Here is a 288,358-nt window from a genome sequence, read left to right as displayed (position 1 = left end):
TGGACATGGTCCCTGTAACAGAGTGCTGAGGGCTAGCACTTGAGTCAGCACCCTGGTCACTGTTTGTACTAATTAGGTTCCCCTAGAAAAGGCCTAATTGGACAGAGGTGTACCTGATTACCAGGCCAGATTGGAGCTAGTGAATCAATGAGCCAATTAGGCATTAACAGGGAAAGCTGTACAAAAGGGCACAGGAAGGAGGGTTTGGGGGAGGAAGAGAAAATGGGAGAGAGAAACAAACCAACCAGAAAGCTACAAGAGCCCAACAAAGGAGGTCCTCGGAAGTAGAGTCACCTTAATTCCCCACCCTTTGGAGAAGGAGTTAGAAAGTTGAGATACAGCGTGTAAAGGTGTAGAGACTTGTTATGTATGGTGGAGGGATTAAAACACTGAAAATTAACTATACAGTGGCATTTACAAACAAGAAGGTCTCAGAGCAGTCTGTGGAAAAGACAGGGGTGTGGCACACTGCCCCGTCACAGCCCCTCCCCCCATGATTTTCATTGTTTATATTGTGGTAGTGCCCAATACATTCTCCATGCTGTACAGATGCAGAAGAAGACACAGTCCCTGCCCCAAAGAGCTTTCAGACCAGAAAGACCAAAAAGAAAAACTAGACCCAGGGTAGGGAAAAGAGATACCACATACAAACTGATCACAGTGATGACGAATACATGTCTTGACAGTTACATAGGGTCAGATCCTCAGCTAGTGTAAATCAGCATAGCTCCGTTGACTTTAAAGCATTAACTAAGGATCTGGCCAATATATTTTGTTTTGAGTTGGCAAGGGTGGGTGTGGGAGAAGTTTGTGAGTCAGATACAAAGGCAATGGCAAAACTCATATTGACTGGGATTGTGCGGAATGGTGGCCATGGTAAATAATGGTTTTAAGGGAGCACAGAAGTGTTGGCTTTCAGGAAGCAAAAGTGGAAAGTATATTTAAAAAGAAAACAAATCTTTCTTGCCCAGGACCACTAGATGTCAGTGTGTCCTAAGGAAAGAGAAGAAAGCCACCTCTGGATCCAAAGAGGCCCAGGAAAGCAATGCCTGCTCTGATTCCACATGCACTGGTCCCAGATGAAGAAGGTCCCATCACAAGGACATGTGAGCCTGTTAGAAGACGAATTCTGGGAAAGGAATTCCTCAAACACACTTCTTTAGGACTGGAGATGCGGATAAATGGGTTAGGGTGTAGAGAGAGCAGAGTAGAAAGACCACATGATCTGTAGAAAGCTGCGCTTGATGCTCCATAGGTTTGCACATGGTGTTTCCCACAGAATGAGGGTTATGCCTAGCTGGGTGAATAATGCAAAAAGATGGTTCCTACAAATATCCTTTCCACTCTTAATTTACATAATGTTGCATTGGCTGTGTCCATGGCTTTACTAGGGGCTTGGGGTTTACCTTTCTCAAATATCCAGCTGACTAAGTTCAACTGGCAAAACATATATGCTGAAAACAGATGTCACGGTCACAGGCATAAGGATTCATAGAAAATGAGTTTCAAATCCACACGCGTGTGTTTTCAGACCAGAAGTGCTTATACACTGCCTTGTTGCTGCCAGCCTGATGGTAGAGAATTGAGATAGGATCATGGGCCCACCTCTTCCTCATCCCTTGCCATACCCTATGTGGCACCGTTTCTCCCCAGGAGTGTTTCCAAGGGATCAGACCACATGCACCGCAGGCACGAATACTATAAGAATGGCAATTACTTCTATGGCCCTCAAGGGCACCTCACAACCTTTTAATTGATTTATCTTCACATCATCCCAAGAGCTATTGCTAGTGCTATTGCTCCCATTGTACAGACAGGGAACTGAGACTAAGAGAGATTAAGTGACTCACTCCAGGTTATACGGGAAGTCTGTGGCAGATCAGGGAATTTAACTTGGGTCTCACAGGTCACAGGATAGAACGTAACCACTGGACTATCATTCCTCTCTGCCTGACCCTACATCTTCATTTAGACTGGCCCCAGCCACAAGAGCAATTAGATTTCCTAGGAAGTTGGTAGCATGACATGAAAGGGACTGTATGACACACCTGATGCTGAGGGCCCTATTTATACAGTACCACTAAATGCTAGACTGCCTTGCTATGGAATGGCAACTTAATGGCCAAGATTTCAGGATTTCAAACAACGGCCAAGGTATGTAGTTTTGAGGAGACATGCATGTCTAATTTCTGCATGCAGTTATTGTAACTGCATGCTTAAATCAGGTACCTGTGTGTACAAACAGTAAACATGCTTAACTGGCAACTTACCCAGGTAATTACGCAATTTGCACATGCAGTTGCAGCATTTGCCTGTCTAATTAGTTTGAAAAACTGGCTGTATTCTAAAACTTCAGAGAGTCATGAACTGGTGATCACCAACATGCCCAGACTGGTAATGATCTAGAACAGGGATTGGCAACCTTTGGCCCGTGGCCCATCAGGGAAAGCACCTGGCAGGCCGGGCTGGTTTGTTTACCTGCAGTGTCTGCAGGTTCAGCCGATTGCGGCTCCCACTGGCTGCAGTTCACCGCTCCAGGCCAATGGGGGCTGCGGGAAGAGCAGCCAGCACATCCCTCGGCCCACACCGCTTCCCGCAGCCCCCATTGGCTGGGGACGGCGAACAGAGGCCAGTGGGAGCTGCAATTGGCTGAACCTGCAGACGCTGCAGGTAAACAAACCGGCCCAGCCCGCCAGCGGCTTTCCCTGACGGGTCACATGCCAAAGGTTACCGATCCCTGATCTAGAATGTCCAATCCACTGCGACCCCTTACTAGTATGAGGTAAAGCCTGGGGAGCATTCAAATGCTTGAAAATTTCAGCTCTTTCTCTAGAAATGATATGTGCCAAGTTTTATTGAACCATATGCCCTCACCCCCCGGATATAAAGGAAATCAGGTCACATTCACTTACTTATCATTGACAAATGCCCCATTCCTATGGATCTGGTTTTCCACTGTGAAGTTGAAGGTGAAGTGATCTATACGTTCCCGCTCGAAGATTTTCAGTCGGGATTCATACTCCTCATTCTGGAGATATCGGATCATGTCAGGGAACCAGACAGTAAGGCCATAGTAACTGCAGCAAGGAGAGGAAAGGGGCATGTTCAGGATAAAGTTTACACATATTTTGGACAATATCTGACTTGTAAGCAGCTCTAATTTTTGGTTCTCTGTCAATGCTTTTAGGTAAATTTAGTGCTTGGGGAAAGTGTCAGAGTGACAGACTGGAGAGCGAAGTCTTCCATTTATCCACACCACAGGAATGTCATGGGCAATGGCAAAACCTGCCTTGGAGTGACAAGCAGGTAGTTCAGTCTCTAGGGAATTCTCAGCCCTTGAATTATCAGTTGAGGTTCCCAATGGAGAAGGCACCATTGGTGCCAACAAGAGATGGGTAAATACAGTAAAAATATTCTATATATACTGAATTCCAATTTTGTTAACAAATTCACTTTTTCGTGTCTGTGGTTCTTTTGCGTTCACCTTCTGGAACAAGTGCAATCAAGTTGCATTAGGATGGCTCCTTGTGGAAAGCAAAGATTAACCACACATTCCCTAATTCTCCATAAAAGAGAATTGTAAATTCACTTCCCATGAGCATTAACACCAGAAACCCGACCATAAGTTACATTCAGCTGCACAAGGATCAGAAACTACACCATGTGCTGTATGTGACTAATCACAATTAAACAGCATAGTACATGCCACCGAGCTTAGGAAAATCATTTAACATTTTTTCTAATACTTTTGAATCATGGTTGTATTCAGGAAAGCCATGATCCATTCATAGATGTTCTATGAACAGAAAAGGACAAACCATTTTTTGTTATAAACTATTTGTTCATCTTTATCACCAGATCAGGGGGTGGTGTCCCCAGTGTGGACACTTATTTGTTCTTAAGTGGACTGAAATCCACCCTCTTAGTTGACACAGACCAATGAACAGCCAGCTGGCTGGTAAGAATTACTTTTCGACACTACTAATACAGACAGGATTCAGACAAGGGACCTAGAAGTGAAAGACTCCATATAAGACTACTGAGCCATGCAGTACCAACCTTTCCCCAAGGCCTGGTTTGTTCAAGGTATATTAAACTCTCTGTTATGGGCAGTTAGATCACTGAGTAAAACATAGATATTTAGTAGACCATGGCCTAGTTTTTCACGGGCTCTGTCTCTTTAAAATAGGATCAAGGGGGCAAAATTTGATTTTTGTAGCAATTTATTTATATGCACAGTTAATCCCACAAAAGCTGAGAGCACATTTCATAGTAGATGGACCCTGACTGCAACAACTAAGCCCTCAGACGGCTACTGTTTCTTGAGAAAGTTAGAGGAGTGACTTACCTAAAGGCCATTGAAAACCAAACCACAGCCAGAATCAGTGTATTCATCCTGTACTGGGCTGTCAAGCAATACAACAGGTTGTCCCAGACCTACAAATCCACGGGAAGGTTTCAGTCACAGAGAAATCCTAGCAGAGATCTTGAAAGATTCATTTCTGACCAGATCATGAATTTAATATTAACAGTGAAGAGAGCTCATTTGGGGAAGATGGATGATCTGCTTTGATCCAGTGTTTGTTCCAAACTGTGTTCACAGGGATAGATTCATGAGATACATATGAGGACCTGAAGGGACAATGTTCATGAAGCCTTGCTCCAGTATCCTTCAGTATAAGCATATCTGTAATGAGCTGGCTAATGTGTACATGTAACATTGCCTCCACTAAATGGATCTGGAGCTACTAAATTGTGTCTTATGGAACCTAGACTGCTAACAGCTAAGGGAGATTCTTCTTTACTTCACGTGGCAGGAGCTTGTGCTTCTGGAGCCTAAGAATCTAGGTTTAACCCCACAGCTGCTGTTAAATTCTGGGCAGTCGTGGTGGGCAGCAGAATGGCAGGTGTGAAATCCGCAGCTGGCCAAAATGTTTATATTATAATGCTGGAGACTCAGCCTTAGCAAGCAGCAACATTCAGCAGATAGAATTTTAATTCATTCACTGGGGATGGTATTCTCTGTTTGTGCAAATAGAAGGGAAATCAGATACTTGTATGCTCTGATCTGACCCATATTAGCTTAACTGATATGCTGTGTATGGCTAATCAGTTCAGGAACTCGTTGGTGGCTTGGGTTAAGAAGAGACAGGGTGAAGATCGGGGTTAGGGGAGTATAGCAAATGCTACCAGAGCCCAGGCCCATTTATCCTACACAGTAACCCGAGGGATGTTGTGAATATGAATCAGAATCTCAACACATTGAAAGCTCTTGTGGGATGGTCCTCATGCTCCATACCTGTTTGAACGTGGTCGTGAATCTGACCAACCAGCGCTGGTACCATGTCCCTGTTGAGCTCTGAATTTCAATAAACTCATCTATTTGCTTTGGAGTTTTGATGTGGGCGACCTGAAAAGCACAAACCAAAGTTTCAGCAATTGACCCTAGATGGATTCAACCATTTCTCTGTTTTCTGCACAATTCCTTCTCTGCCTCCTGCACAGCAATCTTCTCTGATGTTTGCCAAAGAATTTTCCCCTGCTATCTTTTCTTGATGTGTTGCCATTGGATACTGAGTTTTTCTCATGGGCTAAAAGTCTCTCTCTCTCTGTGACACATTTCAAATGTTTCACATCAACCTCAAATCTTCACTTATTAGATTGATAATAAAATGTAATTCTAACACCCAACACGTTAAGCTAACACACTTATGCTATGTAATCTTGATGTCTTTAAGAATCCGCCCGGTAATTAGAGCTGACAATTACTGCCAAAAAATTTCAGTGAATAGTTAATACAGTTTTAAAGAAACTTGCTTCAACTGCTTTCATGTTCTCTTTTCTCAAATGCAACTGGCGAAAGCATTCTCTAACAGCAAATTTTAAGTGCCAGTGGAAGAACATTTGTGGAAAGTCAATTCTGAGTGCATAAATGTGTATGTTTGCATCAGAAAATTCATCCAATCAGGGAATAGAAACATACCATATGACTAATTTGTCCAGTCAAAATAGCCTGAATTTTGAATATTGAATACTTGTAAGTAAGTGCTCGTGAATGGGTTATAACCTAGGAATCAGTAACAGAAAGTATTTGGTGAATAATTTTGAGTAAAGAACATATTCAAGAAAATCACAGTCTGTTCACATGCAGAAAAAGAGGTGAAATTCACTGAATAATTCATTCAGTATGAATGATTCACCCAACTCGATAAGATAGTGTCTATGTTCTCCTGACTGGAACTGTTTAAATGTCAGATCTGGGAATTGTCCCAGTAACAGCTGGTGCATGACTGACTGGCTCCTGCTGGCCAATTAGCAAAATACAACTTCACGTGGAAAGTACAAGGCAAGGAGAGCTCATTGTCTGTCTGTGCCAAGAGGTTTCAGTAAGTCTTGATTCAACAGCCAAACTCCAGATATGAAGTAAAATATTTCAGACCATTATGACACATAGCAAATAGGACATCGTTAGCTGGAATAATAAGTGTTCGTGAGTGCAGTATAGATTGACGGACTGAGTCCTAACAGGAGCAGATGCCTTTAGGATCATCAGATGCAGGAGCAAGGTACACGTGGATTTGACACAGGAGTGACAGACAAAACATGGTTTTAATCCAGGAGCAGCATTGGCTCAGAGGGCCCTAAATCCTCAAGGATGGTCAGTCTCACATTATAACATGAATGTGCCCGGTTTATCCTGGTGCAAGTTGGAGAGAAGCTGGTGTGGACTGAGGCTGCCACTGTATATTAAAGGTGAGAGGTGGGGACAGCTCCTTAATAAGGGGCATGCACAGAGGGGAGAGCATCTGAAACATGCAGTATCCAGTTGGCCACAGCTTATATATAGATCTGCAGCATAACTGATCTGACCATCCCAGTTTTACAGGAGCAGATAACTTTCTTTCTTTCTTTCTTTCTTTCTTATCTATCTCTTTTCACAGCAGTCAAATAGCTTGTGCCCTGGAAATAGCTCAGGCTCATTAAGCCCATTTTCTGACCCTGGAGTCTTAGCACACTTGGAGGTACAGTAAATTAATCTCTTGTATTATTGATGGGCTCATTCATTATGGATACTGTTCCTCCATAACTCCTCTTACCAGTTAATCAGGCTTTTTGCACCAAAAAGCTGAATTCTGCAGCCAAATTTTTCTTCCCTCCCTCCTTCCTTTAAGGGTATGTGCCTTCTCATACATAACAACCTAATTCAAGGAGCATTCCCTAGCTGGTGCACTCACTGTTTACAACGCACTCACTGTGATTAACAATTAACCCCACCACATGCCTTCTCTAAGCTCACTGAATTAGACTCTGCCCATTTAAAAAATTTTTCACCCTGAGCATTGGCCCAGTGAGTAGTAATCATTCACCTCCCTTTCCTTCAGAGAGATTAAAGGTTGGCTACCAGGCAGATGGGGTTCAGGAAGCTCATTAGGAGGTACATGGAGCTTAATCAGAGTTTGATTAGAAGCTGGAATGGAGAAAGGAGTCATCCGGATTTCCCACATGAGTAGTGTCCCTCTCGTTTACTTTGCTCCTAGAACAAAGCAATTAGCTGTCTGAGTATAACTGGAAAGCTGCTGGGCTATCCACTGTGCTTTATTCCCATGCATATACAACTCCCACCAACTTTCCTGGGATTGATCACCGCAAAACAAGGCTGGTGTATGACCTGAAATGTGCAGTCCTTATCTTCTCTCATTCTCCCTCCTGGCTGCTGGAGATCACATAGTGTGAGAGAAGCTGGAAACCACAGGGGGGAGAATAAGGCAGCTCTGAAGCCTACTAAAGCAGATTCCAAACCAACCCCTGGCCTATGAAGACTCCCACGTGCCAGTGACCCCTTTACCACAGTATAACGAACTGCTTTCCCGAAGGAAACCACACTCACCGTGAACACCCTCTCCGGCTCCCCCTTAGCCCGCATGTTGGTATCATGAACTTGCTTGAGAATCATCCAGGCTTCATCATGTTTACCTATCTGGAAACACCAAGGGAAGAACATCTCAAGTGAGCCATTAAATACTGTGGTCTACAGCCATGTGGTTTTAAAAATGACACAGGGAACCAGCTCTGGAGGCCCAGGTGTAACGGAGCCGTGCCGTGCCGTGTCATGTGTTGAGGGGGGAGAAGCAGAGGGCAGAAGGCTGAACCATCAAGGTTTATATTTGCTGACTGTGCAGTAGTTTTGTGGTAGAAGAAGGAAACCACTCTGTAATTATTATTTGGGAGGCAGGAGTTAGGCAAAGTGTTGCCTCCAGGCTAAGCAGAGGGTGTGTCAGGAGACATGGTTCTCTTCCCAGCTCTGCTAGTGACTTGCTGTATAACCTTGGGCAAGTCAATGTGCCTCAGTTGTTCCATCTATAAAATGGGAATAAATAATGCTTACCTACATCATGGTGGGGTCTGAGGTTTAATCCGTGTATGTCAGCTGTTTTGAGAGCCTCAGGTAAAAGGTGCTATGTACAATAAGTGCAAGGTGATAACAATAAATAATTATATGCTGTCCCTTCAGCTGTGTGAGTACTGCACTTCCCCTGCTGGGTCTGAGATCCAACCCACCATGTATTTTATCATGCTCCTGTTTCTTGCGCTTCACTCCTCTTCCTGCCCAGCTCTACTATTTACATTCCCAAAGCGTACGTGCTTGTGTTTTAATCAGGTACGCAAACCCTTTGATGGGTTTATGAATCCCAGGTGTCTGCATTTTGCTTGTTGTGCAATGCAGATGTCAACCTTAAAAGGTGATACGATGAAAGTATGTGATTAGCACCTTAATACAGAGAGTCTCTAAGTTTTAAATGAAACTGGGTGTGTGGCCAGGGGGCTGGGGAGAGGGCGGTGAAGAGACAGCCAGAAACACGTGAGGACCAGATCTCCTTTGTTAATTGATACTGGAGTACAGTTTTCAGATGAGTCATCTTACCTCTAGCAAAAAACGTGGACTTTCCGGCATGAATTTAAGCGCCACCAGTGAAGAGATACAGGGCAGAGCACAGACGATTACAAATACCCTCCAGCTGTGGAAGTGGTACTTGGTTCCCATGCTGAAACCCCAGCCTATGACCAACAAAAGCCAGAGTGAAAATTCTGTCCATCTAGTCAGATTTCTCTCTCAGATACCAACTGGACCCTATGGGCTCTGTGCAAGATGGTGATAGGCTGACAAAGTCCCATCTGATGAAAGATTTATTATGCCTGGTAATGAATTCCTTTGTGGACTCTGTCAGATAGTCAGATGGATAACACCCCATGGGTTTGTGCTCAGCACAGACAATGGAATCGGTTATTATTAAGTTCCTGCCTTTTTAAAATCTTCCTTTACCTTTAAGTTTAGAAATCAGGCTGGAAGTGAGCTTTGCAATAAAACTAAGGATACTGTGCATCCATGGAGCGAGAACCTAGCAAGAGTGACATGGGATCCACTGGTATATTTTATTACACTTCTGTGGCCTCCTTACCTAACATTACAGAGAATTTCTAATACGTAGCCCTTTTCTGATTTCCAGAGCACTTACGAGACAGCCTGACAACATATCTGTAAGGGAAGCATTAGCTCCCATTTTACAGAGGAAGCAGGGGCAGACAAGCAAAATGATTTTCCCCAAACATACAAAATCAGTGTCCGAGCTGGGGTTCAAATTCAGGAGATCCTTGCTTCCAGTGCTGCATTTAGGCCACGCCTCACTCTGGGCTCTCTCTCATGTTCTGCCCAGGCCACATAGTCAGCAAACAAGGGGCACGGGGGAGTCTGAAAGCAGCACAGACACTTTAAAACTAAAATGGCAGCTTGACCAAAGCAGGTTTTGGGGGGGTGTAATCAAACTTTAATCAAAGGCACACAGAAAACATCATGAACCAAAGTTCTTTCTTCCTCGGTTTGCCTTCCCACAGTCAGATCTCAGGGAGGATGTTTATTTCAAATGTTTCTTTATAATCTACTCTCTGACATAATATTGAAATAAACTCGTTACAGCTTTTGCAGCAATGATAACTGTATCAACCACAATGCTACACACGTTCAATTGAGTTCCAAAACAATATGGAACAAAGGGATACTGGAAAGAAAAAAAACACATACAGCACATGGCTCAGATGCTCCAACATGTGACATGGACAATGCTGACCAATCTGCAAAATTTAAATATTACCCTTTCAAGGCTTGGGTTTTAAAACCCTGTTTGCAAATAATGCATGTGCTTTAGCCTGACACCATTGCACTCTAGTTTACATGTCTGTTCCAACAGCCTGTTTCTGGCCAAAACGTGAAGTTTTCTAAATGCAGAGGGCAGTTTTAGCTTGTATGATGGGTGGGTGGGTGGGTGAGTGGGTGGGTAGATAGATAGATAGATAGATAGATAGATAGATAGATAGATAGATAGATAGATATAGATATTATAGTCCCTCTTCATGATCTTTTTGGACTGTCCTACTTTTCTCCATCAGGATTTTGCAAACAGCTGGCAATACTGAATACTAGGGGAATTAATCTTTCTCAATAGATACTGACAGTCTGATGTTTTCCTAGGTGATGCAAATGAATTACCAGGAAAACCATGTGACATGCAGGTTTTTGTTCTTCTTAGTGGTAATGTACATTTCAGAGTCCTTTCTCTCTACCATATTCAACACCATGGAAAAATCAGTGGAAATCAGATGTGATCCTAGCAAATATATGTTTTAGGGAGACATATTCACACACAAAAACTTGCCCCAAATACACTGATATCTGGCTAAGACATGGTGGGATGTGCTGACCGTGATAATGTGCTGCTTAGCCCCCCAACCCCGATATTAGTGTTCAGCAGAGTTACAATTTATTGATAATTGCTTAGCTCAGCTCTGCAGTCAACATGGACATGAGCCATGAAGTTACCTGAGTCAAACTATCCCCAAATTCAGGAATGTGTGGATTTGTGATGCTGGGTTTGACCATTCGTAGAGAGAGGCCAGCACTTATAATCTGCAGTACCAAAGGTGTGATGTATTAGAGGCTTTTATCATAAAGGAGCCATCACCCATCATCCTGCCTAAGTATCAATCATTCAATTAATTTCTCTCTATCATCGGTATGTATAGGGCCCCAATCACAATAGCATCTACAATGCTACAGCTAGACAATTCTTCCTGTACTGCTGGGGATGTCCTGACTTGCAGGATGAATTCCACTGATTATCTTTGAGTTCCTGTAAAAAGGCAGGTGGGATTTGAAAGTTCCAGGATGGCAGGGGTGAGTTTGGTTGCAGTTGGTACAAGCATGTCGGATTCTGGTTTTACACATCACAGAAGCTGCAGGGCTAACTTACAACATATCATGTTAAGAATCGATAGCCCACCCGAGATGGTGTGTGTGTTGTTTATGAGTGAGGGCTAGTTTATACGAACAGTTAGTGCGCAGCAAGCTGGGGTGTAATTTGACAACGTACTAGCCTGCCAACCACTAACTGGCCATGTGCATGCTGCGGCCACGCACTAAGCTTTCCATAGTGCACTTTAAGCTACTCCAATCTGAAACGGGAGTAGGTCGAAGTGCATGATGGAATTTTTAGTGCCCAGTCGCAGAGTCCACGCAGACAGTTAGTTTGCAGCAGGCTGGTGCACTGTAGATGTACACGCCAGCTCGCCACGCACTAACTGTATGTCCTTATACGTGTGTGCGCAGGGTGTTATCTGTAACCGAAAGCACAAAGCAGTTACCGTAGTGTGGAATGATGCTCCAAGCCATTGCAGAGGCATAAATGCCACCAATCATCCAGAACATGCAGAGCCAGCTCAGGTGTTCCCCCCTCTTCTCACGAGAAAGGAATTCAGAGAAATAAGCAAAGACGATGGGGAGGGATCCCCCAATGCTGAGGAGAGAAAACACCACATGGGAAGAATAAAGGACTTTGCCAAACAGGTGTCACCAGCACATCTGGAGCCTCATAGGTTTGGGTTCATTTATAGTAAAGGTCTCCAGAGTTACAGCCCCGCAGTGGGAGGGTAGCTTTTCTTTCAGGAACTCACTGGAATTCTCAGCGATTCTCACAGACTCTCTACTCAGGGAGTCATGAGAGAATAATATGAAGTTCCCCATACCAGGTTGTTCTTAAATGTGAAGGATGCACAGGAATCTTGTCACGAGCAGAAAGTTGATTTTACTTTCCCGTTTTAACAATGTGAATTAACCTGGCCTCGAGGGGACATGGATATGCTCAGCAGAGCATTTGTGATTTGGATGCTTGTGCCCTAGGAAACTGGAGAACTGCACAGGAGAGCACAAACTCATTTCACTGGGGCAGCAAACAGCCAGGCAATAACAGCCTTTGGTTGCTAGTGACTCCAGCCAAATTTGACGGAGTCCACACAAGGGAGGACCCATTCTGCAATTCCCCTTCCCCATCCCCTGCACCATCTGGTCAGAGTAGCTCAGCTGCCTCATGACTCAGAGATGAAAGGAGCCCCGGAGTGCTGGGATTGTACAAACTTTTGGAAATGTTTCTGAAGTTCTATAAAACATTTTGGAATTAGCAATTTTAAAATGGGCCAATGTTTTCAAATGATTTGGGGTTCCTCCATTTTGGGGTGTCCAAACAGAGACACCATAAACGGCCTGAGTTTCACAAATTCAGTGTTCAGTTCTTTTCGAAAATCAGTCCCCCTCAATGTGTCTCGAGCCAGGCATTGAAAATCTTGGCAATTTTTGAAAATCTTGGTCATGGGCCCAAATTCACATATCACATGCACCAGTGTAACCTTACTGACCTCAGTGGAGTCATCCCGGGCTTAATTAGCATAAGGGGGGAATGAAACCTGCAGTCTCTTGTCAAAGGTTTAATACAAGTTCTCTCTCCTGAACAAAAGCTTACGTTTTAAAAGGCAAAGTTCCAAATGACTATAAATGAGAGGGTATGGGTCCTCCCCTCTCTCCTTATTAATAACATGAACATTTATAAAGAGTGAGCTCTGGAATTCTGTCTTTGCCCAAAGTATCTTCCTGATGCTTTGTATAAGCCAGGCCATATCACTGTATCAGCAATCTGGGAGACTGTATGGCTTGGGAGAGCTACAGATCCTGTCACCTCTAAATCACCTATTCAAATTCAGAGCAGGTCAGTAGTGACTGAAAGTTGTTACCAACTTAATGTTGTTTCATGCCTATGAAATGGGTAGAGATCTCAGTACAGTCCTAGTAGACAAGCGTCTACATTGCAGTCGACATCAATCAGCACCCATGTTCACAGTTTCAGCAGCAAGATTGAGATTTCAGTGACTGAGTTCTCTTAGGTCAACTTTGAGGTGTCTTATCCTGAAGTGGTGAACAGATGCTTCCTTTTATGCACCTGTTTTCTGGCTAAGACCTCAGAATATCTGACTGTCAATTTTCCAAGCATTAAATTGTTTTGTTTAAGGGAAAACAAACTATATAATCTCCTTTGTCTAGTGTCTTCTCCCTGGCTGGCTCTAAATCCTTCCAGGGAGACATGAACATTTTATTTACAACACACGCATGCTGTGTAGAACCTCTCCAGTCAGTCCTTCCATTTCCTCAGCTGGCAATCCCAAATCATTGGGCAGTCTCGTCTAGCACAAAGGAAGGGTTCTCCTGTCTTAAACCTCAGCCTGGAGCTGGGAGACTAAAGAGAGTGTTACCCACCCGAAGCCGGAGATAAGGCGGCAGAAGAGGAAGAATCCATATCCCTGGACGAAGGAGGAGAGGAATGCAAAGGCAGCGTTGATTGCGAGTGATATGATGAGGCATTGCCTCCTTCCCAGTTTATCTGCCAGGCCACCCCAAATGACGGTTCCCACCATCATTCCCAGGTAGACTATGAGCCCTAGAGGAAAGAAAGACAGGGAGCTGAGTGACATTCTCTCCCATGTGCAGTACAGGGCAATTAGGTCAATATTTCACATATATCCAATGTTTGGAGCACTTCCTCACAAATCCCAACCAGCCACCAACCAAGGCCCTGTTAGCAAATATTGAAATACTTCACCAGCCTGAATGCCTGTCAGTGTCTGACACATTCACTTTCTACTTGACCGAAACAGCACCCTTTGCCAGAGACCTGTCAAGCCAAAGTTGCTTCACCAGTGCTAGTGATGGGCTCATACATCCTCATCTGAGCATCAGATTTCTGGGAGCTGTAAAGTCAATCAGCTTTCAGGTGGAGTATGCCCTCCGGTGACATCCAAAATGGTACCTCAGGCTCAGGCTACTTCAGAGGGAGTCAACTTATGTCGCTTTCCCAACCCTTGGACTTTCAAAGCCCCATGAGTCTGGAGGAACCTGCAGTCATATTTCTTTGGAAAGTTCCTGGCATATAGTGGGTGCTCTCAGGATACAAAATGTTCATTATGAAGAATAATATTTTACAAACAGGGTAGGCCCAGCTCTCAAACGTAAACCCCTCAGGCACCTGGCTGTTTATTATTTCCAGGATCCGCTCTCTAGGGAGTCCATGTGGCTGAGTGGTCTGAGCATGAGGCTAGAGGCCAGGAATGCTTGAATTCTACTCCTGCTTCTGCCACCAATTCATCATGTGCCCTTGAGTTTGTTGCTCCCAGCCTCAGCGTGTCCATCTGTACAACAGTGATAACGATGCCTGCCTCCCAGGGCTGTTATTAGGATTCAGTATATTATTATTTTTTCTCAGACCCTCCTCTGACTCAATTCAAGGTAACAACAAACACCCAATTCACTCAGCTTCCGGTGAGACCTCATTTCCGCCCCCCCAAAAAAGCCTCAGGAGCTGTCTCATTTGACCAGGCCCTCAGCCGTCTCTTCCCTAGCACGTCCCAGGCACATCAGCCAGAGCCAGGCATAAGCAGATTAGTTAGAAGGCACGTGTCCCTGCTGTGTGCCACTAACTGCTCAACGGGAGTCTGACATCTTATATCTACTAACCCCCCTCAGTGCAAGTGGTGCTGAGGGAGCACAGGCAGGGGTGCTGTGTGGCGGTTGATGATAACTCAGGCAACCGGGAGAGGGCAGAGGGAGAGCTAAAGGAATGGGAATTTTCTTTGCAGGTTACATATTTCATCCGAGTGCCCCTTTAAGTGTATCACCTCCTTTCCTCTCTGTATTTCATAGAGACATAGACTTCTGAGACTAGAAGGGACAATTAGATCATTCAGTCTCCAAACTGTTTATCTTCCTCTATTTAATTTTCTCCAAGGAGTGTGAGGCAGAAAACCCAGGGCCAAGTGAAGGGAGGTGAACTGACGCAACAGCCTCTCATCCTGCTGACAGATTGGTGATAGAAAACCCAACCAACCAACCAGGACTAAAATATCAGCCCCAAAACAGAGGATACTGATTGGACACTGTTAATAACTCAGAAAGCAATGAGCATCCTCAAATCCAGCAGGTATTCTTTTTGGTTGCCAGAGCACTCTACGCACCTCTGGTGTGCTTTGATCAGCCACTGCAGTAACAGTCCCACCTGTAAAGCTTGGAATGGCCCTGATTTTGCAGTTTGCAGTCTCTCTATCTATAACAATGTCCAGATTACATCAGCCAGTAACATTTTAAAACAGAAAAGGCAAACTAAGCTCACTTAATTGTGATGCAACACTACTATCACTAAGCAACTGGGGAAACAGCTAGAAGGAAACCCAGCCCAACCCATCTTGCACCAAGAGTGATGTGCAAACAGATTGGCACTGAGATGCTCATAAGATAAACATGTGGATGGTATCCCAGATGAAGCACCATGAGACAAGCCTCTTGATTCCCTGGGACCTCTGTAAGCTGGGACCCAAAGTCAGATGCCAAACTGGGCAAGGGGCAAGCACCCACAACTCCTGCTGGAGACAAAGAGATGAAGGTGCTCAGCACCTCCCAACAACCAGCCCGCTCCCATTTAGGTCTCTATATATGGTTCAGGGGGATGATACTGTGAGATTCTGTTATTCTGGGATGTGTTAGGAGTGGCATGTGTAAGACAGGAGGTAACTGTCCCATGCTACTTAGCACTGGTGGGGCACCAGCTGGAGTACTGTGCCTAATTTTGAGCACCACACTTTAAGAAGGATGTCAACAAATTGGAGAGAGTCCAGAGGAGAGCAACAAAAAATGAGAAGATGTTTGGGAAACATGTGCTATGTTAGTCTAGAGAAGAGAAGGCTGAGGGGAGACATAATAGTCTGCAAATGTATAAAAGGTTCTCATAAAGAGGACAATGATCGATTGCTCTCCGTGTCCACCGAGGGTAGGATTAGAAGCAATCAGCTTTGTTTGCAGCAAGGGAGATTTAGGTTGGCTATTTGGAAAAAGTTTGTAACTGGAAAGATAGCTAAGCACTGGAACAGGTTACTGAGGGAGGCTGTGGAATCTCCATCATTGGAGGTTTTTAAGAACAGGCTAGACAAACACCTATCAGGGATGGTCTCGATCTACCTAATTCTGCCTCAGCACAGGGGGCTGGACAGCATGACCTCTTGAGGTCCCTTCCAGCCCAGCATTTCTATGATTTACAGCCCTGTTTCTAGACCAAAGAGGTTCTGGTAAAAGTGTCCTTTCTTATGCCTAGCTAAAGAAAAATTCTGACCCTTTAGAGGTTCAGCCCTGTCCCTGAAGCAAAGCCTGTCTTCACTGACAGTTACCGGTGCGTCTCAGGAACTGTCCTATCATGTGTAAAACCTCCTGTCAAAAAAACTTGTCAGTGGGAGACCAGGGAACAATAATGAACATTCTTGCATAAATGACTTGACTTAAGCTGATGACTGCACTCACCGTTCAACCATTCGGCAGCGGATTGATGGAGGGGAGCATCTGGCACTGTCAACTCCGATATTCTTCTGGATTGTAAATTAGCCTGGTTTTTTGGGGCATATGTTAATCATATCTTGGGAAAGTACATACTACTAAAACCACTGCCGTCCCCTAACTAGAGCTGCGGGATTAACTCAAAGTGAATTATTTAGTTTTCTTTCTCTGTTCACAGACTTTCCAGGACCTAATCATAATTTCCTTTCATGTATTCATTGCATGGATTTGTTCAACATTTTTTTTTCCAATTATTCTTTTTCATTCTGTGGCTGGATCACAAACAGATCTCTGAGCACATTTGCTATTTGATATACAAAATTCCACCCAGGTTGATTGGTTAGACAAGTAATAGTTAACACATATTCTAACGGGACACTTCACTTTGACTGGTCCCTTAGAGTATGTACTAACTACTTATGCTAAACTATCTGTTGGACCTTGTATGTAGCTGTGACTTGTATGTAGTATCCTTCCCAGACCCGAAGCAAAGCTCTGTGTAGCTCGAAAGCGGGTCTCTCTCACCAACAGAAGTTGGTCCAATAAGAGATATTGATATGATCTCACCCATCTTGGCTACAGATATACAGACAGCATGGCAGCCAGAAAAAGTGCACGCACATGGCATGGGAACTCAGGGCCTCTCTCTCCACAAACACGGGCCTCTGCCACATTCACTAAAATTAGAGATTTGGAAGACACCGTAGCAATACATACAATACCCAAAATCATAATGAAGGCGAATCTCCAGGGGCTGCCCTATGGGTTAGGACTTTTACACTAGCCACTGGGAGACACTCTGATTCTACAAACTGGAGCAGCTCTGATTCCAGTTAGGAGAGGGAAGTGGCAACCCGTCCCAGGCAGGTTGGCTGGTGTGTCACAGTCACCTGTCCTGCTGATAAGCCCAGCCAACAGAATAAGGGATGTTCATGCAGCACCACTAAACCCACGTTCCTGCACCCAGATTAAAAATGAATGATCAGGCAGGGTTGATTGTCTTCGGCAGAGAAAATTCAGGTTGGCAGCTGTTCATCCAAAGCTTCTTAAAAACAACAAGAACAAGAATGAATCTGCTCAGGAGGTGGTTGCGGCATTCTAACCTCCAGGACTCTTTTCTTGTGGCCTGTGATCTATTATTATTATAACTGGATACCCCGACTAAGGGCATGGGAGCCAGGTGTCTGGCCCTGGGGGGTATTTGTTTTCCAGCAGTGGCCGCCCAGCTCAGAGTGAATGAGCAACTGTTCCAATACTCTGGATACTTTATGGAAGTTCCATTGGTTATAAAATGTCTGACTCAGCCATTTGGACTAAAGCAAATGCTGCTTCCTCGCTTTCTGCAAAGAAGAGACCTGGTGGACTTCAGGGCTTTGTTAAAGGAGTGATAATATTGAGGGAGATCCACGGTTCTGCAAAAGCATCAGGACTCTAGTATCTTGCCCCGATGCACTCATTTCCTTATTTTATTTAGCAAAGCGGCTTATCCTGTATTAGCCTGTGTGACGCAGAAGCAGATATTGCGGTGCTTTGTGCACCACAGCTGGTGACCACAGACACACTGCAGGTGCAAACTTGTCAGTCTGCAACAATGTCTGCATCTTGCGTGCGCTCTTTATTGGCATCCTTTGCTCCCCAAGGGCAGAACTGAGGCTCATCGCCCTAGTGCCTCAGGATGTCATCTAAGGGAGTAGAGAGGCTACTGTGCAGGCAAGGGAGGAGGAGACATGTAGTCAGGCCTCCTTGTGCCAAATCCTGGTTTTCCAAACTCCAGTGTACAGATGTCTATTTAGGCAACAGCAGTTGCTCCGACCCAGCTGAAGGTACTCAGCTCCAGGAAGGGGAGAAGGGCAGACATCTGTTCACATGTGTATCTTTGCTTGGTTTGGGGCTGAAGCAGGATTTGGCCAATAGTGTTATTTCTCATCAATGATGGGATTGGAATTGATTGCACTGCTGGTGTCAGGGAGACAGCTGATGCAGAGAGTGTAGTGCTCTGAGTTTAAAGTCACTGCATACTGGCAGCTTTATGGCTGTGGGGGTGTGTGTGTGAGTGTGTGTTAAAGGGGCAACAACTGCACAGGAAGAAGCAGTCCAAGAAAGAGCCTGGAGCTGCTATTGTAGATGAAGAACAGTTCAGATTGTGAGCTCAGGAACCCAAGCTAAAGGTGGGCCTCAAGATTATTTCTCTGTGATACAGCATTTGTTAAGATGAGTTCTATGTAAGATGCATTAAAGCTATTGATTAGTGTTGCGAAACATAACTCAGTGGAAATGGCTTCTATTTAGTTTCAGACATTTTTTTATTGAGTCTCATAAAGCAGTGGCAATGGGCAAGCCAGCCCCTAAAACCTTCAACCAACCAAGATCTGCAGCCATCACTTCAGTGGCTATCAGAGGCGAACCACTTCACTGGTTTCTGAGGTACTGGTGATCAGTTACAGGAGAACCCACTCCACAGCTGAAATGAAATCAAGGGAATGATTTATTATGATGGACAGTTGGGGGGTCCTTTTGTAAAGACTACACCTCCCAGCCAACAACATAAAACCTTCATTTGGGCAGCTGCACGAAAACACTCCACGGGTAAGTGCCAGAACAAGTAAAGGAAAGAAAATTTACAAACAGCAATTTTCCAGGATGGACATCCTACAACAATGAATGATATTCATCATTTACTATTCTTTTCCAAAATGTGCTCCATGTTTTTCTTCTGGGGGCGTTGTGCAGGAGGCCAGTTACAGAAAGGGTACATGATTTTGGATGAGGATATGGAAAGAAGATCACCTGTTTTGTAAAAGACACAAAACGGAAGGAAAAGCAAGTCAGGATCAGAGCAGACAGAATCGAAAGGAATCACAGCTACTTAGGTGACTGAGCAAATGAGGATCAGCTCAACAAAGGTACAGTCATTAATTAGTCTGTGCAGAGGAAACCAACCTGCAGAATAATAGCCTAGTGGGACTGTCATCCAGAGTACTGTGCACAAAAGGGATTTGGGGATTACTGATCATTGAAATCATGGACCCAGTGCATATACCACTGCAGCCAAAAAGGCAAATTAGATACTGATACAAGGGATATGAAAGAGGTAATATGGTTACTTTCTAAGACCATTGTGTGTTAAATCCCTTCTGGAATATTGTGAGCACGGTCCCGCAGCAGCAATTCTATTATCTCCAAAAGGAAACAAGCGTGATATTAGGTCTTGGAAATATAAATTATAAGCAGAACTGGACAAAATAGTTGGATCAGATTTTGAAACTAAGTTCCTCCTGCTGTGTTCTTCCTGCTTTTTGTCTTCATAGAATATTCTAGGGAACAAATTTACTGTCAGGAATGTCAAATGAAATAGCAAATGTTATGAAAATATTAAAGGATATTCGTTGGAAACAAATTTTGAATTTGGAAACATGAGAGTCCACACCAGAAACCTCATTCCAAAAGTTATGGTCATCCAGCCAGGGATAGAAGTATACTGTGTGACCTAAGAAAACTAACCAAAGAAGCACAGATGTTGGGTATTAAATGTAACAGCTGTCAAGCAATTTAGAGAACAATCATTATTTGCAGCCATTATTCTGTGACTAATATAAAATAATGAATACATGTGAGAAAAATGCAATCTGCTCAGAAAATATTTGTCAAAAGAAAAACGTGAAATTCAAAGAATAAACTCTTGGTTATGAATAATTCAAACAGCTGTAGCTATGCAGAAAATGTAAAGGCATTGGGCTTGTTCCCATTGAAAAAGAGGAAAACTTTGAGGTGCCATCATCAAAGTTTCCAAATTAAGAAATTATTTTGACCTCTGTTGAAATTCCGACATCTGTGTTATGCAGGAGTTCAGACTAGATGACCACAATGGTCCCTTCTGGCCTTAAACTCTATGAATCTATGAATAAGAAAGGCTGGATATAATACTATACTATGCTACATGCTTATTAATTTATTATTATTACTATTATTATATTATTTCAGCAAACTTGTTAGAGACAAACTGTCCTAGTTTCAGAAACCAAAAGACATAAGGTAAAATTTTCAAAATTGCCAAAGTGACTTAGGTTCATAAGTGCCAAAATCACTTTTGAAAATGGGACTTTAGCTTCTAAGTCTCGTTGAAAGTCAACGGGATGTAGGCTCTACACTCAATTAGGGGCTTTTGAAAATTTTACCTATGGTCCTAAGGACCTGGGAATAAATGGGAAACTCAGGAAGAATTGAGTAGATTTGGTCTTGCAGAAGATTGTGGGTGGGGGGTTGAAGGGAGCAGGGTACATTGAACATCTGGACGATGTGAATAAAATAGCCAAACAAAAGGCATGTATGTTGGTTCAGGTGGCCTTTTTGGTTCCTGATATTTCCTATGTGCTTTTGCTTGTGGGACAGTTGCTGCTTTATCTATAGATCTCATTGCCCTGGCAAATGGCAATCAAATGATACAGAAAGAAAATTCCCATTGGTTCATATAGCATTTGCTTTGTTGAATAAACAGAAGCGGAGATAGCTCACCTACCATTTAAAATGACTTACCCTACCAGTTAAAAAATAAGTCACCACACCTAAAATAATAACAGTGGGATTTTCCTATTCAAAGGGAGAGGGGGGAACATTATAAACTAGCTGTGAGTGATCTATGGCTGCTGGGAATTCTGAAGGAATTCTGCAAAGTCAAAGCAAAGGTGGATTTAGGAACCCACAGAATCTTCCAGCGTGGCATTGAAAATGCGCGCTGAATATTTCACCGGGTGCCACCAGCACAGAAAGTGAGTGGGTGTTTGCGCTCAGTGTCTTTCAAAGTACCCCCACGGGTCTTGTCCATCAATTTAAAATTCATAGCACCATCTGGTTCCCCCCCTTTCTCCCTCACACCTAGTCCCTCTGCTAAACTGAAGTCTTCAGCAGAGGAAGCCAAATTAATCCTTTGCCATTAACTGAAAAGCTGTTCGTTTTGGCTCACGTCAGATAAAATTACTGCTGCGTTTACAAATGAGGAGACAATCATCACACTGCACAAAGCTGCACCAAGCTCTACCTTCATGGCTAGATAGAGCACCAGAGGTGCAAATACTGCAAAGAAGATATTGGCCAACACTGGCTGGAATATTGGCTGTGTTTGTGCCTCTTTCGTGCCCGCTGATTCTAATGAACTTGCAGGCAAAAGTGTTGCAGAAAATCTTAAGAAAAATATTACAGAATATTCATGAGCAGCAGATTTGGGTCAAAATCATGAACAGCAGCACCAAAAAACTGATTCTAAGTGTCCAGCTACACAACAAGCTTAACCACAGCAGTACAGAGTTTTCTGGCTTGGTTAAGAGCATCTGTGATCTAACATGGTTGTTTTCAGCACTGTGAAATTTCAGATTTAAATCGCTGAAATCATGAAATTTACCATTTTTAAAATCCTATGACTGTGAAATTGGCCAAAACGGACTTCGAATTTGGTAGGGCCCCAGCCATCAGGGAGCCATTCCTGGGTTTACATATGTTTATCCAGAAAAAATGTAAGTGGTAAGAAGATACTGAAGTTTCTCGTGATGTTAATTAGGATTCATTGAAACAACAGGTAAATAATGACAGAGACAAAGCTGCTGGGCCAGTATGTGTTTCAAAGGGATAATAAACCCTGATAAGGCCAGTGTACTGTTACATAATCCATTTTAAACCAACTCACACAGCTAGGCTTGAATTCCTATCTACCTGCATTAACTACCAGCAGAATTTTTAAGTGTGGCTCCAACATTCTAAACAGGAGATTAGAGTAAAAATCCATAAGATAGTATTATATTTAAATTATTACTATGAAATTATTACAGGTTTCAGAGTAGCAGCCGTGTTAGTCTGTATTCGCAAAAAGAAAAGGAGTACTTGTGGCACCTTAGAGACTAACAAATTTATTTGAGCATAAGCTTTCATGAGCTACAGCTCACTTCATCGGATGCAATGAAGTGAGCTGTAGCTCACAAAAGCTTATGCTCAGATAAAGTTGTTAGTCTCTAAGGTGCCACAAGTACTCCTTTTCTTTTTATGAAATTATTATTAATTTGTAGAAAGAAAGGGCAGCTTTGTACCTAAAAGATCTGAAGTCTATTCTCAGCACTGATGTGGACTCTTTTGCAGCCTTGTACAAATCACTCAATTTCTCCTTGTCTCAGTTTCCTCTTCTGTAAAGTGATGGCAATCAGCCTACTTCACTGGGGATTTGCAAAGCTTAAACTATTTGAGCTCCTCATAGGAAAGGTGCTAACTATGGAAGTGAAAGATACTATTATGCATCTTTTATAGTATTTATACACTTACTGCCCTGTGTAAATAACTGATAATATTAACTCCCTGAGATGCTAGTAATAGCAATAATGAATGCACATTGTACCGCCAATCAATATGCATGCATTGAAGGTATAATCTGATTGATGGATATTCCTCCAGATGCCAGTATTCTCAAAATGAATAGAAACTTCTCAAGTAGGGTGACTTCTCAAGTCACTTCTCAAGTCACTCCTCAAGTAGGGTGACTTCTCAGGCAAGTGTGAAAAATCGGGACGGGGTGGAGGGTAATAGGCCCCTATATAAGAAAATGACTGTCCCTATAAAATAGGGACATCCAGTCACCCTATTCTCAAGTGAATAGAAACTTACTGACTCACCACAGAACTGTTTTCAGCCAGTCACAAGGCAGGAATTTTCTCGTCTGTTGCAGTGGATTTAATACATTTATTTATTTATGTATTTATTTATTATTATTATTATTTATTTTATTTATTACAGCATCAGACTCAGCTAAAGCAGAAATGTCTGATGAATAAGTGGAAATAACCTGGTGAGAAATTAGCAAACTTCTCAGCCCACAAAATTTTAAAAATAAGTGCCATCAGTATGCTAAAATATTCACTGCAGTAGGTGTAGGTTTTTAATTTCCCCAGCACTCATCTTTGAAATAACATTTCACATCAAGGGAAAACCCAAATACTTGTTCTTTACCATGAGGAATAACTGGGATTAAAACAGCTGTTAATTTGCATCTGAAGTAGAACTGTTTATTTTCAGCACAAAATTGAAATGTTTTATGAAAGTTCAGAGGTGTCACATGGATTTCTCACATTTCAAGAAACTCTATGGGCATTTGTTTGTTTGCAGTTTTTACTCAAGCTGACTATAATTTTGGTAAATTTTCCACTTTTTCTGATGGGAGAAATATGAAAAACACCAGGGGTGCTGGAACAATTTTTATAGTGCGGGTGCTGACAGTCATTGAACCAAACTGTAAACTCTGTATATAACGGAAACCACTTCAAGCCAGGGGGTGCAGCACCCCCAGCACCCCCAGGTCCAGCACCTATGCAAAACACTGGGATTTAACGGCAAAACATCCTTTCGGCAAAAGCCAAAGTTCACCAATTTGGCCTTTAGGCAGCACCACTTTTAGCTCTTGCAATTTGTCTTTCTTCTTTTCTTAAATAGTTTGATTATTTCTCCTATTAATTTTCCATTTGCCCACTCTCCTCCACCCATGACCAAGAGAACAAGAGTCACTTTCATATGTGCAAACATTAGCAGCTTCCTGGAAGCAACCTTAGCTCTGTCTGGAATGACCTGATCTTGTTTCCTTATCAAAAAATATGACAAGAACAGTCACCAAAGAATAAATATGAACCCTTGTGCTGATTCTATTGGTATGTAAAAAAGGTAAGGGATAGTAATTCATGCGTATATCATGACCCGGGGCCATGGTAATTTGAGTGAAAGCCATGCCCACTGTAATAAAACCTCTGCTCATTTCACACAGACACACTCTTGCAGATTATCATTGCACATTAGGCACAGATTGAGCCAAAAGAGCTCTTTGATTGCTACCATTATTCTGACAAGTCAGTCTTTAAGTATCATTGAACCCTGAGCGTTAACAAGACTAATTTGCCAGAGTACAACCCCTAGAACATCAAAGAATTGGAATACTCAGAAGGAAATGAGCATGTGTCAGAAGCTCTGGGCTTCCTGAATAGGTTTGACTTCTGTCTCCTTTTTTGAGTAGTTGGTGTGTGGCCAGCGAAGTTGAGCCAAGAAAGGTTCTGAGGAAGCTTATTTTTTTTGTATCCATCATTAGCACTTTTATAGTTCTCCTCTTCAGGTGCTAAGCTCCAGCCCTGCCTGCTCTAACATGCCATGCCCTCCTGGGTGCTCAGAAGAGGAGAAATCCTACACCAAGGGCATAGAACCCTCCTGAGCCAGAGGGTATTTGTGTCATTGAGTATTCATTATTCATACTCCTGCACATCTCTGCAGACTAAGTGTTTGCTAAGCCATTCTTAGCACAATCCCTTTTCATGTCGATTTATCTCAGAGCCCTAGAATCCAAGCCGACTCCCCCTACATGCATTAAGCCCGCTGCAGGAGGGAAACCACCGACAGTTGAGACTATATTAGCCAAACCTTTTTTATTTAAAAAAAATGTAGTGAATTTGAGAACCTCTTCCTATCCCACATCAACCAGTGGCAGTAGGGAAATATCCCATTGGTGTAGTCTACTTTCCTCTGCACCTCCCCTATCTGGCTCTTCAAAGTTCTGAATACAAGCTCCAGAATCTGACTCCCAAAACAACTAGGAAAGGGGTGTGGAAAAACTGCAAAACCAAGTTCTAAAAAGGCCCCTTTTAACCTTAAGGAGAACTCCCAATGAGAAGGAACTCGGAGGAAAATGCCATCCCCCTTCATTAAAAATTGCAGACAGATGAACCTGACCTGGTCTATAAGCTGTAATTGGATAAATATGCAAAAAGTTTGCTTGCTTACCCAAAGCTCCTCTGCACTCTGTGAACGTTGAGTAAGGTAAGTATTGGGTTGGGAAAAACGGAAGAACAAGCTTCCTCGTGAGACTTCTGGTACTCTCTACCTCTGGTTGGGCCAGAAACACTTCAAAGATATTTTGGAGGGGATATATCAGTCCTTCTGACTCTGGTGCATGTTAAACTGAGCTCCACCAAGATAGAAATTTCTAGGGTCAGATTTTTAAAAGATCTCAGCTCCAATCTAGACAACAAAATAAATGGCCAGTCTTTCAAAGGTTCTCACCACACAACATGCTGGAAATCTGGTCAGAAGCATCCCAATGGGAGCTGCTGAATCCTGATCTCCTTTGAAAATCTGACCCTGATCTCTTTTGACATTTTGGCCCTAGAAAATTGAAAAAGCTTTCAGAGGGTGGGGGGAGATTAACTAGTGAAATAAATAAATAAATGCCCAGCCCCCAAGTCCAGCTGATGCACAATTAGTGCAGGACTTGGGGGTTGGATAGGAGAGAGAAAAGTGGCTCTGAGCTAAGTTACACCAGCTAGAGAGGTCCTTATAAGGGCAGCTGTCTGTTCCCTTTGTACTGCTAAAGTGGCAAATGGGGGATGGATCTGGCTCAAGCTTTGAAGTTAATTTCAGTTGGGGTAAACTGGCTGGGATCACAGGCCAGGATATAAGCTACAAGCCTGGGAGATTTGTCCACCACCAGTATGGATGCACACACTACCCAACCATCCCAGTTCAGATACTCCAATGGTTGCTTCATTTCTCTTTTAAGCCTCCTTTATTATTGCCTGACTGGGTATCATTATCACACAAGCCTGGACTCCTAGGGGCCTGGGGAAGTCTATACCTTATTTGGGTTAAGGTTTTCAGGAAAAAATTATTTTATCCAAACTGTTCCACTCAACTTCAACCTCAGTTAAAATAAATAAACCTTTGTTTAATGCCTAAGGGGACAGGACAGGAGTGAAACCAATTGGTTGTTGTTACAGGCCGACTCTTTAATCTCGTGTGGGACATTAAATTCATTCCCCAGATTTAGGAGGAATCCTCCATAGGCTACTTTTGACCCGGTACACATTAGCAAACAGCTTCAGCTGAGAATGCGGTGTCCAAAGGGAAATGACTGCACAGCTACTCTGCTAATTTGGACTTTGGGCAAAGAGACATGGAGTCTGGGCAAAGAAAAGAACATTAGTGAGAAAGGCAGCATCAGGGGAGACAATGTGACAGCTTGCGAATTGATGTGGAAGCCTAAGTTCAGCAGCTGGGGAACACTGAGCCATGGGGGAAGGTACATGATAAGAAAATGAGACCTACACATGCACCAGGAATAGAACTGAGCTGCAGCCACCTCTGCCTCTGGGTGGAGAAAATGAAAAGCGAGTTGATGCATAAAGTTTCCTAGTTCTGTGAGAGTTAAACCAGATAGAGCTCTATCCTGTACTTCGTACGCAGATGAAATTCCCATTGATTTTGGTGGGCATTTTACCTGAGTAAGGAGTGCAGAACCCAGCCCTTATAGATCAGCATGTTGTTATTTCAGATAGGCCTCTCAGTCCACTCGCACCATACCAACCACAGAGGATGCAGAATCCTATCAGTCAAGGAGATTTCAATTCAAAGAGACACACAATACAATGCAGGTTCATACTGAGCCGACTGGACAAACGTTGGACTTACTTCCAAACCATGCAGTTTGAGGGTTGATTAATGTTGACTAGACTTCATGGGAAAAGGAGGTTTTCAGGAGAGATTTTAAAAAGGAGAATGTGATAGGGATGGAGTTGCAGGCATAAGGGGTAGCACAGAGGAAGGGATACCTGTGAAAACCTGAAGCTGTATCACCAGATGGAAAGGAAATGCACCAACTAGACGCTCCATTGTTCAATAGCACCGTGGTGACAGAGAGAGAGACACAGCTCAAAACTGTTACAAATGCCGCCAATTTATACTAATGCTGACTTCAGACTCCAGCTGGTAACTCTCTAAAGCTCATTGAGACTTTGCAGAATTTCTGCTATCATCACACTGGGAAAGTATTCGCAGTGGAGAGGAAAGAAAGATGCAAGGAATCAGAGACATTCAGTTGTGATTAGACTGTCCTTTAGGGTTTTTAAATGAAACTCTTTCTATTTCCCTACCCTAATCTAGCACTGGCCTCCTCGTTACCCTTTGGAACGCTTTGCCACTGTTAGTGTGAGAGACGTCTTCTCTGCAGACCTGCAATCTGAAGGAACCTTTCTGTGTCTCTCTGCACAGCTTCCTGCTAGCCTAGCTGCAGCTTCCTTTCTGATGCACCCCTCAGTCTCCTCAATCTTGGCCCAAAAGTTGAGCTGATCAGAAAATGGGGGAGAATTCTGCAGAAAAATCTGACTGTTCATCAAAAAACCTGAACCCGGACAACTGAAAAAATTCAGACTCACAAATAATAATCATTATTATGAATAAAAACAGCTGAAAGCTGCTAATGCCAAAACCCCAACACTCTTTTGGTTTGTGGTTTCCAGGTGCTCAAGGAAAGGAGACAATTCCACAAAAAATAACATTTAGTCAAAAACTGAATTTTCCAGCCAAAAAATGGTGCGGCAAGTCCCAGCCAAAAGTGCTCTTCTCTGCAGAGAAGCCCCGTGTCCCTTGTCTGCTTTCCTATGTCTCTTCTCATTCTCATCTATCCATTCCTCTTCAAGCCTGATCAGAAAGTTTCTCTTTCCCCCTCATTTATACACCACTCAGATAGCACAGTGAAGGGCATTAGATTAGATTTGATTAGATAGGAGACTCCCATACATAAACAAATATGTCTAAGGGAAGCTCATCCTCCTGGGGATGGAAATGAAGTGGGAGGGAGGCAGATACACAGAAACAATCCTCTGGGACATCGGTTCTGCTCACCCACTTAACACAGTTTAATATATAGGTGAACTGACTCACCTACATTAGGCTCCATGAGACCTGGATGACACTGTTTTGTGAGCTTCTCGTTAAAGTTGAGCTACTAAAAGGGTTGAAATCTGGTTCCCTGGGTGCTCGGATTGGGAATGTCTCCGTGCATGTTGGTCCTTTACATAAGCCTAATATTTTTGTACAAATAAACCTGCTCTCTGGAAACTGCAGACTAGGCTGCCTGGCAGGGGAGGGAATTCAAGTTCAGGTGCCCGGTTTATCCGGGGCTGTGAGTACAGGAGCTGTGAGCACATTCAGTGTCTGGGGATGGGCGTGATTCTGTTATGTTGCTCTTGAGCAGCCCTGCTCCCATCAGCAAATGGAAGGGCAGGGACAGGGTCTGGAATCACCTCCATCTAGCCATCCTCAGCCCCGTGAGAGTGAGTCAGGATGGGGAAAAGGGGGAGGGTCCTGAACGAACCTGCCCTATGGAATAAGCTATGCTTGGATCCATCCCGGCTGCATAAAGTCTGAAGGAAGGCTGTTCAGTGGCACTTACCTAGCATCCCTTTGTTTGAGCTGGACAAGCACATATCCTTCTCAGCACTGGGCAGAACAAAGCCAACCACAAACACCTCCACCCCATCTGCCATTAGTGCCAAGCCTAAAACAAAGAAGAGTGTCCACTGGAAGCGCCCGTGGCCACACTCCTCGATGATGTTCTCATACTGGTGGGCAAGCTGCTCCTCATCCTCCATCCGCTCGGCTATGAGTTCAGCCTTGTCTCTAAACTCATCGGCCATGGCAGGGGCTTTCTTCTTCTGTTTGCCCTTAATGTCATCTGGGTGAGGGATGCCCTGGTACTCTCCTTCATAGACCTCATCATCCTCATCATGGCCTTCCGTGGCATCGCTCTGGGCATCCTCTTCTTGGGTTGGCTCATTCCCATCATGATGATAGCCATCCGAAGGTGCATACCTTTCATAGTTGCCATCCTGATACCGGTAGTCATCTGACACCTGGTTCACCTCTCTAGCGATGTCCTTAGCCCCTTGATACAGACTTGCGTTGTTTCTATACCGATCATCCATTCTGAGCATATACTTCTACACACAGTATAGTGCGGTGTGTATAATCTCGAATATATACGCGTGTTTATTTATTTGTGCAATCTCTGCTACTAGCTACACAAACATAACTTCCCTCTGGTCTGGAATCTGATGCGCAGTGCACTGAGCTCACAAAGAGAATGACTGTAAACTTTCAGGGGAGAGTTTTTTACAGGGCTTTTGGTAACGTTTCAAGTTTGAGCTAGACTTTGTTGACTTGCTTCTTTCAGTAGGAAGGAAAGTGTAGTTGGGACTGTTGACTAGAGATATGTGAGGGATCAGCAACTTTGTACAACCAGGAGCTAGGAAGACTTGGTAGGTTGTTCTTTTTTCTGATCCATTGTGCTGATGAAGGCCATGACCTGAGAAAGAAAGAGAAACAGCGATGAGACAATATTGAATTGAGAGGAGAAAGGCAGTGAGTGAAATAGACAACATTCCTAACTCATTCTTTTCTATCTGAGGGTGCAAAAAGGAGATGGAACATTCAGAGACTGTTATTGGGAGGCATATAAAGGCTATCAAATGGGTTGGAGACCGTGATTACCCTACTGATATCCCAACTTGTGGCTGACACTGTCTTGAATCATAGTATGTCATTCCTAGAAAGCCACAGCACTGGTTTCCATAGAGGACATCATGGTGTTGAGTGGTGCTGATTGATCAGTTCCCTTGCCTTTAAGTCACTAGAGGACCCCAAGGAGATACTGCTGAATTGGAATTAATTTGCAAACTGGATACAATTAATTTAGGCTTGAATAGAGGGTGGGAGTGGATGGGTCATTACACAAAGTAAAACTATTTCCCCTGGTTTATTCCCCCACCCCACCCCCACTGTTCCTCAGACATTCTTGTCAACTGCTGGAAATGGCCCACCTTGATTATCACTACAAAAAGTCGTCATCCCGTCCCCTCCCGCTCTCCTGCTGGTAATAGCTCACCTTAAGTGATCACTCTCATTACAGTGTGTATGGTAACACCCATTGTTTCATGTTCTCTATGTATATAAATCTCCCCACTGTATTTTCCACTGAATGCATCCGATAAAGTGAGCTGTAGCTCATGAAAGCTTATGCTCAAATAAATTTGTTAGTCTCTAAGGTGCCACAAGTACTCCTTTTCTTTTTCAGAGGAATGTCTGTCTGCCAACTTGGAGCCCAGCCTTCATGATATTTAGGCACTCATCATCATCTTAATGAAAGAAAAAGGGAGCTTCACTTTTTCTTTTTAAGCCAGATAGCAGATGTCATTTTATTATATGGATTTTTTTTAAATGTATCCCCATCTGGACAAAAAGACCTGACAGATGCAGTGCATGCAGAGAGAAATTCTTCTCCCACCCACCCATGCCCCACTTATTCCATTTCGAGCAGCCACTGGAGGAGAAGTTTTCTCAGTCAGCAACAAATGAAGTTAATATGGAATCATGACCCTCTTTGGAGAAAATGGAGTGAAGCCAAATCTTTTAAAAACAACCTCAGATTTTGGACACCTGTAGTCAATTATTTTTCAAGTGGATTTCAGCCAGTTGGCTCTCTTGTGCCTTTTCCCATTCTTACAAAGAGCTGAAAACAAGGTTTTTGAAAGAAGGCGTCAGTTAGTAAATAAATATATAGTATAATCATGCTATAAGAGCTACTATAGGTCAGATGTGGTATAAGATTGGTTTTCATTTTAAGCTTTCAGGTACAAACCTAAATATATAAAATATAAACGAACCATCAACTGACGTATCTATATAATCTGTAACCTGTGAGCACTATTATTTTGTGTGTGTATATGTATATATACACTTATGCACACTTTGTATTTGTGTATGTGTGTATACACATGCACACACATACATTTGTATGGCATGCAAAGGTGATATTCAACATAACAATGCAAACTCTGCACTTCAGAATATTACTCTCATCATGTGGGCTCTGTGCAAATGCCATAAAGCTGAAATTACGTACACACAATTCTGATAGGAAATGCAGTAAAGCCAACATTGTCAAATGCTCTGAAGGGGCCACTCATGTCACTCTAGGAAAAGGCATTACGGTCAAAGTAGCGTCGAAAATATCATTTGGATTAAAACAGAGTCTGCATGTAGAGCAAGGTCTTTCTATACTACATTGAAAAGAGTTCCCTTGAGCACAAATGGGGATCCTCCAAGCAGTTCCATGTGTTTATGCAAAGCCCTGTGATTCCTGCTGTGTTATGTTTACACCCGAATCAGGAGTTTCATGCAGAGTAAAACAGCTTTTGCTCCTGTTGCTCTGGTGTCCTGTAACAGATCTGGTTTCTAGCTCATCTTGGGCGCCACTCTTCAAATCTGCTTATGGAGCCTACTAACTGTGGGAGGCACCAGCTTGCTGGTCACGCGCACACAATCGGAAAGAGACAGGTCCCAATATAGACAGTTACTACTGTTTCTACTGCCATATTTGTGGTATGCCAATCAAGATCTCCCTTCAAATCTACATTAACTTTGATCTATGATTTCCCTATAAGTGGCATCACTAGCCTTCCCAGCAGCAGGTAATAACCTCGTGGCATGGTAGGTGTGCCAATAAGGCCCCTGTAACTGAGTCTCCACCAGTGCACAGGTACGGTTATACCCACTGGTCCCTGCTGACACAAGAATCATCTCACTTCAGCCAGTCACTGATGAACAAGTGGTTTGACTCTTGTGTCTTGCAACAAACCAGCTGCTCTGTATTAAGTGCTGATAAAAGCTTGTCCCCATGCTTAGTGCTGGACAGTACGCCACGGTGGATCATCCAGCAGGGTTATACACTACTTGACCTTCTAGTTTGCAAGCATCCTTCCTTTCTAGAATTCAGTGCTGTTTAGGGGATTGCGCTAGCGTGGGGGTAGAAGGGAAGGAGGGAGGGATGGGGAGCTGCCTACCCCATCCACCCCAGGGGGAGGCAAAGAGCACAGAATGCTCCCTGCTAGTACCTTCAAGGGTGTACGCTGCTCCAAAGGGAGGAGGGAAGGAGGTGTGAGCATGGCCCTGCACACCTTCTTCACCAGCCATGCTGGGGATGAGCATGCTTCACTATCCTCCCTATGGCACAGTTCTTCTGGGAGCTACTTTAGCTGCAACCAGCTCTGTACTCCTCCCAGTCAGGCACAATCCAGCCATTTATAGGGGACACTCGCAGTGCAAGGAATATAGAAAATAAGAATCTTTTGAAATGAAAGAGGCCAGGATGCTGAGCTCGGTCTTTCTGCTCCTTCTAACCGTGTGCAGCCTGCAGCATGTGTTTCATTAAATGTATGGCATATACATAGGCCGCTTTCTCATTATGGGGAAGGTGCGGGGGTATCAGTGTCTCTCCGTGGGCACTGTCAGAGCCTCTATCTTTGCTTTAGCTCCCATGACATTTGTCGCTGCATTAAGCACATTTCCTTTCCTTTTGCTGAGTCACCCCATACATCTTCCATTAGGTTAAAAAGGCAGCCGGGGCATTTTCCAGGACCGTGAAAAACCAATCAATGAAAAAAAAAGCCAAAAAGAGCGGCAAGCCAATCAGGTCAGAAAGATCAAGCAACTCGAGAGCAGGCTGCAGTAAAGAGAAGTATTTGCATCCACTCTGGATGTGTTTATATGCAAAGAAGTTAATATACTGACAGCCCAGCGGAGGCATTTCACAGGCTTTACATCTCGAGTTTCATTGCTAAAGGGCTGCCAGTGTGGGTTAAAAAAAATCCCCAGACTCCTTTGGAGTCTTAAAAAACCATCTTGCTTATGAAATAACCTTTTCCATTACACAAAGGTTCACTCCAAGGGTGGATATTATTCTCTTTGAGGCAGTGAAAATTTAGCTCCACGGAGAATATTTTCTTCTAAAAAGAAGGGGGAAGGGTTTTTAAATGGGAACAATCTGTTCTGGTACAAAGAATCAGGAAGAACATTAGCCCCTGCTGTTGAATTGTTCAAGGGGCCTTTGTGGGAAGGTTATGTTTCAAAGTGACCTCAAGTCTCAGCCTGTCAAATCAAAGAAAGTGACCTGGGCAGTGTTTCAGTTGCCACTTTTCTTTTCTGAAAACAAGATGTTGCTTCCTGCTGATTGTTGTAAAGGCGAACTGTAAAGCTTTCTTTGTAAATGAAATTATAATAATTAATAATAATAATAATTAACGAACTTTTCAAGAGTCCAGATCAGCAACAGACTTTAAGATACCAAATCAGACACAAGCCCAAGATGCCTGAATACCATTAAAATTTATACCAAGACTTTAACATTACAAATAGATACATTTGACAACAAAAAAGCTGGAAATCATTTCCTCCTTTCCTAAGATGCCACAACATGAGCTGAGGATTCTGTGTGTCACCCAGAATCACAGGAGACAGGGGAGCACCCAGACCCTCACCCTGCCAGGTCAGGATTGTTCCCTACCGTATGGCACCCCTTACATCAAGGGCATTGTCAGGCATGCAGGAAATTAATGCCACTCTAGTGATATTATCAGCTGTTGAAGTGAGAACGTGAACCATATAATTCAGGTCTTGGCAGGTAAAAAGCTTTTCAGTTCATATTTATTCTGCAGAATGCAGGGCTGTCGGCTGTACAGAGCCCGATCTGGACGGCATGGGCAGTGGCACATGGGTCATTGTCTTACTCAACAGCTATACGGTAGCCCCTGCCTTTGCCTTCACTCCCCCAGATTGCAGCCACTCCCAGCACACACTCTCCTCTCATGGGGCATGGAGTAATGCAGCACACACCCTTCCGGAGCAGGGAACTTGTGCTCTTTCCCTGCAGCTTGCACACCCTCCTGGGAGCAGGGAAATCTCTCTCCCTGCAGCCTGCAGGTGGTCCTCTCTCTCCCACACTCTTGCTGTCTCTCTGACACTGCAGCCTCTGCTAACAACTTCACTCTGCTTTAATGTGTATCCAGACAGCAGCTGGCTGTATTCTCCCTTTGAACCTTCCTCTGTCACATGGTACTGGCCAGGCACTTTCATAACCAGTGACTGGTTTCCACGAATGTCAGGACAGAGAAGATACTGGGGCATCGTATATTTAATCTACTCCCAAATTGTCAGTGTGCATTGAGGACCCAATCCTACTCCTATTTACATCAGTAGCAAAATTCACCGCTGGGTTCAATGGGTGCTGGCTCTAGCCCCAGCTATTCTAAGCAGCTGCCTGTCAGGAGTCCTGTTAGCAGCTTCTTGTTTCACTCTGCCCCAGAGGAGATGTTGAGCCGTGAGACTGTTCCATGGGGGAAGGAGGAGTTGTCATTTCAGTGATTTATTGACTGCTCTCAGTTTAACCAGGGCAGCCCTTCAGTTATGCCACTGAGAGTCTTTCATGTCTCAGCAGAAACACATAATCCAAGCAAAGTTACAGGTAATCCTATCTTTTCCTTGGGATATGTCCACCAGTAACTTACCCTGCAATTTTCCAGTACTTACATGATACATGGATCTAGACTGTTCTCAGTGGTAGCAGATGACAGAACGAGGAGTAATGGTCTCAAGTTGCAGTGGGGGAGGTTTAGGTTGGATATTAGGAAAAACTTTTTCACTAGGAGGGTGGTGAAGCACTGGAATGGGTTACCTAGGGAGGTGGTGGAATCTCCTTCCTTAGAAGTTTTTAAGGTCAGGCTTGACAAAGCCCTGGCTGGGATGATTTAGTTGGGGATTGGTCCTGCTTTGAGCAGAGGGTTGGACTAGATGACCTCCTGAGGTCCCTTCCAACCCTGATATTCTATGATTCTATGATTCTATGATACTTACCCTGGAATTACCCTCTACCTCTGTACACTCTGTACTACTTACCTTTCGATTACCACTTGCTACTTGCTAACATATCTAGCCCTCTACCTTAAGTTTTTCCATAGTACTCATCACCCAAGTATCTAAGCAGTACTACAAGTTTAAATGCTGCTTACCCTACAATTACCCCTCTTAGCTTCCCCACTTACCATGCGATTTCTGAGACTCTCTGCACCACTTACCCTATTTTTACTCCCTCCTCTGCAGAGCATAATTTACTCTAGGCCTGAGTCTGCAACCCTTACTCAAGCTGAGGTGCATTTACTCACACAAGTAGTCCCATTTAGTAGTTGTATGACTCATTGGAAGGATTCCAGAATGGGATCTTCTATAGTTATTCCTTGTAACAGGACACTGGGGCCTTGAGGTGCATCCACGCATCCCAGTGTGTCTGTTAACGGCCTTGAGCCCTTTAAAACTGCCAGCTGTAGTCACAGGATACATGACTAGGTAGGTGCAAGCATGTGACTTACAGGAAACGAGAGAGAAGGGGTCCTGCGTTTCAGACAGGAACAGCAGAGAGGAGGGAGCCAGGGTTAGAGAAGTCCCAGCTCAGGGAGGAAGTGTCTCTCCATAGTAGCCAGGAAGGGTTGTGAAATGGGAAGGGTGTTCTCTCCCCTCCCAGCGGGCGGGAGCTGGGAAAGCCATAGGAGGCTGGGTGTTAGTAGCAGTATCTTGAGTTAATTTGCTCCTGTTTTGGAACCTGGGTTTTACAATAAATTGAGCCTTCGGGACCTCATACCTGGGATGTTATGCCAGCTGGGGAGGGACAATAGGTGCTGGAACTAGGGATGCGGGGGGTGCTGCAACATGCCCTGACTTGAAGTGGTTTCTATTATATCCAGGGTTTACAGTTTGGTTCAATGGTTCTCTGCACCCCCACTATAAAAATTGTTCCAGCCTCCCTGCTGGCTGGTGAATCTACATTCCAGCGTACACCCCTCTTCTACACACTACTTACCCTCTAAACATACTGCACAATAACCTTCGCTATGTATTCTATTCAGTATTTACACTCCAGTTACCTCCCCACCAAATACTAGGTACGATCCAGTTATCCTGACTCTACACAAAACGTATCCTTCATTAAGTCCCGCCTCTGCACGCTATAATTTACTCTGAAATGACCCCTCCTCTACATACTACTTACTCTGCACCACATTACTTCACATCCAGGAGCTACTTCGTCTGTGACCAAATGTTGCCTGTTTATCCTGTGAGCAAGGTACCTTCTAATTTGTACTCTGCAACTTAAAATGTTACCACAAGTTCTTATATATGTCACATTGATATAAGAGTAAATGGTAGTAGGACCTTTTCTGGGGATTGTCCTGTTTTCTCTAGCCTCTTATTCACCAAAGATCAGATGCTTCCCTCCACACTTCATCATGTAGCCATAGGTTAAAGGAATAAGGTAGGTCTTGGGGTAATCCCTCTTGGCAGATTGCCAGGGAAGAAAGATGCAGGAGAGTATGGCTGAGAATAGAATGGACAAGAAGAGACGAGAGATCTATATTTCCCTGTCCCGGGAGCACAGGAACTGAAAAGCGTGTGTGTGTGTGTGTGTACACTCTGGAGAGGGGGACAAGACCTGAAAGGAGAAATTCAGATCATTTCCCTTCCTTTCCCAGACAGGATGCAGGGAGGGAGATGCTAAGGGGCAGGTAGAAGGACTCAGAAATATTGTCATAGGATCTTTAGCGGCCAGCATAATCCCCAGAAGCAGATGGTAGCTCAGTTTAGCATTCTGCCTGAAGGACAGCTCCTTCAGCAAAGCAACCACCCCTTCCCCGCCCCCACCCCTGCTTTCTGCTGACAGCATTGGGAAGGAGCCCAAATCCTACAGCGGCCATAAGGACACTGCATTCGCAGAGCAGGTTGTTAAACAAGCCTGGGAGGAAATTCTTCTCCTTGACTAGGAGAAGGGGAGTTGTACAGTTATGTTTTTCTGATGTTCCAACCTGAATGTGAATATTAATGTGGACGCAATTAATGAATCCATTTATATTAACCCGGGACCAGATTCTGAGAAATCCTTAGCTCCCGCTTCTCCCATTGGACAATATCCTGGACTTTGGGGATACTAAATTTAGAGGAGTATTATTGTGGTGGTGGCAGGATACCTAAGTGAGACTGAGTGCTGTACGTCGACCTACGTGTGACAGGAAGAATGGTTCAGCAGTTGGTGGCATTAGCTTGAGGGCTGGGCAGACCAAGTTCAATTCTCTACTCTGGCACAAACGCCCTGTGTGATCTTGAGCAATTCACTTATACCCAGCTCCTCAAAGGCATTGAAATCAAGCAGCGTTAGGCTCCAAAATATCTTTGATATGGGGCTTAGTGTCCCTGTGCCTCAGCTCCCCATTTGTAAAATGGGGATATTAGTACTTTGCTACCTCACAGAGGTGTTGTGAGGAGAAATGCATTACGAAGCTTGTGAGCGTAGACCGTGAGTTATGTGGGCCCGTGGTGCCCGTGCTCCACCAATATTCAGGAACGTGGGCCCAGCTCCACAAATGTTTAGGGCTCTGCTGCCGGCCCGGCCCGGTGCCCGGGATGCCACTGCCGGCCTGGCATCCGGGGTCCTGGCTGCCGCCCAGGATTCCTTTGCCGGCCCCGCACCCGGGGTCCACTATCCCCTTACCCCCTATCTGGGTTCCCCCTCCCAGACACATGGCCCTGCTCCCATGTGGGGGGCGGGACTTGGACCTGTTCTGGGTACCACCAAAAATTATACAAACCTGGCATCTATGCTTGTGAGGTGCTCAAATGCCATGGTAACGGGGGCTGAGGGGACATAGACACTAAGTCCATAGATAGCAAGAGATAGTCCCTACCCAAAAGAGTTTACAGCCTAACCAGACAAGATAAACAACCAAGGGAAGAAAGGAAGCACTGTTGTCCTCATTTCACAGCAGGGGAGTAGGTTCCCAGAGAGATTAAACAATTTGCCCAGGGTCACACAGAAAATCTGTGCCAGAGCGGCAAACTGAAGCCAAACCTCCCAAGTCTCAATCCAACGACTTAACCACAAGACCACCCTTCCTCTCTCTTTGGAGGGACACACTCGGTAGACCCATTAAAATGTCAGCTCTCTCTGAAGTCATTTTCTCTGTAATATGTTGCACATGCAGCATGCGTGACAGTGTGGTAAAAAGGTTTAATTGGAACAACTTGCAGAACTGTCTTAGTCCATCCCTTGGGAGTAATACAGCCAGCCCAAGCCCATGATGGTAAAGTCTTCAGCCCCCATTCCACCATTCTCTCTTCCTCTCTCTTACGCTCACATACTTCTCGCCTCTGTTTCAGGGGTTCTCTTCCATATGCTGTATATAAAACTTCCAGCCCTCCCGGGGAGACCACAGCCCAGGCGTGGGTATCTGAAGCACGCTTTCCTCTTCTCTGTTTTCTCTCTACTGAATTTGATTACTTCATACGGATTTTTATTCACTGATGTAAAAACGTTTCTGCCCAAACCAGATTAATGACCTGCACCATCTTAATTTCAGGAGGGCCTTTGGGAAATGGCAAGGCTGGGGGGGGGGAAACACCTCTGCTGCATAATTCTCATGAGCTCCTTTGCCCTGGGAATAGGAAAGCCCAGCAGAATTAACGTATATTAGTTAATATTCTGAGTAATTATTTTTTTATCTCACTTGAAACCCAGTAATCTTCGGAGGACTTCCTTAATCCCTCAGGCCGTTTATTTGATTTTGCTGGAATAAAAAGAAACAGACTATTTACCTTCTTGTGTGCACTGTAATATTTTCTTTTCTGTACACTGAGGCCCTTGTTTGGTAAGTAGCCATGACTCTGCCCTTAGTTCCAGCCATGTAACCTCATTGACTGCAGGGTGTACAACTGGATTTAAGGACAGAATATGGTCCTGTATAAGGATTGAGTCTAAAGGGGGCTTTACTGAAGGGAGTAGGGTACAGAGGAGCCTTGTTTTTCTGGCCTTTAAGGAGATATGTGTAGCCTTTCTGCTTTTCTGTGTGGGAAATCTGAGGGTGACTTTTGAACAGGCAGGTTTGCTTTAAAACTAAGCCCTAGGATTTGTGCAAACACAGCACTTGGGGAAAAAAAACCTGGTGGTTTGTAGGAAAGGCTGGCTCTGTCTTTGGCAAAATAACCCCCACTTGGTCCTTTTATTCCCACCGCCATCAAAGCCCACCAAGCAGATTGACTCATCTTTCTGGCTAAAGATGGCCCATAACTGGAACCTAGACTCTAAACCCCTTCAAACGTGAGCATGTTTGGTAGAAAAGAAGTTGGATTCAAATCCTATTTTGGAACAATTTCTTGAAAGCACAGCCTAGGAGGTATCAGCACCACCAAATCTGAAGCTGATCTGGCCTCAAAACCCATGAATCTTCACCAAATCCTAACGCATATCCAGATACCAACATGGCTCCCTTATTCATTCCTTAGTACCAGCCATGGAAAGCTATGTGTATTTCCACTATTACCCATAGTGAATAAACATCAATCCCTGTGTCAGCAAAGAGGAGGGCATTGCTTAAGAGAAATATGTGACATATCCTCCCGTCCAGGGACTGCATCACCTCTGCAGTCCTCCTCACAGAATAGCACTCGCAATTATTATTTGACTAAACCCTGAGGACCTTACTCAATTAAACTCCCATTGCTCTCGGGGTAGGCTACCCCAAGAGCAATGGGAGTTTGATTGAGTAAGGTCCTCAGGGTTTAGTCAAATAATAATTGCGAGTGCTATTCTGTGAGCAGCAGTGTCCGCTGGCAATAGAAAAGTATTCTAGGAAAGCATAAGAAAAGTCAAAGGCCGTCCTACACTCTACAGATTTAGTTGCAAGTGAATGGACCCCCTCCCAATGGATAAATAAGACCACAACCTCTATGTAAATGAGGCCACGCCTTCTAATGCCCTGACCACCTTTTGAAGACCTGTACACAAAACTCAACAGCTGCAAAATCTGCCGCAGAGCTGAGCAATATCCAGGAGGAAAATTGTTCATCTCATTTGGGTAAAAGGATCTTAGGAGGAGAAAACCAAGGTGACCACTGAAAATTCACAGATGTTTTATGGCCTGTATTATGCAGGAGGTCAGACTATACAATCACAGTTGTCCCTTCTGGATTTACAATCTATGACTCTGTGAAAACACTGAAATCTTCATAGCTACATCAGCTATCATTATCTGTGGTCCCCTATCATGGATCTAGATCTCAATATTAGCTTGGATTATCTCCCCCTATAGTGTTGCTACACGATTGTTTAGCATTTAATGCAAGTTGAATAATAATCATATCATACAAGCCAAGGTATTTTATGCATCAATTTGCTTTGTTAGTCACCCATTGAATGTTCCCCGTAATCATCATGCATCAGGCTCCAGGTCAAACTCAGCTGGGTTTATCACAAAGCTGTACTATGGTGGGGGTGGGGGAGGGAGTTGATTGTTAATGAAATGACTTTTCTTCCTTGATTGGCTTCATAGAAGAAGTGTGATTCCTGGGGGGTTACAAATGAAGAGATGGTTGGTGCAGCAGGAGAGGACAGGATTCCAAGGCATATAGAGCAACATGGGGAAAGGATACAAAGTGAGCAGGGTAGCAAGATATAAGAGCAGAGATATAAGGGGGGATAAGTTTGTGTGGAGCCTTGAAGGTAAGAATAAGAAGAATGAATTTGATGCAGAAGGAAACCAGTGAAGAGGCTTTGAAGATGGAAGTGACGTGGTCCTGAGCAGTGAGCAAAGAAGAGGATTTTAGCAGTGGTAGTCTAGATAGATTGGAAGGGAATAGGATAGGAAGAGGAGAGATTAGGTGGGACATGATCAGGTCATGGACAAGGATTTCAGCCTTTTGGGCTGATGGCAAGGATGGATTCCTGGCCAAAATATAGAGGGAAAAGTGGAAAGATCTGGAGAAAGCCTGGATGTGATAACAGACGGGAAAGAGGAATTACTGATGGGAGGAGAGTGGAGGGAAAGGGAATTAGGAGACAAGGAAGGAGGATAGGGCTAAGGATACATCTCAAATAGTTAGAGGGCAAGAATCAGAGGCTGGGGTGAAGGAGGACAGGATGTTTGGTGTACGGAGGGAAGTCACTGGACATATAGGGAAGTGTAAAGGGGAAAATGAAAGCTCTTGGGAAATTATCGATACATAAACAGTGGAAAGAGCAATCCTTGTAGTTTAGCAATAACATGAGTTCTAAACTTCATATCTGAGTATTATATTCCCATCCCATCCTCATTAGAACTGAGCCCTTAATCCTCACTACATCTTCAAAATCATGCTCCTGCTTGTCTTTTGTAATTGTATTTCACCTCCAGAACGAGCTGGAATAATACCCATACCGAGGACACAGAAGATTTTACTAGAGAATATGTCAATGACAGATGTTCATAGAGAACTAGTGTGGGGGAAATCAGCTCATCTAAATCACTTAAAATATGAGGGGATTGTGCCTGGCTTTTTCTAAATAGATCCCTTCTCTTCTGTTGTGAGTTTGCAGCCATTCGTTCCATGTTTCATCCACACCATCATATGAACTGATCGCATGACACCAATGAAACAGAGCTCCTTGGGATTTTCTTATACGGTGACCTTGGGCCAGATTCTCAGATGGTGTAAATCAACATAGCTTTTTTGAAGACAATGGAGTCATGCTGATTTCAATCAGCTAAGGACCTGGCCCATGGTTTGGAAGCACTGGTGCTCCCTGATCAGGCATCATGACAGGAGTTTATAGTTAGATACAGACAGCTATTGCATAGCATATCATTTAAAAAGAGAATTCCCTTTGATTTCTCTTGACCCCTCTCAAACCCCACTAGGTCCAGAGGGGATTATGTGCTGCAGTTTCTTGCATTGGATCTAGCCAGAATGTAAGTCTAAAGGAAATCATGACCTTCTAGAGATGGGCCCACATCAAAATGCCAGGTCTGAACTCCCCCGAACTTTGCATCCAGATCAGAACTTCCTAAATTTGACTTCTTGAGCCCATCTTCTATCATCTTCCAGCTCCTCTTCCAGGAAATCTAGCTCAGGTACATGAGCTTTCTCAGCACAGTCCATGTAACTGTGTTTGATCTGTAGGAGGTGGGAAGCTACTTTGTCACCGATGAAAGGCATTTTTAAAAACCACAAAATAACCATGTTGTAATGGTCTGGCATTTATTTTGCATTGCATATGGCTTGATGTCATGTCACAACTTCATCACATATTCACACAATACAGATCTTGTCATACAAAGTCAAGATCTTTGGCCATGATTATTTTACTCATCCAGTGCTCATTTTTCCTGGCTTCAGGGAGGTAAAGGAGTGTTTCTCTCCAGTCTCTCCCAGACTCAGGGGAGGAATGCTGCCATCAGGTCATTCTCCCAACTCCACATGAAGCAATGAACAAACATGAAGCAAAGGCACCAACTCCATCCATCCATTAGCTCAATGTTCCCCAAGCCACCTCATCAAGCAGAGTTCTGCTCACCCGGCTTACAGTCATGACTAGTAATCATCGCATGCACAGATCCTTCAAAGGCCACATGCAGAAGTGCAAGCTTGGTATCACTGCAGTAAAACTGTACTTATTTACCATAATTGTAATCTAGTGGTTTGAAGCAACACATTATTCACCCACAAATCAGATACATACTTTTCTTGCAGCTGTCCCGAAGAATGTTACCAGCTGGGACCTATATTAAGAGTCTGCTTTTAGTTTTGTCATCATAAAATTACACCCACAGATAATTATGGCTATAATAATTGCGCCTAGGGCTTACACATTTACCGAATTTGTGGGCACAGTAAGACATGGTTTGCAGATACTTAGAAATGCTATACATTGTACCCACAATTAACAGCAGGGGCAATTATTTGCAGGAGCAAAACTGCAAAATAGGAGGCTAGATTAAAAAATCAAGGCCATAACATGCCCGTCTTTAATAGATTTCATATTTACAAGTAAGTTCTTTGAAAACTGGGCAAGGGAAGTATCTTTTGCTGTTGTTTAAATAAAAAACATAGCATTATATTAAAAATAATAAACATAAACCTGTTACCCAAGAGACGTTTTTGTATCAACTCTTTTGTTATTTGATGGACGCTGTAGTACAAGCCAGAAAAGACCCCACTGGAACTTATTAAGTAAGCTATCTGCAACACAGATTTTGTATTAGCAGCTGTGAGTCACAACTCACAAGAAAAGGACGACATTTGAAGGTCGTTGACTTCATATCCTCTAGTACCAAGGAATAGTTTTCAGCACCATAGGCCGAACCCAATGACTACTACCCTATGATATAGATAGGCCAGGTAGAGTAACTCTCCGCTGTCCAATTTAAGACTGAAGATTTGCTTTGAGACGCTGCTGTGTTTCTTATCACTACAGAATGGTGCTCGTTCAATCATTCCATACGTGTTACAGATTCGTGGGAGATCATTAGTGATGTATCCATGGCATATTGAGAAATGTAGGGAAACCAAGAGCTTGGGTAATTTAATGTACTATCAACATAATATTTATTATTTACAGAAAACATTTTAGTTCAAAATATATTGCTGCAGAATTTATTGCGCTTGGACTGTCATGTTGTTGGATAATAAGTATTTATTATTTGGTACATTTTTATACTTTTTCTTGTATGTGCCCATCCTCTGTTTAATGAAGCAATCTTGGAATTAATTCATTACAGTAATCTGGTGAGGATAATTCTATGAGGATAAATCCTGGGGCCTGAGGATAAGTAAGTTATCTTAAGAAAGGCTGACAAATTATGGGTCAAATCTCCAGCTGGTATAAATAGGGGTAACTCCATTGACTTCAATGGAACTATGCCAATTTATACCTGCTGAGGTTCTGGCCCTACTGATCTATTTTGCTGCCCTTAACTCATATTGCATTACTTAAACTTTGAGCTGGATTCTCAACCCTTCCCACGCCAAGCGCAGGTGCAAGGAATGGGTCGTGAAGGTTTCCCAGAGACACTTATGGTTCCAAGATCCACCACCACCCAGCCCTCATGTACATTAGAGCAGCTGGGGTCCCGCTGTAACTTACACCAATGGAGAAATGAAGTGGAAGATGTCTGCTCCTCCATACCAGCGCTTCAACCCCTCATCCCCAACCCCACACCCCCTGCTAGCTCTACCCCAGCTGAGAGTTTCTCTACTAGCCATTTCCACCCAGAATCACCACACTGAATCACCTGAGTGGCACAAAGACGATGGACAGAGTAGGCCACAGAATCCAGCCTCTTGTGTACTATGCATACTGTTGTAATCAAACTCTGCTTGATGCTTTGATGCATGGTCCCACTCAGAACCAAAACCTAGCAACATAGTTCCTTTAGGAGAAAAACATCCAAAAGACACAAAATGGACCAATACCATTTCTCCTTGAAGCCTGATATACCCTGCTGTGTAAACTGCATTCAAAAGAAAATTAAGAAATCAGGTATTTCATTTAATGTTATAGTTAATCTACTTGATGTCCTTCCATCCATGCAAGTACAGTACATCAGGAACCCAATAGCCTGGTGTGTTTTCTTTGCCTCCTACACCCACAGAGCACTGGGTAAGTTTTCTATTAAAACATGTGCCAGATCGATGACTAAAATGCCATCCACTGCATGTGACAGTGACTTTCCTAGTGAAGTAACTGCAGCCGAAGTTTAAGTTTTGCTTTTCCGTGTTTGTTTGAAAAAGGAAGACAGAAAGCTTCACGGATTGCTAAGGAGATATTATATTTTTAATCTGATATTCTAAGGGTCTGGATACTTTTAAAAGTCAAGCTGAAGATGGCATGTGCCCGTGATAAGCTGGTGCAGTGCTCATCAAATAGATTAAACAAATAACAATCATCAGTCTTATTTGAAGAATAAACAGCTTTTCTGAATGTAAGGACACAGAATAAGAGGGAGCGTGTTTGTGAGATAGAGCTAGGATAATACTGAACAATAGTAAAGGTAAGACAGAGGCTTAGAGCCGTGCAAAGCTATATAAGACTACACATTAGGATGCAGAAGAAAGGCCATAAAAGGTCAAGTTGAGAAGCTGAATATGTGCAGTGAATTGAAACAGATGGCATAAAAGGAGCTGATAAATCTGAGCAGAGGTACTTCAAGAACCAAAAGATCTCAGTGGAAAAGAAGGAGGTGAAATGGAAAAGAACAGAATTAGGGAGGACGGAGAGATAATCACAGCATGAGGCCTGGTGAGGCCTTCCAGTGTTTTTACGGGGTAAGAGAAGAGTAATTTATGCAGGGTCAACTTGGAAATAACCAGAATGTAATTGTCTGAACTGGTATTTGTCCAGGCCATTGAGAGTAACGCCTTTATCCTAAAAAAGTGCCATGGTGTCTTTAAATGTATCTTGGCCGCTTATCTGCCCCCCCCTTACCATCATATCTGAGCATCCTCACAACCCCACTGTGAGTTAGGGCAGTGCTATTACTCCCATTATACAGAGGGGCAACTGAGGCACGCAGAAACTAAGTGACTTACCTGAGGCCACTCAGGAGGTCTGTGGCAGAGCAGGACCTTGAGCCCATGTCTCCTAAGTCCTAGGCTAGCACCTTAACATCCTTCATCTCTTGAAGGGCAAGGAGTTAGGGCTGTTGTGGTTCTACAGCTCATAAAAAGACAGCATCTCTAGCAGAACAGTGCACCCAGCCAGTGGCATGCTGATGCACTGACTTAGCACAGATTCAGAATGAATCCTGCCACTCACTGGATCACCAGCCCCTCTTCTGGCCAGTCTCTGGGCATTCCTTGGAGGTTTCCTCTTGAGAAACTTAACCGAGCCCAACCCTCGTTGGCTCATGAGCTTTGACCTGTTTACCGCCTAGGGCGATATGACAGTGAGGTGACAGCCTTTGAAACAAACTGTCTGCAATTCAGCAAGTTCCACCCGGGTCAAACATTCCTTCTTAACAATGAACGGCTTCCCTTACTGGCAGATTTATTTCATCACCCTTTCAATCTGGGTTATTAAAATAATGAGTCATTTAATTAACAAATCCATTCAAACATGACAGTATTGAATAGATACATTCCAGTGACAGTCCACCATGGAGGTTCTTGCAACCCTTGGGTAGGCTTCCAAATTACCCTCTATCAGAAGGGACTTACATATGATCGGGTATCTTTATTAAATGCTTAATTAAAATACTTCCATTTATTCTGTCTCCTGCAGGTCAGATATCAGTGTTAGCCTTTGCCTTTCTTCACAGTGCACAGTTTCTCCTCCCCCATACACTGCCTGCTCTCCTTTCATGCCACACTTCTGAACTCCCTGTTCCTATCTTTCTCCCATCTTTATGCCTCCTGCTAGGTCAGCACTGATACCTGAAACTCCCTCCCAGTCCTTTTGTCCCTAGCGACCTCCATTGCTTTATTCAGAGCCCTCCCTCAAACACACTTCTTCCCCCAGGCCTTTCAGCAGTAACCCACCATGAATGGTGTGGAGGTGGTTGTGTATGGTGGGCAGCATTAAAGTCATCATTTGCCAAGAGTTACCATAGTGCGGTATCGGAGATATTTCCTTATACTTAAAATTGGGGGTCTCAGCTACTATATAGGATTGTTGTCACCTTTCCCTTTCCCCCTTCACCCACCCACACATAAGGGACACGACTTCCGCTGATAGACACTACTGAAGGGCAAAGATCTATGTGGTCATCCTGTGCTTCTTCAGAGGCCAGTGCAGGATTGTTCCCTCTCGTGCATTTTCTAGCATGTACTCCAATGAATTGCACAGGTCAGCTGTAAATGATTCCGTCACTGAGGGAAATTTCTAGAGGCTAAGCAATCTCACTGTTAGCAACTATTCCCTGCTATTGAGAACACACATTTCATAACCAAAAGTCATTTTTCAGGCATCGCTTTCAGGCATTGTCTCAGAAAAAGGCTGCCAATTTCAGTGACATGTATAGGCCAGCCAGCTGCCCCAAAATTCAAATTCACTCCAAGAAGTGCCCAGGCCCATAACAATCATAATCAACCTTATGTTTCTATGATGCTATCTCGCAGGATTCTTGTTTTAAGTTTCCCTTCAGTGCTGCTGTACAATAAAATCTCAGGAAGCAAAGTTATTGCAGTGCTAAGAATGAGATCAGATAAGAAGCTAGGTTCTAGACCTAAAATGTAATATCTTTCTTTTTGTATGTAACCCCACCCCACTGCAGCATTTCGATTGACTGCAGCTGCCTTGTGCCCATGTTAGCAATCAATGTCCATTATGCATCCTATCAATACAGACGTATAAACCTATGAAGTGGCAGATTTTAACAGGCATTCACTTGTAAGGCTCTCTCCAAGGTTACTTAGCAGGAAAAGTGCTGGACCGTGGCTTCCATTTCATCAGTATTCAGACCATGCTTTCTGTAAGGATGCTGCTGGGGGACAGTGTGCTGGCTGGTAAGACCTACACCCTGCAGCAGACATGGCCGCTAAGCAGAGTCCATTATCTGGTTGTCAGACTCACCATGTGCATCGGACACATCACTGCAGCGGGGTTCAAGTGTGGCCCTTTTGTTCCAAAAGAAACAAACCTACATGGTGAGTTTCCTTCTAACGGGACCTGTGGAAGCTGCTCTGGGAATTGCACCTTGCATAGTTCACATGCACAAGTCCTTAAAGGCCTGGCTGATGCAACCGCATTGTTGAAATTCACAAAGGTAGGATGTTTTTTCGCATGACTGGGTAGGCAAGTTAAAGGTGCTTCAGGGTACTGAACAAGCTCCAGCATTGACTTGGCAGATAACCCAATGCCTCACACAAGGCAACATTCCCTGGCTATTATTTTCACAATGATGTATTCTTTATAGTCACATTTTACATTCATACGTCAACTTTCAACTCAAAGGAGCCCACAGTGCTTTGCAAACTACACCTATACAGCGCCATGGAAATGCAGCCACTTCTGGGGTAGCTGGCTGGGCAGGTGGCACCCAGCACACTGCACAGCGATAGGAGGAGGTGACGGGACATGCCTACAGCATGTTTGACAAAGGCTCTTCAACAGCTTCGTGCATTCCCTCCCTGCTCCCATTGTGGCTCTCAGGGCAGCTGGCTATAAAAGCAGCTCATTTGGCTGGCATAGGCAGCATCCTGCCAGTCCAAATTCCTTCTCTCTGGTCCTGTGGCTCTCAGCTCGGACATCTTAACTCACCATCCCTTCCACCCTACAGCCTTCCTCCACAGCAGCATCTAGTCCGCTCTTGAATAGGCAATGTGCAAAGAGGGGAGGATGGCAGGAAAGGAGGGAAAGAAAGAGAGAAGGGAGCCTTGTAGGAAGAAGTTGGCCCAAAGCAACAGGGAACAAAGAACAAGAAAAAGCAAGCACGAAGTACCCCAGGGTAGGAAAGGGGTAGGACCACAACAAGAAGGGTGGAGAAAAGAGGAGAGAGAGTGGACACGGGGGGAAAAAAGAAAGGCAGCAGTTAGTGTGCAAGTGTAACACCGGCAGACCGCAGTCATCAGCGGGCAGGATCTAACCTGGGACCTCTGGAGCTTAGTGCACGAGCCTCTAGCGCAGGAGCTAAAAGCCAACTGGCTGTCAGCTAAGGCTGTAGAGCAGACTCATTAACTCTCTCTCTAAGTGGTCTCGGTGCCACTAGATGGGACAGAACCCCACCCCCAGGAGGTGTGTGGGTTACATACTTCCCCTAGCTGAGGAAGCACATCCTGAGCTTTAGAGACCTCCCAGTTGGAATCCCGGAAGAGCCCCCACTTGTAACGCCAATAGACCCCAGTCATCAGCAGGTGGGATCGAACCAGGGACCTCTGGAGCCTAGCGCATGAGCCTCTACCGCATGAGCTAAAAGCCAACTGGATGTTAGCTAAGGCTGTAGAGCAGACTCATTTTATCTCTCTCTTTAAGTGGTCTCGGTACCACTAGATGGGACAGAACCCCACCCTCAGAAGGTGTGGGTTACACAAGGACATTGTTTGTGGGGTAGGAAGTAAGCGGGGGGGGGGGGAGGATATGTCCAGCTGTCATCCATCCCAAGAGAGTCTCCAACAAGAAAGGTTTAGAACCACCAACCTGGTTGATATACTGACGGGGTTCATCTCCATTTAGCTCATGTGATCTGATGGGATCCCAGCATGAGGTGCTGTCTGCCATGCAATCCTCTCAGAAGTTTGAAAATAACATTGTCTTGAGCCATTAGAAGGGCAGAATAAATACTTAACAGACATTTTAAATGTCCAGTGAGAAGGCTATGCATTTGCCTCCCATACAATCTAGTGAATTCCTGCCTAGGTTGGACATTAAGATAAATGATGAAAAAGCTTCAGCTCTGGAAATGAATAGCTGCAATATATTCACCAGTCCATGCTACAAGGACTTGATGTGTCTGCAAAGGGAACATCCTCAGAATTCCCTACCAAGGCACGGGCAGATTTATTGATACTTTGCAACTGACCTGAAGCCATTATTTATTGCCTACCAAGGTGCTTGTCGGGAGGGGCCTCGTGTGGATAGACTTTATAGCTAAATTGCCATTGGTTTATTGTGTTCAGGGAGAGTTGCAGTCACATTATTTTTGCTTGTACTTTACTTGTGAATCTTCTGTTCAGTATAAGGAGGCTAACAACAGGGACAAATTACTGCGTGTGCAACCACTACTTAAGAGTCAGACAGGGTGCAGCCAGAGAGGAAGGACAAGTGGCAGTCTGGGAATATGGAGACCTAGCTTCAGTTCCTTCTTACGTCACAGACTGCCTGTTGGACCTGAGGCAAGTCACTTAGTCTTTCTGTGCCTCAGTTTCCCTTGTGTAAAATGGGGACAATAGCACTTCCCTACCTCCTAGGGGTGTTGTAATTAAACAGTATGAGGTGCTCATTTGGGGACCAGATAGATACTGTCAACAGCTGAAACATAAAAGCCTTAACAATCGATGGACAAGTTCAGAGATTCAGCTTTCAAGACTTTAGATGCTGCTCATCAGGACTACTGTGACCCTGAAATCACTCTTACAGGAGCAGAGTTTCTACAAGCCACTCAATAGCCCAGGGAGGTGGGCCCTCTAAAGGGAGAGAGGTCTCAGCCTCTCCTGTAGTACAGCCAACTCACTCCCCTGGTGGGGAAAATAAAGAATGTCATGTGAATCAATCAGGCTTTCAGGTTATATAAGGGAGAGGCTTGGGTAGTGAGATAGAGGCCTTCCGAGAGCAGGAAGGCTCCTGAGAAGACCTTGAGACACCAGTGGAGAAAAGACTCCCTCTAGATAGGACTGGGAGTGGCCTGCCAAAGCAGGGAAAGGCTCTAGGCAGGAGGGGCTGGGAGAGGCTTGAAAGACAATAGGTAGGAAGACTGGGGGGGCTTGATGAAAAGTGGGGAAGGAAGAATCTATGAACTTTGATTTGGACTTTAAGGACTTTATTTGGAATGATTTATGTTAATAAACCAGGGTATTATTGGCCCAGAGAAAAGCCTGGGTGGAATTTATTGAGGAGCCCTAAAGAGAAGGAAATTGAGGCCGGGATGCTGCAGGGCCCATGAATGGGCACTCTGGAGGCAGCGGCCCTGTTACCGTCAGAAATACCAAGAACGTTTGTCCTGAGATTCCAGCATTTCCTCTTCTCACCTCAGCTGTACCCACAGGATGGACACCAACAAAACCAAATACAAAAAGCAGCTAAATCCTGTCCAGCTCCCAGAAGGTTTGGTCTGAGTTGAGGTTTAGATGAAGGTCTGTTCTTATCTTACTTGAACTGGCTCATGTCTCCCTTGTCTGAACTTGGCGTGAACTTTGGAATTTTTGCTGGATGCTCACTGCTGCCTGTAGGGACTCACTCTGAGCACTTCACAGACCGCAACACTGCTACCTCAGGCTCTGGTCCTATCAGCTCTCTTCAGATACACAAAGCCAAGTTATGTTAGTACCTGTATGGGTGACCCCCAAGGGAACAGCAGGAAGAGGGGCTGTGGAATCAAAAGGTGGAGCTCTTCCCAAAGAATCATTATCAAGCCAACTTTCTGCACCATATTAGGGGGAGTTGTGTTGACAGTGGTGTTGTCTTTGCAATGAGAAGTAAAATAATATCTCCAGCAGTCACCAAAGATGCTGTGAATACTTTTTAAGGGCAAGGGCATTAGCCCCAAACTTCTGACCAAAATCTATTTCGGGGCTTTACATTCTGATCTTTAAATAGTCCCTGCTGTTTCAATTGAACACAGCATTCCGCTTCACTTCCTGTCCTAAACTGCTGTGTAGTCTTGCTGTGTGCTGGTAGGCTATCGCTGCTACTAAACTTCAGTGGTGAATGAAGTGATTTTGTTTTTAACAATTGTCTGATCAAATGCTTTCTAACATGCTGGGATAAAAGGTGTCCTATAAATGTAAAATGTAGTTAATATAATATTAAAATCTGAGAGTAAAAAAATGAAGATTTTTAAAATACTCAGCAAAAATATATGGCAGGGTCCCTTTCAGACCTGTCCAATTGCTTCATAATAATCTACCCTCAATGGAGGAATATTTTCACAGATCTGCACCCTCCTAAACACTTTGCAGATACTGATTGATAAATACTAAAATAAAGGCCAGACCCTGTCCCAATGGGAATTTGATCATTGACTTTGATGGAATCAGGATTTGGCTCAAAATGTTGGCAGTAAAATTAAAGTCCCTTGTCACTTCACACATCTGGGCAGAGTTCCCCTGGGTGGTGTCCAGGGGCTCCTTGGACTTCTTTGAGGAGTGGGTGCTGTCTGGGGTTCTTTGCTGAGCGTGCCCATCTGGATCCCTCATTTTGGCCTTAGCAACTTCACTCCCATCCCTGTTTTCTTATTTGTTGTCCCCCAAACTCAGTTATGACCTGGGCTCAGCAGTTCCTCCCCTCTGGTTGAGGGGCAGGCCTGGGCCCACCTGAGCCGTGCTAATACCTGCAATAGGTAAACTGAGGGGGTGGGAGAAACACCCCTAAACAATCTCCATGGGCTGGGAGAGTGGGCATGATGACCCTACAGTCCCAAGCGATTGACTTTGAAAAGGAACTGAGTGAGAGTTAGTAATAAACTAACCAGGTACAGTGTTCCGGGGCAGGAGACAGCCAGTCTATGGTAGATCTATCCATCTTCTACTGCCTCGGAACACTGTACCTAGTTAGTTTATAAACACACAGAAAAAAAGGATTTTCCCTCATCTGGGCCCAATCTTCTCCTGTCCTGCTCCATCCTGCAGTGGAGTCATAAGACCGAAATTCCTGTACAGGATAATGGTCTCACTAGAGATGGATGGAAGAGGGATAACGCCCTTACTGGGACCCAGAGAGCTGCAGACAGATGTAATCAGAGGGTCTGATCCTGCAAGGGGCCAAGCACCCTCGTCTCCCACATTGCCACTGGGTTGAAAGCAGCGAAGCAGCACCTGCTTAGCCCAGCTGGGTCCTTGGCTCCCTCCTTGTGCTGCAGCTGCCACTGTCACTTCAGAGCTTGCTGGTGCGTGACAAGCACAGGGCTCTTTAGGCCGAGGGCCCTTCGTGCCAGGCTGACGGCTCGCTTTGCTCACACGCAGGCAGCTGGGCTCCGATCTTAATTAGCCTGATTGAGAGAACCGCTCGGTGAAAGTGACTGCTGGGGAGGTAACTGGCAGCAGGCAACTCCCTCTCCCCGCACACTTCCTACAACTGAAGCGGGCGTCTCTCCTTCCTTTGCATTCTGGGCATCGTGGGCTTGCATTGGTTATTTGCACTCAGCCCCATTCAGACGACTGGATCCTCCCCCTACCCCCAGCGAGTTAATATTCTGCTTTAAAACAACCTGGCGATGCTCTCGAATCGAACCTCCCCTGGCTTCTCAAGGCCATTTTGGCTCTCTGTCGCTTTAGGGCTATCCTGGGCTGTAGGGGAGGTACCAACGTGCCCATTCCCTGTGCACGACTGAGGCAGGCAGGATGGGGCCTGAAGCAGGATCAGTAAGTACTCCTCCCTTTAGAAGGGTGCTTTGCGTGGCAAGCTGTTTAGGAAGGGGATCAGGCACCAGGCAGATACTCCCACTTGGGGTGCCTGGCTCCACAGGATGTGGTCTGCCTCCCAAGCACCTACACCTTGCTCCTGGAGGCCCCCGCTACAGGTATGCAAGGGGAAGGAAAAGCACAGGGTTCCCAGTGTCTCCCACCTTCCTCAGTGTACCCACATAAGAACAGGCAGAATCTGGCACTTGAGGATCGATCCTGCAGAAGCGAGTGCCTGCTGGGAGATGCTGATTGCTCCCAACTCCCACTGCTGGCATTCAGCACCTTGCAGCAGCTCTACCGTGAGCTTTGCCGGGGCCAGAGATCACGTGACCTTCCATTTTGTACAGCCCTAATCGTCATTGGTCACTCAGACCCTGAATTGATTCGCAACCTTTTGGCAGGAAAACAGTACATCTGCGTCTTTGCACCATGCCGAAAAATGTACGTGTCTGCAGATTGCGCCCAAGGCCAGGCAGCTGTAGTAGCAGAGTACCCAAGGACCCCGTAACAGGTGGTAGTGGAAGGCAAGTCAGAGCAAGAAATGCATGTCAGTGAAATGTCAGCAGCGTTCCCTTTGGCCCTGGCAGGATCGCTGTGTTCTAGCCGGCACTATGACATGAAACTTAACGGTCACGTCGAAAAAAAAATAGAAATGGGCTAGAGAAGATAAATCTGGCGCTCTTATTTACTGCCTCACAATACCAGGGGACAGTCAAGAATATTAAAAAGGCAGCAATTTCAAAACTGATACAAGGAGCTGCCTGTTTACACAATATAACTAACCTGTGGAACTCCTTGCCACCCGATATCATGGAGGCAGCGAGGATTCAAAATAGGGATTGGACATTTATACGGCTAATGGGAACTTCCACATTTACATTGAATGGGTCATTTATTTTTTTAGAAGGAAAATAGACCCTCATGATTCAATACATAAGCCAGCCACTAACCGACGGGGGTCAGGAAGAATCTTTCCTTTGGGGAAGGTTATTCCATAATTATCTGTGGTGGGGTTTCTTGCGTCTGCCTCTGAAGCAGCTGGCACTGGCCACTGTTGGAGACAGGATCCTGGACTACTCAGATCACTAGTCTGATTCTGTTTGGTAATCCCTGCTTGGCTGTGACAGGAAGGTTGGAGAGTAGCTTCAGAATGGCTGTCATGGGGTTTTCTAGCATGCCCTGTAACTGAGCTGAGGCTATTCAGGCAGAAAGGAGACCACAAGACAGCGATATCAGAATAAGAGGCATTTACTCCTGCAACAGAAGAGAAAAACACGACTTGTCGCATTCCCAATAGCTCTGAGATAAAATAAATACAGGACAGTGCTGGCAGGGTGAGAAAAGCAGCCAAGGGTGAGAACGCAGCCAAGCAGCAGAGTATGTTAATAAGTGACACAGATGTGACAAGGCAGGGGGATTCGCTGGAGAATTTCAGGGGGACAACGAATACGTCAAGCCAGACCACACACATAACATTTCAGAAGGAAGGATGGCATGCTATCACAGATAGCCAGCAGGGGATGATTTTCAGTAATCATTAGTCAAGGTGTAATGCAAGGAACTGGAGAATGGCTCTCAAGCTTGATAACAGGGATAGCTAATCTAGCTTTAATCTAATCCAGATCAATAGAGAGCAAAAGTCATTTCTCTGGGATGGCCGTTTGATGACCTATGTGAAATGAGCTGGTGAGTCTCACTCCAGTTCTGGAGGAGAAGCAGCCAGAAGTAATAAACCCCCTTGCCACAACTGGCAGTAACAGTTCCCTTTCAGCAGTCTTAGCACCATCCCTTCCTCCGCTGCCACAGGTCCTACAAGGCATGAGGGAGCACAGAGAAAGGCAGGATAGTTCAGTGCTTAAGGCATGAGGGTAGGACTTTGGAGACTTGGGTTCAACTCCCTGCATTGTTATAGACTTCCTGTGTGACATGGGGCAAGTCAGTTAGTCTCCCTGTGCCTTCTTTCCCCTCTCTACAATGGAGATAATGGTACTTCCCTACCTCATAGGGGTGTTCCAAGGGTAAATACATTAAAAGTTGTGAGGCTCTCAGATACTGCAGGGGGCCAGAGAAGCACCTAATATAGATAGGTAAGGGGCATCAGCAGAGCTGGCACTTGGAGGAAGCTGCCACCATCATTGCCCATGCTACACCATCATACTCCATGGCTGTAAATCTGGTGCTTTGCACCAGCACTAAATTCACTCTTGGGCCTGGCGGTAGGAGACATGGAGGTGGGGACCCGGGTAGTCACTATGGAATGCTCACAGTGTCTACCTTTCTTGTGCAGATGAGACCCACAGATGGATTTGCATTATGCTCAAATAGTTTGTGTCCTAAAGGCATTCTCATGGCAGTTGTGTTTTCTGCCCTTGCCAGCCCAACACTGAAAGAGGTCTAAGTACAGCCTGAATCTATTCAGACACAAGTGAATCTGCTGCTGGAAATGGAACAAGACACATTTGGTGGGTGGTTGTTTGCTTTTAAATAGGATCTTTAGAAGGACCTTTTATTTCCTAAGGGAAACAGTCAAGTTTTTCATTCCCTGCCTCCCCTGAAGAATTTAATGGGCAGATGAACTCTGGAGCATGGAAGCTTCCCATGACTAACAATGGAGTGTGCATGTTGCTTTATACCGCACAGTACCGGGATGTAGGGTGGGGAGGTGGACAGCTTTCTGAAGATAACTGCAGCCCTTACTGCTTAATGGTCTGCTTCATCTTCCAGTATCTACGGTTGTCTGTACACCCAGGTCTAACTCAGTTTGCGCTGGCACACCACTGCAGGATTTACTATACACACAGCAGTCTCACTAGCACCAGGCTGGATCTGAATCGGAGCCAGTCTGAAGGAGATGCGTTTGAGCTTGCCAGGCACTAACAGCCCAGCTTTGGCTCACTCAGGGTTGCCACCTTTCTTTCACACCCTGGTACTGTGATGTTGTGTCACCAGGCTGGACTCAGAGGAGAGGACTGGTTGTTTCCCGGTAGCTAGCTCTTTATTCCCCAGAGTGCCCCAGGCCAGGATGCTATGGGGCCGGCCACAGGCCATAGCAGATGCGCTTTGTCCCTCTTCAGATGCCCACCGAGATACCCTCAATTGCAATTCTTTCTGCAGACTCCAAAACACCCTCCCTCCCTGACCCTTACCCACTTGCCTCTTCATTACAGGAGGACACCCAGCTTCACTGACCAGCAACTCCAGTGCTGCTCCTAGAGCTTGGTGGTGAGGGTGTGGCAGGCTGGTGGCACTGGTTGTGGTGTCGAAGACTTTCAACTTTCTTTGAAGTGTCTAGAACTGGCCAGTGCTGGAGCCAGGATTCAGGACTAGATGGACCAATGGGGTGATCCATTATGGCCAATATTATGTTCTTGCAAACAATATTTAATGTGTTAAAATCTTCACAAGGAAAGACTGAGCAAGCAACACAAGAGAAAAGACAGAGAGGGAGAGAAAGCTTTGTCGTATTCCAGCAGAGGAAGTTAATAGTCACATTCCGTCTGAGACAGCACACTAGAGTTCAGACGAATCTGCGAAGCATTGTCTGTAACTGAGGGGCAGGTTCTGGGGATGCTGTGTACCAAGGAGCCAGCAGCTCTTTCTTAGCTAGGCAGGTAGGGTTACTCTACTAGAAAAAGCCAGCTCTATTCACAAGTCCAGCGAGCAATCTCAATGACGTCATGCTGCAGGGAACCCTGTACCACAGAGTGTTAGAACTGCAAAGCAAGGGAGGCAGAAGAATGTATATAAGGAAAGGTGGGGCCGACAGACTGTATTTAACAGAGACTTACCCCCCAACAAGAAAGGATCCTGAGAGAGGAGACAGAAAGACAGGAACCACAAATTCAGCCTTTGCAGTGTCTAGGAAATCATATTGTTGGATCAAGTTTTCTAGACTCTGGACCAAATTCTCCTCTCAGTTATGTTGGTGTTAACCTGGAGTAACTTCACTGGGCCATATTCAGACAGGTACAATTGCATCAGGTCTGAATTTGGCCCACTTGGGTTTGATAATCCTCTCACACGCACCACTTCTCACCAGGGCACCAGTTTCCCACGGATGACCCTGCCCTGACTTCAGCAGAGTTATTCCAGCCTGACATTATCTGCCTCTGGATTCTCAGCACTTCACAGCGATTTACACTGACGTTTAAGAGCAGAACCTGGACCCTCAGAGACAGACGCTTTCCTAGTCACAGCAAGGTCGGAGGGTAATTTCCAAAAGACGGGTGGAAGTTATTTTCTAGTGAAGGGCAGGTGTGGCACAGAAACATTTGATAGTGTCGCTGCTTAATGACCCAGGAAATGCCTGCAGCCAAACCACCGCGGGCTCTCAGGTCTCACAGGCTTTTCAATAGTTCAGCAGACCCCACCCAGAGAGACAAAGGCGAGTGAAACGTGGGCAGTCACAAGTCAGTCAGGTAATTCCCAGGGCTCAGGGATCCAGGGAATGGAACAGGTGAAGGGAGACAGTACATTGTAAGTGCACACTGGATGTGGTCTGGCCCGCCACCACTGAAGCAACTGATTGTTCACATGGGTGTATGAGAGTAGACAGAACTGGAATCTGGAGTATCCCTAACTTCCTAATGCAAATGACAAGGACACAAGGCCAATGGACACTGTAGTGAAAAACTGGGAACCTCAGCAATAGAGGCTGTGCAGCAAATTCTGGCTGCGTGGTAAGAGCCATCCTGTAGGCCTTTCTGAACAGCAGTCCTGTGGAGAGGCAGGGATTGAATTTCGTCATCCCTAGAAAAAGCCATTTTCTGTCAAAAAGAACAATTTTGATGGAAAATGCGTGACCCGCTCCAGCAGAAGAAGCGGGTTCAGGAAGAGACAGGGAGCTTCTCTTTTAATGAAATATGATTGCTTTGCATTTTGGTGTGGAGGGAGGAGAGCTATTTAGACCATGTCTACAGAGATGGAAGGGGTTTGCTGTAGGAACTCCACCACCCCAAGCATTGGTAGCTAGGTCTGCAGAAGCATTCTTCCATCGACCCAGCTGCATCTAAGCTGGGGGCTAGTCAGCAGAGCTACGGCTCTTGGGGGTTGGTAGCTACGTCAACCTACATTGTAAGTGTAGACCAGGCCTTAGTGTGCTCTAGGGGTCAGATCCTGAATTGGTGGTGTAGTTCCATTGAAATTGGTGTACCTACACCCATTTACACCAGCCGGGAATCCACCAAAGATGTGGGTGTGGGGGGCATCACAGGTAGGAATGAAGGCAAGAAATTCAAACGCCGGCTATCAGCAAAAACCTCTTTAGAGTGAGCTCTACTGAGCTGAAGAGCAGCATCCCATGGGAAATGACAGAAACCCCATCATTTGGCAGGTTTAAAATCAGACTGGACAAAATGCTATTCAATGTCCTATTGGGATAATCCTCGCACTGGCTAGACAGCTGGGCTAGGTGAGCTAATAATAGGCCTGTTACATATTTAACCTCTAGATGAATAAAAGATGGAAAAGACATTGAATAGCTGGATTTTTTATTTGCTATTCGGTGATGCAGAGCTGCTTTTAGTTTTCTGACTCTTCCTAATGACTGGTGGGTTGGCGAGCCAGCTTGTCACCCAGGCATGTCTGAATACAGACAGATTTTAAGAGACCAGTCCAGAGCCAAACAACATCCAGCCCTGAGCACTGGGGGCAAAATCCAATGCAAGAAGGGGAGAGATCCCCACAGATTTCACTTGTCCATGGATGTTCCTACAGAAATCTTAAGCCATCATTCCTCTTCCAGTTCAGAAGCCATTCAAAGACACTGCAGGCAGAGCATAGCTCAGCGAGCCCAGGGACTCATGAAATATAGATAGGGAGGAAGGCAGCCTCCCTAGCACTGGATAAATACAAGCACTATAATTGGCTCCATCTGCACTTCAAGCAAGAAATGTTTTGCATAAGGATGCAGGGCGGACTTGCCTCGATTCAGTGATTGCTCATTCTGTTAGCACCTCCACCCTGACAAATTTGCTTATTTAGCAGAGACCCATCAGCACAGCATGGGCCAGCTAAAATACCTGTCGGTGCAGTGCCTGGGCACCATCCAAATGTCTTCTTGACAATAGTTACCTGTCTCCTGTGCACTGGGCCAATGGTGCCATTCACAAGCAGTTCTGTTAAATTCCTGTCTGCCTTGCATTGTACCTGGGGGTAATAGTAATAATCACAGGTGATATAGCTTTGCACTTATATATCACTGTTCATCAAGGGATCTCAAAGCACTCTATAAAGGTGGGCACATTTTATTAGCCCCATTTTACAGGGGGAAACTGAGGCAGGCACAGATTGGTGGCATGTTTTGCTCAGGGTCACAGAGCAAGTCAGCGGGAAAGACAGGAAGAGACTGTTCCCTGTAAGCTGTGCGCTTGGGCGGCTGCCCAGGAGAGCTTCAAATGCCACCCTGCTGATTAGCAGAGCGCTCACAGCCCACAGCATGTGTTCAGGTGCCCCTCTCCCCACGTGGCTCCCTCCCAGCACCCTGCTGGCTGCGCAAAGAGGCCGGAGGGGAAGGTGCTGAGGTCAGGGTGTCCCCCCGCCCCTGTATCCCATCTCCACAGAGCAGTGCAGAGAAGACACAGCCTGACTCCAGACTCCCAGAGCTTCTGCGGTGACCAGTGAGTGGCTGAGTGCCTTTCTTAAAGAGACAGTGCACTGTTTCTGAGATTTCCCCAGCAGCCAGCTCACACACACACACTCTCTCTCTCTCTCTCTCTCACACACACACACACACACACACACTTTCTCTCTCCCGTCTCCCCCTGCCTATGTACCCTATCTCCACAGAGCATGGGAGGGGAGACAACAGGGCTCAGGAGAGCTTTCAGTGAGTGTCTTAAAGAGACAACGCAGGGCGTCTCTCAGAAATATCCCCAGCAGCCAGCATACACACAGAGTCTCTGTGTCACACACACTGTCACACGCGCACACACACACACTCCGTCTCTTTCACACTCACTTCCTAACACATACTTGTATTATTGTTGTTATCACTTCTTGGTACTTCCTGCAATGCACATATTCTCTGTAATTTTATTCTTTCAAAATGTGTTATTTTAGTGTTTTGACTGGTCTATGCATTTCATAATTTTTATTTTTCTTAAACTTACATTTAATTCTTTGAATAGTGAGTTCTAAAATGCCTCACTTTCCTGGTTGGAGTAATTATCCCTATGGTAACTTTTAAAAATATATATATATTGTCTAGGTTTTTTGTTTCTACTGGTGGCGCATATCCCCACATACCTCTGTGCACATAACAAAATTTATTCCACACATGGATGGAAAAAATTAGAGAAAACACATGACTCCCATTACCTAATGGCAGCATACAGGTAAGGATAGATGTTGTGAAATGTTAGTGGATCAGAAGTGAAATCACATTCAATTATGATGTTAGCATCTTAGAAGCTTGTTTGTCACAAGTCCCGCATTTTGCAGGACTGTCTCAAGTTTCACAGGTCAGTCCTGCAAGCTGGGCTTGTGGGATAGAGAAACTCCACAGATTACCTCTTCGGGCTGCTAGACAGCCTTGCACTGTGATATGACATCACAATATAAAGGTGCTGTGAGGGGGAGGAGTTTGTTCTGCAGGGCAAATCTGAGACATGGCAATGCTCTCGGTGCTGCAGGACCAGCCAGCCATTGCCCTCCCATATGCATTCATGGGACAGGACCAGGGCCAGTCAGGTGCTTGCATACCTGTTGATTAGAATGAAGCTCAACACCACATATCGCACAAGTCCATAAGGCCCCACTGGGGTCGCTTTCTTCTCTGTATATTTCATGCCCCTAGAGTGCAGAAAGGGTTAAATGTTGCATCCACCCTAGCCCCCTTTTCACCCCACCTTCTTTCCTTTAAACACTGGAGGACAGGTGACCCACTGAAAGAGCAACTGTGCTTAAATTGAATGCTGCAGCGATGTTTAATGCAGCAGATCAGCTGTTTGATGTACACTCCAAAGCCCAAAGCCAAATCACAGAGGGACAAATGCTGAGCGAGACTCTGAGCCCCCCAGGAATCACTGCTAGTACTCAGCCCCTCTTAGGAAGCTTACTGCATGCAGAAGAAACTCGGTCACTCTAATTATTAGAGCTGTTGCTTATTAATCTACCATGTGATCACCAGGCTGACCCAATGACATAATGGGGATCTAATCCACTCCACTCTTGACAGCTGGAAATATTGCTTCAAAAAATACCTGTGTCTCTCCCAAGCATGAGTTCTTAAGAAGGATGCAGGCAGCTAGGAGTGCTCAGAAGGGACGCTTATTTTAGGCCCTGCCTCATGCTATGGGGAAAAGCGTTCATTGCTCATTTGCCCTGAACAAATCTCACTGCTCGTGTGTGGAATTGGTTAATGCATGTGGAATCCCACCACAGAAGGCATTTTTAATTGGGTGACCTGGAGAGCTTCAGCCCTATTCCCACTTGTAATTTTTGTGAATGTCAGTGACTCAGGAGGGGAACCGCTTCCTTCAAAAAGTTTCTAATCCTGCAGACCTTTGAACAGATTATTTTTATTTTGGCTGGACAAGCCTCCACTTCAGACAGCAAAATCCTTGTTTTACACTTACTCATGCATTTTGAACGGGCGTGCAAACCTGGATGATGAGGGGTTAAATTTGTTCACAGTGTGGCATAGCAATTGTTAGGGGCCTGACCCAGAGCCCATAGCGGTCTGTGGGAAACTTGCATTGACTTTAACAGACTGTGGAACAGGCCCTAGGAAAGCAAAGGTATTGGATTCAGGTGTCTTCTCTCTCCAGCAGGGCTGAGTGAAATTCAAATGGAATTATCATCGTATCTATGAGCAAGAAGCAGCATTTTTGGAAGGGCCTTATAAAGAACAGATTCTTGCCATGCAATCTGGAGTGTTTTCCTCTAACCCTGTAGCAGGAAGGGAGCTGAGGAAGCTACTAAGCAGAAGTTCTCCACTGAAGCAGAGAGAGAGTGTGGCATTATCCTTAATGATATTCTTTTCCTTATTCTAATCATGTTCTTTGACTAATGTCAAAAGAAAGCAGCTCTTTCTGGGAGTCTCTACCACTGTCACTTGACCACAGGGGTAATACTATTGGATTTTTGTCAAGCAGTTGATGAAGTGTCTCGCCAAAGCTTACTCGGCTTCAGTAGAAACACTACGTTGTGACTGAAAACTGACAAAGAGGGTATAAACAAAGGGTAATGGCATAAAGCCGTGTTCTGACGGGGGTGAGCTGCCAACTGGGGTAACTCAGAGCCCACTGTTTGATCTCTTCTCATTTAACAGCTTTGCGAATTATCTGGAAGGAGGCAACACAGGACAATGATGAAATTCACAGATGGTATTAAATGGGGAGAAGTTGCACATGTTAGTAAGGACAAAGAAATAACACAAAGGGACCTAGCGAGATAAGGAAGCTGGGCAGAAAACTGTTGCATTAGGTTCACTTTTTCCCTGATTTGATCTTTGCTTTCAGAGTGACAATTGTAAATCTCTTGATATTGAACCATGTTGGCCTATCCACAGAAGTTGCCTGCTGCCTTTGGAGTCTGGCTCATTTTGTTCCTTATTTACTTTTCTTCACTTTTCTATCTTCTGCAAAACTGGTGATCTTGCTGTCAGCACCTGGGTCCAAATCATTTGCACTTTCTATAAGCCCCACCCCCAAGGAAAACATCTGGCTACCTGGAACATTTAGAAAATGAACAGTGAAACATGTATGAATCACATTATCATGGAGACATACCAGTGGCTTTACACTTAAAGCTTGCTAGAAGCAGTCTTTTGGCTGAATGGAAAGGAACGTGTGAAAAAACAAACTCAGCACTCTCTTGTGCTTGGTCTTCTGGAGTTATAGGACATGATGGAGACAGAGTGACCAGATCGGACAGGTTCACGAGACAGCAAACAGTGCCAGATGGACACAAAGCAAAGCTATGCAGGGAAACCCAGCGTTGTGAAAGTCATGCAGACCAGTAGAGAAAACCTTCCCAGTATTTCCTATTCAAATACCTCATGCTTGGACTGATCTATTAGCTGATTTTTGCTAATGAAATTCACCCACAACCTCTCTAGCTCTGGGCTGCATCTGTGGCCAAATTAGTAACACCTTTTTGCCAACATTCTAGATTCCACCACTAATTAACACAGCAACACAGGAGTTCATTACGGAAACTGCTCCTTTATCCCCTATAGGCCTTCTGGATAGAGGAGAGAAATCCTCCAGCTGGCACTTATAGGCTCTGCACTAGGCAATGTGATGTCAGGGGTGGGAAACTCCTCATTCTGTTCCAGTTCAAAGGTATCAAATGCATTTATTACTCCAATCTGAAAAGTCACCCTGCTGCCAATAAATGGCAGACTGAACTGTCATTCTCCTTCGTGCTTAGCACAAAGTCCCAGTTCTACACACACAGTCATGCTCTGACCTATCGCTTCAAAAGCTTCTCCTGCATTCACAGCACTGTAACCTTGTCAACCTGATAGCAATCCTCTGACAATGCATTCCCCCTTGTCCAACTACCTGCTTTGAAGCCAAGAATTAAATTAAACCACAGATATTATATATAGGGAGAGAGAGAGCAGGTCAGAACCACGGCCACATGCAGAGCTAAGTGTGAATTCATAAAAAAACAAGTGGCCACATATATTACAGACACTGTGGTACTTAAGGTCCTAGAACTCAGATCTCCACTATTTGCATTAAAGAACTCCTTTAAGTGGGGTCCTCTGTTGGAGGGAGACAGGCTCAGATGCACTAAGCCACTGCATTACGCACTCCTGGCCTGACTTCCATATGAGTGGAGCATCCAGTAGTTCCCACCAATTTCACAGTTTACTGCCTGGCGATCAGCACTTTGGAAAATCAGGCCACCCAGCTGTTAAGCTAGTTCCAAGTATGTGAGGTCCACAGGAGGTCTAGTCCCATGTTGTAACAAACTATGGCTATTCCCCTACAGGCACCACGCTTCACAGCAGAGATGGAACCTGGGAACTTCAGCACCCAAAGCATAAGACCTACTTGAGCTAAAAGGGGTTCCTTTTATCTGTAAGCAGCAGGCTTTTATAGTCTCTGGGTCCAGACACTAGAAAGAGATGTGATTGCACACGGTGTGTTCTATGAGCATCTACAAAGACTGGCAAGCACCTCCATTTATTGACTGTGACCAGCCCAACAGAAATCAGCCCTCTGACTCATCTGCCAAGGGCCATGCAACCAATGGCATCGTGGCCAGAATTTTCAGAAGGGCTCCGCAGAATCCATTATCAGAGCCGGTGAACATGCTGTATGCATGACGGGGATGAGCTCTTTTGAGAATCTGGGCATTAAGCACTTGAATTACTGGCTCTGAGCTCTTTCGAAAACCATAATCCACCCTGACACGGAGGGGATGGTGGGGCTTTGAATCTGATTGTGGGAGAGCCCTGGTGGAGTGAAGGTGAGGAGATAACACAAAGCCCAAATCCCTCGCCCAGGCCTTCACTGACTGCTGCACAATAGGCATTTGATCTGAACGCCTCTCTTTGCTCAGGCGGCAGCTGTGGGTTTTTCATGATCGGTGTGGTCAAATTAGAAAGTCGATAAACTGTGTTTCTTGTCAGACTCTGCTAATGTTCCTGGGCAGCCCTGCAAATAAAACTCATCCTGACCCCCATTAGCACTGAAATGACCTCTCAGGAGGCTTTCCTTTACCTCGGTTTCAGATATGGCTTAACGTTCTATCGCTGGTTTTATATTCTAAAACAATACACGTATGAAGCAAGCCAGGGAAATGATTGCTGCCCAGGCTAATTGTCCATTGTAAGAAATACATACACACTATCCCTTAAAGAATTTCTTCCTTCCAGAGGAACCAGTCTCCTAGCTCTATTCTTCTCTGTGATCTGTTGGCATCCAGTGGCTTTCCCTATATCCACTCAGGTTTGGATACACTAAATGAATTTTGGGTTATTGATCCAACCCCCAGACATTATTTGTGTTGTTCCCCTCTCTAGTGGTCAGGCTACCTTTCCATTCACTGGTGTTTGTTTGGTAACATCCAGTTGTTACCAGATGTTTGGATGCCAATCTATCCAGAGTAATTACAGAATACAGCAGCATTAAAATCAAGTGTGTAACTACTCCCTGGATAAACATGCACTGTTTATGCTACCAGGTGCGCACACTCACACCATACTCTTCCAGCTGCCCAGGAAAAGGAACCTTCTACCTTGAGGGTGCACCTGCGCACAGACAAAACACACTGTCTCTCAAATAGACAAACACGCTTGCATGCAAGCAATGCTCTCCTTTTGATTTTGGAGAAAGCTGATGCTCAAATAAATTTGTTAGTCTCTGAGGTGCCACAAGTACTCCTTTTGATTTGTGCTTGGAACTCATCTAGCTGTCACTTTTACATTGAATTATATTCAGAGGCAGTTTTCAACAGGCCCCCTCTGAACACCCTGCAGAGGATTTAGGCCCCCACTTTTGTCACTCGAACTACACAGGGAATTTTCCAAGCAAAACATGGGCCATGCTAGTGCTCTGAAAAAATATGCTATCTGTACTGGGTGCCCAAACTGACTGGCTGCTCCCCAGCTGAGCGGGGCCAGCTTTTGGGACCGCACTGCTATAGGACACTATGTTCCCTGGGCAATGATGTCCTTTTTGTTTCTAAAAGTCACGGCATCCCCCTATCCAGCGTGACACACATGACACTTCAGGAACCCTCCCATGGGTCAACCTATGGCAGAAAAGACTCAGAAAGAGATGGAGGGCAAAGGGAGAAATTGGTCACTAGCTTTTAAAAGTGCTATGGAAGCAGCTTTTCCTATTCTGTGTGAAAGTGGAATGGGAAGCAGAGAAGGGACAATTCTATACATCACGGGCAGCACATCAAAAGCGTGAGCTGGTGCAAATAGCTATTTGGGGCCCCATCTAGGGTTCCAAGTAGAAGCCGGACGCCCAAGGGGTTTTCAGCACTGGAGTTTGCTGCCCCAAGTTGTCTGAATGCTCAGTGTTTGCTGAGATTTTCCAGAGCAACCCGTGCAAACATGGTGAGTTCTCAGAAATGCTCATTAGGAGGATATTAGCCTACGTAAATTAGTACCTTGCATGCGGGCGCCCAGTGGTGAGCAGCATAAAAGCAGGGTGTTTTTCAGATCCCACAGGGTAATGGCCAACCCCAAAGGATCTGGGGTAGTGGGAGAGATGGCAAAAAAAGTGAGGGGATAAGAGGAAGTCTAGCTAACGAGACCCAGAAATGGGCACCACAGTTACAGAAATGACCTCTTGGGGGGTGAGCTGTTGGGCAAGTACTCCCAAAGCCTCACTTCAACACAGAGCAGGAATCAAGGGCTCAGGTTAAAAATTGGGCCAATACTTTGGTGGAGGGGCAGTGTCAAGGTATCAGTCATGAAATGACTCTTGGTATCTTGCCACCACAGCCAGGAACATCTTGGTGCCATGTGCAGCCATCATGTCCATAAAACAGGTATGTTTTCTATCTCCCGCGGCTGAACTGTGTCCCCCTAGTGCACTCAGAGGGAGAGTTGTGCCTTCTCTGATGCCCAGTACACATGGCAAAGGATTCCTGCCTCTCTCGTGATCCATAGGGCAGCTCCTGGGAAGCCCTGAGGATCATAGAGTTTAGGGGGTCCTCTAGGCACACACAGCTGTGTTGCTGATCATAGTAGCATTCGCACCCCATCCTTTGCGAAGTCACTGAGTGCCGTGGTGACCCTGGTGGGGACGGAGAAAGACCAGGGTTCATCTGGGTCAGCCTCTCTATTTCCCCCTGAAGCTCAACCCAGATGGTTTCAGGAACGCATTTTCCCCTCTCTATGTCCTGCACCTCAGTGAGGTCAAGGGAGGTTTTCTGACGCTCAGAGACTCTGTTAGGTGGTTAAGGGCTTTTCCTCCCCCAAGTCCCAGCCTACATTGCCTGCCACCTTCTTTCCTTGTGTTGACTGATGACGTACAGCCCCAGCCTGGTGCCATACTGCAGCCTTTCCATGGTGCTGTCCCTATGTTCCCAAGTGACCCTCTCCCCAAAACCCCAACAGGTGTGCCCCAGTCCTTGCCACCTCCGTCTCACCTCCTCTAGCCCCACCCTATTCCTGACTCTCCTCCTCTCCCATTCTAACCCGCTAAATCCACAGCAAATCCTCTCTCTCTCTCTCTGCCTCTGTCTCCATCCCTCACCCTGTGCCTCTCTCTTGGAGGTGTGTACCAGAGCTGTGTGGGTCAGGAAGGTGGTCCTTATTCTCTAGACACAAAGAGCAGATCAGCCAAGGAGGGGCTGCTGCTTGAACCTGAGCCTTCTGGCTTAGCCTTGGTCATGACTAACCTCTGGGCAGCTTTGAGTGCCACTGGGTCCCTCCGAAATACCGTTCGCACCCTCAGTCCACCCGTCAACACTCATCATCCCCCTCGGCCATCAGTCAGCTCAGGTGTGACCGAACAAAAATCTCCTGGGCACCCAAGTCCCAGGTGAGCCTTCACACGGGCACCCAAATGACTATTCGCACCTGCCCAAGTGGAAGCCGTACTGTAATATCAATCCAGAGAGAGGAGAGGCCCCGCTCTGCCAGGGCAGATTTGTCCTCAGACAGCCTCATTTTCATCTGGACTTGGGCTTCCGCACAAAAGCAACCAAAGCCTTTCAATATTTAATCAGCAGCACAGCCGTACACAGCGTGCACCAGCTGCCTGGTGCTGTGCAGGTGGGGGAGGAGAGACAGAGAGCGGCCCTTTCCTTATACCTCCCTAGTGAATCCTTTCCCTATACAACGAACACGCCTTTCATTTGCACACTCACCATGACAGAAAGCAGACTAGCGGCCTGTTTGCTGCCTCAGCCAGGCAGGTTTCAAACAGCATCTCTCTGAAGCAACCTCATTGCTGATTCCCGGACAGTTCCAGCTGCACAGCTGCCCTCAGGTGTGAATCTAACTTTCTGCCCTTCGGGCTGTACAAAGGCCCAGGGCTCGATCTCAAACCCTCCCCGAAACGCAAGGGACTGCCAGAGCTAAAAGCATGATCTGCTACAGCCTGAACTGAAGAGGCAGGAACTGTGGCTATAACAGACTCTGTGGAGTGTCGCAGAGGGGAACGCACCAGTGGGTTGTGCTCTCAGCCCTAGCCCTCCAGAGAAGTCTTGTTTTGCAATACAATAATATGTAAGATATCACTTAACACAGCTGCTTTAGCTAAAGTGCCCATAGGACCGGCTTTCAGTTGAGATGAAAAACCAAAGTCCTAATGACTTCTGGTTAGTAATGTTCCCCTGGCCTTTTCTGCAAGAACCCCAGTATCCTGGCCAAATTCCAGCCTGGGTCATTATATCCCACTTACCTACATTCCCTCTGCAGTTTTGACTGGCTGTGGGGGTCTCCTTCATTTCCTGCCTTAATCTCTTAGTGTGACTGTGTGCTGTGAAAACTGCTGCTGCCTTCCACACCAGAGACGTCTGCAGTTATAGCTGCATCTATAACACTTGGGATCCTTAGGGGAGAAAGGCTCCAGTTCCATGGGCTTATTAAATAACAAGTAATAATTGGTGCTAACTAAGAAACATTCTTACATGCAATTACAGGGCACCCAGATGGCACAGTGACGTACGGGCACATACTGATAATTCATAATAAATAATAAATGCAAGATCTCATTACTTGCATTAGAAACACTCTGTTTCAATTTGCCATTCTCATGCCTGGAGAAAGCAAAAGGCAACAACCCCTGCTCCGGAGTGAGATGTGACTTTGAAGTACCCTCCTTAGCCTCTCCGCTGTCATCAAAAGGACCAATGAGCACCAAGCGGGGAGGGTTCGGCAGGTAGACACCTGCCCCGTAGAAATAGACACCACACATATTTCACACAGTGTCCCCAAACAGCTTTCAGACAGCAATGCTGGGCTGAAGTCAGGTCAGTAACTCAGAGGCAAAGGGCCCCGCAACCCCCTTTGAGTCCCTGGAAACTTTGACTAATTGGCAGGTGCAATCTATATCAGGCAGAGAAGTCACTGGAATGCCTCAATCTGTGCCCGCGTATCAATAATTTAACATGCCATCGAAAAAGGATCTTAATTAAAAGAAGTCAGATTCCTGAGATGAACCAGCCCAATTAAAAATACGTGTAGAACTGTCGCTTTTGGGCGGCAAACGTACCTCGTTCTGGTACAGTTAGAGACAAATACTTCATCCGCAGCGAGGCCTGGTCTTCACCAGTGCCCATCTACGTTTCATCAGGAGGCGGCACGGGGCTAGATTTCCAAGTGCGCAGTGCCCACACATGATGTGCAGAGGTCTCCGGAAAATCTGTCCCCAGTTGTGAAAAAAATCTGAACTCCAAGTCCAAGGCACAAAGCAGACCTAAAGCCAGCTCACCTTCAATGCGGGCAGAGAGACTCCGCTACAATTAAAGGTGCATCACCCAGAGGACAGCCTCTCTTTTCAGTTACATTGCTACATACTTCACAGGCCAGACCCTGGTCTAAGTTACACTCGTGTACATCCAGAGGAACTCTGCTTACTGCTCTGGATTTACACTCAGGTGACTGCACTCAGAATCGATCTACCTGTCTGTCTACCTAGGCATTTAAATTGTGCTACCGTGCCCATCACCCTAGTAACTCAACAGCTACAGACAATGGTGCCCTAGAAAAAGAACACCGTTCCATTTTTAAAACCCATATTCCTTTGCAGGAATTCAGTCTGAATGCAGTACATTAAAGAACTCCTGAAAGATCCCAGGGCCACTGCCCAAATCCAGGACTGGCCTCCCTGTTCAGTGATTTTGTTAAGGTGCTGCTGGGGAGGGCAAGTGGGTGGAGGGTACACTGGGAGAGGTTACATGTGAGTTCAGGAGGCCAGAGGCTTGTAAGTCTTAATGAAAGCAGTGAAAACTAGGAAATCTGCCACAGTCTGACCACCTGTCAGAAAGGGCAGGAGAAATCTCCCTCATCTGAGGCATGCTGTCTCCAGTTAGATGCGTGGCGGGGTGTTTGCATGTGAGAGGGTAACAGAGAGCATGTGTGGCCGCGGGGCAGGAGGACAGGAAGGGTGATCCATCAGATCCCATTTGGCTATAAAAGCCCAAACCTCCAAGCAGGAACTATGTTCAGTTGTTCACTGAATCTGGCTGCAGCAGATGGGTGCTATTCCCACTGGCAGTAGGAATATACTGCCAAACAAAAACTACATACAGCCCACACAAAGAGTCAGAAAGAAAATCCATTGCCAAGGGGCTGGTTCCTGTGTCTGTTCCATACTTTCCTCATTCAACACGAGCTGAAGGGGTTTTGCTCCAACTCCCACATCTTGCAAAAAATCAAAGCTCACCTTCAGGCAGAGCCTGGGGCTGGAAAATGACATGTTGCCATGGAAATTATTTGGTGTCCTTAGCTATGGAGGGTTCTGCTAGGTCCAGCCACCCTTTCCACCTTTCCCCTAGCCCCATCTGCATTCCCGTTCCCAGGCGGGCCTTATGTTTCATTGGCTAAGGGTGGGTGAGGTGATGAGCAGCACTGGCTGGGTCTGCAGCGCAGCAGAAGCCAAAGTCTAAAATCTCCAGCACCCAGTCAAAAACCGATGAATTCCTCCTCCTTCCCAACCCACCTCTCACAAGAGCTACCGTGAGCCAGAACAGAACATCAGTCTTAGGAGCTGAACTGAATTATGGATTTGCAGTGTTGTTGTAGCCGTGTTGGTCCACACCTCCTACATTCATTTACTTTCCTATCTAAAATCTCTCCTGTAGTTTCAATTATATATAGCATTCTCTACTTCCCCTGCTAGGGCCTGCTAGAAGGTGTTGTGCTCGTGTTGCTGGCATTGAATGGCTGCTGTGTTCTACCCCTGTCTTTGAGTGGTGGCTGAATGATTTTGCAGCCAGAGAGAGGGAGAGAGCAGAGTGAGGCCCTGGCCAGGTAAAGGCTCTTTCGCATCCTTACAAACGAACTCTGCTCAGTGTCAGAGTTTGCAGTAACAGTATAACAGCTTGAGACCGAGCTTTTGCTTGACTCTTGAGCCCCCCTCGCTCCCCGCCCCAAATTGAGCCCAGAGTACGTGCCTCTTCCAGCAATTTTCAACAGGGAAAAGTCATCCTCAACAGCAAAAATCTCTTCATCACTTTCCCTGGGGAAGGCCAGGGCTGGTCCTAAAGGAAAATAGCCATCCAGGCAATTCACTGGCTGATATCGGAGATGGTAAAAGCCAGCCCAGGTTATGAAGCTACACATTTTGGATGGGCCTAGAATGCTTCCCCTCAAAAGAGGGGGTTTCCATATCTTCTCATTAAGCCTCAGTCCTATTCTTAGATGCACACCGTTGCTAGTTAAATCAGTCACAGCTGCACTTGCCCCTCTCCTGGCTGTTGGGCGGGCATGTCATCTTGCTCTCCCTCCTCACTTTATTTCCTCTCTACCCCACTCTGACTGCTGCTTCGCGCCTCATCTTTCTACCCAGAATACAGAGAAACGGTGTGCATGAAGGTGACCATAGAGGCAGCCAACTGTAACCTTCCCCCCCCACCCCAAAGGGGGGAAGAACTAAAAATGATCCTGTGCATCTCTGCATGCATGGTCTGTGCATAAAGAGTGAGCGGGTTTAAAAGGAGCCAGGGCACACAGAAGGGAATGGTTGGGGCATGGAGAATTCTGCTGCCGATGCAGCGTAAAGAGCATCACCCAATGAGACTTGAATTCCAGCAACGTCCCAGCAAAGGGGTAGAGGACACCTTTGCAGACCAGCAGCCGGCTCGACCTTTAATGAGGCAGCCACAAAAACATTAAAATACTTTTCACCTCTGCCACCCCAGTCCATACAAAAAACACCTGCTTTGCTTTTCTCCTGCAGAGATGAGACTAGCACGAGGATGCGTCAATGTACAGCTACAGGGAGCACATATCTGAATGCCACTTTTCACTGTGCTGCTAGTAACTTGGATTTATTAGTGGGTTTTGCAGTAAACACACTAAGCGCCTATGGTGTACGTACCTATGAAACCTCAACACCTTCATTTTCTGTGTATCATACCTTTAAACATCAAAGAATTCACTCTGTGTGCTGAGGCTTCAGCCATTTTGTTCCCCTAATTGCTGCAGCATGTTTCACAGGTGACAGGCACGTGCTGCTCTCTCATGGCGACTACGTTTGTTCTTTTTTGTACTCAATCCTCAATGGAAAAAGGGAAGTCAGTTTAAAGTGAGAGCAAATGGTTGCCCTTTGGGTATGGAAAAACACGGCAAGGCCAAATTCTGCTCTCGGTTGCACTGATTTCAGTGAGATTGAAAGGATACCTCATTGTTTCATTCTCATACTGTCTCCTTATTTCCTTGTACTACCTCCCCCCCCCGCCCCCCACAACCGTCTGCCTGTCCATATCCATCTGTTGTCTCGCCTTATATTTAGATTATAAGGTCTTTGGGATAGGGACTGTGATTTTGTTCTGTGCTTGTACAGTGCCTGGCACAATGGGGTCCTGGTCAAGGACTGGGCTCCTAGGTGCTACCATAATACAAATAAATAATAATAACAGCAATAATGTCAGTGAGAGTAGAATCAGACCTATCCGATACACAAAACAGCCTGGAGCCTGTATTCCCTAGGGAGGCAAAACTCACATTGAAGTCAACTCTAATGACTGCAGGATCAGACCCAGTGGGGGCTTTCTGGTACCTTGAGTTTAAAGGTGACTTTCATGCTAGGACAAGATTGAAAAAAAAGAAACATTTATACCAAAAAAAAACCAATGAGGGATTTTTCTGTGCCCAGCACTTCCTGATACGTCTGCTCTGGTGTATTTCTCTCCATCTCCCCCTTTTCACTAGTGGCTCTCCCCCTTTCAGCCCACCCCTCTCCATTTTATCCCATCCCCAAGTGAAGCTGCAGTCCCATCCCCGCAGCATTGCCCTCCACAGTCATACAACATGATAATAGAATCGTGACTTTGCTGGAGGAACAAACAGGCTGAGCAGATGGGCTGTGAGGGAAGAAGTCCTCGTTTAAAACACAAATAGCTTGTGATAATTTAGCAGATGTGGTTAAAAAAAAAAAGAGAGAGAGCGAGAGAGAGGAATGAGGTTATTGGATTTATATTTATGTTGAATAAATGTGGAAGTTTTCCCCACTGTAAAGATTTTTCTTTACAGTTTCTCAGTTACATCCTGTTGATGGGCTAAATATCCCATGGTATCAATGCACAGTACCACAGACCTCCACTGGAACTGCCATTTACTCTACTGTGTTCTTTGTTCAGGACACCTTGATCTCACAGGGAAGGTTCAAGACTCTGCCGTGAGAGTGGTAGTTTCTGAGTGCAATCGCTGATCATCATGGGTAGATATTTAAAAGGGGACAAATCCATCCATTTTATCCCATTTGGCTATATTAAAAGACCAACCTCCAAGCAGGAGTTCGGATTGGACATTCAAGCATCTGGAAGACATCAGGTTGTTCCCATCTGTATACAGGAATATGTTCCCCAAACATAATGTAATTGCCAGCAAGGAAATATCTTTGGGATGCTACAAATTACACACACACACACACACACACACACACCCTACCGTAGCATTTATTTGTCTGGCCCCCTGAAAAAGAGCAGACCTTGAAGAGTTAAAGACTCATTGTCAGGTAAAATTTGGCCCCAAAATTCCAGTTCTGAGCATGTATCGACCCTAACACAAAGAGGGATGTTTCCAGGATTTTTTTCACTTTGATTTTACAACTGCAAGATGTTTTTTTAAAAATAGAGTTAACCTTCCTGTGCAGCACCTGGAATCCCAGCAGCATTGCGGGATTGGAGAAACCTGTACGAGAAACTGACTAGGGGGGAAAAAAACAATTGAAATTGACCATTCTCTTTTCAAAGTTCAAGCAGAGAGAAATTTAATAAGTAAACAAACACCACACAATAGATAATTAAAAAATGAACTGGATGTATACATTCCTTCCGTTTTTATAATCTAACTAGGCACGGGAATTAATTGATAGAAATTTCTAATTTTTAACTCGACAGTGTCTTTCCAAAAAACACATAGCAATGAAAGATTTATGCTCCTTTAAAAACCAAGCCTTGTGGTTCCATTACAGGCAACAAGGGCTGTTCTCTCTGGGACATACACATGGCTCAAATCACTTAGAAACCTTGCTCTGCAGTCTTTCCGTTTGTTCAGTGGCATCATAGAGGAAATAGTCAAGGCCCACAAATACCTCAGTCTAGAGTTACTGTGCTATCCCCTCATTGTACAGCATCTGGATGGCAAGAGGCATGCAGACCCTTCCACTTTTAGTGCTTGTTCTTCAGCCGTTGTTCCAGTGCTATTTTATTGGCTTTGATACAAAGACTGTTACTTTGAAATATGTCTGAAGCAACCACCCAAGAGCTCAGCAAAAGTCAGCTGCCTGGCAGAGCTGGATCTTTAACTAAAAGTTTAATGTAACTGTGCTGGAAACCATAGGGAAGCTCCAAAGTTAGTACTTAAAACAGAGGCCCTCCTTAGTGCAAGTTTCACTGTATGTAGAAACAATCAAAAGAATGTCTGTGACAGAGGGAGGTGGTTTAATTTTTGTGAACAAACCAGTTTGGTTGTTTTCTCTAGGCAGATCTTTGTTAACCCTAATCTCAGAAACACAGAAGGAACCCATCTTGGAATCACCAACCGAATGCTTTTACAAGCCCCTCTCACAAAAGGGTCTCGGGAACTCCTGGACCAAGGCACCAGTTTTAGGAAGGGACCAGAAATGCTAAGAGGGTCAGTGCTTTCCATCTATTAGCAGAATCATTGAAGATGCATCATCATGCTTTTCATTTCCCTCCTATCACTAGAGGTATATTAGGGACAGACCTTTGCTGACCCAACACAGCCAGACTGCTATTAAGAAAAAAGAAAAGGAGGACTTGTGGCACCTTAGAGACTAACAAATTTATTTGAGCATAAGCTTTCATGAGCTACAGCTCACTGTTCCTCTTTAAGCAAATGAGGCCAAATTCACCGCGGAATAACTGCGCTGGTTTCACTGGAATCTGGCCCAGGCTGTCTATCAGCTCAAGAGCCCCGTAAATTAAACCAGTTCAATGCCTTCAAATTCAAAATAAGCAGATGTCTGGGACACAGAATATCTCACAGATCTGCTCATGGTTTTGACTAGACTCTCATTTTTGTCTGCAACTACCTCACTGCTTCTCTCTACATTTTAAAGGCATCCGATACTGGGGAGACCAGTTCCAGGGAATAATGCCGACTTTGCTTACCAGGAGAAAGTTTAGCACTCAGGAAAGCTGAAGGGCTTTATTTCTCAACGGAGGGACACATAATCATGAATGACTTTCCAAAGCCAGTGCTATGAAAGGCATCAAATAGAAACAGAAGCATTCCAGAAGCTACACCCACAGAACTGCATGACAGAGAGTGCCTTTTAGGTCTGGCTGTGGGATCTATCTAATAACCATACCTAATTGGAAAAGGCACATAGAAACACCCATAGAGGGAAAACATAACGTCAGCTACTGCCTTGTACCTGGCTAGGTACTTCAACTGCCTTCATCACTGTATGATCTGACTAGCTGGAAGCCATGCACTAGTGGTAAATAAATTGCTCTAATAAACATTTGCTCCTGGAAAGGCTTCTGTCTAAATTACATTGACTCTGCTATTTGTCCGTCTCTTTCACAACTTCCTCCCCTCTCTGCCGTTTATCTCTTTAAGCCTCGTCACTATCTGTAACCAAATGCCCAGAAAGGGGACCAAATGGAAAAGCATTTCTTACCAGAACTAGGAAATGTGTCATCCCAGAATCACCAGCCATTTGCCAATCATTTCCCCCACTGCTCTCACCTACAGCAGCCCCTGGAAGAGTTGCCTTTGCCACTAGGCTGTCACAAACTGGGGATTAGGAGTAAATGCTCTGCGAGCCAAGCCGATCATCCCACTGTAAACGGAACAGAGGCACCAGCAGTGCACGAGTCCATCAGCCACCACAAAAAACATACACGCCAGCAACAAAGCAGGTGGAGGATAGGGAGACTGCAGACAGAGTGGGAGAGCAGGTGGGGGAGGGAGCCAGGCAGCCGGAGATGCTGAAGTGACAGATGTGTTGACTTTAACTTAAACAGGAAATTGATCATGCTCAACACAGAGAGAAAAAGACAATAGCTGATATTAAAAGCAGTGGCTGTTTGCACTCAGTGGCCTTTTCTTCTCTCTGCTCCAGCGGGGCATTTTGGTTTAATTCTAGTTCTAGCACAAAAAAGCAATAACTGGCAGCACTGACTCTACCTGTCAGTCAAAGCAAAGCAAGTACTGATGTTGCCAGCCGGGTCTCAGAGGAGAGTTAAACAGGTATTACCCTTCCAACAGCTACTTACGGGGCCAATCATGGATTCCTTGTTCTAATCAAACTCCCACAGAAGTTATTTATATGACATCATCCAAATGACTTCAGTAAGAGTTGGACCAAAATACTGAGTGCCAGGATAGGGCACAAAATTTGGCTTAATTTTGGGAAGAGAAAATGTAATAGGACCAAAATGCCAGATTTAGGTTTCTGAGGAAGTACAACAAAGAGCTGAGAGTATGTTAAACACTATTTAAATGCATGAACAATGGTGTCCCTTGAGAGAATTCAGTTCCCCATGAAAAGATCAGCGTCATTCACCACAGTTTAACGCTGATGCAGCTGAAGCCCTCTCAGGCCCTGGGTTTCTAAGGATGGGCTTGTGGGATAGCAACTGCACCCACAGCCTGTCACTCCAGGATCCGACAAGAGTTCGCTTTTATTGTCATCAGAATTCACTCCTGGCTGAAACGACATAGTAGCAACGTCAGAGGCCAGCGGTGAAAGCGCAGAGAGAAACTAGGGGAACAAAAAATGTCTAGCCATTTCCGAGTGAAAGGAGAGGCAGAATAAATACATAAATAAAGGATAGTGGGGGAGGGGGTGTAAAATGAACCCTACACCTGGGGGGCAGAGGCAGAACCCCAGCTTACATAAATCCCAGGGGAACTAACAATAGCCTGGTTTCAGAGTAACAGCCGTGTTAGTCTGTATTCGCAAAAAGAAAAGGAGTACTAGCGACACCTTAGAGACTAACCAATTTATTTGAGCATAAGCTTTCGTGAGCTACAGCTCACTCTTCCAAAGAGTGGCCCTGTTGCCGCTTCAGAAAAGGATCTCCAGTTTCAAGTGAATGTAGTGATGGCAAAAGGAGCTGGCCTGATAGCCCTGGAGAACCGAGTCATGGATCCCTAGGACACCGACAAGACGTGCAATGGCAGCGCATCGATGCCTGTCACCCCACCAAAACTCTGACCCGGAGGGCCCACCCTTAGATGGGAGGGGAGTTTATTCTCTATGGCACATTCAGTCTTTGTAGTGAGAAAGTCAACAAGGGACCCTTTTTTTATGCTGACATTTGTTCACTAGGCACCAGACTGAGACCCACTGGCTCATTGCACAGGAACCCATCACACAACTTGTGGTGAGAAGGATTTTCTTTCCCTAATGCCACCCAGTCCTCCTGACACCACATCCCAGCCTTTCCAACCCCCATCTTTTCCCTGGCTGTGTCGCCTTCCTGCCCCCATGCTGCCAGACCCATCATTTAATATTGATAGTGATTCATTCCCACTCAAGACAGATGGGATGGACCTGCAGACCCAGGGCTTAGTTTCTATAGCCAGCCAAAGCGGGTCAGATGCTGGCAGAGCAAGGCAGGTCAGGAACAGCTTCCAGACGGAGAGCGATGCACCTGATAAGCAACCCAGGGAGCTTCCCTTCCCTGCATCAGAAGAAATGGCATGTGACAGGGAAGCAGGAATACTGTGCACTGGGAAAGGGTTGCTTTGTGCCTGTCATCCCTCCCTTTATCTGCTGCCGCACTCAGCTCCACGTTCTTTCTTAATGGTCACCCCTTGACGAACCATATGAAACTTTTTCACTAAGAGGGTGGTGAAACACTGGAATGCGTTACCTAGGGAGGTGGTAGAATCTCCTTCCTTAGAGGTTTTTAAGGTCAGGCTTGACAAAGCCCTGGCTGGGATGATTTAACTGGGAATTGGTCCTGCTTCGAGCAGGGGGTTGGACTAGATGACCTTCTGGGGTCCCTTCCAACCCTGATATTCTATGATTCTATGATTCATATAGCATCGCACGTCACTCCTGTGTCACTGCGCATCTGGGCCGTGAGCAAGCTCTTGGAGGGACGCACAAGCCTGCCAGCAGCAGCCTTCCCTCTGCCATCCTCCTCCCATCTGTTGCCCACTATGTGTTCATAAAGCCAGTCTATTCCACGGTGGCCTCCTGGTGCGGGGGAGGCCTGGTGAGGAGTTTAAAGCGGTCTAATCCCCAGGCTGGATAATTCACGGAAAGAGGATTACCTGCTCTGAACAGAGCCCTTGCCTAAATATAGACTGGCCCTTCCTTTTCATTTCATCTCATCTCGCACAGCGAGATTTCCCCCACTCCACTCCCCCAGCTAGTCCCAGAGGGCTGATTCTGTTCTCGCTTGCCCCAGAGTAAATCCGGAGAACCCCGTTGTAGTCAGGGCAGCCACACTGGAATAAAACCAGCGCCAGCGAGAGCAGAACCAGGTCCCTAGTCAGAATGTCAAAGCCAGCATGACAGATGCAGTGAAATCCCCAGATGCGCACATTCCTACTGAGAAAGCAACTGACTAAGCCATGTGGTGGTTGTTCGTTGGGGCCTGAGGGTGCGTACTTGGAGTCCATAGTTATGGTTTAGAAGATGAAAACTAACTCCTGGGGCACACTGGCTATGTGAAATTACAGCATAGTGTGCTGTGCACATTATGGAGGGGGGGGCACAGCCTCAGCCCCACTCTTGCCCCCTTCGTGCCAGGGTGGCGGGACAAAGGCGCTAAGCCAGGTCTACACCATCCCCCCCTCACAAGCTCCATCATAAGAAGGGTCTTGGGGATGTGGCCAGGGAGGAGGGTATGCCAACGTGCTGCTGAGCTCCAGCAACCTCCAGCTGCCTCAAAGCCCCGGTGGGGGCTGTTGGAGCCAGTGTAGGCTAGAGCAGCCCTGAGGCTGTCCTAAATTGCACCGACAGACAAAGTCTCCGGACTCCAAGACCAGGAAAGCACAAAAATGATGTAAAGCCACCTTTGCCTCCCTGCTGTCCACCCAGCTCAGGGCCTGCATGGAGTAGACCTCAGGGTCAGGACCTGGGAGTGGAAGATCGGTTAAGGAGCTGCTTTTCCCTGCGATCCCAGACCGAAAGGGGGAGGCAATTATTTGACTTGTGATTACAAGTCAAATAGTTGCCTCCCCTCCTGTGGGAGGGGGTGACCTGGCTGTGATTACAAGTCAAATAATTGCCTCCCCTTCTGGTCCCTTACTTATTTATGGGAATAAGAAGAATACCATTTGCAGTTGCATGACTTAGGATAGAAACATCTCAGAGAGATCAACCTCCAGGCAGCAGCCAGCCACTGACTGCCTGAGGTAGGAAGGAACTCTCCCAATATCCATTCGGGAGCTTTACAGCCTTCTTCTAAGCATCCAGTGCCAACCAATGTCAAAGACAGGATACTGGACTAACTAGACCATGGGTCTGATCCGAGACTGCAATTCCTCCGCCCTACAGCTCTGCTCCCATAGCAGGTGACCAGGCATGATGCTGTCTCTTGCTGCTGGCCGGAGTACGCTTGTTTTGGAGGAGAAGAATCAATCTGTGGGTTGCCTGCCCCTTTGGTCCCCGCAGCAGAAAAGGGGATAAGATTACGGACTGCCGAAGACATTATTGTAGGGCTCTTCAGCCTAGTTTTCCACCAAGTTTCTTTTCTTTACAGTGAAGGCAGGCCCTGCAAACAGTGTATTTCAGTGACTCAGCGATGCCCCTCCATCCCCTTGCCCAGACATCCCAGCCTCCCTGTTCTCATGGTATCTTTAGTTCACTGCTAAGGCTCCTTTTTCCTTGCAGGACTTTAAGCTGCCGTAACATTAAACTGCTCATTAGCACGGGAGTAATTCCATAATCTTTTCAGGCGAGACCTTTTTCAAAGACTCAGCTCCTGATCCGGAAAATTAATTTGGGGAATTGACAATATGGGAAGCGGGATCCCTCGGGCAGAGTCCTGGGCTTCCCCTGTCAGGACTGTTTGCAGTCCTGGGATTTTGTACTGCGGCCAGAAAACTATTCAGTGCCAGTACTGAGCAGCGGAGGGAGAGTCTGTGTCTCTCAGCACTTAGTATGGAGAATGAGAGTAGCTTAAATAGTGGCCCTAGATATTATACATCAAATAAGAGCCAGCCCCTTCAGCCCGTGCTTTCTGCCTTTAACTCCAAATACCCATTGCTCAGAGGCGCCATTTTACCCCAGGATTTGCTGGATGGAGTGGGCAGGATTACCACAGGTCACATGGGAGATGGGGGCTTAAAACTTCTCCACGGTTCCCTCCCTTCTGCCTGCCGCCCTCCACCCTTCCTCCCAGCTCTGGATCTATGGTCCGTTCTTGTGGCAGAATGTACAAGAGGCGAACACGTACCTCCAGACCTGTGTACAGCCCTTCTCCAGCTTCCTGGCTCTTCCTGGCAGTCTCCCACTCAAGTATACATACACACACACAACCCCAGGATAATAAAGGCCCTGACACAGATGCTCACTCCTACCTTAGCATAGTGCACTCTCACTTTTGTCCAAGTTGTTTACTGCACCCCATGAAGTGTCTGCGCTCACACTTTATGCAGACTAACTGTCAGTTGCGCGTACAAACTCTGTGTACATTTGCACACATGGGATGGGTGCATGGCTGCTTGTGGGGCCGCACCCTGATGTGCACTTACAAGTAGGAGTGCAAAATCAGAGCCTGCCGGAAGAATTCATGAACGCGGGCCCCATCTCTCCAGATCACTTCCCTGAATAAAGATCTGTCTGAGGTTGGCCTCTGCATTGCAGCACGTCACAGACCCCAGACAGGTGCAAATAACACATCACCTTCATGATAGGTGCAAATAACATGTCCCCTGCCAACTGAGGGAGCTGAATGGCAAACCAGATAAGCACCTCACTGCCTGGTGGCTTTCTGTTTGTACAGCAGTGACGCTCTGGTAACATTCCCAGGGTACCCACAATAATTGTTTCAGCCCTTTCAGAAAAACAAGGGGCATCACCTCAAGTCTCATCTCCAGCCATAGGTCTTTGAACATCAGCCTTTTCCAGCCTGGCTAAGGAAAGGAGACCAGCTTCTACCGTGGTCTGCTATTTTTAAAGGAGAATGAGCGGTCCTAGTAATGCTTCCGAGAGGTCACTCTTATATGGTCAGAATTCTGGAGAAATGCAACCCAGTCTCTGGCATCTGCTCCCAGCCTGCTGGCTGAAAGACCCCTCAAACTCTCTGTAAAAAAGAAGCATGATGAAGATTCATCAGTTCTGGGTGGATAAATCCCAAACAAATGCAATATTTCCTTTTGGCAATGGACTGGTCTCCAGCCAGCCCGGGGAAATGCAACTGGGGAATCAGACACTTGTTACAAAACCTTGTGAGGTGTTGAGCAATTCCTGCAAGTTGCTGAATCCTCTGCACCCCTGTTAACTTCAGTGGGAGCTGAGGATGCTCAGCCTAATGCAGGAGCCAGGCAAGAGACACTGGCAAAGCTGATGCATAAACCCCCATACCACAGGGCAACCTACATTTTCAAATACCCCTGCACAAGGAAGGCATTCAGGGAAGGCTGTAAGAGACTTTCATTCTTGTAGGCCCAGGTGACCATCAGAGTGACACATCCCAATGGCCCTTTGCTCAGCAGAGCCCAAAGCCCATCTGTGAGGAGCCAGTAGAAGAATAGGGTCCTCCTGCAGATGGCCCAGGACTGTAGAGGATCCTCAGATCTGCAGTGCTTGGGGGCAAACACTTTCCTTTTTCCACTGAAGGGTGGAGGGCGACCCTGCTCCTCCCAGCGGAAGACTCTGGAGGAAACTCTAGGCGGTCTCCTCTCCTCAAAGCCCCCTGCCCATGTATCCTGTGGGAGGGGGTTACCTGTCTGGATTACCAGTGATTGACAGGGTAAGCTGGCAGCCTGATGTGCAATTCTTGCAGAAGTGGTAGAGTTAATTGCCAGCTGAGGAGCAGGCATGTGTCTGGGTCTTTTCACAAGGAGGTGAACAATGCAGCACTATAGTATATTTAAATCTGACCAGCCAAGCAATGGGATTAACTCTTTCTCTCTCCTCTTGCAAGTGACAAGAAATAGGAGCCTGGATAGGTATGGCTTGCAGCAATTTTAAAGCCCTGCCAGGAACATCCCTCACTCCCTACCTGCCTTTCATTTCTGCCTCGGCTTTCCATGGGAAGAAAGCCCTCTGAGCCCATGTATTCAGGTGTCATGTGAAAAGCACCTGATCAAAACCCACCCGGGGTTCCCCTTTGCACACAGGAGAAAGCGCTACAGTCCAGGTCCCCTCTTCCCAGCTCTGCTACAATCACTCTGTTGGTTTGGTCAGAGCCATGGGCACACACGTCAAGGAGCCTTGTGATGGATCCAGTTCATGCCTATAGTTTTTATGGGATCTCAGTATGAGGGACTGTATTATTGCAGTCTACATATGAAAATCTCTGCTGAACAGCACCTGTCCCCAGACACATACGCATGTACACACACACACTCAGAGGTTTATTTAACCAGATCAGCTGCGTCAGAGAAACCAAGATATATTACAGCCACAGTTCAAACTGAAAATCTTTACCTTGCCCTCAGTGGCTACCTTTATTCTCTGCTGACTGAAGTAACCAGCTGCTGATTTTAGTTTGAGCTACATTCATGATCCCTCAAGGTAGCCAGGATTATTTAAAGAGGACAATTAACATGCGGATTTGCTGTGTTGTGCCCGGGGCAGGGGAGAGTGGGGACCCTACAACCCACACACGACTCAGCCAGATGCAAACAAACACATCTGTACACCCCCCCCAAGCATATACAACACACCCCACTTATACACACCTCACGCATGCACAGCCCGCCGCTACACCCTCTCCCCAGACATACACCATCAGCAGGTATTTTAATTGTCCTCCTAAAATAACCCTGTCTCGCTTCAGCCTGGGCACCTTCAAGGTAGCGAAAACTACAAACTGCAGCTCATTACCACTCCCAGGAGAGGATAAACAGAGCCAGGGAGGGAACCGGTGTTAGTCTGAATTATTGTTTTGGTCTTGACTGCTCTGACACTGATGATCTAGTTACAATAACAAAGTACCCTACAATCCCTGTTACTTCATCCCAGCCAGGCTGCTGAGCTCGTGCCCTTGAGCCTCCTCCTTTTCAGGGACATTTTTCTTTTGTTTTATTTCATTTGGTTTCCCTATTTCTTCACAGCCCTCAGCTGTTAGCCGGGCACTCAGCTGACTAATGTTGCGAATTGAGGTTCCCATCAGCCATTAGCTATCCCTGTAAAATGTCTGTTGTCTGTTTCTACAATAGCAGGAGAAATGACTTGCTCTTACCTGTAATGTGAAGTTATTTGCTTCTGCTGCTGCTCTGTGCTCAGTCCTGCTCCGGAGTTCCAAGAAAGAGGGCTGCACTGCACAGGAGTCTCCTAGAACAATGATGCAGTCCAGCCAGCCAGTGCATGTTACTGATGCACCAGAGGGGATCCCAGCGGAGGGAGAACAGGGCTGTGTCATACCTGCATCACTGCCCCCACAGCAAGAAAGAGAGAGGGAGGGAGAGAGGGAGTGTGCAAAGACAGAGAGAGAGAGAGATTTCAAGGCAGGCAGAGAGAGAAAGGAAAAGCTTGTGTAATTTAATGAGGGTAATAAAGTAACCAGACCTCCGCCTGAACATTAAAGATTTTCTAGGAGAGTTCTTGGTTACACAGGGGAATATGTTTACTGTTATAACGCAGACACATATTTTGGCTCTAGACTTAAATAGGCTCCAGGATGTTTCCTTGCTGCTTTATTTGGGCGACCACGTTATTATTTCCTCCACCTCCATATCTGGTGCTGCTGGCCACCACCACATCTGGAGCCATCTTTCCAGGGGTGGCTCTCGGCCCAAATCAGAGAGGCTGTTGTTGTTGTGTGCCACGTTGCTCCACTGCCAGAGGACGCTGTCCAGCTGAAAGCCCCTTCTGCCTCCAACATGCCAGGGAGAATCTGGGTGGCCAGATGATGCTGTGCCATAGGAACCCAGGCCCCCTGTTGGGAGTGCCAGGCAACCAGAAGACAAGTTCCTTCCCCTGGTGAAGGGGAAGACAAGAGAAATGGGGATGATGGGAGCGAGAAAGTGATAAGGAGACTGGGAAGGGACAAACATGGGGCATCAACCTGCTCTACTGATTGGGAGACAGAGCACAGAACTGTCCTCGCTTAGGGTATCAGTGCAAGGAGAAAGAAAAGGAGGACTTGTGGCACCTTAGAGACTAATACATTTATTTCCGCATAAGCTTTCGTGAGCTTGAATGCATCCGATGAAGTGAGCTGTAGCTCGCGAAAGCTTATGCTCAAATAAATTGGTTAGTCTCTAAGGTGCCACAAGTACTCCTTTTCTTTTTGTGAATACAGACTAACACGGCTGCTATTCTGAAACCAGTGCAAGAAGAGCTTCACTGTATTGCTCTGGGGTTGGGGTTGGAAGGGAGCAATTCTGCAATTACCCTCCAAATGGCCTCCAACACTGAAGGAGTAGCTGACCCTGGGGCACTGCCAGGCCAGATAGCGCCTGGAAGGGCTGCGATCCATCATCAGTGGGGGGGGGGGGGGGGAAATCTGCCTTCACCAGCTGGCTCTCCACTCCCAAAAGTTCCATGTAAGCTGAGAAGAAAGCCCCCACATTTTGGATGCTTGTCTACATTGAAACTCCAGAACTTCCACCCAGAGCTAAAACTTCACAGGCCTCTGTGCAGCACTTGAACCCATTACCAATGCTGGCCTCCCCTTGAACCTCATCAGCAGAGGTATCTTTGGTCAATCACCACCTACCTCCTAGAGTCCCGCTATCGTATCTCAGCTCAGCAAGAGATCAGTGGGTGTGCCATGGGGGTGCTAGTGTGTGGAACTCACTCCCCGCCCCCCCCGAATCTCTGTCCCAGCCCATCCTCTTGTGGAAAGGGATCCGCAGCAGATCCAGTGTCAGGTAACAGAAGGAAAGGTTTTGACAGAGGAATAACACACGCACAGACTCTCTGCTAGCTCCTGGCTGCACAGAACGAGCTGCCTGTGCCCTCACAGAGCCAGAGGGAGGCCACGGGCTGCTCCCGGATGGGGTTTCACCACAAAGCCCTAGTTTTAAAAAAACGCCTTAAAGCCACCCCTCTCTATTGCATCAGGCAGCATGGCCTAGTGGAGAGAGCCCTGGGCTGGAACACAGGCGAGCTGGATTGGCCTCTGGTGAGCTGCATCACCTTGAGCCGGTCACTGCACCTCAGTTCCCCATCTGTAACATCGGGTTACTGATACTACCCTCCTTTGTGAAGTGCTTTGAGATCTATTGATTATTAATTTGACCACTCCCAGCCCCTTCCCTTCAAACCCTGACCCTCCACTCCCTTTTGTTGTTGTTGTTCTCTCTCTTTTGTCCTTTATTTTGCAGCTGACTCATTCTATTCATTTCATCTGATTTGAATCTCAGGGACAAATTTTTTTTAAAAAATGCCTCCCTTAGTACGGCTGGGCCTGCAAACTATATCCAGCTCTGATCGTTTGCAGGTGCAGTTTCTGGGACTGGGCACACCAGGTGTGTTGAACCCCCAGGCACCTCGGGGCCTTGCGGTTTTTTGCACCTTCCCATTTAGAAACAGAGCATTACATTTGAATGTGCAGTTCCCTTTTATTCTCCCGTGTGTGCAACGCATTCGCTTAATTTGCATTTCTTACATTGCACAGCGCACTGATCCCTTTGGAGTGGGGGTGCTTTAGAAGTCAACTGATGCTTATTACTAGGGCAACAAAAATGATTAGGGGACTGGAACACATGACTTATGAGGAGAGGCTGAGGGAACTGGGATTGTTTAGTCTACGGAAGAGAAGAATGAGGGGGGATTTGATAGCTGCTTTTAACTACCTGAAAGGTGGATCCAAAGAGGATGGATCTAGACTATTCTCAGTGATAGCAGATGACAGGACAAGGAGTAATGGTCTCAAGTTGCAGTGGGGGAGGTTTAGGTTGGATATTAGGAAAAACTTTTTCACTAGGAGGGTGGTGAAACACTGAAATGTGTTACCTAGGGAGGTGGTGGAATCCCCTTCCTTAGAAGTTTTTAAGGTCAGGCTTGACAAAGCCCTGACTGGGATGATTTAGTTGGGATTGGTCCTGCTCTGGGCAGGGGGTCGGACTAGATGGCCTCCAGAGGTCCCTTCCAACTCTGTTATTCTATGATTCTATGATACTATTAGAAGCAAAAGGCTAGGTCACGAGGCCTTTAGACTAGAGAGCAGTGTTCTGCAAGCCAATCTATTGCAGCCGCACTGAGGGCCATTTTGTTCCCATGTCACTGTGCCTCTGACTTCCCCAACGCATTCATTCCTCGAAGCACATTCAGTCTGTTTGCGTGTCAGCTCCACCACGGCCTGCGTGAGTCACATGCAGAAAGTGCAGCACCTTCTGTAATTGATATTTTCCTGAAGTCAGCTCTTGAATTGTCCCAGCCATGCGCTCCTAACTCCATTTTAATGCCACTCAGAAGGAGGCTGCCTGGAAAATAAAAATCCAGGAGACATTTTCCTCCATTGCATTGTGAGCATCATTGTTTCCTACTTACACATGCACTCCAGGTGGGAATGCGAAGCTACTGTCTGTGTTAATGACTGCCAGCGGGATGCAGGTACCTCAAAGAGCAAAGCACAGGGGCAAGGACAAGGACAGCCCCATTTTCTCTAATGCCATATGGTATTTGCAGGGAACCTGATTCTGCATTCCACATGGACTCTCTAGGCTCAGTGACATCAAAGGGAATTTGAAGCCCACAAAGAGGGCAGGCTGGGGGTCCGAGGTCTTTCTATTTAGCAGTGTAAGCCAGAGAAACTATTATAAAGCCACTGAAAATCAATTATCAACACAACTGCTCCTGGCAGATGATCTACTCCATTTACTTCTGCACTGAGGGGAGACAAAGGTATCCTCAGAATATCTCTGCCAGCAGCATCGCTAGGGACTCAGGAGCACTGCGGGTGGCACAGCCAGGGATACAGGGCCACGGCTGGAGGTATGGCTAAATCATCCAACAAAGCACAGTGCCACAGCATGACCATTAATGCTGCTCAGGCTCTTTTAAGTAAACGTGGAGGAAATGTTAATGACAAAGGTCTGTGTCATTCCTCCCCATCCTAGCTAACCCCTCGCGCCTTTGAGACCCATGTTCCTACTCTGGCAATTTCTCTTGTGACCGCACTCCTGGGAGATGTATTAGTCCTGTGTCTTTGCTGCACAACAAAGCAAGTTTTGTGCCTGCCCTCTACCATGTTAGCTCCAACCCTCTGTGAAAACCTACTGTGGAAACAAAAGCAGCAAAAGAAGTTAAGTGGCAGCTGAGTGACCTCCTGCTCGTACCATGTCAACCAAAAGAGAGATAATTAGAGCAAAAGTATGAAGCAGAAAACACAAAGGCAATGCGTATTTAATGAACCCACTGGAGCTATCACTTACACTCCGGCATACTGCAATTAAACATTACATGATGCTCATAAGCTGTAAGTTGCTAGGGGCAGGAGTACTTGGCCTGACACTCAGAGGTGCTGAGCCCCCTAAGTCAGGGGCAGTTGTACGGGCCGTGTCTTAACCATAAGAGTAGCCTAAAATTCCTCCTTACCTGTAAGGGGTTAAGAAGCTCAAATAACCTGGTTGGCAACTGACCAAAGAAACCAATGGGGACAAAAGATACTTTCAAACCTAGGGGGCGGGGAGAAGGTTTGTTTTGGGTTCTTTGTTTCTGTGGCCATTCTCTTTTAGGACTGAGAGAGGCCAGACAGAAATCCATCTTCTCCAACCCATCCGAATCCAAGTCTCCAATATTGCAACCAGTTTCGGTAAGCCAGGCAAGGCGGATTAGTTTTGTCTTTTGTTTTATGTGAATTGTCCCTGTGTTAAGAGGGAGGTTTATTCCTGTTTTCTGTAACTTTAAGGTTTTTGCCCAGAGGGGGATCCTCTGTGTTTTGAATCTGAATACCCTGTAAAGTATTTTCCATCCTGATTTTACAGAGATGATTTTTACCTTTCTTTTTTTAATAAAATCCTTCTTTTAAGAACCTGACTGATTTTTCCATTGTTCCAAGACCCAGGGGTTTTGGTCTTTGATCATTTTGTAACCCATTGGTGAGGATATTATTCTCAAGCCTCCCCAGGAAAGGGGGTGTAGGACTTGGGGGGATATTTTGGGGACGTCTCCAAGTGGGCTCTTCCCTGATTCTTTGTTAAATCGCTTGGTGATGGTAGTGGACCCGGTTTTAACCTAAGCTGGTAAGAATAAGCTTAGGGGGTCTTTCATGCGGGTCCCCACATCTGTACCCGAGAGTTCAGAGTGGGGAAGGAACCCTGACAGGCTGTCTGTTGTGCATTTAGCAAATCATATCTATGTATAATCTTAAATCTTATTTCTGTAAAAAAACATAAAGATTAAGAGACAGAGGGATGCTAGTTTGCATTTCAGACAGAGAAGGCCAGGGAATCAAAACCATGCAAAGCCCTGAAATTCACCCAATTCCTATCTGTTTCAGCGTTTACCACTTTCTCTTTTTGTAAAAAGGGCACTAGTTTTCATTTAAATAAAAAAAAAAAAGTAAAATTAGCCCATTTTATTATTACAATTACAGTGGGGATGTGGTAGCAATCCCAGGCACAATCAGGGCCCCCAGTATGCTATACAAGCTCAGAATAAAATACAGTGCCTGCTCCAAGAAGCTTATGTTCTGAGGCCCCGATCCGGCCATCACTGATCATTTACACATGAGTGAAATTATTCAGCTGTATAACAGGATCGGAACCCCATTTAAGACAAGCCACAGCAAGTGGGTGTAGCCATCAGGAGCAACAGAGGAGGGAGAATGAGAGAAACAATATTAATAGCAAGTAGCTCAGCAGGCCATTCTGCCAATTTTATTTAATTAATGATAAATCACAAGATGAAGAAGCTAAATCTGAGAAGTCCTTCCTGGCCACCACCATAGCTACTCTGTTAACGTCTCCTGGAAGCATCTCAGGAGATGCTCTGAGAAGGGATTTGAAGGAGGGTAGAGGCTTCACCAATGAGCTCAGAGAGGATGTTTCACATACAAGGGGCAGCGTGGAAGAAAATGTGACAATGCTTGGGGGAGAAGAGGTCAAATGGGTGGCCAAAGCTGCCACCGTTGGTGGAGCAATGCGATAAGATACAAGGCGGGGGTACGTGGGGGGCTAAGTTGTGAAGGGCTTTAAAGATAAGGACAATAACCTTGTATTTGATGCACTGGACTGGTGGAGCCAGTGGAAGACTGAAAGGGGGTGGAGGGTGACACGGTCAGAACAGAAAGCTAGGAGGATGATTTTAGTAGGTGTAGCTTGAATGGAGCAGAGGGAAGGGCAGGAAGACCAGAGAGGGGAAGGTATTGCTATAGAAAAAGAGGGGAGATGATAAGGGCCTGGAAAACAGAACTGGATATAAACCAATAGTTCGGGTGGAAAGTGTCAAGCAGCCAGGTACCACTTCTACATCAAGAGGCTGGTAAGGCACACACATCCCCCAGCCCATATTATGAGTCAGTTCAGTTTGGACTGAACTCCTCACAGACCCTCCCCACAATCCCCAGGCCAACTGCAAGCCTACCAAGGAGACACGTAGGGGAAGCAAGGCCAAAATTGCTTCACGAGCCACCCAAAAGTTGATTCTGCTCCTACCAACGCAGGCTGGTGCTAACTCAAGCAGTCACCAAGCTGAGTGCATATAACCTTACCATAGCAGATGCTGCAAGAATTCCCCCCCCCTGCCCCCCGCCCTGGGAGCAGGTAGATTGAACATCCAGAGGGAGGCATGGTGGGGACAAGTTAGTGGCACACAACATCCCAGGGGCAGGTGTGGCACATGGGGTCCCACAAGCGCTCAAGGGTTGACCCAAGTAGGAGTGGACATTGCACCATTTTCAAGGTGTAGCAGTTGACGCATCCAGGCTTGGTCCCTCAGCACCCTGGAGCCATTCTGCCTGCTGCTAGTCTCTGCTGGCAGAATTCTTACAGCCGCTACCACTCAGACGCTAACCCTCACAGTCCCACCTCCCAACACCACCACTATTAATGAAACTCTGCTTCAGAAAGCCAGAGTCCAGCCTTTACTATAGGGAATAGTACAGGGCAATGTTGGATTGGATTCACTGTTAGACTTTAGCAGTAGCAGTAGTAGTAAAGATAATGATGAATACAATGTAAAATGCTAGGTAAGTATAATATCTAATGATGTTTTTGCTGCCCATTTGCAGTCAGATACCGGTAAAATGCACGGGCTAAAAACTCTAGATGTCAGCAACGTAACTGTCGTCCATGTGCATGGGAAGTCTTGCTACCAAGCGATCATCACTCCCCAGAGCAGCAACCAAATTACAAGAGAAAATCCAACGGCAATCAATTAAATGCGAGGGAGCTAAACAAATCAGTGCCCTGTGCAGCATCGCCATCCAGAGGGAAGAATATCAACGCAAGAGGTTTCAGGGGAAAATTATCAGAGCTTCAAATGCTTCACAAGATTACTTGGGGGTTTCGCGTGTGCTTCAGAACTCACAGCTGAAGAAATGAGCACCTGAACCCCAGCCCTGTGATGGCATTACTGCCATGCAATGTGCCCTCATGCCACTAGACCCAGTAGTACAGTGAAAAGAAAATATATTGGAACACGGGTTTTGTCAGAGTGAATCAGAACACTGCTCCATTAACTGCTCCACCCCCCTCTCAATGGCCAATGCTTCAGATGAAAATAACTATAATGCACTTGGCCAGTTGCTCAGTGGTGAACATGGGGGAAAGGATTCCTTCCTGACCTCAAAAAGAAAAGGAGTACTTGTGGCACCTTAGAGACTAACCAATTTATTTGAGCATAAGCTTTCGTGAGCTACAGCTCACTTCATCGGATGCATCCGATGAAGTGAGCTGTAGCTCACAAAAGCTTATGCTCAAATAAATTGGTTAGTCTCTAAGATGCCACAAGTACTCCTTTTCTTTTTGCAAATACAGACTAACATGGCTGCTACTCTGAAACCTTCCTGACCTCAGTGGTGATCAGGGTACGATCTGAAGAATAAAATTTGATTCCTTTTTCGTTAAGTTGATCTGCTGAATAGGGGCAGAGGACATCTCCAGAGAGGGACAAACAATGAGGAAAATACTGGGTGAGAAATTCATCTGAACAAACTCTGCATTTCCCATTGAAATGGTGAGCTTTTCTGACCCTGTTCTAAGACCCCGCTTTCACAAAGCTTAATGTTGGTTCCTTAAATCAGCCCATCAGTTTCCCTTTGATACGACTCCCTGATTGTCACAGCAGCCAAAGTAACGCTCTGCATGTAGGGATGTCGATTAATCGCAGTTAACTCATGCGATTAACTCTAAAAAATAAATTGCGATTAATCACATTGTTAAACAATAGAATATCATTTGGCCTGGGGAACTGCGGCCAGTGGGAGCTGTGATCGGCCGAACCTGCGGATGCTGCAGGTAAACAAACCGGCCCGGCCCGCCAGCGGCTTTCCCTGACGGGCCGCATACCAAAGGTTGCCGATCCCTGTCTTAGGAGTTTCTCTCCGCCTTCAGTAAAAGCTGGAAAAAACAGAAAAAGCTTCAGTCTCCAGGACTTTGAACCTCTGCTGGCTTCTCAAATATAGCAAACAGCATGTATAAATTCCATAGTCCAAAGTGTACACTCACTCCCTGTGCACCTGATAAGGTCCACAGGAGCACTGGCCTCATGCTCTGAGTGCCTTGCAAATTCTTTTAAAGCTGTAATAGAATATAAAGTGTTTAATGTGGACTTGGCTTCCCCGTGGAACCCCAGTTGGCCCAAGGGGTTAGAACTCCATTTAATCCTAGTGCAGAAAAGATTGTGGCTCACGTTTGGAACCTGGAGCAGGGTAATGTGGGGGTAGAGGGGGGAGAAGGACGAGGACCATTAACGTCTTGGGACATATTAAGGGATCCAACCGTGGTGCACCAGGAAAATTGGCTGATGGAGCGATTTCAGATGATCTGAGAAATGGGTTTTAGGGATCAGCAGATATTTTTTTACCACTCAGACACTCAGGTTCCATATTCAGGGATTGAATTCTAGGATGGTCATGTTTGCACTTTTTTCGAGAAGAGTCTAAAATAAGTAAGGAGAAGAGAGAGAGAAGCCAGTGATCACACAGGTTAAAAAAAAAGAGGGGTGGGGGAGAGGGAGAAATATCAACCTAGAATAATAAATACCAGATCTAGGGTACCCAACTCATCCCAGCCTAGCTTTGGGAATAGTCTTCTCTCCCTAAACCAGAGCAAAGGCTGCCCCTTTCGCTGGAAAATCATGTTTGTTTGTTTGAACCAATTCTACCTTAAAATAATATGGGCTTAAATGACGAGAGAAAAGGTTCCCATGCTTGGACTCAAAAACAATCCTCTGAGAGGTTCACAACCCTCCCCCCCGCCCAAACTCTGCCAGTTCTTCTATTCCTAGCAGAAAGGTGAAAGGAGAGTAAAGAGCCCATCGATTTGTAGGTCCATTGAAATCGTTGCAGGCTTTGGGCTGGACATGGAGTGCTATGCTATCCTTTCTACAGCAGATGGCAGCAAATGAACTGGGTTTGGAAGAGATACAGCCACTTTCTACTGCCGAATGCTCTGTCTTCCCGTGCCCAGGCTGTCACTGCTTAATGTTAGACATGAAACAGGCCACAGTAAATTCATCAAGTTCATAATAACTTCAATACACTTCCAAAAAAGAAGTGGAGCTGTCTAGGTCAGTAATGCATCCATTCCATAATAACCTACTAGGACACAATATAATCAAGAGGTCAGCAAGTACAGTAGTGTGGGAAGCACCATATTACCATGTCACCAGATGGCCACAAGCCGTTATTTCTGTACATTTGAGTCATCTGGATGGGCCTGTCCTAATACACAACTGTCATCAGCCCTCACTAGCCCTGTCTCTGAGGCTAGGCCCTGGCTCGTGTTGACATCTCGCCAACATTCAAGAAGGTCACTGTGAAAATCAGAGATGGGCCTAAGCTGAGAAGTTCAGCTCCAGATTCACACTTACCGAGGTTCAAGAGTAAAGTGTGGATGCAACGTTTCTCTTTGGATGTACTATACAGAATCAGGACAGAGCTGAGGGGTTTGGATTCACGCGTGAATCGGAATCGGAACTTACTCGAAGATGAAGGGGGTTTGGATTTCCTTCCCTAGTTTGATTCCATTTGCAACTTGGATCCTGAATGGTTAATGCACTTTATTCTGCCTCCCAGCTCCCCACTCCCAGTTCCCCAACTTCCTCACTCACCGTTTGTGGTTCCAGGAATCTAGAAAAATCAGAACTTCTGTTTCTTAGGCAGATCTGGGGCTCTTCCACCTGTGCTGCTCTAACCATTTCAACCTCTAGGACAGGGTGGCCTCACCAGAACTTTTAGGCTGATATAATGTAGGTTTGATGCTGCAAACTCCTCTACTCCCACTCCTTCTGGCAGCTGTGGGTTGGCCCAACTGTTGCTTTTCTCTGTCCACAGCTCTCCAGATAACTGGAAGTGCTTCTGGGCTCTGACCTCTGCTTATCACTGGCTAGATAACTGGAACCGCTGCTGAGCTCTGTCCATATAAAGCCAAAACAGCTCATTAGAAGAGGATCAAAGACCCAAAGGACACATTACAGTCCTTCCCGCCCAGCAAGGTAGCCTCAACAGCAAGCCAGGAGCACATACTGTTCCTCTCTTTAAACTTTGGATTTCCCTCTTACCCAACTTCAGCAAATATCAATTTCATCAGCGTGATCCTGTCACCCACACTTCATCTAGGTGTTGCTGAAATGGCTCTAAAATATCGGCCCCAATTACAAAACTTAGCCAATTTATACCCTAATGTCCTCAAACTATTCACAATTAAGATGTAAATGAGGTACTGCCTCACTCAGTTGACTTCCCTTGCTCTCCCGGAGATGACAGCAAAGAACACAGTGGAAATGTAAATGAGATACGGCAGAGAACACAGTTGATATTTAAATGAGGTACTGCTTCACTTCCCTTCCCTCGTAGACTTCAGGCCACAAGGCTTATGGACTGCATCTTGTTGTCCAGACATTTGTACAGCCCCCTTCCTCACAGTATCCAAGTGGTAAATCCCACAATTAAAGAAGAGTCTGCTGCTGCCCAGTAATGGACTATTTCTTGTTACGTTTCAACCATTTTAATTAAATCCAATTAATCTCTGCCCCAATCTAGTCCCCTTATGCAGGTCAAAGCAGTGCAGCAGGAATGGAAACCCCCTGCAAGTACCCTGCTGGGTATACTCTAGCCATCCAGGGATTCCCCAGTGAGCCAGTAAATCCAGTTCTGGGGGGTTTGGGCGGTGGGTGGCAAGGAATTTGCCAAAGCATGTTGTATTCTAGTTATCCCCTGCACATGTCTCTAAGAGACTATAGCCCGTCTGTGCAAGTTAGAGCAGCCACTAGGCTGCTGTAAGCTGTGCCTGGGCTGGGGAAGACAATCCAGGAGCCATAACTGGTTCTTTCACAGCTCCTGCCCTCCTTCACCACTCTGCTGCTCCTAGCAGAAGCCCTACAATGTTAGTAGCCTGCAGATCATAGAGCAAAGCTATCAGAAAACAGTCCTGCAATTCGCACTCCAGAAGATTGGTTTCTATGAGACAAAGCATGGGACAAAAAACCAGCAAGAAACAATCTATACTCCCCCAAGTGCCCAACCCCCGCTGAAAGGGCATTATCAGAGACTGTGGTGAGGTCCCCAGGTCCCACCCTGTGAGACAAACTAGTTGGTAAATGTCTTGCCTGATTCAGGTCACTCCTAAGAACCTATTTTTGCAACATCACTACAAGAAATGAATGCATTTACACCTACATGAAGAACGCAATGTTTGAACCATCACGGTACATGTGCCTGACCTGAATAACAGCTCCCGTCTGGATCCTCTGCTTTGTGGGCCATGTGATAGCCTCCCTTGTCTATCAAGTCCACCATTTGGATGGTAAGCCTTTCAGGACAGGGGCCTGTCTCCTATTCGGGTACCATTAAAAGCAACTAAATATCAAGGTCCTAAAATTGAGACACCTTTCAAAAAGCCTTCACAGGGAAATTTCTAATGAAGTTTCTTTGCAATGATCCACAAACAAAACTGGACTTTGAATGAAAAGCCCATGTTAAAAGAAGATAAGAAATGTTGACATTTGTGACAGGGTCGGGCTAGATGGCTATAGGAGAGGAATAGAAGGCAGATGTATTAGCCCCAGGCTAAGTAGATCCCTTTTCCCTGGGTAAGGTAACAGGGAAGGTTCCAGAACAAACAGGAACCTTCTGGAGACAATTAAGACAGGCTGATTAGAACACCTGCAGCCAATCAAGAAGCTGCTAGAATCAATTAAGGCCGGCTAATCAGGGCACCGGGGTTTTAAAAAGGAGCTCACTTCAGTTTGTGGTGTGCGTGTGAGGAGCTGGGAGCAAGAGGCACTAGGAGCTGAGAGTGAGAACGCAGACTGTTGGAGGACTGAGGTGTACAAGCATTATCAGACACCAGGAGAAAGGTCCTATGGTGAGGATAAAGAAGGAGCTGGGAGGAGGCCATGGGGAAGTAGCCCAGGGAGCTGTAGCTGTCGCACAGCTGTTCCAGGAGGCACTCTAGACAGCTGCATTCCACAGGGCCCTGGGCTGGAACCCGGAGTAGAGGGCGGGCCCGGGTTCCCCCCAAATCCTCCTAACTCCTGGTCAGACACAGGAGGAGTCGACCTGGACTGTGAATTCAGAAAAACAGCCAAGCTGAGGGCTGCCGTGAAGCTCCAAGGCGAGCAAATCCGCCAATAAACACAAGACCCACCAAGGTAGAGCAGGAACTTTGTCACACATTAAAGAACCATCATATTTTCCAAAGCTACACCCTCACACATATACTTCTAATAGATGAAAGGGTAGCAGGAGATAATACACATATACTGACATACAATATTGAAATATAAAATGAAGGAATGTTAAATGGTAAGATTAACAGCTTCGTTAGCTATATTTTAATGATTTGTAAAAAAAAAAATGGTTTGTTTACCTGCCATGTCCACAGATTCAGCCAATCGCAGCTCCTACTGGCCAGGGTTCGCTGTTTCAGGCTAATGGGGGCTGCGGGAAGCGGTGCAGGTTGAGGGGTGTGCTGGCCGCCTTCCCGCAGCCCCCATTGGCCGTGGACGGTGAACCGCGGACAGTGGGAGCTGTGATCAGCCAAACCTGAGGACACGGCAGGTAAACAAACCGGCCCGGCCCGGCAGGGGCTTTCCCGGACAGGCCACATGACAAAGGTTGCTGATCCCTGATTTAAAATGATATTATTGCTGGCAAGATAAGCAACATGTTGTGTTGGAAGGTGTAAGTGAGAGATACACAAACATGTCATGATAAATAAAAATTCCCTTTTCTGGGAAGGCTCAGACACAGGGTCACCCAGGACAACTCAATCCAGAAAACTGTAAACCCAGCAGGAAAAATGCAGAAGTTGGGCAACTGAAGTTTGTGTGTGTGTGTAACCCACACACCTCCTGGGTGTGGGGTTCTGTCCCATCTAGTGGCACCAAGACCACTTAGAGAGAGAGAGAGAAAATGAGTCTGCTCTGCAGCCTTAGCTAACAGCCAGTTGGCTTTTAGCTCCTGCAGTAGAGGTTCATACACTAAACTCCAGAGGCACTAGGTTTGATCCCGCCCAGGGTCTATCAGCGTTACACATGCATAACGTACAGGTTACCTAAAACCCAAAGGGTTGACATGCTGGAAGCCTATTGGATAAAGATTAAGTAATGCGTAATGCAGAAATGTATAAAAGCCTCCAGTGAACATGGGCTCAAAGTGGAGAAACACCAGCCCCAGGACTGAAGGACCAGACCAAGGGATTCAGAGAAGGAAATGACTATCATAAAAGGTGGAAAGAAAAAAGAAAAGGAGTACTTGTGGCACCTTAGAGACTAACCAGTTTATTTGAGCATGAGCTTTCGTGAGCTACAGCTCACTTCATCGGATGCATAGCATATTGCTATGCGATGAAGTGAGCTGTAGCTCACGAAAGCTCATGCTCAAATAAACTGGTTAGTCTCTAAGGTGCCACAAGTACTCCTTTTCTTTTTTCTTTTTACGAATACAGACTAACACAGCTGTTACTCTGAAACCTGTCATAAAAGGTGAAAGGATTTCCTGGTGCTTCAGAATGTGCTTACCAATTCCGTCTTGTCTGTTATTATTTATCTGGCATAAATGTAAGTCCAGACGCTTTAAGTCACAATAATTATGTACGGAACTGTATAAATAAAGGGAAAAATTGAGTAATTGTGGACTTGTGACTGAGTTCCCAACTTTTACACCCAGCATTCCCATGTGTTTTACTGTGCAGCGTGTAGCACACCTGTGAGTTCTATGAACTCATGCTGAGTAATAATAGGGATAAGAAGGATTGTGGTATCAGTCCAGGCTCACTATTCAACATGTAGGATACAATAGCCTGGAGCTCTTAAGTTCTCCTAAGTAATCTTGGGGCCTTAGTCTTTCACTCCTGGCTCTTATCTGATCCTCCACTGCACCCGCGTGGTGCCAACAGTCTACTGACAGTCCATTGGATTCAAGGATACTGTGCCTGCATCACCCAGCAAGCATGTTCTTCCTGGATGTGACAGAGTGTGTGCACTGCTCACAGATGAAGCTAGAATATTCAATAGCAAGGCAGGTTCATTTTGCCTGGCTGTGTTTGGATCAAGACTGTCTCCAGCTGTTCTCAGCACAACAGGTGAGCTCTCCTTGGAACATTTGGCAGTGCGGAGGTGTATTTTACCTGGATGTAACCAGATACCTAGCAGATAACAGGTGTATTTTATTTGGATGTCCTTGGAATATTAGGCCACAGGCTGATAAAATACGATTTCCCAATTCCTTCATGAGGATAAAATTCTCTAACCTCACATTAAATGTCATGAAAGTTCCTCATTTGGGAATATGAGTAACATCTACATTCAAATCAACATAGGTAGCACGTGTGAGAGAGAGGGAGAGGGATGGACTCATGGTCATCAAATGACACAATCAAGGAAGAAGGCTTATTGGTGAAAAAAAATGGCCTGATATAGAGGGGAAGTGAAGACAACCATAAAAAATTATATATAATAAATGGAAGAAAAGGGAAGTTGATAGTAATAAATTTAAATAAGAGGTTAGGAATTGTAGAAAATTGATCAGGGAAGCCAAGGGACACAAGGAGAAATCTATGGCCAGTAAAGTTAAGTGCAATAAGAAAGAGTTTTTAAATACATTAGGAACAAAAAGAATCCTGACAATGGTACTGGTCCATTACTAGATGGAAATGGTAGACTGATCATAATAATGCAGAAAAGGTAGAAATGTTCAATAAATATTTCTGTTCTGCATCTGGGGGAAAAACAGATGATATTGTCTCATCATATGGTGATGATCAATCTCTTTCCATTCCACTCTTATCTCTGGAGGATATTAAACAGAAGCTACTAAAGTCAGACATTTTTAAATCACAGGTCCAGATAATGAGCATCCAAAAGTTTTAAAAGAGCTGGCTGAGTTGATTGCTGGACCATTAATGCTGATTTTCAATAAATCTTGGAGCACTGGGGAAGGTCCAGAAAACTGGAAGAAAACTAACATGCCAATTTTTACAAAGGGTAAGTGGGATGACCCAGGCCTGTCAAGCTGACATAGATTCCAGCCAAGATAATGGAGCGGATGATACACGACATGATTAATAAAGAATTAAAGAAGTGTAATGTAATTAAGACCAATTAACATGGGTTTATGGAAAATAGATGCTGTCAAATTAATTTGATATCTTTTTTGATGAGATAACAAGTTTGGGTGATAAAGGTAATAGTGGATGTTTTTCTAAAAGAGCTGCTCTAGGAATTATTTGGGGGACATTCTATGGCTTGTATTACGCAGGAGGTCAGACTAGATGATCCCAACAGCCCTGTTTCAGCCTTGGGATATATGATTGGCACCTGTACAAAAAAATACATTCAATTTCTGCACCTTATGACTTTCCTGCCTGGTCAGAAGATTTCAGAAGTCAGCAACAGGCTCAGCCAGACTGCCCTGATCCTTCAGATTTTTTTCATAAGGGCACTCACCTTAGAACCAGGCAAATGGTCTGCAGTGCCACGAATTCACTCCAACAGCTTGTAGGGGATTCACAGCTCAACTCCTTGCCTTGTTTCAAGCACTTTTGTGTGCAGCCTCTTATTATTATTCCAGGGAGACTTCGCAGAATTTATCCGCCATTCTGGGGACCTAAGCACATACCACGGTCCCCTCATCTCCCTCCACCATGTGTGCATCTGCCCAGCTGTGTGGATGTTTCATTTCCAATGCTCAGGCTTTCCCAGAACTGAAAACAATCAGCTTCTGTGCTTCTCTCTAGGCACTGAGCTTCATTATGTAGAATAGAAAGAGAGAGGGAGGGAGGGGCTCTGCTCACAGTGCTTAAAATCTCTGACATTTTGCTCTTGGCTGGCCTGACCATACATGGCAGACCTAATGCAGAATGCCCTCTTGGACTCTTTTCTAAACTCTTCTTTTTAATCCCTGTGTGTCCACTGCCTGCAGATGCTTAGAAATGGTTGGGAAAGTTTTGCCTGAGCAAATCTATAACGTGTTTTCATCCTGGTTTTCTGTTGTTTTTCCTTTTAATGAACTGACCCCAAAAATGCTCTTGTGAGAACATAAGCTCGGCCTAGACAAACACAGCAGATCGTTAACAGTTCTCTGTGGCCTTTTATCATCCATCTCCCACTTAATGAGGGAAAGTACAAGACAGCAGCCAGGTGGGATGGTAACGGTCAGAATTCCTCTGCTGATTCAGCCATTCACAGGCCACTGTTTGCCTTCCCTACAGCCCATGGTGCTGATGGACCCATGAGAGCTGTATAGTGCACGAGTGGCCAGAAAGATCTAACTTGCACAGCACACCCAGGAAAACAGGGTAGGTTATATGGGAAGAGAAATGGGCTAATGCTGCCCCTTTGTGCATCACCCGGAGGCCAGGGGTGCGTTTTGGCTGTGCACAACACATTCAAAGTTGACTGGGAGGGGGCGTGGCCATACTAAAAGGAGGTGGAGCCAAGGGAAAGAGGCCTGCACTTTGCGTCTCCATATGCATGTTTGCAATACATGTCCGGGGGTTGTACGTTCAAGCTGCCCCAGGTGCCTTTAACTTACCTCTCACCAAAAATGGGACGAACGGCCTGCAGGAAACTAGCTGACTAGCTCTGTTCCAAAGCCTAGTGGGCCAACTGGGATCAGCTGATAATTTTTCAACTAGAATTTCTGCTAATGATGTTTAAAATTGCTCCCTCTGGGACAAATTCATCCCCCGTGTAATTCCATCAAAGAAAACAGGGTTTACACTAGGGATTAATTTAGTCCCACTTCCGTGTGTGGAACAAATGGAAGCTCAGTTCCTTTCATCCCTCTTTCCTTTTACAAGTAAGGAACATAAACTCTGGCAAATCAAGTGAAAAAGTATAATTAGGCAGGCCAAAAAAGAATTTGAAGAGCAACGAGCAAGACACAAAAACTAACAGAAAAACATATTTTAAGTACATCAGAAGCAGGAAGCCTGCCAAACAATCACTGGGCTCACTGAACAATCAAGTTGCGAAAGGAGAGCTCAAGGAAGACAAGGCCGTTACAGAGAAGCTAAATATATTATTTGCATCAGTCTTCACTGCAAAGGATATGAGGAAGATTCCCACACCCAGAGCTGTCCCTTGGGTAAGGCGAATTGGGGTGACTCCTCCCCGGGTCCCATGCTTTGGGGGGCCCCGTGCTTCGATAAAATCGTGAGGAGCTGGGTGGGAAGGAGAGGCGGGAGATGGGCAGGCAAGCGGGGTGAGAAGACAAACGGGGAGGCAGTGAGGAGGAGCCCCCCCTACCATTACCTCCCCCTCCCCCCAGCGCCTCCTGCCCACCGACAGGCCCTGCCGATCAGTGCCTCCCCTTCCCTTTCAGCACCTACCGCCTGCAGGGGATCAGATGTTTCACTGCATCAGGAGGCACTGGCAGGGAGGGGAGCGGAGCAAGGGCACAGCGCACTCAGGGGAGGGGGTGGAACTGGGCAGGGAAGAGGTGAAGGAAGGAAGAGGCAGGGTGGAGGTGGGGCCTTGGGGGAAGGGGTGGAGTGGGGGCGGGGCCTGGTCAGAGTGGGCGGGGAGCACCCCCCGGTAGATTGGAAACTCGGCACCTATGTCCCAGGCCCCACACCCCCCTAGGGACGGCCCTGCCCACACCTGAGACATTCTTTTTAGGAGACAAATCTGGTGAACTGTCTCAGACTGAGATGAGGTTTTGGAACAAATGTATAAATTAAACAATAATAAGCAACCAGGATGAGATGGTATTCATCCAAGAGTTCTGAAGGAACTCAAATATGAAATTGCAGAATTACTAACTATGGTATGTAGCCTATCACTTAAATCCTCCTCTGTACCAGATGACTGGAGGATAGCTAATGTAACATAGACTTATAAAAAACACCTGGCAATTACAGGCCAGTAAGCCTAACTTCAGTACCAGGCAAATTGGTTGAAACTATAGTAAAGAACAGAATTATCAGACACATAGATGAACACAATTTGTTGGGTAAGAGTGCACTGTGGCTTTTGTAAAGGGAAATCATGCCTCACCAATCTATTACAATTCTTTGAAGGGGTCAACAAACAAGTGGATAAGGGTGATCCAGTGGATATAGTGTACTTGGACTTTCAGAAAGCCTTTGACAAACTCCCTCACCAAAGGCTCTTAAGCAAAGTAAGCAGTCATAGAATAAGAGGGAATGTTCTGTCATGGATCAATAACTGGTTAAAAGACAGGAAACAAAGCGGAGGAATAAATAGTCAGGTTTCACAGTGGAGAGAGGTAAATAGCAGAGTTCCTCAAGGATCTGTACTGGGACCAATGCTGTTCAACATATTCATAAATTATCTGGAAAAGGGGTAAATGGTGAGGTGGCAAAGTTTGTAGATGATACACAATTATTCAAGCTAGTTAAGTCCAAAGCTAACTGTGAAGAATTACAAAGGGATCCCACAAAAGTGGGTGACTGGGCAACAAAATGGCAGATGAAATTCAGTGTTTATAAATACAAAGTAATGCGCACTGGAAAATATAGTCCCAACTATACAAAAAATGGTGGGCCATAAATTATCTGTTACCACTCAAGACAGAGATCTTGGAGTCATTGTGGATAGTTCCCTGAAAACATCTTCTCAATGTGCAGTGGTGGGCAAAAAAGCAAACAGAATGATAGGAACCATTAGGAAAAGGGGATAAATAAAAAGACAGTAAATATCATAATGCCAGTATATAAATCCATGGCACCCCCCACATCTTGAATACTGTGTGCGTTCTGGTCAACCCATTTCAAAAAAGATCTATTCGAATTGGAGAAGGGCAACAAAAATGATTACGGGCGTGGAACAGCTTCCGTATGAGGAGAGGTTAAAAAGACCAGGGCTCTTCAGCTTGGAAAAGAGACGGCTAAGGGGACGTATGGCAGACGTCTGTACAATCATGAGTGGTGCGGAGAAAGTGACTAGGGAAGTGTTATTTACCCCTTCATGTAACACAAGAACCAGGGGTCACCTCATGAAATGAATAGGCAGCAGGTTTAAAACAAACAAAAGGAAGTCCTTCTTCATACAATGCACAGTCAACCTGTGAAACTCGTTGCCAGAGGATGTTGTGAAGGTCAAAAGTATAACTGGAGTTAAAAAGAATTAGATAGTTCACGGAGTGTAGGTCCATCAATGGCTATTAGTCAAGAAATGAATGGTGATGCCCTATGGCAGCCAGTGTGCTCAGCAGCGCTCAAGGTCATAGAAGTAGCGCTCCCAACTCTCACAATTTTATCCTGAGCCTTGTGAAGTTAGGTACTTCCCGAAAACCCCAACACCTGGAGTCATGTGATTACGTTGTGGGGAACAAAGAGTTAATAATGGGCTCTTCCGTCTAGCAGAGAAAGGTATGAAACAGTAGAGTGGCTAGAAGCTAGACAAAATCAGACTGGAACTACGGCGTAAATTTTAAACAGCGAGAGTAATTAACCATTGGAACAACTTACCAAGGAGTGGTGAATTCTCCATCACTGACCATTTTAAAATCAAGATTGGATGTTTTTCTAAAAACAAAAATGCTGCTATTTTGGGGAAGTTTTATGGCCTGTGATATACCAGAGGTCAGACTAGGTGATCGTAATGAATCTACGTGAGCATCTCAGTTTTCATTTGTAGGATGAGGAGAAAGGCTCGTAAATGTGACTCAACAATTAGAAAGTAAATAAAATCATGAGTCAGCGCCTACCAAAAATTCATGAAATTGTCTTAAAAATCATGATATTTTTAAAAATAATACGTGTTAGATTCTTTTTTAACACTTGGGGATGCCGGTACTGTAGCAGCTACAAAGGGATATGAACCCAGCTCCCAGTCCTGGTCATTATTACAAGTAATCCAGAGTCTACGCCTACAAGTCATGAGACCTCTGCAGAAATGGATGGAATTTTAACCCAGGTATCTGAAGGATTCCCTTGTGCCCGAGGGAATTTTTGCCAGTCTTTTATAGAGAGGGTTGCAACAAATATAAATATAATGGCAGGGGACATCGAGGTGGGAGACTTAGACACCCCCAAATAAGTTTAGCTCTGTTTGTCCTCTAATGATGTCTTTACAACAACTTTGGTTAAAATGTAGGGATGAGCCTGAGGCACAAAAATTTGATCTTGATCCAGCTCTGAATTTTGGCAAAATTTGAGAATGTTTGGATCCAGGGTGTTTCACTCCATCCTTCCCAGCCCTCCGATTCATGCCCCAAGAGCCCCCGACATCGGTTCACTAGCTCTCATGGGTGCTCTGTATGACCGGCATTTGAGGGGGTGTAGGTCAAAGACCTATGTAGGAAAATACTTCTGCTGCTTAGGTTTCTGCAGTGCTTACCATGGCCAGCATCTCAGATAGATCATGTTGGAGACTCATAGAATAACCTCACCAACAGACTCAACCCAATGGGAGCCACTTTGTTTGTGTCTCTTGTAACTTCTTTGGGACAGGGACTGTATTTACTTTTCTCCCATGCAACATTGAGCACATTGTTGGTGCTAAGCAAGTAAACAACAATAACTGCACAAATGCCCCCAAATGGGCACTATCCCTCTGATAGCCAAGAGTTTTAATAATTTTAGGTCCAATTTGAAACTGGAAATCAGGATGGTCCCCGTGCCATGTCCACCTTTAAAATACAAAACAGAATATGTTACGATGATGTGGCAATAAATTGTCCCCATAACTGATGAGAAATGTTTAAGTCAATGAAGCTTTGTGTAGCTATCCATATGGAGAAAAAAATAGTCTTTTGCTCTTCATATTAGAGTGATCTCACTGTGTTAAATTACAGCTGGCTGCAGACATTCACTGTTTACTGAACAGCTTGACAAGCGTGTAAACTATTCACAACACTGTGCACAAACTTTAGATGTTCTACTCTTTGTGCTGTCCTTGTCACTTCCTCCCTGCCAGGACCAAATTAATGACTGTTGAGCATGGAGAGAGTCTAGCCACAACCATCCCACAATCCTCTATCCACATTACCCATTCTCCTCTTGGGTTGCCTGAAGGTACAAGGCGACTCTGCAGTGTTAACAGCTGTGAAGCAGATGCAGGCAGTCTCGGTCACATGACCTGATGCTTGCGTTTAGTACTGGCCTCTCTCAGGTTTTCTCAGCTGCTCTGGACAGTTGAGCATAAATAAAGGCAGCAGTAACAAGGGCAGAACCTTAAAGGAATATCTGCTGTTTGAAGACACAGTTTAAATTCTTGAAAGGCTAATAAGAGAATAATAATAATTAATAGCACATGGTATGAATGATGGAAATATGTTCTTATGGTTACAACATGGGATTGTGAATCCAGCTATCCTGCGTCTATTCCTAGTTCTGCCACTTACTTGCTGTGTGACCTTTGCCAAGTCATTCAACTGTCTCCACCTTTCTTTCGCTGTCTATAATGTTGGATGATGATACTTACCTATTTCATAGACACACTGTGAAGCTCAGCTATTTAAGGTTTGTAAAGTGCTTTGAGATCCTCAGGCATCAGGTTCTAGAGAACAATAATGACGAAAACAATAATATAATTCCTTATAATTTTGGATCTTAAAAGTAGAAAATTGCACTTGAATGCCTCTAGTTGTACACACAGATAGTCGATGTAAGCAGATGATCCTGTCACTCTTCCCTCGTAGGTCTTCCACCTTCTAGCCACCTTTAGCTAACTCGCGCCTTGCCAGGCAAGCTGTGATTTCCTACAGGTTTACAATGCCAGCTTTACCAGATCACTATTCTTGCTTCTTCCTTAAACCTTCTCTTCCTTTTTAAAGAGGAAAAGCTGAACTGGAGCTGCCTCATGTGAGGCATTGTTCTCCCTTCACTAGCAGATCTTAAAGGGCCATGTGCTGGTGACAGCTTTTCTTTCTATCTGTGGGGTCTGTGTTGCACCAGCGCTTTTTGTCAGATGTTGTCTGTTCCCAGCAAATACATTTTATTTTGTTATCTTCTACATAACTCTATGCCCCCAGCAGTGACAGGGTACACCTACTCAGTGCTCTGGTTATGAATCATTTACAATCCACCCAATACAAATGCCCAGGGATTAGAACTTGGGGCTTAACTCACCACTGTCTGCTCTCAGTGCAAGGGGAGTGTCTTTAACATAAACATATATAACATGTGTGTGCATGAGCGAGAGAGAACAAATACTACATGACAGAAGTGCAGTCACGTTGCTCTGCTAAGTGTTCAGATGCTATAGTGATTAGCATGGTATAAGAACCTATATAGAATAGAATCTCTAATTTCTGTGATTATCATAGAGTGGAAATATTGCCCAACCCATACCCATAGATTCAGATCTGGGTATATATCCAAAACCACTTTTGAGAGCCCTGATACAGCAAAGCACTTATGTACATACTAAAGTACTGTCCTGAATAGGGAGGATGGGGTGAAAAGATACATAGTAGCAACTCTAAAGGTAAGTGTTTCCATATAGGAGCTTTATCCTGCATGGATCTACTAGTCTAATTATTATATATTTTAATCTGAATTTTGCAGTAGTGTCCTGGACTGTGATCCAACTGCGGTCAGTGCTGTATAGACCAAGCCTATACTGAAGAAGGAGTAAAGCTCAGTGGGTGTGAGTTTGCACTGAGAGGCAAAACGCCCAAGGTTCAGTTCAGTTTCGCATCCAGGAGTTTGTCTCAAGTTTATCCAAACATCTCCTAACTCCATGCTCTGGGCACACAGGCATAATATTTGCCACTTTAGAAATCACTCCCTGCTAACCTCTCAGGTAGCTAGGTATCACTGCAAATGGGAAACTGGGCACAGATGCTGAGCTTGCCTGAGGCTGCTGGAGAAGTTCTTAGAGCAGCATTGAGGACTCGGGAATTACTGACTGCCAGTCCCATGCTCAGACAATGAGACCATGCCTCTCTCCCTGCTATCACTTCATCGGGCTTTCTCATGGGATTACCAGTGCTTCTGCGTTCCATGCCAGTCAGAAATAGTGGGTTCTGGAAGAAAGCTCATTTTGTAGCTAAATCATCAGACTAGGATTTGGAGACTTGGTTTCTATTCCCAGCTGACTAGTTGTACGATGTCAGGCAAGTCACTTTAGCCCAAATGACCCTGCCTTTTATTTTTGGGAAAAGAAGGCTTTGGTTCTACCAGACCGTACTGTTAGTGCAAGTGGTAGGGTGACCAGACATCCCAATATTATTGGGATCGTCCCCATATTAGGGGCTTTGTCTTATCTGTGCAGCTATACCACCACCACCTCCGCCCCCCAAAAAAGGGTCCCAATTTTTCACACTTGGTATCGGGCCACCCTAACAAGTGGTACCAGATCAGGGAGAGAAACGCAATCAATATAGAAAAAGAGACACAATATAGAGCAAGAGACACTAGAGGCCGCCATTGTACTCTTTAACAATGTCTCCAGTGTCTCCGTCACTGGATTGGTTGGACTCCCAGGCACTGTCATCACTGTGGTTTGTGTTTGCTTTCTTTTCGGTGTTGTCATATCTTGGCATATGGACTACTACAAATGGAGGTGTGGCAGAGCAGTGCTTGATGCACATGGGAATGAGGGAGGGGGAAATAGGTGGCTTTATGTCACCTGTTTTCTCCTCTAATCCAAAGGCTGGACCATCTCTAACTTGTGCTGGCGTAATAAGGGCTGCCAAGAGACTGCTGGAACACATTGTACTCCAGCTTTGCCCTATAAGGTAGCTTAAGTCCCTGTTGAAGCCGTGCAAAGAGAACTAAAGGGATGGGCTAAGGATCTGGGCCTAGGTCCAGGGCTCTCACTCTCCTTCACTAGCACATGATGCTGTTTCTCCTACCTTTTGGCACTGGACCTTTGCTCCCCAGGCCCTCCATAGCTCTTACCCTGCATTCCATTTGGGTGTCAAACACACCATTATTTCTGGTTTGTGCTGGGCCCTATGGAGGCTGTGAACTGTCTGGACATGCACCAAAAGGCTATGGAAAAAGGATGGAACATAGATTGTACATTAAAGTCCATGAAAAAAATATTTTTTGTGCTGCAATTTCAGAGCACAGGTCCTTTTGTCCATATCTCACAATGCAGCGATATGTGCAGGGCCTTTAGTGTTTTAAATTAGTTGGATTTGTGAAAATTAAGTGGTGCTTTTATTTATTTTAATGTAATGAAGGAAGAGTCACTAGGGGAATTGAAAAATATTTCAGTTGCTACTTTTCCCCCTTTAAAATGATTAGATAAATGACTAACAACGGGGAAGGAAATAGGTGACACTATATGACCCTCGAAATAAACCAGTGATGATTTGCTAAAAAAAGTTTTAACACGTTATAAGGGCCAGATGCCTGTGATTTTGTTGATTAAATGGTGATAGATAAAAATGTGGCTGCTTATTTTAAAAATAATTAAATCTGACATTTTGGGAGCCTATAGCTTTTGGCTTTATGGTGATGAACTTGACTTTGCTTTTTGGTAATCCTTAGTAATGGAAAGAGCGAAGGTCAGAGAGCTCTGTCACTGAGCTTTAACTGAGGTGTTGTGCTTACAGCTGTCAGAATCCTAATGAAATGTGTGTGAGCACGCATGCTCATGTATGTCCAACAATGCCCTCTGCTGGTTGGCAAATGTTACATATGATCATGTGTCTCTCCGCTGTCTCTATTGGCCTAATGAGCATTGCACCCCTATTAGCTCATCAGGTAGAAGATCCACAGTCAGGAAGAAACTTTATGAGATACATTAGTGTGTGTGAAAGAGAGAGAAATGGGGAGGCTGCTTAAATCGAAAACACCCAACACTGGCCATTGTGGGAGTCATGATACTAGACCAGGAATAAGCAACCTTTGGCATGCGGCCCCCCAGGGTAAGCCCCCTGGTGGGCCGGGATGGTTTGTTTACCTGCCGCGTCTGCAGGTTCAGCCGATCGCGGCTCCCACTGGCCGCAGTTCGCTGTTCTCGGCCAATGGGGGCTGCGGGAAGTGGCACGGGCCGAGGGATGTGCTGGTCTCCACTTCCCGCGGCCCCCATTGGCCTGGAGCGGCAAACGGCGGCTAGTGGGAGCCACGATCAGCCGAACCTGCGGACGCGGCAGGAAAACAAACCATCCCGGCCCACTCGGGGGGCTTACCCTGAGGGGCCGCATGCCAAAGGTTGCCAATCCCTGTACGAGACTAGATGGATGACTGTTCTGTGCCTCTCTCTACCTTGCATTATCATGTTCTATACACAAAGGCTGGCAGGTTTTTAAATGACGGCAACATTCTGGTAAGATAATGCCTAGCAGATTCTTTTCTGGTTCAATTACTGCTTCGTCTGAGTCCCTAAATAGAGGGGCTACTTGTGCAATAGAACCTCAGAGTTACAGACACCAGAGTTACGAACTGACCAGTCAACCACACAACCTCATTTGGAACCAGAAGTACGCCATCAGGCAGCAGCAGAGACCAAAAAAAAAAAAAGCAAATACAGTATAGTACTGTGTTAAACCTAAACTAGAGGGTCCACCCAGTCCAATCCTGGCGGTACCAGCCAGAACCAAACTCTGGCGCACCAAGGGGGACTACGCCACCTGCCCACTGAGATGGGGGGAGTGTAGCAGGGGCTCCACAAAGAGATCCTCCCCCTCGGCTGCTGCCACAGACCTGGTCACCAAGGGTAAGTTCTGACAGCTGAGTGAGCAGCCCTGGTCTGGCTGTGAGTTTGCCTCACAATCTGGTACTGGCTGCTGTCAAAGACAGGATATTAGATTAGAAGCATAGAATATTAGGGTTGGAAGAGACCTCGGGACGTCATCTAGTCCAATCCCCTGCTTGAAGCAGGACCAACACCAACTAAATCATCCCAGCCAGGGCTTTGTCAAGCCAGGCCTTAAAAACCTCTAAGGATGGAGATTCCACCCCCTCCATAGATTTAGTCTGATCCAGTATAGCAATTCCTATGTTCCTGTGTTTATACTATGTAGCACTGGAGGATACTGGTAGTTCTGTCTCGGTACATTCAGCCACAGTGTGTACCCATCTGTCAAAAGATGCTTTTAGAAGAAGTCAGTTTGCCTGGGGATTAATAATCCTTCCTGCTTTGCAGCATTTTATTGATCATGCTTTTTTCAATCAGCCAGTTAAGCAACTGATGCTGAGTTACAATGAAAACAGTTAGGGGAGGACATGTGGCTTGCACATGAATGGAAGCTAATGACTTCACTGTGACTAGGCTTATGGGGTTTAGTGCCAAAAGAATTCATAATAAAGGATGCAGAGAAAATAAAATGCCTCTCTTTATCTAGTAAGTGTTGATCACATGCAAATGACTAGGCATGTTTCAAAGAAAAAGGAAAGGAAACTTTGATTGGATAGCAGGAAGCTTAAACTCGGAGCTCTATTAGACCACAAAATGATCTCCCAGAGAAAGTGATAGAAGTCTCATTGATGAGTCCCTAAAAACTAGACTGGACAAAATGCTGAAAAATATACCACAGGGAATTGCACTTGCATAGGGCTAGGGAGGGGAGAAGGGAGATTACAGGTACATGAACCAATAAACCTTAACTAAGTTCTATTATTCTATTATGTCTTTATTTGGAAACCACATGGTTTTTAGTTTGAACCAAGAGTCCATAAAACTCTTTGTAGTTCCAGTCTGCCTGCCTGAAGGATTGTCCTGCGTGACTATTAAAACCACAGGCACACTGTATCTGATTCTGAAAGTTAGACCATGCAGAACATCCCTTTGTTAGCTATAATGTCACCTTGCAAGACTCCTCCTGGGCTCACATTAAGCTTCTTACACAAATGTATCTTCACTGCCAAAACATCTACTTCCTAGTAGTTTATTCTTTCAATATACACCTGTGTCTGCCATGGCACGCAAACCATACATACAATAATAATTGCTGGAGTAATTGGTTTCTCTCCTGCTTAAAACAAGGAAACAAAGAAACACACACACACACTTTTTGCAAACTAAAAAGGGCCATTAGGCAGCACCATAACACTCATCCATCTGATAATGATCACCCAATGGCCCTGATGTTACTGTGTTGGTGACCACCATAAAGAAATGTAAGACACAAACATCTAAGCAGTGTGCTTCTGAGCTTCTGTAGCTGTGTCTTACCCTCCCCTTGATACTCCCAGCAAACTACATCCCCCCAGGGACTTCAGAATACATCATTAGATGACTCCTGCTCACTCTACAGCATTTTGGGGGTGTTGGCCTGGCTGGCAGGGTATTAAAGTTAAAGCGTCCCTCTCCCTTGCTGGCAGGGACTAGCGCAATGGAAGCAACATGCTCAGCTGCTAGAAGTAGGAAACACCTCATCTCACTTTCAAGACATCCCTTGTGGTTGATGCTCAGAGCTTTGCCAATGGGCTCCAAGGGTGTCATATCCAGTCTTCTCAGCTGGAAGCACGGTCACTGTTACCCAGATCTGTTAAAAGGCTGTGACAAAATTCCAAATTGCTTCCATGCAGAGATTTTAGTTGCAAACCCAGGGCCAGAATTTTAGACTCATTTGGGTACAACAATGCACTGGCATGATCTGCACCTACATGTGCCACATTGCACAAGCAACCCAATTAATCCTGCTTGGAAACGATCAGTTAAATGTCTGTCAGGTGCAGTTATCAGAATGTGAATGCAGTTGTGGTAAATGAGCATGCAAATTCTGCAGGTGCATTTTTGGAAATAAATTTTATTTTAAAAAATGAAGTTCTTAATTTTTTTTTTAATGCACACAACCATCTGACTGATCTTTCACACGTTCATTTCAACATGCACATTTGAAAACATCTGGTCCAAAATGTTATCCTGTTTCCAATTCTTCCAATGAAAACTGCAGCTAGCCTCACCCTGAACTAGTTTGGTCCCAACCACAGTTGAAAGAATGTCTGGGAACTCACTTTCCTTTTGTTTAAAACACATTTGCATAAGAAGCTTAATGTGAGCCCAGGAGGAGTCTTGCAAGGTGACATTATAGCTAACAAAGGGATGTTCTGCATGGTCTAACTTACAGAATCAGATACAGTATGCCTGGGAATGCCTGTGGTTTCAACAGTCACGAAGGACAATCCTTCAGGCACGCAGACTGGAGCTACAAAGAGTGTTATTGACACCTGGGCACGTGATCAAACTACCCAACCCATGGAGGAAGAGATCTGTTCCTTCATCCTCATAAAGGTCTTCAACTGCTCTCCATAAATTAATAGATTCACCCAAAGGATAGCCAGCCAAATTCATGTCTGGTGTAATTTCATTGGCCTCAGTAGGAGTTGGGGGCATTCAACACCATATCAAGTCACTCAGTGCTTGGCAGGATTGAGTCTTTTGTCTTTGAGTCTTTCACCAGAGGCCAAGGTCTGAATGGACCATAAAGACTGAACTTCCCTCCGTGCTGTAGGGGAGCTCCCTTCAGCTCAGGGCTGAGTCACATGGGCTGGATGGGGACAGCAGGAAACTTGCCTTTGCTGTACTTGTCCTGTAGATAGGTAGGTCACTTTAATCACTCCTTGGCTGACAATCCTGTGCTTGCATATTTTTGCTTACTGGGTGTTTATTTTTTCCAAGGGGGCGAAACTAAATTCAGGTACAGCCAGAACGCCTAACCATTGTTTTTTGAATGTGGTGAGTCTGACCAGTATCTTCTGGGATAAGATCACATTCATGTGGACACAGATCACAAGCTAAAAGGCTGGAGACACAACATTTGGATCCAAGTTTAAACCCTCAGTTCAAGGTTTTGCTTTGGCTTATTATAGACAATAGGACGCAATTGTAAAATTCTGACCCAGAATTGGGTTCAGGTTCCAAACCCCATCTTCCAATGTGGGAGGACTGGTAGGGGTGGGTGCGAAGGGGAGGGTTCAGATCCAGAGTTTGGGTTTGGACCCATCTCAACCACAAATATGTGAGAGCTATTTCCAAAAATGTGTTTAGCCCCAATCACCTCTAAACAATGTTAAGGAAAACTAAAACATGTAATGTGCATCAACAGTACCAAGAAGACTCCCTGATGTTCATTGCTGAATTTCTGTCCAGAGAATCAGTACCATAAGAAAGTGACTACTGGGGCCCTCAGGCTGCCTTCGTGTGATTGAAAAGTGGTATGTCCAGAGCAGAGACGTACCCATATGGATGGTGCACTTCATACTCTCCAAATCATTGATCAGTCAGGATAGCAAAGCACAGAGGGATTAATTTAAGAACAGCACTGAACATACTGCAGGGTGGAACTCCCTTACCTTTGTCTACAATGAAACTGAGCCCACTTACACCATGTAAGTTCTTTGGGGCAGGGACAGTCTCTTACTGGGTGTTTGTACAACATTTCACCCAAGAAGTCTCTGATTTCAGACAGGGTTTCTAGGTGCCTCTGTGTACAAACAATGAATAATAATAATAATAATAATAATAAGCAATAACACACACTCTACTTATACAGAGCCTCAAGCATGTCTAGCCAGGACTTAAGATGTCCTGTGTAGCCCCCAAAAGAACAGAGAAGTCAAAGGCCTCATAAGTCATTGGATTTGGTGCAGTATCTGCAGTGAATTCCTAGCCAGCTAACAACAGGGAATCATAGAAACTGGAGATGGAAGACCCCTATCTGATCATCTAGCCTATTCCTTCATAGTGCAGCTATTTTTCATTACTTTGTCCATTCTAGATTGAAATGGCCCACCCAATGCATCTTCCACTGCCTCCTTTGAGAAACTATTCCACAGTTTACCAGACTGGGGACCACTCAAGACATATTAAATAACCAAATGACCTTGAAGTAAGCTACCCTTGGATTGATTTACTGTGCGTGGTCAAGAATACCTTATGATGACCGATTGCTACTCTGATTACCGAGAAACAGATCACTTGCACACAACAGCAGCTGCCATTAGTGAATGCTGCAAAGCACAGTTTGCCCACCACGCGGTTCCAGCGATCGTAACTACAGAAAATCGACCTCCATTTGCCCGTCAGGCATTTCCAGAGTTTGCTACATCATAGGAATTTGAACATGCCATATCCCTACCTCAGGACAGCCTGTATAATGGCAAAAAAGAAGCTGAAGCCGAGGTTGCCAAGAAATGACTAACAATGGGTCTAGCCCAGTGTTTCTCAATGACCGGTCCATGGACCAGCACCAGTCCCTGAGAGCTCCCTGACACAGTTTAGGAAAGCAGAAAGCTGGTCCCTGGTATCAAAAAGGTTGAGAAACTCTGGTCGAGCAGAGACCCCTGAAAAGTATTACAGGACTGGAGAGAAGCACTGACAGGAGACAAGGACACCAATCCTCTAGAACAGTGGTAGGCAACCTGCGGACCGCTGGCTGCACGTGGGCCATCAGGGTTATCCGTGGGCGGGCAGCGAGACAGTTTGTTTATATTGACTGTCCGCAAGCATGGTCGCCCGCAGCTCCCAGTGGCCGCTTATTTTAAAGTGATAGGAATGGAATTGATCAAAGTAGCTGAAGGCACAGTATTAGCCCCATGGTAGGATCCCTCTAGCCCAGCGGTGGGCAAACTATGGCCCGTGGGCCACATCTGGCCCACGAGCCCATTTAATCTGGCCCTCGAGCTCCCGCTGGGGAGTGGGGTCAAGGGCCGCTCCACGCACGCATGCCACGGCTCCTGGAAGCAGTGGCATGTCCCCTCTCCAGCTCCTATGTTTAGGGGCAGCCAGGGGGCGCTGTGCGCTGCCCCGTCCATAGGCGCCACCCCCGCAGCTCCCATTGGCCGGGAACTGCGGCCAATGGGAGCTACAGGGGCGGCGACTGCAGACGGGACAGCACACAGAGCCACTTGGCCACACCTCCGTGCAGGAGCTGGAGGAGGGCCATGTAGCTGTTTCTGGGAGCTGCTTGAGGTAGATGCCACCCAGAGCCTACACCCTTGCCCCAGCCCTCATCCCCTTCTCGCCTTCCAAACCCCTCAGTCCCAGCCTGGAGCACCCTCCTGCATCCCAAACCCCTCATCTCCAGCCCCAACCCAGAACCTGCACCCCCATCTGAAGCCCTCACCCCCCCCCCCGCAACCCCCTCCTGCACCCTGAACTCCTCTTTTCTGGCCCCACCCCAGAGCCCGCACCCCCTCCTGAACCCCAACCCCAATTCTGTGAGCATTTATGACCCGCCGCACAATTTCCATATCCAGATGTGGCCCTTGGGCCAAAAAGTTTGCCCACCCCTGCTCTAAGCTATATCTCTGCCTGTTTTCACTCTGACTTTCACCCTGAAGCTTCTCTTATACAGTAGGTACACAACATTGCCAACGCTCAAGATTATATTGCAAGTCTTGTGATATTTGTTTTTGTTTAAAGCCCCAGCTCCTGGAATCAAAAAACTGCAAGAGAATCGTAGCTTTTTCTTTTTTTAATGAAAGTTTATAGCCCTTGTGGATGCCAGGAAAAGCTTGAAAATGTGACCCACGTGCACCCTAAAGGCTTAGAAACCAGAGGGCCAATAAAAACACCCCAAAGTGTATTATTGCAGCCCCACAGATTGTGTCATTTTCAGTGCTGTCCCCTATTTTCTAATGGGGAATTCTGCTCAAGAATACAGACTATCTCAAAATAGTACGCACTCTTAAGTAATGCACAAAAGGAAACTGACTAGGATTCTTTCATATCCTTTGATATTAATCTATCCCCAGAGCTGACTGCAAAATCTGACTGGGATTGTTCTCTTTGTAGCTACTTCCTCCAGAGCTTGAGACAAAACAAAACTGACAACTTCCCTCTGCAGCAAGCTCTTTACACAAGACTGAACCAGGTTTCTAATCAATTTCATTTTGCATTTCTGCTCTCTTTGGTATGGCAACCTAAGAGACCTAAATCCAACCCTGCCTGAGTTTTGGTCACAAGTGAAAACTAGATTGGTGATCTCATCTTATTCCTTACTGGACATCTGGCCACATTATAAAATCTTGGCTCAATAGGAGCACAGGACTCAGATACCAAGGGGGGCTTATAGGACAGTACAGGGGTGTGTTGTTAGAGCTTCTGAGCGGGGTTACGATTAGAATAACAGCTGATGTGGCATTAGCACATCTCCTAGGGCAGTACCTAGAGCTAGCACCAGTTCCTTACTTTCACAGGCCCTAAACACATACAATTAAAAAACTAAGATCATGTGCAGCCTGTATCATCTGTACCATTAATGTCCAGGGTCTTGTTTTTGTAGCTGCATAAACTTAATGAACATTTGTTTCTAATCATGGCTGCTTCCTTTGATGGATTCTACTGTGCTGGCTGCTTTCTACCAATCAGTGCCAATGGAGTCATACTGCTAATTCATGCTAGTATAGCCAGTTATTCAGAATCTGTGCACAGACCCAAATTCTACCATCACACGGGTGCAACTAGCACATAAATCTGTAACATGGGCAATGACTGAGCTCCTTGCAGCTGGTTCCAGGACAAAAAAAATCTGAAAAACAGATCAAATAAAGCATGATTCTCTATTGCCTGTTGTTCGCTCTAAAAAATTCAAACGTGGATCTGGGCTGGCTCGGCTTATGGCAATTCGTGAAACATGATGTAAACATTTTTGAAGATGAGTCAAAAACAAAATGATGTGGGAATGTGGGCATACACTCACACTCAGGAAAACTACTGTATGTCCTTCTGTCAATACCTACTGTTAATTTGCTTCTATGGGTGATCACTAGCAGTGAACCTAATGCACCCATTGCAAGAATTATTTGGGGTGAGGAACTTGGATGCATAGGTAGGACTTTAAAAATAATTTAAAAACCCATTTCAATGCACAGGTCTTTCACCCCAATCACCTTGAAGATGGTTGCAGTTAAAAAGTATTATTTGGTAAATGGAGCAGAAGGCTGGGAGTCAGGAATTGCTGGGATAGGCACTGGTGCAGCAACAGCTGGCAGGGAGTTTATATCTACTCCATTCAGGGGCTGCAGGGGCCTTGTCACCTTCCAGTGCAAGTTATAGTATCCCTAAAGTCTGCTCTAAACTGAGCCCTGGATTCAACTTAGATTGCAAGCTCTCTGGGACAGAACCAGCACAAAGGGGTCCTGTTCCATGACAGCACAAAGGGGTCCTGTTCCATGTTCCTATGTGCCACTGCAATATTAGTAATAAAAGAGCCCTATGGGACTTTGCAGAGGGATGGAATTTCAAGGGTGCCTAGGCTATGCTCTTTCATCTAACTCACCCCTCCCTCTCTCCCCCAGACCTGCCCACACCTCATCTGTGTGATATTCCCTCTGCCATCCCATCTGGATCTCTGTTGCCCAGACCTAATGTGCAGATGGTATAGAGCTGATGGAGTTGACTCTTCCCCTGGAATCAAGATCCTCATGTGCCAGTGGTATTCCTGGTGGGCTGGGTTATGCCTATTCTATAGCCGCTTTGAGCTAGCCTGCCTGAAGAAAAGGGCTGGAGTCCAGCAATGAATTGGGCCTTTCAGTTTGATTCCCCATTCTGTTGTTTTGCTACATGATCTGAGGCATCTCACTTACGCTCTCTGTCCAGCAGTAAAATGGGCATAACACTTACTTACCTCACAGGTAGGAAATGGAGGTTAACCTGTTTAGAAAGCACTCTGAGGTCCTCAGAGCCAATGTAACCCGGTCCCTACTTCACCTACATCACAAACTCACTGCACAGTTTTATCCAATTGGCAATATCTACTTGATAGAGAACAACAGTGCTGAGGCTGTTGTGGATCAGACTGGAGGTGAATTGACACACCTTCTCCATTGCAGGGGACTTCATTGCAGAGAATGTTGCAATTAGGGTACAATCTCTCAAGAGACTGCTTAGTTTTGCTTTCTCTCATTTAAAGAACTTCCTGAAAGTGTTTACAGCTGTTAAGTGTGTGTGTAAATGCATAGTGGTTATGTGAGAAAGACTTGTGATGTATGGAGTTGTCGGCTGTATACCTAGCTGCTAAAGCAGAAACATTCCCTTGATCGAAGTCTAAGTGGGGAAAAATATGTTTTTCCATATCTTATATGGAAAGATTTAGTCAGCTGTTACCATGCCACATTGTTATTGTGTTTGTCCTTACGGGCTGGGCTGGGACAGTGCTTTGATGGAACACTTCCATGGGACACAGCGGTGCTGCAGGAAGTGAGGTTTCACTAGGTGGCACTCTTTCCTATAAGTCAATAATGTGTTACTGGACTTCCAGTCTGATGAGAGATAAAAATGAGGGACTGACTAGTCATAGCCATTAAAGAACCCATGGCACCTTTTTACAAGGGAAGAGGTATTAACCTAGATGGTTTCATCAAATTAAAAGTTGGGTCCTTATAGTGTCCCTACCAATCCCCCTTCCCCTCCCATCCCTTGCAGCTTCAGTTGGGAAAGTTCTTCTTCTCATCTTGTTCTTCTAACTGGTCACATAATGTTGTGTGGTAAAACAGCAGAAGTGTTCCAAACCAAGAAGTGACTATATTACTCCAATGGTGAAATGATTCTTGTGCGCTATCTAAGGGCCTGAGCAGTCTTTCATTTCACTTAAAATGACTCTTTCTGTTGACTTAAATGGGCACAGGATCAGTCCTTACTTAGTACAGTGCTCTAGGTCCTTTAGGACAAAAGCTGCTCTAGTGAGGTAATGATTTCTAGTGGCTAGTGTGACTAGAAGACAGGAAATAGGTGCTGCTAACCTTGGCTTTGCTGCTAACTTGTGGGTTTGACAAGTCACAAACTTTTTGAGCCACATTTTCCTTGCAGTGTAAGTCAGGGCTGAATTTGGCCCTCTGTGTTGCACAATGTGTATAATAGGGGATAATCATATGTACTCAACTGATAGGTTTGTTGTGAGGGTTATAGAGGTATGAGACTCATTGCAGAAAAAATGATATAATATGTGCATCTAATCTGTGAGCAGCTCAAACGCGACAAAATGAGTCCTTCCCTCTGGAGGGATCACTTATACGGTGAATGCAACAGAATGTTGCGGTGGTGGATACATGTGCACCACATTTATTTGCACAGGATCACATTTCACTGCTAAAGAGTGTATGATGCCAGAAACACTAGAAGGAGATACTTTACAATAGCCGGAGGAGGGCATGTTGGAAATGTAACACAAACTGAAACACACAACTAAAGCTAAAGTTTAGTGGGTGAAAGTTATTTCCTTCATATAAAAATAAATCCAGGGCTTTAAACCATGTTCCTTTAACTTCAATAAAGAAGCACAGTACTATAATTAATTAGAATTCAGAGAGCAGCTGAATAAACTGGAAAAGGTCGCACAGAAGGGAGAAAAATCAAGGTGAAATGTAGGTGATAAAACTCACTAGAAGTACCTCCCTGGAATCAAAACAAGGCTTCTCAGGCCTTGAGAGACCAGCAATCTCTCTTCCCAGTCTGGAAAAAGCTGTAATTTCTTCATCAAAAAACAAAACAAAACCCAAATCACAATTTGTTATTCAATGCATAAATTGTACAGGGAAACAGGTGGAATCCCGGTCCCACTGCAGTCAATTTCAAGACTCTGACCAGGATTTCACCCAGGCACTTTGAAGATCTCCCATACTGTTTACTCCCACCCCTGAAAGCCCATGTGGACCACAAATCCCTGTCTGAGAACCTCTAAATTAGAATGTCCAGCTTAGAGATAAAAACTTATTGGGACAAAATACTGAGCTCTGTGCTCATTTCCCTCCCTCCCGCAGGTTTTTCCTGGGGCAAAAGTACCATTGACGTCAATGAAGTGAAACTGAGTAAAATCTAAGTGAAAACTTCTGGATTTAGCCCATTGTAAGGGTAGGATGGTCTTCTGTGTGCACGTAACCTGTGCTTTCCCCTGCTTTTGACCAGACATTATATACCCTTTGAGAAAGACTTTATTTTTTGTGCCATGTGTATGAAACATCAGATATGTCATCTGCCTGATGTGGATGCCCTTTGTGTAGCTCCAGTGGTGCAAAGGGGCTTAAAGCTGCTGGGGAATCCCTTGACACAGGGAAAATCCCCAAGCGGAATAACATAAATAATGCCAGCTATACATTATTCTCTGCCTGCCCAGTTTGTAGGAGGCATACCGTGGGTGAGTCAGAACATGCTTTGCTCTTGTTGAGCCTGGACCCAGAGGTACAAGCCGTTATGGGATTGTTTCAGAAAGCATAACCGGAGTAGCCCTGCAGCTGCTCTAATCTGTGCTCCCCACAATTTGGGATGATGGAAAGGTCTGGCAGTGCCCCGCCCTCTCCTCAGGTGTGCCAGCAAAGTGGGAGTGCCCTTGGATATCCAAAGAGGACCTGCATTTAGAAGAGAATTTTGAGATTTGGGTTCCATTGGTTTACGACAAACTGCTGCTGCATGTTTCTTTACAGAGAGCAGGCTTCCGTTTCGGTAGAAATACAGGTGCTTTTAAAACTACACCATCCCTTGAGAATTTAAATTATTTGTTTAAGGGGGAGGAGAATATTTTAAGAAGCTCAGTGATGCTGGGGGAAATCTAAAACATAAAATGGGGGAGAGGTTCTGAAATGTTACAAAATCCCAGAGTCTGGAGAGGAGTTCCCCAACTCTAACGGATGATAATTTAGTAATCTTCTATGTAGGTAAATAGTAACTTTAAAATCTGCAGACCACCTATTTTTCTACCCCATCTCTCAAAGAATTACAATATATATCTATATATCAATTAGTCTCTGAGATGTAAAAACAACGAGGAGTCCTTAAGGCACCTTAGAGACTAACAAATTTATTTGGGCATAAGCTTTTATGGACTAAAACCCACTTCATCAGATGCATGGAGTGAAAAATGCAGTAAGCAGTATATATATTACAGCACATGAAAAGATGGGAGTTGCCTTACCATGGGGGTGGGATCAGTGCTAATGAGGCCAATACAGTGAAGGTGGAAGTGGCCTATTCTCAACAGTTGACAAGAAAGGGTGAATATCATCAGAGGGAAAATTACTATTGTCATTTTAATACTGTACATCTCTGAGATGTAACTGTGTTGTCCGATAGGGAACGATGACCTACCCGCGAAAGCTCATCTCAGGACTGCGGGGCAGGAGATCTTGGGCAAGCCACTTAAGTGACCCGTGCCTCAGTTTCCCCACCTGTAAAGCGAGGAGGGTAACAGGCAAGTCACGCGGGGAGGAAGCGTGGCGAGGATCAATCTCTGCAAGCCGGTAAAGCGCTCTGGGAGGGGCAGGAGCTGGGACCTGCCCGGAGAAGCCTTTTGATGAAGTCCCTGCTCAGCTGCTGAATCCTCCACTCCCGCAAAAAGCACCCACCGGAGCCAGCTCCACTCCCCGTCCAAGCATCTCCCACGCGTGAACTCCAGCCGCCCGGGGAGCCGCGAGCCCCCGGGCCGTGCAATCAGCGCGGCCTCCCGCTTCCCCCCCGCCCCGCGCGCTCGGAGGAGGAACCTAGGGGGACGGAGAAGGGGGTCTCCTCCTCTGCCCCCCCCCGTCTCCTAGATGGCGCATGCGTGATAGCTCAGGGCTGCTCGTCGGGCCAGCGGAGGGAGGGAGCCGCCGGGAGCGCTCGGGTGCCGCCGCCTGTTGCACCAGCGCCCCGCGCCGCCAGCCATTGTCCCCCGCTCCCCGCCGCCGCTGCAGGAGGCCGAGCAGCCCCGCCCGCGGGGTGAGTGAGCGAGCGAGCGAGTTTGCGGGAGTTGGGGGAAGTGCCGGGGGGGGGGGGGACCCGCCTGGGGCTGAGTCTGCGGGGGGCCGGACACGTCCCTTCCCCGGGAGATCTCGGCAGAGAGTCTGGGGGTGGGAGCCCTCCTATCACTGCAGAGCTGGGGGAGCCTCTCCTCCGTCGCCCCTCTGGCTGCAAAGCTGGGGGGCCGGCGCCCCCCCCCACGAGTCCCTGCGGAGACGGGGCAGCGGGGGAAGGTGGCACTGCAGGGGCGAGCCGCCCCCCAGCTCCGGCCGGGGTACGGGGAGCGCCTGCCTTCGCTCGCGGCGCTGCGGTTCTGCTGCTGGGGGCGGGGGCGGGGGGTCGTTCGCGCAGTCCTGCTCCTGCTTCTCCTCTCCCGGGTGGAGCGAGGCCCCTTCCTCCCCCGCGCGTCCTACCCCTCTCTCCCCGCCTTGTCCCGCTCTCCTGACCCCTCCCAGGCCCGGCCGCGTCTGGGGAGGGGGCCTGAAGGGCTCGGCTGAAAGTGCACACTGGGAGCTCCCACCAGGCGCTTGCCCAAGTCCTGACCCCCCCCCCCCCCGGGCGGTTCTCTTGGCAACTTTGTGTCTTCCACGAGCTGTGCCGGGCTGCGTCAGTGCGAGCTGTGACGGGCTCGCAGCCAGGGTCACTCTCTAACAGGTCACTGCTGGATCGGACAGCTCTGGTCTGGGCTGCTCCTTTTCTCCCCCCCCCCCCTTTTTTCCTCACTTTTCTTTCCTTTGTTTCTGCTTTTGCTAATTGCAAACATACTTTATTGTGCCCGAGCCCGAAACCACTTTTCCCTCCGCTCTTGTCTGTGCTGCGGTAACTACCAAGTTCTCTGGAGTAGTTTGAGCGATTGCCACCAGTTGTTAAATCCCTCTTATCCTGAGGAGCTATTACGGGTGCGGGAGAGAAATGCGAGCTTTGAAAGCCATTTTATTGATAAATTAACAGAATGTGGCTTTCAAAACTTTTTACCCACGGATATATGTATGTGTGTGGGGGGGGGAAAGTGTTTTTTTAGCAAAATGTCAATATATGTTTGTAAAATAAACTTCCTCTGTATCAAAATCATGGATGTTTTGATGTGAAATACTTAATTTCAATTTCAGAAGTACAACCAGATCGCACTTAATATCTCCACTTTATTGCAAGGAAAGTAATCCAGGAGCTAAAACACAATCTGTTGTAATATTTGTGTTTATATCAACCTTTGAAGTTATTCTGAGGGGGGGGTCATCCTATAGACGTGCTTCACGTTTTTATTCTGTGGTTTTTAAAGGGCACTGCACATATATTTCGTTTCTATAGTTAAGTCAAACAGACTCTTATTTGAAAACAGTCTGTGGAATTCCTGAACAAGGGTCACAGAAGTGCTGCTGTTTCTTAACCTTTTAACTGTCAGGGTTTATTAATCCACCTTCTGTGTCTATGTTATCCCTGCAGGCCATACAAAGGAGTTGGGATTAGCAGAGACCAGTTTTACTGACCTCTCTGATTGCTTCTACTGCAGTGTCTTTTACACTGCTTCATTGTGTATCTTTTCATTCTTGCATTCAGGCTATTTTCATACTGCTGTTTGTATGAGCATACTGTACTAATTCCATCTGATATATTGTGTCACTTTTAGAGATGCCCAGGTGTTGTCTCAATGAACACATTACAAATATGATAGTAACACACTGTCACAGCTGTAGACTTCCTAGTTCTTCAGCCAACCATGAAACTTAAAATAAGTAGGAGATATGTGATGCAGTAGAAGTATGTTAAGCACGTAGACTATAAAGCAAGTTTAGACAGTTGTCCTGCGTTGCATGAATGTCTTATGTGCTGAGAGTTTTGAGTAATGTAATTTAATCAGTTTTAAAGGGAGAAAAAATGGTGTGGTTTCTGTTTACAGTAACCCCGTGGAGCTTGAAATCATTCCTTCTCTGGATTTTTTTCCTCTGTTTTGTACACACTGGCTATTTGTAGAGTTGCTAAGGTGAGTTAGGTTCCAGATATCCTTTTTGAGGTAAGATATTCATGAATCATTTAATGGAGGGAGTGTTTTTGTATTTCTCCCATCACCATAACACCTCACAAACTTTACTGAAGTTGACTTTGCAACATCTCTGAGGTTGGGGAAACTATTGCTTCCCCAGGTATATAGATCTGAGGTATTGACTCACAGGGATTAATTGTCAACGAGTACACAACATAGGCATGGGAACTAGAGGAGTGGGGAGGGACCTGGACAGGGGTAAGGGGACCAAGGCCAGCAGCCGGAACCCCAGGCGCAATGCCGGTGGCCAGGACCCTGGACGCATGTTAGGCATTTAAACATTAACTGAATACATTACCGGTAAGACTATGCTTATCAGTTTACCGGTTAACATTTTACATCCCTACTGACTCATAGAGAATGAGTTGGTCACAGTCACACAGGAAGTCTGTGGCAGAGAGGAGAATTGAATGCCGTCCTCCAGTACATTGCTTCAACTCCAAGACTAACATTCCCCCTCAGACTTTTTTTTTCTTCTTCCCCCTCATATATCCTGTTACTCAATGAACTTTCCAAAGGAAAAAAGGCAGATTGTGGGCTGACCAATCAACCAGCCTTGCTGTGTTCCCTTAAAGAACCTTAACAAGAATATCTGTGTATCAAATATAGCTTTTAGGTAGCTTATCAGATTATACTTCATGATGTGGTTATTTTGCATGTGCATGCACAGCTTGTTAACACTAAAATATTCTGCATGTTTTTATGTGGATGGTATTGGCCAGTATTGTAAAATGAGGCTAGTGGTTTTGAGTGCCCATTTGGGATATCATAGATAGCTAGAGGAAGGAGGGTCCCGTGGTTAAGGTGCTAGCTTGGGACCTGACACCTCAATTCAATTCTCTGTTCCACCACAGACTTCCTGTGTTACCTTGCACAAGTCATCTAGACTCTCTGTGCTTCAGTTCTCCACCCATAAAGTGGGGATAATAGCACTTCCCAACTTCACACCACACAGGGGTTGGGAGGGTATAAGATCTGAAAGGGGCCTGCTTTTTCAGAGTGTGCTGCTCGGCACTTTCTAAGAGTTGGGCCTCTCTTAAGGGGACTTCAGTTGGACACCCCAAATCATTAGCAACTTCAAAAAAATATCGGTCATTTACTGCCTTGTCTACCCTTCATGTTTATGATTGAGAGCATGGTAGCATTTGATCCTGAGAGGTGCCAAGCACCCACAAACCCTGGAGTTCTGGGTGCTAGCCATCTTAATTTGCATGTCCATTAAATTCTTGGCATCTCTGCTAAAGGTGATACTTGTGATGTGGGCACCTCCTGGCTAGGAGCTGGACTTAGACCACCAACTCTGTCACTGCTGCGCATGGTGAACTTGACATGTAGTGGGAAGGCTCCATACATAATTTTTTGGTCCCCTGAGCTTTCCAGTCTCAATCCACTTCTGTGACACTGGCGTTCCCTACCCTTCCAGAATGGGGAAAAGTAGTCTCCTTGTTACTCAGGTTTTACTATGTTTACTTCAGGTTAATGGTGGTGGCTGGGGAGAACCCTGTAAAAATAGCACCTCAGCAGATGATTGAGAAGTACAAACTACAGTAAAACTAGAACAACTTGTCCTTTAGAATGCCTCTTCGCACGCAGGTGAAACAAAACCAAATGGGGAGCAAAGACAATAGATCTGTTTTCAGAACACATTATTCACCTGGAGAAGGCCTTACGCCTCCTGCCTGTTATCATTTTCCATTAAGTGACCATCTATTAAGAACCCTCTTTTCTGGAAAAGAAAAGATGCAACTGTCCAAAGAAAATGGAAGCCTTCCCAATATATATATATATGTGTGTGTGTGTGAGACCAATAAATTCACCAGAACTTGTGCTTCTGTACTATTCATTGACTTCTTCACCCTTTTCAAATTAAATGGGCTTTTGGACAAAATACTAAGTCTTCCTCCTTTCCTTCCCCCAGTGTATTTAATTTTCTTCTGCTTAGTGCAAATTGTACTACTGACCAGAATGCAGCTCGCTAAGAGGTACCTCCTGCTAACTGTTTAGTAGTGAGATCTACTACTTGGGCAGGATTCCTAAAAGTTTCATTACATTGATCAAAAAACACCTTGTTCTCTATCTTTGGCTAGGTACTTGCTGATCAGAATTTTTTTTAACTCCATGGAGCCCTTCAACCTTTTTGTCAAAAAGAGACCATTTTGATTTGGAAAAGCTGAGATGGGGCCTCATGGGAGTTGTAGTCCGGGAGTCCAATGCTTCTAGTCCCCTCTGTATGGGGGAAGGGATGTCCTGAGTGGACTGCATCTCCCAGCATGCACCATGGTCTCCGTTCTTGGTAGGGTGCTGTGGTACCTCATGGGAGTCTCTGGCCGTGGTTCATCATAGGACATGTGTTCCAGCTCAGGAATCCAGCCTGTAGGATTATGATAGTAGGAGGAACCTAAACCACAACTCCCAGGGGGCACCATGGCAGCCTCTTTTAATCAAAATTTATGGTTACCATCTATAAATATTTTGGACATTGGTCTTTTATGAAAAGTCGGTTTTCCACAGAGAGCTGACACTCTTCACAAAGAATCATACATAATCAGACTCCTAACTTTCTGTTGGAAAAATGGTGTGGACAGAAAAATTCTAGCTATCCCTAGTACTCCCTGAATAGCCAGCCACTTAATGTTTCTGATGTCATCATTCACAACCAGGCTTCTAGATCACTGCAGCTAACAGCAAAAATATGGAGACAGCTTATAAAAAGTCCTTTTCTTACCTGTCTTTCTTCCTTGGCATTGACCTTTATGAGGCTTTGGAAGGCTATAACCCTCACTTAGTGTTCTTTTGGCTAGTGATAAAGAAGTATGCTGACAGCATTCCAGAACAAGCATTTACATAATGAACCCGTTGCTACATTCAGTTTATAGAACACATCTTCTCTCCCCACCCCGCAGCATATCATATTTATTTGTTTCTTTTTAAGAGTGTAACTTCTCCTTTGACTACACGATAAAAATGCACCTAAATTTTCTAATTCATAGTGTTGCAGCTATAAATCCAGTGACGTTACACCCTCTTAGTGTTTGCATATAGTTGTTTGGAAGTGTATAATAAGTAAACTGTTCTCAGCAAATAAATCTCAGGCTCAAAGGTGTTGTCTTAACTGAAAAAAAGACATCTTTTACTATGTTAACATTTATATGAGACAAAATTGTAGCATCGACAGGCAATTGTTTTAATACGTATTAGTAGGCTGAATTTAACATTAGCTTGTTCCCTTGACCTACCGTCACATGTTAAAACTATAAATGTGTCCACATCAGTTTTACCGTTTGTTTAAAAAAGCAACAACAACCCACAAATAAACCACACTTTCCCCCTAGAATGGATACACCCAAAAAGCTTAGTCTAATATCACAAGTTGATGATACAGGACGAAGGGTAGAAAGTGCAATAGCAGGTATTCTATGCTAGTCAGCATATCCACTTCTCAAAAGGTCTGGCTTTTTTCCTAACTCCTCCAACAAGATAACTGTTGAAATCTGTTGAAAATGTCTAAAAGAATTTAACACTATCATGTGTCCCAAAGTAGTATTGCTGTGGTCTTAAAAGATCAATCTTCTTTTTATCTCTCTCTTTTTATAAAGAGACCTGATGCTGGAGAGTGTTGGGTAACTTCTATCAAAATATTGATAAGATTAAAGAGGGTAAAACTGGAGTAATGTAGATTTCTAATGGGCAGCTTTACAGAGCTAATTCTAAACCGCGGTGAAGCTGACCTGGGAGCAGCTCCAGAGGTCTTTGAGGTGGGGGTTCTGTGATCTTTGCATCTCCTTGATTCTGGAGGCAGCCAGGGTGATGGGAGTGGTGCTCATCATAAACTAGAGTAGCCCCAGAGATGGCTCTGTTATACTATGTGCTGCAGCATCTCCCTGTCCAGTAGCACAGAATACCTGGGGCCACATCCTCTATGCCTGGGGCTATTAGGAATCTATGCTACTGTGGAATCCCTCTTGTGGTTGGAGAGGTCTGCCAGAACTACGGGCCCTGTACAGCTTCACAGCTGGTATACATATGCCTTGGCAGAGGTCTGACTCAAAGCCGATGTTGGTACTTTTTCCTGTATATATCTTAATTCATAGGATAATCCCCTCCCATAGAACTAGTGTATGTTAGTCTTTCTCCTCCAAGACAATCTGAGATCCCTATTTTTGCATTTATATTTTCTTTCGATTTCTGTCTTCTATAAATATCAGTAATTGCCTCTTCTTCACACCATCTCACTTTTTCAAAATTAGCCAGCTTGCTCTTCATTCCAAAAATAGCTTTTCTGTGATGCTGTCGTTACCATGTTAGTAATAAATTCTTTCCCAAATAAATGTTCCTGTCCTTCCAGTGTCAGAGAATAACTCTTGGCAACAGTAGACATAGTGAGTTATCTTGCAACTTTTTCTCACCTGGTTAAGCATTGCATGACTTTTCCCATTGATTTGCATGGAACTTCTTGAATGACGAGGGATTACTCACATCAGTAGGAATTGCAGGACCAAGCCAACCAGAGAGATCCAGTTCAGCTGTTCTTTGTGAGTCCATTTAATTTAAACAGATCTGCTAAGGAACATGTAGCTGGCATCAGTCTGCGTTTTAATTTTCAAGCATTTGTGAATTCATTTCTACAACATAAATATAATAATAGAATAAGAAAAATTCTTAATGTTTGGTGCTTGCCAAAACATACACCTGTAGCTACTGTCTGCTTCTAATCTTCATTACCCTGTCTCCTGGACCTTGATTTGGTGGTCAGTCAAGTTTGTGGAAGATGTTAAATTGCATCAGCCTTAGAGCGGCAATTTTTGGCTTGAAATTTTCCCAAATGTATGTTTTATTTCTAAACCCATCTTATAGAGACTATGTAAAGTTTGCAACATGAGTACTTTATATAGAGTGTAGCTTGTTGGAAGGCCAAATTCCACTCAGCCTTTCTCCTGTATTGGTGGGAATTAGAGATTTTTCTCTTAAAGTACTTAGTCATTATTAATTTGTCCTTGAGGGGGAGAGAACATAGACGACTGTTTAGATGTAGAGAAGGAGGGGAATTTTGAGATGACACATTCTTTATAGGGTTGATATGTTGTGGTCGTTTTAGAGTATAGCACAAGGGATTGTGATATTTAAAGTCTTATGCCAGTGAATTCTCAGTGTGCCCACATTGGAGTTCTGCATGTAGGTACATGCTTTTATCAACCAGGCCTACTGCAGTTCAAAACAGTAAGCATTTTTAAAACCTGTTGTACACTTCATAAGTTCTTATATCCAAAGCTTTTGGCAAAATTAGTCAGGAGGGTAAATATCTCTGGTGTAACTGCTGTATAAAACTCAATGTTATCATTAATAAATCTCTGACTAACAAGAAAGTATTTGGCTATACCAGAGCTGTTTTAAACAATCCCCTGCCTTCAAAATGGATTCAAAAAAATGGAGTCAAACTTTCCTCCTTTTAGGGCTAACACGCACCTGATGGCACAGGTGCTGACTGGCTTGATCTTATTCTTGCCATTATTCTTGTTGCGAATTTAGGGATGTCTAGTAGAATTGGGAGCATGGGGAGTCTTTAGAGAGTGGTAGAATGTTGCTATGATCCTTATGAGAAGGATCATTTTGTCTGGTAATGGTTTAACTGATTGCACACTCATGAATAAGGCAGAGGGACCATGTTTGGGATGCATCTTAGTACTTGAAGCACTGCTCTGAAAGTGAGTCTAGTTCTGTTGATGAAAGCGTTACACATACCATAATATTCAGCTTCCCCCCGTACTTCAGAGCATTTGCCTGTCTTCTGAACATCAGGGTAAATTTTGGGGCTGTAATTACTATTAAGGAAAACAGATTTGCGGGGGGTGGGGGATGCAGAAAATGTAGGCTTAATGAAGAGAAAGGACTGCTCACTATGGCCTTACTTTCCTTTTGAATTGCCTTTGGGATGCTGAAATCTCAGGAAATACATACTTGTGGTTGGGATAACTAATGTTTGGATGGGGAAGGGCAAGGGGAGAAGTGCTTTTGTGGGGGAGAGGGGAATTAAAAGGGAATTTAGAACTTTTGCAAGGGGCAGAGAATTATTCTTACCCTAAAACTATTAATCGATGATTCTGCATTGTGAAAGTCTTGTTTTATTGCCCAGTCTGACCCACTGCCTGCATCACTGGATAGCGTTTTTTACAACCTAAGTGGCTTTCAGTGATGCCTCACTGGAGACATACCTGAAAGGTTCTAATGTTCTGTGAAAGGCTGGACTGAGGGACTTACAGCATTTTGAACAAAAGGGATTAGAAATTACCATCAGCAGTCATTTGTAGATTTTTTTTTTTTAATTTGTACCATGTAGTTTAAACATTCTGGGTTAGGGAAAAAATGTCTGAATGTCCGGAGCATTTCCCACACCACAGAGCAGATATGAACAATGGAAAACCCATTGAAGTAGCCTAGATTTCCTCAAAGGGAGACTAGTTGTCAACCCAGCCTCCCTCCATTCTTTTGAGTTCATAGACATGCCTACATACAATCTGTGTGTGTGGCTCTGCAGTATTGAGGGGATAGGAAAAATCTGCTTTGGGTCCCTTTAGATACTGAGTGAATTTTCTATATTAGATAATGTAGGCCACATCAGCATAATTTTATGTGAAGGTTTCCTCTGTGTTGTCAAACTCTTGATGGGATTTGGGTCATCCACAGGTGGGAACCAAAGGCAGCCCAATTCCTGAAAGGCTTTTGGTGATAAGTTGGGGTGAAGTAGTATAGATGTCCAACTATCTCTGGGAATTCTGCACGGGGCACTCTTGAATAAAGAGGGGGTAGATGTCAAAATAACACATAAAGGATGACTTTTAATGGGACATGTTCACCATGACTCCTAACAGCCTTGGGGTAGCAGTATTGAGGTGCAACCTGATGAGGACAAGTGAAATGTCCTGGGAAGGGAGATTCCGTTCCAGGTGGATTAATTTGTGCCAATATTAAAAAAAGACACTCAGCCTCTGAATGGTAGCCTGACGAAGCAGGTGAAATGTATCTCTCAGAATATCTCGGTGGGTAGGAAGGAAGGAGGTTTTAATACAGGCTGGACAAATAGATTGGTACACAATCTGAGCCTGGCCACCACAGTACCGGAGAGAGAACATAGTCAGTGAATGGGTTGCTAACCACTAGAAAGCATAGTTACATTTTGGGGTTGTATCCTTTCAAAAATAGTTTGGAAATGAAATAGAGGATTTTCCATTGAATGGTTAGCTTGGAGGATAACAAGCAGGTAGCTCATACACAGAAGTAACATGGGACTCTTCATCTCAAAGGGGATCCCAAAGTGCTTTACAGACTATTTGTTTCTCTTGCTTGCAGGGCAGGAAGCAACCATTGTGCTGGTCCATGACTGGGGCTCCTAGTTGCTATGGTAATACAAATAATATAATAACTAGCCCACTGCATGCTGCACAACAATGGGATCAGAAATCTTGGCCATATCCCCTGACAGAATCTCTTATGCTTATGAAAAATACCTGTAGATCTTTAAAGTTCTTGGTTCTTTTGATGTCCCTTAAAAATACTCCCTCAGTGTGATGGACTTTGTAGCAAATTGTAGCAAGGGCGGTTTAGGTTGGGCATTAGGACAAACTTCTTGTCAGGGTGGTTAAGCACTGGAATAAATTGCCTAGGGAGGTTGTGGAATCTCCATCATTGGAAATTTTTAAGAGCTGGTTAGACAAACACTGGTCAGGTCTAGATAATACTTAGTCCTGCTGTGAGTGCAGGAGACTGAACTAGATGTTCTCTTGAGGTCCTTTCCAGTCTCACAGTACTATGGTTTTATGATACTCCACTTATCTACCTTCAAAGGACTTGAGTGGGCTCTGCTGTGATTTGTTCTTGTGAGTCAGAGGAGTCTAGGTATTCTGTGAGTGAGAGTTATGCTACTGAGCTCTCCCCTGACCCAGGGTGCCCGTAAAGCTGTGTAGAATGCCCTGCTCCTCCTCACCAACTCTTTGACCATGTATTTGGATCTGATGGGGCCGCTATCAAAGTGGCTCTCAATGCTGTTCTGCCTGCTGCTGTTCTTATACTGTGCTTATCGCAGTGCCTTCCAGGAGTTCATTTAGCAATGTGACTAACTTCTGTTGAGCAGAGTTTATTCTGTCTTCGTGGGTAGAAGTGTGTGCAGCGGCGTGTCTGCTTTTGGAGGTGGGGTGTGTGTGTGTGTGTGTGTGTGTGTGTGTGTGTATTTTAGGGAAGACAGGCTGAAGAAGTGCACCTGGGAGTAGAAGGTGATGAGGTTTGGGATGGGCTTCATGGGGCAATTCATTCTACAGTCTTGGACCGGCCCCTGAGACAGCTCTGTCTCCCTCACAAGATGAGCTTTCCCTTTACTGTGAAAAGTTCTTTTATGCCTGACGAGCGTAGCTGTTGATCACGATATCCTGGAGCTTTAGTCAATGTTTTTCATTCTCTGGGCATAGAGTGTCTTTGAAGTTAAGGACCAAGAGCTTGAACTTGATTCAGTATTCTGTGGGAAGCTGGTTAGGGAGTGGAGGGCTGGCTTGATGTGCTTCTGGGAGCCTGTGTTTCTGAAGAGATGTGCTGCAGCCTTCTTTACCTGTTGGACTTAAGTCTTGAAGTCTTCATGCCTAGGTTTATTGCATTGCTCTGGTCTAGCTGAGAGATGACAAAGGCATGAGTATCTGAGGCCCGGTCATCATCTGTCCAGGATAGGATGGAGTCTCTAGGCAGCTGGAGATGGTAGAAAGCATTACCCTCAGCTGTTGCTATGTGACAGCTTAGCATTTGCAACAACTCCATAGAGTGCTCCTAATCTGCAGACTGAATTAACTAATTGTGGGTGCATCTCTTCAGCCAAAACAGACCTCACCAGGGGTGCATGCTCTTCAGAATGTTTTCCTCTGTCCATTAGCATAACTTATGGCTTGCTCTAGTTCAGTTTAAACCAGCTGTTCTTCCTCCATGAGCTGATTTTTGTCCACTGGGTCATTTTGGTAGGAGTGGTATGGTCATATATGGTGAAGGATACAGAGAGCTGTGTGTCACTCTGCGCTTGATTCAGGGCTCTAATTTAGTACTTCATGCAGGAAACGTACCCTCTGTTATCATGATGGGCGAGAGCCTGAATGCAGTTGTCTGGCTCAATGGTTTGTGCCCGTGCCTGCTGAGGAATGTGTGTAATATCGGAGCAGACCTTGCTGTTGAAGTGTTGGCTCTTTTTCACCTATCTACATAAACTCTGCGATAGGACTGTGTGTAGGAAAATAAGTTGTTTTACCTCCCCCACCCACATTTAAAGTACTGTATCTAATGGTTCAAAAGCCAGGAAATCAATCAAAGTAAAGCTTGCTCATGTGATTAATTTGTAGTGTTTCCTGTGGGGTTTTTGTTTGTGTTACAGCCCTAATGTTTAACTAGTTTTGTGTGCACTTTTCTTTATTGGGAGATTTTATTTTTTCATCCATCTGTTTAGAAGAACAGGTTCTCCCCATTTCTGATAGCCATGAAATTATTTTCCCAAGGGAATAGGAGAGAAGGAAGATTATGGGAAACACCAAAGGGGGAAATCTAAGAATAGACTTGTTTTTGCTGATGGTATGCTAACGTTCATTATAAACCTATTACTACCCTTCCAAATGTCCTTGAGCTCTGTGAGAGCTTTGCAAAACTTCTTGCATTTCAAATTCACTTTGTTGGAGGTGCTTCCTCTGAGTAAAACATGCATGTGTAGAAAAGGGGTTGTGAGACAGTTGGCATTTAAATATGAAGATGCCTCTTAAAAATACTTGGAAACACATGCATCTCATGTTAGCTGGACTACCTGTGGGAAGTACATTATACTCATCAGTCGCCCGAGTTAATTAGCAACATGAGTTAATGTGCTTTGTATCAAGTTTCTTTTAAAAAACAATGGAGCTGGTGAATGTTGCCCAGAAACTGGAAACTGAAATCTTCTCTGTATCAGGTGAAGCGTAGAAAAGTGTAGTGCAAGGTTTCTCGCTTTCTTTAGGGGACTGCTGACCTCTGGGGGTAAGGATGCGGAGAGAGGGAACACTTCTAGGGGTGCTCTCCATGCCCACCCTTTGCTTGGTTTCTGCTGAATCAGCTAGTAGCTGTGATTGGTTCCTTTGTGTATGAACACCTGTGCACTAGACTAAAATCACCAACCCATTTTACCTAGTTCTCTTGAACAGCTCTCAGGAGGTGGTAATAATTTTCAGATACTGCTAACCTGTGCTCGTTCTCTAACTGCACTTCCTCATTATTATTTTTTTTAAAACCCTCCATTTTGGAAATAGATTGATTTTCTTCACTGGCTACTCCTTTCAGGGCAGGTGGAACAATAACAAAAGCTACTTGAACTCTGATGAATAATAGGTTGAAACTTTGCCTAGTTTCATAGCAGTATGTCCATAAATAGCATTACTGTCTAGCAAGTTTCCTTTAGCAAAGGAAGTGTGCCACTGTTACAAAATGAGCTAAAGGAGGGACACCTGCAGTCCATATACATTAAGGCTATAACTTTTGTACTTGAAGCATAGACCTTTTAAGAATATGAGCATAATCGATTATGGACCGGATCCTTGACCCAGGTCCTCTTTCTCCCTTCCCCTCCCCTCCCATTGGCAACTTTGCGCCACTCAGGCGGAATTTGCAGGAGGCATAAAGCTAGTGTGGCAAGCCCTACATCACCCTCTGTCAAGGTTCCTTCCCCACTCTGAACTCTAGGGTACAGATGTGGGGACCTGTATGAAAACCCCCTAAGCTTATTTTTACCAGCTTAGGTTAAACTTCCCCAAGGTACAAACTATTTTACCTTTTGCCCTTGGACTTTATTGCTGCCACCACCAAGTGTCTAACAAATATATAACAGGGAAAGAGCCCGCTTGAAAACGTCTTTCCCCCCAAAACCCTCTTTAAACCCTACAGCCCCTTTCCTGGGGAAGGCTTGATAAAAATCCTCACCAATTTGCATAGGTGAACACAGACCCAAACCCTTGGATCTTAAGAACAATGAAAAAGCAATCAGGTTCTTAAAAGAAGAATTTTAATTGAAGAAAAAAAGTAAAAGAATCACCTCTGTAAAATCAGGATGGTAAATACCTTACAGGGTAATCAGATTCAAAACACAGAGAATCCCTCTAGGCAAAACCTTAGGTTACAAAGAAGACACAAAAACAGGAATATACATTCCATTTAGCACAGCTTATTTTATCAGCCATTTAAACAAAACAGAATCTAACGCATATCTAGCTAGATTGCTTACTAAGTTCTAAGACTCCATTCCTTTCCTGTTCCCTGCAAAAGCATCACACAGACAGAGAGAACCTTTGTGTCCCCCCCCAGCTTTGAAAGTATCTTGTCTCCTCATTGGTCATTTTGGTCAGGTGCCAGCAAGGTTATCCTAGCTTCTTAACCCTTTACAGGTGAAAGGGTTTTTCCTCTGGCCAGGAGAGATTTTAAAGGTGTTTACCCTTCCTTTTTATATTTATGACACCCTCTTTTTACTTTTCTCCTCATCTGCCTGGCGCAGGATATCATGGCAGGCTGAGGATAGAATGGAGTATGGACAGAGTGGACAGTGCTCTGTGGTAGATGAAACTGTACCCTGGGCGACTGTTACAACTGCCGTAACTTAAACTGTTGGTCCAACTGGAGCCTGGCATGACCCAGGATTGGGGGAGTACACAGACAACTCCCCACTCCTGTCCCTTTGGGTCATGGGCCAAGCACACCATGGCCAGATCCAAGAATGTGGCGTGTTTGGGTCTTGGGTTTTTGACTCACAGCGCAGTTGGTAAGGTGAAGCATGATCTCCTTGTTTGTCAGGTAAGGAGTTTTGTGATCTGTTTGATTGGGAGCAGGGCCAGCTACATTCTAACCTTGATTCTCATTCTGGCAGTGTGTCCCTGGCTCCAGTCCAACAGACCAGAAAGAGGCAAAATTAAACGTTTAAGTTCAAGATTAGGAGTCAGAATGAGGAAGGCTGTTTCCTGCTCCTTAACAGCAAAATACTGCATATAAGTACTCTTCTGTCTCTCCTTATTTTCCTTTTTTAAACTGATTGTGGCATGATTATTACTTGATGTCGAGAAATGTAAACAACACCAAGATAGTGAACTGCAGCATTCCAGAGTCCTTGGCAGCATTCTTGAATTGAGATACCTGTCTGCGATTCCTGTCCAGCTTCCTCCACTCACACAGCCATTGGGTTTAAGTACCTACCTATCTACACAAACAAGGCTTCAGAAAGGATCTCCTTATATGCTGTAGGTGCTAGTGACCCATTCTTCTTTTAACTACTGTACATTTAAACAAATCAAAATTGAGAAGTCTTAGGGCAGTATTAAAAGAATGTGATTCTTGTTATGAGAAAGTTCATCGTAGTCATTGAAGCACACCGTGTTCTGGTACCATTCTCTGATAAGTCTAAGATCTGTGCCTTTATGGGAATAAGGGTGTAAAATGCAGTACCTGACTTAAAGAGCTAATAAATCAGTGTTAATCTATTGCTCTTGATGCATTCTGGCTCTTCTCCCAGTCTGTCTCTCACTTTCACTGCATTCTCAGACCACAATCCCCCAGTTGGCCTTGGTGTGACAAAGGTATAATTACAGCTTCTCTCTCCTATTTGTACTATGTGAATAGGCATTGACAGGATAAATTTAACAATTGCAGGGGGATCTATCCATTTAAAGGACTGTAGAGCTGTGGTAAAAACTGAATTTCTAATGCATGAAATCACTTGTTGAATGGGAGGGGAGGGTGAGATAAAAGTCTAGGAATTAGTGCAAAGAAGAGTAGGAAATCACTATGATTATTTTGCTTTTTCTTTAGTGAGGGTGAGTGGGAGACATAGGTTAATAGCGTTGTTTTTTTTTTTAAGTGGAAACTTTAACCAAAATACAAGTTAAAGAAAATTATATATACATCATGGGAAGATGAGCTATTTTACAACTTAATGTACAGTGGTGATGGAGAGAGATAATTGCAGCCTGACCTTCAGAGATTTTGAGCCATCACAGTATACTGTTCACTCTGAAGTCAGTAGGTTATTCGGAACAAGAGGAGCAGGATGTAATCTACGTTAGAGCTGGTTGAAATTTTGCAAAGGACATTTTATTTTAAATGGCTTTTATGTAAATTGGAAATTTCCACAATTTCTTTTTCTACATTTTTCATGTTTTTGATTAAATGGGGACAACGATAATTTTTTTATAGTTTTTTTTTTTCAACTTATCTTTTCTCCTTGTCTCCCTTTCTCTCCTCCCCCCCCCCCACCCCCCGCCTTCCTTTTCAATGGCAAGTCGCAAGGGGACCAGGAACAAGGAAAAATGGAAAAATTTCAAAAGCAAAAATTCTGATTAACTCTTTTTTTTTGTGGAAAAAACTAAAAGAAAGGAAATATTCCTTTTTGAAACCCGGGAAACAAAAATTACTGCAATTGTTTGTGCATCCCTCCTCCAATTTTCAACCAACTCTCTGGCAAGTTTCTGAGGGATCAAATAGAAGCTGTAAAGGTCTTCAAATAAGCTGGTGAGATTTCGTACATTTTAATGTTTATTCTGAATTAAAATGACTGCAATGATTCAGCTGCATTTGTGAGATTGCGTATGGTTTTTTTTTTTCTGTTTTCAGTTGATTTCCTTCACAATAATATGATTTTGCATATTAGCAAGGAAGGAAATATTTATTGTTATAGAAACACACCTTGCATCAGACAAAGAAACAAGCTTTAGAGAATTTTGTTTTTCCCCTTCTCTTGTGTCATTCTGAAGGAAATACAAATGATTTTGCAGGCCACAAAAGGGTGGCCACTGTAATTTATTTTTCTAGCATTTGCGCTGAGCTTTTTAGCAGGTCGAGTACTAGCTTGCTCAGGCAGAAATGTAATAATATTATACTTCAGAGTGAACAGGAAATCTGCAAACAGCCACAATGTCCTCCCGCAGGTGCGTGTATAGTAGGGCAGGTTCTCTAATGGCAGAACAGTCAGGAAAATAAGAGCAAAACTTTTAGTAAATAAATTTGTCACAGAAAAGTAAATGGAGGAGGGTTGAGTCAGGCATTTGGAGGAAACCACAGCAGTAGGTTAAATGCAAAATAAAAACCTGGTTTCAGCAGCTGTGCTAGCGATGAAGCTACTCTCTGCAACCTTGACTTCCTAGCAGTGAATTTTTTCTAAGCTAGCTTTTTCGGCCAGCTGTCTTGGTATTTGCTTTAAGGCCAAATCTTGCTCTCTTTACATGAGTGATTCTTCCGCTGTTGTAAGTAGGCTAGTTTTTCAGTATTAGTAATGCCGTATTTGTGACTGCTTCCTCTTACTCCCCACCCCTCCAAAAACTCATTGTAACTCTTGTGGTGCTAAAAATCATTCTTGTGGAGTATTGGCTGTGTACTGTTAAAGCAGCTGGTGTGTTCCTGCAGTTCATATGCTGTGAGTGTTAATTCATTAATGTTTGTAAAGTGTTTTGAGCTCCTTGGATGAAATGAGCAAAGGAAATACAAAGTATTGTTCAAGTTAAATGAACATTGCCAAAGCTGGCTACATTTAATCTATTGGGAAATTGACATCCCCTACCTTTTATTTATATAGCACCACAAGTGTGGAACTGCATAGGGGGAAGTGCTGCCAAACAAATAAATAAGGCCTTGCCTCAAATGTCTAACAGCCTCTGTCAGGGGACAAACTGGTACAGCATGGACTGCACTAAATAAAAATGGAAGGGTGCAGGTTATCATTGTAACTGGAAAGCATCCTGGAATGGCTGTGTTTTGAAAGTGGGGTCTTGGCATATATTAACTGCGAAGATGTACCAGACCTAAGAAGCAGAAAATAATGCAGCAGAAAGGAAGGAAGTGGTTAGGGGGGCAGCTGAGTCAGAAGCAGGAGATAGGCAGAGCCACACTTCGATCACGATTCCATTTTAAAGCTTTTATCTTTAAGGAATCCTTCACTTTTTTCTTTCCCCCCCCCCTTTCAGAAGAAGTCATTCCTTAGTCTGAGTTTGGGAGATGTTAGTACGTACATGGAAAAATGCATACAGTTCTAGAAAACCTTCAGAGGCATGATGTAAGGTTGAGATGCACAGTATAACAGTATCCAAAGTAAAGGGTGAAAATGCACTGGGAAATTGGCTTGCCACCCCCGATGTGTATGAGCATGTCTGGTGTGTTTTCTAACCTTGCTAATGTCTTCCCTTAAGTATTTTTTTATTTAAACCCTTGATGTTCTCTTAAAGTAGTTCTTGTGTAAATATTGAATTAAAAAAGGACTTCTCAAATATTTTATGAAAAATGTGATTCTGTCTCTGTGTAGCAACGATTGTAGGGAGGTGATATCCTGTCAACAGTAGTGGTATCTTGGCAATCTAACATTTAGGTGTGTGTGTGTGTGTGTGTGTGTGTGTGTGTGTGTGTAATATTTATATATATATATATATACACACACACACACACACACACACACACACAAATAAAATTTTCAGGGGTAATTATAAGTTACTTTGAGACACAAGTAATATGTTTTTAGTTGCAAAAAATGTATGTTCTCTGCTGCCATCCAATGATGTTTTTAGAAGTATACAGTAATAATTAGAGTTGGATGAATAATGCAAACAATTTCTCGATAGTATTTGTTTGAATTCTTAAATGAACTCTAGTAGCCTTCTTGGGCCCTTTTTTGTTCACACCCCATGAATGCTAGAATAATTGAGTTTTACTAGCACAACTGTTATGGAAAGCAAATTTCAGAGTCTTCTGTATGATTTTATATGGAAACAATACATTTAAAATTTCACATGCACTTGCTTATGCCAGAATACTCATGTTCATTTAATTAGGGAAGAAAAAAAAATACGATATGACTTTTATCTGAGCAATCTATACTAAGCAACACAGCGCACATTACAAATTCATGATCAGTATACATCAGGGGTGGGCAAATGTTTTGGCCTGAGGGCCACATCTGGGTATGGACATTATATGGCGGGCCATGAATGCTCATGAAATTGGGGTTCAGGAGGGGGTGAGGGCTCTGGATGGGGGTGCAGACTCAGGGGTGGGGCCAGAAAAGAGGAGTTCAGGGTGCAGGAGGGGGCTGGGGCAAGGGGTTGGGGTGCTGGGGGGGGGTGAGGCCTTCGGATGGGGGTGCGGGTTCTGGGCTGGGGTTGGGGACGAGGGGTTTGGAATGCAGGAGGGTGCTCCAGGCTGGGCCTGAGGAGTTTGGGGCAGGGATGTAGGCTCTGAGGTGTCTACCTCAAGCAGCTTCCGGAAACAGTGGCAAGTCCCTTCTCCAGCTCCTATGCGGAGGCATGGCCAGGAGGCTGTGCACGCTGTCCCGTCCGCAGTCGCTGGCCCATCAACTCCCACTGGCTGCAGTTCCCGGCCAAGGGGAGCTGCGGGGGCGGCACCCCCTGGCTGCCCCTAAACGTAGGAGCTGGAAGGGGGACATGCTGCTGCTTTTGGGAGCCGCGGCACGCGTGCACGGATTAGCCCTTGACCCCGCTCCCCAGCGGGGGCTCTAGGGCCAGATTAAATAGGCTAGTGGGCCAGATGTGGCCCGCGGGCTGTAGTTTGCCCACCCCTGGTGTACATGTAAAGAAAAACATACTTGTCAAACAAGACTCAAATACACATTTGAAGAAACTGATCTTCTCCCGGACATCCCGCAAACAGAAAAAGAAGCTGAATTTGTTGAATTAATTATTTGGTCACTTCTCATAAGAGCTATTTTTGTGATTTCCCTTCCTCTCCTCTCCTCTCTTTTTATATTGGGAGAGAAGAAGTAACATGTCAGTGATGTTGCTAGTTGGCAGGTTTTCTCCTGTCTTTCAGGATGTAACTCAGTAACTTTAACTTCTTACCTTCTGCATTCTGCGTCCCTGAAGTCTGTCTGGACTTGCAGCTGATGTCAAGATTCTTCTTGACTTTCTAATCTAAACCTTTATATAATGTTCCTGTGCACTGTTAAAGAAGAGCTGCATTCCACCCTAGAGGTAGTTGCAGTTCAGTACTCAGGCCTTAGTCCTGGAAGGAGATGCTTACAGGTAGACCCCTACTCAGCTCCCTTTATTTCACTGGGACCCTACGTGAGCACAGCACAGAATTTAGCCTGCATGTATCTCCTTGCAGGAGCAGAGCTGAAGGTCTAATCTATGCTAGAGAAGGTTTGCTTGTATAGCTATACCTTCCAAGCCTTCCTAGTGTAGACGCAGCTTATTCTGGCAAAGTAGTGCTTTTGTTGGTATAGCTTAAACCAGCTACCAAAACAAAGTAAGTTTTATCAGCAAAAACAAGCTTTGGAAGCTGCTTTGCTAGTCTAAAAATGTTTTGTTCTTACAAACAAACAAACTAAAAGCGGGGGGGGGAGGGGAGGAATTCTCCTACCCAACCGTATTGTACCAGCAAAAGTTTTAAATGCAGACATGGCCTTAGTTTGCAAAGTTCTTTTGTAACCTTGAGGAAGATAGTATGTAATTGTACAGTGCTATGAATATGTATTAGAATTAGACTGTCTTCCAAACTCTCCAAAATTTAGGATGACTTTCGTATCCAGTTTAAAACTCCAACAAAACCCTGGTAGTATTGCTATGAATTTGCCTTCAAAAGCTGAACAGTATTTAGTAACTTTAGGAGATCTTGAGATCTTTGCAATATTAATTTTTTTATATTGAATGTGGATTTATATAGGCAGCAGGAGATTGCATGAACGCTGATAGTACTGAGAAAGTTGAGGATTGAAAATGTATGACTCAGTAGCAGAAAATTATACTGAAGTACTAGATAAGCAGTTTCAAGGTGGAGTAGAGCTGAAAAGCATTGCATGCGTTGCACAGACATTACTCTGGGTCTTACAGAACTTTTCTCTTCTGTGCACACTGTTTCGTTTGCTCTTAACCTTATTTTGTGCTAGTAACCTTACCTTACCTTCTTCTGGCATGGCGTAAAATCCTTGTTTGGTATTGCTCTGACTATTTCAGAGCACAGTCTGTTTAAATAATCACCTTTTAATCTGAACTTTGGTTTCCAATTTTTTTTTAAATTACATCTCCCAGTGAGTCCTGGTTTGTGGGAAACTTTCTGCACAAATGGAACTTTGTTACCATTAAACGCTGTAGGATGAATACATTATCATTGAGGGAGACACTCACATTAGTTAATAATGCACTGGTGATCCTTGCAAAGCATGCAGAAAATTTGGTTGCATCTGTAAACACAAACCAGTGTACTGCAGCAAATTCATCTAGTGACAAAGAAACTACTGTTGAAATATCTTCCACTTCTTTCAGTACCAGTTATTCCAAATATTAGATTTTGAAGATTATGGAAGCTAAGAAAAGGATGTGTGTAGGCGTTCTAAAACTTACCACAATTCAGGCTTGTAAACCAAGAACTAGGCTTGTAAACCAGGCTTGTGAACAAGAACTAAGTGCTCCCCCAAAGCATCAACATTTCTATTCTCAGAATAACAGCATTTCTGAAACAACTGTGAACCAGAAGAGCATGCTGGTAGTAATATACAAGAGAGCACTTGAAGCTCTCTCTGGTTGAGACTTCTTGTATCCATCACTGGGACAGAAGGTAGCTTTTGAAATGGAGCAGGATTTGTGCTATCCAGGTGTGGAACAATGGGCATAAATCTTGTTGTGTTAAAACCTCAAACTCATAGCTTTTGGGGCCAGAAGGGACAATTATGATAAACTTGTCTGACCTCCTGGATAACACAGGGCATAGAATTTTACTCTGCATCAAGCTCAAAGCTACTTGTTGAGCTAGAGAACTCAGGGCTGTTCCTTTTAATGGGGTAAAATGCACGTCTGTGGTTGCACAGCTGTCATGGATAACCTTATGGTGTTGCTCTCTGAGAACAAGCGGGAAGGTTTGGATGTTCTTGCCTAATTGTTTTTAATTAAACATTGGTGCAACAAGGGTTGTACTCTGCCAGGGCAGAACCAACTAGCTTACAAAATGTACAGAACAAACAAGCTCCATCGTGTCATCCCATTACAACATTTCTATTCTAGGAAACACCCGTTGATTTGTTTTGATAAATTCAGCTCTAATAGTGCCAAGATGCAAATGAAGGAATATGCTTAAGCCTTTCTGTATATTGTATACATGTATAACAGTACTTTGGACTTTTCATATGTGGGCTCGCAAAGACACCATGCAGCTAGGTGAGTAGTATTATCCTCATATAATAGGTGGGGAAACTTGGGCACAAAGAAATGAAAGCCACCATTTCCAAAAATGTCCACTAAAACCAGATGCCCGCAAACAGAGCATCTGCAACGCCTGCTTGAGTTAGTGGGTGCTGCAGGTGCATGTGGTGAAAATCCACATAGGTGTCTCAAGCTGGGCATCCAAAGTTAATGGACCTGTTAAAATAAAATGGGCCTAGGTGATTTGCCCAAGGACACGTGCATCGGTAGCAGAGCTCCTGACTCCCATTTATAAATGCTTTTCTAATTACAGAAATTATATTAATTTGAACGTTGCTGTAGGTTTGCGTTGCAGTTAATACAGAAATCCTAAAGTTTTGTTAATAGCAACTTTAAAGTGTGGGTGTATTTTATCCCCTTTTGGAGAATGAAAATTGACAGTTTGATAGTTTTGTAGCTACATGCTTTAATAGGTGTCACCATTCTGAAATAGTATTCATCACAACGGTTTGAAGGAGCAGATGTGTTAATGGCAAGCTCTGCTATTACACTTGTGCTACTTCATTTGTTAATCCGTCACCTCCCTGCCACAGATCACATGGGAGGGAAGGATGCTGTTGATGCTGGAGGCAGGCAGAGAGTCAGTATGAAGTGATGGGGGCTGTCTACTCTGGGGCCTATTGATATCTTGGGGAAGAGGGGCCTCCCCTGAAGACCTCTAAGAGTATGTATACACTACACACTAAGCCTGGGCTCTGACTCATGTTTGAGACTAAGTCCCCTTTCCGTCCACACTCGGTCTGATTCAGGTCAGTAAACACTCTGGACCTGAGTCCTAGGACCCTGCTAGGGGCGTGGGTCAGAGCCTGAGTCCTGCTGTGACTTGAATCCAAGCAGAGTCATTTTGTCATGTGGACACAGGTCAAGCCACAGACCTGAATCAGAAGGTCTGTCTAGTACAGTACGGACATGTTAGCACAGCTGTGAGGCCTGTGTCCGGCAATTGTACATCCAGGGTTAAATACAGTGTGGCTGCTTAAGTATAGACTTGGACATACTGAGTCCACAAGCCCGGGTCCCATAGACCTGGGTTCAATGTGGACATATCCTAAGACTCATTTTGAACTAAATAACCCTGTATAATAAATTGGGCATATTTCACAGGGGGAGTTCAACTGCCATACCTAGGCAATCCCCCTCCACCCCACTAAACAGAGAGAGATACTCTCCTTCTCTGGCACTTACCCTCACCTTCCAGGTGAGGACCTGGGGCTCATCCCCTTTAGGGCCTGTTGTAACCTGAGCATTGGTTTATCCCCTCCCATCATTTTCACAGGTGGACATTGTTTGCCTGTCTTCTCTGACACTGTGGCAGCAAAGTTGTCTGAGGAATAACACATCACCTTATGCTTTACAGGAAAAATGCTCCTGTCTTGTATAATCCAAAACATGAGGCTATGTCCTGCTGGCTTTGCTCCGTTCACTGTGGTTTGAGGGAATACCTCAAACAGGATTTGCCAGGTTGTTCTGAATGGATAGAGCAGTGGTTGAGGGTTGTAGATCTGGTTTGAGTTCTTGAGTCTTGGGCTGACTTCTTGGGGGTGGACGTTACCTTCATATCTTTCAGCGTTAGTCTTAACTTTTGGTGAACAATTTACTTTTCCCCAAATCCCCATTTTGGAATCCTGTGAAGTGCTTGCATTTGTATCTTGATAATTTTGTAGCTATATTATGATGGCAAACCTCCGTGTTTGTTTGTTACTTTTTTTTTAACAGCCTGTTTAAAAGCCACAGATCTGAATTTGGCCGGAGGAGGGAGGTAATTTTTCAGCATCCTTATAGTATTTCCAGATGCTTTTCAGCTTTTTCATGGCCTTCTGAACAGTCAAGTACTATACCAGGCTTGTGGTGGTGGTTTTTTCATAGAGAACAGTCATTTAATAATATATGGAAATCTACAGAATAACTGCTTGGAATTGCTGATACCTGACACGGTTTAAGAAACACTGAGAGCAGCGTCCTGCTCCCATTGAAGTCAGTGGCAAAAAGGCTCTGAGCTTGAAAATTATTCATGAACTGACTTCATCTGGAGAATATTTAGCAGAAAGGGTCTTCCTGTATGGGTTGGTGAGTTGCCCCCTAACCCTCAATTTAATTCTTTTATTTGATTTTTAATAATGCTCTCAGCACACCTGGTCTCAGAGCATGTGTACATAAATTACCAGCCAAACACATTCAGTTGGCTAATGCAAACTAAAACTAAATCAAATCTAAATCCCAGCTGTAGATAACTAAAATAGCATATTTTTTTCCACTGCTGCTCTCGTTCTGATTGCAATATTGTTGGTTCTCTTATCTGCTAAGAAGAAAAGAAATAGATTCTTATCTCTGAGTTTTGGCGCAGCTGTAACCAGCCAGTGTAACTTCCCTTTGCCCTCTCTTGAATAATTCTAAGTACTTTATCTGCTGTATCCCAAAGTCTTCCATGGTTTAACAACCTCTCTAAGAGCAGCTATAAAAGGGGCTTTCACTAACGAACAGGAAGCAGAATGAATAGCAGGAACTTCTGATAATGCACTGTCTGTCTGAGAGGAAGATCAGCCTAACTAAGCTGTACCAGAGTAGTGAATGATGGTCCTTCAACTAGGGCCAGCCGTGCAAATTTTAATACTGGGAACAAAGAATTCTCCCTCTTCAACTAACTATTAAACACCCATGTCAATTTAGTGGCCCGATACAGTCAATCTCATCTTATTTACTTTCTTTTTCTGTTTGTAGTGGATCCTAACAAGCCTCAGACGGTTTTTCTATCTGTATCTACCTATCTATCTGCACACACACATCATATCCATTTTGGAAGAGCTAATACAGCCACCAATGCTGCCTTCCTAATGCCTGCTACAGCTCCACTGCATTTTTGAATGCTAAAAACTTACATGGTTACATGCATGTGATATGTTCCGCAGACTGCAAGGTTCCACATATTGAACAGAATGTTGGGCCTTCCTATGTTTCTGTTGGAATTTCAGTCTGGGAGTGTCTGGATATTTGTAATGACCGACCGTTTCAATTCCCTCCTCCCCACACCCTTCCAGGCTGGGCGGCTGTCTGTTTACTCCTTTCTCCACTCTTGAGCACGGCTGGCTCGTAAAAGAAAGAAGCCAATGATTAAATAAAGTCTGAACATGGCAGTGACACAGCTTAGCTACATGCTTTGGGCCTGGTTCTCTAGCTAGCTAGCTTCCCCATGCTAGCTTTACGCCAGGGAAATTCCATTGACTTCTGTGGGCTTGCACTGGTATAAAACTTGTGTAATGCAATGGAAGATCAGATCCTTTATTTCTGACATGCTGGCTTTCTGAATAGTGTCCTTTCCACTAGTTAGTCTGCTTGAAATGTATGATAATGGAGTGATTTATTTTTTTGAAGCTGTTGACCTTTTTGTTTTGTCTCTTCTGGGTATGTGAAATTAAAATGGTTCATTCATTTGTGGCACTTTTTTTTTCTCTCTTTCAGGTCTCCCTTGGATTTTAATATCAGAAAATTGTGTGTCTCTGATGAGAACTTTGCTTAGGTAAGTGAAACAAGATTATTTTTTGTCTTTACAGGTTCAAGTTCCATGTTTTACTTTTATGGTATGTTTTATTGTAACTGTAAACTGCCAGCTGGCTGCCCATGTGAGCTGTGGCTAAATAAGTCTCGAGATATGTATTAAACATAAGTAGAATAATGCTTGTAGTATGGTTTAGGGGAGTGATCTTTTAATTTCTCACTCTTCTGGAAAATGTTGTTTATATAATCAACTCAAAAGGATCCAGTTGTAAAATAGAGAGTTTTATATCTTTCAGCTAGCCACAATAGCTATTTACAAAGGGATCATTGATTGGAGATACACCAGACTTCTGAGGGGGAGGGGGTAATGAGATGGGACGGGGACCTGATTTTCATTGTGAAAACTTAGCCCTAATTTGCCAAGATTTGCATATTTGGGCCACTTTTTCAGGTGAACCACTTTTCTTCTCCAGGAAGGAATGTTTGGTGCTGAGAACAAATCATCTGAAACTTGACAAGTTTGAATTGTTTTGATCCAAAATTGAGCAAAGCTCAGCAATTTAGCTTTGAATCTTTGGATTCATTCAAACAAACAAACAAAAAAATTCCAGTGTATCCTCTGACAACGCAAACTGCTGTATTTCACATCATATCTCTGTTGAACAATGAAGACGCTGTCCCTGTTCTTGTGTTTTATGGGTGCTCATGGTTCATTTCAATCAGAATTCAGAGTTACAGCTGTCTAGTTTTTCTAATTTTATGGGCATATTCTGTTTTCCTGCTATTAAGTGACAAAGGCTTATTGTCATGAGCCAAACATGGGGGTCCACTACTGAAGTGCCCACTGTATAGGCAGGAAGGCTTCCAGTACACAGCTCTGCCAATGCACCTCAGGACTGACCTGCAACACATTGTACTTTTCTGGGCTTTATGCTGAAGAGAGGGTCAGGCTGCCAAACTTGCAGGGTACCTTGTTGCCCTAGGGGTACAGGTGTCACACAGGATGCAAGAGTGGCTGGTTTCAAATCTTAGACAAGCTCTTGCAGAGATTGGAAAAAATTGCGTAAGTTCTGCATATTCATGTCTTTAGGTGCTCAGATACTGCAGTGGTGAGTGCTACATAGATAGACCCATGGCTTTTCTTTTTTCATTTAAAGTGGCTGAGAGGTTTTTCTCTCACCATCCTTGCTTCTGCTGCCACCTCTCTAAGGACTTCTTTGTGTTCCCCATGGGTTTGCAGAGCCTATTCCTCCGAGGCCCCTCTGACTCTTGAGGCCCCGGACTTGAGGAAAGTCAGGTGGATCCAAGTGTAGAACAAACCACTACTGTGCTCCGGTCTGCTCCCTCCCCCGCCCCGCTCTATGTTCCTCTGCAGAGAATAGCGCCTGTGGAGTGGGCTTAGCGACTCCTCACATATTAAGTCTTAACAATCAAACCAGACAAGGCTCTAGGCAAGGTCATGGGGTTTCCTGACTTTCTGCAAAAAGGTCCCTCTTAACTCATTTTCCCTGTCCACCTCTCTGTTTCCAAAGTGCTGGCTCAAATTGTTCCATGCACAGTGTGGCTCTCATCTTACCCAGAAACCTGCATACAGGCTAGAAGACTGCCTCAAGGAGTTGTGGTTCTCTCATCCCAAAGTGAACTCAATAGCAGCCTCCTTCTATACTCTGATTTCTCTCAGGAGGACCTGATAGACCACAGGGCAGAAGGGTTCTCTATGAACCTCCCGTGGGCTTGGTGGTGGTTGGATACATTAGCATCCTCTGCATCGCACTTATCTAGAACAGCTGTCTTGACAGAGCCCTGTAAATGGCAGTGTCCAAAACCAGTCCACAGGAGTCTCTCCAGATACCTCCTGGCTATGAAGAGCTTGAATGAATGACAGGGCACAGGACTCAATTAGGCTATGTGCTGGTATTCTGGATCCTTTGTTCTAGCGTGTTGAGTTCCCTGAGTTCATTGTGGGCGTGGGAGGTGCCAGGTGCAGGGAATGTCATTAAAATACTGACCCCTAGTACTTTAGATGACCCAGGCAGCTTCCGTCCCCCTTCCAGAGGCTCGCTTGTGCAAAAGCCAGTCTGCTTCTTTTCTGTAATCTGCCTCCCTTAGGAGCAAGCCCAGCTTCTCCATCCAGTCAAGTACAGCCCTAAATAGTAGGAATATAGAAGGAACCAAGTTCCAGCCTCAGCTCTTATGGCTGACAAACTCCAAGCCCAAGCTTTACCCTTAGACAGAATAAGAGAGGATACAATCAGCTCCGACTATTTCCTTCCTAGGAGGGAAGATTCCTGTTTCATACAGTGTGTGCTAGTGCAGTGCTATCACCCTGTGGTAGTTCCAAATTGGGATGTCAAACAACAAAATGCTAGTGTGGACACAGCTAGAGAGAAGAGTGACGCCTACGGAGCCATTGCAACACATCTGCAGTGCACTACTTGGTTTTCCTTTGTGGTCTCTCATCTAAGTTATTGACCTGTCCTGGCTCTGCTTAGTTCCTGAGCTCTGACTAGGCTGTATTGACATTTGAGTTGGTCCAGAGGGAAAAAACTCCATGCAAATTAATAAAGGAAGATTGCATAAAGTGCCCAGGCAGCCATTCTAAATGTAGTGGGGAAGCAGAGCCTTGTACCTACGTATATATAGCAAGTCAAATCTATGAATATACGCAGGCCTAGTTAATAAATAACCCAGACACTGTAGTTAAGAGGGAAAGACATAATTAAATCTGTCATCTGCTCTGCTTTTAAGTTAAATCCAGAGCGGTAATGCTTTACACTAGAAAGGTAAACACTGTCATTATTCAACAATGGAACACACACAAGGCTGACATTGTTTTTTCCTTCTTTGATTTAATAATTATTTGTAACAGATTTAATGGGCTATTAGATGTAGATGGTCTCTGTTTTGTACAGTGGAGCCCTGATAAAGCCCTACCCTTTATGAAGGGCCATTACTTCTTTCTTTTAATTCACATTTGTCATGGTGCTTTGCTGAAGGTCCTTGTTTTAAATTTGTTGTGGTTATAGTATGTTTAGCTCCTGCTCCCAGGGTATGGTTTCGCCCAAGACTATTCAAGCATGTTTCTGCTCATCGGATTACCCATGTTAAACTCTCTATGGAATGGAAGAGGATTTTCCTTCTATGTACCTTCTACCCTATTGTATATTTTCTGGCTCCTAAACTAAAATTTTTCTGTCTGCTTTATACAGATGCTCTGGGCTAACTCCCAGCTTTAAGGTGCAGACTGAAGGATGAGGATGGAAGTTCTTCTCTTGTTGCATTGTACTTTGAGTCTGCAGCAGGTTCTTCATGGGTTTCTGGGTACCTCTAGGGCACGCCTCCTCTCTCCAAAACCCACAGAGCTGGTTGCCCACTTATTTAGAGCTTTCTTGGACTCTGGAGGTTGTTTTTCAGGTGTCTCAAGACTCATATTTAGGGTAGCTTAGCTTGGAAATTTCTCTGGAGAAGTAGACAGTTCTCTTTCATGCTATACCATACCCTGTCAAATAATATATGGAGTTCCTAGGGTAACACTCACGGGCCTTGTGTACGCTGGCAGAATAGGATCCATATGTACCATCTGTGGAGCTGCAGCATTGTGACTGGTTGTGTATTAGGAGTCCTGTTTTTTGCCATTATATTTGTAGCCTCAGGTTGATTCCAGGATGTCCTTACTTGAGACTTCATCTCTGTTCCCTTTGGAAAGGTCTGAGTTTGGCAAGCTTAAATGCTCGTTGTAAAATCTTTGGGTTATACATGTTTGCAGGGGTCATTTTTGGGTTATCACTTAATGTAATAAAACATTTAGAAATGGGAGTGATACCTCTTGTTAATGGGCCTCGCTGCCATGGCGATAGGCACTACAGAAACTAATATGTACATTTTAGAGTGTGTGTTAGGGGAACCTTGAGTGCTCCTTCCTGTTGAGTTCCCTTCTAACTCTTGCAGCTCTAGCTCTTCCGTGGGAGTTCTCATCAGAAGCATTGAAGGGGCCACCAATGAAATGTCTGCTCTGGCTCGGCAGCTGATTCCCAAAGGAGGCAGTGGAAGAATTCCCTCCATTCTTCCTCATTTGTATTTTCTTTAGAAGACCAATAGCTCATTACTGGACTTTGACTTTAGTTGTCTGTGCATCTCCTCAGCTAAGTCCATGCAATTAACTACTCTAATGCTCTATCTACCACTATTTTAAAGGCATTCACTTGAAATCTTCCTGGCCATGCACCTATGCTGTGGACAGGAATAAATCATTTCTAGACCTTCTCCTTACTACCCTCTCCTCCTAATTCCAAAGGTTTTAGAAAAGCCCTACTGGTTACTCAAAGAAAAACTAAAATTGAAGGGAGTCTCTCCTTACCACAGATCCAACAGAGACTGGATGTGTCTTGGAAAAGACATAGTAGAAAATTACATGTTTGCCCTTAATGCAGGGTAGGATGCATGTTGGCCAAAGGGTCTATTGTTTTATGGTTAACATGTTGTTGTGTTGTTGCAGCCAGTGATCTTTTTATTTTGCTGAGGCAGATGGAGGGTTTCCAAGTCCCATAAGCATAACCCTAGGAAAGCTTAGTTGGTTTTAGGTTTGACCACTTGGGCAAGTGAGGTTACCCTGTGACAGAGATGCATCCCTGAATATGGAGACAGTCTTGGCCCAAAGCACAGCAAGTGATGTGAGGCCTGAGAAAGGACAATTGTAAACTCCTCGGGGAAGGTTCTGTATGTGCATTTGGAGAAGGAGACTCTTGTGGCACGTGTGAACTGCTGTGCTCTTTTGTTGTTGTTGTGGCTTATTTTGTTGTTTTATGTGGTAGAGGAGAGTCCTTTTTTGCAAATACGTGCAGTAAGTGTTCCAGGTAGAGTTATAATGGATTAAAATATCTATATAAATGTAATATCGCTCATGCGATGACTGTAAAAAGTCTAGCAAGAATTGCTTTATTCTAACATCGAACATAATCCTCATTTATTACTTAATAAAATTCATCCCTGGAACTACCAGCTCTCTCTGCTTGGCTGGAGAGCTTCCGTGTAGCACCTTCTCAGGCCCCCATTTCTGTCTTCCTGCTACTGATTTAAAGAAACAATGCATACATAATCAGTGGAGGTTGGTATTCTATTTTTTATTTTATTGTTTTTGGCCATAATGGCAATCCCAAATAATTGCTGTGCCATTCTCCAAATACCTGCTCTAGATGCAAGCCTTTGTGTTCATGTCACAGCCACAGATGACCCTTGCCCACTTGTGATGGGTCATAATAAGATGAAGTGGACAGAAATGTGTTTCCTTTTAGTTGCTCATGTAGTACTTTACTCGTTTCCCCCTCTGCTTTGACTTGGAAGATTGCTGAGATGCTTCCTTTGTCTGACCCACTTGGCATCAGAGTGAAGAAGATCATCTTTCTTCAGTATCAAAGTTTATCGGTATCAAAGGTCTTCAGCTCATCAGTAAATTCTTAGTTTTGCAGCTGATCACTCACAGAGCTGCTGTTTTTAATACCCTTTTCTCTCCTTCTCAATATCTGGTGTGTTGTACTGCCCACAAAAACCTGAGGCAAGTGACTGTTGTACTGCCTGTGTATTGGGAGGGTAGGCAGCAGCACAAGTGTTGATAAAGCTACTGAAAATAGCAGGCCAATAGTATTTCACTTACAGTTCCAAATTTTAGCTCTTTGTCATTGTGCTTACAGAGTCTAGTGCAGTTATTGTTACTATTATTTGTAGTGTGGCAGCTCCTGGGAGCTCCAGTGATGGATCAGGACCCCATTGTGCAAGGCTCTGTACAAACACAGAACAAAGAGAGTTCTTCCCCCGCGCCGCCCCCCCCCGCTCCCCAAGAACTGACAATCTAAGTATAAGACAAGAGACAACAGGTGGAAACAGATGATTACAGAAACAGATGGAGGACCACAAGGAAAATTGCTTTGCAGTGTAACTTCCCTGTCTAGGTTTCATACCCACATGTGTTCAGGAGAGAAGGAGGTGGGACGTGTACAGCAGTGGGACTGAAACAAAAAGTTACTCATTTCAAAGTACGATATTGACTTTATTTCCCTCCTGAGTCTCGTGTCAGTGACTGGTAATGTGAACATTCGTTCTTTTTTTTCTTTTTTCTTTTATATGGTTTAAAAACACATTATTTTTTAAATAAATCAAACCTTGGTCAGCTAGAGTGGGTTCATATACTGTGATGGCAAATGGCTGGCTCTCACCTGTCTTTGGAGATGCCTTTTTGCAAAAAAGAAATCGACTTTTTGACTCTTCAGCAATGTTAATGTTTATGTGTGTATCACACGCTATAATAAAGCTTCACTGAGCAGCTGCCTATAGTGGAATAGTTCTATTTTTAATGAAATCTGTTTATATAAATGCTTAGTAAATACCATATGTAGCCGCCTTAACTTTAGCATCTTCTCCATCTTTAAAAACAAACAGAACCTGAGCTTTTTCTTCTCTGTCCTCCTTTGCAAATCCCTCACCGTTTTGATTTCTGTCACACAGGTTTGGTTTTTTTTTTTTTCCAAAAGTTGTGCCTTCTGCAGTTACTAAACCATTCACCTGTTCATGTTTGTGAGTATAAATGAGTTATAAGAGAACACAGAGCCATAGGCACTGTAACTGAATGTTTGCTTTATTCAGATAGAACCCTGTTAATCAGGAAAGCCTTGACTAGTGGGTTGACCTGCACAAATAACATGAGAGAGAGGATTCAGGCTCCAGCCTGTTTTCCCCTCCCCCAAACACATCTCTCTTATTTCAGCATCTCACACTGCACAACGTAATAGCTGTTCAGTCATCTTACTGTTTCCCTGAATAAAACAAAATGACTTCACATCTGAGGTTGCTTTGAGTGTAATTATATTAAAAAGGACCAGCTATGACTAGATTTCGCCTCTGCAGTGTTTTTTTCACACCCCTGAAGAACTAAGTTTTAGCACTGAAAGTGGCAATGTAGACAAAGCCTCACTGTTTGTCCTTAATCTAGCTATTTCCCATTGCCAACGTTTTGAGTGTGAGAGAATCTTGAATACTGAGCCCAGTCTACACCTGACTTATTCCGTGATTTCAGAGGTTCTGCATGCTAAGTTCTGTGTACTTCATCTGCAGGTCTGTGACCAGTCCCTCTGGCCCCAAGAAACAAGGGGTAACAGCTTATTGCAAAATGAAGGCTTTATAGAATTCTGTGCATATTCCTATAGGATATATGGAGTTCTAGGTATGTCCCAATAGATGTATTCATACTAAATTAAACTAGTCAGGTAAGGTTTTATTTCAGCTGCCCCTGCAGCAGTCAGGTGCAACGATTCCTTTTGCCATAAATCCATGTCAAAGCCCTTGAAGCTAATTTTGCGCTCATCCCCTTTTTAGAAAGCTCTAGAAATAAAATATAGCTATATACATTACACACACCACTGGATAAATCGGGTATGTTTAATAAGGATATAAAACAATGATATACAATATGCCTTTCATAAAACAAGACGGGTTCCCTGTCTAGGGGAGAAGGTCGACCTGCTGTGCATGAGTTGCACTTCCATTTCTTACAAAAGTTCTGAATTGGTTGAGTGCCATCTCATTTTTGCCTTTCTCTGTTTCTTACTCCGTTTAGAGCAGGGTGTGTGCCACAAGTTTGTGGTGTTGGTGAGCACAAGTGGTGGGCACAGGTTACAGTTAAAAACGATAGGGTCAACGATAGGGCTAGATAGGGTCAACAAATAGACTGACAGAGGACCTTTTAAATCGGTGCTAGTTGAGGCTGCTCGGCACTTCACAGGTTCCATCCCTGAATCGTCTTTGCCATCGTATCTGCTCTTGAAAGAAAGTGCTCCATATTGAAACCTTAAAACTAGATTGCATAAAGCCCTGGAAAACATACTGTAGGGAGCCCTATATTGGCAAAGAGAGCTGGATTAGATTAATTAATAATAGGTCTCTTCTTTAGCTGACTTTGATACCCTCACATTATCAAGAAATTGCTCTGCCACGTAGGAAAAACAAGATGTTCTCTAGCATGTATATAATTTTCCTTTGGATTTGTGGGTTAGGCAGTATTGCCACATTGGGTACACGTCTTAAAAAATAAACTGGATGTTTGCATGGCACATCAGCATGTTCTTTGCACGTGAATTACCTTCATTACTTATCAGTGTGAGATTGTTCAAGAGAAGCTACGGAGAATGGGATGAGGAGTGTGCTGATGAGACTGTTAAAGTGGTAAGTGGAAGTGAAAGAGACAAAGCGGTATCTGCTTTAAATGAATTCACCTTGGGCAAATTACTTAACTGCTCTATGCCTCAGTTAACCAACTGACAAAAAGAGATTTTATGTAGATCGTAGAGTGATGCAACCTTTAGTTAAAGTTGCACAAAGAATTTCATTCTAATTTGTTTTCAGTTGGTTGCAAGTATGTCAAGGATGAATTTAGGCACTTACAAATTTGGGGCTGAATTTAGCATGTTTGTTCATAGCCTAGAGGTGACTGTTTTTGGAAAGTTTGAAGAATTAACAGTTGAGCTGTTTGAGAATGATGAGTAGTGGAAGAATAATTTTGCCATTTTAGGAAAAAAAAGTTCTCTACTGTCAGCAAGTGGTGATAGAGACTTGAAATGTAATAGGAAGATAGTCCCCAGACTGCTGATATACACTTCATTGTTCCTTTGAAAATCTGTTTAATTTATAAGGATTTTAAAAAAGTACTCTTCATATACATGCTGTTTCTACATCATAGGATGAATTAATGATCTCTTGGTGTTCCATTGACACTGTACAGGCATGTTTAACATATAGGTAAGCTTGACAGATGTTTGCTGTATTCCATACAATACGTAAAGGTGAATTTTGAAGTGGGAAGTTAAGCACGGGGGCGGGGACTATTCTGCTAGTGCCTAGCAAATAGTTGTGCATGATATGGAATTTTTGTTTTTTACTTATTTTAAAAATACTAAGAAATTCCTTTTTAAAACCTGCTTTAAAAGGATATTAAGGTTATGAGGTGTAGCCTTCAAGTCTGGAACTGCCAGAAATAAAGTCACTCATGCAAACTTATTGTCGATACCTCTGTGTGTATAAACAGTGATGCATTATTTAATTACATAACTGTATACTACTTTTTATGTAGGATCTCTGCCTTCATCAGCATACAGTTGGGAGGGCGAATAAGACAGGACTCATGGAAACTGCTTCACTCATACTGAGATTGGTTTGTGTGCTTTTTGTAAGACCTAGGGCCACACATCAAACAATTAGTTTACAACTAAATATTGAACAGCAGTCTAATTCACTGAGCTTGATGCAGCCTGGCTACTGGATGAGGCTGGGGCTCTTCTGGGATTAGGAAAGGGGGAATATGTGATCATGTAATCAGACTGTACCAAAATATATACACCCCTAATTTGTTTTATTGAGCAACTTAAATGAAAAGTGACATAGAAGTGTAAAGTATGTTACTTGCACATACATCTTTTCTCTCTCGTTTGCAAACTCTCACCACCTGAAATTCACTGTTCAACCGCTTCGCTCCATCATGCACAGTCTACCTTACCCCAGTCCTCTTCCCACCTACTCAGTTACCACTCCATTTGTTCACCATTCTCCTTCTGTAACAGTTGTCTGTTATTTTTCTTTCCATTCCAAGTTAATCAGTCCTCTTTTCTCTTCCCTTGCAAATTCAGTATTTCTCTTCCCTGCCCTACCAGTGCTTGTTCTCTTCAGCAGCAGCTCTTTAAGGCACGTAGTGGCCTCTTCAATCCCTCTAACCCAGTTGGGCCTCCCCACAGAATCAGTGACCATCTTAGCCCTGCTCCCACCCATGTAGAATTGCAGTGGTCTCCATATTCCAGTCAGGCCTCGAGTCATCTCCTGGTGGCAGGCACCTCCCCTCTTCACTTGCAGGGTTGCTTCCTCAGGCCCTGCAGAAAGGCTGGGAGTTCTGCTTTACCTCGTTCCTATTTTAGAGATGGGGCTGCTGGAAATTTTGAGCCTTCCTTGGAGTGGGATAGGTGCTGGGTCTGTCCTGTTCCACTCCCTAACCCTGGGAACGGGGGCTCACTGGAGTTGGATAGGAGGAGGCAGCAGCGTTTGGGGCTGGCTGTGGGAGGATGCTTCAAGGCAGGCGTGTTCTGGACCTCACCTTGTCTGGGGGGTAAGGTGAGAGTGTGCGTTGCCCAGGTAAAGGGATCCAGGGAGGGGAGGGTTCAGCAGGAGCTGGTCAATTGCTTGAGGCAGATTGCGTGGTGCTCCCTCTACAGGCCCAGTAGTGTAACAATTGCTTTTCAGGGCCTGGCTGGTGCAGCTTAGTCCGCGCTCAGTTTGTTAGAAGGGTTCCCCTCCCACCATCATCAGTGCTAGATGATTTAAATTAAACATCAGTAATCTGCAGAAGTCGGTCACAATGGTTGCACTTACCTGCGGACATTTTCTAGTTGCCCCGGGCAAGCTGATGAGTAGGATTTTAAAAGGCTGTAGTCTATTTTACCTACACTTAAAAAATAACACTGGGCATTCTCCCGAGAGAGCTGGTGATATCAAATCTTTTACTCTGGTTAAAGCTGGCTAGCTCAAAACCCTCTGCTCAAACCAAATTGAAACCTCCTGGTGCCAGAGTCTGGTGCCAGTGATACCGTCTCTGGTTTGTGACAAAGATGTTCATCTGAATCATCCTTTGAAAAGGAAAAGGATCATATAACTTGGTCTCTCTTTCCCCTGCTCGGCTGAGCCCTTCATTCTGGCCTGAGTCAAGTGAGGAATTTGATCAGACCTGCTAGCGTCACACTCTTTGAACTAAATGAAATGGAATAGAGCTGGGTTACAGAGCACAGGGGTTTTCTTCTCAAGCTGCCAGAGTTTGGTGTATGAGTGAAAATATGCATGAATAGTCTCCGACAGGTTCCTATATACTCTAGTTCAGTTTGCCTGTATCACAGAGTGACAAAAAGGAATCTAGCTACATAGTAATTCTTTCAGCCCAGCTAGCAGTCCGTGGGTGGTGGTGAGGCACTTATGAGTTGTGATATAGTGCCAGCTATTTATTCTCGTATGTCTCATTCCTGGATATTTATGCTGTAAGGTACATTCAGAGCTGCACTTTATCTTGGGCTAGATGCTTGTTCCATTCACTAAGAAAAAAAATAATGTTGATTAATGCTGGAACGCTTTCATGAATTTCAGTGTGTGAAAATAAAATAATGAGGAATAAGAACATAAGAATGTTCAAGTGTCAGTTGGGTTGGCTCTCTAACTGGTGTGGGGGTGGTGGGTTTTGTTCCCCTCACGAGGGGCGGCGGGGGCAGAGTTGGTAGCACAATTACAGTAGCACTAGTTCAGATATTGTTAAATGCCCTTATGCTGTGATTATACGGGGGTTCATGTTAATTCCAGCTCAGTGTCCCCAAGATGTTTGGAGTCTACTCATAAAATGAACATTTTTTTTACCAGAGGGTCTGGGGTTGAGTTTCTGACCCTGATGAGAATTGTTGGGTCAAATTCTGAGCTGAGTGCCCAGAAGGGGCCCAGTGAGCTTCTATCCTTTCCAGAGTTCTCGAGGGGCAGTAGGTTTCATGAACTCCTTCCTCAGCAGCTAGGATTATGTTTTTAGATGCTTTCTGTGCTTACTCTTGGCGCTCGCTTGCAGGTATTGTCTTTTGCCAGTTTTCTTTACAATGGAATGCCAGTTGTCTCTCTCTTTATTTTTTTAAATTCTTTTTTTCCCCTTTGGTATGTGAAGAATATCACTCGACAAACTACAAACAAATTCGGTGCTTTGAGTGGATCTTACAGACAGCTATATCAGCTTCAGGAGGAGGTTACGTGATATCTCCCTGTGCTACCGCCACCTCCCCCCTTCCATGATGTTGCCTGCTTCAGTTCACTGTCGCTGGCTGTAGCTGAATCTTTGCCATTTATGCCTATTTAAGAAGTTAATCTTTCTAAAAGCCATTGAGCTCCTTGGCATAGCGCGGTAGCCTTGGCTACGGGTGTGTAAAACAGCATTCCAAAAACCAAATGTGGAGTGATAAAGAAAAATGTGTGCTGCTGTTTGCAGGATCCTGGGATATGTTTTGTGAGTTGGTAACAATTTTTGTTTAATCGCTAGATCGGAGACCTACAGAAGAGCTCTGGGAAGCTCAAAAGCGCTTGTTCCTTCCCCCAACAGAAGTTGGTCCAATAAAAGATATTACCTTACCTACCGTGTCTCTCTAGCTCCGTGATGACATTCAAGTATTTTTGTACTAAAACAAATTGCTTGAGTCATTTCAATGGGTGACTCAGTAAAACCATGGCCCCATTCTTTACACGCAGACTGTCCTTGCCCTAATTAACAAACCAGTTAATTAAAAGTCATGTTAAACAAAACACACAGTGTTTAAAAGGAAGAGGAGAATTAGTGTAACGTTAACTTTACTAGTGCATACTTGAAAAGCATCTACGCATTAGATCCCTCTTCTTAGGTCTGTGTCCTGGGCAGGTGGAAGTGGGTCCTAGATATGATGACCTTATAATTGAGTGCACAAAGGTAAAGGGGACACATTAGCATATTGTAATTCTAGGACCCACTCTGACATGTTCTTTGGCATTGAGTCCTTCTCTGTTATGTAAAGGCTTTAACACTTTGTGCACTTTTCAAGGGCTAATTTAACCTCTTGGGGCTGAGTTAATCCATGGTGTAATCCCACTGAAGTTACTTCAGGGATGAATTTGGCCCTAGATCCCATTGCCATAGTAATAGTACTGAATTAAACCCTTTGCAGGCTGGTGGTTCCAGAGTTCCTCTACAGAAGTGCTGCTGTGTTTTACATAAACAATCATTAGTTCATCTCGCTCATATTCCCCCTTGCCCCACCAATAAAACCCATCCTAAATGCCAGCGAAAGGGTTAATAGGAACAGCTGCATTCCTAAAATGGACCTTGTCTTGGGAGACTGCCAGTGTCTGTCTGCTCCTCTCCCATATGCAATACAATACTTGGACTACTTGAGGAATTTTGATATGTCCAGCATGACACTGTTTTGCATCTGTGCCTTGCACTTTAAGTGGGGCTTGTTGCCAGGTGAAGAGTCCTCTTCTTTTCACACAAGCATGGAAATGAGTCCTGTCACTATCAGGAATTACTTGAGCATACAGATGCATGTTCTTTAGCATTACCTATGCTTCAGCAGATTTGCAGTGATGGCTCCTAAGGACAGCAGTACAGAAGTGAGTGTTCTTGCATGGAAGCTTTTGGCCTTTATGATTACTGTTTTGAGCTACTGTGGCAATTATGGCTTGCAGGAGGTATGACCTATGTGTTCTTGAATAAAAACATACTGTGAAGGAACTTGCCCAGGCAGGAAGTTGGTCTTATTGCATAAGGCCCATCTGCCTATAGCCCAGGGCTTGGAAGAAAGACATTCAGGCTAGAGTTGGTGCTAAGAAATGATAATGTAATCTGCGTTTTTGTATGTGTGCACGCTAGAGTTAGGCCAGTAAGAGTTTTCAGAATGGGTGACGTGATTTTAGTAGCGAGGGAATAGCTTTTGTGTAGCTACAGAGCAAGAGAGGCACCACTGGGTGCTACTGTAAAACAAACAGTAAATGATAATGGTGAGGAGGTGGAATATACTTGTTGTGCCTGCACTGGGACTACACGTGATGTGATTCATCTTGCCTTGCACCAAAAAAATCCAAACCAACCAAAAAGAAAATGGTCTCAGTTCACCAGCGCAGCAAGCTGCCATCTGTAAGATCCAACATCAGCCCTAACTCCGCCCGCCTGAGTTGCAGTTATGGATGGTGTGGGATGGGCAAAAGAGTTCAACCAAATGAAGATCTAGGGTAAGTCTCACTGAAAGTCAATGGGACGTAGGTTCCCAAGTCACATAGGTGCTTTTGAAAATGTTACTCCTAATTTGAAACTTCGCCTTTTGTTCAGACTGAACCAAAGCTCAGTTTGCAGGACCAGATGAGTTGTTAATGCTTTTTCCTGCCACCCCTGTTAGCTGCCAGGGTCCCAGTTTGCTGCTGTGGTATATCCTTTCCTAGGCTTCCTGCTAGCACGCTCGAGGGCATCCCTGAATAGGTGGGCACTTCCTGGGATATGACTCAGTTTCTCTGATGGATTTATTTACTGCACAAAACCTGTGTGTGTTTTCTTTTCTGTAATATTTTAGTATGTAACGTTCTTGCTGTTTTTTAAAAATTGAAGGCTCTAATCTAGATGTTTATTCCATCCAGTGAAATGTGGTATGCAGTACCATACATGTTCTTAAAGGCCCCTCCCAAAGCAAATGGTTCACGTTCTCCACCCATTTCCCTCAAAATTATTCCTATATACTTGAGTATGGAAAGTGCTAAGGAATTCTCATCAAAGTTACATGAGAATTTTCTCTCTCCTTTAGGAGGGAGTCTCTCTCCCCTCCCCTTCCTCCCCCCCACTGCCTTTTAGCTGTAAGACTTCTACCAGAGCATGGTGTACCTGAGAACAAAGACACAGGCTTGCTGCAGCAGTTGTTAATCCCCATGGTGAAGGGGAACTATTTCTCTTCCCTTAGCCAACAAGGTGATCAAAGAATTATGCTAGTTTTATAGACGAGGAGATGGCTTGTGGGAGTTACCTGTTGCTGGCACCTTTGAGGAACATTAAAACAAAGCAGTCAGTTTCTCAGCTTCCTTACTTCAGGGGAAAGGGCATAAAGGAGTCTTTCTCAAGGTGGGTTAGAAATTAACACAGCAGCTGGATTCAGTCCGGAGTGTGCTCTTTGCAGGTGCCAGGTTATTCTGGCTCTACCGACCTCTATTTTTTCTCACTCACACTCCATGTACTCCCTTCAAAGGGTCTCCTGAGCCACGGACGGTAGCTGCCCGCTGCTCTTGCTAGAAGGGTAATGCTTGCTGCCTCCCTTACTTCTCTCTCAGCTTGCTTGGCACGAGGCTTTTTTGCCTGCGGGCTGCCTCTGTAGGCAGAGGCCATGATGCAGTGTGGGAACAGCTTCTCATTGGCAGTATCCCCCAGCTTGCGATAAAGATGAGCCCTGAGACATTCTTATTTAGACCAGAGTCCAAATTGCTCTCACGCTCCCTCCTATCTTATGTTTACCAGATTGGCTCTAAGCAGTGTCACAAGGGATGGGTTTAGTTTACAGAGGATCTGGAGGTCCTTTATCAGTCATAATGGGTTAAGACTGAGGAGTATTTTCAGCCTTTCTCTCCATAGCACAGGTTATGTTTTTGTCAGGAGAATTTCCTTGGGACATCTGAGGCCATGGAATCATCTCAGTGTAAACTGCATTTACATACAAATGTACACAAACATCCTCTGTATCCCCACAAAACATCATCATTGGAAAGGCTCAGCACTGTGGACTTGGTTGGGATCTCTGGTCCTATACATAATAGAACTAGCAGAGTTTGCATAGGTCTCCCTTCTCCTTCTCTCCTCTCACCCCAATTGAGGTTGTCCAGAGTGTACCCTGTAGAATTCTGCTGCGTGACAAAGGGCCACCCCCACATCTTCCTAACAAGTGTGGCGTGCAGAATATATAGGTCCCAGCATGCAACATTGCCTCTAGATCCGAGGGGAGATTAACTATGGGCTGCTGTGGTCTGCTCCATTCTATGCATATTCGGTGTAGCTCTCAGGCCCCTTGCCTATGTGCTTCTGGGATGGACACAGTCTGGACACCGCTGCTGTTAGCTGAACAAGTGGTTTATATCGAACCGTTTCAGAAAGGCTTCTGTTTGGGTATGCGTCCTCCCTCCTCCGTCCGTAACTTTGTGCGGAGGCACATCAGGACTGTGCAATAAAGAAACACATGCTTACAATCAAAAGAAGAATGAATTTGCATTCTTCTCTAGTGCTTTTATGTGGGCCCATTGTCTCATGACTCTGAGGCCGCAACAGAGGCACCCAAGCCAAAAATGTATCTGCATTTTTCCATGTCACATGTTGCCCTGCTGGGGCCGTTAATAGCAACTGTTGGAAAAAGAGAGGAGAATAGTGCAATCTATCTTACCACCAGGGTGGATTTGATTTAAATCAAATTGATGTAAATCATGATTTAAATCACTAGTCAGGAAGACTCAATTTAAACATGGATATCTACATAAAAGTGCATTCTTGTTGGTTGTTATAACCTTAATACATATTCTTCACAACTCAGAGATAGATGTAGGCTTCATTTTTAGAAGATACACACTATACATTTTTAAAGTGATTTATTTTGAAAATTTTTCAGATTAGTTTTACAGCTATATTAAAAAAAACGGTATTAGCTGATATCAAGCGGAGTGCCCCAGGGGTTGGTCCTGGTCCTGGTTTTGTTCAATATCTTTATTAATGATCTGCATGATGGGATGAATTGCACCCTCAGCAAGTTCGCAGATAACACTAAGCTGGGGGGAGAGGTAGATATGCCAGAGGGTAGGGATAGAGTCCAGAGTGACCTAGACAAATTGGAGGATTGGGCCAAAAGAAATCCGATGAGGTTCAACAAGGACAAGTGCAGAGTCCTGCACTTAGGATGAAAGAATCCCATGCACCTCTACAGGCTGGGGACTGACTGGCTAAGCAGCAGTTCTGCAGAAAAGGACCTGGATATTACAGTGGATGAGAAGCTGGGTATGAGTTAGCAGTGTGCCCTTGTTGCCAAGAAGGCCAATGGCATATCGGGCTGTATTAGTAGGAGCACTGCCAGCAGATAGAGTGAAGTGATTATTCCCCTCTATTTGATGCTGGTGAGGTCACACCTGGAGTATTGTGTCCAGTTTTGGTTCCCCCCCCACTACAGAAGGGATGTGGACAAATTGGAGAGAGTCCAGCGGAGGGCAACGAAAATAACTTGCGAGGAGAGGCTGAGGGAACTGGGGTTATTTAGTCTGCAGAAGAGAAGAGTGAGGGAGGGATTTGATAGCAGCCTTCAGCTACCTGAAGGGGGGTTCCAAAGAGGATGGAGCTAGGCTGTTCTCAGTGGTGGCAGATGACAGAACAAGAAGCAATGGTTTCAAGTTGCAGTGGGGGAGGTCTAGGTTGGACATGAGGAAACACTGTTTCACTAGGAGGGTGGTGAAGCACTGGAATGGGTTACTTAGGGGAGGTGATGGAATCTCCATCCTTGGAGGTTTTTAAGGCCGAGCTGGATAAAGCCCTAGCTGTGATGATTTAATTGGTGTCTGTCCTGCTTTGAGCAGGGGATTGGACTAGATGACCTCCTGAAGTCTCTTCCAACCCTAATATTCTATGATTCTGTGAATGACTGGTTATTTCATTTACCAAAGGTAATTGAAGCGGATATTTATGAAGTCACTGGGAGGTGAACTATCTCCAATTCAACAGGTTAATCGTTAATATTTGGAGGATTTTCTTGCCATGCTGTATTAGGAGGAGAATATCACCAGACAGACATTTAGATTGTTTGTTTGTTTGTTTGTTTGTTTGTTTTATTTAACTAGAATAACAATGTTATGTATTCTGGATTTTTTTTCTTCAACAGCAAGCATAATTTTTTAACAAAACAAGCATATGAATTTTTGAATTTAGTTAAAGATTCAAGTTATTTAAAATCAGGTTTGTTTTTGTTAAAATTGTTTTTAAGTAAAATAGTTAAATGAAATATTTAAAAAAAACCACAAAAATTAAATCGACTGTCAGCCAGGTCAACATGAGAAACTTAAAATATTGGCTTCTGCAGCTATCTCTGTCATCTTCACCTTCATTTTCCTGTTTGTTCGTCATCTGGAAAAGAAAAACAAACTTTTCTGCTTTTTCAGGTCCCAAAATGATTTCTCAATTTGGAATGTATTAGTCCAAAGGAAGAAAATATTCTTTCTACACCAGCAGAAGAAGCTACTGCTGTTAAAAGTGAGATTATCGCTTCAACAGTCTCTGAATCCAAGTGCTTAGGTGACTTCCACCAGTTCACTGGTGTGACTTTCTTTAAAACATCGTCAGCAAATGTATATTTCTTGAATGGTTCACCCTTAGCTCCGAAGTTTATTATAATTGGAATTATGGAGGGATGATTGCTGGATCATAGAATCATAGAATATCAGGGTTGGAAGGGACCTCAGGAGGTCATCTAGTCCAACCCCCTGCTCAAAACAGGACCAATCCCCAATTAAATCATCCCAGCCAGGGCTTTATCAAGCCTGACCTTAAAAACTTCTAAGGAAGGAGATTCTACCACCTCCCTAGGTAACGCATTCCAGTGTTTCACCACCCTCCTAGTGACAAAGTTTTTCCTAATATCCAACCTAAACCTCCCCCACTGCAACTTGAGACCATTACTCCTTGTCCTGTCATCTTCTACCACTGAGAATAGTCTAGAACCATCCTCTTTGGAACCACCTCTCAGGTAGTTGAAAGCAGCTATCAAATCCCCCCTCATTCTTCTCTTCTGCAGACTAAACAATCCCAGTTCCCTCAGCCTCTCCTCATAAGTCATGTGTTCCAGACCCCTAATCATTTTTGTTGCCCTTTGCTGGACTCTCTCCAATTTATCCACATCCTTCTTGTAGTGTGGGGCCCAAAACTGGACACAGTACTCCAGATGAGGCCTCACCAATGTCAAATAGAGGGGAACGATCACGTCCCTCGATCTGCTGGCAATGCCCCTACTTATACATCCCAAAATGCCATTGTCCTTCTTGGCAACAAGGGCACACTGCTGACTCATATCCAGCTTCTCGTCCACTGTAACCCCTAGGTCCTTTTCCGCAGAACTGCTGCCTAGCCATTCGGTCCCTAGTCTGTAGCTGTGCATTGGGTTCTTCTGTCCTAAGTGCAAGACCCTGCACTTATCCTTATTGAACCTCATCAGGTTTCTTTTGGCCCAATCCTCCAATTTGTCTAGGTCCCTCTGTATCCTATCTCTGCCCTCCAACGTATCTACCACTCCTCCCAGTTTAGTATCAGTATTAGTCGTATTTAGGATGTCCATGTCATAGCCAGCTCCTCTTCTTCAGCAGTTAAGGTTTGACCCTAGCACCAAGTATTAAGAACATTTGCAGGAAAATGAGCTGGAGATGGTGCTTGTCCCATTTGTTCTTTTAAAGCTTGTAATTTAAATCTGTCGTTGCATATTTCTCTTTTTAAGATCTCACTCGGTTCCTTCCAAATTTCAACAGCATCAGCAATAAAACAGCTATTTCCCTGCATTTTGTTCAAGAAAACAGAAATAAACTTCAGGGTACTCAGCATGTGTTCAACATTCTCTTAAGCCCAGTGTTGAGAACTTTGGCTGTGACAGTGCCATCTGTTTTTTCACGATTTTGTTCACAAACTGTCATCACATTAGGCCAGTTCTTGATAAAGTGCTTAAAACAGTCCACTACTGAGTTCCATCACATGTCTTATGGGAGAGTTAGCTTGGTTCCTCCCACTTTTTTCAGAGCGGCTGCTGCAAAGTGGTGTTATGGAAGTATTTTGCAATTTCAACAACATTAGCCTTTATTTCTGGAACACTGAAGTCTTTGGCTAGGAGGTGCATCAGATGAGCACTGCAATCGTATGTTATTAGCTTGGGACTCTCTTCTAAATAATTTCTTCTCATCTTGGATTCGTTTGCAGAATTGTCTGTGATCAAGCTGTGTACTAGACATTTGAATTTTTTTTCAGTTTGTTATAGCTTTTACTGCTACTTGCAAGTATTCTGCTTTGTGTGCATTTCCTGATGATATAATTGTTTCTGTAAGGAAGACATTCCTTTTTCTGTTGTCACACAAGCACATACGATAGGATCATTGTGGACATTGCTCCACCCATCAAGACTCAGGTTAACAATTTCACCCTCTAGACCTTTTGCATACTGCTCAATTTCTTTCATACACTTTATCCAGCAATTTGCCTGTGACATCTGCTCTGTTGGGTGGACTGAGTCCTAGTCTTAATGACTGAACCATATTAATGAATTGTGGGTTCTCAGTCATACGGAAAGGAGAGTTTGTTGCATAAACAAACCAGGCAATTTTTTCATCAGTTACCTCTTTTTGTAATCTGCTGGTTTTTATCACAAACTTATCTATGGTGGTTTCTGGATGATGGAGGTCTTTTTTCTTTTTGCTACAGGTGATATACTGTGGCTATGTGACATACATGACGTTACTAAAACACTATCATTGGCAGATAACTCTGAAACTATAGAAAGTGATGATGATCTTGAAGGTGGATAGTCTTCAGAATCCTGTATGTTGAGGATGGAATCTCCTAAACAAATAAGTCAATGCAGTTATTTAATTATTACTACCATACTGCTAATTTAGTATTACTCGTTGCATTCACTGACACTCAGTACTACTTTAAAGGTGAAATTGTAACAGGAAGATCTGCCTATTTCAGCTATTTATATTTTGTCATAGCTGCATCTAAAATGATAGTACCATAGAGTAACAACTATATTTTTTGCTCAAACATGAGAATTCAAGAATAATCCAGAAGGAAGACAGGCAGTCCTTAAGAAAGAAGTATGAAAGATCCTGCATGTTCAGACATGTTCCTTTCGTCATCTTCAGTGTAGCTTTCTCCTGAGAAGGAACACTTCTCATGATGTTGTTTCATTTGGGCAACCAGGCCTTGCATTTCTCTGTTGCACTATTTGCATTTTGCACGAATACCTGTTTTACCCACAGGTAGAGTAACTCCATTAAAATATTCCCAAACTGGGTCTCTCTTACGGCCTGCTGCCATTATAGGGTTTTCCCTTCTAGTGAGAGAATGGTATGGTAGATCTCAAATCAATGAAGGCTACACTCAGAAAGACCTCAAGACTTCTGGAATATGCTGCTCAAACAGTTTCACTTTGGTTTCTACTGCCTGTCCCTCCCTTCTCACATTTATCTCCAGACGTCTTCTCCTTGTCCAGATCTATTCTGCCCCCAACAATCTTCTAGTCATTGAACTTTTTGAAACTTTTCACTTTTAGAGAGAGGTAAGGGATTGACTCTGTGTACACCAATTTGCAGAGGGACAATGGGGTTGAGGTCTGTTATGGACAGGACAAGGAGTAATGGTCTCAAGTTGCAGTGGGGGAGGTTTAGGTTGGATATTAGGAAAAACTTTTTCACTAGGAGGGTGGTGAAACACTGGAATGCGTTATCTAGGCAGGTGGTAGAATCTCCTTCCTTAGAAGTTTTTAAGGTCAGGCTTGACAAAGCCCTGGCTGGGATGATTTAATTGGGGATTGGTCCTGCTTTGAGCAGGGGGTTGGACTAGATGACCTCCTGAGGTCCCTTCCAACCCTGATATTCTATGATTTCTCACCTCTCTCTTTATATTTATTTATTTTATTTATATAAAAACATTTTTGCTGTTAACAAGCATGTTATCTCTGGAGACATAAATCCACAGTTTGAGAACTGCAAAACTAAGCATCTCTGATGGTATCTTCTAGACTGAGCACTGAGTCCCACTGGGTAGATAGAAAGATTAACCTAAGTAATCTATACAGAAGCCCCTGGAACCCCATAAAATTGGGTCCCTAATCCATGAACTATTGGAACTCATTTACAAAACTTTTCTTAAACATTACATGACTATATTGTCTCATACTATAGAATTAGAATTTATAATCCCTATTCCATGGTGAGATATCTTTGAGCTATAATGTATCTTAATTAAATTTATCTTTAGATAGGCTTTTTTCTGAAAAAAGCCTTTTTATCAAAAAAATCCGATTTTAAATAAAAAAAAAATCAATTTTTTTTTTATTTTTTTAAAAAATCATTGATTGTTATCCACCCTGCTTACCACAGGTCTGTATGGGAAGCTGAAGATAACTTTCACAGCAAGTTAAAACCTGACCACTCTCTCCTTCTGCACCTACCCTGCTATGAATAAAATGTCCATTCTTCAACTCCTGGGTGACTAGTAGCAATAATAAAGGATGTCTCCAGCAGTTCGTGATGGAAAACTTGTTTCAAATAACTCAAGTGGAAGATGTGCCTAGGAAAACAAGATACAGTTACAAGAGGGAAGATTTCAAGTGCAACTTAAAAAGTATTTAGAAACGTCTGAGAGGAGAGCAAGTATATAGGGAAAAGAAACTCCCACAAAAGGCCCCACCAAATTCTTTCAGAAGGAGGAGAGTGCAACCCCTAAACCCAAAGGTGTCACCAAATAATAATTGACCAGTTTTTCTTCCCCACGCTTGAAGCATGAAATTGAAAGATGATCCTCGTACATTTATCTACTTCCTTCATGTTCTCTTTTCTCAACCCCCCATTCTTTATGATGATGCAAAAACAAACCATTTAAAATACACTTTATAAGAAAAGATAAAATAATATTTTATTGAACTGAACCTTTGCATCATTTGATGGCCTTTTCACTCCATCATATCTTAAAACTTGGAGAAGTCCCTACATACTCAGTAATCCACTTACACATAACCAGAATATGAGTCCATTGGTTTTAATTAGAAATATTCCATAATCAAACAGTGAGGTCAAAAACTATTTCTAAAGTTCTATCCCTAGTCCATATTTCTCTTTTTTTTTTTTTTTTGTTTGCAACGTACAAAACACGTCTGCACAATTTAAGTGTTTCTTTTACAGCTCACCATTCTACTATATTCTATATATGAGAACAATCTGGAATGTCACCCTTTGCACATTGCGTTTAATACACGCAGTGTGAACAAAAAAACAAAACAAAACTCCAAAGCCAGAGGGTGATGTTTGTAGGATTCTCTTGGGGGTTTTTTTATGCCACTTCTGTGCTTTTTCAATTTACATTCCAGCCCTTCTTGTCAGTGGAAGATAGATGTACACCATTTAGTATTTTTATTTACTTAAGATGTTGGAATGTGAAGTTCGTCTTTATTTCTATCTCTGCCCCCTGCCCTGCCTTTTGAAATGTTAAGTCAAAGAAAGTCGGTTTTAAGGTCAGGGCTAGGAATGGAGACATTTGAGCCACCAAACAAATAGCATGGCTTGTTCTAATCAGTTACATGTACTGTTGCCATTGAAGCCTTGTTGGAAACAAGAAGCCAGTAGATGTGTTTGTATTGAGATTTAAGTGACCAACAAAACAACCCTTAAACCTTCTCTCTCATAGGCATTTTTGCTGCAGGGATTTCCACTTCCAGGAAAGCTCTTCTTACTGCTCCAGTGTTGAGGATTGGAAGTGTGGTGTTTGAATTCGGAAGAGGGAGAGTAACATTTGGACTTTGGAAGTTTATAAAGCCAATTCCTGTATATTAACTTTTCTTCTGTTAATTGCTAAGCTGGTGGTATTAATTCCCTGTGGTTTTTAATGTGGGCAGATTAGTGCCTCTTATAATGTTTGCTAGAGATGCATCGTTGTTCCATGAGAAGATTTCAAATGCTGGTGCTGTAAAATATGCAGCATCAAGACATTCTGCTGCATCGTATTCCTGATGTTCTTTAAATGTAAATATTACTGAGGATTCCTTTTTTTTAATTTCAGTTTATTGGGTAAATTGTTACATTAAAATAATACATAAAGAAAAAACAAAAAAACTGCACCCCTGTGAAAGTTTTTCAGATCCTTGTTTCACTTCAAACTCTGAGCTTGCCCGGGTGTTACAACTTTCATAGACCTTTGAGTGACTTGGTCCTCAGTTTCTAGCAAACTGTGGCTGATTTCACATCAAAACTACAGACAACTCAGTGCACCCAGTTTGAGTCTTTTCTAAGGCACAACCTGTGTGGGTGCAGTGAACCCTGTGCTGGACAAAACTGAAGATGAATTTCCCATAAACTCCTCCATACCAAAAGATACTATAGAACGAGCTGTGCTTCTACCAAGCATTTCCCACTTCCCTCTCCCTTTCTTTGAGGTTCAGTCCTTCAAAGTGCTGAGCATTCTGGGCCTGATCCAGCAAAGCACTATACCACATACTTTAGGCATACGCACCCTCCCCTTAACTCCAAGCATGTGCTTAAATGCTTTGGCCCTAATTCAAGAAAGTGCTTAGCACGTCACAGTATTGAGTGCAACTCCTCACTTGGACACTGAGCATTTACTTCCCTGGCCCTTTAAGGGACCGATCCAGAGGCATCTTGTTCCTGTTGCTTTCAGGGTGAGCAGGATTGGGACTTAGGTGTGTTGCTTTCCAATTAGGATCAGTAATTAGGGTGGTGAACAGGGTTAAGAGGAGTCTTATGTTGCTAGTGAAAACAAATAGTATTAATACCAATTCAGGCCCCTAAGAAAATTGACACTTCCGTTGGGGTTCTGTTGGGCTAGTGCTTCCATCAGTCTCAAGGCCAAAGAGGAATACAACAGAATGATTGAACAGTTATATGAATAAAGCTACATTCTAGCATGAGCAATGAAATAGCTGCCACGGGGGGCCCAACGGATGCCCTTTGCAGTGTAAGGGAAATACTTCCTAAAATAACTGCAAATCTCACAACAAGAGGAGGAGGAGAATCAAATATATTGGCTGCATTTGTGAAGCGCCAATCAGGAAAATATGCCTACGTTAAAACACACTTTAATGAATAAAAACAAGCATAATCCAGGTTAGACATCGCTTTGCCTTATTGCTCTTGTGTACATGAGGATGGAAGGGTCCTGGAGCAGAGCAGGAGCTAAATGCAGCAAGGTGAATCAAGGGCAGAGCAAGAGGCTTAACTTGCAATTTCCTTGTTTTTGTTGGTTTAAGTCTGCCCCTTCGCATTGTGTTAATGTTTTGTAGTTCATTTCCTCAGTTGTTTAAGGAATGGCAGAGGTGGGAGCTGGGGACAGGGGTCAGAGGTGAGGCATGCAAAGCTTAAAGCAAATTTGCTATTCGCTCCCCGTAGATATGTACATACTTTCTCAGTAGGTCAAAAGAGAGTTGAAGTGCTGGTGGTGGTCTGGCTGCGCTGCCTTTAACTTATTTTTAACTAGTTTAAAACTTTCCCGTGCATCCCTGGAGTGTGCGCACACGTGCTTTCTCTCCTGCAAGATGCACTGACTCCGACTGATCCGTGTAGCTCAAAAAGAATTGGACTCAGTGAGACAGAGAGAGTGCTGGCAGCCGCATGGGAGCTGATCTTTCTTGGTCCCAAGCTCTCTTTTCCAGCACCTTTACGCTTTCCCTTTTGGTTGAGATGGAAATTGCAAAGGAAGAAATACGCACTTCAAGCTGTTGAAAAATTACCAAAGGCAAGATACACATCAGGGCTACTGGAGGCAAAGCCCAATCTTCCATTGCAGGTGTGAGCATTCATAGGCAGACCTCAGCAGGTAGTTATCTTGAGGCTGGAATTGCGGGGTGGAATTATTATTAAATTCTCTGACTTGTGCTGTACAGGAGGTCAAACAAGATGATCATAATTGTCTCTTCTGCCCCTAAAAGCTATTAATCAAAATCTCCTTTTTATTTCTCTCCCCCCGCCCAATAAAACCCCCACAAACAAAACCAACATAAGGAGAAGTGGGCCCTTCCTAGAAATAGTTTGGAAAAATGTTCTGGGTAGAAACTATTTCTCTGATTTATTTTTTGGTGTCTTCCTTCCTTCCCTCTCACTTACTTTTAGTTGCTTAGGACATTTACATGAAAATAGGATTCTTGTTGCTTAGGAGTTAATCTGCTTCTGTTGCTTATTCCGCACCTGAAATTCTCAAGAGATCCATTACTGGCAGCCTGCAAATGAAATGGCCTGTAGAAGAGGGGAGTCGTTTCTTTTAAGTTACGGGTGAAGCGGTGTTGCTTCTCTTGTTCCCCTACCATTTTTTCTCTTCTCTCCCTGACTGCCTGTTCCCAGGTTAGTGGAAGAGGAGCACAGCTGGTCCCTTAACCTTCCATACTGTAAGTAGTTTAAATCTGAGAGCTTGGGCATTTTAGTGGTGACACCGATGGCCCTGGGATTTATTGTTCTCTTAAAGCAGACTTTAACTTATCTCTAAAACTTATCCTTGTAAGAGTGTAACTTTTAATAAAAATTGCCCATAAACTTATATAATTAAGGAAATGGATTTTCTATTCCTCTAAAACTTGCTGACCATGCATATTTTGGGTTATCTCTGCTCTTGCTAACTCCTTCTACCTCCACCTGTTCAGCCTGTCTCTTGATAGCAGATATGCATGTTGCATACTCCGGGGACAGGTGAGGCGAATCTGGAAAACAGTTTAACTCTTCAGAAACACTACTTTAACCCCCTCTGTCTGTGTTCACAGATCTGTGGGCAGGTGTTGAAGTTTACAGAAGGTGGTATAATTCAACTTACCATTCCTAGAAATACCACCCTTTTGTGCCTTTCAAAGTGGTAATTCCTGAGGTGTGAGGCACATTGCCTCCTAGAATGCTGTGGCATCCTTCATGTGAGCATCCGTGATGAACGGACCTCTCTGTGTCAGGGTTTTATTTCAGGCTGCAGGATTGTGTCCTAGGTGTATAATCCTGAATGTGCTGCCATGCAGTTGATAAACTGCTGTGGCGGCAGGACAAGCTGTAATATTAGGGATGTTTGGGAGTGCTGGTGAGTAAACAAGAGAAATGCTACACAGCATAAGATGTGTGCTACTGAGGAAGACTCAGTGATTTAGAAGTGCTGCTAATGTCCAATGCCAGGGGCACTTGGAGAAGATGGGAGAAACAGGTTTTAGAAAAAAATGTATCTTACCAGCCAGCATCTCCTATCAGAATCATTATCTCCAGAAAAGGCAACTCAAGCAAGGTGAGCTGGGAGCAGTGAGGGAGAATGGAATCATCTGATATACATGAGACCAATATTAGGCAAAATCCTCATTTAAAATCCTATAGCTGGCTTTCCGAAGGTCCTGAGCACCTGCAGGTCCTATTGACTTCAATGGCTGTTCTGTACATCGGAAAATCAGGCCATTTACCCCCAGTTTTTGGTCTGTGACAAGGCACTTGCATCTGGATATGTTTATGAAATGAAATCAGAGAGAACATCTGTCTCCCAGGGTAACACGAAAGGCCTGCGGGTGAGCTGCAGCAGTGTGGTTGTGTTGGTGGAGCTGCTCTTTTGGGTCTCCAGTAAGAAGTTCTGTGCTCTTGGGGGAGCAGGTCCTGAGTTTGAATCCTGTTGCCTGCTGATGTGTGGAGGGGTGTGTGTGTGTGCACAGTAGCTTAGAACATACTTGTTACTACTGTTGGTATAAAATGATGCGTATAGGACTGCAGATACCCACAGGCCTTTACAAATATAGAGCAAACCCCATTCCCGGCCCTGGAGTGCATATTGTTGAAGGCCTTGATCCTGTAACAGACTGTAGGTGCTTAACTAACCATGTGGGTCCTCTCCTTGACTTCAGGGAAGCCATGCAAATACAAATATCCTGAAAGCTTTGTGTTTCAAAGAGCTGTTTTCTCCTTCCACCCCTCAACTTTTGCCTTAGTGTTAGATTGTTTATGGTAATGCTGAGAGAGGCGGGGGGACGAGGGTGGAAGATTATTGGCAGTTATAGGAACTGGTAGAGGGAAGATCCAAGAGATCTGAAGTCACATTTACAAACCCTGTTGCAACACGCGACCGCCCATGGGTGTTAGTCTAGGTGAGTAGTGGTGCCATCACTTGCCCAATACGCATGTGGAAATGCAGGTAGTTCACTATATACGGTAATGCTATCGTATTACAATAGTGCCTAGAGGCCCCACTGAGAGAGGGCCATATTATACGAAAATACAGTTGACAGGTGCAATGAGTGAAGGTGCATCTGTCGTTCCATGTTATAACATTTGAGCCCTACGTATCTTGGCCAGTTCGCCAAATTTCTTGAGCAGCCGTTTGAATCTGTGGTCATCCTTTAGAAATAAGACTTTCACTTCGCTTTCACCAAAGATTTCTGGCTTCAAGGGATGGTGAGGAGGAGAGGCTACCACAGCGCCATGAAGGGAGGCACAAAGGTATACGTTACTGTGCTGTGTAATGCCACAGTATTCTTGCTGTAGGCTTTGTGCCCAGCAAAGTACTCAGATTGATTTACTTGCTTTTGGGATGTTTTTGTTCCCGCTACGTCTTACAGTGCTGGTGAAGTCATGTGTGGTCGGTTTTGTGTCTCACAGTCTTTGCTTTGGTATAATGGGGGGGACGCTTTTCAAAGTCCCGTTTATGTCACACACCTTGTCTTCTTGTAAACTTTACAGGAGGAGTCTGCTGGTGCAACTAGGATTTAATGATGCTCCCTGAATTGTTGTTACCTCAGAATACAAAGCAATAGCAGGTTCTGATACCTAGTGTGATGCTGACGTCTGCCTCCAGGCGCAAGTGAATTACATCCGTACGCTGACTCTCTTAGCAATCATTTTAATTTCACTTGCAACCTGAGCCTGTTTTTCCTCCCTTTAGAGCCATTAAAGTACATGGCATTTGTGGCTCTGTGTTGTTGGGTGGACTCTGGCTCTCGTTGTGACTTACTAATCCTATTTAACAAATCCTTTTAGTTGTTTACCCGTGATACACTGCATCAGTGGTTTTCAACCTTTTTTCATTTGCAGACCCCTAACAAATTTCTAATGGAGGTGTAGACACCTTTGGAAATCTTAGACATAGTCTGTCGACCCCCAGGGGTCCGTGAACCATAAGTTGAAAACTATTGCACTGCATCATTATGAGGCATCTCCTTAAAGATATTATTGTTGCATCCTTCCTGTCTCCCTTTGGAGGAGCAGGAAAGTAACTGGGTGAAAACAATGCTGCCCTCTGCATTGGCCTGGTTTCTCTCAAAAATATTAATCAAAAGCAAATTGAAGTAGTGAGCCCATCAAGAAGTGCCAGTGATGGGCTTGAGATCCTCAGGTAAAAGATGCTCTATAATTGCAGTGTGTTCATTTCCAGCCATCTGCAACAATATTGTAAATTATTTGACCTACTGCAGTTAAGCCCACACCAGATTTGTAACAACAATAGCCAGAGATAAGTTCTACTTCTACTGCAGAAATGATTCTGTAAATAAATGAAACAAAGTACAAATGAACTTTAACTTTCCGGCTTTTGCTGCTGTGCACTCAGTGATATTTGCACAGTGAACAACTCCGACTTCTATAATAAAAGTGCCTGCTTTTTGGGACAGAATGTTTTCCAAGGTCTTGGAAAGATAAGAATTGAGAGTGTTCCAACATGCTTCTTAAACGTGCATTGCATGTGTTTAATGTAACCAGGAACAAACTGACTTTTCTGCTCAAAGCAGGGTTTATTTAAAACAAGGAAACAAAATACAATCCAAACCCCTCTTTTACATTTGAAAGCCAAATGGAATTTTTCTCCCCTTCTAGTTGTCTTGCTCTGCCCCATTTTTCAACATTAACCTTGTCATAGTATCAAGTTCTCTTGTGCTTCGTGGAATGTGGAGGTCTTATTGAATGTTACCTTGGAAAAGCAATAGCTGAATGATTTTGGGGGAGGAGGAGAGCAAGGGAATGCATAGTAGGATGCATTGCAGGAGTGAATTGTTCTTAGTTTGGAGTTTAGTATGAGAATTTTGAATACTTCGTTTTCCAAGTGAATGAGGAATATTAATATGTTGTTTCCATAATGGATGAGCATTTTTATAGAGGAAAAAAAATAAAATATATGGCATTGTTTTTCAAAGTATATTTCCAGATACTATAGAACACCAAGTGGAGGCTTTTCCCATACCCATTTAAACCAAACATATGAACAATCACTAGCAAGTATTAGTAAATAAACAATTTGCAAATGGATACTGTTCCCCCTCAGCTAATCAGCACTGGAGTTTTCCAATTGATTATGAACACCTTGATTTTTCAATAGCATTGTCTGGGCTCTTTTTCTAAATCTAAATAATACTTTTGAGGTCTTACACCAGTGTAGCACTTTTCATCTGTTAGATCTCTGAGCCCTTTACAAAGAGAAGGGGAAATAATACTGCTAATCTGATACTTCTAGTTATTGGTGTGTAAAATGCAACTAAAAATGTTGAACAACCATAAAAAGAGGAATTTGGAATGAAATGCCTTTTCACTTTCAAAATAATGTTGTAGTTTTAAATAAGCATTACTGTTTGGCAGTGTTTTAATGAAGGAAGTGTAACAACAAAATAAAAAACTCTCCTTGTAGCAGTCTCCTGGGCATAACCACCTCCCCTCCTCACAATCCCAACCTAGCTGCGAATATCCAACCAATGTCTAAAGAACCCCAGGCCTTGTGTGATTTATGGATGACTCCACTATAAACTGACCCTGTGCTGACATTGCCTCTGGATCAGGGTCCAGCTGGGAGTTAAAACATACAACACAGTACAACTGTGGTGACTTTTGTAAACTTAACCCCAGTGAAACCAATTCAACGATCTGTTGGGAATGGCGTCTTTCTTTGGTGTACATGGCTCCTCTTGCTCTTCGCTGAAAAGGGCAGTTCTTCACACCTGGGAGAAGAGAGCTGTGCAGCTAGGACAGGCTTGCCACCTATATTATTGAATTTGAAGAAGGTTTTCGCACAGATCAGCCTCACAGTGATGCTTTTTTTCATTTTGATGCTTTTTCTGTGTTAGGTGATACTGCTGATGGCAGTGCTGCTAAAACACTTCATTCTATGATGTTTACCCCTTAGCTCCTGATGGAATGGAAGTGGGGTATATTTGGCTAGGATCTAGCTTGTTTAACATCAAGTGGTGGTTGAGGGAAAGTAGCAACGGGTAGGGAAAAATGATGTGTAGTCTGTAAGATTTCTACTAGCTGCCTCAGTGATTAGTTGTCTGAGCTGTTGTGCAAGCCAGTATGTAATCTGAGATTCAGTTGCAGTTTTTTGTTGCATCATTAGACTTCCTCTTTCATTATTGGTTTAGGAACATTATATAGATCTTCTCATTAATGTAATTATGTTAAATACTACATCGCCTCAGTGACGTGTTGTTTTGAGCAGTCAAACAATTTAATTCTAAGGTTGCCTACTTGATGTTCAGTTCGGCAAATCTGGACAGATCAGCACCAGATTAAAAGCAGATATTTGTGAGGCATTAGAACACTAGAAAAGGCAGTCTGCGGCCCACTTTGGGAGCCTCTCTGGCTGCCAGCTCATTTCTGTGTGCTAAGCAGCATGGTCTAGTGGGTAGGGCACTGAACTGTGGGGTCAGGATCAGGGTTCTGTTCCCAACCCTCTGCCAGTGATCTGGTGTGAGACCTACGCAAGTAACTTCTCCTTTCTGTGCCTCCATTACCCTTCTTACAGTTCGTCTGTTTAATCTGTAAACTCTGTGACATAGGGACTCTTACTATATATAGGCAAAGTTCCGAGCACAATGAGGCCTCACTCTTGATTGAAGCCTCTAGGCATAGAAATGATAATTTGATGGGGGGAATTTGCTCTTTGGGGTTAAGAATCTCATATCCATATAAAATATGAACACTCTCACTGAGGCAGTATTTATTTCCTTCTTGTTTTATCCTGTACGGTTGAATCCATTTTAATGAATAGCTGATCTGGCTAAACTTTTGTTTCATACTCATCGCTGTGGTATCTGATGTTTTTAATTTTATATTTTAAAGTGATTTTTTTCTCTTCTTTCCCACATATTTTCTGTGTGTGTGTAATGGATTTGTTGTTGTTTTGTGGGAAAGTCAAGTTAAATAATTGAGTTCTATTTTAAGTACTTCTATGACCCCAATTACTGCTGTATTTGAGCACCTCACAATCTGTAATGTATTTATTTTCACAACATCCCTGTGAGGTAGGGAAGTGCTACTGTTCCCATTTTGCAAATGGGAACTGAGACACAGAGAGACTGTCCTGGTCTACACTGAAAAGTTACATCAGCGTAGCTACATCTCTCAGAGGCGTGAAAAACTTGCACCCCTGAGAGATGCCGTCTAATCCTTGGCATAGACAGTGCTAACTGGCCACCTAGCTACTGCCTCTCGGGGAGGTGGTTAATTATAGCTATGGGAGAACCTGTCCAGCCACTGTGGTAAGTGTCTACACTGAAATGCTACAGTCGTGTAGCTGCTCTAACCACTAGGACCATCTTTTCCCTGAATTTTGCATTTAGTTCTGAAGGAGGTGAGATTTTTGGGCATTCTGCCATCTCCATGAGAGAGTTCTACAGTCATAGGCCAGCTGCTGAGAAAGCTCAATCCCCTGTGCTTGTTACCCTCATCATTCTAGCTAGCTGTTCCACTGGAATATAGCTGCTGGCGAGTCATGGTTATATAGATAGAGGTAGAGCCTTGCGTACCTTCGGCAACCCATATAAAAACACTGAGGACAAAACCTTGGGATTGAAATGTTCCCCTTAGGAAGCTAACACAGAGAAAAGGGCATGAGGGTGATGGGCTCTAAATGCCCTGAATTGCAGGGCAGGTGGACTGCTGTATTATGGTCCATTTTGGATTTTTCTCCAGGGTCAGCTGCTTCTTTCCTAGGAATAATGAGTTGCAATACGTTTAGGTTCTGTTTACATTTACTTCTCTGCTCTGAAAAATACCACATCCAGTAGCAACAAAATCCTGTTGCCCAAGGACACCTGCTTATAGGAGTGAATCCATCCAAAGAATGCATGGTATTTGCCTTTCCCAAAGTGTTGTGCACTTGAAACTTTGCCTCTTGCAAGACCTCTTGTGAATATGTGTTCACAAGCTAGGGAGAGAAACTCATCCTTTTAGGATGGAGCATGGGCTGTCCATGTGTAAAATAAGGATTGAGATGCTCCATCAGCAGTGCCTCAGCCTGTGGGTTAGCAATGACAGTGTTCCTGTGGTGCTCAGTTTGCTGTTCTTTGCACTTCCTGCACATTTCCTGGTCTGTGGATGAGGGTTTATTTTGGGCTCTGGCCCATGTTAACAGAGGGGATAACTTGTTTGCATTATAGTCTGAATGTCGTCGTAGAAGAGACATCATCCTTTGTGTCATGTACTAACAGACAGCGGCTGTGCCCCCTGGAGGGGAAACGCTAGCACCAAGAAGGAGGATCCATGGTGTCATTAGTATGCTTTCTTTTGAGGAGAGGGTTGTAGGCTTGAGTCATTATAGCAATTTGATGTTGCTTGGAGTTATGTGCCAAAAAAAAATTATTAAAAATTAAAATACAGTTCTTCATCTGGAGATGGAAACTGGGTCTTGGTATGAACCTTATAACATTAGGACACATCATCAATCAGTATTTTTAAAATCCATAAAAAGTTCATAGAATACTCTTGCTGTCCCCCAAATACACTGAACATGGTGATGCAGACCCTGATATGGTTCTCCAAGAGCTTACTTTTTTTAACAAATAAAAATATTATTAATACTCATAGTACGAAGGTTGTGACACATTCCAGTAAAAGCAAGACTGGGTCTCTGGGTTCAATCCTGCTCTCATTAATATGTATTTCTGAATATTTTGGTTGTGCACAGAAATTGGGCCACATTTTCTAATTCGGTCTAAACAGTGGGACAAACTTCCAAAAGCCTTCCGTGAGCTGCTTTTATCTTCTGAAGGACCAGTAAAAGCTGAAGAGCATATTCTGTAACCAGAAAGGCTATGTATATATGTTATGGCAATGTATAAATATGTGCATGCAAATACAGCCATCAGCGAAGGGGGTAAAAATTCTGTTCAAAACCTTGTAGATGGGACAGCAGTTTGGGATGTAGCGAGGGCAGTCAACAGTTTCATTGGTTTAATTTGATACTAAATTGTAAAGCGGGGGTTGTTGTGGTTTTTGAAGGGAGTCATTGCTATAGGATTGGCCTAATTTGGGTGTCTTGGTCATTATGAGGTCCCAGCTGTAACAAACAGTTCAAAATAATCAATTGTTTATCTGTCAGAGTAGCAGCCATGTTAGTCTGTATCCGCAAAAAGAAAAGGAGGACTTGTGGCACCTTAGAGACTAACAAATTTATTTGAGCATAAGCTTTCGTGAGCTACAGCTCACTTCATCGGATGCATTCAGTGGAAAATACAGTGGGGAGATTTTATATACACAGAGAATATGAAACAGTGGCTGTTACCATACAGACTGTAACAAGAGTGATCAGGTAAGGTGAGCTATTACCAGCCGGAGAGAGAGAAAACCTTTTGTAGTGATAATCAAGGTGGGCCATTTCCAGCAGTTGACAGGAACGTGTGAGGAAAAGTGTGGGGGGGGAATAAACATGGGGAAATAGTTTTACTTTGTGTAATGACACATCCACTCCCAGTATTTATTCAAGCCTAATGTAATGGTGTCCAGTTTGCAAATTAATTCCAATTCAGCAGTCTCTCGTTGGAGTCTGTTTTTGAAGTTTTTTTGTTGAAGAATTGCAACTTTTAGGTCTGTAATCGAGTGACCAGATTGTTTATCTTGTAGCTCATTGGTGCCCAGTTTTTGTGCTCCATTTGGATTTGTTGAAAGCTTAATTATTACAATTAAAACAGATTCTGAGATATCTGTCAAAACCATTGAAGCTTGCAAAGCGGAAAGTACATAACACTTTTCAAAGGAAAAGAAAATAACCCGTATTTTAAAAAAGGAAATAACTTTAAAAATGTGGCTTCTGGCTTTGTTAATGTTTGTTTGTTTTTATTTTGTTTTAACTGAAGGATAAGCAAGCCTATGTTTCAGCTTACTGGACTCTTCAGGGGAAATCAGCAGGACACCTGTAAATCACTCGTTGGATCTTTCTGTCTTTGCCCTGAAATTGTTTGTAAGCATTTTATTTAACTGAGTATAAGTCACTTTTCTTAAGTCAGTGCTAAACGACATTGTTGTTCATTTTGCATCTAGAAGTACAGAGGTTGGTCCTTTGAAAGTGTAGTCCTTCTCTTGTAAAGGCAGTGTCTGAAGCTGTCTCACTCTAAGCAGTCAGGCTTTGGGGGACACACGTGGCCCACATTTCAGCACATGGTTTGTAACTCCCAACCCTGCCAAAGTGCAAACCTAATCCTGGCACTGGAATTGTATCTTTAAAATTGTGCAGACTCCCATCACCGCCTGCCAAAACTCAATCTCATCAATAATTCACCAGTGATATGGGCAGAGTATTCTCCAATCTTCTCAGTGTGAAAGGTTGCATTTAGACCTGAGTGACACAATGATCTGCCATCCAGTGATCATATTTTGCCAGATGGGACAAAGATATTTCTCAGATCAGAAATAGATTGTTTAGGTGATGAGCTGGTGGCAAACTGTGACTTCTGTTTAACTCTGTTTATTTCATTTTTACCAACACCACCATCACCTTGCTTGTCTGGTTGGTTCAGCTGTGTGTTCTGTCCCTCACATAGGTTGTAAACTCTCTGAGGCCATGATTGTCTTCTCTGATACTAACCCAGTGTCTAGCACAATAGGACCCTGATTGGGGTTTCTGTGCAACCCTAATAATAATTCACAGAGGGCTATATGAGAAGAGTTCTCCACTCTTGGAGACATCTCTAAATAGTGTGCCAATCCAAAAGCTTAAGGATAAATCCGCTTTATATTGGCTTAGGCTATTTGCCAAGATAGTAATCACAGTTGGTTTCATAGATGCTTTGACAGTCTCAGACTTCCTCATTCTTCTGTGTTATATATCACTGTAGGTGCTGTAAAATACCATAGTGCTGAGATATCAAGGTGAATGGCATCAAATAAATACTTTAGAAAGTAACCAGTGGTCAGTTAATACCTAATTGTGTTCAGATGCATTAAACTGGTGATTCTGAAGGTGAATACGGTTTGTTCAGTTCAGCATTGCAACTGTCTTATTGCTACATAATTTATCCTTCTTTGCTTGGCTTCTGTCTCTTTCACTGTGAAATTCTTCTGGATATAGTTCATGCTTTTTGAACGTATGGGCAAAGTTCACCTGTTGTGTCACTGAACTGACCTCATTTGGGCATCACACAAGGAATGAACTTGACCCAATGGTTTTATATCTTAGCTTCTTGTTTTTGTAGCTTCTAGATTCCTGAGTTTGTCCTTTCTCTGACCACAAGTGAAAGTTAGTTTCAGATTCTTACTGCCGTGTCTTATAGATGTTCTTTCCATGTCACACAACTGCTAAACAATTTAACATGAGTGACAGCTTCTCTTAAGAGAATCACAGGACTGGTATAGTAGAGGGTATTGCAGGTCAAAATCAATGGGCATTGTCAGAACTATGTGGGCGTTCCAGAGTTGCTTTATTATTTTTGGGTTTTGAGAAGATAACAGCTGAAAATCCACTAGATGGATTGAGGATTTTCTTTATTTTGACAAAGGAACGGCTTTTTACATACAGTGCTGTGACATTACAATTTGAGTGAATTTTTAGCATTATGTGAGAGAGTTTCAGTGTGGCTAAATCCTCTTCATGTCATATTTGAAAACTTCACCCTGAGTGATCAGCTGTATCCAATCAAACAACAAAACCACTATCTTCTAGACACCATCCTTTTTGAACCAAATGAGTATTAAGATGTGTGTTTCTTTATCTGGCAGGCTCTGCAAGTGGGCACCAGATAGAAATGCATGGTACTAGAAGTAACGCTCTTAGATGGTTAATTTCCACTTTAATGTCTATTGTATTGTCAACCAGGCGGGAAATTATTTCAAGGGTGGATTTCAGGGTTTTTTTTAAGCTCTCTTTGTGAACCATCTGGGTTTGCCAACAAAGAAACATGGAAAGAGGCTTACACTCTCCACAAGAGCTGGTTGAAAACTTTTGAATTTTGGAATTTCAATTACATTTTGAAGAAAGAAGACACTTTTTAAAAAAAAAATCAGCTCTGTTCTCTACCATTGTTCCCTGAGTATCTGTTATTTCCCATGGGTAGTAAAATGATACCATTTTCTATACAATAGAACCTTGCTAAACTGCACAAAAAGTCTCTTGACCTCTCAGCGAAGACTCAGTAAGAGACTGCATTGCAGCTTTTGCTCTTAATAAGTCTTCATTCATTTAATGAAATGTTCTACCGTGCAACATTATAATTAAAGCCATACTATAGTTGTGAGAATAACTGAACAAGGTATATTTTGTGGTGCATATCTTTGTTTTTTGCATTCTGTGTTCACTTGCTAATTCACACAGGATAAAGGGTTTCCCAGTCACTACTTCTACCACTACCACTGTCATTTTACTGATCATAAATGCACTTTTAATCCTGGGTCCCCTAAAGAATATTGTTTCAGTGTGAGGGAGAGCAGCTGCCTGTCTCTGTTCTCTCCTGGCCGGGAAGGCATTTGTAAGCAAAGACAGATGCTTCCCTTCCTTGGATAGCAGGAGATGACCTGTTGAGCTTTCTAGTTTCAGCTGACTTGTGTGTACACAGGAACTTTTCCTGCTGCGGTGACCAGGTGAGGGTCTGAGGTGCTTGACTGACTTTGTTTTAACTAATAAAATCTCCCCAGAGCATTAATAAACTGAACCAGTAACTGTACCTTCTCTCCTCTCACTGTTCTGAATTGTATGTTAAGAACCCAACTTCCCTATTTAGTTAAATTGTCCTCTTTCCATGTGCACTTAGTGGGACAGATTAATCCCTTTGGGTGCAGTATGGGAAGCAAGTCATGTCCTGGAGCAGGGTATTTGCCTGTGGAAAGGCACGCAGGAGTATGCTTTACATTCTAGCGGGGGTTCCACAGAGCCCTGATAGTGGAGGCTTTTCAGGACTCCTTCCAGCTAGCCTGGCCCTCCTCTGCCCCTTCTCCACTGGCCCTTCTTTACTAAGTGCCCTGGAGAGTGGGTCTTGCTGGCAGCATGTGCTTCTGCTCCAGAAGGATTTCCTCCTGAAACGAGTTTATTTAATCTTTGTAGGAGTTCCATTTAGAACAAGATGTATCTTTCACTTTAATATAATTGAACCATCAATGGAAAGGGGAGCTTTGCCGTCCTCATCTGCATGTCACTTGGAGGAGTAAAGGGTAAGAGCTGTTTTTTTCACTCCCATCTTCAGAATGTTACTACTTTTTGAAATGTGAAGCTCCACAGGTTAATGGAGACTTCCATTCTCCCTCCTGGACCAATCACTGGCTTGTATTCAAATTAGCTGCTTGTCCCACTTCAACTGTTTTCTCTCTCTCGCTTTTGTGTATGTAATTCTAAAAGTCCCTCGATGCCAGTGGTGCCTCAAATGATTCCAATTTTCTCTTTTCCAGGACCCGTATATTGCTTTCTGCTGCGATTCTCTGTGCTTGACTTGGAGGTTTTGAAAGAAGCTGCACGCTGCTGCATGCAGTTACAGTAAGGTTAAACACTTTTTATTGATTAGTGATGAATAAAAGTAGTTGAGATCACATGTTCTTGTGATGTTATCTCCCTGACTTGTCTGTCGATACCATAGGAAGATGTTGATATCAAAGCTCATTTCTTAGGTTGGTTTAACAGACCATTATTTTGCTACAATTAATTTTTTACAGTTGACTTGAAGTAGAAGTCAAACAACATAACTATCATACTGAACAACAACCAAACAGGTACAGATTTCATAAAGCTTTTGGAACAGAATGCAATATCAGCATTTTACATGGAGTATGGTGTATTATCTATCTCGCTATTAAGCTCACAGAGTTCCCCATTTGAAACAGTGTGAAATGCATTTCTCTCCCTCTCTCTCTCGGAGGTGGGGAATGTCGTGTAATTTAGCTCTGTCTCTGTAGATTTGCCATTTCCCCAGCTATTTTATTTCCAAGACCCCACATTACAGGGGTCATTTTGGATAATCAGCTGGACGCGAGTTCCCCGTATGACGTTGTGACCAAAAGAGCTAATGGAATACTGGGATGCATAAATAGGGGAATTTGAAGTAGAAGTAGAGAGGTTATTTTACCTCGTATTTGGAATTGGTGCAACTGTTGCTGGAATCCTGCGTCCATTTGTGTCCAAAGTTCAAGAAGGATGTTGATAAATTGGAGAGGGTTCAGAGAAGAGCCACAAGAATAATTAAAGGACTAGAAAACATGCCTTATAGTGGTAGACTCAAGGAGCTCAATCTATTTAGCTTAACAAAGAGAAGGTTAAGGGGTGACTTTTTTACAGTCTACAAGTATCTACCTTGGGAACAAATATTTAATGATGGGCTTTTCAGTCTAGCAGAGAAGGTATAACACGATCCAGTGGGTGGAAGTTGACGTTAGATAAATTCAGATTAGGAATAAGGTGTAAACTTTGGACAGAGAGAGTAAGGAACCATTGCAACAGTTTACGTAGGGGCTTGGTGAATTCTCCATCACTAACAAATTTTAAATCAAGATTGGGTGTTTTTCTAAAAGATCTGCTCTAGGAATTATTTTAGCAAAGTCCTATGGTCTGTGTTATACAGGAGGTCAGATTAGATTGTCACAATGGTCCATTCTGGCCTTAGAATTTATTGAGCAAAGACTGGATGAGCCATACGATGGCTTTTCTATTAGAGAGAAGTCTTGAATGTACCTTTGATAGTAGGAGAGGAAGCCTAGCAGCTTGTGAAATTCCCCTCTTGTGCTTGGTAGTTGCTCTGCAACAGCACAAACAGCCATGGTGTCAACTGGATCCATCTTATAAACTTCAGCAGACACCCTCCACTCCCAGGTAACATACCTCTCTCTTAAAGAGGTCACATTAAGAAGCTTTCAGCTTAATTCCATGTTTCTGTAATTGTAGTACTCCCCTTACATTCTCCATGTGTTCTTCAAAGGTACTGCTGTAAGTGTGTAATACATACCTCATCCCTAAGGTCCACAAGGCACTCTTCCGTACACCCTAGAAGGCAGCAGGTGCATTTGTTAACCCATTCATACAGGCCCCATGGAGTAATGAAGGGCATGATGTGATGGCTTTGGTCAGCCATGAAACTTTGATGGTGAGCCTTCACTTGATCCAAAAGGAAGAACCGGATTTACCTCCTAATCCGCTCAGAACATCATGGATTTGAGGGATGATTTCTGTCTGCTATGGTTTTTCCATTCAATGCACAATAGTCAATGTAGAATCTTAGACTACCATCCCTTTTCCAGACACGTACCACTGACGATGGATAGGATGACTGATTTTGTAACACAGCCCCGAGACACTGAGATGTAAGTCTTCTGTACGGGTTGCTGGTAATGTCATCTGCAGACTAGAGATCTATTCCATGTCTCTGTCATCTTTGGAAAAAGCTTTGGGCTCCTCTTTCAATGTCTGCTGGAGCATTTTCCTTCGCATTTCTGACAAATGGCTCAGGTTCACTGTTGGTTCAAACAGATCTGTCATCTCTTCCGCTTAGAGGCTGTTCTCTTTGCTGGCTTTAGTCCTTGGTGCTTGATATGACCATCTCTTTTTAAACACTGATGCCACCTGGAAAGGTTTTATCTGTTGAGTATCCATCCACTTAAATTTCAGATTTAATTTGCAGTAAACTTCCCAGCACAGTTCATCCTTTCAGCGTTACGTCATGTTCTGAAGCGTTACTCACAGGGATATTTATCCAGCAAGGTGATCTTTTAGGTATTTTGGCTAGCGAGTCTCATGTCTAAATCCTCAGGCCATTGAGCAGCAGCATCTGACTCAAATATGGCTATTAAACTTTCAGTATTCAGGCCTGTAAGAACCCAAAATGCTGCATCAGTGGCTGTTCCTTTGGGGATCACGTACTTCTTTCCCCCCACTTTAAGCATTCACAATTTGTCAGAATTGTTTATTTCTGATGAAGTTCACAAGAGTTGCTACTTTGGCCATGCCCAAATGAGGAAATAGATGTTTCATATTGTAATAAAGCTAAGTGCTTGTGCCTCATCAGGTAAATTGCAGCAGTGGTATTAGAAGAGATAGTCAATAACACTGTGGCCAGTTTTTGTGGACTGGCCAGCACAGGAACAGTCAAGATGTTGTCATCTTTGCTTAATTGGAACTGGACTTCAATCCATCCTTCTTAAGGGATTTGAGTTCCATGGGCAGCTTTAAGATCAAGCCCATCTTCTATTTCCAGTAACTCTTCAAGCTTCCTAAGGCGTGTCCTTGGGAGATTATCTTCCACCCACTGGCTCAAGAAGACTATGCACACCTGTGTCCTAGTGTCTCATTGTTTTCGCTTTATTGAGGAAACACCACACCAAACATCTCTTTCCAACTGAGCTAGTCACTCTGGTTTGCTGTTCGGGCATTAGATGACAGACATGATTCACTCCTGGTAAATCAGACACAGGGCTCTCAGCTTTGTCTCTGCTCTCTTGTGATTTTCCTGCCTGATGCTGAAGCTGACTTTGGGACTCTGAAGTTCCACCAGTCACTCCTGGTTTTGTAGGGGTGACCCTCTGCCAGTTCCTCACGTGATCCTCTGTGCATGGCATCCCGACTGGTAGTGTTCTCCACTCCCACATCTGAAACAGTGGTTATAAGTACTGCCTCTGCCAGACTGCCTGCAGCTAACACACACATTCTCTTTTCTGGCATTACCTGTCGGAAGGTGTCCTCATCCTGATATCGCTGCTTTAGTCTTATGTCTGGACAGCTTGTCTTAATATGTGAACTTGGCTTTCATGTATTTAATTTAATCAATACAGGCCTTTTGTTCCCTAGCTTCATCAGTGGGTTACCTTTAGAGATTTCTTTTCCCGTAGATGGAGGTGCTGCTTCCTGCTCCAGTCCCTGTTGTGTAGACTGTGATTTCACAGAAGTACGTTAACTGCCTTCGTATGGGTTCCTCAGTTTCTTTCTTTTTTTTTTTTTTACCTCCTCACTTTCAGCACTGTTGGTTTCGCTAATAGGGTCTCATCTGCATCCTGGTTATCTTTTTTAAAATAGGGGTGAATCGCTATTCGCATGTTGCTCTGAGATCCTGTCAGGACTGAGTGGAGGAACATGCGTGTGTGAGGCGAGGATCGTACCATAGGTTAGAGTCAGTGTCAAGACTTCTGACTAGGAAATCCTGCAGTCACTCTTTTAGCTCTCGTGGGTGTGGTGCTCTTGAGAGCTGCTGGTAAAGTTCAGTTGTATTTTTTCCCTTATAATAGGACCGTGGGGTCAGTTTTCCCCTCCTGAGGCTCAGTTCTGGGCATTCTGCTCTGATTAGAGCCTCCATGATCTATCTGTATTTTCAAGGTACCCCTTTTGAATCCCACTTTCAATCTTCCAGAATTGAATACAGAATGCCAGAATACTAAAACTTAATCTGTCCTTTTAGATGGGGGTTGCCAATCTGTCCTGCTATTTTAAATTATTATTTTTTTAAATTGGTTCTGTTTTCTGGAGTGGGGATCATTCTGTCCTGCTATTTTAAATTATTATTTTTTTTAAATTGGTCCTGTTTTCGGGAGTGGAGATCATTTTCTACTCCTACTCTGTCTAGCCTGTTTACTGTGTGCAGTGTTTCAGATTTTCCATGGACCTACCCAAGAAAACTAGTGCTTTGGACACAGCATATGTAACAATTTTTGGCCCAGATCCTTTGGCACAACTGAATGTTAGCAGCAGCTGAATGGATTAATCATAAGCTGCTGTTAGTCTGCAAAGACGAGCATTTACTATTGTAATTATTTTGATTTAACTTTTCTTTTGCACAGTTGAGGAACTGGGGAATGATACGTATTTTAACCCTTGATAGCACTTAGAGTAGGAAATGAATCCTTATTTGGCTAGATTAGAAATGACACCTAATTGAACAGGAAAAAAATGAAGATATGTATGGCTAAGAACCTTGCTTCATGGTTCTTCCTGAACCCCAACCATCCTAATGTATCCTTGCACATATGAAGGAGAATGGCTATGTCTTTATCACATAAACCAATCAGAGAAACAATATGGAAAGGATGAGAGTAGATCACCTGTGAATACCCAGTAGTTTTGTATTCATGAGGAAGAAATATCTGATCTTTTTCAGATGCTAATATAGTGAACTCCTTGAGGTGCTTTAGAAGATTATTTTTTCTGGGGCATAACAAGCCTGGATTTTGGGCAGTGTTCATTGTTCTGAAGCATCTGTGACTCTCTTCCTGAGAGAGTGACTCAGCAAGGGAAAAATGTGGCTTCCTTATATGGGAAGATGGCAGCAGACTGATCTCCAGAGAACCAGTGGATAGGCAGTGGAAAACTGCTCACCTAATAAAAAGAAAAGGAGTAATTGTGGCACCTTAGAGACTAACAGGTGCCACAATTACTCCTTTTCTTTTTGTGGATACAGATTAACACGGCTGCTACTCTGAAACCTGCTCACCTAATGCCTTTCTGGAAAACCTGACTTTTGGGTGTGTCTTCTATGCAGAATCTGTAGACAGCTAAACTTGTTACCCAGTAACCATATCCTTTAGATCATGCCGCTTCCTTTTTGGCTCGTGGACCAGGGCAAAACTGTACATATGAGTAAAAGGTTTTAAAATAACTTCCTTGCAGGGTGGATAACTATTTGATTAAAAAAATTCAAAAAAGATTATTTTTATTTAAATTGGCTTTTTAAATTGGTTTTAAATTAGTTTTTTAAAAATAAACCTGTTTGAAATTGACAACCTATATTAAGGTGCAAACTTAGAATCTATTAAAATAATTTAAATACAAAAATTAATATGAAACAATACATATTTGCTGCCAAATTTTACAGGTCAGAGCACCGAACTGGTGGAATTAACCAGTTAAGCTTCTGGAACCAGAGTTTGTTCAAGTGCTAAACTAGCTTCTGACTGCGGTAACCTCTTCTGCAGGTGCAGAGGGAATGTTTTCTTCATTTCAGTTGAATAAACTGGTTCAGTTCCCATACTATTCATTCAAAGTTAAAGCAATTGAAAAAGCAGGAAGGCTAGTTTTCCTCTTCCAGTCTGTGAATAAAAATGAAGTTGGGAGAGGATGAGATCTACCAGTCCTAAAATCTTGAAGAACCTGGAGACCAGAAACAATTCAGTTCATTATCTACTGATGTTTTGTTAAATAAGTCAGTTAGTTTTTAATCAAAATATTTTGATTAAATGTTTTTATATATCCAAACAGCATTTTAATTATTTTTATGATATAAAACTATTTTAATTGATTTGAATTTGTATCCAAATAGAACTTGAAACAAATCACAAGTAAAAAATGAATAGTCATTCAGTAAATAAGAAATGCATCATTCACCATTTTCTAACATAATAAAAATGTAAAAGATAAGAATCTGAATATATGTAAATTAATGTATGTAATTGCTTAAATAACCGTGTATAGATACGGTGTACCCTCCCCATTAGCAAAAAGAAGTACCAAATTTAGTGTAAAAGATATACTACATTTAGTTGCAAATCAACATGTTTTAATGGTTAATAACCAATGAGAGTCACCCTGGTTTTGGGATAACAACTAAAAAGTAAAAATGCAAAACAATTAAAGCTGAGAATTTAAATCTAGGTCTCTTGCTTGCTCCTTTAAATCATGATTAAAATTGGTGATTTAAATCAATCCAAGTTCCTTTATTCATAACTTGGTAATTTGTTAATGACGTTTACCTTTATGAACTTGCATGGACCGTTTAAAATAACCATATAACTGTAAGGCTGACACCAACCCCGCTCCCCAGATTAATTGTACATTGTACTATAGGTGCACAAGTTTGCTGGGTTGCATGCTGCTTCATGACAAGGGCTCCTCAACATTTTACGCTTGTCTGTTGTGATCCCAGATCGCAAAGTAATTGGGGTGTGGAAGGAGGGGAACCTTTGGGTACCTTATGGTATTTCTTTCCTAAGGGATCAGTTTGTTGCTAAGATTACTATTGAGGAGAACAATTCCAGGCTCTGAGAATAAATGTTTGCCAAGCTCACCCTGTCAAGGTGTAATCCTGATGCAGAATAGCATTGATCCCATAAATTGGAGGCAAAGCTAACTTCTCTGGGGTGGGGAATAGGGTAGGATCTGAGCTTTATAGGATCTACGTGGTCTGATCCTTGTCATGCCCTGCTTTGTGTCTATTTCCACTCACAGGAGGGATATTCTGTTTTGGATTTCATATACTTCAGATATGTGACATAACTGCATTCCTGGAGCAGCATTAGAGCTTGAGCTGTTGCTTTCTGGACACCTGGAGAGATTTCAGTATATTGTCCAGAAATGGGTATGGATGGGTGACATGCTTTTAAGACCATGCCACAATAAAGATGTCCCTGCAAAAAAAAGTGTTTGCTATGGTTGCTTGGTTAAATGAGATGTAGGCCCCATAATCTCTTCAGATGTGCTTTCCATTTTCCCTATCTATGTGGTCTTTCAGTAAGAAATGTGTCATTTTATCAGGACATTCCAGTTCTAATGTAACCAGCCTCCCCTCCCCCCAATCCCAAAGGGTCAGGACTGTATCCGGTTTCCAGTTAGAAGGCAGGTAATATACTTTTGCCATATTTCCTTTTTTATTTGGCTGGATGTCCTACATTGTTATCCTCCTTCTACCTGCAGTATCAAGTAAATCAGAGAATAGTGGGGCAAATTCCTTCCTGGATATCCTGATCCTAATTTTTATGCTGTGATGTAGAGTGTGTTTCTATTTGGATGATGAGTGGAATGTTTTGTACTTTTTCAGATTTCTTTGATTCTTTGTTTCTTGATCTTTTGGTGAGGAAGTACTGGCTTTTCAATTTGTATTTGTGAGTGGAGCTCCTTATAGAGGATTTAAGGTTGGTGCAAACTAGCTTTAATTCCTCTTCTGCCTCTGAAAAGAAGATGCCTTACAGATAACATGGAGGCATGTCTTTAAATCTACTCACTTGTTTGCCACACAAATCCCAGAAGATGCCTGTTAGGGGCTGCAAGAAATTTGGCAGAACTTGCTTTAAGGGGAGTTGGTCTTAGAGATATGGAGGGTTTGACACTTACCCTGGGGAAAGATCACAGTTGCTGCATTCCTGGTCAAGTTCCAACCTTCCAGGTACCTGTAACAAAAGCTTTTTGCGAAAGAGTCTCTACCACTTATCTGTGTGAGCATATTTCCTTGGCTTTCCAGGGGTCTGTGGACTGACAACAATTTTGCAATAGAGGAGCATTACAGATGGAGGATTTCTCTCTTTTGAGGCCGGGGATGGTTTTGAGTTGTGAAGTAGTGCGGGAGTGGACCTAAAAGAAGTATTCCAAAGAGAGAACCTTAGAAGGTTCCTGAGTAAGGTTTACTCCTGTGGCAAAGGCCAAACCTTACCTGAATGCTCGCTCTGTTCACAAATACTGAAAAAAATAAGGGAATTTAAATTTTGGAGAGTGGGGGGATTCTGCAAGGAGAATGACTGGGAGTCAAAAGGAACGGGCATGGCCTTCTCGAAATGTTTCTGCTGCCTCCAGATTCTGCAGCAAGAAAGGAGATGCTCACAGAAGTTAGGGACTCAGAGTTAGTGGAGTTATCTGGAACTAGAAATAAGTGGGGGAAGGGTGGGGGAAGCGAGGCTTCTCTGAGCTCCTAGAGAGAATCTGGAGTCAATACCAAATTTTAAGACGTCTGCCTTAGCTGCAAATGCAAAATTGGTGTATTTATTTGTCGGACTACATATTTCCATGCATGTGTTGCTTGGCTAATTACCTGATTTGCACATATGCATACCAGTAAACACATACAAATGATTATCCTTGTCAAATTATGATGCTGTTTCTGAGGCATATGTGGTACTTCATGCGAGTCTGACGTGCAAAGCAACATTTCTGAGGTTCCACTCCAAATGTATTGTTCATTCTCAGCTTGAAGTGAATGAGGGAGGGAGGAAGTAGGGAGTGGGGCTAGGGTTGCCAACTTTCTAATTGCAGAAAACTGAACACCCTTGCCCCACCCCTTGCCTGAGGCCCCACCCCTTCTTCAAGGCCCTGCTCACTCCATCCCCCTCCCTCCATCGCTTGCTCTCCCCTACCCTCATTCACTTGCTCATTTTCACCAGGCTGGGGCAGGGGGTTGGGGTACAGGAGGGGGTGAGGGCTCTGATGAGGGTGGGGCCAGGGATGAGGGGTTTGGGGTGCAGGAGGGGGCTCTGGGCTAGGGCGAAGGGATTCAGAGTGCGGGAGGGGGATCTGGGCTGGGGCAGGGGGTTCGGGGTGAAGGCTCCATGTGGTGCTGACCTCAGGCAGCCCCAGCATTTCCCAGGGACGGAGGAGGTCCACATGGCTCCTGGGAAGTTGCAACATGTCTCTCCGGCTCCTAGGTGGGGGGGCAGCCAGGGGGCTCAGCGTGCTGTCCCCGCCTACAGGCTCCAACCATACAGCTCCCATTGGCCGTGGTTCCCGGACAATGGGAGCTGGGGAGCCGGCACTCAGGGCGGCACCTGTGGGTGTGGGAGGTGTTTTGGTTTTTTTCATTCAGTGTTGTAAGCCATAAAACATAACAGTGAAACCCAAATGCTAGTACTGCTGAATGCACATGCTTACAATACCACACAAGTCAGAGTCTGCACAGGAGCAAGACTGAGCTGGAATCATACTGAGCCACCTGGTGTGGCCTGGGATCATGGAATCCGTAGGTCAAGAAATCCCACTGCTTGCAAGATTTTGCATGCACTCCTCTGTTAATGACAGCTTTCCAGCTGAAAGTGATCTTTGTCCCTCTTCTTTTATCTGCACAAAATGTCTGTGGATTGCATTTAGCAAAATACTCCACAAGGTATTTTTTTTCCACCAAAAAGGATCAGCAGATAATAAAGACTACACAATAAACACAGGATTCATCTAAATGTTCAAAAATGTCTAGTGATTATGGTTGCCTCAGTTTTTTGGATACCACACTTAAGACACCTTGTAAACAGCCTGATTATTCAGAAAGTTCTGCGTTACTTACCCCTTAAAAATTGGGGCCCTTTACGAAGTCTCAAGTTGGGCACCCAAAAATTACTAGTCACTCTTGCAATTTTAGGACAACTATCCTTGCACAGTTTTCAGGAGTTTGATGCCAAAAAGCAAATTTTGTTTAAAAAAATCAAAGTTTAAATCTTTACCCAAACTCTTCAGCTGATTAGACTGGCTGCTGAAGCCTTCCAAAAATGGAATTTCAGCCTGTGGATAGCTGCCTTGCACATATGGGGAAGAAACAACAGCTGCCCCAGAACCTGTTGGAAGATTTAATTTGAACGCTTGCACAAACATGCTTTCATAGGCACATAGTCTCGTTTGCTGCACTTGCTGGGGGACCCTTCCATTCGTTTAGTTAACGGCTAAATATTAACTTCATAGCTGAATCCCTAATGTAAACCAAAAAACTCTGTCTGACATTATTTCTGTTTTGTCTTTAATGGCATCATAGCTCCTCAGTTGTTGGTTGGTGCATTCTGCAAATAGATGTTACATAGATTCTACATAGGCCAACTCTTGGTGATTGACATTTGTGTTAGTATGCACTAAGATAACGTTAGGAAAATATTTATTTTTAAAAGCATTTACCATCAGTGATGGTGGATATTTAGAAATAAAAACAGGCAGGTGAGGGACTAGATAATAGCTTGATGCAAGTGAGTCCATCTGTAGTAGATGATGGTGATGTAAAACATTAAGTATGCTCATACCGAGCCAGTGATCCTGCACACCCCTCCTCGTTCCATACAGTGTACATTAAAAGAAGCTCGTCTTTGTGTTACACAAATAGATTCCGGACGTGAGAAAGAGGCTTATGGCAAGAGGATGAGATCAGTTGGTATAATTAGAGCCAGCTGATAATCCTTTTACTCTCTCTCATTTCAACATTTACAGTACTTCTGTTTATTTGAAATGGGGCACGTGGGCTCTAGAGCAGTGCGTGTTTGGATTCTGGATCTTTAATACTGTGTTTCTTTACAGGGAGTAGAGATGGATGGGTGGGGATGGCAGAGAAGCATCCAGTCAACCATTTTAAAGAGAGGGGCTGCTGCCACTTTCCTTTCCCAAGTGTGGGGAGTATTGTTGGCTTTATTAACCGCGGTCGCTGTTTGATCTCACTCCAGCATTTTGACTGGGAAGTGAGTAATCAGTTGACAATTTTAGCAATTTTGAACAGGAATGTTGCAGAAAGAAGAATTTAAAAATGGGGCAGGGAAAGATACTTTTTAGGATGTTACTTGTAGTAGCAGTGTTGCTATTGGTTTTTCATGGTTGTATTTTTGTCGCATGCTCAGTTGTCTCCTGAACATCCTAAGAATGAACTTAAGCCTCATTAGCTTTTCTTCAGCCCTGTCTTAGGTACTGGGAAGTTCCTCACTGTCTGTGCGCTTCCTGTATCTGCTGTGGCTACGCTGTGCCGCAGCGTGGACTATGGGGGCATGAATTGCAGAATTCATCAAAGGTGGTTGTCGGCAGGATCCACATGGGGCAATTTGAGCACAACACTCAGCAATTCACACTCGCATCATCCACCCTGCCACACAGTGTCCACAAGCTCTGTTACCTGCTGAACTAGGCACTAATGAAAGAGGAACACTGATTGGTGCCCATCCCCAGACAAACTTACTCAGTCCAACAGAACTGGCAGAAGTACTTGGAAGGAGAGCAGGGGGTATGCACCTACCTCCTAGTTCAAAGTGATTAGCTTGGTTTTCAGTAGCCAGGCAGACTCAGAAGTTGAGGGTTTTCCCACTTTAGTCATACAGCAGAGGTGGCCAAACTTACTGACCCTCCGAGGTGCATACGATAATCTTCAGAAGTTCAGGAGCCAGGAGTGCCTGCCGGGGCTCGGGGCTTCAGACCTGTGGAGCGCACCTGCCAGGATTCCTGCCCTGTAGTGGGGCTAGAGAATTCTGCCCTAGTCCTAGCAGGTGCCTCCTGTGGGGCAGAAGTGCCAAGCCCTAGCAGGTGCCTCCTTCAGGGCATTAGTGCCGAGACCCCCCTCTCCGTTGGGCAGAAGTCCCTAGCCCCACCACCCCGCCGCAGGGCAGAAGCCCTGAGCTGCCCCTCCCACCCCCCAGTGTGGTAGTTGATGGGTGGCGTGGGGTGGGGCTCTGCGAGCTGCACTTCCATTGTAAAAGAGCTGCATGTGGCTTGCAAGCTGCAGTTTGGCCACCCCTGTCATATAGCTTGTTTCCTGCATCGGCATAATGGACTAAATATTCACCTCCGTACCATGGCAATGGGGTTTTTGACAGCATGGCAATCGCTCACTGAAGTGTCCTCAAATGTAGATTAAAAGAAGGGACTGAGGAATATACCAAAGGCCACAGGTGACTGTGTTACTTTGGCTGTGCCATTCCATACACAAAGCCCAGAAAGGAAGGATAGTCCAGTGGTTAGGGTGCTAGCCAGGAACTCTGGAGACCTAAGTTCGATTCTCTGCTCCTCCTGGCTTTGGGCCAGTCATTTAGTCTCTCTGTGCCTCAATTCCCTATCTGTAAAGTGGGTATAATAGCTCTGGCCTACCTCACAGGGGTGTTGTGAGGATGGCATTAATAGGGAATGTACGGTGCATTCTGAAGAATTCCACCCCAGAGAGGTATCACCCAGAAGATACCAGTGCACCAGCCTTCTCAGTGATTGCCCTTCAAAGACTCAGACTGAAACAGCTGTTTACCCTTCCTGAAGAACCCCAAGACCCCCTTCTAGATGGTGGTGTGATGGGGACTTCCCCCATATCACAGCACCAGGTAAGGGAGACATAGCATGGGATCTGTAGCAGCAGGAAGGAGTAGAGTGAGTTTCATATAGCGCTCACCGCCTTGCCGCCCCCCCCCCCCCAGTTTCCTATAGAGTTGCACTGTCTTGGGGGTGAACTGGAAACTTGGGGATGCACAACCCATGGACTAGAATCAGCTGATAACGTTGATTGAAACTTGGGTGAACTGAAACTGGTTGGTTCTGCACAGGTCTGCGCTTCAATGGGGGCACTTATGAAAGATCCAGTGAAACTATATCAGATTTCAATCTAACAAAGCAATTTCGGTTCCCAGTTCCAGGGGCGTGAAATAATTAATATGAAGCAAAGCAAGTTAATCTGTATCCAGAGCATTTTATTTAATCATCAGTCAATGAAATCAGTGACACACCGTTGGCTTTCATCACCCATTGGTTTTTTTCCCCCCCCTTTGGTGTGGTGCAATGAGCAGGATAACCTGATCTTTTTAAGATTGTTGCCATAGCAACCCCTTGGGTCCCACTGCGGGGCTGTTGTGCCTAAAGGCCGAGGCTCTGAGGATTCTGAAAAAATTCAGGAAGCAGAGTTTTGTTTTTAAAGCCATTTTCAAGTTAACTGTTTGGACGTTTTTTTTTCCCACAGACCTGGAAAAAAGGCAAGTCCATCAATTTTACCATCTCCATTCTTTTTATGCTTGTAATTTTAAATGTCTGTTTTACACTCAAATGTGGCTTTGTATTGTCCTAACTCTGTTCCTTTTAGAAGCCAGTGAAAGTAGTAGTAGGCCCGGACTGAGTGCTTTTGAAAATCCCAACAAAATCTTCAAAACATGAATCTACTCTCATGGCAGAAAGAATCTCCTGTCTGCTGCCGCTGAATGAACGTCCCCGTGTTTGCATTCTAGTGGCAGCATGCGGTTCTGTTTTGCTTGAGACCGGATACAGCTGGGAAGCAAACATCACCTAAGGAAATGCTACATATGAAACTTTTTTTTTTAAGTGATAATTTTAGCAGGAAACTGTAAACCACAGCAGGTTGTTTAAATATTGAAATTCACAAACACATCTTAAAGAAAAAATAAAAAGTTCTGTACTTTGCAACTCATGCTTGTTGTTATCTGCATGCTGCATTATTATAGCTGACAGTGTTCTGCCATGTTATTTTTCAAGTGCCAGTCTTAGTCCCCTCTCCCTCAGCTCTTTACCACTGTGGTCAATGACTTTTAATGGTGGTGACACGTCCTTCATGTGTTCACAAAAATCTTCTCTGGTCATACTTTTTTTTTTTTACCACAACGTCTGTCCTCCAACATCCTGTCCCCAACCAGGAAGGTTCAAGTGCCCATAATGGACAATTCTGTATTAACATGGCTGGAGGAGGTGGGTGGGGGAGAGTCTTCCTAACCTCTTGCAGTTTGTGGTTGGCTTATGTCTCGAAGCATGTGGGTTGATCTTCGAGATAGATGTTTATCCTGAACTCGTATAAATTGAGCTCTCTTCTTATTCATAGAAACATCTAAGCCTTTTTAGGAAAGTTATGAAACTTTTTGCCTTATAGCAGGGATTGGCAACCTTTGGCATGTGGCCTGCCAGGGTAAGCCCCCTGGCGGGCTGGGCCTGTTTGTTTACCTGCCATGTCTGCAGGTTCGGCCGATCACAGCTTCCACTAGCTGTGGTTCGCCGCTCCAGGCCACTGGGGGCTGCAGGAAGTGGTGGCCAGTACATCCCTCGGCCCCGCACCACTTCCTGCAGTCCCCAGTGGCCTGGAGCGGCGAACTGCTGCCAGTGGGAGCTGCGATCGGCTGAACCTGTGGACGCGGCTGGTAAACAAACCGGCCCGGCCTGCCATGGGGCTTACCCACATGCCGCATGCCAAAGGTTGCCGATCCCTGCCTTATAGTATATTTTGGCAGAGTGTCCTACAGGATTAACTGTGTGTAAAGCATTTCTGTTGTTTACTTTGTTCTCTTCTCATTTAATTAATTTTTGTTCCCTTTATTACATGAGTGAAGAAATAGTACCTGATTGAGTTTCTCCATGCACATATTGATCATTTCTGTCGTTATGTCTCTTTTCTAAAGTAAATGGTACTGTTTTTTTAATCTCCTCTCACATGGTAATCCAGTAGAGGGCATTGAGGTACACCTAGTCCGGTTCATTACATTATCATGTATTTGTGCTATTTATTGAATATGGGTGACTTTCAAAGCACAGAGGGGTCAACCCAAAGCCTAAAGACCAGCTAAATCCCTCCTAAACCCAGTCCCATGCTGTGAAAATAAATTGACTTTCAGAATTAAGGCAAAGATGGACATTGGCTTTTGCGCTGTATCCTCTCTTCTTTGGGAACCTAGAGTTTGGATCTGCTGGAATCTCAAGTTAACTTCTATTTGATTAGTATTTTGCTTTTAAGTCTAGGGTTACTACAAAGATTTTTTTTTTCTGTTTTCCATCACCGCATTAAATAAGTTGAATTTTCTTACCTTAGTTTTGAACAGCATCATGCACAGCTCAAAAGGAAAGGAGACAAAACTCCAACTTATTTCTCATGACACTGAGGTTTATTTAGAAGAACTACAATAAATAATCATGAAATGAATATTGATGGTACAATTTTCTGAAAAGGGAAGCATCAAATTGCTGATCTGTTGTCCTGCTTGTGAACCCACACTCTTCCTGTCCTCCACTCTTGTCCTATGTCTTGTCTTTTTTTATCTTGGGTACTTTAGAGCTTAAGTACTTTGGAGCAAGGAACCTGTCTTACCAATGTTTGTAATTAAGCGTAGATTGACAGAGTTTTATTATAGTGTGGGAGTGCCCTCAGGGCCATTTTCTATATTTGATGAATGAGGAGTGTGTGTTTTTTGGAAGCATAATTCCTTTTTTGTAATGTGGGTAATGCAAAAATCGAATCATGCCAGCTAGTCAAGGTAGATAGATTTGCTCCCACCCAATACATTTTTTGGCTACATTTAAGAATTTAGAGAGGATCTAATCCAGTGCTCATTCAAGTCAATAGAAGGACTCCCATTGGCTTCAGTGGATATTTGTCAGATCCAAGGAGCCCCAGATTTCTGTTCTTTTAATCCCTGAATTTGTTTAAACTTTTCTTGGAGGGTTATAGGCTATTTGCCTAAGGCTGATGATCTGAGAATTGCTGTGGGCATTTTGCTGTGGAATACTTTACTTGGGTGTTTTAAGCGTGTTATCCAAAATCTCTCTGTCTGTGACTTCACATGTGTCAGGTAGTCTGCACAGGTAGAGCAATTCTAATTGAGAAGAAAGAATTCGTAGGTTATACTACCCTTTGAAATGTTGTTTGTATAATCTTGTGAAGCAACGTAAGGCCCAACCCTGGTAAGGCATGCCAGCCAATTCCCATGGTCGCCCATATCTGTTTCCCATTTTCCAGACCAGTTATTTGTAAATCTCCCAACTTTGCGTCGTATTGAAATAACCCTTCAATTCCTTCTTCAACTGCCAGCTTTGTGCCTTCGTGAGGCATGCATGTGTTGCCCCTTACATCTTGAACTCTCTCCTGTCCTCTCTCCATTCGTACCCATGTTCTAAAACTCTTTCCAGGAGGCCTACAAAACCTCCCTCTGGATTCTCTTGTGTGCCTGATCTTTGTCCCTTTAGACCATGAGCATCTTATACCAGCAACTGTCTTGTATATCACTGAGTATACTGTTTAGAGCTTAACAAATACTGAATAGTGTTAACCAAAAAAAAGTAAATAGAAAATCTATGCCGAACTTCCAAGTGTTTATATCCAACTTCGTCTTTTTATGAGCCAGCAAAGTTTGACGCTGGATACACCTGAAGTATCCCCTCATTTAGCGCATAGTGTTCACAAGCCCTTGGAGCGGGTGGTTCTGAGTATATGTTCAAATACCCGCATTCCTCCCAATTTCACATGGCTGTTATAAGCTGCTGGAGCCAAGCACTGTCATTTTCCTGTTTCTAAAAATCCTGTAGCCATTGTTTTCACCTATGAAGCACCCTAAGACATTTCTTTAATGGCCTACCATACAGTACAGGTGTCTGAAAGAAGCATGGTTCTTCATCCTTACATGCCTCTTTATGTCTCCAGAGCTTCTCAGTTGTGCATTCGTGGCCACCAAGAAGGATCCAGATGATGCTAGTGAGGCAGGCATTTAATTTACACTTGCTCTTTTGAAAGAGAAGGTTAGATATAGTCAGAATGGTACTTGCTGTTGTGGGTGCCTAAGAGCCATTTATCCAAGTCAGCAGGCCCCATCTGGAACAGGATAGACAGCTGTTTGTCCACACTACCCCTTATACATGAACTGATCCCTTACATCACTAGCCTCTCCTTCGGATCTCTCCGTTGGGCCCACTTTTTCTGGGACATGTACAAGAATCCAGCCAACTGATATAATGTTAGATTGAGGGGTACGTGGACATTGATGATGATGTGAATTTGTTACAAAAACACAATGTTATAAATATACCTGCACTTGATGGTTGTATCGCTCTCCCTCACCCTTTCTGGTCTGTAACTTCTTCAGGGTAGGGAACATATTTTCGTATGTGTTTGTGCAGTTCTGTACATTAGTATACTTACCACCCATAACTCCCCCTTGTGTCAGGGTGCGATGCTGTAAGGGGTCCTTGTCTCCAGCATCTCTTGCAGGCCATCTGCCTCTCCCTGGGTCTTCTCTGGCTCAGCCCTCCAGCCAAGGTACATAAAGCTCAGTCCCCATCCACAGTAACAGAAAGGTCCAACTGAGAGTTCAGAAAACATCCCAACACAAAAGAACTCCCCCTCCCCGTGGGCGATTCCTCAGCCTGTCTTATCTTCAGCCCCAACCTGGGCTCAGTATTTCTTCTGTGGGGCGTGCATGCCTCTTTGTCCAGGGCTGGTAGGGGAACTCAGGCCCCCACCCTCTACTCTGGGCTCTCGCCCTGGGAGCCTATATTAAGCAGATAGGTCCACTTCTTCAAGTGTGCTTCTGTTTCTCTGGGCCACATCCTACCTCTGAGCCCCCTTGTGCTGCTTCCTCACAGCCTGTGATTAATACACCTTCCCTTTGGTTCTCCAGCCGCTGGCTTCTCCATAGATCCTCCCAGCTCCTTGGTTCTCTACAGAACTAATCACTCTTGCACCTTTCTTAGGCTCCACTGAAGTCCTTTTAACTGGCCCTACATCAGTGCCCTCCCCCACCAGGAGCCTACCCTGCTCCTTGGGAATCCTTCTGCCTGGCTTCTTGCCACCCCCGCTGTGGGTTTCTCTGCTGAGGAGAATACTGTATCCTCTGCAGTCTCCTCCCTAGTGAGTTTCCTCTGGTTCCTATAAAGGGAAGGTACCTAATGATGCTTACTTTGGCTCCTCACCAGAGAGGGAGGAGCAATCAATCCATCAACTACAGGTGCACTAATTTGCTCTTAACCCCTTGCCTGACAGGTGATGGGAGTAAGCTCCATCATATTTGCTTAGCACAACAGCCCTAGGTCTCATTGGGACCTTTCAGTGCTACAGCGAGACAAAGAAGTCCCTTGCCCAGCCGACATTAATGATGCATTTAGTTGACCTTCACTGCTTCCCCAGTGAAACTAAATTTATAATAGCACATAAGAGAATCCTGGGCAGATTTCAATAACAGAGGCACCATATTAATTCCGTTTTTAATGTTTAAGGGGGCAGAAGGACATTTTTTTTCTATTATGAGAAAACTGTGGTTTCAAATCTTGTTTTTTCTGACCCCTGCTGATCTTTTCATTGTTTGAAACCACTGTTCCTTTTTTAAGTGCTTCAACCTGGAATTGTTACTTCATGCCCTATTTTCAAATTTGGAAAGGCAGGGGATTTTACTGTGTTATTTTAAGGGGAGAGACAAAATAGAACTCCAGAAAAATCGCAAGCTGAGTGTTCTGAATTGCTACAAAATGTGTGACAAACCAAACATGAATTTCAGATGGTTCAGTTATTAGAAAGAAACCGTTTGAACATTAGAATGCTGCAACTGTGTTCATGAATATTTGTTCAAATAAAAAAAAAACAATTGAATTTGCTTCAGGGGCATTCATGTCTTAGGTTCATTTTCCATGAATATTCTAGTGAATGAAGTTACAGGAAGGATTCTTGTTCCTTGTTTGCTGAGACAGAGGCACATAGAAGTACCTAGACAGTGTTAATGGAAATGGCATATTTTAATCTCAGTATTTGAGCATGTGCACAGAAAATGGGCTACACAGCACATATCCTACTCCTCTCATGAATGTGCCCAGAACACAATGCCAGGAGCCTTGTAAAGCTCAATATTCTGCACACATGAGTGGAGTGGAGCAGAGGGTGCAAATGTGTCTGTGAACCAAACATAATTTACAGGGGGTTCTAATTTTAAGACCACTCACTTCAAAATGGGTCCCCTTTTAATTAGTGCATGATGTAGGCATCATCAGCTTTGTGGTGTGTCTGTTCAACTTAGTAATTTAAAATGTGATTAGAGGGGCAGGATAATGTGTGTGTTTGGGGGGTGGCAGGGTGCATATTCAACAGAGGTTTCATTAACGAGTCCCCTCTCACAACACAAACATTTAAAACACTATATTCACTGTCCATACACCCCAAATCCCAAGTGAAGAGTAACTGGCAGACTTCCACCAACACGCAGCAATTCTTCTAGTCTGTGTAAAATCTTTTTATCTAGTTTTACCATGCCAACAACAGATTTGCAAAGAGCAATCTGAGGAAATGTACAGAGACAGGTCTCAGATGGATGACAAGTAACTACAAAGGTTACCCACAGCACTTGTTATAAACAATGTAATGAAAATGTTCATCCGCAAATGTTTGCCCTCCAGAATTAGTTCATCCGAAAAGGCTAAAATCCATTTTGCATTTAAAAGGCAAATAGTGGAATTCAAATTCTGCTGTGATTTCCCCATGTAAGAAATTAGTAACACATGCACAGTAGGTAGCCTAGTAAATGTCGAGTGCTGATGGAGAAATATACAACCTGATGTTAACTAAATGTTTTGGCTGCAGATATTTGAACTATGCCCATTGTCAGAGGGTTACGTAAGATGCAGTTATGTATTCTGTTCCTGATGCTTGAAATATTCTTCAAGCATTCTGGGATCTCAACTTCTTTTTATTTAATCTGAGCATTTGGTTTATTCCTGTTGGCATAAATGACTTGGCCAAGTTTGTAGCGAAACTTTACAAACACACATTCATTCATATTCTCTTTTTCTCTCTGTCTCATATACATATATTCAGGAATATTACGTCTCATAGAGGCCCACAGAAGTTGTTCTGAGTTTGAGTGGTCATACTCTGAAAAGTGACTGCTTAAAAATGGCATTGTGGGGTACCATGCTTATTCAAAGCACCCAAGTCATATTTGAAATTAAGAGTTGGGCACTTTAAATATTTACCCTGTATAGGGACTTAACCCAGGACCTTCCTTTTGAACCCAAACCCCCACCTCTGAGGTAAAGAAGTGCATTTATGAGGTGTCAGTAAGTTTCCTGCTCTCAGTGAGCTAGCCCTTAGTGAGGCCTAATCACATGTACTAGAGCAGTCTATTACACCTGCATTATGAGGGCATTGAAGACAATTTTGATTCCATTGCATCATGGGTGGGGCATCAGGTGCCATGTTCGCAGTGATGGGCACGTGTGCTCACAATGCAACGGAGGGGAAGTGGCACTTGGCTCACAGTATGCTGGGCTGTGCTCACACTACCCTACGGTAATGTGGGGGTGAAGCAAGGAAATACTCTCTGGCGCAATACGATGCATTCACATTGCTTCTGGGAGAGCATCAGGAGTGGTGCTTGCATTGAGTCTGGGGGAAGGAAGCTTGAATGTTATTGACACCGGTTCAGTTTCTGATACGCTTACTTGCGCCGAAGTCAGTGAAACTACTCGTGGAGCAAGGTGCTACTCATTGGGAGCCAGGGTATCAGAGAGTGGCCCACTGTAACAGGTGGAGATAGGAGAAGGGTGAGGATAGGACTGTCGCAGCCTTGTTGCGACATGGGGTGTACTTGGATCACAGCTGGGTGATGGCACGGCCACCATTGGGATGCGCCTGAAGGCAGATGCCACACTCTCGTTGCAACGGGGCTTGAGCTTTTCATCGTGGCCAGGACCAGAGTGAGGCAGGGCTCATGTTCCCATTGCAAAAGGTAGCGTGGACTGGCTCGGCTCTGTCTATTTACAACCACAGCTGTGGAGACTTTTTAAAGAGACCATTGTGAACTCCAACTGTTTCCATTATTTATTCCCTTTTCATCAACAAGCTGCCCTAGGGAAGGGAATCAGACACTTCCGAGCCTGCTATAAGCTGTGGCTATTGCTATAGCCTTATTTTTGGCTCTGTAAACATCCTTTTGAACTGAGTGCGTGTAACAATTGTTCTTTGAGTCGGTGTCGGTGTGGATCCTACTGGCAGAGCACATGTGCCACATGAGCATGAGATTGGATTTTTTTTTTAATAGCAGTGTCTGGGGCTGCACATGTGCACTATGCCTTTTCGTGCAAAGGTGTGAAGGGCGGCGTGACCATGACTCTCTCCCACTTCCTTGATCTCACCTGTAGCAGCAAGATGGTTCCCACAAGTGACTAGCCCGCTCTTTTTCTCTGAGCGACTAGTTTTGTGAAGAAATCTAGCTTTACCTTCCTTAATTTTGTTAATTCTCTAGTTCTAGCTAGATTGATGGAAGCATTCTTACATCGACCTAGCTGTGTCTAAACTGGGTGGTAGGTCAGCATAGCTAAGGTGCTTAGGGGCATGGATTTTTTTAGGGATAGACCAGGCCTGAGTGGTGAAGCCCTGTCTGTGTTTCTTTACCAGACGTAGAGATAAAGGATTCAGCTCCACTTTGTTACTTAGATCACAGAGCCCCAAACACACTACTAATTGGGTACCATTCTGGTATAGCATTTTGCCTAGATCTTTGTCCTCTACAACACTGCTCTCTATGTAATACCAGACAATACAGGAAATTTCTCTGTCTGTTCACTGTAGTCATGTCAAGAGGAAGTTTTTTTTTTTATACATACATATTCTGCTGCTTAAAATTGGTTTTCTGTAACTAGCAATGCCTATTTTAATATCTTCCTTGAGAGCGTGCATGGGTGTTAGAGAGAGAGAGAGAGAATGATTGCTTGGAGCTAAAATGGTTTGCATGTGTTTGTTGAAAGTGTAAAATAACTTTCTCTCTTTTATTAGTTTGCTTTGGGGTGGCGGAATGGGCCTTAGGAGGAAGTTCAAAGCACAGACCGTATCTTATTTTCTTTTAAAAAGCATAGTTAGCACTAGTGAAAGATGCAGAATGCCAACTCTTGACAATTGCATCTTTCCTCTCTCTGAAACAGCTATAGTAGGGGCAGTGGCAAGCCTCTTTCCTCACACTCCCATGTAACGTGCTTCAAACTGATTCTGCAGGGATTTTGTTCTTCTTTGCCCACCCAGTTTCTGCTGGGATTGCCACTAGGGGAACCAGATGGATCAGTGCTGTCCTTTTAGTTGGGGGGTTGCTTGTCCTCCAGGAACTCGATTGAGGCTGCAGACCAAATTGCAATGTCATCTACACCTGCATTGCAATTAATTGGTATCACAATAATCAATTTCACAACCTCCTCTCCAGTGAAACGTCCCTGATGATGAAGTGTCTACAACAACTGTCTTTGTCTCTATGACCTTGCCTCCACTAACCTTTTTCCCTTCCAAATTTCCCACTGCGGCTAGCTAGGAGCTCTGATCTGACAGTGTGCAGCACTGTCATCACAGGGACCTGCTCTGAACAGAGTTAGATAACATGGTGGTAAAAATAACAGTAGTTATGGGAGCCCAGCATACGCCAGAGTGTCCACCATTTCTATAAATGATGAAAGCAGAAGTGGGATATTTTAGGGGGAAAGGCACAGCGCCTACTTAGTATTAGATCATGTCCCGTTTGTTTAATGACACGAGGTGCTGAGTGCAGGGCAAGTGCAATACCAAAAAACGTGCTGCCAAAGCAGACCCCTCCCTCCGTTGCTTGCGCTGCAGAAACTCTATTGTATAGTATATGCAGAGCTATCTACTGAGCCCCCAATTTGCCTCCTCACTAGTTTCCTCCTCCCATGCTGCTCTGCCTGCATATAACTTCTGGACTAAAGGATTCTCATGTGTATCAGAATCAGTGCTACATAGCTTCCTGTGTATGGTTGCGGTTCCTTTTGCATTGCAATGTGGAAGTGCTGTTAAAGGTTCCATGTGGTAAACTCAGTTAAGCCGCCATCAGTTAAGCTAAGCTTTCAGGACGGACTCCTGGATAAGCAGGACTAGTGGCTAAAAATGCTAGCTTGGCAAGGCTGTCACTGATCCAACATGCCCATCCATGAGTATCACAAGACACTAATTTTCGTTTTGAAGAGTAACCTATTTGTAACTGATCAGAGCTGGGCAGTCCACCGTGTGCTCACAGGGCTCTGTAAAGCATGCTTGTCTTCTAAAGTCATCTGCATTCCTTGTCGGGGTTGACTGAGTTGCTGCAGAATGCTTGCAGGCAGTGCAAAATCCCAGGAATTCAAGAAATGTGTTGCCTTTAGCTTTTATTGGCGACACACAATAATGATAAGGCAGCCTTCAGGTTATAAAGGACTGTAGCACAAACACTAAACATATGTAGACTATTTTGTAAAAATCTGAGAGAGCAATATTTCACTGCTGGAGAGACCTTCACATTTCTGCTTCGCTCTTCGTGGGGGCTCCCCCACCCCAAGTTTTCCTTGTATTGTAGCCGGGATCGTTCCTAGAAGCCAGTCGATGTCATTTAATTGTCTAGAGAGATTGTTATTGAGTATTGTCTGGCACTCGTTGGCTTTGCCTCTTTCCTGCACAGGCTGAGTGGGCTCCCTTCTTAACACTCCAAGTGCCGCCTACCCAAGTGGGGACCCAGGAACTGAACCGTAGTGTATCACAAGGCGCGGCAGACCACAGGCCGGTGGTGGCTTAGAGAGAGGGATTCTGTGATTGAAGCATGGTTGCTCGGGGGCTATGTGAAAAAAACATTGCTTCCATTTGAAAGACCCTTCATCTTGAAATTCCTATTTTTGGGGAGGTAAAGGCTTCTATGAAAGACGTCTGAGCAGAGGGAGAGGTTTTTCTCAGATGCCTGGTACTTCTGTCAGTACCTGTGTAGCACCCTCTCCCAAGCACAAACACACACACCTGCTGCAAATCAACTGAAAAATCTGCTAGAGCAGAACCTGTGTTGCAGTAGTGCCTAGAGGCCCAGGTAGAGATGGAGCCTCAGCGGGCTAGGTGTTGTACTAGCATATAATAATAAAAACAGTCCCTGCCCCAGAATGCTTACACCCTTAGAGCTGATTTAAAGCCCACTGAGGTCAATGGAAGTGGTCATTGACTTCTGTAGGCTTTGGATCAGACCTTTACCTGCCAAGAGATGACAGGCAGATGCTGTGAGAGAGGAGACTCAAATGACCATGTGTAGTGTAATAAGGAACACAGATTCTCTGCAGCTTTGTGTGCACAAACAAGACAACTGGAACTCTGAAATCTAGGCATAACCTCATTCAGAGTAAAAACAACGAGGAGTCCGGTGGCACCTTAAAGGCTAACAAATTTATTCGGGCATAAGCTTTCGTGGGTAAAAAACCCACTTCTTCAGATGCATGGAGTGAAAATTACAGATGCAGGCATTATAATACTGTGTATAATAATGTGTGTAATAATGCCTGCATCTGTAATTTTCACTCCATGCATTTGAAGAAGTGGGTTTTTTACCCACGAAAGCTTATGCCCGAATAAATTTGTTAGCCTTTAAGGTGCCACTGGACTCCTCATTGTTTTTGTGGATACAGACTAACACGGCTACCCCTCTGATACTTGATCTCATTCAGAGTGTGCATGCTTATGTACCTTTTGGATTCTGAAACATGTGACTGTATCCACCTTCAAACCACAGAAGTCAAACAATGATATAAGCAGGGTGACTTCAAATACCTTGGAGCCTGACGCACTTGACTGGGAGTTTCCAGCATGAAAGAGAAATCCTGTTTTAAAATGGGAGGAGGAGTGGGAAAGCACTGGTTAGGATACCTTCCTCTCAGCAGAGTTCTTTCTGAGAAACTAAAAACTAAATAGCTCTTGAAAAATTAATAAAGAATAAATTAGATCTTCAGACAAAGCCCTAAAGAGTAAGAGTGCTAGGTGTGTGGTCTTGCTCAGATCCAAAATCTGGTCACTTTTTAAATTCCTCATATGACATCCCTTGAATACTTTCGTGTGCAATAACCCTGTGATATAATGTTGCTGGGGTAGAATGGCAGCTGTGTGGTGGAATTTCAGGGGCAGGTGAAGTATTCTCTGCCAGTATATAAAACATTTTCAGCTTCCTTGGTAGGATAGATGCTATACAATGAGATGATTATGCAGGTTTTATCTGTAGTCTCGGAGTGTAAAATGTGGTTGTTTGTGAATTCAGCTGATTAAATACTATAAAAATACAAATTAGCCATTCTAGTTTACAATAAAGAAAAAGATGTTTTCCTGTATGGTGCAGAATATTTCCATGGCAGTGAAGGAACTGAATATTGAAGAAGAATCTAGGCTTAGACAAAGTTTTTGCTCCCTTTAAACACCCTGATTTGAGACAGAAGTGTGGTGGCTTGATGTCATAATGTTTGCCTTATCATGTCATTATGCAAATGTCATTAAATTGTCAAGCCAGAGATTTCAGGGTTTAATTCCAGAACACGGGAGAAGCCCAAAAGAAATGGGCCTCTCTCGTGAAAATCTGAATGATTAGTTAGCACTTCATGGGGAAGGTAGGTTGAAACAATGGTCTGTATCAAAATGAAAAACTGTTCGGTCTCAACCTAGTTTTCATGACAGACAAGAAGAGGCACCCAGTTGGACAACACTCTCGTGTCTGTTCAAGAGGCCCAGCTCCAGAATATCTGGGGCTCTTGTAGCTCAGACTGAGGAGAATTGGCAGAGGGAGAGATGTGTGATTAAAGCGGGTAGAACAGGGGCTGGTGTAGGTCAGGAGTGAGGTTCATTGGCAGAGCTGTGTGCAGGAAGCTTGCTCGGCACCTCGCAAAAGCATGCCACCCTCAAGCCAATGTTACTGGTCCCCCATTTTCACAAGTAATACACTGTCTTACAAGCTGAAAGGCGGGAAAAAGGCAAAACAAGTCTTTCAAACACAGCTATTTTGTAAAATTTTTATTGTGACTCCGAGAAGAGAATGTTGTGATTGAAACTAGACATGATGTTATGACCAGATTTAGAAGCTGTTAAGGAATAAGAGTGTATATAACAAGATGTCAGGTACTAGGACCCTGCACAGACATACAAAGTGATTTTGCTGATTCCTCCTTGGAGCCAGACCAGGCATGTCTAAATAATTAGTCCTACCAAGGTGTACAAAAAGGTTTGACTATAAGGCAAAAGGAATTAGAGGGTGTCCTTCAGGAGAAAGAGTGTAGGAATTGCTAAGATCAGGAGAAAGTTTAGGCTGAGGTTTATTTTGGTTTGCTGTTTAAGTTAACAATGAAGGCAAACCCCAGGGAGGGGGTAGATATTCAAAGTATGTGTGTTAGGTGCAGGTGGCATTTTCATCCTGCTTACCGGGGGCCTTAAGTACTTAGAGATTTGCTCCCATCACTAGTGAAGGAAATGAGCACAATTGAAAGGTCCTATTATAAGACTAAAGCTTTGCTCTCCTCAATCTCTGGATCTCAAAGCATGTTGTGGTTATGAATAAGTTTAACTCATAGCCCCCAAGTAGGATGAGTATTATCTATTACAGCTTGGCAACTAAAACTAAAGGGTGAAATCCAGGCCCCACTGAAACCAATGTCAAAACTCCCACTGACTTCAATGGGCCCAAAATTTAACCCAGAGATCTTTTCCCCAGGTCATACAGAATATCCATGGTGGAGCTGGGAACAGAATCAAGTTTTCCTGACTTCCATTCCCAAAACTTGAGCTGCAATGTTATCCTTCCCTTCTAGGTTGGTCCTGGGAGTTTAGATGTACTGACAGTCATAGTAATACCTAAGATCCTAGGATGATGAATAGGTGCAAAGCCTTCAGCTTCCTTGGAAGAATTTGATGATGCAACAAATCACAAAACCAAATTGCAAGGGATTTATGAATTCACCAGGAGGGTGAAGTCAAAAATCTATCCTTATCTCTAAGGCCACATTTGATTTCTGTTCCTATGTTGTATGGTGCTTTATTTAAAAAAAAAAAAAAAAAAAAAAGAGAGAGAGAACAAAAACTCCTTTAAATATCCTGTACCTGAATTCAGGCTGTCCCGGACTAAGGTGTACATTCTCACAATGTGCAGTTAGGATTCTGGTGCCTGACTCCTGGAAATATTTGAATAGAGACATACTAGAATCGGCTACTAACTTCTCATAGCCCTTTTTAAGTAAAGTGAACATTTGGGAAGTTGAAAGAAAAGCTTGCACACTTTTTGCCATTGGCTTTACATAGAGAAGCTTCTCTCCCCACTTCCCCCCACATACCTATAGTACAATTATCCTAGATTGTCTTCTACAGATGTGCTTTTTATTTTTACAACATCAGAAGAAAAGGAAATGGAAGTTATGTTTAAGGAAATGCAGTTCTTTATGGGGAAATCTGCGGGACACAACCACGATAGGAAGGGGCGATTTGGAAGGTGAAAGCGTTTGGGTACTGAAATGGACTATGGGTACTATGGTCCATGTTAGTAGTGATGGAAAGTCATTACTATCTCTTGGCTCTTTGTTGGCCTATGGGAAATGAGTTGGTGGGTCTCAGGACAAGTACTAGAGGATAGAAGCTAGAGCTATCAACACAGTTTTCACTAACTGATACTTTTGTTGGCAGTGTAAGCATAGAAGCCAAGGATTGTGTGGGTGTAGAGCCTCAATTTCCTTCTTGCCTCTCAAGTAATTGGCCCTTCTAAGTCAAGTCTGAGGCATGTCTTCAGAGGATCTATGAAAGGAGAGGTTGCATTGCCAATGCGCGTGTTGCACCTGCCCTTTGGGTACACAAGAGACTTTAATCTCCTGGCAATATAAGGGCAATCCCTTATATTTCAGGAGTGCCAAATTGACCCAAAAGCATTTAAATATCCAAATTTTCTTTCGTTACATATTAGAATTAACAGAACCTTAGTTTAAAGGCTCTAGAAAGCAGCATGCATTGTCACAGCACAGAATTAAAACAGCACCTACCTCTAATCGCGGCTGAATTTTTCAAAAAAATTTTCATCTATGTGTGGTTTACCCGCTAAGGATTCCCAGACTGGAATAGGAAATGATGGGGACAAGGACTGATGTTTCCTGGCTAGGCTATCACTGAAGAAATGCTTGGGCACTGTATGCTGCTTTCTCTGAAGAACATTCCTGAATTTCATAAAGAATGATTTTCCAGTGTACTGCGTTTTCTTGGAATGTTTCCTGAAAGACACCACTCTAGCAAGCACAGGGACCAGATTCCTTTGGAAGATACATTTGCCAGACTAATGGATTTCACCACTTCATTCTGGAACAAGCCATCAGTACTGTAATTGTGACTTGAGGGAGAACAGCTACAATAAATAAAACAGTTTTGTGCTAAAAGCGGGGGGAATCATTGGCAAAGTATAGTGGAATAATAATAATTATTAACATGCAACATGCAGAGACCTTCAGGGCATTCTGCACCATTACAGAGAACTCAGCACATTCATGGAGATTTAAAAAAACACCCTATAAAGCAGTGGTTCCCAAACTAGGGGCGCTGCTTGTTCAGGGAAAGCCCCTGGCGGCCCAGGCCGGTTTGTTTACCTGCTGCGTCTGCAGGTTCAGCCGATCATGGCTCCCCCTGGCCGCAGTTCGCCATTCCAGGCCAACGGGGGCTGCAGGAAGTGGCGTGGGCCGAGGGACGTGCTGGCCACCCTTCCCGCAGCCCCTATTGGGCTGGAACGGCAAACCACGGCCAGCGGGAGCCGCGATCGGCTGAACCTGCGGACGCAGCAGGTAAACAAACCGGCCCGGCCCGCCAGGGGCTTTCCCTGAGCAAGTGGCGCCCCTAGTTTAGGAACCACTGCTATAAAGGACCCAACAAAAGCAATAAAAGGGGGCAAATATCAGTGGGGTGTCAGATGCGTGGAAGGGTTACAGCAGTCGTCACACTAAAGAACACATTCAGAAACAAGTGGCTTTTAGGATGTGTTTTGGGAATGAAGAGAGGTGAACTGACATGAAGGTAAAGGAGAGTGAGTTCCTTCTCTAACTATTATCAACCCGGGAGATAGCTGCTGGCTCCTCTGCCCCTGACTGGGAGGAGTCCTGGCACTGCCTTCCCTGCACTCTGGCCAAAGCAGCTGGTTGGGTGCAGAGGGAAGGAGTAAACTTCTGCCTGAAATGGGTGAAGTAACCTCCCCTTCCCTCAGAGCAAAATGGGACCACTGCCAATGTTCCCTCTAATTTTTGACAGGCCATGTGCGCAAAAGATTTCTTCTGTGCAAATTTTTGAAGCAGAGTTCAAATTTGTGCGCCATGAGGCAAATGTGTCCAAGCGAGTAAAATGCTTATACATTTAAAAAGTTTTAATTTGCAATTTGTGTCAATTTATATGGGTTTTCAGATAAGAGACATCATGAGTAAAAAAAGAAAAACGAGTTTGTGTTTCAAATTTAAAATTTTCCTAAAAAGTATCAATAAATGATTATCAGCCAAGAATAAGATATGTAATTACAAATGCATTTTAATTTCCTTATTGGTCGAAATGTCAAAGACTACTAAACTAACCTTGCTGTTTTTCCCTGCGATCTTTTTCATTTGCACATTCAATATAAACTCTGTCCAGATCTATCAGTCCTCCATCTAACTCTTAATACACATCAGCATGTCCAAATGATCCACAGACCTCCCAGACACTTGCTCCATCACGCCCTGCCCCCTTCCCTGGCTGCACTCACCAGCCCTGCTGGGAGGTTTCCGGCTCCTAGGGTCAGAGCGGCGCGGGGGGTGTGTGTCTCCAGACTCTACATGTGCCTTGCCCGCCACAAGCATGAGCTGCATGGCTCCCACTGGCCGGGAAATGCGCCAATGGGAGCTGCTGGAGCCGCGGAGTGGGGCTTGCAGGTGCCGGCAACGCACAGAGACCCTAAGAGCCAGCAGGTCCCTCTGGCTCTTAGGGTCGGGCGGAGGGGTGGGGGGAGAGAGGGCTCTCTGCCCACTGCTGGTGCCTGCAAGCCCCACCCCCATAGCTTTGATTGGGCAGGAGGGAGCTGGTGCAGCACATGGAGACCCCCTCCGCCTCTGTGCCTAGGGGCCGCCTGCATTGCTGGCTCCTGCCGGCGGGGGGTGAGCCGCCAGGAGCTGCCCTAGGAAGCGCCGCCACACCAGCCCCGGGACTTTGGTGGTGACGGTGAGCGGTCCCCGATATCGGGACAAAGGGCGTCCCGACCGATGCACGGTTGGGATGCGGGACAAATGTGCACGCGGTGTTTTGCTGTGCGCGCGGGGTTTAGGATCTGTGTGCATGGGGTTTAGGATCTGTGTGCGCACGCACACCCGCACAGCTTAGAGGGAACAGTGACCACTGCTCTGCTTTTAGGTTGGTGCAGTTTCATGCCACCCCTCGTTCAGGAGAGGTTGGAAGGTCTAGCTATTCCCTTTGGGCAATATTCTACCACCCTTACTCAGTGCTGCCCAGTATGAGCAAGGATGGAAGAATTTGGTTGTTGTATTATTTAGATCAGCTGGACCCATAAGGTAAAGTAGTGTGAAACTACAGTTAGAGAGAAATTTTTCTCAAGCTGTGGACTTGTGTGGATTTGTATATTATTTATTTAGGATTCTGCAGTTTACCAAAAAAAAAAAAGTTAATTTTAGAGAGGACTGAATGTTTTTAACACGTCTTTTCTCTTCCATTTCAGTGTTCGGGTCATGAAACTTAATCCACAGCAAGCTCCATTATATGTGAGTAGACCAACATTTAAACTACTTGTTCTTTCTTTTTTTGTGTCACAAATTGTACCTATTTGATGCAGTTTTGCTCTTTCCCAGGGATCTTGGTTACCTTGTTTTATTCTTTGCTCCCCAAATAAATCAAATTAAAGGTCTAATACTGCAATAAAAAAAGAAGCTTTTTAGCTAACCCGGATAATACCTTTTAAGTAGAAAATTTAAGGCTCCCACTTGTGGAATGCTGTAATGTAGAACACAGTTCTGCACCATGCATAAGCTTAAAAGCATAGAAATGCCCCCTTCCTTTTTGGAGAACATTTCTGGGTGGACGTCAGTGCTGTTGGAACTCAGGGAGTATTGAGAGGTCTTGCAAGTTGCAGTTTGTGTGTGAAACAGGAAACCTGAATGTTCACCCTAGGGTATCATTTTTTGTCAGACCTTAGACAGGACAGAAATGGAGCTGGGTCATCATCAGGAAATGGCAGGAGAACTCTCTAAGATTTCTATCGTACGGTATGTTTTATATCAGTCTCTCTAGAAGCTGGTGACATGGATGACCACGATAATAAAGAACAGGATAGCTTTTTCTTCTGAATAGAAGCCCTGTTGCAGCATGGTAGGAACTGCCAAACAAGAGCTAGACACACATGTCTATAAATTGTTCAAATATGTTTTGGAATCAGTGGCAGGAGGGCTTAAGTGTTTTGCTGTATATAGCACCACAGATGTGCATCATGTTAGTGGTTTGCTTGTGGAACCCTTGTATTGTTCAAAATGTATTCCCTGTTTGAAAGGGAACGTAAATGTACGGTGCCAGTTTTAAAAATAAGTAACCAGTGTCCTACTCTAGGTAAGCTACTTCTCTTCAAGCAGTTCTGTCCTAGGGACCTTTGCCATGTGCACTGAACAATTAGCAATGCACATTTTATACCTCTCTCCACCTTTTCCAATCTGGAAACCCCTTAAATAGACTCCAGCCTGTTGTTTCGAAACACAGGTTCCTTAACTGTTAATTTGTAGATTGTCGGCTTTTTAATGACCTTCTCCTTCTCTCCTGTTAAAATAATGGTATGGGAAAGAGTCTTCTGATGACACAATGTCTGATCCTGTTCCTATTGAAGTCAATGGAACTTCAACCACCTTATCTATGCTAGGCTGTTTTGGAAAATCTGTCACTTGCTACTTCTGCGTATAGCTCCACCAACATCTTCTATTGGTAGCAATGTTGGGCGTTCGAGTGTCGGCAGGCCACTGGCTGTCAGTAAGGTTTTAGCTTCCATTTTGTCTATGCTTGGTCTGAGCAGAATTTGCCAAGATGGTGGGTAAAACTCTAGTGGTCAGCATACATTTATAGTCTCACCATTGCTACCATTGATAGAGGTCCACTTGTTCTAGTGGAAGAAAAGTGCTTGTGTAGACAGCCTTAGCGGGTAGAAGTAAGAGCTTAGTGGGCAAGGGTGGTGGGGAGTTTTTTGTGAAGCACTGGGTGTTTGACACAGTGGACTATACTGGCCTTTAATCTCATGTCATTTTTAATTCTGCACTGTTGTTCTGTCCATGGCTTAACTTTTTACCCCGAGGCTGCCATCTTCTGTTTCACATAGCAGCACTAGACTGTGATTCTCCTCTGAAAAGTGACTGTAAAAATGGTTTATTGAAATCCACAGCTGTATTATGTAATCTTGTAACAAATTTTAACATAAAGTTGGTAAATCACAGGCAGATTATAGCCCGGTCAGTTTAGAAGAAACCTCTTTTTAAAGTTTGGAACCACCAGAGAGCGATTACAAGAAATTGCAGGTTATATGCATATATTTGATGTAAACACCAGAATGAATTAAATTTGAGTGTGTAACTTTATGAATTTCCTGTTCTTGAGCGCTTGATTTCTCAGTCCTAATGTTGCACTCAAGCTAAGTTTATTTTTCCCCCTATCATTTTGATTGTTTTGCATTTTATAGATAATAAATTCATGCATTGGACAGATTTACAAGGTCTGTTTTTCCTTGTGTGGGGGCGGGAAGGATTAAATGGAAATTTAGTTTAGCACAATGATGAACAAAATGATGATGATACTGGCATACTGGATGGTTTTTCTTTGTTTATGCTGATATGGCCATGACATGACTGTTACTGCTCTGGTGATTTGCACTCCCGCCCCCCCCGCCCCCGGCCAAAGCTATAAAAGTTAATCTGCTTCTACTGAAATCAAGAGCCAGTTTCAGCAAATGCAGACAATCCAGGAAAATTAATATGTTTGCTTTCAATGTATGTACTGCGTAGTTTTTTGGATCAGTTTCATGTTCCACCTATCACTAATTGATAACCGATATCTATCGGTTGAGTGGATTGTTCCATGTGAGAGGAAGAGAAAAAAGATTAATATCAAAAACAGATCAACCACTTTCTGATTATATTTGTTCAAAAGGGGGAGACAGAATAATTTTCAGGACCAGTCAGCAGTGGGCATTACTATCAAAGAGCACCAGAAGTTCTTGGAATTTGTGTTCTTTTTCAGATTGACATTTATTAGACATCCCATACATAGGCTTGGTTGGAGGCTGCATTTCAGAAAGCTAAGAACTGTGTTCAAAACAAGTATTCATTTGTTAATAAGGAATATGCCATCTACAAAGCAAATTATTGGAAACGAAAGTGGTGATTATCTGGGGGGAGCCACATACACCAGTGATTGCTTCCAGGAAAAGTTTTTGTTTTGGTGTGGTTTTTAGGAGATCTTTGGAATGTGTTTATTTTCTTAATTAAAAAAAAAGTTTTAAATATGAGTAGCAGTTGCTATTTCTCTAGCAACTTCCATCCTGAAGGGGGGTGGAGAGTGTGTAAGTAAAAATATATTTAGGGATCCATTCTCCATACACCAAACTGCCTCTTTTTTTGACAGCTGCTAGGCACCAGCATCACTGTACTGCCACTTTTAGAGGGAGAAAGTGAAAAATAACATCTTCAGTTGAACTTCAAGGTCTAATTAGAGAGGCAGAATGCAGTTGATACTTGACTGAGACAGCTAGGTTAATGCTCTTATACTTGTGAAAAGTGTTGTGGGAACCTAAGAGGTTACGTGTGCTCAGGACCTAGTCTGTGTATATGATAGAAAAGAAGGTATTTCCAATAAAACAATATCCTTTAGCTCCATACTGGGTAATTGATTCATTACACTGACTTGGAGGGAAGGAGAGCCACCTACTGAACCACCACTACTACTTCCTAAATCACCTGGATTTTCATTCTCCAGTTCCATAAGAGCTGACCCATTCTGTCTCTGCTCAGTTGGTGAGGTCACAGCCTGAGATGATATGGCTACAGACCTTTCAGAGAGCTTATTTGAAGACCAAAAGAGAGAAGCTCAAATCCATTTTTAGAATTAAATGTCCGCGTTCCATTTCGGCATTCTCTGGTGAGTGAGAATTAAAGCCAAGAACTGTAAACTGCAGGTGTGATACAACCGCTCTGGAAAAAAAAAATCAGCAAGTAGTGATGAAGTCAGTCTATTCTTCCAGTATCTGTGTGAGCGTGGGCTCACGCTTCATGCTGAAAGCAACTGGCCCTTGTTTTATTTGGCTCCCCTGTGACAATTGTATCTCTCCTTTAATCTCTGAGTAAGTTACCTACACTTTATCACAATACTTCTTAATGTGGTCTTTCTTAGCTCCTTGATTTGGCTCGGTTCCCAGTGTACTCACTGATTCAGTCACAAGGCCTTGCAATTTGTGTCCGAAGAGGCAGGGCAGTCAAGTGTTCCTCAGTGTAGCATGGGGAAACATCAGCAGAATGTGATATAATTAATCCCAATATTTGATCAGGTGGCAGGTCAAGCAGCTATCAGCCCAGTGTAACTGTCAACACTTAGTTACTTTATAAAAGGTGGTATTCTGTTTTAAATTATAGTGTGAATTTAAGGCAAATAAGTTTAAACCCACTTTTCCCCTCCCTAACGTGGGAGGTTCTGTTATATCAGCTGCAGTCTTATTGATGACAAGTAACTCTGAGTTGGGATGTCATTGACAAGGATTATCTATATCCCTGTAACAGATGAATTACCACTACTAACCTGGAGCTTTCAAAAAATTTTTATGATATGGACCACACTTTAACACAGAGATGATCTTGTGCACTATAATCAAGCTGTGGGGTGCAGTAGTGCTAGTCAGAGAATGCACTTTATATATTGGCCACGGTCACGTGACATGGGTCAGGGTTACAAAAGGTTATGTCACATGACTGGGATCAGTATCCAGAGCCTCCTGTGTATGCTGCTATAATGGACCTCTTCCCCTCCAGTTTGCAATTGTAAGGACCACCTCTCATCTTGTTCACAATTCCATAATCTTTTTGCGACCTCTATGGCAATTACATGGAAAATGGCATTAGGAAAATATTCAGTGTGCCCTGTTTGCCTTCTAGTGCATTTTTAGAAGCAGGATATATGAAAGAGGAACCAAACCTACGTGACTGGACAATTCTCCATGGACCACCATAGTTATCCAGTCATCTACCTCAGCTCATCATAGGGGAACTTCTATGTTAAAGCAAAGGCACAGAATTAAATCTAGAAATGGCCTTTAACTCCTCTCCGTTGTCATTTCATATTGCAACACCATTCCATCATTTCAGGGATCTCCTAAGCAGTGAAGTGGATTAAGAATGGAGTTTCAATCTTAGCTCTGACTCTGTGATGGATTTTATATGTTCAAGTCAGACTTAAAAAACTATTTTGTCCCTTCCATTAGTGAGTGTAAATGTGGGTGTGGAGTTGGGAGGTGACAAACATATTTTATTTATGAAGGGAGGGATATGATCAACATCAGACTTAGTTTTCTGAAGGTCTTACAGTGAAATCTCTCATCTTAACTATGTCATAGATATTTTTTCACTCAGAAAACTTGCAACTAGACCTAGAATATCAGGAGGTGCTGTACTTATTGACAGTATTGCAGTTGGGGACTTTGAACTGGAATTGCCAGTTCTATTGCATGTGAGGGTTGAGATGCATTGGTAGAGCAAGGTTAGTCTCTCAGGGCTGGTCTCCACTACAGGGAGATTGATGCTGCTGCAATTGATGAAGCAGGGATTGATTTAATGGGTCTAGTGAAGACCTGTTAAATTGATGGCAGAGCAATCTCTGGTCAACCCTGGTACTCCAGCTCTCTGAGAAGAGTAAGGGAAGTCGACCGGAGAGTATCTCCCATCGACACAGCACCGTGAAGATACTGGTGTAAGTCAACCTAAGCTACGTCGGCTCCAGCTACATTATTCACGTAGCTGGAGTAGCATAACTTAGGTTGACTTGCCCCTGTAGTGAAGACAAGCCCTCAGTTTTCTTGGCACTTAGACTTTTTTGAAGTGATCTTTGATTTCTGATTTAGTTAAAAGAAGCACCATTGTCTATAAGTGAAATTCAGTTTTAGTCAATTCTTCGGGCTGAATGGAATTGCTACTAATTTAAATAACTAGAAAGGAAATATGAACAAGTTTTATATAGGCAGTATTTTGCTTTTTTATGGTTTGTACCATAATTGAGAGTTCTGTTGGATGCTTTACTGTAGACTTAACTAAAGGATCAAGGATCACAAGTTATGTTCTTATTACCAACATACCTTCAATAAATATAGAGTGTGCGGGGGTAAATGATCAAGATCAAGTCTTTAGTTACATATGATGTCTAATAGTCTTGCTTAAAAAGTGAACTGGGTACTTCCCAATTTTAGCCTTAGTGATACCTATCTGTAGTGTTTTTATAACATTTATCTCTCTGCTTGTCTCCAATCACAGAAGTATAGTAAAATTGACACATACTGTAACACATAGTATTTGATAAATCAAATTTTGGTGTTAGATCATGCTTGTTTATAGAAAGTTGATGAAAGTCTTTAGTTGTATAATTGATCATCTGTGTATTGCATATATGAAAAAGGAAAGTTTTCCGATGACTTCAGTGAGAGCTTGATCGTGCCCCTTGCGGCTCAAAGTTGGTTGAATGGGGGGAGGCTGGGGCTATTTCATAGACTCATAAAAATATAGGGCTGGAGGGGCCTTGAGAAGCCATAAAGTCCAGCTCCTTGTGCTGTGGCAGGACCAAGTAACCCTAGACCGTCCCTGACAGGTAATTGTCCACCCTGTTCTTAAAAACATCCAATGAGGGGGATTCTGCAACCTTCCTTCGAAGTCCATTCCAGTGCTTAACTACCCTTATAGTTAGAAAGTTTTTCCTAATATCTAACCTAAATCTCCCTGGCTGCAGATTAATATTACTTCTTGTCCTACCTCCAGTGGGTAGGGAGAATAATTGATTACCATCTGCTTTAATTAAAAACAAAAAACAAAAACAAAAAACCTCTCAACATATTTGAAGACAGTTATCAGGCCCCCCCTTAGTCTTCTTTTCTCAAGACTAAACAGGCACCATTTTTTAACCTTTCCTTAGAAATCAGGTTTTCTAAACCTTCTGTAATTTTTGTTGCTTTCCTCAGGACTTTCTCCTATTTGTCCATATCTTTCCTAAAGAGTAGCACACAGAACTGTACACAGTACTCCAGCTGAGGCCTTACCAGTGCTGAGTAGAGCAGGATAATTTCCTCTCATGCTTTACATACAAAACTCCTGTTAATACACTCCAGAATATTAGCCTTTTCTGCAACTGCTTCACATTGTTGATTCATATTGTATTTGTGATCCACTGTAACCCCCAGATCCTTTTCTGCAGTACTAAAACTTAGCCAAGTATTCCCCGTTTTCTAGTTGTGCATTTGATTTTTCCTTCCTAAGTGAAGTACTTGTTTGTATTGAATTTAATTTTGATGAATTCAGACCAGTTATTCAATTTGTCATTTTGAATTCTAATCCTGTCCTCTAAAGTGCTTGCAAACCCCTCCCCCTCCCCGTCATATGCATATTTTATAAGCTTACTCTCCACTGCATTATCCAAGTTACTAATGAAAAGATTGCATAGTACAGGACCCAGGACTTACTCCTGTGGGATCCCACTAGATATACTCTCTGTTTGACAGGGAACCATTGATAACTACTCTTTGAGTATGGTCTTTCAACCAGTTGTGCACCCACCTTGTAGTGTATAATTTCATCTATACCACATTGTCTTAGTTTGTTTATGAGAATGTCATGTGGGACTATGTCAAAGCCTTACTAAAACCAAGCTATGTTACATCTATTGCTTCCTCCCATCCCCAGGCTAGTAACGCTGTCAAAGAAGGAAATTAGGTTGGTTGGACACGATTTGTTTTTGACTAATCCATGCTGGCTGTTCCTTGTAATCCCATTATCCTCTGGATGCTTACAAACTGATAGTTTAATAATTTTTTCCAGTATCTTTCCAGGTATCAGACTTAAACTGACTGGTCTGTAATTCCCGCTTTTTAAAGATAAGTACTATGTTTAGCTTTCTCCAGTCCTCTGGGACCTCACGCGTTCCACCGTGAGTTCTCAAAAATAATTGCTAATGATTCCGAGATTATTTCAGCTAGTTTTCTAAGAACCATAGGATGAATTTGATCAGGTTCTGCCGACTTGAAAACATCCAGCTTATCTAAATATTCTTTAACCTGTTCTTTCCTTATTTTGGCTTGTGCTCCTTCCGCTTTGTTGTTAATATTAATTGTGTTGAGTATCTGGACACCATTGACCTTTTTAGTGAAGACTGACGCAAAATAGGCATTAAACACCTCAGCCTTCTTGATGTTGTCAGGTACTAGCTCTTCTTCCCCGCTAAGTAGAGGACCTACATTCTCCTTGCCCCTAATGAATTTAAAGAATCTCTTATTACCTTTTATGTCCCTTGCTAGGTGTAACTCATTTAGTGCCTTAGCCTTTCTGATTTTGAACCTACATGCTTGTGGTATTCTTTTGCACTCTGCCTTAGCCATCTGGCCATGTTTCCATTTTTTGGTAGGAGTTCTTTTTGATATTCATGTAATTAAAGAGCTCCTCATGGAACCATATTGGCCTCTTCCAATCTTTCCTTCACATGTTGAGAGCAACATTTGCTTCCCTAGCAGACGGCCTAAGCTTAATTCATGCTGCTCGACCCATGTTTATACGTTCTACCCCACAGGAAAGAGATCAGCTTAAAACTTTTTCAATTGTTTATTCTGAGACTGTTGATTAGGGCCCACAAACCCACTAGTGCCTTCACCACCACAACATTACGTACAAAGGGAAGAGAGAGGCATTAATAAAACCAGGCAAACTCTTCTAGGTTCCCCAATGTGTCCTACCTTCTTCATGTGTCCTGTTTAGATTGTAATCTGCCCAGAGCAGCAACTATCTTCATCTGTGTGTCTAGTACAGTTCCAAGCACATTGTCCGCATTTAAACAGTAACAGTAGTTATGAGAGATGGCGAGGTACCAAAGTTGCCAGTGTAGGTGGAGAAACTGAGCTTTTTGAAATTGGTTAGAAAGTAATTACTTCCTGCTGGGTAGGTGGACAATGGCTGATTAAAATCCAAATTTAAATAAAGATATTGTGGTGAGCGAAAACACAAAGAGGAGTCAAAGTGGTCAGTGTTTGACAGCAGAATAATTACCATGTCTAAAACCGAGTCTCAAAGTGTGCAACTTGTCCAGCATTGTGTACTATAATTAGTGATCTTTTAAAATATTTACCAGAGGGATGAGGCCCAAGTGAAATGCCTCTGCTGTGTGTGATGCTACCTGTCAATGAAGTTTGTTTCCGAAGCCATTGGATGGACAGATACGTTTTAATCAGTTACCTAAAGGCAGTAAAACTGCTTCCTTGGAGAGAGCCAGGGTGATACAGGTCACTTGGGATTTGTGGGTATCTGATAATGACAGGCAGGAAGCAGAATGTATCTTGGTCATTTTTTAATATGGGAGTAGTCCATGAACATTATTACGAGCAACATCGTAACCTTGTGTGACTTTCTCTTGGGATCCTCAGGCAAGACGAAAAGAAGCTTTGATCTTGATTTGGTTTTGTAGTTATAAAGGCAGGAGAACTCTGATAATCTCTCCTGTAATGTATTAGTTGGGCACTTGAATTTTCTCTTAATGACAAGGTGATTTTCTGTTCCTCCACCCCCAAAACCTTTGACTTCCACAACATGAGAAGGACTTTTAAATAAGGAGCAAAGAACACATTAGTCAGAGTTATTTAAAGGGTCTAAGGAGACTTTTTAGAAAGTCTTACAGAAAGCATCATGCTCGTGTAAGTTCTGACCTTTCAGAGTAACACATTATATTTGGCAGCTCTAAAGAACAATGTGCAGCTTTCCCTTTGTATCTTTATTTTTTGTCTCCCAGATGGAAATGTAAGGTATCCTTGCATATACTTCTTTCCTGCAAAATTGTCCTTATTAAACTATGCACCAAATGGTGATGTTTGATACCTATCCTGGCCTTTGATCTGTGATCCTTCCATTCCCAACTCCCCAGATTCTTGTCCATGTCATGCAAGGATAGTTTGTCTCCTATTCTGTTGAACTGTAGAGTCCACCACTGCTGATGAAGCACGGTGTTGTGTTCCTGAAAACAAATATGCTGCTGCTTAAATCCTGGACTTGCAATTTGTTGTTGTCTCTTAGGTCAGACCTCACAGGTCCCCACAATTTAAGAGCCACTTTGATAACTCTCACACTAGGAGCTGCATTAACCCATGAGCCTTGCTGAATATCAATGTAAACACCTTCACACATCGATCATGTATTTAATATAATGTTAGTTCACATATTTAAAGCAGTCTTATCTAGAGCAGCCTCATGAAATGAAATGACCATCAATTGAGACCATCAATTTCCTGCTTAAAGACCATACTCCTTCCAGACTGGTCATGGGGTGAGTTGCAGTTGGTAAATCCCTTCTCAGCCTTCCTCCCCTATTTCTCACACATTCCAAACACTGACACACAGTTTACTTAATTTAGTTTGAACCAGCCCCTCCTACTTCTCCCACCCTATATTGCATCTTTTCTGCTAGGTGGGTATAAATGGGGCTTGTCTGTGTATGTAAATCTTATGGTGAAATAACATAAATGGACTGGCTTAAACAAACAAACCCAAGGCATTTATTGTCTGAGATTCTGCCCTTAAGTCACCATTATCTTGAAGTATTATAGCCTACGTGATATTGAAATAATTTGTCCCTTCCCGGAGGCCCCTCTGCCCCCTGCTGAAGGCACCATATTGTTCTGAGCTGTAACATCTTTATCGTGAAGTTGGTTATTTTAAACCCTGAGTACTAAAAAGCTTCATGAACTTCTTCATTGGAAAAGTAGCTACTATGCAATGCACAGTAACTAATTTGTTAAGATAGAGAACTCAGGGCCTGGCAGATATATGCTATCTCCCACAGTGGCTGGGGAGCTCGCTGCCAGCAGGAACAGTGGAAAGAATTGCATCCCTTACCCCACATTGGGTGATAATGTGACCAGCTGTCACAGGAAGAACACAGATCCCAGGACTTAACAGAGACTTCAACTGTTCTTTTTGGTGAAGTATGTGGGGGGAAGGACAATCTGGTTGTTAGGGCACTAGCGTAGGATATGGAGTTCTCTGCTCCGCTACAGACTTCCTGGGTGATCATGGGCAAAGATACTTAACCTCGCTGTACCTCAGTTCCCCATCTGTAAATGAAGATATCATCACTTCCCTTATGCTCAGAACTGTTGTGAGGATAAATGTATTTTAAAAGATTGTGACGTGCTTGGGGGTGTACTGTTACTGATGAAAAACACCATATCAGAGTGAGCTACTACTATTTATGTAAAATTAAATCTGTGTATTCTGCAGCTCATTTGGGTTCTTAAATAGCTTTTGAAAATGTTTTTTCAGTTCCCCTTTAAAAAAGACCTGAATGCCAGTGTACGTTTTCAAATCACTGTAAGCTTTCAAATCTCATCAGAAAAACATATCTGCTCTCCTTTGCTTGTCACCTCTTTCTCTCCCCATCATTCTGCTGCTATTTCTTTTGTGGCTGTGTAAACTGTGTTGAGACACAGTTTGTAGGAAAGATGCTATGTGACATATAGCTGTCTAAATAAACCAATATGTTTTTATTTATAAACGGAAAATAAAATATAGTAAGTCTTTGTTGAGATCAGTGCTATGTACTGCCACCCAGTGGCAGCTGCGTTACAGGACAAAGATTTTAATGCTGAGGTTCTGCTTTCGAGTCAGTGCTACTTGTTGCAAATGATTGTTTGTTAAGGAGTAAAAGAACTAGTTGTCTAGGGCAAGAGGAAAAATACAGGTCCTTAGTAAAATATAGATACAGTGTATTATATTCCTAGTTGCAAAAAAGTACGTCACTTTAAAAATTGGCTTGATTATTAGTGTAGCTCTAAGTGCTGTGGTGAAATATTTGTAAGTGGGAGAGGCTGTTTTGCAGCTGGTAGGGAAATTGATGCTTCAAATCACACAGAGGTCTGAGTTGCATCTTTTGGCGTGTGATGCTGGAGAGCGGATCAGAGTAGAGTGAGGAGAGCCCTTCTGCTGCCATGTGCCTTTAAATGGGGGAAAGGCTGAAAACCTATGAGTTTAGATACAGCTGCTCTGCTTTAGAAATTATACCATTGATAGGAAACAGTCTAACAAACAGTATGGTCATATGTACTTAGCCTCAAGGAATTCTGAATCTCTCCTTTTAACTCCATGGTGCCAGGGCTGACTTTCCATTTCTCAGGCAGCTGATGCATTAACATGGCCTGCTATTTTCCCATTCCCATGTTTTAATAAAAGGGCCCATTTTGTCGCTTTTGGTTGAAAGTGGTGTTGATCACTCAGGCAGGTACTAATCAAATTATATGGTTGAATACCTTAACAGTGTAGCCAAAAAGGCTCAGATCTTGAAAGGTATTTGGGCTCCTAACTTCCATTGAAATCAATGGAGGTGAAGAGTCTAAATACCTTTGAGGATCTTGACCTAAGGGTTGGAGAGAGGGGCAGGGACAAGGAACGCTGAGCAAGTTAAAGTTGGCTTGCAAGATACCATAATTCCATCACAATAGGTTTCAGGATTCCTGTGGACCCCAGGATGGTCTGATTGGCACTATTGCAGCGATTCTCAAACTGTGGGTCACGACCCCATTTTAATGGGGTTGCCAGGGCTGGCTTAGGCTTGAACCCCACGCCCCACCACCTAGGGCTGAAGCCAAAGCTCGAGGGCTTCAGCCCTGGGCGGCGGGGCTCAGGTTACAGGCCCCCTGCCTGGGGCTGAAGCCCTTGGGCTTCAGCTTCCCCACCCCCTCACCCGGAGTGGTGGGGCTCAGGCTTTGGCCCCCACACCCGGGGCAGTGGGGCTCGTGCGGACTCAAACTTCAGTCTCCCCTTCTGGAGTCATATAGTAATTGTTGTGGTCAGAAGGGGGTCGTGGTGCAATGAACTTTGAGAACCCCTGAACTATTGGATAGCATAAGTAGTAAGGGTACAGGCTTTGGGGTCATTCACTGACATTTTGGGGCCACATATAGAGATTTGCCCCCCCAACTAACATTAGAACAACTTTGGAGCTGCTCACTGGTCCTGCTTTGCCCAATGCCTGAAGTAGCTTACTTGGGGTCATTACATCAGGGCTTGCATACAGCTAGAGTAGTATGCAGACAATATATACTATTAGATAATATTAGATGATTAGACTATTCAATTATTAGACTGTTAGATAATCTACTCTAATCTCATATTAGATTAGACTGTTAAATTATTAGATAATAATACTGCATAATAGTAGAATAAACCATTCTAATATTAAAAAAACCCTAAAGTAATACAGCAAAATTGATTTTTTTTTTTTTTTTAAGATATAGCTATGTTACTCTTGGAATACTGTAGTTACCTAAATCGTGAAATAATGCCCAGGCAGTAAACTTCTAGTTCCAGCTATTTTTCTGATGATGATCCCAGCAATATAATATATTTGAAGGTCTCTTCAATTTTTTTTATTACTTAGGTGTAATTTTGCCATTTCAGTGTTAATTCTAACATGTCCTGTTAGGTATTAGGAATTAGTTGGAACACTTCTTGGCCATTTTCATATCAAGTCACAGTGAGTGTCTTCCTTTTATCACCACTGAGACACAGGTACTTTGCTGATTTCCCCTATGGGTATCTCCCTTTCAGGTTGCCCATAGTCGCTTGCAGAAGTGCACCTCATGCTATAGCTATTTGGGAGATGGACGTACATTGCCAAGTAGTATAAGCTTCACGAGTCCTGCAAGATGCATATTCTCTTACCAAGTGTCTTTCGGAGTATATCCATTGGTGTGGGGGTTTCAGTGTTGATCACACTAGTCTGAATATATTTAACTTCACTGTATTTACTATAGATCCCTTAAGTTTCTCACATGTCCCTGTTGTCACAGGACTTCTGACTCTGTGATCTTCTGGCTCTGTGTCCTATGCTTTCAACACACAACTATCCTTCCTCCATCAGAATGGTCAGTTAACAACATATTTCTGGACCAAATACTTCCTCACAGACGTGGCAGTGGGAGTCATTTAGCACAGGGGTTCTCAACCTTTTCCCTTCTGAGCCCCGACCTCCCCCTGCCGCCCCCACCAGCATGCTGTAAAACCTCCACAGCCCACCATGTCACAACAACTGCTTTTCTGCATCTAAAAGCCAGGGCCAGCGTTAGGGGGTAGCAAACAGGGCAGTTGTTTGGCGACCCATGCCACAGGGAGCCCCATGAAGCTAAACTGCTCAGGCTTTGGCTTCAGCCCCATGTGGTGGGGCTTCGGCTTTCCCCCCTGGGCCCCAGCGAGTCTGATGCTGGCCCTGCTTGACGGACCCCCTGAAACCTGCTTGTGGCCCCCCACGTCCCGGACCCCTGGTTGGGAACCACTGATTCAGCATATGAATCTGTTTCAGTTTTGGCTTTGTGATCCTCTTTTAACACTGAAACAGGAGACTGGCTGGCTCAGGGCACTGTTAATGAGGTATAAGGGGTGTCCTCTCTAGGTGCATGGTTCAGTCACTATTGTAGTGTGGATTAAAAAACATATATCATCTTTCAGCTATTCGATGGCCTATTGTGAAATGAGTTGGGATCGCTGAATTCACTCTAGTGGATAGGAGTTCATATTGCAAAACTGGGCTCTGTTAGGGTGACCAGATTGCAAGAGTAAGATATCAGAACACATGGGGGAGGGGGCAGCCACAGGCACACAGCCCCGACTGAAGCCGGGGGGGGGCCGCACAGCCCTAGGAAGCTGCAAGGGGGGCGTATGGCCCCTGCTGCAGCCCCTGCCACAAGGCACAGGTCAGGGGCACAGGGCCCCGGCTCCAGCCCCCAGCAGAAGCCATGGGTCAGGGGCACAGGATCCTGGTTGCAGCCCCAGTTGCAGGGCAGGGGAGCGAAGGGTCCCGGTTCTATCCCTGGCTCCAGCCCCAGCTGCAGTCAGAGAGGGGAGGCCCACAGTCCTGCCTTCAGCCCCAGCTTCAGCTGCTGGCAGCTGAAGCAAGCGAGATCAGGGAGGTCCGGAATCAGTGACTGCCGTGCCCTCCCTGACTAAAGCATAGACTTAGTTGTAATCCATATTTAAACATACAGATTTATTTGTACACTAAACAAATGGGGGTAAAGGGTGGGGTTTTTTATTCAGTCAATAAATCAACTTCACAATTTGCATACCTCTCTGATGTGCCAGAAGTTTGTACTTCTTGGATGACTTTGCCATAATCATGACTTGCTTCTGGGCAGTCACAAAGTTGTAGAAGACCTTGCAAGTGATCCAGAAATTCATTTTGGCAAGGCTTTCACACGGCACCAGGTGTATGCTGCTTCGATTCCGAACATCAGTCCAGCGGGGCTGGAGTGGACTGGTTAGCGCTTACCTGGGGCCCCAGTGGTGCTTACATAGGGCAGCTCCTGGGAAGCTGCCGGCAGGTCCCTCTGGCTCCTAGGGTCAGGGGTGGCCAGTGGGATCTGCATGCGCTGCCTGCGCCCACAAGCCCCACCCCGGCAGCTTCCGTTGGCTGCCACAGAGCCGGCGCTCGTGGTGGCTGCAGCGCGGAGACCCCCCCAGCCGCCGCTGTGCCTAGGGTCCACAGGATCCTGCCAACTGCTTCCCAGGAGCTGCCCTAGGTAAGCGCCACTGGGGCCCCAGGTAAGCGCTAACCAGTCCACTCCAGTCCCGCGCCAAAATATCGGGGCAAATGGCGTCCTGACTGTACATCGCTCGGGACGCGAGACAAACAACTAAATATCGGGACATCTGGTCACCCTAGGCTTTGTTTTAACTGACACTTTTGCTTGTCTCATCAGAGAGGATCTCAGCCCTCAGTTCTTTTAATCTGAAATCTTTCATTGGCACTAACATTAACATGGATCATTTAAAATAATAGAAAGGGAAAAACAAGAAAGTCAAGCCAGGGATTCTGAGATTAGTCTGATGGCGTATCCTTACATCGACGAGCTGTGGCTCATTTAAAAAACAAATATAATGGCTTCAGACTCCTCAAAGATCAAGAGGCTTGTAGTCATTCACTATGAGAATGGACCCAACCCCACCGCAAATCTGACAAATTTCCATTCCACTTATTTCAGGAGTCGTTTCTTGGAGGCCTTATCTGCAGGGAGCTTAAACACTGCAGCAGAATGACATCCATCTTTCTTTGCATGCCTGGCCTGGGTCATCATTGTTATCTGGGGGTATTTTCACATAAGCAGGGATTTCTAGTGCTACTCAAGTCAAAACCTCCTATTTAATACCACCACCTCCATGCTTCCAGATCTGATTATCTGCAAAGTGACTTGGGTTGACATGATCTTTTTCCAGGGGCACTTCTGAGTCATAAAATGGCAGAGTCGGGGGTTGCTTCCGTGACTGGTATGAGTTCACTGTACCATGCGCCCCTGACCTGTCCCCTTCTAGCCTCATTCCTTTAAAACAGATATGCTAAAAGGTTGATTAGCGGGTGAGTCATGGTGATTTGAATCTTGAATGGGATTGTGGGATCCTCACCTTCCCCTTGGTTTTGAGCTGCCATTTATTCTCTCTACTAGACACTTTCTGTGGAAAATTTCATGTATGCAAAAACCCAATTTTTCCATCAAAAATAGTTTTGATGGAAAATTTTCATCCACCCCTAATGATTTCCATTTTACAGATAGGGTTGCCAAGCCTCCAGGATTGGCCTGGAGTCTCCCAGAATCAGCAGCAATCTCCCGGTGCCCATTGAAAGCAACCCGGGAGATTTTAATAAGATATTTTAAGAAAATGACATTATGTCAAGTTTTTTGGGGAGGGGGGAATTTCCCGGAATAGCTTCAGTCAGAGTTGGCAACCCTGTTTACAGATGAGCACACTTGAGGCACAGAGAAGTGAAATGATTTGCTGAAAACTGTTCTTGGGGCAGCCCCTCTAGAAGTCCCAGTTTTCTCCAAACTGGGGTCTCTGTATTCATCTCAAATTAGCCCAGTACATCAACTTCATCTACAATGAGTCAATCAGCCCTTAAACTCCATAATTCGCCATCTTCCTTTGTCTCCCTGTCAGTTTGTTAGAGGCAGCATGGCATGGGGCTGTTAGTCCTCTGCTCTCCTGGGTCTTTCTGCCTCCTCACTGCTCTGTTTTCCTTTTTTATAGCTGAGCCTGTTTTCCTTATTGGTCCCAGCTGTGGGTGCATGCCTCCATGATTGGCAGTTCTGGTCGCTGTGCCGGGGTGTGGTCAGCCTAGTTGCCAGTAAGCAGGGAAGGCTCCTTTCCTGCCTGTGCTCACGTGGTGTTTATAAACCCATTACACTTGCCCAAAGTCATACAGGATGTGTCTACATTGCAGCTGTTGCACAGTGACTCACAGTGTAGACATACCCACAGTGACTCTGGAGTGAAATCTGACTTCTCTTTGTGTGCCCATAGCAGTAGATAACGCTCCTGGCTTGGAGGTTAGATGACAGCATGCCTACTTCATTTTAAAAAAAAAATGCAAGAGAACTTTTATCAGTTCAAGGAGGAAAACAGTCAAAGGATTTCAATTTTCTGTGCCCATAAAAGAAGATCCACATTGAAACTGTGTGAAGAGCTTTCCATTAATAAAGAAGATACCAGTTTGAAAGTATAAATCGTTATGACACCAAAAGGCATAATGTAATAAGTTGACCCAAGAACAAGTCAGTTCTGTTATGAATGGAAACAGAATTAAACCTGTTAAAAGGGCACATTATTCTCACTTGTCTAATCTAACACTCCAAGCCAAACTCTTCAGTAAAACAGCAGAACTCTTCTTGGCAATAGCTGTTTGGAAAGAAAAGTGCTGAAAGGTGTCAGACCTATTTTTTGCATCCACTTAGTAAATTTTTCCTAGTCACCTAATGCATGCTTTTGTGCTCAGCATCAGTGTACTGTAGTAGGTGCTACCATGATGAAAAATGTAACCAGAGATTGTAGTGGTTAACATCAACAATCTCATGCGTGCATATATTCTGTCCATTTACCATTCTGCTTTTAATAAAACTTCTACAAGTCCTTCAGTTTCACCTTTTAACACATCATAGTGGAGTTTACATTTATTTAAATAGTCCTAGGCTTTGTCTGGGTTAGAGGAAAAAAGATGAGTTTTTGATATGTTCGCTAACATGCTTCAAAACACCACAATAGGATAAGTGGTATTTTAAAATGTGCTAACTGCTTGAGGTGAATATGGTTCACATTAAAATACAACTTAAACTGTTTATAGTGGAATTTTAAAATACGTTAGCTAGCACATTTAAAAAAAATATATCCTTTTCCGACCCTAGTCGGGACATACACTTACAAGTGTATAGGAAAGCTGTAAAATGATATAGATTTGCTTTGGGGATGAATGGATTACTGTGGGTCTTGCTTCTGCCATTTCTCATTGAGTCCTCATGTGATCCCAAATGGTACATGTTACAGGGGAATCCTTATGATTCGGTGTCATTTGCAGTATAGGGTCCGACAAGATTGATGGTTCCCCAGCACTTACAGAAGCAGACAGACAAAGATGCTCAATAACTGAATTGGAAATTCGAGCTTTTGCTATATAATTAAACTGTGCAAACATTTAAGAGATTAAGGTAGTCTCTTTTTAGAATACAGATACATTTTTACGAAATAATAAATAATATAAATTAGTAATATTTGGCTCTTATATAGTGGCCATTGTCTAATAACATCGTAAAAATTTACAAACACTGATGAAGTAAGCTCATATAAAAGCCCTTAAAGGACAGGTTATTCCCCTTTTACAGATGGAGAAAGTGAAACACAGAGAGGAAACGGTTTAGCCATGATCACTCAGGGCTCATCAAAGCATAGTTTTTGTTCTCCCATAACTGTAATGGTTTAGAAATTGATACAAAGTGGTACAGTGCCCTAGTGTTGACACAATTATATTGATGTAAGGGTGCTTATATCGATATAGCCACTATTATACTGGTGTAACAGTGTCAACGCTAGATGTTATACCACTTCAGTTAAAATCAGTTTCTAAATCGATATAGTTGTACAAAAATTGTGTGTAGCTCAGCCCTCAGTGAATCTGTGGCCAAGTCCCTTATCTTTAGTCATGTGCTATGACCACTAAAAAACATTCCCTCCCCAGCTGGAGATACTGAATGTACTTTTCAATAATAGGCTTAATTCATACCGATCACATCTCTGAAATGTTTATTTCATACATCTTGAATCGAAATTTGGGAGTTGAAAGAAATGGTGACCTTTTGGGTGAATGGCCATAAAATGGAATGTTTTCATTTCCAATGGGCTTTAAGATAAGTAAATATTAGTCAATCCAAACTAGGTTTGAAATTAAATTATTCTTATTTGTTGGCATGTGCTGGAGAATTGCTTTGATCTATCTGTACTTTCACCAAAGGGGTATTGGCAGCCTGGCTTTCCATTTGTAGCTATTCAGGATGAAAGGGGTTATAATAGCCACCTTGTGTGGCAGTGATATTGAACAGATGACATTATTTGGGTAATATTAAATGAATAAAGGTAAACATGCTTCAATTAAAATGTTTTTGTAGGCTGAGTGCAATAGTGCTATTGGAAACTCTTTCTATGTGGGTTTAAGGAATTTGGCCACATTTGTAACTGATTTGCTTTAACTCTGAAGTTGTTGGAAAGAGAGAACCTTGTACTGTAAACTGTTAATTCATACTTTCAAAAAGATTTATTTTTTTTAAAGTAACTTTTGGATATGGATTTTTTTTATGATGAAGATGACCGAGTTTTGCCTTCTGTTACTGATTTTAATGAGAGATATTAAAGGCCACCCACTTCCTTAATCATGATCATTAGCACTTGTATATCTCCAGGGGTCTCAAAGTAGATTACAAACCGTTAATTATGCCGTACACAACAGCAGATGACAGTGCAGAAGGCGCATGCAAAGGTGAACTGCAATGCACGATGAATGAATGAATGGCATCCTTTCCATCTTGCTAATGACCCGCAAAGAGAGTGTCAACTTTTAAGTTTAAAAAAAAAAAAAAAAAAAAAAAAAGAGCCATGCTTGTTTTTCATATTAGGAATATTGGGTATTGACTTCCCGCTTTTTACTGAAAGACTTCGGCAGGGTTTGGAGAGACATGAAGCGGACACCTGAGCTGCAGCTCCCAGGTTGCTAACTGAGGTGGCAGGAGAAGCTTATTCTTAGGCCTTGTCTAGGTAAAAAGGTACCATGTTTCAACAGAATTAGTTAACTTGATTGCGAACCCCACTGAACAGCAGTGTAGACACAGTTTACCACCCTTAGTTTGAAATAGAGCTCCACAGTAGACCCATACAGTGTGGTTTACAGTCAAGATAAGCAAGCTTGATTGAGCTCACTCGATTAAACCCTCCCACCTTTTTTCTAGTCTAGACAAGGCTTGTAGGCCTTGTCTATGTAGCAGAAAATGGAGCATTTTTCAATTGTGTTAGTTCAATAAGTTAGCTTAGAATCACTGAAATACCCCTTTAGCGCATGTGTAGACACAGTTTAAAGGCTTGTCTATACTGTGACACAATGTGGACTGCGGGGGTGTGACCAAAATGTTGTGCTCTAATTGCCCAGTGTGGACGCTGTTGGTGCAAACTAAAAGGTACTTAATTTGCGTTAACATAGTCCTCTTTCAAACAGGACTGTACTAACACAAACTTGGTAATGTTTAGTTTGTGTTAGTATCATCCACCGGAGAGTGCAACATTTTGGTGTGCTATATAGTTCACAGCCCCCGTAGTCTACACTGCAGTCCAGTGTAGACATAGCCTCAGACCTTTACAATCATGCTAGCTGATTTTGTCATAACCTAGGCTTCGCTCTAGATGTTAACTCAACCAGTTTAGCAAATTCTGAAGTACAGTTGCTTTGCCTTGACTAGAGTTTTAGAAGCTGTAAAGTAGTTAGCTACCTTGATCTAACATCACATCTTTAAATCCTAGTCTAGACAAACCTATACAGAGGGCCTGAGGGGTTCTAGTATTTGTCCACATCTTCAGCTTGTTCTGTGTTAGCCCTTTATCCTGCTCTTTTTAACAATAACTAGGTGAATGCATCTATCGTTTTTGCTCTAATATTTGTGAGTTAACGTGTATCTCTTAAGCTTGTTAAAGTATTACCCTGATGGCCTTTGTTTAGTCCATGTGTGTATAAACCCATCAATACACAGTTCTTTTCACATGTACTCTGTGCTGATTACTTTTGTTCCAAAGGAAAGTGATGAGCCATATTTACAGGTTCTGGGTTTAAAAATATTAGCCTCAGCTGCCATTTGTTTAAACAGTCAGCTCTGTTAATGGGGTTGTCTTAAACTTTAGCAGGACTATAGGACCATTTAAGTATTTGCATGTGGATCCATGGGGGGAACAGTTTGAGCAAGGATGAAGAAACAAAAATCAAAGCAAAGGGAGAAATTTGTAGGTTAAAAAGCGTGCGTTTTGAATAGTTGCTTCAAAACCAGACACATTTGCTGGAATTGAATGTTTTAGTTCTACATGTGAATTGGTAATGTTTGAATTTCAAATCTGAGACTTTTTTCCATCTTTTTATTGTATCATTGAAAACACACGCATTCTATTTCTGCCTCTTCTGTGTATTATTCCTTTCACATCCTTTAGAACTCTGCTCTGGTATTATCTCCTGATAGATTCTTCTTCTAGTGCCTTTCTGTCTCTGGCTCAGTAATTTTTGTCAAGATGAATTGCAACAACAAAAAAAGTGGGTAGTATGCTAATTGTTTAATTGTAAGCATTACTTTTATGAGCAGTGATGATGGACTAATCTGTGAGCCATGTTACCAGGACTAGTGATAGGTTTAACTCTCAGCATCATCTGGATTTAAATCTGGTTGATATCTGGTCAGCTTGTTCTTGTAAAACAGGGGAAAGCAAAATTGGTAAAACTAGTTTTAAGATGATATCGGTGTGTTCCCTCAGGGTTTTCCACTAGTGTAATGACACTGGGGCAACTTTTGTATGTCGACAAGCCCTCAGGAGCCTATCTGCTGAAGCCACATTACCACACATAGTTGTCTTCCTTGTGGTTTTATCGTCCAAAACCTGCTTAGATTTACTACCATATGGTACACATCTGGCATATGACTAGTTGGCAGTAGTGTCAACTCTTGTGATATTTGATGACCAATACTTGGACTAGATGACCTCCTGATGTCCCTTCCAACCCTGATATTCTATGATTCTATGATGTTTTTCTTAAAGCCCCAGCTCCTGGAGTCATGGAATTATGCAACATTCTATTTCTTTTTTCCTCCCCCCCTTCACTCGTTTCTCTTTCCTTTTGTCTCACTCGTTTCTCTTTCCTTTTGTCTCACTCGTTTCTCTTTCCTTTTGTCTCACTCGTTTCTCTTTTTTGTTTTTCATCTCTCTCTCTCTCTCTCTCTCTCTCTCTCTCTCTCCAGAAAAGGTTCTAACTCTCTTGGCTGTGGAGAAGAGCTTCAAAATGTGACCCACAAGGCCAATTAAAATAACCCTTTTTATTTTTTAATCTCCTGATTTGCATGTCTGGGGGCTGGCCATACAGAACAAAGATTGTAGCTCCAGCTGCTCCTTCACCCTGCGTGCCCAGGGTTTGTAATGGTTCTAACAAAGATCAATCACATTACGTGGCACCTTCTCTCATGCCTCCGACATCCATATGCCACAGGGCATTGCACTCTCTAATAGAGCCTCATCCTCTGCTTGTGAGTGATCTCCATATTATAGATGGGGACACTGAGGCAAAGAGAACCTGTGAGACTTGTCTAAGGTCGGCAGCAAAGCTGGGCTAAAACTCCGGCCTGGTTTTCAGTGGTGTACCTTTACTATAGAGTCCCATGAAAAGTGAAAGGGGTTGGAGTGGAAGACTGGAGGGAGAGGTACTTGAGGCGGTTTCTGTTCAGTTAGTCTCCTCTAAGGCAGAATCTCTGTGGTTAGAGTCCTCTAGGGAGGCCATGAGAGCTCTGTAGCCATAGAAACTCCACACACAGCCTCACCCAACCAGCTGCAGACACAGAGATAAGGCAAGAGTAACACTGGGTGGAGTGATGTAGGGTGTTGTGCTCTGTCGAAGGGTACACTGGGGGCCTACTTTCTTGGCGGGAGGAATGAGGCAAATCCAAAGAGGGACATGAGGAACCAGAGATGAGTTTGGGGGAGCCAAGCCAGGGTGATGGAGGGGGAATTCAAGTGAGGGAGCCAGAATGCGGAGCGGAGGGTGGAGGAGCTGTGGGGATCCAGAGGTAGAAGAGGGAGTGGTGATGGGGAACCTAGGGCGGGAGGGTGAGTGAGCACAAAGGAGGATGGAGCGGAAACTGGTGGATTTGTTTGGGAGAAAGTATTGATTTGAGAGGGAGGAGAAGGAGCAATGAATTGAAGAATTTTAGAGTTAAGGTTATATAATGAGACAATGCTTGTTGTTTGAGTATTCAAATTAGATTTTGCATAATCTGCGTGGAGCATTTTCCAAACTTGCAACATTAATGTATGCTAAGTGGAGTGATGAAACAGGGCTAGTTAATACAGCTTTAATTTTAAAACCTGAGGCATCAAACTGGTTTTGATCTTAGTAGATTAGTGGGCTAGAAAAGGACCAGACATTTTTGGCCTACTGTTCCCAATGATGTGTGTCTTAAGCAATTAATTGTCGGCAAATTATAAAGGATAGCAAAGTCATACAAAACACCCTTTACCCTTGTTATTTCTGTATGTACTTTCCTTCTGTTGCAATGAATGTATCTCTGCGACTGCAGGAGAGTGGATTTTTAATCTATCACAGGTATTTATATACCTTGAAACCAGATTTTTAGAGTTGTATGTGCAAAAGAACGTGTGTAATTTGCGCATACAATTACTTCAGTTACACGCAGAGTTACTTGTGATAACTGCATATAATTTATGTAGAGATAAGAAGGGCTCGAAAACCTGTCTCACCAACAGAAGTTGGTCCAATAAAAGATTTCATTGCATCCCCCACCTTATCTCTCTAATATCTTGGGACTAACACAGCCACACCTATACTGCATGTCTCATTTATGTATACTTTTTTGCACGCAGTAGTTCTAAAAATCTAGGTTGTGCAGACTGAGCGTAGGAGTGTGACCTGAGGCAGCAGGAGATAAAGGAGAAAATCTGCCACTTAGTCAAGGTGTGTCCTGGTTTCATGGACTATTGTATTTGCTATAAATAAGGTTTTGCAGCCTCATCAAAGCATGATCTGCTAGAAAATGTGGCAAATGAGGAGGTAATGCATACCTTGCAACAAGGCAGTGGATATTTTCAAATTGTTATTGTTTGGTGAAAGTGTAATTGCACATGACAATGAAGGCATAACAGTAAATCTTACTTCTAGGCAATATTGATATGTGCCAGTAGATAGCTATTGGGCTGCAAAGGGAGTCAGATTTGAGTCCTGATAATATAAAGCCTATTCTCCTGTCTGTAGCTGTTATTCCAGGAAGGGTAGTTCTATTGAGTATAATTTTGCAACAACACTGTCCTTATTGGTTCCTTACAATCATGTTTCCACCCCCCTCTCTTTGTAGCAAGAGAAAACTGTATTGAATTTGATGCTTCCCTAGGTTTCTGTGTATGTGTGTTGAGGAGGATGGGAGTGGTCAGTGCTTGAGTTAGTTACTTTGCAGGTATCAGTAGGTAGTTACCTAGGCACAGAGAGAGAATTTAGGCTGGGATACTTTGGATACTTGAGCAATTTTGGGTTGCTCTCCGTGCTTCCTGGTGTGAGTCAATACCAGTGAGATGTTACAGTACCATCGTGATATCACGGTGCTGTGAGGTGCTGATTTTGATCTTGTGCTGATATTTCCAGATGTTGTTGCCTACCATGGCTATTTGAGCTGGGGTTGGGAATTTTTTTGACATAAACAAAAACAACGAGGAGTCCTTGTGGCACCTTAGAGACTAACAAATTTATTTGGGCATAAGCTTTCGTGAGCTAGAATCCACTTCATCAGATGCATGGAGTGGAAAATACAGTAGGAGAGGTGTGTGTGTGTGTGTGTATATATATACATAATACATGAAAAGATGGGAGTTGCCTTACCAAGGGGGGGTCAGTCTAACAAGACAATTCAATTAACAGTAGAATACCAAGGGAGGAAAAATCACTTTTTGTAGTGGTAATGAATGTGGCCCATTTCAAACAGTTGACAAGAAGGTGTGAGTAACAGTAAGGGGAAATTAGTATGGTAAAGACAGGTTTTTCATCAGAAAATAACACATTGTCGAAATCGAAGCTTTTTGTGAAAACATAACAGTTTTGAAAAAACTTTAATCAGGCAGGATTCTCAGGTACAGTGTGGGATTTCTGGTGAGAGAGAGGAGCCAGTGGGTAGGGCATTCACCTGGGATGCGGGAGGCCCAGGTTCAAGAATCTGCTCTGCCTGACTGAAAGCAGAAACTTGAACTTGGTCCTCCCAAATTCCAGGTAAGTGCCCTACACACCAGGCTGTGTTGGCAGTTCTGGGGTGAGGGCTCTATTTTGCTCTCTTTTTTTGGAGGGGGCAGGCAACATTTTGTAAAAGTCTTGGTTTCATCCCAATGCAACATGGGAAAATTGTTTGAAATCTTGAAAATTTTCATGGGATGGGAAAAGTGTTTCCTGTCAGAATCTAATGGCCGAGCCTCTGCATATCTTTTGCAGCTGACTGCTGTGCTTGATGATCCGGTCAAAATGCATTGTGAAATCTACCTGTATATCTGAAGATGGGAGCAAATACTCTTACAGTGATGTGAAAAAGGACAGAGAGAAGAAACCAGGAGCCTTGGAGACCGAGTGGGTCATTTATATAATAAAATTATTGAGGATGTGAACTTGACCTCTGGCTTTTTTTGCCCCTGTCTTAGGGTGACTGTGTTATTACAGTGCTGCTGACTGAAGAGGATGAACTTGACGATGATGTAGTTTTTTACTTGGTGTTTACTGGCTCCACTGTCCAACACTGCACAAGCACTAGAAAAATTAATCGTGGGACACTGGAGACCATTGCTCCTGGTAAGTGCTTTGCTTTCTTTGCAAAACGCAGCCTAAAAAAATTGTGAAAACGGATGCATTGAAGTTTGTTTAAACCTCATGTAATGTTGAGAATCTTTATTATTTTCCCCTATTTGCACAATCTTTTAGAGTAAAAAAAAATATGTATCTGGAATGATCATTTTTAAACCAGGCTTTGACTGGATGGTTTTAAAAAAATGTTCCGGAGGCAAACAGAGGTTTATAATGGAATCGCATCAATATGATAGCATAGTTATTTAATGCATAACTGTTACACTATACAAAAGAAAACACAAAGTTTTGCCTGCGCACGTTTAAAGACTTTGAGAAAAGGCCAGACAGAAGAGGACACAGTTGCCTTTACAAATTACACATATTTAGAAATGCCATTTGTTCAACTGGATTTGCAGCACAGTAAGGAACTGGCTGCATTTAGGTTGCTAGGTTTGAGTTGAACAGAGGCTCATTAATGTAGCCACAGGTGCGGTCTTCCTCCTTTCCCGGGGGGGTGTTCAGCCCCTGCGGTGCCCCAGGCCCTGCTCCCACTCCACCCCATCCCCCAAGGACCCACCCCCACCCCACTTCTTCCTTCCCCTGCCCCTCCCCCGAGTGTACCCCGTCCGCACTCCTCCCCCTTGCACCTCCTGCATACCACGGAACAGCTGATTATGAGAGGCGTGAGCCACTGAGAGGGAGGGGGAGGAATTGATCAGCAGGGCCGGCAGTGGGCGGGAGGCACTGGCAGTGGGAGGGGGAGGAGCTGGCTGCTGGTGGATGCTAAGCATCCACTGTTTTTTTTCTGTGGGTGTTCCAACTCTGGAGCACCCATAGAGTCGGTTCCTATGAATGTAGACTTATTGAAACAAGCCCCTGCCTTAAACCTAAAACACCTTCATGCACTTAAACACAGAGACATAGTTTCTGAAGATGTTGCACGGTGTGATCTCTCTCCAATAAATGTGCTTGGTCCTTGGTGACTTTCCTGCGCCTGAGGTATATAGGGCTCAGGAAGAGTCATTCTTGGAGCCTCTTTGACCCAGGCTTCATGTAATTAAAGAAGGGCAACAATTTCCTTCAGTGGCTTCAACACCATGGGTATGAAAATTTTCCAGATGGCATTCCTTACTATTAACCTTTTATTCTGACTGTTGCTATATAACACATTGATATGAGTGTGAGGAGAAAATAGTCTATTATTTTCAACTATATACAACAGTATAGCTTATGTAATTTAGTGTATTTCGTACTTTTTATCTGTGTGGTAGGTAATGTTATAGGAGAGATGCATGTTAAATGGAATTTGCCAATGACAGCATGGTTCTGTAGGTGGCTGTGGTCTCTTTGTTTCCTCCTGGTAAATGTAGTGATTAAAGCAAAGTTCGCCATATTATTCACTCCGTACAGTCTCTGTTTGCACTGTCAGGGTAATTAAAGTTACTTGGAAAGAGCAATCTAGTATGAATCCTGATTACTGAAACCCAGTGCAATCAATGATACTATGATTAATTTTCTCACAGAAGTGATACAGAACTGGTAACTCTTAGGCTGTTTTTGTGCTGTGTGTACAAGGCATACGGTAACTCTGTGACAGCATTGGGTGCTGGGATCTCATCTCTCTCGGAACCCAAATAGCAGAATTTCCCAGAACGGAACTGAAACGATTCTGTGTTCCATTTCAGCCTGAAAAGGAGCCAGAATACCTCACAGGATTTCATTACAAAAGCAATCCATTTCTATTGTAGTTATCCTAACACCCCTGTATGCAACAAAGGACACAACTTGAGCTTCTGTTTGACTTTAATGATTGTATCTGCAGTGGTGCTGGATGGCAGTTACCTCTAGTAACTTGGGTTTAATATGTGTATTTCATTTTGGAAGATATTGTCACAGAAGGGAGGACTTCATTATTGGACGAGTCTTTGGTGGGGGAGGGTGGAGAGAGAGTCTATTTTATCATACTTGTATCCAGAAAGAAATCTATATAGCCAGTATTGTTCCATGGTTCAGTCTTTCTTATTGAAGATGGTTTTCAGAGGGGTTGCTGTGTTAGTCTGTATCAGCAAAAACAATGAGGAGTCCTTGTGGCACCTTAGAGACTAACACATTTATTTGGGCATAAGCTTTTGTGGGCTATAACCCACTTCACGAAAGCTTATGCCCAAATAAATGTGTTAGTCTCTAAGGTGCCACAAGGACTCCCCGTTGTTTTTCTTGAAGATGCTGATTCTAGTAGGAGAATGATCTCTCTTAGCTCAGCTTCTCCTCCTGCTGGACTCTACAGTGAATCTGCAATCATGTACTTACCTTGTGTATTCAGCCAGTTACCTTGGAAATGATTATGATGACTCATGGCCAAGTATTATTTGACCTCACTGCAGGATTAACCATGAGCAAGAGGCAGTGGTGTGGGAGACCAGCCCTAGTTGAAACATCATAGCCGGGGTAATTAACAAGTCCTTCATGATTACACAAATTAAGAAAACCATGAGCAAAGTGAATGGCTTGTGGCCTATCACCACGTGGTAGAACTAGGAGTGTAGGTTCTCTGCCTAGCATAAAAGGTAGGGTGATCAGACGTCCAACTGCCGCGATATTACATAACATAAGCTCAAGACTGAGAAGTTGTTGGTTTGCTTGGGTTTTTTTGTGTAGGGGGTGGAGCAGGGAAGAAGGAGGTTTAAAGAGAAAAGTTTCTAAACTTCATTAAACCTAATATGCAAAAGAAACATTGCCATTTTGTTTCTGAACTTTTTCTGGCAGTTCTGGTTTGAAAACATACCAGCGCTCTGCTAGTGCATGCAAACCAGAAAGGGGAACTGACCAGGCTAGGTTTTGCCGTCTAAGCTAGGGGAAGTGTTTAAAAGTAACAAACTCCCATAAAGAGAGAGCATTTGATTAGACTGAATAACATAAGGTAGCATTAGGCAAATACTTTTTTTAAACACATGCCTGTAACTGCTAGAGCCCCTTTCGATTCCCATTATACATAAAAAATATTCCATAGTCTGAAAGTCTTTCTTTAAACAAAAGTTGTTAAGGGCAGAGTCCAAGGCCTGCTACATTTCATCTTACTCTGAGTAATCTGCTCTTTTACTGTGTGTTTTCATTGTTGGTCATATGATAACTAATCTTTAAAAGAAATTTTTTGACTATTCAAATACAAGCCTTTACTTCTGTACGTGACAAAACTGAAGGAAGGATTTAAATTTATAACCAGAGGTTGAAGATAGGGCAAGATTATTATTTACATAGGGATCATTTTTAATTGAAATATTAGATTCCGAATAAACTATATTACTGGGCTGGATTGTACATCAAATTAGGTCACCAACTGTGATGTCTTGCAAATATTCAGGACTTGACAGTCCTACTCCCACAATGACAGAGTGGAAATATCCAATAACCCAGTAAAATTATCATACAAATATGTAAGCAGAAATGGATCAGACTTCATTTTCTTGTGGGTCATTTAACATGTTATGGATTCATAGAAGGAATAGCTTAGTGTTTGGACCGTGAAAACCCACAGTCTCCTTTAAACACAGACACATGTTCATATGTGTAGTACAATTTTGAAATTGTATTACAGTGAGACTTTTGAGGATTTTTTTTAGGATTTGTTGGTGGGTTAGGACTGAAAAGTTCCTATGAAGAGTTGAATACTGGAAGTGGCAGTTTTTTAAAAGCACCTGATTATAAAATTGTTCCATCTTGCATTCCCATTGCTAGTTAGTGTTGGGGGAGGCAGGGTGGGCCAGAACTGGACTGGGTTTCGTTCTGAAGTAATGATCACCTCAGCCAAGAGGAGGAACAAAAGTGGGAAAATCACTGTCTAGATTTGTACCAGGAGTGTTGCATAATTAACAGAATGTCACTTGTCTCTCTATTGGGTGGTGGTAATTAGGGTTGTTTTTATACAAGCTCTGTTTCCTTTGCTTACTGCTGCGAAGGAGATTAGTAAGAACTTTTGATTTTGAGATGCTTAGGAGAGGTCACCCCATCTTTTACCTTTTGATCTGTGTGCACATATATAAAATGTTTATTACCCCCCATTGGGTTACAAACCACATCCAGTTGGCACAGACAGGGTGTGCCTATGCCTAAAACACAAAACCTATAACAAAGAATAACTTGAGAGAGACCACATTTTCAACAAAAACACCTTTTATATGCTAGAATAAATTTAACGGGGTCTGTCCTCTTCCTCCTCCCATTGCGAAAGCAGGATAGTTCCCATGCTCCAAGATTAAACTCTGTCTCAGAGTCAATAGCATACTTGGGCAGTTATAATTATCACTTAGTTTACAATCTGAAGGCCTTTATATTGGAAAAAGGGGTAAACAGTGAGGTGGCAAAATTTGCAGATAATACAAAACTACTCAAGATAGTTAAGTCCCAGGCAGACTGCGAGAGCTACAAAAGGATCTCTTGTGACTGGGCAAAAAAATGGCAGATGAAATTCAGTGCTGATAAATGCAAAGTAATGCACATTGGAAAACATCATCCCAACTGTACATATAAAATGATGGGGTCTAAATTAGCTGTTACCACTCAAGAAAGAGACCTTGGAGTCATTGTGGATAGTTCTCTGAAAATATCCACTTAATGTGTAGCGACAGTCAAAAAAGCAACAGAATGTTGGGAATCATTAAGAAAGGGATAGATAATAAGGCAGAAAATATTATATTGCATCTATATAAATCCATGGTACGCCCACATCTTGAATACTGTGTGCAGATGTGATCATCCCATCTCTAAAAAGATATATTGGAATTGGAAAAGGTTCAGAAAAAGGCAACAAAAATTATTAGGGGTATGGAACAGCTTCTGGGATAAGACTGGGACTTTTCAGCTTGGAAAAGAGACAACTAAGGGGGGATATGATTGAGGTCTATAAAATCATGACTGGTATGGCGAAAGTAAATAAGGAAGTGTTATTTACTCATTCTTATAACACAAGAACTAGGGGTCACCAAATGAAATCAATAGGCAGCAGGTTTAAAACAAACAAAAGGAAGTATTTCTTCACACAACACACAGTGAACCTGTGGAACTCTTTGCCAGAGGATATTGTGAAGGGCAAGACTATAACAGGGTTCAAAAAAGATTTAGATAAATTCATGGAGGATAGGTCCATCAATGGCTTTTAGCCAGGGTGGGCAGGGATGGTGTCCCTAGCCTCTGCTTGCCAGAAGCTGGGAATGAGCGACGGGTTGGATCACTTGATGATTATCTGTTCATGCCCTCTGGGGCACCTGACATTGGCCACTGTTGGAAGACAGGATACTGGGCTAGATGGACCTTTGTTATTGCAGTAGGACCTCGTTTTGCCCTTTTGTTGATTTTTCTATTTCACCTCTCCACTGACAACCTTTTACTGACCTTCCTTTCTAAACTAGATACTGGGTGCCCTGACTGTTCTACAGTTATTTGCTACAGGAGTAAAAGGAAGCATTATGATCATCTAATAGCAGATAGGGATCCAACAGGTATCATAAAAGGGACTTGGCTTGCTATGTAGCCTGCATATAAGCAGGAACATTTACCAGGTCCCAGTAAAGGAGGGTTCAGAAGAGCATAATATAGATTAAGGGTATGTCTACACACCCGACAGCGCTTTAACGTGGCTGGGGAGTCGCAGCTCCAGCGCTGGAGAGAGGTCTCCCAGCGCTGTAATAAAACCACCTCTGCAAGGGCAATAGCTACCAGCGCTGGGAGCGCGGCTTGTAGCACTGTCTATACTGCTACTTTACAGCGCTGAAACTTGCATCGCTCAGACTTTTTTTCCCACACCCCTGAGCGAAGAAAGTTTCAGCACTGTAAGTGGAAGTGTAGACTAGGCCTTAGTCCCTTACTGGAAGATGAGATGATTACTGCTGAAGATCCCCTATTAGTGGAACAGAATTGTGGGTGGATCTAATGCTCCTCTGAACTAAAGCAGAAGCTTCACTGGAGTTAAGACGCTGTAGCTAATTTAGGACAAAGAATCATTTTAAAATTAAAGAATGAAATATATATTGCTACTTTTTTAATATACTGTTGTTTTTTGGGCTTGAAAAAAGTGAGATTGGTTACTCTGTCCCACTATGTTATTTTTATCAACCCAAGGGAAAATAATATTCTGCTGCTAAAATCAAATCCCCAATCAAGCTGATGTATGGTAATACAATATCAAGTATGAACTAAAGGGTCATGAAATTTGTTCCGTTCATGATGCCTTAACTGGTAGGCAACACAGCCCAACCCTTCAGCAGCTTTTTTACCAACCTGAGTACGCATCAAGTGGTATAATGCAGTTAAACCATTTTGTTAAACTGAACATTTATTTTGTTTGTGTTAGTGCTTTCCTTTTGCTTTCTAAAATGAAGCATTTCACCAAACTGCTGCCTTTTTGTTTTCCCTGTTGAGCTCATGTTTATAACCCATAATTTGAAATGTTTTCCTTTTTGCCAGAAGTAAATGCTGATGCTGCAGAATAGTTTGACCTTTACATCTTGTTTGGTACTTTGTGGTGATATTTATTTATCTTCGGTTCTTATGTAGTCTTCCTTTCCATAGCATCTGACAGCCTCACAGGTTTTAATGCATTTGTCCTCACAACACTCCTGTGTAGGGTGACCAGATGTCCCGATATTTAATTGTTTGTCCTGTGTGCCGACTGATGTACGGTCGGGACGCTATTTGTCCCGATATTTTGTGGCACTCCGGCTTTTTTTGCTTTTCTTGAGGAGGCAAAAAACTTAGAGCCGGCCCTGGTGAAGGGGTGAGCCTGTGGCTGCCCCCCCCATGTGTCCCGATATTTTGTTCTTGTCATCTGGTCACCCTACTCCTGTGAAATAGGAAAGTGCTAGTATCCTTGTTTTACAGATGGTGAACTGCGTCACAGAGAGGCTAAGTGATTTGCACAAAGTCACACAGGAAGTTTGTGGTGGAACAGGAAATTGAACTCGAGTCTCCTAAGTCCCAGTTAGTGCCCATTGTGTGAGTTTGTGAGGTGGGGATTTACCCACTGGGCCTTGGACTGCTACGTGCAAGCTTATTTTAAGTGGGTTACATGATTTAACATTCCTATTAATCTGTCTAAGGCTTCATTTCTCTCTCTTTCCTTTTAGCTGTAGTTGAGGAAGTTAGGACTTAAATGAGAGTAGGAAGAAGCCCTTAATTGTTCTGTTGCAGTAACAATAGTTGGCTGCAGGCAAACAAAACTTCACTCTTAACATATTGGTCGGGTAAGAAATGTCATGTTTGTGAGCCATGTCATTAAAACAATAAAGAAGGTGATTATATGCCATACCATTGACTCCATGTTCCCTATAGTGTTTTATCGTTTATCATTTTCAGAAGTTGTCCTGTGTGAAGTATCTAATTCATTAGGGCCTGCTCCTGTAATGCTGAAGTCAATGGAAGTTTTGCACTGGTTTCAGTGGGAGCAGAATTAGGCTCTTAAGCATCATGTGTGTGTGTCTGTGGTAGTTGCCATTTGCCAACAATTACCATGCATTTGGGGTACCCCAATTATTTCCTCTTCTGAATATGTAGAAATATTATATCTCTGTTACTGCTGCATGGTTCCATAACTTTCAGAAAATGTTGACTTTTTAATGTTGTTCACTATATTTGTCCTTAATTATGTTCAAATGGGGAGATTCTGCCTAAATTTTTTGTAATTCATTTAATTTTAGGATTTTTTTCTACTTGACTGCTGCTGTTTAAAGTGAAATAAATTGCTATTGAACGATGAATATCTTCATTTAAAATATATACTTGATTTTGCATTTTTTAAAATGTATGTTCATGCTTATTCTCCTCCACCACTGAATATGTTCCCACCTAGGAAACTACTGGTAATAGAAAAGGCTGCCCTCTCTACTTTATTAAATAACCTTTCTTCTAGAAGACCAAAAGATTAAACAAGTTGTGTAACAAATGATCACTTGGCAATAATAGTCATGTGGACTTGTTTTAAAATATTCTTAATAATGAAACCTCTACAAAGCTAAAATAGAGACATGATATAACGAAAACCAGTTATATACTGCAGCCTCTCTGGTATACTTCGGTGCATTATGCAGAGTTATTAAAAGGAGATGAAACCAGCTAAACGACATATGTCATAGGAAAAAAATGGTGAAGACTGTATAGGGAGTATATATGATGGCGTGTTTGGAAGCTATATAATGCCATAGATTTTATGACAACCCTACATTAACAAGCCACTGAGTGTTTATTGAAGAGGTGGAAAGACTTTGGCTAGGAAATAGATTTCAGCGTTGAAGGTTTAAAACTTTGAATGTAGCCTCTCTCCATTGTTGTTGCAATATCTATTTATTTCAGCCTGTAGTAAATCTGTGTGTTGCAAACAGTGGGTATCTCATGCGCACACACTAAATCACACCCGGGGTCCTTAAATTTCAAAAGCAGAGTGCTAAACTCCTTGAACAAAAGAACTCCTTTATCTGGTAGCAGTAGTTGGATCCCTTAATCTTTGTGTGTGCCAGCCACCCAGGGGCAAAGGCACTGACACAAAGCCAATACATTGCATACAAAATAAACAATTTTTATACTAGGTATCTTTTCCTGTTTAAATCCTTTTGTAGAAAAAGTTCAAGTCACCGTGACAGGGTCATGATAGAGGGCACAATTAGCACAGGAATCCCGAGTCACTTACTAAAGCAAACCTAGCCGGCTCTTCCAATGTAACTTTAAATAGCTGCCGAGGCTAAGAACCTATTGTTTGGTGTATTAAATATGAATCCTCAAAATAGGAGACTTGGACAGGATTTCCACTTTCAGCTGGGTAGGAAGTGAAGTCATGTTTTAAGGCATTCATTGGTTTTGTTTAGCTACAACACTGTTTTGTCTCCATGTGTGCTTTGTTTAATGATAAGGAGCCTGCAGGAAATGATACCACCCTTTTAAACACACCCTCAGTTTTAGTCAAGCAAATTTATGGTACTGGTATAAGTTAGACCCAGCTTCGTTGTATATGGTAAGTTAACCATTAGCAGTTAACTCTTTAAAAAGAAAAGGAGTACTTGTGGCACCTTAGAGACTAACCAATTTATTTGAGCATAAGCTTTCGAGAGCTACAGCTCACTTCATCGGATGAGCTTTGTAACTTCCAGGTTTCCATATTTTTTCTGTGTATTATCTCCCAGGGTGTCTCCACAGAAAAAATAAAAGGCAGTTTTGTCAGTTTTCTTCAGTTCTGAGTGCACAAGTGCAGGTGGACGAGAAGCCTGTGTTAATTTTAATTTTTCGTGTTTATATATCGTGCTGTTGCCTGAAGCAAATTTAGCATCTAGCTATGAGAGTGTAACGCAGCACTACAGCTAGTACAGAACAAGGAGCAATGGTCTCAAGTTGCAGTGGGGAAGGTCTAGGTTGGATATTAGGAAACACTATTTCACTAGGAGGGAGGTGAAGCACTGGAATGGGTTACCTAGGGGGATGGTGGAATCTCCATCCTTAGAGGTTTTTAAGGCCCGGCTTGACAAAGCCCTGGCTGGGATGATTTAGTTGGGGTTGGTCCTGCTTTGAGCAGGGGCTTGGACTAGATGACCTCCTGAGGTCTCTTCTAACCCTAATCTAATGTGATTCTTTATAGCTCAGATGTGTCTTTTTACAAGTGTGGAGGATAAAGTTTTACCATTCTGACAATTTACCTGCATAATGGAGTCGCAATAGAGACTCCATAGTTCAAGATGTAGGACTGTTTCTATTGTAAGCTCACTTTTTTGCCTTCACTTCCAATTTCTGTTTCTAAAAAAAACCAAACAAATTTGCTTTCTGCATACATTTTTTTCATGTTGAGTCCCTGCCTAGAGAAGCCGTTTTTTTAAAAAAGAGCTGGAGGTTAATCAGAGAAGCCAGTTTAGTTATGCTACTGAAAAATGGATGGCATTTCACTTTCTAAAAATGTTTCTTTAACGTTTGCCTGCTCCTAGGCAAACGTTGGTTTCTTATCAGCGTTGAACCTCTCTTAACACAGATTTTGTATGGAATCTTGGAAAGAAAATGTACCAATCCACATGGAACTGAGGGTGGGCAGAGCTCAAGTTGTTAGGGTAGTTAGTGGATAGGTAAGAGATCCTTCAGTTGTTTCTAGTTTCACTTTACATGCTCTTAATATTGTAGATTTTGTAATTTGATTACGAAGAGAGGGCAATGTGTAGAAGCTTGCCATAGCTCAAATTCAATCGTACCCCATGTGCACCGATAAATAAAACTGCTTTTCAATCTGTTTATGTATTTATAGTGTGCCCAGTGATATGCTTGGTACCTCTCAAAAGAGAAGGCAGACCTTCTTGCTGCCCTGAGGAGTGTACAGACTAAATCAAACCTAATTGAGACAGGGGACAGAGGGACAATACGGTAACTCGGCAAGAGTTATTGGATGGTCTGATGGAGTGATGCTTGGTGTATATGAGTTTTCACAGAGTTAATAAGTGTGTTCATTGGCTAATGTCATGTGGATATTGTGTCATAAATGTGTCTTGATGGTTCTAAGTGGGAAAGGCATTCCATGCAGAGGAATAGCAGGGAGTAAAACACACAAATGTTTGTGAAAGTAGTGGGCAAATGTGGTATGAAGGCTGGTGTCACCGGCAGAGCAGCTAAAATTCCTATTAGAATATTATTTGGTGTTATACAGTGGTCATGCTTAACAATTTATCATTTGCCTTAGATTGCTGTTTCTCAGCCCGTACGTTGTGACTCCCCAGGGTGTCATGAAAGGCAATCCAGGGGTCACAAGACACTGAAAATTTTACTACAATTAAAGCCACTCTCTTCCACTCCCTGCCCACCATTTCCCTTCAGGGACAAGTATTCTTGACCTCTTGAAACATACTCAAATTAGATAGGCTTATTATTGTTGTTACTGATACTTTACTAAAGAAGTAAGACTAAAAAGTGAATGGGAGTCATGAAGTTTTTTTTATTTCTAATAAGGAGTTGCTGTGGCTGATATTGCAATTTCCTGTGATAACTCTGGGAGATCTTATAGTGTTAAATTTATGGATTATCTTTGAAAACTCATGGCAATCGGGAGAGGTCCCGGATGTCTGGAAAAAGACTAATGTAGTGCCCATCTTTAAAAAAGGGAAGAAGGAGCATCCTGGGAACTACAGGCCAGTCAGCCTCACCTCAGTCCCTGGAAAAATCATGGAGCAGGTCCCCAAGGAATCAATTCTGAAGCACTTAGAGGAGAGGAAAGTGATCAGGAACAGTCAGCATGGATTCACCAAGGGCAAGTCATGTTTGACTAATCTAATTGCCTTCTATGATGAGATAACTGGCTCTGTGGATGAGGGGAAAGCAGTGGACGTGTTGTTCCTTGACTTTAGCAAAGCTTTTGACATGGTCTCCCACAGTATTCTTGGCTACATTGTCGGGCTCAATGGGTAGTGATCAATGGCTCCATGTCTAGTTGGCAGGCGGTATCAAGTGGAGTGCCCCAAGGGTTGGTCCTCGGGCCGGTTTTGTTCAATATCTTCATTAACGATCTGGAGGATGATGTGGATTGCACCCTCAGCAAGTTTGCAGATGACACTAATCTGGGAGGAGAGGTAGATACGCTGGAGGGTAGGGATAGGATACAGAGGGACCTAGACAAATTAGAGGATTGGGCCAAAAGAAATCTGATGGGGTTCAACAAGGACAAGTGCAGAGTCACTTAGGATGGAAGAATCTCATGCACCGCTACAGACTAGGGACCAAATAGCTAAGCAGCAGTTCTGCAGAAAAGGACCAAGGGGTTACAGTGGACGAGAAGCTGGATATGAGTCAACAGTGTGCCATTGTTGCCAAGAAGGCCAATGGCATTTTGGGATGTATAAGTAGGGGCATTGCCAGCAGATTGAGGGAAGTGATCATTCCCCTCTATTCGACATTGGTGAGGCGTCATCTGGAGTACTGTGTACAGTTTTGGGCCCCACACTACAAGAAGGATGTGGAAAAATTGGAAAACGTCCAGCGGAGGGCAACAAAAATGATTAGGGGCCTGGAGCACATGACTTATGAGGAGAGGCTGAGGGAACTGGGATTGTTTAGTCTGTGGAAGAGAAGAATGAGGGGGGATTTGATAGCTGCTTTCAGCTACCTGAAAGAGGATTCCAAAGAGGATGGATCTAGACTGTTCTCAGTGGTAGCAGATGACAGAACGAGGAGTAATGGTCTCAAGTTGCAGTGGGGAAGGTTTAGGTTGAATATTAGGAAAAACTTTCACTAGGAGGGTGGTGAAACACTGGAATGCGTTACCTAGGGAGGTGGTGGACTCTCCTTCCTTAGAAGTTTTTAAGGTCAGGCTTGACAAAGCCCTGGCTGGGATGCTTTAGCTGGGGATTGGTCCTGCTTTGAGCAGGGGGTTGGACTAGATGACCTCCTGAGGTCCCTTCCAACCCTGATATTCTATGATTCTATGATTGTCAGGGCCAGGAATTGTATGTAATTCCATGGGGAAGGATAACCACAGCTCTTCCAGGAACTAAGATTAGGTGAATTGACTCAAGTTGTGATACCTCCATAGAAATGCCACCACCTAGAGAGGCATATAGTAGTTCAAACTGGATTCTCCAGAGACCAACAGACAAAAAAAGGACTTCTGGATAAGTAGTCTCAGTTTAAACTGTCTCAGAGCTACCTTTCTCATCCAGCAAATGGTCAGAACTTTGTGGCCAAGGCGGACCCCAATCCTTCCTGGGAAGGGTTGGAAGGACTTTGACCTACTGAGGCCCTGTAAGACTGATGGATGACCTCTGGTAAGCTTCTAGCATGCATGTAGGAACGTTTATTGTTTTTATATGTTTTCTCTGTATTGCTTTCACCTTAAGAATAAATGTGTTGCTTATAAAGGTCTGTGCTTAACTTATAACTGCTTTCAGTTCTGCTGTTCATAAGCCATCAGAGAGAACTGAAGTGCAGATGCTAGCTTGTTTAGGGAGTCTAGTTTGCTGGGAATATCACAATGTAGTCTGGGGAAAACACCAGTCAGGGGGGGAGAGATGCAGCTTTCCACCCAAGAAAGGTAATGGCTGGAAGTCTAAAAGTAGGTGCCCGTGATACGCCATGGAGGGGGAATACAGGTGCAGTTTTCCTGAACTGTGACAGTTGTCAACCTGAAAGGAAAGCCAGATCTTTTCAAAATTATGACAGAGATCTGGCCTTCCTTCAGTTGCTCATTATATTCAAAAGCTGTACTGCATGCTTTTTGGCCATGTCACCAGGATGGATAAAAACACCCCGGCGCACTGTGCTCTCAAACTCTCCATTGATGAGCAAAGGGGTGTATGCCCTGACCCCAGTTTGCAGTATTGACTCAGATCTGGGAAGTTCAATATACAGTGCCTAATGCGATGCCATCAGCTGTGGTCATTTTGGCTGGCACAGTGGTCCTTGGTAGTCTACGCACGCTGGATGTTGATGATGAACCTGAAAAGATTGGGAGAGACTGCTTTGAGGTGGTGCCTTAGATAACCAAATGACTGGCTGCAGTGTTGTAAGTATTCCCTGTAGTATGCATAGGGGAACTGTGCCATACAACAAGCATGTTTGTGTTTTTCAGAGTAAATGAGTTGATACTTACCATACATAAAGGAAATCCCTCCAGCGTAGTCGTTAGAGGGGGGAACAGATGACCAGGACTAATTGAGTATGCCATCAGTGTCACTGACTGTTTGATCTTGGGCAAATCACTTAACCTTGCTCTGCAACCTGTAAAATGAGCGTAATCGTGTTAACTATCACTTATTTCATAGAAACGTTGGGAAACTCAGCTAACATTTCTAATGCTATTTGACATGCTCTGGGGAAGGAGTTGCTGCAGTCCAGATATTATTGTAAGGGGGTCTTTGAAGCTGAGAGAAATGTTACCCCACTGGGGACGGTCTCTTCAGAAGGCTGTATGTGTGCATTCATGTTTTGAAACATACACGCACCATTCCTGAAGACATTTCAAAGCAGGGGGCAGGGTCCTCTTGAGCAATCTTAGCATTTGTCATGCTCATTGCTTAATTGCTCCTCTTTCTTTTGAACTGATTGCCAAAGTCAGAACCTGTCCCAGACACTCACCCCTTGAATCTGATGTTTTGTCAGATTGAGGGAAGGAGAACATCAAAGCATTTGAGGGGATAGAATACGGTTACCCTTTAGGAGAACATGCCCCTTGGGTTAGCAGAACACGTTTGATCCCATTAGATATAAATGAATTGTCACTTCCCTTGCTTCTCTGAAAGCTGTACTGGTTATTTTATGTGAGTTCTGAGAGACCTTTACTGTATGCAGATCAGTGCATAAAGTGTTTGCAGTACACTGCACTGAACACCCATCTGGTTTTGCTTTAAATTGGGTGCAGAAACTCTGATGTTCAGGGTTTCTCTCTCTCTGTTCTGTTCATGGGAACTCTGTTCAGCATGGCTAATGGATGTCTGCTATGAGAACATGAGTGCAGTGCCAGTTTATTTGACAACGGGAGTCCAAATATCACACCTGGGATTTCTCTTGCTACTCTCCTAACTGAAAAGCCTGTACTTGTGTCAGCTAGGTAGAGGAATTGCTTAGTTTCATTTAGGAGGTGTAAGAAGTGACTGACCTGAACTATTTGTCTGTGCACTACCTCACTCCCTTAACTATTACTTGGCAGTGCTTGGAGAAGTTCAGTCTGAATTGTGAATGACAGCAGGCTGTCAGAGTAGGGGTTGTCACACTGTCTGGAGAGGCTGACAACTATGAGTGCCAATCTCAGATCAGACTGTCAGAAAATAGAGCAGACACCCCAAACTGGTGGTATATTTTATAATTAGATTTCACCAAGCCAATAACAAATATGCACTCCTGGATTACTATACCACAATTACATGGAGTCACAGATGATCCCGTTAGACTCTCCAGCCTGTCTTGCCACGCAGACAGATTGAATTTAGTGATAAAAGGTTATTAAAATAAAAAAATCACACCACTTCAGGTTACTCCCAAGCCCAAAGGGTCAGTCACTTACCCCACGTCAGTGGATACTCTTGATCTCAAAAGCAAGCAGCCGATTTCTCTAGTAAACTAATTAAAGGTTTATTGGGTAAGAAAAATAATTGAGTGTTATTGAGGGGTTAAAGCAGGTAAAAAATATTAACAGGTGAGTCAAAGTTTGTAAGTCCAAAAGGATATCAGAGATGTAGTAATCTGCTAGTGTTCATAAATCTCTCTTGGTTACACAAAGTAACTTGCGGGATCTGTCTTGCATCTGGAATCCTTTCCTGTGAGTGTCCAAAAAGTTCAGAGATGCAGGATCATTCCCGTAGACAAGTATTTATAGATCTTGCTCACAAAAGACACTCTGACCAGTGTCTTCGCCCATGTGGGTTTTGATGAGTAGCAACTATAAGACTTAGTTTGTGAATTTCCATTTTTGAACACAACAGCCCTTGCTTTGAAGTTAGCATTTTACTTCTATTGCATTCACAAGTAATTTAGTTACAATGATATACAAAATTCAATTCTAATAGGGATAGATAAGTGAAAACAATACAAGTAACATTTCATTAGTTTTCATGCAGTTTACACTCAGACATCTTTTCATCTTAGCACTAACACACACTTTAGTCTAGGGTTATCCAATTACAAGGTATACATAATGTAATGCTATAATAATCAGCAAGTAATAGATAAGTGAAAACAATATCATTCATATTTCCTTTGAACTAAATTAAAACATGAGTGAATTAGTACACTTAACATTTCTTTGCTATTCACACACAAGTGAATTGACCTATTGCTCTGACCTGAGCTGGCCTGTCAGCATCACAGGGGTATTATAGGCACATTTTGCAGATGAGACGCTTCTGGAAATAAAGAGAAAAATAGCAGCAGCAAAAGCCATACTTGTCCTGTATGTGATGGAGAGTCTTTCATTATGAATTATTTTTAACTTTACAGCCTAGTAAACAGCCACCGCAGGTTGCTAACAGTGTCTGTGTTGGTGAAAACAGAAAGTGTGCAGCACCTGAGCTGGTTTGCATGGGATGATGCCATGTCATTACTGTATTATGTACATTGTATCAATATTTTTATGTAACAGGGATTGAAAAGTTTACCAGACACCTGCTATCCAGAGGACTAATCCTGCAGCTTGAGGAATAAATGAAAGGCAGGGTGGGAGACCCCACTGGCAAAGTCCAGGAGCAGTAACCTAGTGAGAAACTCACCCACCCCCGTAGCCCTCAGTTGCTGGGATTTCTGTCCCTGGATCTTGATTAGGACTTGTCTGTATTAGTAATGTACTTATTGATGGCAATAGGTGTCATCGACTGGTGGCAAGGATGGTTAAACTGCAAATCCAGGATTTGCACCATTTCAGAAACCATGTTCCAGACCTTGCTCTGAGCAGAGCTCAGCCACAGGCTTCTGGAATGGTGTTGAAATTGGTTTGGTCTTCTCCTGCAGTTAAGCAATTTTAGCATTGGTTCTGCTGCACCCACTGTTTCGTCTTTCACATCAGCCTTTAGCTAGTAGGTGTTTGATAAATTTGAATCTCCACTCCATTCTAGCTGCTGGAAGGGAGAAGGAGTTTTGTGTCTCATCTCCTAATTCCAGTGCCTCCAGGTTGCAGGGAGAGGTCTCAGCTACTCCTTCTGCCCTAGCCTCTGTTTTTGTGTGTCCTCCTCTCCTGTGGAAGCCTCTGTTGCCTACCCCTATTGCACATATTTTTCTCTGGAAGCAGCATGACATTAGCCTGATACTTGACAATTTGCTGCCTACAGAGTCCTGAATAGCAGCTGTGAAACTGACCTTTCTACTGAAACTGACCATTTGGCTGATGCTTGACAAATCTAGGAGCAACAGCAGAGGCATTGGAGTAGTCTGTGTTCAGACTGGGAAGACAAACCTCCATTTGGTTATGTCTGGAAGGTTTTCTTCCTTACCATAGGGGCTAGAAACTTCTTTTTCTTTGTAAATGAAAGTGATAATGGAGACCCCCACCTAAACACAAGGGAAGGCTTCCTACTCATCATCCATGTGTGTGGGTAAATGGAATTTTCAAGCCCAGTTCTGAAAAATCCTTCATCTTTTTTATTTAATAAAATAAATAAATAGGGTTTGATCAACGTAGTAAGATGCTGAGGTCATGGGTAGAGAGAGCAGCTTTTCCAGTAATTAGTGAAGGGTCTGTGCTTGTTCTGGCAAAAACAGCAATGACGTCGGTCTACCATTGGAGCGAGAGACAGAGAGAGACTGCAGAGAACATTGAACTTGAAACATAAAACTTATTATTAAAGGGGCTTGTCAGACAATTTTAAGTATCCGTCATGCTAAAAAGATGAGATTTGTTTTCCCACCTTTTAAATTGCAGGGGAGTTTATCTTGCATTTTCTGGGTCTATGAAACTGCTGCCCTGTTGCACTAGCCTTTCATTAAAATAAGTAAATGAAAAGTCAGCAGAGCTGTGAAAATAAGCGTCTCTCACTCTCTCTCTTCTTTGGTAAATATGAAAAGTAGCAATTTCCCTGTTCTCTGGAATACAGCAAGCTTAGTTCTGTCATGTGAAACCAAATCCAAATGGCAGGTGCAGTGTTGAACAAAAGAGATGTAACCACACACATAGAACATGTCTAAAGCATGTTATGTTCCAGTATTAATTGTTGCTTTTTGGTTGCTTAAGTGCAATTAGTTCATTGTCTTTACTGGCTAGGTGCTCCAAATGCTGACACCTGTGCTTTATTTCTGATGGGCTGCCATGGTCTCACAGAATTCTTTAAAATAGGGCTCTGTGAACTGAGGGGGAAGCCAAATGGGATTTAAGTGCCAAACTCCTCTTGACTTTCAGTGGGAGTGAAGAGCCTTACTCCCCTTTGTGGCTTTGAAAACCTTCCCCTGAGTCTATTAGCAGTCCTGAATTTGTGCCTCGGTGCCTGAAGCTAGCCCACTAACAAGAAGGCTGTGATGTGATCATTAGATAAGAGAGTGAGGGGGTTCTCATGCAGGAGGCACCACTGAGAACTTTTTGCCGTACAGTGTTTTCCTTTATATGCAAAAAGTAATGTGTCCAGGGACACCACATGCGGGTGTGTATGTACTAATGGGGGTGTCAAGGTTCCTTCCCCACTCTGAACTCTAGGGTACAGATGTGGGGACCTGCATGAAAAACCCCCAAGCTTATTTTTACCAGCTTAGGTTAAAACTTCCCCAAGGTACAAACTATTTTACCTTTTGCCCTTGGACTTTATTGCTGCCACCACCAAGCGTCTAACAAATATATAACAGGGAAAGAGCCCACTTGGAAACGTCTTTCCCCCCCAAAGTCCTCCCAAACCCTACAGCCCCTTTCCTGGGGAAGGCTTGATAAAAATCCTCACCAATTTGCATAGGTGAACACAGACCCAAACCCTTGGATCTTAAGAATAATGAAAAAGCAATCAGGTTCTTAGAAGAAGAATTTTAATTGAAGTAAAAGAATCACCTCTGTAAAATCAGGGTGGTAAATACCTTACAGGGTAATCAGATTCAAAACATAGAGAATCCCTCTAGGCAAAACCTTAAGTTACAAAAAGACACAAAAACAGGAATATACATTCCATTCAGCACAGCTTATTTTATCAGCCATTAAACAAAACAGAATCTAACGCATATCTAGCTAGATTACTTACTAAGTTCTAAGACTCCATTCCTTTTCTGTTCCCGGCAAAAACAACACACAGACAGACAGAGCCTTTGTTTCTCCCCCCCCCTCCAGCTTTGAAAGTATCTTGTCTCCTCATTGGTCATTTTGGTCAGGTGCCAGCAAGGTTATCCTAGCTTCTTAACCCTTTAGAGGTGGAAGGGTTTTTCCTCTGGCCAGGAGGGATTTTAAAGGTGTTTACCCTTCCCTTTATATTTATGACAGGGGGTGACCAATGTCCAAACCCACATTACTTTAGCTTAGTCATTTCTCTTCTCCATTACAATTATGTTCATTTCCTTGTTTTTATTTTACAGGCCATGACTGCTGTGAGACAGTGAAGGTGGCACTTTGCACTGCCAAGGAAGGGCTTCCTGTTCTAGTGGTGGCAGAGGAAAGTTTTCAGTTCATTCAGGACGAGGCCTATGATGCAGCTCAGTTCCTAGCAACCTGTGCTGGCAACCAGCAAGCACTGAACTTCACAAGATTCCTGGACCGGTCAAGGCCTCCCTCTGGGGATGTGGATTTTCTGGATGAGAAAGTGGCTTTGGCATTTCGGCATCTGAAACTGCCAGCAGAATGGAATGTGTTGGGAACAGACCAGACACTTAATGGTGAGAACTAGTAGCAACTGAGTAGTGTGTGTATGTATGAGAGAAAGAGAGAGAGGATCGCAGCATGTGTTGCAATGTTTCTGTTGTGGGGAGTTCCTCTGATGTATGAGGGGATTCTCCTATTGACCAGCAGACAGATCAATGACCTATGCTTTGAGCTTTAGCCATGCTGAAGATGCCCTGGTGTAACTTTTCCCAGTACCCCATGCATATCCACAGAGTTTGGAGTAGGGCCTCGTTGTCTTATCTTGGCACACAGACTGGTGCTTTTCTCTACCTCCTTTGTAATAAAAGAGCACAAATTGTCTTCGGTGATCCAGTGTTTTAATACTGTGCACAGAGAGTTCTGTTTTTATATGGGGAGTGTGTGTATCAGTATTACAGTGATAAGGCTTATAAATAAATATCAAGTCTGGTCCAAAGTCATGTTAAAACATACTCCTGGGAGTACTCAATGTAACTGGTATGATCCTCTGGCTAGCTAGCAGTATTCATGGTGCAAGGCATATTCCATGCTGTGCTCAGCTGTTCAGAGAATGATAAGAAAGTGGAGCATGGCATGTGGAAAATGAAGGGTTAAATGCTGAGGCAGTTTCCAGTGCATAGAGAGCAAGTGGGAAGTTAGTCTGTAGAAGGCCCAGAAGATACGGGCATGGGGAATTATGGGAATGACAGTAGAGGACTGGTAAGGCTTGAGCCCAGGTATTCACACCTTTGTTACCTCTACACTGCAAAGCAGGCTTGTAGGTGGACAGGTCATCGCTCAACCCACACACCCATCCACACCCTAGACAAGCTCACCAACTAGGAATGTAGTTGCTTACTAGGTGTGGGTTTAATGGCTTTGAGTGTGGACGATGGAAGGTATAGGCATTTCTGCACACCTTCATCTGCAGAGCAAGTGCAGCATAGACAGAGCTATAGAGTCCTTGCCAAACTATTGAAACAGAACTACGAAGACCTACAAGTTTACGACAAGTACACCTGCTTGAAGCCCTGTGCCTGGGTGTCACCTGGGAATTGGGAGGATGCATATAGATTCACAGTGCATTATATTTTTGTAGTGATTTATGGCATATGCCTGCACACAGAGAATATGATTGTGAGATCTGTACTATATTACTGCATGAATTCCCTTCTCAAAAAAAAAAAGGGTGGGCGTGAGGGGAGGCAATGTACCCTTTGCATGTGGTGGAACAAGAATTGTTCTGTGCAGGCTAGCATGGCAACTTTGTTCTCACACAGCATGGTTTTCAGTAGTGTTTTGCGGTGGCTGCTCTTGTGTCTTTCAGTGAATAGCTCACGTCTGTTTGGTTTTCTTATAAACATGTATGCCTGGGCAGGTAATTGAACCAAGGTTAGTGAATGTTCATAGTTTTGTAGATATTTGGTGGTTTCTGCATTAAAATTCAACCATTGTGTCATTGTTCGTTTACAGGTAGATAAACAAGCAATGCTGCCATTTCTTTCCTCTTTTTGCATAGCTCCTACATTCTTATTGTGTGTTTGAGATTTTTTTTATCCCCCTCTCAGTTTAAGGATAATGCTAACGCATTCACTTAAATGCTGCTGTGTAAATAATGAAGTACGTTTAACAGACTAATAGTGGTCTTAGCCAGACAGTCGAAAATTATGTTTGAATCATTGGTGACTTAGGGCCTAGTTTGCAGACGTACTGACAACCAGTCTCTCTCTTTGACTTCAGTTGCATTCGTGAGAGTTCAGCACTTGTGAAAATCAGACTCATAGCAGTTAAATTGTTCTGCTTAAAAAAACGATTGTGTCTGAAAGCCATAAATATTCAGGGCTGAATGGCACCTGTGGAGTGTCTGTTAACAACCTCCAGTAAAAAAAAGAGGAGCTCCTTGTGACCATCAGTGTGATAGGACCTTTCTGAGAGGTGTCTGCTGGGAAGTGGGTGGGAATGATGTTTGTTAACCTGAGATAATTTAGATGAATAAATGAGTTTTATGTAATGGGATTAAATGTGTTAAACAGCCACAAATAGATGGCTACGCTTATATTGAATCACACAAGCATTCCCTTATTATGAGTCTTCCCCGCACTTAACTGTTTAAATGCAGTTTATTGCTTGCTTGCCTGTCTTTGATCCTCTCGTCTAAGAAGCTGTGCCTTTTGTCTAAGAAGCTGTGCCTTTAACATAGATGCAGTACAAAAGAAAAACTATTTTTTTATGTGAATTTGGACTAGTGGTTGTTGGATGCTACCAATGTTGTTGGTTTTTTGTTTTGTTTTGTTTGCTTAAGCCCCTGAAAAGCAGGACTGATAAAAGCATCAACCAGATCTTAACTGTAGCCATTTAAGAGGACATGTCTCTAATTCAGAGATGATTCTATAAGCTAACCCTTCCTGATTGTGTCTAAAGATAGACAGGAGAATGAAATGACTCATACTTCCTACTAAGAGCAATTAAGGAAGTGATGCAGTAACTCAGCATTTCTAGAGAGGCAGAATTTGGATATTGGCCTCTCCATGGAGTGAAGTTCTTGCTTGTTTTTAAGTGGTAGGGTTGTCTGTGGCGAATTTCCTATTTCATCTCTTCTCTTCACTGTGCTTCTCCCTCTTTCATTGGCCTGAGATGCAACTGTCATTGGAACTGAGGAGGGTCTCATTGAGCTCATCAGCGCCACGCCCACAGGAGACAGAAAAGTCACTGAAGAGTGACACCCAATTATAGCTGGTCGAAATTTTTCAGCTAATCTTTTGCATCCGTATACGTTACTGCTTGAACTTGGACCACCCTCCCCCGCAGGGATGAGATGCTACAGCATTTACATTCTGTGTGATCTTAAAGAAGTATGTGCACAGTCAACACACTGAGCAGTAATTCGGTAAACATTCTAAAGTGCTTCAGAATCTTACATTATTTTTCTTTCCTGTATTTTGGTAGTTTCTTTTCTTTTCCCTAGTATGTCAGAATGTTTGACTATTTAAATATGAGAAAGAGAGACAGTATGCCATGGGACATTTTAAGGATTAGTGCTGATGGTTTTCCCACTGGCCCTACATTTTTGCCAAGTTAGGTTCTTCATTCTCTGGGAGCGTCCCGTTATTCAAGGCCAAAGGTGTGCTTTCCCATATAACCAGATCTTTGAAAAAATAATAATAAAAAATAAAAATAAAAATCTTTCTCAGCTGCAGGTAACAAACACCTCTAATAGGATTATTTAAAGTATGAACTTTGCAGCTGCCATAGGAGAATTGAAACTATTCCAGTGGAAGATTTTTTTTTTTTTATGGAATATGTAACCATTTTATCTCAAATTGTTGCACTGGAGAAATTCACTTAGCCCCAAAACGGAAGTAATTTTAATTTATTTCAACCTGGCCTCTCTACTCTACTCTCTTTTATCCCTCACTCATCTTTCTTTTGATCACTTTTTCTATCTTTCTCCACCATAGGTTAACTTAAAAGTTTCATTAAAAAGATTACACATTAATCATACATAAATTATGGATGTCATCTGAACATATTTCAAATTAACCCATTCTTTTTTAAAAAAACAACCCCTGTATTAGTTTTTCAAAGTAATACAACCCACCCAAACTACATGATAAAATTAAAAAACCCGACAGCCCCAAAACAAAATATTGAGCAACACAATTTAATTTAATACATCAATCAGTATTCCAGACGTTAGATTAAAGAAACACTTAATAAAATGTTATTTTTGTAAGTTAATTGCATTTTTAGTATGTTATGTACATCTAGCACATCACTAATACGAACCCCCCAAAACCCAACCCGCAGTTACAGCTCTCTTAGGCCCTGATCCAATGCCCATTGAAGTGAATGAAAAGAATGCCTTTGACTTCAGTAGGCTATGGATCAGCCCCTTTGCCCCTGATCCTGCACATGTGTAGCTTTATGCACCATGAGTAGTCTCACTGCTTCAGTGGGGCACTATTCACAGTGCATAAAGCTAAGGGGGTGGGGAGGTCAAGTCTTTGCAGGATTAAGGCCTTTGATTGTAAAACCTTGGCAGGGCAGGGTCGTGGGCAGGGATTATGTCTTCATATGTTTTGTTCAGCACCTCGCACAGTGGACCATGGAACCTGATTGGGAACTGTAGATACTGCAGTATAACTAAGTATTGTTAATTATATCAATAGCAGTTGTAGGAGAAACAGGGGAACCCAGCCCTGAAGTCTTACTAATTACAAAAGTTTTCAGTGCAACTCTAAATTGTTTATCAATGACCTTATCTCGTAACATATTCCTAACGTCCACTCTTATTTAAGGCAGGGTTCCTGTCCACATTTCTGATTTGTTCCTAATTTTCCCCTCTGATTTCTCATCCTGCTTCACCAGGACGAGATATTTAGTAATAATCCTTTCAGTAATTTTGAATGCTACGGTTTGATCACCTGCAAAATATTTTTCTCTCGAGCATTTATAAAAACTCAATCTCTAGCCTTTCCTCATGACAAACGCTCTTAAAAGGTGTAATCATGTTTCATGCTCTTCAAGTCAGTACTATATTCTTGAGAAAAAGTGGCACAATAGCTTGCCACTAAGCTATAGTCTGCGGAACCAATTAGGAAGTAGGAGAGGGACTGGTAATGTACAGTCCTGTGTAAGTTTTGAGCATGAGTTGGTCATGTTCATGCAAACTGGTTTATTTTTACAATCACAATTCTACTTCTGCCCCCACCAAATGGGCTTCCATCTCAGAATGTAACCTCTTCTCCTGACATCAGCCTTGCCAGCTGCAAATTGGTAAGAGCTGTGTAAGCACTAGACAGCCTGCTCTCTGGTAGTGAAGGAAGTGCAAAGAAACAGACTCACAACCAGACCTTGTGACATTGAGTAGATCAATAAATGAATTGATTCCCTCCCATTCTCCCTGCACTCAGCTTGATTCAAGAGGTTTACAAGCAATTTAGGTTTACAAGCAAGTGTAACAATATCACTTCTTGACTTGCGCTATGTCCTTTAATTGATACATCTAAAGGGGTGAAACTGTTTACATGGTGTATCTAATGGCAGGTGATGGCTATGTTCCATTGAAAGAATGTGCATGGATCCTATTGGTTATCTAAGGTGACCTCCACCTTGTGCATTTTGCATCCTTGTTTGTTTCACGTCTGTCTGTGGGCAGTTAAATCACAAGAGGAGAACCATTCTCCATCATCCAAAACTTTTCTCTAAAGCAGGGATCGGCAACCTTTGGCACGCGGCCCACCAGGGTAAGCCCCCTGGTGGGCCGGGCTGGTTTGTTTACCTGCCGCATCTGCAGGTTTGGCCAATCATGGCTCCCACTGGCTGCGGTTTGCTGTCCCAGGCTAGTGGGGGCTGCGAGAAGTGGCGCGGGCCGAGGGATGTGCTGGCTGCCGCTTCCCACAGCCCCATTGGCCTAGAGTGGCAAACCGCGGCCAGTGAGAGCCGCAATTGGCTGAACCTGCCCCTGGCAGGCCACGGGCCAAAGGTTGCCGATCCCTGCTCTAAAGTAAACATTCTTTATGCCATAGTGAGTTACTCATTAATCCACCATGACCTCAAGAGTTGTCCAATACTTAGTGCAGAATGTGCATAGTCAAGGATTACCCTGTCATCAAAATATTCCAAACATGGAATTGATTGCAATTGCCTTTAATTATGCTGTTCTTTATTACTGCAAGCGTACTGTATCTTTCTAAAGAACATTGCTACACTGTTATCCTAGTTAGGATTGTTATTTATTATTCATAATAGCACGGGTAGAGCTGTTGCTTTGCCCTGAGCTGTTGAGATTGAAGCTCTAGTTATACTTACATCTGGAAATGATATGATCAATTGAATTAAAATATCCTCTTCTAAAAAGTGAAACACATAAAATACAATTGGAGGAATGGCTGTAGTTTCCTAGTTTATATGAGCAAAGAGAAAATTAACCAAATAGTTTGTCAAGATCCAGAACATCACGTGCTGAAAGATAAAGCATTGCTTGTGTTATGTTAGGAGGGGCAGACAGACAAAACCTAGATGGGATCTGCTATGGCTCAGAAAGAAAGGAATATGCAAGTTAATCCTTGAGTGAAATATCAATAAAAAACAGATTCCCTTCTTAAATTTCTTCTAAGTAATATTGTGAAAAATCTTTGCACGTATATACGGTTTTCTTTCCATTCTAATGGGTAGTAAACTAATGACAGCGATCCAACCCTATGGTTAAAGTCTGAAAAGTAGGGATATTTTGCATACTGTCTTCTTTCAAGGTGGTATATTCAGTAGTACCTTCAATAATTTCGTAAAACTTCTGGAGATTCCTGGTGGCTACTGACAGCACTGAGACAAGGTAACTCCTCACTGAGAGGATAAAGAGAAATCATTCTGAGAGCCAGACAGTGCTCCTCTTTATAAACTACAGAACACTGGGCCCTGGTTGTGGACTGCTGACTCAAAGCCTGTACTTATTTGACAAAACACTTGAACATGTTTTAACTTTAGGCACATGCTTTAAGTCCCAAGAATTTGTATCACTTTTCAGGAACTCTGCATGATAAACATTCATCTGCAATATTTTCTTAAGAAAAATGCACAGACTGATGCTGTGAGATAGCCAGGAAGGAGGGGAAAGTCTAGAACAAGATACTTTAACTCGTATTCATTCTGTGCGTCATCTGAAATTATCCAAATAATTTGTTTGACTAGATTTGCATTAAGCTTTTGATAACCAAGCATACAAAATCACCAGCATATGACTCCTAGATCACGTAAGTGCATAATGCAACATTAGTGTCAGAGTGGCAAGGAGATACCCCTTTAAAAGCTTTTGTTTTTAAATACTAGAGGGAAAGAAAATTCAGAAGAGACAGAGTATGAAGCTATGGGGAAAAGAGAGAGAGGAATATTACAAGGCTAGAATAATGAGAATCATTTAGAAGCAACTGACCTTTGTCCAAGTGCCTAAAAGAGGTGTGGTTAATATGACCAGCAAGATACATTTTATAGGACTTGCTGAGTCAATCATCTATGTGAATGTACTCAAAGTAAAGCTCTAATAAAAGGTTACCAGATTTAAATGTCCTTTGTTGGATTACGCAAAAGCAAACACTTTGAATATAGCTATTTCCAGAATAGATTATACCGATTGCTGTATGAATGGCATTGTCCTGATGAGAATAAATTCAGCCATCAATAGAAATTAAAAGGAGATAATATGCAAACACAGTGCACTTCTCTGTACTGTTACATTTGCATCGGCAAAGTATGTGCTGGTGGCATTGCCTGATTCGAAGCAAGAAGCAATCATGTGGATTAGGGGTAGAAATTGGGATGGGAATTGATGGGCTGAAATCATCCTAACCTTATTCCCACAAAAAAGGAAGGGGTTTTACTGAGATGTTTGTCTTGACTGTGCCTGTACAATCCTTTCTCAGGCTGAGACAAGAGAAGTCTCTCTGATGATACCACTACACAACAGAAGACAGAATATTGTGGCAGCAGTAAAACAGACGTGGGTATTGGTTGAAAGGGGCGGTGGGCTTTCTGGATCAGCGGTCATTGTTCATATTGTAATTGGGTTCTTTCAGGTTCAGAGGCTTAAATCTATACATCTTCCACATGTTTTGATAGTTTCCCTTGACCCCTTTCTGTGGAGTAGCTACCAGTAATGCTTGAGCTTTAACTACAGACTTCCATATTCATGTGCAGTCAGCTCCCTCACATTCACCTCCTGTTGTATGTTGCAGTAAAGTAACTGTGTGGAATACATCATCTTTCCTGTGCCAACAGCATAGCATTCAGGGTGGTAGCTGTGTTAGTCTGTATCAGCAAAAACAGCAAGGAGTCCTTGTGGCACCTTAGAGACTAACACATTTATTTGGGCATAAGCATTGTGCACATGATCTTATCATTTCACTGCAACTAAAAAACAGTGAGAACCTGGATAGTGAAGGAAAACCTTTTTCAGAACAAAATGCAAGATATCTTCAGCAATGAGAGGAGAAAAGGGGACTGGATAATTGCAAGCAAAATAAAATTATTTTTTGTACAGGGTGGTCTCTGCCCTCTAGTCCATCCATCCCAAATCTACTGCTCAATAAAAGATTCTGTGACAGATATCAAAGCCACTCCCAATTCCCTTTAAAAGAAGTAGGAATTGAGGCATTTCAGTCCCCTACACTCCTTTGAAAATCACAGTTTATAAGATCAAAAAAATTACCAACAAATCAGTTATTTTCAGCTGAGTTGGTGTTTCATCTCTCAACACTTTAAGGCACAATGTCCCTCTGTCTTGACCCTCCTCTTCTAACGTTGCCGGTTCAGGTGGTCATCTGGGACTTACTGATCTGTGACAATAACATGTTTCCATTTCCTTGTCCGACTGACCTGTGAGGTTTGAGCTGAGTGAGAGGGCAGTTTCCCACACAGGGAGGGGTGCAGGGATGGAAGCCAGATTTGATGGGGAGTTCCACAATCACTCACTCTGTACCTCTTCATGGGAAGTGGGGTTTTTTTTTTTCCTCCTTTCAATCAAGGTCATTAAAATTAAGCCCCTGGCTTAGGGAACATTGTGTATGTTCTCAGATCTGTCATATTCAAGCATTTTCTTCCTCAGTGGCTTTTTGTTACTGGTTAAAAGCACCTTAAACCTTAATCCTGTCAGTTAACAAAGTGAGTTTGACAGTTCTCTGTGGAAAGTTGATCCTTAGTTACCCAGTTAAACTGCCTGCTTATTTATCTGCCACAACTGCCAAAAACAACCCCCTCCCCAAAAAAACAAACAAACAAAAAACTCCACACTCTAAAATCTTGCATTCCTTGCCAGCTGGATTAAAGTGCTCTTTCATTATGGGGCACTAATCATATGTTTTAAACCTTGCCTATTACTAGGAGACATAGAAGGAACAAAATAGCCTTGACCTCCCACTATTGCATGTACTTTATTTCTGTAATTCTCTAATTGCAAAGGGCTTTGTGTTACCACTTTATGGGCTGCCTGGTGATTCTGAAGACCGCTGCTAAATTTCTGCTTTCAGCCATTTATGATGGAAAACAGCTACAGCTAAACCATGCTAAAGGTTGTGTAACTCTTCCACGCTTGGGATGGGCATTTTGCACCATGCCAACCTGTTCAAACAAACCTCTGCCTGAATTTCTAAAGTCCAGTGCCCTAAGATTCCCCTGTTGCTAGGCAAAAAAAAAAAAAAAAAAAAAAAGGGTTGGGGTGGGGGTGGGGTGGTAGAAATAGCTTCATTTCTTTGCCTTCCTCCTTTTTCCCCATTCCTCACAAGGTCTGATGCAAACGGGCTATAAACTTGCTTTGAGCAGCCGTCACAGTGACAGATGCATTTTTATTTTGGAAAGTTAATCCAGTTCATAGATGGCGCATCCCTTTTTAACACTAGCCATGTAAGTTCTGTATCGTCTATCGCTGAAAATGTGTTCAGCTAAGACTCCTGTCCTAAGCACTCACGGTTGTTGTGTGTACAGTGCGGTGTCTGTTGGCTGCCGTCATTCCTGCTTGTCTCTGTTAGGGTGGCTTGATGCCAGTTCACACAGTAGTCAGATCCTCAGGGTCTGAGGCTGGATGTTGAGGTTTTTTTTTCTGTTTAATGTGCTCGACATGGCAAGTGCCATCTCTTCTGGTAGAAGACTGCACTCTCTCATGTTGGTACTCAGAGGCATTAGTGTAGCATATATGGATCCTTGCATGTAAGGGTAGTATCCAAACACAGGAAACAGAAGAGCTTGGATTTGTGTATGTGTCTTGCTGCTTGGAAGACAGTTTGTATTGTAATAAGTTGGGTACAATTTTCAAAAAAGACCTAAGCATGGAAGAAGTCTGTCATTTTTAAAAATGGGACTTGGGTCCTAAATCACTGAGGTGCTTTTGAAAATTTTCCCCATTTTTAAAAAAAAATGATAGAAACTGTCTTGGGAGAAGTAGCATAGATGCCCCAATTCAGTACAGGAATAAGCTATGCTTGTATCATTTTATACCACTGAAACTGCATCCACGATAGGAGGGTTGATTTGCTTTATTATACTAGTGCAGTTAAAGTGGTACAATATTTATGTGTAGACAAGCCCCTAGGAAGGTCATTTTTGAATCTACTGTTCTCCTCGCTGGAAAAGTTCCTTCCACAGCAACTTTTCTATGGTCTCCTCAGGCCCCATTTCCCTTCCCATACAGTTGGCCATCTTTTTGTCCTGACTTATTAAGATTGTAATGACCTCTGATCAGATATCTTGTCTTCTCATTCGTCTATAAAGTGCCATGCTGTAGCATGTTCTACTAATGTCCCTGTCTTGGTCTTTCACTGGCTACAAATATTGTCTCTGAGCAAGCTCGGTTATGTCCTTCCTCTAATCAGCTGGCACCACATGCTCATATATTCAGGAGGGTGTAATTTTCCTTTACGCTAAACAGGAGCGGGCTGGGATTGGGGTGGTGTGTAGTGGGTGTGTGCAGGGGAGGGAGAAAGCAGGTTGCCAAAGTTGTATTTGAAGTTGTATGGTAGACTGTGCCAGGAAGCTTTTGGTACTTGAATACAGATTAGGCTTTGCAGGAGCTGAGCCAGCCAAGAAGCTCAGCAAAAGCTAGGTGGCAAAAAGCAGAGAAATCGCTGTTTTAGTTTCTTTTTTGGGGGGCTAAACGCCTTAATGATGTCCCTTAAAACCCATCTGAACAAAGGAATTAGCAGTTTGTACTGTGGCATCCTTCAAAAATGTGCTTGAGAGAAATTACCTGATTAAATCTTAGAAGCATTATGCACTCACATTGTAACCTGATCTATTAGTTTGGTTGTCGACCGAATTAATAAACCTATACATTTTTACTACAATATTCAGGGTGTTTCACTGAATCTATTCACTCGTTTGGTTTACTGCAGTGTATAGGGTGCCTTTTAAAGCTACACCAGTCAATGCTGAAATCCTTTGTTAATTTTCAAGAACAAATCTTTAGGTGTGTTTTTTTTTTAACCTCTTCTTGCAGATTTTAAAATCCAAATGTCCATGTTCTGGGTACAGATCTCACAAATGCTTTGATCTCCAAATACAATATTTCACAGTGCATCTGGAGCTCATTTCTGGTTGTTGCTGTTCAGAGCAAGGTTCTAGGGCTTCAGTTCTTTGAATAAGGATTTATTTTTCAGAGATGAAAGCTTAGACACAGTGATTTTTTTAAAATCAAATTATAAGACCATGGTTGTTAAATGTAAAAGGCGGGGAGGGAGTGCACCCATCTGACAAATGCTGCTGCTCAAAATTATACAGTTTCTGTGTAATGCTGTGTCTGCTGACATGGGCACTGTAAAAGCTGGTCTAATGCTTAATCAAATTAGAAAAAGAAAGTCCTCACTTTTTGCTTTCTTTGAGAAAGTGTAGACGGTCCTCTTTTTATACCTGCTCCAGATTTATGCCTTCAGTTTAGCATTTTTGCTGTGCCAGGGAGGAATCTGTGTCATTAAACACCAAATTTGGCAGTGCCAAAAAATTGATTCAGTCTTATGTGGGAGAAAAGTATCAGCACGTACAGACAAACACAGCCTACTTGAACTTACTGATCTTCTATTTAGAGGTAGTTAAATACTCTAGATATCAAGCCCGTCTAGGAACTGCACCTTTTCTCATTAGCTTCTGCAGTAGGTCTGATCCTAAGAGGTCCTGAGCACTCACAACTTCAATTAAATTTACTGGGGCCCTGCCAAATTCATGGTCCATTTTGGTCAATTTCACAGTCGTAGGAATTTAAAAATCGTAAATTTCATGATTTCAGCTATTTAAATCTGAAATTTCAGGGTGTTGTCATTGTAGGGGATCATGACCCAAAAAGGAGTTGTGGGAGGGTCGCAAAGTTATTGTAGCGGGGTTGCGGTTCTGCTTCCCTTACTCTTGTGCTGCTGCTGGCGGTGGTGCTGCCTTCAGAGCTGGGCAGCTGGAGCGCGGCAACTGCTGGCCAGGAAGCCAGCTCTGCAAGCAGAGTCCCTGCCAGCAGCAGCGCAGAAGTAAGGATGACATGTTATGATATTGTCACCCTTAATACTTCACTGCTGCCTGCAGAGCTGGGCCCTCAGTAAGCAGCCACCACGCTCCGAAGGCAGCAGTGCACGAGCAAGGGTGGCATAGTGTGGTATTGCCACCCTTACTTCTGCAGTGCAGCTGGCGGGGCGCCGCCTTTAGGGCGGGGTGCCCGGCCAACAGCCGCCACTCTCCGGCCACCCCGCTTTGAAGACAGCACAGAAGTAAGGGTGGCAATACTGTGACCACCCTAAAATAACCTTGCAACACCCCTGCAATTCCTTTTTGGGTCAGGACCCCCAATTTGAGAAATGCTGGTCTCCCCCATAAATTCTGTATAGTATAGGGTAAAAGCACACAAAAGACCAGATTTCACAGGGGGAGACCAGATTTCATGGTCTGTGATGCCTTTTTCATGGCTGTGAATTTGGTAGGGTCCTACACTGTGGTGATCCGCTCATTCTGAGGTGCCAGCCTCTCCTGAATGTGAACAGCCAGCCTTCGCATATGTTTTTCCAGGTGCTTCAGTGTTTAGGTTGCCTGGCTTTTTGGCTCTGAGAGACTGCAAGTTTTTGCCAACCATTGTACTGTATTTTGCATCAGTGTGGCTCAGCTCCAGTAGCTGGGATGTGGGGAAGTGGCATTCATCTAATCCATATTCTGCACATTTCATTTTCTTTTTTCTTTCTTCCCAGAGAGTAGCCCCCGGGAGACGTTGTTGCATTTTGCAGTGAGGCTGGGCCTTCTGAGGTTGACATGGTTTCTGCTACAGCAGCCAGGTGGAAGAGGAGCTCTTTGTATCCACAACAACGAAGGGGCCACACCTGTGAGCTTGGCATTGGAGCGGGGCTATCAGAAGCTGCATCAGCTTTTGACAGAGTAAGAATAATTTTTCTAAGTTCCTGTGTTGGCTTTCCATCCCCTGCAGCATCCTTGCTTGTATTGTGCAGTTATTTGAATAACACGAATCCAAGTACTGTTCTTTGTAATTAGGTGCAGTTTTTGTTGTTCACTCTTTATTTTTGCCTTTGTTGCTGGAAAGGGTTGGGCAGGACCTCAAGGTTTATGGGAAATGCAATAGTCATGTTATAGTCTCATTTCTGTTTTTGTTGCACAGTCTTCTGTTTACAGCTGTCACGTCATTTTTTGTAACAGTAGTTAGAGTTAAACCTTAAGCAAACACAAGTGAAGAAGTTTTTCCTTGCACAAGTGCCAGATCCCCCAATGGAAAGCTGATATTGGGAGTTTGGGTGAGGTTTTTTGTTTTTCTTTCTATTAAATAATATTCTCTACCAGTTTTTGCTTAAAATAAGCCATGCTGATTCTATAGAATAAAATATGAACATTTATGGAAAAGATATGTAGCCCTGAAAGTCTGGGTTGAAATTAACTTGTGTGTTTAAAAACAAAATGAGAGGTTTGTGAAGACATACTGACTAGTCCCAAGTGACCAATCATGTATGCGTTTTCACATTATTTTCTTTATTGAAGTGCTTTACAAGAATGTTTTGGAGGACTAGAAGTTATTTTTGATAACAGTATATTGAGAGATCTAGTTTTGAAAGCCAAGGCTGATGACACTTATGTAATCTGTTTGCTTTGAGTGGAATGTTTGCCAAAGCAGGAGAAAAAGTTTTAACCAGTTGCACACTTAATCTATATTGGTATCCATTTTTATTGTCATTTTGTCATTATATCTTGTCATCTCAAGCTCTTCGTCATTAACTTTCCTTTTCTACTCTGAATTTTTAGGTTTCAGAGTAACAGCCGTGTTAGTCTGTATTCGCAAAAAGAAAAGGAGTACTTGTGGCACCTTAGAAACTAACCAATTTATTTGAGCATAAGCTTTCGTGAGCTACAGCTCACTTCATCGGATGCATCCGATGAAGTGAGCTGTAGCTCACGAAAGCTTATGCTCAAATAAATTGGTTAGTTTCTAAGGTGCCACAAGTACTCCTTTTCTTTTTTCTGAATTTTTAGACTCCTTTTAAATCTGCATTCATTTGCCCAGTGCCATGTATTGTGTTAATATTATTAAACACCAGTGCATGTTATTGGGCATTATGTCTTTGCTCTCCATTATTATTACTACTGCTACTTTTGGGGTGGTGGTGGTTGTTGTTTTAGGAAATGGGGGAGAATAATTCTCAAAGCTGAAAGTCAGTCTTTTGATATATGTTGCTGAAGTCGTTGAATTTAATCTTCCATCTCACAAGTTTCAAAATTGTCTATCAACACCATGTTAAAGTAGAGAGGGGGGGAAAAGAAGCTCTGTATTAAGCTTTCATTTAATACCCATCATCTGGGAATAATATGGAGGCATGGTGGTGGGTGTTACACCTGCTTTCCCAAGTGATCTTTTGATATATGAATCATTCTGTGACAATGTTCAATCCCCATAATACTCTGATACCCACACACCTCCTGTCTGTATACTGCATTAAAGTTGGAATCAGTGGATCAATCCTATAATAAGGTGAAACTCTCCTAAGTGTTTAGATGGTTAGCAACATAACAAGATAGTCAAGAAAGACAGGATGCAGTCAAGAAAATTACATCAGTCAAAACTTGATTGTATAGCTTCCAGCAAGTACTGTAAATATTATTATTACCCAAATAAGAATAGAGCTGATAGTTTAGTAAAAATGGGGAAATAAAGCTGTTACAACAGCTGCGCAGTGTACTTGAGGAATATTTCACAATTGGTTCAAGTACTGGAGTGTCAGATCTCTGTTGGAGTGAAAACTAAAAGTTCTGAGTCTTTGAATTTCTGGCAATATCCCCCTAGTGTTACTGTTTTTCTCTGGAATCGACTCTGACCTAAGACAAGAGGCTTTGTGATGGCCTTGTAGTTCACCTGTGAAAATAAAAGACCAAATTCCAGTTATGCTACCAATATGACTGAATTCCTGTTATCCATACTATTTCCTCAAAACATTATTTAGCTTCAGCAACAAGATACTGAATCCCCCTCTTAGCCTGACTAGTGAGGACATAACGTGTGGATATATTATTATTTATGCTATCGTAGTGCCTACAAACCTTAGTTGTGGACCAGGACCCCCTTGTGTTAAAACAAATAATACAAAAAAGTCAGTCCCTGCCCCAAAGAAAATTAAGGCTCTGTGTACATGAAGGGATTAGTTTGCACTGAGTTGACACTGGTTGGCATGCAATATGTGAGCCATACTAATAGCATGCACACAGGAGAGCTGTGCCCTTTTTCAGTTTGTATCATTGGGTAAGTCTACACATCCCTGGTCAGTGAGCCTTTGAGCCCAGGTCAACAGACTTGGGCTCATGTTACTGTGATAAAAATAGCCGTGTAGATGTGACTTGGGCTCTGAAGTCTAGAGACAGGGATAGGCTTCAGAGTCCAAGCTCCACCCCCAGAATCTGCACAGGTATTTTTAGTGAGGTAGCATGAGTCCTATCAGCCTGAGTTTGTTGACCTGGGCTTAAAGACTCACTACCGCTTGCTGTGTACACATATCCATTGGGTACATGGCGTGGGCTTGACATGTACTAAGTGTGTTGTATGCTCAAAGGTTATCCCATGGTCCTTTTTGCTTTGCTGCTGAGCTGTGTGTGTTCTTGGATTTTTCTCACTGCATGTTGTGGGATGCTTAGCGGAAGCCAGTGGAATTTTGGGATGTGGTCAAATTAAAAAAAATCCCATGATTCCTTTCTCTCTCTCCCTTGATTCCTACCTGTTTATGAAAAAGACTTTTCCTTTTTAAGCTGTTGCCGTTCTTCATGAAAACAGCCTTAACATTTTCTTCCTTATAACTCCTGGAGAGTTGTTGCTTTCTTATGTTAACTGGTCCCTGCATCATCTCTATCTTAATATGAGAGGTGTGATCACAGTTTCTTCAAGAGTGAAAGACAGAATTGGATTAGGACAGACAGAAAACTAAAATGAAGTGGGATCTTACTGGGAGTGTGGTGAATAAGTCATAAATCACCCCTGTGCGCCTTTGTTTTATCTATAAATAAGGTTTGCAAAATAAACCTTGCCTCTCTCCTAGTGAAAATGGAATAATCTATTGCCTGAGGCAGTGATATTTTCCAAAACATCCCATCAGGATCCTCCGTTACTGGAGCTCATCCACATTTGCTAAGTATCTATCTATTTATTAGACATTTTAAATGCATCTCTCTAACTTGCAGGGTACAAATCCAGTGACCAAATAATGATCCATCCCCTTCTGAAAACAGCTAGGAAAATAGGCTGGCCTTGAAAGCCAGCTGTCTCTTATAACGGTGGTGGGAGCGAATTCCAGATTCGAGGTCCCTTCACTGCGAATGGTTTGCCAGTAGCCCTTTCATGTTTAATTCTGGCCCTACTGTGAGCTTGAGAGCCTCAGCTAACCTCAGTGCCCATGTGATCATGCAAAGGGAGGGATGACCTCTAAAGGAATGTGCTTTGCAGTATGGGTAAACAAGCACACTAGCTTTGCTCAGCCTAGTGCGCTAAAATAGCAGTGTGTCTGTGGTGGCACAGGCAGCTCCTGGAGCTCGCTGCTGGAGTACGAACCTGCCTAAACCCCGGGGTATGTAGGCGGGTGGCTAGCTCAAGCGGCCGACTGTGTCACCATGGCCATATTGCTGTTTTTAGCATGCTAGCTCGAGCACAGCTAGCCTGTGTTTGTCTACCCATGCTGGGAGGCGTGTTCCCGGTTGCTGTGTAGATTATATCCTAAGAGCCAGCTCACTCTGGAACGTAGGGGTCTCCTGCTTCCTGGCAGTAACTTGGCTGTGTAAGAGGACAGCTGCATTTTGCACTAGCAGATGTTTCCAAATAGAATGCAGTGTAGTAATCCAGGCTATCAGGTCATAGAATCATAGAATATCAGGGTTGGAAGGGACCCCAGAAGGTCATCTAGTCCAACCCCCTGCTCAAAGCAGGACCAATTCCCAGTTAAATCATCCCAGCCAGGGCTTTGTCAAGCCTGACCTTAAAAACCTCTAAGGAAGGAGATTCTACCACCTCCCTAGGTAACGCATTCCAGTGTTTCACCACCCTCTTAGTGAAAAAGTTTTTCCTAATATCCAATCTAAACCTCCCCCATTGCAACTTGAGACCATTACTCCTCGTTCTGTCATCTGCTACCATTGAGAACAGTCTAGAGCCATCCTCTTTGGAACCCCCTTTCAGGTAGTTGAAAGCAGCTATCAAATCCCCCCTCATTCTTCTCTTCTGCAGACTAAACAATCCCAGCTCCCTCAGCCTCTCTTCATAAGTCATGTGCTCTAGACCCCTAATCATTTTTGTTGCCCTTCGCTGGACTCTCTCCAATTTATCCACATCCTTCTTGTAGTGGGGGGCCCAAAACTGGACACAGTACTCCAGATGAGGCCTCACCAGTGTCGAATAGAGGGGAACGATCACATCCCTCGATCTGCTGGCTATGCCCCTACTTATACATCCCAAAATGCCATTGGCCTTCTTGGCAACAAGGGCACACTGTTGACTCATATCCAGCTTCTCGTCCACTGTCACCCCTAGGTCCTTTTCTGCAGAACTGCTGCCTAGCCATTCGGTCCCTAGTCTGTAGCGGTCCATGTTCTTTGTTGCTTTGTGAAGCAGGTAGAGGAGGAGATTCCAAGGACTAGCTGATATTCAGTTTGCCAGTTGACTGACACCCCTCCACACACACACACACTCACACCCCACCGCCATTGTTGGGGGCAAGGGGGAAAATTGGGGAAGAAAATATATAAACATGTTTAAAAATTAGCAGCTGAGATTGTGAATGGCAAAGACTAGAGCAAGGGGAAGATCACTCAGGCCACTTTGCAGGACTTCTCATTGTATCATCTCCACTTCTTCTTATTGTCCTTGAATGTGTTCGGGAATGCTGCACAATTGTTGTTGATTATTTTTAAAATCTGACATACTGTTGTGTGTATGTGTCTATAAACAACCTAACAATGCCGCCTTCATAATCTGATTTGTTTCGTAGTAGCCTAAATCTTTTAGTCTAATGACCGAAAAGTGCAAAAATCTTCGGTGAGCTACACATGTGGAATCTTTCAGCAGCTAATCATGAGTGTGGCACCATAAAGAAAGAAGTAGGTGAGAAGGATGAAAAGAACCACAAGGAATACACTCCTTTTTTTTGTCCTGTCTGGCTCTTATTTTTGGACGCTTATGAGAGAAAGGAGAGATTCAAAGCTTAAGCAGTCACTAATTTCTCCTAGAAACCTTTTGATTTTCATTTGAGTCAGTTCTGCGTCTGTGCCGTTATCACTGTCTGGTGGGTTTCTAAGGGATCATAGGGAGAGTATTACCCTTCCTTAAAATATTCTGATAATGGCCAGGTGCCTCAGCATGTGAAGATGTAAATCAGTGCACAGAGAGGCAGCACAAAGTGTGGTTCTTGTCAGAAAATTGATGTAATTTCCAAGTTCATACTGACCGAGACCCAACTAACATAAAAGAAAAAAAAAATCTCACAGATAACAAGATGTTTTGTGAGCATTTTGCAATCCTTGATCTAAAATACGTAAGTGATGAGGTCTGTGCTGTTGTCCCAATGAGATGCTTTCAGTAGTGCCCCTGAGATGGGTACTTTTCTATGTATCTGTCACTTTAGGCACTTGACTACACACTTAATTTTAAATACATGAGTAATCCCATTCCTATTTAGCAAAGGATTTAAGTGTGGGTTTAAAGATAGGCATGTGTTTAAATACTTTGCTGAATAAGGGTTCTAACTGTGGTCAGGGTAGAAGCTGAAGACATTCTCTTCCCCTCTCTCATCTCCAAATATTATAATAACAATAACAAAAATGAGGATAAGTCACTTGACATTTTCATTTATTTTCATGGCTAGGTAGTTTTATTAAACTTAACCTATTCCTAGCAGGAAAGTTGCCTACTATGTAAATGCACTCCCAGAATCACCACTTATACACATGTACTGATGTAAGTACCTGGCTTCATATCAGCTCCAGGTTTTTGGCTGTTGTATGTAAGCAGGTGCTTCTTCTCTGACAGGCTGAAATATCTTTGCCTATGTGCTTGTCCTCAACCGGATTTGAACTGATAACTTACAGATGAAAGGTGCCATGTCCTCCTAAGGTTGCCTCTTATTGACCCTTCAACTAGGAGGAATGATGGTGGCAGAGTGAGATGCATAAATATTAAGCACGTGGACAGGAGTGTGCAAAGCATCTCAATTGCCAATGGCCAAGAGCAACCATAATTGGAAAAGAGTGGGGGTTGCTTTGAGACTCATGCCCTTCTCCAAAGCTCATGAAATGCTTCCTCCTTCTGATAATATCAAATTTCTTTCCCTCCCAGTGTTGTCTTCTTTCACTAGATGACAACTGATTTCCTTTCCCTCTCCTAAAGTTTTCTCAGTAGATTTGATATTACAGGGACACTGTCCAGTTTAAAAAAATACTAAAAATGAGTTGTCTCTTCGTATTAATATCACCTTATATTATTAAATTTAAAAATATTAAAATCTAATATGCTTTTAATGGTGTTGGAGTTATTCTGGATGAAACCATGCAGAGGCATTTGGTAGAGTTTACCATCATGTCAGACGGGCTGATGAGTTGAGTATTAAACTGAGCTGACGTAACTGTCCATATAGTAAGTGGATATGCACCAGAGTTAGGAGAGGATCAAAAGGTAAAAGTGGAGTTTATGGATCAGTTGTTGTGCCTTACTGGAAACATACCACCCAATGAGAAGATAATTATCAAGCAGATCTAAGTACACATGTTATAATTGCAAAGACTGGATATGAAACAGTCCATGGAAGGCACGACATTGGAACCGAAAACTCCGTTGGAAATGGCCATACAGACTTGTCTGGTGATTGCTAACACCAGAAGCAACCTCATAAGGTATACAAGTGGCAGACACAAGTCCCAAATTGATTTCTTTTTGACAAGAAGAAGCAATAGCTCATGAATAATCAATTGTAAGGTAATACCTGGCAAGTGCATTGTAAACCAGCACAGACTTATTATGGACTTCAGAATGCAGAGACCTCAGAAACATCTGAACTGCTGGGCACTGGAAAGGCTGAAGTGGTGGAAACTTAAAGATAGGAATGAAAAAAATCTTTGAAGAAGTAGTAATGTATATGCTTCCAGACTACACACAGGGATGTGTGGAAAATAACTGGTACAAACTAAAGTTAATATTGCTGGATGTGGCACAAGGAGTCCTAGGAGTGATGAAATCAGTGCCGAAAAGGATAAGGAGGAACACGGGGTGATGGAATCATCAAAAGAAAGAATCCATTGAAAAGAAAAAGGTAACCTTTAAAAAAACAGTAGGCCAGTGGCTTGAACAGTGATAATATGGCGTATATGAAGGCAAAAAAGGAAGCTAAAAGGCGTGTTATGACAAACAAAATTTAGGTCAGTGACAAACTGTATAACTGACGAGGAGATGAGGAAGAAAAGACCATCTGCAAACTCATTAAGTCAAGAGAGAAAATGATGAGGGATGTGAACCAGTTTGTGTATTATTAGAAACGAACATGGTATATTGCAAACAAATGCTGAATCAATCAGTAAAGTCTGGGGTGATTATTTTGAAAGAGTGATGAATGAAGAGAACCCAAGAGAGGAACTAAGAACACATAAGCCAAACTTGGGCATGAAAAATTACATGCAGGAGGAAGAGGTTTGGGAGGCACATAGGAGAATGAAAAAGGAGGAAGCTGGGCCAGAAGAAGTACTGGTGGATGGGCTGGAGTCATTGGGAAGGGGAGGTGTCCTATATTTTGCAAGTCTGTTGAACTATATTCTTAAGAAAGAGGAAAATATCTAATGAAAGGCTTAAAAGCTTCATGGTGCCCATTTTTAAACATAAAGGAGATATTACACTGTATGCTAATTATCACTCAATTCAGCTGACATCACATGCTATGAAGATATGGGAGAAGATTATTGAAAAGTATTTGCATGGAACAGTTGAAATTTGGAATGGTCAATATGGACTTAAGCCAGGAAGAAGTAAAATTGATGCCATATTTGCTCTACAAATCCTCATGGAGAAGTTCAGCAAAAAGAGATGGCAACTGGGCATAGTCTTTGTGGACTTGGAGAAGGTGTATGATCATGTACCAAGGTAATTAGCGTTTGCGATGGGCAGGTGTGCTAGACAGATATATCCATTTTATCTGGGTTAGGTATGATGGCTTGACTACTGTGTCAAAACCAAACGGGGCTACACAGAGAATTTCCAGTAAATGTTGTCCTGCACCAGGAGTCAGCAGTTTTGTCTACAGGTGTCTTAGATGCGCTCAGTGAGAGTGTACAAAGGAAGACACCTTGGCACACCCTGTTTGTTGATGGCCAGTGGCATGCACAAAACATTGTGAGACTCTGCAGGTAACAATCTGGAACATTGGCAGCACAGTTTTGAGTAGGCAGCGCTTGGAGTAAATGTTGGTAAGAACTAGGCTATGCTGACTGCGGGAGGAGGACCCACCCCCAAAAGATATTACGGGCAGAGAGCTTAGAGTGAAAAAATTAAAATACATCGGATCAGTGGTTGCTGACAGTGGTGTCCTCCTGAGTGATGCTTGGCATTGTACCAAAGCTACTTGATGCAAATGGTAGGCGCTGACCCCAGTTCTCCTTTATAAAGAGATGGCAATAAAGTTAAAGGCTAGAGTGCATAAAACTGTAATTTGACCCCTCCTAACATATGGGACAGAGATTTGACCTTGCACAAGAAAATAAATCAGTATGTTCCCCAATATGAAGATGTTGGAATGGTCAAATGGTTGGACACTCTGTGAGACAAAAAGAAATGAGATTGTGAGGGGCCTAATGCAGGTTGCCCCAACTGAAAACAAAGTTGAGGGAGACTAGGCTACATTGGTAGGGACACATCTAGTAAAGACCTGAGAGTTATACTGGTAGGCTGGCCTTTGCAGTGGTTGTGGATGGAAGACATTCAAGGGGGAGACCAAAGGCTCGGTACATGAGCTGGGCATTACTGGACCTTAGAGAGACCAATTGCATGACAGCCAAGCGTACTATCATGAGTTTTGGAAGAAGGCTATAAAAGACCCCAAATGGAGACATGGCAAGAAAGAATAAGAATATACTTCTAACCCTTTTTGCTGTTTGTTTCCTATTTTGGACTTCACTCAGCTTGGGCAGACTGATCTGATCGTCTAACTTTTATTCATAGTTTTTCTTCCTAGACAGTGACACTTTCTGGGTCTTGTGCCCTAATACAATGCTGTAGTATTTGTGTTTGCAACACTACAGAGTATTTTTTTAAAGGTGCAATTTTAAAAAGTGGAGTCATGGAAACATTTGTATATGATCAGAAGTTTAAAAAAACAAACAAAAAAATCATCATCATTATCATGACTTGGACTTGAGTCTCCTCTGTCTCATATCTTTTATCTGAAGCAGAGCTCTGTGTGGCTAAAAAGCTTCTCTCTCACCAACAGAAATTGGCCCAATAAAAGATACTACCTCACCCATCTTGTCTCTCTTGTATCTTTTGCTGTCATTTACACTTGTGAAAAGTGAGTGCAGAGTGGTCATATAACACTGCTAAATCAGGATAGTAGCATTTTATGGCATTTTGCACTCAGTTTGCACAGGTGTATATGATGACACAAGGTGCAAAACAGTGGAGAATATGTCGAAAGGCTTTTACAAACTGAATTTTCGGCTTAATTTGACCTGGAAATGCCCCTTTAATAAATTTGTGAGCGTTTAGGTGCTTATTTCTATAGTAACAGTATTGATGGTGTCCTCATACCTCTGTAATTGTAGGTGATGGCTGGCTTTGCCATTGTGACACATAGAATGTGATTTCAGAGTAACAGCCGTGTTAGTCTGTATTCGCAAAAAGAAAAGGAGTACTTGTGGCACCTTAGAGACTAACCAATTTATTTGACCATAAGCTTTCGTGAGCTACAGCTCACTAGGCTACACAGACAGTGGTTAATTGGGGTATTAATTTCATTGTTATCCAGAAGAGATAGAATGACTCATTAATTAGGCAGATAGCTTGAATCCACAGAATGTTCAGCGTCAGAAAGTAAAACTTATAAATATTTTTATGAAATATACTGTTTGCAAGAGGCACCAGGTTGACAAATCTGGAACATGATATCTCCTTTGTCACAGCCCTAACCTAGTGGGAGTGTGGTCTCTATGGCCCATTCATTGTTCAGTATTTCTGCTGAGCATGCTAACGAGAGCTAATTATAGGAAATTACTTTTGTGAGGTGTGTAGCTGTCTGCTAGAAACTTGATGAAGAATACTAGCTTATTCCATATAGGTCACTGCAGGTCTTTAATCTGGGAACATCTTTTTTGTCCCTACTAGACTGGGCTGATTCAGAGTAACCATTTTCAAAGCATTCACATTGAGGGAGGCATCACGAGGATCGTAAGAAAAGTGGGGGAAATGATGTCCCTTTCATGTTCCCCCATGGTTGCACCCAAACCTTCCCTCTCCCGAAACTTCAAGTCTACTCCTCCCCCTGAACCTCTATGTATGCAACTAACATAGCACCTCAGCTTCTCAGCATTTCTTCCAGTTAATGCATAAACATTCCTTCAAACCCAGTTATGGCTCAGAAACTATCCTGTTAAAATGTAATATACAACAGACGAAACCTGGTGTCCTATCAAGTAGCCCATATTCCCTTGTGTCCTATTGGATAGATATATCCCCTTGAACGCCCACTCTAGCTCAGCTGTTTAATGGCTTTGATTGCCACTCTCTCTTTCAATTTTCATATTGTACTAGAATTTATACAGGCTATGATAGTGCTTTCCATGTTGTTCCATTTATTATGCAAAACTTCCTTATTTTAAGCTGGTAACACTGTTACCTATTACCCTGTGAATATTTATCTGTTACAGAGTTAATAAGGTTTTTTGGGGGTTGTGGGTAGAATAACTTAGCAATAGGCATTCCGGTGTACCATCAAAGTTGTTCTGCATAAGATTCCATTTAGTCCAGCAAAAGGGTTCCTTGTAGATAGAAAACAAGTTTGTTACAGGTTCTTAACCAATATACAAGAAGAGCAGTTCTTCTTCGAGTGCTTGCTCATGTCCATTCCATATTAGGTGTGTGTGCTCGCCACATTCACCGGTGCCAAAAGTTTTTCTCTCAGCAGTATCCGTAGGGGACCGGCTCTGGCATCCCCTGGAGCAGCGCACATATGCCATGGTATAAGGGGCACCGCCGGCTCCCCCAACCCTCAGTTCCTTCTTGCCACCAGTGACAGTGCTGGAACGTCTGCTGCTTCGGCTAGCATTGTCTCGTTCTCTGTTCCTAGAACTTGTAGTATAGTTGTAGATAGTTGTTGTTACAGTTAGTTACCCTTAGTAGTAGTACTTGAAGTTCTCGTAGTCTCGAATGGGACTCAGCCAGGGGACAGGGCGTGCCCCAGTACCCAGGCTTTAAGCCCTGCGATCGCTGCAAATGGCCTGTGCCCATCAGCCATCCACATAACTGCTGCCTTTGGTGCTTACGTGAGGGGCACATAAGTGACAGGTGTTGTATCTGCAAGTCCTTCAAACCTAAGATGAAGAAGGAGTGCGATATCCTTCTAAAAGCACTCCTAATGAAGTTGACACTCATTCCGGCACCGGAGCAGTGGTCCGACTCCACACCGAGCACCGTGGCCAGCATAGGTCTCCCTCCACAGCTCCAATCAAGAAGTCAAAAAAGACTGTGAGGGGAAGATCTCCTACTTCCCTCAAGGGAAAGGAGAGGGCTGGGGACAAGCAAGAGTAAGAATGAGATCCTCCTATATCAGATATAGTCGAAGGGGTGGCTTGCAAGCAAAATGCAGCCTTCCATAGAGTTCTAACATAGCCTGTAGTCATGCTCATGTTCATTATGTAGGTGTGTCCTGCAGAGACAACATTTCTCATTATGCAATGCTCATCTTGACCAGAGAAACCTTTGTTTGGCTACAGGTAGAACATTGCATGCCGAAGTAGCAATTATGTCTTATGGAATTTATAGTATGTGAACTGCTTTGCTTGCAAGTATATATCATATCAGTGTTGCTGTTTTGATTTCTTATTTTACAGCCCGCATTGAAGCCTGAAAAATACTTGGTTTAAAAGAGTGTAGTCCCTTTGTGGGAAAAAGTATAATTTGAATTGCACTGAGAATAATTTTGCTCACTATCTGAGAATATGAAAGTCTGTGAACATTTTATTAAAGAAGGGATGCAAATTAAACCACCTTTCTGAGAGGAATTTTATATTGTCTGGTATTTGATCAGTGGTCTGAACGTTTCCCAGATTACAGTGTAAGGCATTTTGAAACCATGTGTTTAACATTTCACCTTTTACTGGGGAGCAGTGGTTACACAATCCAGAATTATTAGTGTCCTAATCTTCTACCCTGCTGCTGTTCACTTCCATATGCAGTATGGTAAGGAATTAGTCACTATTACACAAGTAAATTTTTAACTCTTTCTTGCCACCTCGGAAAGCATTCAAACTAGCGAGTAGTCCATAACGTATTCTTAGGGCACTAACAAATGTATTTGCTGCTGCTTTCCTACATATTTCTGGAGGCACCTAAAATGTGAATCTCTCTCTCTCTCTCTCTCACATATACACAAACTCTCACATACCCATATCCATACCCACACAGAGTCGGGTGTGGTAGTTGGTGAAAAGTTAATCACCTGAGCATGTTGCAGTGGGTCCCTTAACCCATACAACTTCCTTGAAAATGTCATTGGTGAGTATTAAAGTTCTGCTTTATTGTAGTTCTGAGAGGCTATATTTCCAGATTATTTTGCATTGCCTCTGCACAATGGTAGTGAATACCATTTCAGCTGTGAGGTGTCGTGTCCTCCCAGCACTGATAGTATTTGCTAGAATAAGTAACTATAGTTCTTACCATTAAAAGTTATTTACCCAGAGCAACCACATAATAGAATTCCTTTCTAGGACTAGGGAAATGCTCTGGGATCTGATATACCACTGTGGTAGCTTTGCGGAAATGTTGACTTTTTAATGGTGACCCTGTCATCAGTGTCGTTAAATTTCAATAGCGAAGGATCTAACTATGAGCTTTACTGAAGTTGTTTGCACTGTTCTGTCACAGAGCGCTCACTAAAATCTGAATAGATTGTCTAGTGCTTAATCCAGTATTGCCATTTCCCAACACCAAGTGATGAAAAATCATGAGATTAATTAAAAAAAAAAGTGGTGTGTTTTTATCTGCTTTCTGGTATTTGAGAGTTTAAAGTTCATGTTGTCCAGCTTTTCTTCACAGCCGTGAGGGCTAGAAACATACTAAAAAACCCTCTGAGATTATCTCATTAATCACATGAATCAGGGAGTTGGGGATTTCAGAATAATAATCAGATATCATGAGAGTAGTCAAATTATGAGAGTTGGCAACACTGTTAATTTTTGCCTTGTTTGAATCAAAGTCCAGCTCCAGAATGTGAAAGTCTGAACGGGCTAACCCCAGGAAATAACATGTTGAGCTCCAGCACAACTTTCTTGGCTTGTTTTTGAAAGATGCTGGATAATTCTTTCCTAACACAAGCATCTATTGAACTCACCAATCCACGCTCTCTCTCTCTCTCTCTCTCTCTCTCTTTTTCTCTGTGTTCCCCTGCATACTGGGAAGTCTTTATCCTTCAGAATTACTCACATGGTGCATGGACTCCATATGATTTTCAAACCTGTGCAACTCAGTATCTGAAACTTTGCACTTAGGACCTCAGAGTCCAATAGCAATGCGTCTCTCTGTTTTTGAAGCACATTTTTTGTTTTCCCCTTCTGGCTCTTCTTTAAAAAATATCTGATCAGTAGTTGCAGGAAGTCCTAAGACTTGCTGTACAGCTGCAGATTTCTATCTCTTTCCGTTGCAGAGATAGCGACGCAGAGCCATCCTATTTGCTCTGCCATGTTAAATCTGTTATTTTGTTACTTAAGTGCTTGCTCTTCACCAGGGAAGCGCAAATGATCTACTTGGGCAGCCTTTGGACATGAAAATAGATTGTGCTGTTCTACATTTCAAATGTACTAACTGCGCTAGGGTGTGACCAGTCTAATTCGTTTCTTGGATTCAGTATGTCATGGCCTGAATTATTTTGGTGATAGCAGTGATTTGGGTTAATTGCTTTGGCTCTCACTCCATTTTGGGCTTGCATCCTAATCTGTTTCTGTAGCTGCAGGATGGCCTGGTAAATATTTTTTCCTTATTGGCTGGAAACACTGTTCATCTGTTCTCAAAGAGAGAAATTTCTTCCCTCCAGGAATATCTTTTTTCTGACTAGGATTTTGGAGCAACCAAAACAGGGACTGAGAGCAGAGAATTCATCCCAGTTTTTATGCTTGAACTTTATTCAGTGCTGTGTGGATACTCTGACTGCATAGATCTGATCAACAGGGATCCTAGTTTTCTGTGATAAAAAACCCAAAATTCTCTGATTAAAAAAAAAACATAAAAATCTGTGGTTTTTCTGTGATTAAAATGAAACTCTGAGCTTTAGTTTCCCTAGCCACAATATTCAGTTGAACACAATGTTTTATTGATATACTTACAATTTTTAAGCAAGTTCAAATCCTACCAGTGCCATCGATCATTCTAATAAAATAAAATAAAATAAATTGCCATTTGTATTTGTCTGCCTTAGAATGTAGCCTACAGCCTTGCTGCCAACAGCACTGAACAGCACATTACCGTCAACGTGAAATTTGTCCTTGCCAAACGCAGTGACATGGTCTTTAGGAGTGATTTATAAAGTTTTCAGCATCTTTTCATAACTTTAATTACTCATATCTGGAGGCTGAAGTAAAATTTGAGATGCATTAAAAGATGAACCCCTGTACACTGTTGAATAAATTTTATATGCCAGAAATAGTTTATTAGAATATGTTTAACTATGTAAATTTAAAGCACATTCAAATATCCACCACAGGAGGGGAAGGCTGTGCACATTGAATGGGTGACACTGGTACTTTCAGTAAAATTTACTTAATAGTTAATATATGTTTTTGTTTATTCACAAAATGTAAAAACTAAAGATTCTGTGTAAAAATGCAAATTCCAAGTTGAGGAATTCCAAGATGAGGAAGGGACTAGCACAGTAAATTTAAATTTCCTTTCCCATTGCTGGTGTTGTCTACTTTATAGTTACACACTGACAGGAAAGAGTGGATAATATTTTTATCTGAAGCAATGTGCTAGACAAAAAATGAGCTTTCAAAGTTAAGTTGGTTTCCAAGGAAGTCTCTAGGGAAGAAAGGTGTGCAAGTGTACCCTATCTGGTTATGGAAGAAACCAGCCTTTTGAAGCTTTGCCCTGGGTGGGAGGGGGAAATCTTTGTAATCTGATCGCCTGTTATGTGAGGGCAAGATCAGAGGCCTAAACTATATAAAAAATTACTCTGAAATTCATGGGCATTCTGGTTCTGAGCAAAAGATTTTATGAATTTGTAACCACAGAAAAAACCCTTCAGTGGGGTTGAGGGACTGACTCCTCCCAGAGCCCTTGTCAGAGTTGGGGTGATCTCCGGTAAGCTTCTTAGCACGTGCGCAGGGCTTTTTTTTTTCGCGCGGGGGGGGGTGGTGTTGTTTTTCTCTGTAATGCTTTCACCTTGGGAATAAATTTGCTTGCTTAGGAAAGCTATGGGTAGCTTATGCCTATGGGCAGTTACTCTGTTTATAGCCTCTGAGGAGAAAGCAAAGCAGGCCTGGTTCGGCAGTCTGACTTGCTGGGGAACTCACAGCCTGGAAAACCCTCAGTCAGCAGGGAGTGAGATGCAGGTCTCTGCTCAAGAGAGGGACAGCTGGGGAGTTGGAAGCCTAAGAATGGGTGCCTTTGCTGGGATACAAAGGGGAACTACAAGTGCAGTTGCCCTGAACTGTGGCAGTACCTTCCTCTGGGAGGAGTCCCGTTAGCTGAAGACTCATCATGGTCCTCAGTGGGACAACTCATGGAGTAAGGGTGGTAGATGCAAGCCATCAGTTATATCTTTGTTTCATGTGGGCATGGTACATATGACTGTTATTTCATACTGAGCCAAAAGTCCCCTGCAACTGCTTGGGTGTGAGCTGTAATTTGCTACTTAATAAGATTTACGCACCGTTATGGAAATGTTCAGTTTAACATACAGCATGAAATTTGTATATGAAAGAAATTATTTTCTTTGTATGTGGA

At 43.5% G+C, this 288,358-nt stretch overlaps 2 protein-coding genes across 6 annotated transcripts in view; one reads left to right on the top strand and one right to left on the bottom strand.

Annotated features, from left to right (window-relative positions):
* SV2B (synaptic vesicle glycoprotein 2B) overlaps positions 1 to 99,553 on the bottom strand; it is a 111,589-nt gene extending 12,036 nt beyond the window's left edge. Inside the window, exons 1-9 of one of the 5 annotated variants that reach the window (XM_074966500.1) lie at positions 99,532 to 99,553; positions 28,989 to 29,900; positions 13,634 to 13,814; positions 11,695 to 11,846; positions 8,924 to 9,057; positions 7,889 to 7,978; positions 5,300 to 5,410; positions 4,349 to 4,437; positions 2,913 to 3,077 (exon numbers count right to left, since the gene is read on the bottom strand). In XM_074966500.1, coding sequence (XP_074822601.1) covers positions 2,913 to 3,077; positions 4,349 to 4,437; positions 5,300 to 5,410; positions 7,889 to 7,978; positions 8,924 to 9,057; positions 11,695 to 11,846; positions 13,634 to 13,814; positions 28,989 to 29,529 — 1,463 coding nt within the window. In that variant the 5' untranslated portion in view covers positions 29,530 to 29,900; positions 99,532 to 99,553. Of the gene's footprint in view, positions 1 to 2,912; positions 3,078 to 4,348; positions 4,438 to 5,299; positions 5,411 to 7,888; positions 7,979 to 8,923; positions 9,058 to 11,694; positions 11,847 to 13,633; positions 13,815 to 28,988; positions 29,901 to 76,014; positions 76,144 to 81,380; positions 81,402 to 83,710; positions 83,947 to 99,531 lie in introns of those variants that run through there. The other 4 variants (XM_074966502.1, XM_074966498.1, XM_074966501.1 and 1 more) reach the window with 4 other exon arrangements.
* Positions 99,554 to 121,480: 21,927 nt separating this feature from the next.
* LOC141995350 (A-kinase anchor protein 13-like) lies at positions 121,481 to 272,080 on the top strand. Its single transcript, XM_074966494.1, has 8 exons — positions 121,481 to 121,587; positions 146,326 to 146,383; positions 183,938 to 184,044; positions 184,279 to 184,363; positions 214,492 to 214,534; positions 239,819 to 239,966; positions 258,930 to 259,226; positions 271,893 to 272,080. Exons 3-8 carry the CDS (start codon positions 184,023 to 184,025, stop codon positions 272,078 to 272,080), a joined length of 783 nt encoding a protein of 260 aa, XP_074822595.1. The 5' UTR covers positions 121,481 to 121,587; positions 146,326 to 146,383; positions 183,938 to 184,022.
* The last annotated feature ends 16,278 nt before the right edge of the window (positions 272,081 to 288,358 follow it).

Source organism: Natator depressus, chromosome 10, assembly GCF_965152275.1.
Source record: "Natator depressus isolate rNatDep1 chromosome 10, rNatDep2.hap1, whole genome shotgun sequence".
Lineage (NCBI taxonomy): Eukaryota > Metazoa > Chordata > Testudines > Cheloniidae > Natator > Natator depressus.
Note: the sequence above shows the minus strand (reverse complement) of the source record. Positions and strands in the feature narration are given on the sequence as shown.

What these genes read in the sequence shown, in the direction of transcription:
- LOC141995350 (XM_074966494.1), top strand. Translation starts at nt 184,023, where the DNA reads ATGTCACTTGGAGGAGTAAAGG. An exon ending in GTCACTTGGAGGAGTAAAGG is followed by an intron (nt 184,045 to 184,278) that starts GTAAGAGCTGTT and finishes TCTCTTTTCCAG; the next exon opens with GACCCGTATATTGCTTTCTG. An exon ending in CGCTGCTGCATGCAGTTACA is followed by an intron (nt 184,364 to 214,491) that starts GTAAGGTTAAAC and finishes CTTCCATTTCAG; the next exon opens with TGTTCGGGTCATGAAACTTA.